This window comes from Eptesicus fuscus, chromosome 6, assembly GCF_027574615.1.
Source record: "Eptesicus fuscus isolate TK198812 chromosome 6, DD_ASM_mEF_20220401, whole genome shotgun sequence".
NCBI lineage: Eukaryota > Metazoa > Chordata > Mammalia > Chiroptera > Vespertilionidae > Eptesicus > Eptesicus fuscus.
The window spans coordinates 106,267,385-106,540,016 of NC_072478.1; the positions used below are offsets into that span (position 1 = coordinate 106,267,385).

At 63.9% G+C, this 272,632-nt stretch overlaps 8 protein-coding genes across 20 annotated transcripts in view; 4 read left to right on the plus strand and 4 right to left on the minus strand.

The window, feature by feature from the left end:
* The first annotated feature begins 11,700 nt into the window (after positions 1 to 11,700).
* On the plus strand, positions 11,701 to 88,199 carry TNRC18 (trinucleotide repeat containing 18). Of its 4 annotated transcripts, none has more exons than XM_054718164.1 (30): positions 11,701 to 12,076; positions 13,893 to 14,325; positions 32,770 to 32,925; positions 34,868 to 34,993; positions 35,409 to 37,082; positions 41,749 to 41,851; positions 42,127 to 42,332; positions 42,702 to 42,848; positions 43,295 to 43,485; positions 44,732 to 45,164; positions 46,200 to 47,198; positions 51,729 to 51,904; positions 52,436 to 52,572; positions 52,713 to 52,841; positions 54,680 to 54,851; positions 56,102 to 56,462; positions 59,398 to 59,670; positions 63,824 to 64,066; positions 68,202 to 68,629; positions 73,191 to 73,346; positions 73,784 to 73,925; positions 75,765 to 75,882; positions 76,299 to 76,374; positions 76,457 to 76,565; positions 79,891 to 80,007; positions 81,346 to 81,510; positions 83,087 to 84,387; positions 85,845 to 86,081; positions 86,268 to 86,342; positions 86,814 to 88,199. In XM_054718164.1, the coding sequence occupies exons 2-30, from the start codon at positions 14,139 to 14,141 to the stop codon at positions 87,018 to 87,020; spliced, it is 8,844 nt and encodes a 2,947-aa protein (XP_054574139.1). In that variant the 5' UTR covers positions 11,701 to 12,076; positions 13,893 to 14,138; the 3' UTR covers positions 87,021 to 88,199. The 4 variants fall into 4 exon arrangements, with proteins under 4 accessions (XP_054574139.1, XP_054574141.1, XP_054574142.1 ...); XM_054718166.1 differs by having other exon boundaries at positions 44,735 to 45,164; XM_054718167.1 differs by lacking the exon at positions 52,713 to 52,841.
* A 4,480-nt stretch (positions 88,200 to 92,679) lies between these two features.
* SLC29A4 (solute carrier family 29 member 4) lies at positions 92,680 to 104,200 on the minus strand. 5 transcript variants are annotated; one of them, XM_054718197.1, is made up of 12 exons: positions 104,130 to 104,200; positions 101,745 to 101,797; positions 100,646 to 100,822; positions 100,033 to 100,158; positions 99,719 to 99,832; positions 99,088 to 99,216; positions 97,653 to 97,722; positions 96,300 to 96,466; positions 95,569 to 95,710; positions 95,292 to 95,479; positions 94,460 to 94,700; positions 92,680 to 93,564 (listed from the first exon to the last, which is right to left on the minus strand). In XM_054718197.1, exons 3-12 carry the CDS (start codon positions 100,809 to 100,811, stop codon positions 93,291 to 93,293), a joined length of 1,617 nt encoding a protein of 538 aa, XP_054574172.1. In that variant the 5' UTR covers positions 100,812 to 100,822; positions 101,745 to 101,797; positions 104,130 to 104,200; the 3' UTR covers positions 92,680 to 93,290. The 5 variants fall into 5 exon arrangements, with proteins under 5 accessions (XP_054574172.1, XP_054574171.1, XP_054574175.1 ...); XM_054718196.1 differs by having other exon boundaries at positions 96,222 to 96,466; XM_054718199.1 differs by having other exon boundaries at positions 93,353 to 93,564; positions 97,653 to 97,727.
* A 17,868-nt stretch (positions 104,201 to 122,068) lies between these two features.
* WIPI2 (WD repeat domain, phosphoinositide interacting 2) lies at positions 122,069 to 148,726 on the minus strand. 5 transcript variants are annotated; one of them, XM_028131899.2, is made up of 13 exons: positions 148,457 to 148,726; positions 145,935 to 145,985; positions 141,691 to 141,773; positions 133,298 to 133,467; positions 131,511 to 131,607; positions 131,025 to 131,122; positions 130,650 to 130,742; positions 128,143 to 128,213; positions 125,920 to 126,027; positions 124,978 to 125,142; positions 124,222 to 124,329; positions 123,373 to 123,503; positions 122,069 to 122,683 (listed from the first exon to the last, which is right to left on the minus strand). In XM_028131899.2, the coding sequence occupies exons 1-13, from the start codon at positions 148,528 to 148,530 to the stop codon at positions 122,571 to 122,573; spliced, it is 1,362 nt and encodes a 453-aa protein (XP_027987700.1). In that variant the 5' UTR covers positions 148,531 to 148,726; the 3' UTR covers positions 122,069 to 122,570. The 5 variants fall into 5 exon arrangements, with proteins under 5 accessions (XP_027987700.1, XP_054574179.1, XP_008154231.1 ...); XM_054718204.1 differs by lacking the exon at positions 148,457 to 148,726 and adding an exon at positions 147,808 to 147,919; XM_008156009.3 differs by lacking the exon at positions 145,935 to 145,985 and having other exon boundaries at positions 148,457 to 148,725.
* A 10,603-nt stretch (positions 148,727 to 159,329) lies between these two features.
* Positions 159,330 to 178,635, plus strand: MMD2 (monocyte to macrophage differentiation associated 2). The gene is made up of 7 exons (XM_054716757.1): positions 159,330 to 159,373; positions 169,383 to 169,464; positions 170,334 to 170,494; positions 171,607 to 171,681; positions 173,203 to 173,304; positions 173,823 to 173,892; positions 178,432 to 178,635. The coding sequence occupies exons 1-7, from the start codon at positions 159,330 to 159,332 to the stop codon at positions 178,633 to 178,635; spliced, it is 738 nt and encodes a 245-aa protein (XP_054572732.1).
* Positions 178,636 to 187,222: 8,587 nt separating this feature from the next.
* On the plus strand, positions 187,223 to 227,381 carry RADIL (Rap associating with DIL domain). Its single transcript, XM_054718241.1, has 15 exons — positions 187,223 to 187,265; positions 191,994 to 192,585; positions 213,631 to 213,851; positions 214,238 to 214,846; positions 215,582 to 215,619; positions 217,534 to 217,694; positions 219,984 to 220,096; positions 220,330 to 220,567; positions 221,218 to 221,390; positions 224,524 to 224,674; positions 225,596 to 225,786; positions 225,928 to 226,255; positions 226,440 to 226,579; positions 226,788 to 226,927; positions 227,196 to 227,381. The coding sequence occupies exons 2-15, from the start codon at positions 192,051 to 192,053 to the stop codon at positions 227,299 to 227,301; spliced, it is 3,144 nt and encodes a 1,047-aa protein (XP_054574216.1). The 5' UTR covers positions 187,223 to 187,265; positions 191,994 to 192,050; the 3' UTR covers positions 227,302 to 227,381.
* On the plus strand, positions 197,245 to 199,562 carry PAPOLB (poly(A) polymerase beta). Its single transcript, XM_028131898.2, has one exon. The coding sequence runs from the start codon at positions 197,413 to 197,415 to the stop codon at positions 199,336 to 199,338; it is 1,926 nt and encodes a 641-aa protein (XP_027987699.2). The 5' UTR covers positions 197,245 to 197,412; the 3' UTR covers positions 199,339 to 199,562.
* A 1,653-nt stretch (positions 227,382 to 229,034) lies between the features above and the next one.
* Positions 229,035 to 239,780, minus strand: AP5Z1 (adaptor related protein complex 5 subunit zeta 1). The gene is made up of 17 exons (XM_054718242.1): positions 239,683 to 239,780; positions 236,990 to 237,127; positions 236,671 to 236,857; positions 236,159 to 236,300; positions 235,840 to 235,949; positions 235,413 to 235,581; positions 233,870 to 234,007; positions 233,532 to 233,569; positions 233,279 to 233,441; positions 232,586 to 232,764; positions 231,914 to 232,056; positions 231,506 to 231,646; positions 230,923 to 231,034; positions 230,581 to 230,678; positions 230,075 to 230,207; positions 229,792 to 230,006; positions 229,035 to 229,580 (listed from the first exon to the last, which is right to left on the minus strand). Exons 1-17 carry the CDS (start codon positions 239,721 to 239,723, stop codon positions 229,310 to 229,312), a joined length of 2,418 nt encoding a protein of 805 aa, XP_054574217.1. The 5' UTR covers positions 239,724 to 239,780; the 3' UTR covers positions 229,035 to 229,309.
* Positions 239,781 to 246,110: 6,330 nt separating this feature from the next.
* Positions 246,111 to 272,632, minus strand: part of FOXK1 (forkhead box K1) — a 42,335-nt gene continuing 15,813 nt past the window's right edge. For both annotated transcript variants that reach the window (XM_054718244.1, XM_054718245.1), the window contains exons 2-9: positions 263,535 to 263,720; positions 255,533 to 255,689; positions 255,012 to 255,158; positions 254,074 to 254,267; positions 252,359 to 252,525; positions 251,989 to 252,276; positions 250,413 to 250,637; positions 246,111 to 246,872 (exon numbers count right to left, since the gene is read on the minus strand). In XM_054718244.1, the coding sequence (XP_054574219.1) occupies positions 246,580 to 246,872; positions 250,413 to 250,637; positions 251,989 to 252,276; positions 252,359 to 252,525; positions 254,074 to 254,267; positions 255,012 to 255,158; positions 255,533 to 255,689; positions 263,535 to 263,720 (1,657 nt within the window). In that variant the 3' untranslated portion in view covers positions 246,111 to 246,579. The remainder of the gene's footprint in view (positions 246,873 to 250,412; positions 250,638 to 251,988; positions 252,277 to 252,358; positions 252,526 to 254,073; positions 254,268 to 255,011; positions 255,159 to 255,532; positions 255,690 to 263,534; positions 263,721 to 272,632) is intronic.

A 272,632-nucleotide genomic window follows, 5' to 3' on the forward strand; every position in this document is an offset into this window, starting at 1 on the left:
CGCTGCCCTCCTTCCTCCTCTGGGCCGGGCCCTGTCCTTACCCCGTGCCCGGGTGAGTGACCCCCACACTTCCGGTTCTGTGCTGAGCAACTGTCCCACTGTGCGCTCCACGGGGACAGGACTCCGGCCCTGTCCCTTTGTCAGGGCCTCGGACAGGGCCTGACCCGGTCGGTATGTGTGAAACACGCGTGGATACACGCGAGGACGTCGGTGTGTGGCCGAAGGGGGTGGCTGAGCGGGAGCTTACACGCGAGTTGCAAACTGTGGCCCCGCAGGTGCCCTCCCAGGTGTTTCACTGGGGTCAGCAGAGGGTTAAAAACGGTGCCCAGGCCCCGGGCCGGTGTCCTGGAGGGCCGGCCGCCCAGGCTCAGTGCAGACGAGTCGGGGAGAAGACGTTTTTCTGGGTCGTGGGGGGGAATTTTGTCACTGCAGCATCCCGAGCCGTGCTGACTGATGCAGCGGCTTCGCACGAACAATGGCGCACCCTGGCCGTCCCGCTTCCGCTCCCCGTCCTGCCTGACTCTGTGGGTCTTTAAGTCGGGGTAACGATCAGCTTGCCAGGGCAGCCATAACAAAGGGCCACGTGTATTGTCTCTAGCAGCTCCGAAGGCCAGGAGCTCAGGGTCCGGCTGCGGGAGGGTGGCTCCTGCCGGGCTGTGAGGAGGGCGTGCTCCGGCCTCCCCTTTGCCGGACGGTGGCCGTCTCCTTTCCGTGCCCACAGCCTTCCCTCCGCACCTCTGTCCCTTCCTTCAGGACACCGCGCACAGTGATGAGGGCCCCCTGCGCCCGTGTGACCGCATCTTAACCCCGTGGTTGGCAAACCGAGGCTCACGAGCCACAATCGGCTCTTTGGCCCCTTGAGTGTGGCTCTTCCACAAAATACCACGGCCTGGGCGAGTCTATGTTGAAGAAGTGGCGTTAGAAGAAGTTGAAGTTTGCCGAAACCGGTTTGGCTCAGTGGATAGAGCGTCGGCCTGCGGACTGAAAGGTCCCAGGTTCGATTCCGGTCAAGGACATGTACCTTAGTTGCGGGCACATCTCCAGTGGGGAGTGTGCGGGAGGCAGCTGATCGATGTTTCTCTCTCATCGATATTTCTCTCTATCCTTCTCCTTTCCTCTCTGTAAAAAAATCAATAAAAAAAATATACATTAAAAAAAAAAAAGAAGAAGTTGAAGTTTGCCGAAACCGGTTTGGCTCAGTGGATAGAGCGTCGCCCTGTGGACTGAAAGGTCCCAGGTTCGATTCCGGTCAAGGGCATGTACCTTGGTTGCGGGCACATCCCCAGTAGGGGGTGTGCAAGAGGCAGCTGGTTGATGTTTCTCTCTCATCGATGTTTCTAACTCTCTATCCCTCTCTCTTCCTCACTGTAATAAATCAATAAAATAAAAATAAAAAAAGAAGAAGTTTAAGTTTAAAAAATTTGGCTCTCAAAAGAAACTTCAATCGTTGTACTGTTGATATTTGGCTCTGTTGACTAATGAGTTTGCCGACCACTGTCTTAACTTATTACACCTGCAAGGACCCTATTTCCAAAGGAGGTCACACTCTGAGGTGCCGGCAGTGAGGACCTGAATATACCTACCAGCTTTGGGGGCGTGGCACCCATACCAGAGGGCCTCCTGGAAGTGGGTCTGTGCAGCTGGGCCAGGCGAGCAGGCTGGTCAGGGGAGTGTGAGGGAGAATGCAGACATGTCCTTCCTGGCAGGGCTGGTTCTACAAGGTTCTTTTTATTTATTTTTTAAAATACATATATATTTTTATTTCAGTGAGGAAGGGAGAAGGAGAGAGATAGAACCATCAATGATGATAATCATTGATTGGCTGCCTCCTGCACACCCCCTACTGGGGATTGAGCCCACAACCCAGGCATGTGCCCTTGACTGAAATCGAACCCGGGACCCTACAGTCCACAGGCTGACGCTCTATCCACTGAGCCAAACCAGCTAGGGCTACAAGGTTCTTTTTAAAAAATCTTTATTGTTGAGATTATTACAGATGTCCCTCTTTTTCCCCCCATGACCCCCCTCCACCCGTTTCCCGCCTCGCCCCTGGCCTTAGCCACCATGCTGTCTGTGCCCGTAGGTAGGTAATGCATGCATGCAGGTAAGATCTGTGTTTAATCTCTTCCGGCCCCCCACCCCCCTTCTCTTTGAGAATTGCCAGGCTGTTCCATTTCCATGCCTCTGATTCTAGTTTATTCACCAGTTTATTCTGTTCATTAGATTTCTTATTCATTTATTTTGATTTTTAGATTCACTTGTTGGTAGGTATGTATTTGTTGCCATTTTGTTCATATTTTTTATCTTTTTTTTCTTCTTCTTCCTCTTCTTAAAGAATACCTTTCAGCATTTCATATAATACTGGTTTGGTGGTGATGAACTCCTTTAGCTTTTTCTTGTCTGTGAAGCTCTTTATCTGCCCTTCAATTCTGAATGATAACTTTGCTGGGTAGAGTAATCTTGGTTGTAGTTTCTCGCTGTTCATCACTTTGATTATTTCTTGCCATTCCCGTCTGGCCTGCAAAGTTTCTGTTGAGAAATCAGCTGACAGTCGTATGGGTGCTCCCTTGTAGGTAACTAACTGTTATTCTCTTGCTGCTTTTAATATTCTCTGTCTTTTGCTATTGGCATTTCAATTATGATGTGTCTTGGTGTGGTCCTCTTTGGATTCCTTTGTTTGGGGTTCTCTGTGCTTCCTGGTCTTGTAAGTCTATTTCTTTCACCAGGTGGGGGAAGTTTTCTGTCATTATTTCTTCAAATTGGTTTTCAATATCTTGCTCTCTCTCGCCTTCTGGCACCCCCATAATTCGGATGTTGGTACCTTTGAATTTGTCCCAGAGGCTTCTTACACATATTTTTGGATTCTTTTTTCTTTTTGCTCTTCTGGTTGGGTGATTTTTGCTTCCTCATATTTCAAATTATTGATTTGATTATCAGAATCCTCTATTCTACTATTGAATCCCTGTATATTATTCTTTTTAAAAATATATATTTAATTGATTTTTTACAGAGAGGAAGGGAGAGGGATAGAGTTAGAAACATCGTTGAGAAACATCGATCAGCTGCCTCCTGCACACTCGATACTGGGGATGTGCCCGCAACCAAGGTACATGCCCTTGACCGGAATTGAACCTGGGACCCTTCATTCCGAAGGCAACGCTCTATCCACTGAGCCACACTAGTTAGGGCTGTATATTATTCTTTATTTCAGTCAGTGTATGCTTAATTTCTGACTGGTCCTTTTCCATTTTTTTGGAGGTTTCTAGAAGATTCTTAAGTAACCTTAAAACCGTGGTTTTGAACTCTGTATTGAGTAGTTTGTTTTCTTTCATTTGTGACATGTTTCTTTGTCTCTGCATTTTGGCTGCTTCCCTGTATTTGTTTCTGTGTATTGGGTGGAGCTGCTATGTCTCCTTGAGTTGGTAGAGTGGCTTGTGTGGTAGGTGTCCTATAGGGCCCAGTGGCTCAGCCTCCCCAGTCACCTGAGCTGGGAGCTCTAGGTGTACCCCTTTGTGGGCTGTGAGCACAGACTTGATTGCTGTTGGTGTCACTGGGAGGAATTGACCTCCAGGCCACTTGGCTGTGAGGACCAGCTATGACTACAGTGGAAGAGCTGCTGTGCAGGAGACACCCTTATGGAGCAGGACTTGCTTCAGTGGGGCTTTGGTGCTCACTGAGTCTGCCTCTTGAGTGTGTTGCTTATGAGTGTGTAGAGTTGGAATCTGGTATGGTCTGACACTGACCACTGGGGACACTGGCTCTTGGGTCTCCAGGGAGGTGCAAAGTCAGCCACTGCCTGGGGCCACCCAGCAGGAGCTACAGAGATATCTGCAGATTCCTCCTCTTTGTATCGGGTTTGGAAGTGCCCAGATGAGGCCCAGCTGTGAAGCAAGGCAGGCTGGTGCCGGTGCCGATTTTTGGGCCTTTTATTGACAGGTTTGGGGCTCCCTGGCCCAGCTGCAGCTTGTTTGACAGATTTTAGCCTGAGCAAGGACCGGCCATTCATATGCAAAAGCCACTGCACACAGTTTGGGTGGGGTTGTAAATGGATGAGGTGGGTCTCAGGGAATCACCAGGATGGAGCAAGCAGAAATGGCTGCCAGTCATCCCTGTGACTGGGGAGCTCTCAGCATAGGAACAATGATCCCTGTGAGCACCTCCGTCTGGGAGAAAGCCGCCCCGAGTTCCCGCCCGGATGCCAGACAATCCAGTTCCTCCTCGTGTGTGTCTTGTTCCCAGAGCCTCGCCCAGCCTTGGAGCTCAGAGGAAGCGGGGCCTGGTAAGTTCAGTTTGTGGGGCCGGCCTTTTGAGAGGAGCAGCTGGGTCCCCAGCAGCCTCTGTCCCTGAGCCCCAACCCGCACTGATTTTTACAGCCCGTGGTTACGGGGGACCCTGGGCTGGGGGGCTGGTGGGGGGCTGGGACCTCTTGCTCCTCCGGCGGCCTCTGCAGAGACGGATCTCCATCCTGATGAAAAGAGCGGCCGCGTGGGTGCCGGGCCAGCCCCTTCCCCGCCTCCACACCTCCTGGCCGTCCCAGTGCGCTTCCTCCTTTACTTCTCTAGTTGTAGGACTTCCCTTCAGCCCGCTTCCCAGCGGTTCTGGGTGATGGTTGCTCTGCAGTTTAGTTGTGATTTTGATGTGGTTGTGGGAGGCAGCGAGTTTGCCTACGCCGCCATCTTCCTCCCCTCTCTTTAGAAGGTTCTGAAGAGACTTGTGACTGCAGAAGATGTGGGAGCGCCTGTGTGCGTGTGTTGGGGGGTGGGGGTGCCTGGAGACACACGGAGAAAGCGGGGGGGGGGCTGGGGGGGCTGCGGGAAGGGGCCTGTCAGGCTTGATCTTGGCGGGTTTGTTTTTGACTTGATGCTGACTCTGGAAATGGATTGATGGGGGTGGGGGCCAGACAGCAGGCAGCAGAGGGAAGCTTTCAAAGCTATAGCCATGGGAAATGTTTTTCTTTTCTGCTTGAAAGAAATGCCAAAGAAAGTTGTGTGTTTTTTTTTTAAAGGGAAGGTGGTGAAGAGTGAGAGAGACTGAGAGAGAGAGAGAGAGAGAGAGAGACATCCTGGGAGCCTGTGGGTGTGGGACGCTCCCTGGAGCCTGAGCAGAGATGCCGCCACGGCCACGGCCACGGCCACGGCCACGGCCACGGGGCAGCGCAGCAGGTGGAGGCTGGGCTTGCTTGCTGCCACCCACGCCTGGTGACCTTAAGGCCCCCCCTACAGGGCCCCTCTGAGAGTGTGGCTATGACAAGGGCACAGAAAGGAACGCCCAGGGGTTGAGTGTGTCGGAACCAGAAGCCTGGGGGAGACAGGAAGCGGGACTCCAGGTGCCCTGCGGGGGGGGGTGGGGTGGCCATCAGGTAGGGGAGGCTCAGGGCCAGGCCTCCTGAACTCCCAGCACAGCCCCTCCAGCCAGGAATGTGCCCTGGGCAGCCTGACCTCATGTGGCCCCAGGCCAAATGGACTCCCACTGACCTCTGACCTGTCACCTCCCGCTGAGGCGAGGCCAGGGGAGGCCCTAGATTAGAAGAAGATAGAGGATTGATGGGCTGGGGCAGTAATGGGGGTGGCCGGGTGGAGCGGGTTCTTGCCGAGCGTCTGCCTTCTCTAAGCTGGTCTGGCCGGGCCGGGCTCCCAGGCTGTCCCCAGCCCCCAGCTGCCACCTCTCAGCTGTGTGAACATGTCACCTCTGCCTGCACCTCGGGCTTCTCACCTGTGAAACGCAGGGCGGTAGCAACGGCAGAGGGCCCACCAAGCCGGCTCAGAAGGGGGTGCTCAGAAGGGGGGCAGTGTGCACAAGAGGAATGCTCAGACGTGAAAGGGAAGTGGGAGGGTCTGCAGGCAGGGCTGGAGGCCTGGGTTGGAGGGGGCCACGTGGGTCAGGGCAGTGGGGAGGGACGGAGGCCCCCTCGGGGAGCCAGGCTGGCGGTGGAATGTCTCCAGGATTCTCAGCTTGCACGGGCCTGCCAGGGAGGGCTTGGGGGCCCCAGCACCCCAGCGGCAGCAGAGGCCGCAGCCCCCTCCCAGGGGCAGACTCCCCACCGAGGCCAGCGCCCCTCCCCCTGCAGGCAGCCCCTCCCCCCACACGTGCTGCCAAGCGCTCCATTAGTCACTCTGGCACGGACACAACACGAATCCCATTAGTCACACCCGCACAGACTCGCCTGCAGAACACACCCAGGGACACCCAGACAAAGGCGGAGGCCCCCAACAGGTCCTGTCCCCCCCTCTGTCTCCCGAGTGCCTAGAACCGGGCAGGCACCCCACCAGCACGTGGCCCCCTGCCCCAAAGCGGCCAATTCCCACAGTCAGTCCCCCACAACCAGCGCCCAGGGCTTCCCCAATAACCACAGTCCCCCCACCCAGACGCTCCAAACCTCCCCATCCCCTCTGGGCACACGAGTACCACAGTGGACGCCCACGAATGCCCTTGGCCACCCCCTTCTGCCTCTCCGGAGGGGGCGCGGCAGGATCGTGCCCCCTCCCCAGGCCTGCCCTCCGCCGTCTAGCAGGAAAGCCATTCCCAAGGTCAGCAGAGCGCTGCGGCGGGAGGGATTTATTGGCGGTTTATTTGGAGAAATGCTATCGCTCCTGGATCCGGGGAGAAAGGCGCTCACGGTGGACTTTAACCTTGGGCTGCAACCGCAGCGCTTTGTTTTCCGAGGCGCTTCCTGGAGCGCAGGGGCGGGGGCGGGGGTGGGGGAGGGGGTGGCGGGGAATGTGGCCGGGCGGCCTCTCCTCCTGGGCTGCGGCCGCTGCCCTGCCCGCTCGGGCGGGCGCTCAGAACCCTCCGGCCGGCCTCGGTCCTTCCAAAGGTGCTGGGAGTTCCGAGCAGGAGCCGAGGCTCCCGGGCGAGCGCCTTCGGGGGGCCCTGAACCCCTGCCCCCAGCGTCTGCCCCCGACGGGAGCGGTGCGTGGCCGGCCTCGGGACGCACCCAGGGGCGGTGAACGCCCTCTTCCACGGCTGCCCCCACCTCCGTCCTGAGCCAAAGCTGGCGGGAGGCGGTGGTCCCCGACTGTGACAAAGACGGTGCTGGTGGCACTAGCACTAATGCACCCTCTGGGCGCCCCCGGACCGTCCCGCTGGAAAGACTGCCCCCCCTCCCAGGCTGCCACCAGCACCCACGGTGCCCTGTCCAGCTGCTGGGCTATTCGCCGGAAAGCGGGTGCCCTGGGCATGGAGGGGAACCAGGTGAGCCCCCACCTCCAGGTGCGGCCGCAAACACCCTGCTTGGCCCTCACAGCGCAACAAACAAAACAAAACAAAAAAAAACAAAACACGAACAAAAAAGCCTCCCGCGTCCAGCGCTGGCAGAGGCGCGAGGAAGGCAGGATCTTCGGAAAGGGGGGGCAGGCCGGGTTCCGAAAGCTGCTCAGACCTGACCCCGCCGTCTCTCTGGACAGCGCGGTGACCCCTCATTTGGGCTCAAGCGGGGGGCCGCTCGCCCGTCCCAGGCTCCCCGAGCCTTCAGAGGCGGGCGTGCCCGGCCCTGGCGCCGGACCCCAGGCCGCCATTCAGCGAGGCCCGGCGGCTGCGGGATGGAGGTGGCGACACGTAGTTGGAGGCCCCGTTCCCTCTCTTTGGCAAGAGGGGAGGCTCTCGGCTTGACTCCCCTCGCAGTCGGGGGGTCCCCAGGCCGTGACCCGGGAGGCCAGGCCAGCCGGCAGCCTCCGCGCGCGAGCCGCGGCAGGAGGGTCCGCACGGAGATTTATGGCCACAGCCGCCCCTGCGCGCCCAGAGCGTTTCCGTCCTCGGAGCCGAACGGCGGAGCGGAAGACGCGACCCGGGCCGGGAAGAAGCCGGGGCCAGAGATGGAGCCGAGAGGCGCCGGGATCCGCCGGGCGGGCCTGGAGCTGCAGCCCCGGCTCTGCCCGCCGCGCGCCCGGGACCCGCCGGAGCGCTGCGCCGTCCCTGGTGTCCTGGAGGCCGGGCTGCGACCTGCGGGCGCCGAGGCGGTTGGGCGGCGGCAGCAGCACCGGGACGGCGAGCGTGGCTGCCCCGGGCCGGACCTCTCCGGGTTTTAGCGGCGCCCGGGCCGGGAGCGCCCTGGGTGCGGGACCGGGACCCGGGACCCGGAGCTTAAAAGCCGCGGCCAGGCTTCCCGGCGCAGCGCGGGGACCGCGGGCCGTGCGGGAGCGGCGGTTCGGGCCGAGGGGTGGCGGCGGCCCGGGGTCCTCGCTGGGAAAGGAGGCCGTTTTCGGGTTTTCCCGGGAAGGGGGAAGGGACGAACGCCGCCACACGGCCAGCAAGGCGGGGTTCTGGGAAGCGCCGGGTTTGGCCCCGAGGAGAGGGCGCAGCTGGGCTCAAGGGTGGCCTGTCCTTCGGTCTGAAAACAAAGGGGACACTTCGTCACACGGGCCGCCGCGGAGCCGGGCCGGCGGCCGGGACACACCGAGGCCTGGGCTCCGGCGGCCCCGGCGCAGCCATGGGCGGGCCCTGCGGGAGCTGAGGTTTGGGGTGGCGAGCCCCCTCCCGCCGACTTTCCGCCCAGTCAGGGCGCACACAGGCACCCCCTGCGCCAGCACTCCGCCGGCCGCGCCGCCGGGAGGCGAGGAATGTGGGGGGAGGGGACGAAGATGGCGGCCGGGCTGGGCCGGCCCCGCCGCCCGCGGAGCGCCCAGGCCTGGTTTGCATTTCGGGGTGGCCCTCTAGAGCGGGGAGCGCTCTTCCCGAGACCCGGAAGGCCGGCAAGGGGTGCCCCAGAGGGTCTGCGATGGGGCCGGGCAGCGCCCACTACCCGGCCGGGGCTGTCCTCCGCCCTAAGATGGCTCCCGGCCGCCGTGGAGCCGGAGACTGCGGGGCCGCCGGGCGAGGACCGGGGCGCGCACGGGGCTGCCCGCTCCGCACCCCGCCCGCCGCAGCCGGAGGACCGGCGCGGCCAGCGTGTGTGCAGTCGTCCCGCCCAGGGAACCAGGAGCCGCCGCCTCCGCTGCCCCGGGCCCCGCACCCGAGCCGGCCCCGCGGGTGCGGTGCGCGCGGGGAGAGCGGCCGGGCCCGGGTCCACAAAGGCGGGGGAAGAAGGGCTGGGGGAGGGGGCCTCGCCCGCCCCGGACGCGGCCCTAATGAAACGCAGGCTCGGCTCGCCACGCCGACGAGGCGCACACTTGGAAAAGGCAAACGCCATTGGCAAATCCGGGGCAAACAGGCAGGATTTTTATTAGCAACTAAATGATTTATGGCACATGCCCCGCCGCCACCACTCCGGCGTCTTGGAGCATCCAGGGGTGAAAACATGAAACATTTATAAAAATAGGGTTTTGTTACTTTCCACCCTGCGAGCGCTTTGTGCTCCCGCCCCAGCCCTCAGACACATTTTTCCCTGCGCTATATTAAAGGAAAAGAAAACATTCCAGCCCTGGGCGGGGACGGGTGAGGGGGAGCGGGCCCGCGCTCCGAATACTGGAGGGCAGCGCGAGGGGTGGGGAAGCGCGGGGCTCCGGAGTGGGAGGGCCACAAGGAACCCACAAAGGCCTCCGGATGAGACTGGGGGACGCTCGGCGCCCACCAGGGCTGCGCCCCCGCGCGCGGCCCCTTCCCCTGCCTGGCCTTCCAGCAGCCTCGCCTGCACCACTGCGTTTATTTTATTTCGGCAGCGTCCCCCCCCCCCCCCCCCAGGAACACAGACACAATACCTCCTTTCTCTCCCCTCACCCCTCCTCTCCGTCTTTGCTCCCGGCTGCCCGGGGCTGCCCGGCCGCCACTGAGACCTGCGCGCCCTGCTCCGAGCGAGGACACCGCCGCCAGCTCCCCTCGGATTCGGCTATTTTCGTTCCTTTCTTCTCTCCTTCTCACCCCTCCTTCCTCCCCCCGCGGAGCTTCTGCTTCCAAAAGAGGGCAGCCTAGAAACCAGCGCTGGAGGCTTCAGGAAGGGCAACTTGAAACTGTCCTCCAGAGGCTGAACTTTCCCCCCAAATTTATTCTGGAATTAAATCAGACAGCCCCCGTTAGCTCTGGACGCTCACCCCTCTTGTTTCCTAAAAGTGGGTAAAAGAAAATAGAACTAATGGGCGCTAACTAGCTAATTCCCCCCTCTCCCAAGAAAAGTCGCCTTAACATTTATTTAAAAAAAAACACACAGAGCAAGCAATGCCAAACGCTGAGTCCGCAGTGCGGTGCGGAGGAGGGGGGCGGGGAGCGGGGTCCTCTTGTTTTAATTAAAATCCAATAAAAAATCCAATCACCGCGGTAGCTCTCCGAGGCTGAATCGGCAAGGATTTGTGCCCTTCCAAGCCTCCTACTGGGGGTACGTCATGCCCAGCCGCCCCTGCCGGCTGCGGAGCGGGTGCGGGTCTCTCCAACGTGCCGCGTCCGCACTCCTCACGCCAGCAGCCAAGTAGGTTGCCGCGGGCAGCTCCCGGCGACTCCAACCAGAAAGGATTTTGCTGAAAGCGCAGAATACAAGTACAAAGTCTGGGGGACTGGGCCTCCCCTCCCCCCAGGCCGCCGCGGCCAGCCAAGCACTTTCTGGGCTTGGCTGCTGCTTCCTCTGAGCTCAACAGATCCCCCCGCCCCCCCCCCCCCGTCTCACCCTCCCTGGAGGGGGCGCGGCGGATGGAAGGCGAGAGCGGCCCCCAGCCAAGAGGTTTTTAATATTACACTTTAATAGGTTTCAGAAGGCCCGTGGAGAAATGCTAATAGGCTGAAATGTCAGCATCGAGAGGGAGTCAGTTCGCGCTCAGCCGATCTAATCCTTTTTTCTGCTCTGATTTTTTTTTTGGGGGGGAGGGAAAAGGTGGGGAGTGCCCACGCAAAGAGAGGCTTTGGGGAGGGGCGCACGGTGCAAAGCACCGCAGCCCCGTCTGGGGCCGTGGGGGGAGCGCGCCCCAACCCGCGTTTCTATAGGAACCCCTTTTAGAAGATTAGAGACTCACCCGCTGCCGGCCGCCGAGGCCTCTCCAAAATATTAATCAGTAACCATCTGACACCGCATTTCAGGGAGGGACCCGCAGGCCCGGGCTAGGAAACCGGCCTTCTCGCCAGCCCATCCTACCTAACCGCGCTGCTGGGGGCAGAGGGAATGAATCGCTGCTTTGTTTTAAAAGGGGGGGGGGGAGGGAGGGAAAAACAGCCCCAGAGTCTGTTTTGGCGTCGCCACCGCGCATTCTAGAAGGCGCGGCCCAGGGGCGGTGGGGGACCGGAGCCCCGGCGCGGGGTGCAGCCTGCTGGGCCCCAGGCCCTTCCCGGTTCGCTCGGCTTGTCACCTCCTCCTGCGAGCAGGAAGCTGACAGGCGGTCCATTAAGCCGCGCCTTGCAAAGCCCAGGATTGCGGCGACAACCATCTTCCTCTATTTTGATCACTAAGCCCAGACGCTGGGGGAGGGGGGGGGGAAAGGGAGGAGGAGGAGCGGGGGTTGTCGGAGCTGGTGGAGGGGGAGGGCTGCCTAGAAACGGCCCGGAAAAATTCTCACCACCAGTTTTGATCATTCAGCCCCGCCGAGGGGAGCCTGGAAACCGCCGGAGCCCCCAGGTCCGTAATTGGTTTTATAGGAATGGCCGAGGGCCAAGGTGTTTACATGCGCGTGACTGGCGGCGCGCGCGGCCAATGGGTGGCGGCCGGGGGCCTGCCCGGGGGGAGGCGGGCACCCGGGAACAATGCGTGTTTCTTCCGTGAAGAGCGCTCCCCTCCCCCAGCCGCCCCTTTCCCTCGCCCGCCCCCCCCGCTGGCTTTTTTTTTTTTTTTTTAGATCCAGCGAGAGGAACTTGAAAGGGGGGTTGTGTAATGTACCTTTTCCAATCCCGGGCTGTATATGGAGATTTGGGATTCTTTAAACCGGCGCTACCTGGATTTTATTAAAAAGCGGGGAGCTCGGCGGGAGGAACGCTGGCTTTTCCGGGGGCTGCGGGAGCCCGGCCGCGGGAGGGCGGAGGAGTTGGCGCGCCAAGAGCTCGGCCCGGGGAGCGGTTTTCCACCAAAAAAAGGAAAGGCGGGCAAAAAGTGTGAGGAGGCTGCGGGCGGCGGAGGGGAGCGGCGGCCGCGGGATGGCGGGCAGCACGGGCGCCTAGCCGCGCCGGGAGCCGGGGCCGCCAGCCGAGTCGCCGGAGCCGGAGCCCGGAGCCGGGAGCCCCGCCGCGCCAGGTATGCCGCCGGGTCGCACGCCTGCCCCTGGCCGGGCGCTGCGGTCTCCAAACTTCTCCAGCTGGCCCTGCACCCCACTTCGCCCTCGGGGTGTGCCGGGGGATCCCCGCCGCTTTCCGGGGGCCCGGACCGGCGAGGTGGGGGCGCCTTGGGAGGGGTAAGGGCGGGGGCGAGCCGCTGCTCCCCGGGCTCCCCACTTGAGCCCCCAGCCCGGCTCCAGCCCTCCCGGCCGGGTCCAGGGGCGTCGGTTCCTTTCTCGGTTCACGGCAGGCGATGGGGGAGCCGGAGACGCCGAGACGTTTTCGATTATAGACTGTTTTTAATTAAAAGCCGGAATTCAGCCATTTTAAGTACATTGAAGCGGGGAGAAAGTAGGGAGAACGCGGCGGACCCCGCAGATGGCCGAGCCAGCTGCTCCCCCAGAGCCAGGGTGCTCCGGGGGGCTTCACCTCGACTCCCCCAAAGCGGGGCGCCGGGGCCTGCCCCCGAGCGCTGGCTCTTGAGAGAGAGCTGCACAAAGAGCATTTTTTAAAAATCACGGGGAGCTCGTCGCCTCCTGAAGACACGTATCCTCGGATGTGGCGGTTTTAGATTTTCCCAAAGTAAACGCGGATCTGGTGACCAGAGCCTGGTGGGGGCGGGAGGAAGAGGGCGGTTGTAACCAAACCGGGTTAAAATGAGCCGAGTTGCGGAGGGAGGCTGGGGGGAGGCCGGGTCGGCGGCCGCCGGGTCTGCAGCGCGGGGCGCGGGGCGCGGGGCAGGCGCCGGGAGGGAGCCGGGGGCTCGGGCGGCTCGGCGGCTCCGGGAGCGCCCGGCCTCCCGGAATCAGGACCCCGAGCTGCTGCGGGCAGACGGAGGGCGAGGGCAGGACTGGCTCCGAGACCCCCTCCCGCCCCCACGGGAGTCGTCAGCGGACAAATCTTTTAAACAAACAGCCTTAAACTGGAACTGCGGGGCGTTTACCCAGCGCCGGGGAGACGCCCCTCGCCCCTCGGCGCGAAGGTTTTCTTTGTGGGTTATTTTCGGGGTTGGGGGAGGCTTGGGTAAGAGCCAGACCCTGGAGCCCCTTCCTTCCTCTCCGACACCCCGCGGACCCCCGCGCCAGGCCACGTCCTGGGGCCGCAGGATTCCCAGGCCCGGGCGTTGGAAAATGAAACCAAAGCCCGTTCGGAAGGATCTTCTCCGTCCTCGGGCGGGAATGCCACGTCTCGGGCCCTCGCACTCGAGACTCTGCAGCCCGCAGCGGCCCGTAAACTGATACCATCTCCGCGCCCTCTCCCCCGAGGAATCCCGGAGTTGGGCTCCGAGCGACGAGCTAGGGAAACGGAGCTCGGTCGAGGCAGGCGAGGGCCCCCGGAGGTTAAACATTAAACTTCCCGGATCAGATAGTGACGCCGGGGTAGACGGTTGGAACCGCTCTGGGGAAGGTTTCACGGCTCGAAACCGCGGAGCGTGTGAGGCCCAGGCACCAAACCCACTTTGGAGGTTTGTGTCCGTGCGCCCGGGCGGCGGAGGGGCCTCCCCGGTGCTGGGCGGACCGGCCGGCCAGCCGCCCGGCAGAGTCGGGCTGGTGCGCCGCGCGCCGCCGGCCGCTTCCCGAGCCGGGCGGGCAGCCCGCAGCCCCGGAGGAGGAGGAGGACGTTTTCACGTTTTATGGCGAAGGGGCTGCTCCCGATTTCACGCCCGGCCACCACGCCCGCAGCCCCCGACCCCGAGCGGCAAAACGACTTTCTGAAACGTGTTTTTGTTTTTTTCCTTCCCCTTTTTCTCCTCTCCCTCCTGTTTCTCCCGCGGCCCGACTCCTCTCCCCGCCAAGACGCCGAGTGCGCCGCCCCGCGCAGCTCCGCCTGGCCGCCGGGAGGGGCCCGACGACCGACCGCTCGTGCGCCCCGGGCCGCGGGCCCGCCGCCGAGCGCAAGCCCCGCTGGCCGCCGCCGCCATGCCCGCCGCGGAGCCCCCGCCGCCCGAGGACTCTGGGACCACGCCGAGGCCGGACGTGTAGGTCCCGCTGAGCGAGGCCCGCGGGCCCGGTGGGGGGCTGGCTGCGGCACTCCGGCGGAGGATGGATGGCCGAGACTTCGGGCCCCCACGGTCCGTGCACGGCCCCCCGCCGCCGCTGCTGTCCGGCCTGGCCATGGACAGCCACCGCGTGGGCGCGGCCACGGCGGGACGCCTGCCCGCCTCGGGCTTGCCGGGCCCTCTGCCGCCGGGGAAGTACATGGCCGGCCTCAACCTCCACCCGCACCCGGGTAAGTGCCTGCGCGGTGCGCCCCCATGTCCCCCCGGATCCAGAGCACAGAGTTGTTCTGTTCCCCGTGCCCGGGACGGGCGCCTTCCTCTGCATGCCCGGTCCGTGGGGTGCGGGCAGGCTCAGCTCCCGCGGCGGGGAGACCCTGGGACCGGGGCCGAGGCCAGGCGGGAGGCTCGGGCGCGCCGGCCCTCCCAGGCGCACTCCTTGGCCGACATGGGAGCCGCCAGGGACGGTTCCGACCCCGGAGCCCCGGCGAGGCTGGGGGTTCCCAAGTCTGGGCGAGAAAAGAACAAACAAGTCCCACGCCCTTGGGGACCTCGTGCCCGAGAGCTCCGGTCTGTCCCTTGGCAAATGCCCTTGCCCGCGCCCGTGGGCCCGGTCCGTCCCGGCTCCTCCGCTCCTGCGGTGCGGGCTCTCCGGCCAGCCCCGCGCGCCTGCGGGTTCCGGGAGGATGGCCCCGGCCCCGGCCCCGGCCCTGGACCGGAGCCTCCGGCGGGTGGGCGGCGGCCCTCGGGAGACCCCCGGCCCCCGGAGAACCGCAGTTCCAGGGCCCACGCCCCGGAGGTCGCAGCGGCCCGGGCCTCGCGAACCCCTTGTTCTCCCGCGGGAAGGTGCGCGGCGGGGACGCAGAAACTGGGCCGCCGCCACCGGCCGGGGGAGGAAGCGGATGGGGCCGGGCCGGAGCGGGGAGAGAGGCCGAGTCCGACATTTAACTCCGAGGCGGCGGCGGGAGGCGCGGCGGCCTCGCTGTTTCCTGAGGGGCTGCCGGGGCTCGAGGGGGCGGCGCGGCGAGGCAGGAGGTGGCCCGGCGGCGGCCGCTCCGGGCGCAGTGGGAAGGGAGTCTCGGGCCCTCCCGCCCGAGTTGCCACCGGCCTGCGCCTGGGATCGGTCCCTCCTGCCGGCCGCCTCCGGCCTCGGTGCCCGGCGTCCCTCGGGCTTGGCCGGTGGGACCCCCCGCCCCCCCACAGTGTAGTCTGGGGCGCGGGGATCCTCAGGGAGCCCCGGTGCTGCCCTCGGCCGCGGGTTCTGGGCGAGGACACCGGCCCTGCCCGCGGCTCCTGCCCGCCCGCCCGCCGCGCTGCCGGTTTGCCTCCCCCGGCTTCTCCGGGAACTTTTCAGGAACCGGAGTCCCGGGACCCGCTGGACAAAGGGCCTTTGTGAGGCACCGGCGGGGGAGGGGCGGCTCGGGACCGGGACGCGGAGATCCCCTGGCGGGGGTGCAAGGACCGGGTTTCCATCGAGGGCACGAGGGTCCCCCGAGAGTTGGGGGCTGCAGTCCGCGGGGGCGGGGGCTGGAGGAGGGCAGGGAAGGGCCGGAGACCCGAGAGGAGGGAGGGTGGCCCGGTACTCAGGGCGGCGGGCGGCCCTCCTTGGTGCCCCTGCGGCCCGGTGGTTGTGTTTGCACGTCTTCAGAGCTCGGGGCTCCCTGCCCAGCCCGGGGCGGGGGGCGGGGGTCCGCGGCCTGGGAGTCGGGCCGGGTCTCCCTGGCCGGCAGGGTCCTTGCTGTTTCCCAAAGTGAGGGGGGGAGTGCGCTGGGGACTCCCCGCGGAGCTGCCGGCGGCAGAGGCCAAGGGCTCCCTCTGAAGCTGCGAAAGCAGCCCCGACCCCAGGCGCCCGAGGCTGACCCCTGCAGTCAGCCGGCCAGCGCCCACTGGGCGGATGGGGAGACTGAGGCGGGAGCGGGAGGCGGCGGCCGGGGAAGCCCAGCGGGAGGCGGCGCAGGGCCGGCCTCCGTCGCGGGAGCTGGGAGCAGCCCCGCTCTGCGTTCTCGGCGGCTGAGGTCATGGAGGAAACAGCAGGCGGCCGGCCCGCTGCCAGGGCCCCGAGCCACCCCTGGGCCCGCAGCACCCAGCAGGGCAGGGTAGGGGCGCCCGGAGACCTCGGGACCCCGGGCCAAAGCCCAGAGCAGAGCCCGGTGCGAACCCCATTAGCCAGGAGGTGGGGGGCTGCTCCCATTCGCTGCTCGGGTGGGGCTGGAGTGCAGATCCTTCCACCCGGCTCCCTGCCCCCCCTTTTTATGGGGCGCAGGTGCTACGTTTTCTCTTTCCGCGCCCTCGCCCTCTTGGCCGTCAGCTCCCCAGGTCTGGCCAGGCCGTCAGCCCCATCTTTGTTTATTTCTGTCCTGGGAAGCCCCGAGAGGCAGAGCCGTTGGCCGGGGTCACACAGCATGGGAGCGAGAGGCCATCCCTTCACCTCCCCGGCTCCAGTCCACTCTGGACGCCAGCGTGGGTGGGGGGGGGGCGGCCTGGCTGAGCAGCGCTGCTCTCCTGTGAGTCAGTCCCCCCCCCCCCCCCCCCCCCCCCCCGCACCCAGGGAGGTGTTGACAGGAGAGTGGCTGAGCCAGGGTCTGGGGAGGCGCTGCCTTCTGCATCATGGGTGTAGGCTCTTGTCCTCTGCGGAAGAGGGGGTGAAATCAGGAATGAAGGGATTTGGGATACAGGGTTACCCTTCCCATAACCTTGAGTATTGATACCTATGTCGGCCCCAAATGTCCACAGCCCTCGGGGAAACGGACAAGTCGGGGACAGCCACCTGGTGGGCCGGCCTCTGCTCTGGGGGTAGAGGCAGGGACTCGGCCTCCTCCGTGGCAGTTAAAGAGCTATTAGCAGGATTTTGTACTTGGATGTTGGTTCTCCCTGCCCCCACGCCCTGGGATGCGTGGGTGGGGAGTGGGAACCCCGGATCAGGGCTTTGGACTGGGCCAGGGACAATAGGGGGCCACAGCCTTCCTCCCCGGGGTCGGGGTCGGTGAGCTCTCTCTCTGGAATTCAGCCCCGCGGCCTCCTGGGATTGATTTTAAAAGGTTAATCAGTGTGGGCTGGCTGGCGGAGCGGTGAGATCCCAGAGATAAGGGAGATTGGCCGCGCTTCCTCCTCTGGCCTGGGGGAGGCTCTGGAATCTGGGAGCGCCTCTCTGAGCTCCCTGTCCTGTGGCACTTTCTCTCCTGGAGCTTCATTCGCTCGGGAACGAGGCCCAAGGGCCTCGGCGTGCCAGGCGCTGCGCTGGCCCTCGGAGCCAGGAGCCCGGGAGCCACCAGACAGACGGCAGCCTTTGCCTCCATCGCATCTCAGGCCGTAGCGTGGGGCCAGGCAGTACACACACACCCGGGAGGGAATCGTGTGGAATGGGGGTGCAGGCTGTGCAGGCAGAGTGCCGAGGGTCTGTTTTGGCGGGAGTGGTGAGGGGCTGCGGCTGGGGGGGCGGCGCCGGGATGGGGAAGGTGGGAGGAGGGTGGGACCTGCAAGGAGGGCTTGGAATGTGAAGCTGTGAGGCCTGAGAAGGCAGTGGAGGGCTTTAAAGGAGGGAGGGACTCCGGCGGAGGGGCATTTCACAGAACTGGTCTGGACTCTTTAAACGTCTGTGGCATGCAAGACAAAGGGAGGCCAAGCGCCGTTCCTGGTTACGCGAGGCTGAAAAAATGTGCCCGCAGAAGGCCAGGCATGGCCCTCAGTTGGGTCCGGATCCGGGAAAAATGGCTCCAAGGGTATCATTGGGGCCGTTGACGAAATTGGAATATGGACTGTAGATTAGCTGATAGGATGCAATCAATATTCCCTCCGTGGCGCTGATCACGGGCTGGGGTTATGTAAGAATGCCCTTGCTCTTAGGAAGGGCGAGCGCTGACGGCTCAGGAAGAGAAAAGTCCATCGCGGTCCACGGCAGACAGTGACAGGGCCGATGACATCCGGCCACACGCAGGGCGGCACGGCCGGCCGTTCACAATTGCGGGACCTGGGTCCCCTGGAGGTTCGTTGTGCTGTCTCGAACTTCTCTCTGCGTTTGCGATCATTCCCCGGGAGGCAGTGAACAAAGTGGGTGTGGGTCGCCCGCGGCAGGAGGCTTTAGGAGGTGATGTCACCGGGAGGGAGGCTGCCGGTGGCCCAGGCTCCGTGCCCTGTGGGGGCTGGGCTGCTGAGAGATGGGGGGTGCAGAGAAGGCGACAACCCCTGGGTTCTGGGGAAGTGCCCCTGTGGAGCGACGGGGAGGACCAGGTTTGGGGAGAGGTCGGTGATTGGGCGATCTTGATTTGAACGTGGCCAGCTTGGGATGCTCTGGCTTCCGGCACGGACCTGTGTGTGGTCTGATCGGATCTGACTCCCACCTGGTCCCCCGTGGCCCTGTCTCCCTCCCAGACCCCAGCCCCGTCACTGGGACTCTCCTGTCCTTGACTTCCCAGGCTGGCTTTGAGAGGCCCAGGGGAGCTGCCGTCAGGACAGGGCTTGGGGCTCTCCGAGGGCTGCCCAGACTCCCGGCCACCGGTCAGTCCTGGCGCCCAGGGCAAGGGTCCTTACCGGGCCACCTGTGCACAGAGGCCTGGCGTCCGACCGGAGGGAGCCAAAGCCATGAGGTGGGAACCACCAAAGCTCCCGCCACCTTTGCAGGTCACGAATGCACCCCCTGCACCCCCTGCCTGCACCTGAGATTCCTTCCTGAGCCTGTGAAAGGGATGGGCCCTCGGCCTGGAGCGAAAAGCCCGCGTCACACCTCCTCAGTAAAGACTTGGTTCGTTCTCGGCTTTTGAGAGCCAGATGAGGTTCCCATCCTGTAGCCTCCAGATAAAGAACTCCGGCTTCAGGCCGGGCAGGATGGCCTGGACGCCGGGGCCAGAACGCTGGGGTTTCCACCTGGCTCCTCCCCTTCCTGGCTGAGTGATGATATTCTCCAAGCCTTGATTTGCTCATCTGTAAGATGGGTCCACCGGCGATACGGCATTCGTGGGATTGCTGTGGCGTTTGAACAAGCTGATGCGGGCCAGGCCGGGTGCCGCACGGTGACAGCCCTCCCCAGAAGTCACAGCGAAAGTGGTTGCTGTCATCACAGTGAGCGCGAACTCCTGGCCTGGCGGGGGGCCTCTGGAATTGGGTGGCCCACGGGCCCTGGACTCCAGGATCCCAGCCTCCAGTCGTCATTCTTACTTTATTTCCCTCCTTTGTACAGTGGACAGCCGTACTGTAAAACGCTGCCATCTTGAGTGTTTGGCCCCTTGAATTTTTTTTTAAATATAAGTTTTTATGGATTTCAGAGAGGAAGGGAGAGGGAGAGAGAGATGGAAGCATCAGTGATGATGAGAGAATCGTTGATCGGCTGCCTCCTGCACGCCCCCTACTGGAGATCCAGCCCACAACATGGGCATGTGCCCTTGACCGGAATCGAATCTGGGACCCTTTTGTCTGCAGGCCGACGCTCTATCCACTGAGTCACACCAGCTAGGGCATGGCCCCTGGAATTTTCACAAAAGGGTCCCACCCATGTGACTGCCAGCCAGCTCAGGATGGGGACATTTCCAGCACCCGGAGGGCTCCCCGACATTCTCCCTGCTCATGGTCCGCTCCGCCCCGCCTTATTTCTGGGACCTGAGATCGTTTTGCCCGTTTGTGAACTTCCTGTAGACGGAGTCCGGCAGCCTGCCCTCTGATTTCTGCTGCTCTCCCGCACACGTGGGTGAGGCCCGCCCGCCCGCCCGCATTGTGCGCGTGGCCGTGTCCCGGCTGCTGTTCGGCGGGACCACGTGCTTCCCGCAGTGTGTCCACCCCGCGTGGACGGCCCTCAGGCTGTTTCCAGGGTTTGCTATGAAGAGGGCCGAGGCACACGCGTGTCTGGATGTGTGTCTCGCCCCCGGGGGCGGGCCTGCTCGGTCACAGGTTTGGCTTTAGGCTGCCAGTGTTCCCTGCTGGCACACCGTGCGCCTCCCGGCAGCTCCCAGCGGCTCCACGTCTTCAGCACACGATGTGGTCAGTGTCCGCTCCGCCTGGCGGGTTTGTCGTAAGTCTCATTGTGTGCACTTTTAAAGTAATAGGTTTTTTATGGATGTCAGAGAGGAGGGAGGGAGGGGGAGAGAGAAACATCAAGGATGAGAGAGAATCACGGATCGGCTGCCTCCTGCACGCCTCCTACTGGGGATCGAGCCGGCAACCCTGGCACGTGCCCTGACTGGGAATCGAACCGCGACCCTCCTGGTTCACAATCACTGAGCCCCGCCATGTTTCTTTACCTCTTGTACCTTTGTTTTCTCACCTGTAAAATGGGGATAATAGTACCTACTTCACGAGATTGAGGGAGGATTAAACATTGACACACGTAAAGCATTTAGAATAGCATCAGATACAGTGAGCACTTAGGAAATGGTTTAACGTTATCACCCCTCCGCCCCGGGTGTACCTCCCCTGTCCTCCAAATATCTGTGAAATACAGTTTAAACTAGTTTTATTTTTATGGCCTTAGCTTTGTGAAGGTCGTCTACATATGAGCCAAGCGGTGCAATAAAGTTTATTTCCTGTAGCTATTGCCTCTTTTTCTTTCTTTTTTTTTTCTTTTTTCCACTTGCTGGTATTTCTTAGAATCCCTCTCCTCCAGGCTGTTGGTACGTTTCATCTGGTCGCATGTATTGAATGAGCTGCCTCTCTCCTTTCCTGGAGATGCCTTTCCTGGAATTTTCCATCTTCCTGCTCCGGGCTGGTTGGCCTGCTGCTGGGACCTGTGGCAGGGCCGTCGGCCTGCAGACCCCCTTTGCCGCTCTGCTGCGTTAGATCTGTTCTCCGATCCCCATGCCTTCCTTTCTTCTTCCTTAATACATTTTTATTATGGATTTCGGAGAGGAGGGGAGAGGGGGAGAGAGAGAAACATCCATGATGAGAGAGAACCATGGATCGGCTGCCTCCTGCACGCCCCCCACACGTGCCCTGACGGGAAATCCAACCGCGACCTCCTGGTTCAGAGGTGGATGCTCGGCCCCTGAGCCAGGCCGGCTGCCCCACGCCTGCCTGCACCCTGCGGCCGCTTTCTGTGAAAGAGCGAATCGAAGGCGGGAGTTCCCCGGCCTCGGTTTGCTGGACGTGCCTGCGTCCTGGGCGCCACCCTGGCCTGGCTGCCGGGGAGTAACTTCACGTTTTGAAAGAATTGCAACGTCATCTGCTAAGTCCCAGCGTCACCTTTAAGGCGCGCCGCTGCTATTGGGATTCTTGGTCTTTGTACGTGGACTTTCAACCTTTTCCAAGGGCGTAAACTCTCCTGGAACCACGTCACGGCTAAGAGCACGGGCTCTGAGAGCCACATACAAACAGGAGTAGCCACGTGGCCGTGGCCGTGGCGCGCAGCCCTCTGCGCTGCAGTTTTCTCTGCTGTGAAAGGCCGAACAGTGGGCGTTGCCTGACGGCTTGTGTGAGGACGAAGTGAGTTTATGAACAGAAATGTCTAGAACGTCGCTGGCGTAAAGTGAGCCTCACACACGTTACTACTGCTGTTCCTCTTGCATCGCCGGCGTTGCGCCATGCCGCGGTGACGTGGCCAGCTCCGGGTCCGTCGGCATTTTCCGTGGGCGCTGCCCGGGCCGGGCCGGTGTGGGAACAAGGCCTGCCGTCGGCGATGCTTTGGGTCCCGTCCATTTGATGAGCAATCTCCTGCCGGCACGTTTGCTGTTCTCTCTGCTACCAGCCGAGGTGGGCCCCCCTCACCTGGCCGTCGACTTCCCTTCTTTTCCACCTCTCTGCGGCTGCGGCTGCTTTCGAGGAGGCGTTCGTAGCTGTGTCTTTTCTGACCGTTCAGGTTAATTTTTAATCAGGCGTCACGTCTTTCATTCCTCGGCGGCGCTTCTGAGCGTGCGGGAGCGTCTCCTTCCCTTTCCACCGCGTCCTGTTGTTCCACGGGGACCTTCTGCTCATCGCGGGAGGACGTGGCCTGTCCTTCCCCTGTCGCTCCCTCTCCTCCTGCAGCTTCTCTGCTTTTCTCGTGTGTCTTCCAATGTCTGTGGTTGGTTCTGTGCCGTCGGCTCACGTGCAAGGCACGCATCCGCAGCTGGGCGCCTCGGACCCGGCGGTCGGCTTGCTGGCCACGTGGAACTCTGAGTGTGTCCGCAGGTCTTTGCTCTCCGACGGGGTGTCCTGGGCGTCTAAACCTGCGTGCAGGTGAGGATCCCCCCACCCCAGCCCCGAGGGTCCGGGCCAAGACCCTCCGCGGGGTCCACGTTTCCATCACGAGGTGGGGAGGCGGGGGGGGGGGGCTCTCCATTCACCCTCTGCTCCTCACGGCACCCCGCCTGCAGCGGTGCGTAGGGGTGTGGGGGTGTCTCAGGATTGCTTGTTTGTGGACGGTTCCAGTCCCCGCCCCCCCTCCCCCCCTGCCAAGCTGCACATTTTTTGTCACCCTGCTTTCCGCTTCCAAAGTGTGGAGATCCCCTCCTTTCCATTCCTCTCGTTTTTTTGTTTTTTTTTTTTCTCTCCCATTACTGCTATTTCCGTCAGGTTCTGGCTTTTGGGAAAGGATTTGTCCTCTGGGCCACCTCTTCTGGGGTCAGCCCCCTGTCCCCGCCACGGCCACGTGCCTGGGAGACCGGCCTCCTCGGCTTCCGCCTTTCCCACGCGGAGGCCTGGGCGCAGCCGTTCCCAGCAGGCCCGCCCTCCATCCGCCTCTTCCTCCGGCGTCTCCGTGAGGGGAAGGGGCGTCTCCGGGGAATCCTCGGTGATTGCTGTGGGATGGAGGCGGCAGAGCCTGGGGGAGGCTCGGAGCTGCATTTGCATATCTCTGACCGGCGGGCCTCCACGCCCTGGGCGCCCCGCCCCGGGGATTCCCTTTATCTAGGTTTGAGCGCCCACTTTGTGGGCTGGGCGTCTGGCTGGGGCCAGTCCCAGTCCCATCCCACCTCCAGCCCAAATGCCAGACCGGGGAGGCGCTGCTGGACCTCTGCTGGGAGGAGCTGGGGGCTCGGATGCGGAGAGGTGCCTGCTGGGCTCTGACCCCTTCGGGGAGGTCAGGCAGGCTCCCCACTGGAAGGCAGAGAGGAGAGTGCGGGAGATGGAGGAACAAAGCCCCGGCTGGGTGGGGAGGTGGGCTGGCCCTGCCTCCCTCCGCCCGCCCCCAGTCCCGCCTGGACCCCTCCCTCCCGCCTGGGTGGGGCCTGGCTGGTGAATCTGGGCTGGCTGATCTGGCCTGGCGGCTCCAGCAGCTCCTGGGGTGTCTGCTTGGCTTAGAGGGACCTCTGCATTTCTCGCCGCTCAGCCACCTCTGCCGCACCCATGGGAGTGTGGGGACGGTGCCAGCAACCGCCGGTCCTGTGGCCACCCCACGGCACCCAGACCGCGCAGGGTAAGCCCCCCACCCCACCTCGATCGGCGGCCCCAGCTGTGCTGTCCTCTGGGGGAAAGGATGGCCATGAAGCAGAGGACGTGGTGTGGCCCAGTCCCAGCGCCTTTCCTGCTGCCTTCACTTCACTTTAGAGGAAAGTGAGGCACAGAGAGGTCGTGTTATTCTCCCAAGGTCACACAGCAGGGAGTGAAGGGTCTAGGGGCAAGGCCTGAGCAAAGGGGCTGGGAGAGGCAGATGGGGGGCATGGATAGTCATTTTCCTGTTTCCTTTCTCGACTCATTTTAACTAAATATTTTAGGTTTTTGCAAATGATGTCCATTGAGATGACTCTAAATGTAACGTTTACTGAGCTCGTGTTTCGACGCCCCCCCATCTCTCTGTAAAGGCCGCTTTTTAATTGGTTCAGGCACACGGAGACCGGAGCACAGGTCGTCCTGTGCAGCGCAGCCATTTTTCTTTTCACCGAACCCTCCATCGACAGGGTTCAAACGAACCCAGACGCCTGCCCGGCGCTTCCGCCTCCCCGTCCGTCCTGGGGGATCCCTGTCCCCGTGTGTGTGCGCGCTTCCCGCTGGGGCGAGTGCGGCGTGTGCTGGTGCGGAGATCGGCCGTGCCGTGTTCCAGACGGGCCGCGCCGTGTTCCAGACCGGCCGTGCCGTGTTCCAGACGGGCCGTGCCATGTTCTAGATTGGCTGTGCCGTGTTCCAGACGGGCCGAGCCGTGTTCCAGATCTGCCGTGCCGTGTTCTAGATCGGCTGTGCCGTGTTACAGACGGGCCGTGCCGTGTTCTAGATCGGCCGTGCCGTGTTCCAGACCGGCCGTGCCGTGTTCCAGACGGGCCGTGCCGTGTTCCAGATCGGCCGTGCCGTGTTCCAGATCGGCCATGCCGAGTTCCAGACCGGCCGTGCCGTGTTCTGCGAGGTGGTCATTCTCGCTGAAGGCATTGCCTTGCGTGGCCCCGTCCGTGTCTGCGTGTCCAGCTGCTGATGGGCATCCGGGTTGCTTTCCGCGCCGGCCGTGGTTGGTGGGAAGGTTTGGGCGGCGCGTGCCTGCGAGGGCGAGGCTGGGCCCAGAGGGCGGCCGTCCGCAGGCCTGGGAGGGGCTGTCATTTTCTTCCCTCCCCTCCGGCTGCGTCTCTCCTTGGTCGCTAACAGCCTTCTGGCGGGCGTGTGGGAGCTTTAGTCCCTTTTCCTCCGTGGCTTAGGCGGCTGTGCGCCTCGTCCCGGGTTTGCTGGCCGTGCGGGTGTTTTTGTTTGCTTGTGTTTATTTTATTTTATTTTATTTTAAAAAATACATTTTATTGATTTTTTACAGAGAGGAAGGGAGAGGGAGAGAGAGTTAGAAACATCGATGAGAGAGAAACACTGATCAGCTGCCTCCTGCACCCCCCCCCCCCCCCCCCACTGGGGATGTGCCCGAAACCAAGGCACATGCCCTTGACCGGGATCGAACCTGGGACCCTTCAGTCCGCAGGCCGACGCTCTATCCACGGAGCCACACCGGTCAGGGCCTTGCGGGTGTTTTCTGGGGGATCCTCCCGCCGTTTTTACTGTCCCTTTGAGCCGCCTGCCTGTCCTCACTGACTTGCAGGGATTATTTACTCTGATACGAGCTGCGCCGGGGACGCTCTGCGCAGGTCTTTTCCAGGCGGGGGGTCGCCTTCTCGCTCCTGTGGCGTCGCGGGAGGCAGAGAAGTGGGCTGTCGTGGAGCGGCGTGTCCGCCGGCCTGTGTGGCCCGTGCTCTCCGGATGGTGCTGAGGAAGCCATTGCCGCCCGCGGGTCCTGAGGGCACGTCCGCGTGTCTGGCAGGAGCTTTCTGGTTCGGCCTTCAGCCGCCGGCGCACAGCGTGTGTGCCCGGGGCAGGGCGCGGTCATGGCCGGCCCGCGTGGAGACCCAGCTGCCCGGCTTTGTTGGCCATGGAACCGCCCTTCCCCACGGGGCACCTGTGGGCCCGTTCCTGGCCGTCCCGTCCCACGTCCCAGGGCCTGTGCCCGCGGCCGCTCCCTGTCGGTGTGGGACAGCCGAAGGCACGGGTGGGAACCTTCTTCCTGCCGAGGGCCACGTGGGTATTGACGGCATCACTGGAGGGGCCGTACGGAGTCACCCACTTAACAGTTACTGCTCGCCCTCAGGCCCCACAGGGCCAGACCAAAGGATTCTCGGCCGTTACTGCCCTCGGCCCGGGGTTCCCCGCCCCTGGCCTGAGTCCTCACACCGTCCTTCATCTCCAAGGGGCCGGGGCTATGCCTGATCCTTTGCCTCCGTATAACTTTTTATCAACTGGTGAAATAGACATAAATGGACCATTTCAAACAGTTGTCGGTGTGCAGTTCCGTGGCATTTCGTACATTCACGTTTTTTTGGAGGTCTTTACTTTTATTATTATTGTTTGAAGTATTACATATGTCTCCTTTTTCCCCATTGACTCCCCCCCCGCCACTCCCCCCCCCCCCCAGGACGGCCCCCACCGCCCGTGTCTGTGCCCATTGGTTATGCTAATTGGCACGCATACAAGTCCTTTCGTCACTCTCCCCCCGCCCCGTCCCCTGCCCCCTGTCTCTGGATCTATTTTTGTCCATCAGTTTTGTTGATCATTATAATCCCGCAAATGAGTGAGATCACGTGATGCTTATCTTTCTCACCGGCTCGTTCCGCCCAGCATCACGCCCCCAGGTCCCTCCGTGCGGTCGTGTGGCTGTGTGGCCGCCACCCCACCATCCCCGGAACGCGCCCATCGCCCCAGACCGAAACCCTGGCCTGGGAAACGCAGCTGCTCCCCCCGCCTCCCCCGCCCGGGCAGCCCGTCGCCGTGGGCGCTGTGTAGGTCCTCCTGTGAGAGGGACCTCACGGGGTCTGTGCCTCTGGGACTTGACGGGTGGCTTAGAGCCAGGAGCGGCCTGGCTGCCCCGAGCATCCTGGGGAGGAAAGCCACCTTTGCCCACACGCCGGGGGCTCCGGGAAGGGCCCCAGGAGTGGGTCCCCGCCTTCCGGGCCTTGGTGAGCTCTGCTCATTTGTCTTCCGAAAGCTGCGCCCTCCCCCTGCCCCTCCCCCCACAACCAAACCGAACCCGTGCCGGTTTGATGGGTGAACGTGACATCATCCTTTTTGACAGTTTCTGGTAACACAGAGCCGGTAACTTCCTCCTGAATTCAGCCGTTGAGCGTCCTTCTTCTTGGGTGTGGGGTGCGATGGGGGTCTGAGTGAGCGGTCCGCCTCTCTGTACCCGGGGGCCTTACCCGGCCTGGCTGAGGCGGGCAGAACCTCCGAGGGGAGCGGCATCCTCGCGAGTCTGAAGGTCACTGTCCACAGGGTCCGGGCGCTGTTTTCAGCTGCTGCCATAGAAACGCACACGTCACGTGGTCGGGGCTGGAAGGAGCTCTTTGCTGGGGGCTGGCCCTGGCCCGATCTTGCCGGCCCGATGCTCTGAGGGACACCTTCGGAGACGTGGTGCCTGGCTTGCCGAGCCGGAGGCTGCACAGGAGAGAGGACATTGGTCTGTGTTTGGTTAGGGAGGGCCTTTGGGCGTGAACAGAGGGAAAGAGGGTCCAGCGTCGGGGATGGTGTGGCCGAGTGAAAACGGGTGGTTTGGGAATCAGAGCCTCAGTTTCCTGATCTGTAAAAGGGACAAGAATCGCCCTCCCAGAGTTGAGGGGGGTGGGTGACGGGAAGGCTTGAAGCTTTTAAAAAAATAATTAAAAAAAACTTTAAATGACAGTTGACATCCAACCTGTTAGTGTCAGGCGTACAACATGGGGATTGGACGGACATAGCTTCTGGAATGATCACCCCATAAGTCTACCCCTTCTCACACCACACGCAGTCCCTGCACGGTTACTGACCAGTTCCCTGTGGAACCCTCGGAGCCTTTCCCAAGCCCCCACTGGCCGGGAGGTAGGCCCGGGCCAAGAGCCCCCTCCCTCGTCCCTCCGCCCAGCTGATCCTGACCTTGCCCATCCCCCCCGGTCAGCATGGACAGAGCACCTACTGTGTGCCTTGTGTTGTAGGGCACGGGGACGGAGAAAACCCACACCTGCAAACTAGGGCCACATGGGACCCGCCCCCCGTTTTTGTCAATAAAGTTTTATTGGCACGGAGCCCAGCCGGTTAAGTGTTGTCCAGGCTGCGTTCGCGGCGGCGGGCAGGCGGGATCGGCTGCGATGCCTGAAGTATTTATGACCCGGTCCTTTCAAGACCAAGCTTGCCGACTCCGGTTCCAGTGGGTGGAGGGGGACAGGAAACGCGGAAACGCAGCGGGGAAGGAACTGTGTGTGGCGGGACCGTCGGCGATAAGCCCTGTGGAGAGGATCCCGCCGGGCTGGGGGCGGGGGCGTGGTTGGAAGGCCACGTCCACCCAGTGTCACCCAGTGTCACGCGAGCCGAAGGAGAAGGGAGTGCGATGTTGACAGATGGTTTGCCCGAGCGGAGGGAGGAGTGGAGCCCGGCTGTTCCCTATTCCTGCCCCGCCCGGGCGTGAGCGATAACGTGATAAAGCCCTTGATTGTTTACCAAACCTTTTTTTTTTTTTAAATGATTTTATTGGTTTTAGAGAGAGAGGAAGGGAGAGGGATAGAGAAATAGAAACATCCGTGAGAGAGACTCCTCCTCAGCTGGCTGCCTCCTGCGCGCCCCCTGCCGGGGATGGAGCCCGCAATCTGACGGCTATTGAACCGGCGATGCTCAGCCACGGAGCCACACCAGCTGGGCCTTTCCAGACCTTTGCACCCACCGTAAGCTCAGGGGCCCCTCCTGCCTCACAGCGAGGACGTCAGGGGCCCACCCTGTGGGTCAGCTTCCAGAAAGGCCCCCAGGGACTCTGTTCTGCAGAGCAAGATGCCCCTGGCCGGGAGGTGGCCTCGCCTCCCCCTCGGTGGGGGCCTGCCAGCAGGTGGCATGGCGTTGCCCCTTACAGGGTGCACCTGGGTGGCTCTGGTGCCCCAGCCCCCCATGCAGGAGCCCTGCCGGAGGGCGGAGGGCGAGCAGGGAGGAGGAGGGAAGGGGCCTGTTGGGATTTGAGTTCTGCCTTCTGGTGACCTTGGCCAGCCGCCCAGTCTGCAGACCCCTTCCTGGGTCCGGGTGTTGGTGAGGGGGTAGCCGGGGCTGAGACGGGCTGGCCCGCATCTCCAAACGCGTGGTCCCTGCTGGCTTCCCACGGCCATTGGCAGGTTGGGGTGGGGGCGGCTGGCTTGTCTGTGGGTCCCAGGCAGGGGAGGCCTGTCCGCTCGGTGCGGAGGGTGGGGTGCGGAGGTGTCTGTGCCCAGCTCCCTGCTGCTGACGCTCCCAGAGGGCCCTGGGCTTCTCCTCCAGTGGCAGGTGGGGGCCCCGCCTGGGTGTCCCCGTGCGTGCCCCTGGGTGACCTTCCCCGCTCACTGGGCACCGAGGACCAGAGAGAGAACACCGTTCCCTGAGCACCTCGGAGGGGCCGGGACCTGTGCTGGGTGGGTGGGCGGGGGGCTCCCCTCGAGGGCTCAGGGTCCGAGGGACCATGCCCGCCTGGAGCTACGGGTCGGGTGATGGAATGCCCGGGCTCGGTGTGGCCGATTCCTCGTTGTGCTGGCTGAGCAGCTCGGTCAGGCTCAGTAGCGCAGGCGGCCTCTCTCAGCCTCAGCTTTTCAGTCTGTAAAATGGGGTAACCAGGTTGCCTCACGCCCAGGACTGTGGGAGGTGCCAGCTTGGGACCGGCTGTGCCCCGGGACCTGCGTTGCTCTGGGGCCCGGGACCGGCCGTGCGGCTGGATTTCGAGGCCGAGAGGAGATCATACCTGCTGCTTTTTTTTTAAATCGAGGTGAAATCCACATGCGGCTCGTTAAGCGTTTGAAAGGGTGCAGTCGGTTTGTATTTAGCGCATTGGTCACGGGTCACCACCGGCTCTCAGTTTCAAAGCTGACGTTTTGTTTCAAGGCAGGAACCTGGGTAGAGGAGCTGGTCCCGCTCGGACCCTGGGACCCCGACCTCCGAACCCCAGGTTTGGTGACTAAACAGTGAGAATAGCAGTAACGACAGCGGCCGTGCAGGGACTTCACAGAGCGAGTTAAAAACACAAACACGTCCGCCTGGGGGGGGGCCGATGTCGCCCTGCCGTCCGCCTGCAGCCGGGGGACATCCAGGCACTTGCCCAGAGTCAGCGCGCCAGCCAGCGGGCGTCCGAGCCAGCGGGTGTGTGTGTGTGTGTGTGTGTGTGTGTGTGTGACCCCCGGAGACCCTGCTGTCGAGGGGGCGGGCTGGCCTGTCCGAGGCCCCGGCCCAGGCCCCACGCCCGTTTGCCAGTTTCCGACAGGGAGGAGCCTTCAGCCCAGCCTGTGGCTGAATTACGTCCGAATGAATGGAGCGTGAATACAGTTTGAGATGTGGTTCCTCCGTCTCACCAGCCACGACCCAGGTCCCCCGCGTGGCCAGAGGCTGCGGTGGTGTCCAGGGCAGACCTGGAACAGGTGTGGGCCGCCGGTCATGGGCCGGTCCCTGCCTGTCCGCCGGGATGGCAGGCAGGACAGCGGGACGCTCTCCAGCGTCTCCCCGTGGCCCTCCCCAGCCCTGCCTCCGTGCGTGACTGTGGTGGGCCATGGCCGTCCGTGGCCGTCCGTGGCCCTCTGTGCCCCCCGAGGGGCCGCGTGACGCCTGGGCAGGCGAAGGTGAGGCTCGCACGGCGTCGGGCCTCTGCGTTGGCCGTCGTCACCGGAATGAGGGGGACTGGCGACGTTCCCCACGAGCTCTAGGTCTCCAGGCACTTCCGAGGCCTCGAGTGAGATGCTCTGCGGGTGAGCAGGTGGCACGGAGGCCTGCGTCACCCAGGGTGGCCTGGGACCCGGGGTGGGTGGGGGCCAGGCCCTCTGCTCAGCCAGTGGTGGGAGGAGGGAAGACCCTCCCAGCCCAGGCGGTGCTGGAGGATTTGTCCCTGTCCCTGTCCTGCAGGGTCACCCCCCGGTGAGCCCAGGTGGCCCGTGCTGGGTCCCCAGGGTGGGTGTGAGAAGCTGGGGGGATGGGCACACCTCGGCGGGGAGGAGAGTGCCAGGTACGCTGTGCCAGGGCCCGAGGTGGAGGCTCAGAAAGCAGCCTGGAGGCGCTGGTGACATGGGGTGGGGTCGGCTGCCCGTGCTGTACCCCGGGGGGGGGGGGGAGCCACGGGGACCCGGGTGGCACGCGGTGGCCCTGGGACGGGGCGGGGCTTGCCTTCTCTCTGAGCTGGCCCTCTCTCTCCTGTGGAGCCAGCACCAGTGCTCTGGGCTCAGTCCAACGTGGACACCGGCCGGGCCAGGTGTGGCCAGGAGCGAGGGCTCCGCCGACCCACGGGGCAGATCCGTGCTTCCGAGTTGTCCTGGGTGGGACGGGATTGGGGCTGGGAGGGCCCCCAGATGGAGTGAGTGAGGAGGGGTCTAGGAGGGGGCCTGGGGGCTGGTGCCCGAGGGCCAGGTGGGAAGGGGCAGCATCGGAGGCCCCTGGGTTCCCAGAAGCCCCGAGTTTGTCTAGTTTGGGTCCCAGATCCGTCACCGGGCCGCCTGAGGGGCAGTCGGGGAGGGTGGCAGTGGATCTGTGCCTGTAGGTGCCTGTCGTGCCTGCTGTCCGGGGGAGGGAGTCTGGGCACCGTTGAGCCCCCAGCCGTGGCGGGCTGGAGCCGTTGGCAGCATCCGGGCCCGGGGCGCGGCGGGGCAGGTTTCACAAGCCTGGGCAGGGCAGGCCGGGCCGCCGGCTTCCGCGGGCCGGGCCGGGGCAGGAAGAGCTGGCGGCTGATGTAAGCCCTGCGCGAGCTCTGGCTGCCGCTTCCGGAGCCTCCCCCGCCCGCCTGCCGAGGAGGAAGCCTGGGCTGGGCAGGGCCCGGAGGCCCCGATGCCCGGCTGGGGCCGCATGGGCGCACTGACCGGCGGCTATGGCCCTGGGTCCCGAGGCCTCGCCGCTGGAGTCCGGTGAGCAGCCTGCACAGGGCGGGGCTGCAGTCGGGGGGCCCGACGTGGGGCGGGGGGGGGGGGGGGTGCCGGCGCCTGTGTCCTGCCATCGCAGCCTGCTGCCGCCACCACTCCGGGGACCGAGGTACGGGGCCTGCCCCTGCAGCCTCAGTTTCCCTGAGTGTACCCCAAAGGGACTGAGCGGACGTTTGGGGATCCTGGGCCCTGAGTGGTGGTGAGCGAGCACTGGCTGTGTGCAGGCCCTGCCTGCGGGCTGCTGGGTGCCACCGAGGGCCAGGCTGGCCTCCTGGGCGGGCACGGGGGGGGGGCGGGGGGCACGTGTCCTCTGTGTGCCCCTGCAGTCACTTCCCTCGGGGTTGTCACAAACAGTGCCCTCCTCACAGGGCCCATGGGAGGGAAGCCTTGGCTAGGGTGGCCAGAGGGTGCCGGGGCCATCCGTGCCCAGCTCTGCGTGCGGGCCTCTGACCCTCCTGAGGCTGTTCCGGCTGAAGCCGCCGCCTGGTGCTTGGAGGATGGGTGCTGCCAGCATGTATTGTCGTCGTCGTTGTTATTAAACGCATGCCTCCTTCATTGCAATTCTCAAGGGAGGCTTTATCCCCATTTTGCTGATGAGCAAACTGAGGCCAAGGAAGGGAGGCCCTTGCCCGAGTTCCAGGCCCCCTCTGGAGGGGGGGGGGGGGGGGGGGGGTGCGTGGATCTTGAGGGGCAGCGCCCTGGGTGGCGGGAGTGAGAGGGCTTCTCGGGGTGAGCCTGGCAGCGGAAGGTGCAGCTTCCACCCTGGCCCCGGCCGACTGTCTTGCCAGGCAGCAGCCATCACCCCTTGTTTGAGGGCCTCGGGGTGGGGGTTCTGCTCTCTGAGGGACAGCCCACTGGGTGGGGCTTCCTGGCACCGCAGCCCCCCTGCTCACGACTCTCATCCATTCACGGGTTTTACTCCCTGTCACCGCAGTTCGGACCACTGCTCACTGGCTGTGGGATCAGGCACTTCCCATCCCCGAGCCTCAGTTTGCTCATCCCTTAAATGGGTGCGTAGGGCCGGCTGAGCACTTGAGGGGGTCTGGGCCTGTCCAGGGCTGCTGTGCGGTCCTTGGGGAGGTCATTCTCTGAATTGTGGGTGTCCTCCCCGGTCTAGGAACTCCGAACAGGAGTAGGGGTTCAGGCCATGAGCCCCCCTCTGCTCCTCACTCAGTGGCCTTGGGAGAGGAGGTCCCTGCTCCCCACTGAGCCTCAGCTTTCATCTGTAGATAGGGAGGACGGTACCCGCCTTGGGGCTGAGAGCCGGGGCCCTGCCCGTGGGGCGGGGGTCCCTGGGGATGTGCTTGAGTGGGCCCAGGCCCATCCTGAGCCGAGGGGCAGGGCGGGGCGCCCGGTCGGCTCCTCGCAGTGGGGGGAGGCCGGGAGGTGGGCCGGGCGGTGGGCCGGGCGGTGGTGGCCTGGCGGCTGCCTGACGGCCCCTTCTCTCTGCAGGCGAGGCCTTCCTGGGCGGCTTTGTGGCCAGCGGGGTGGGGCCCTCAGCCTCATCCCATGGGAGCCCGGTGCCCCTGCCCTCTGACCTCTCCTTCCGCTCCCCCACCCCCAGCAGCCTGCCCATGGTGCAGCTGTGGGCCGCGCATGCCCATGAAGGTAAGGAGCGTCTGGCGGGCGGGGTGCGGGCTGCTGGGCACCCCTCCCGCTCCATGGTCCCCCTCCCGGCCGTGGCCGTAGCCGGTGGGGCTCAGCCGTGCCCCTGGGCGGGCGCCCCTGCTGTCGCTGGACGCTCGGTGCTTCCTCTTGTCACGGCCTCACGGCCTTTGCACAAGCTGTTCCCTTCACCCCCCCCCCCCCCCACGGCTGTCTCCTGCTCATCCTTCAGGCCCATCACCTCTCGCTGTGGCTGCACATTTATCTGTGTGTTTATTTGGGAAATACCCATTTTGCTCCCAGAGTGAGCTCTGCGGGCAGGGCCTGCTTCTGCGCCCCCCCTGCTCCACCCCCCCCCCCAGCTTGTTAATTGTGGGACCAGAGGCCCTGGGAGCGCTTGTCGCAGTTCTGCTGCGATGCCCCTACACGTGGGGGGTGGGGGGGTCTGTGGGGTCGGCTTCCTGCGCCCCGAGCAAATCGGCATCTTCTGGAGCCTCAGTTTCCCGTCAGCGAAGGGACGGGTCTGGGGACTCTGCGCTCCTCCCCCACCTCTGGCTGTGGTGCAGTTTTGGATGCGGGGTGCTCGCTCCCTCCGCCTGCCTCCAGGTGCCCTGTGGTGCTCCCAGTGCTGCAAGATTGGGGTCCGGGGAGCGCCCCCTGCAGGCTGAGTCCACAGTCGCCCCATTTCCTCTCTGCCAGAGTGTGGGCGAGTGCTCCTGCCAGCGTCCCCCATCGTGTGTGGCCTGCACGGAGGGTGGTCCTGACTCTAGGCCTGGGATGGTGGGCATCCTGCTGGGCGGGGGTCCCGTCTGAGCCCATGTTAGCCCCCCAGTGGCTGCCTCTGGTGCCTCCCTGACTCCCATTCCCTCCTTTGCCCACCAGTGCTAGTCATAGTAACAGCAATAGGGTGCCGGGCGCTGCCTACGGACTCGCTTTATCCTCAGAGCCAGCTGGGCGGTGAGGACATTGTACCCATTTTACAGATTAGAAAACGGAGGGACCGTTACCTACGTAGGAGCACAGCTCCCATGATTCAGTGAGAGCTTATGTGTGTGGGGGGGGAGGGGTGTCTTGATTATTTAGTGATTTTGGTCAATGTCATTATCAGATGGATGGCGCTGTGGGAGACGCTCTGCATCCCCGGCGCGGGGGACCCAAGGCCCTCAGGGATGTCCAGTGGCCTGTGGTCCTACAGGACCCGCAGCCTCGGCAGCGTCAGGACCCTCCCTGTGCCCAGTGCCCGCTGCATGGCCTCTGAGCCTCCGTGCCCCGCGCGCCCTCAGGCATCTGTGTCTCCCTCCGTGGCTCCCTCTCCTGTCTGCGCTGTCCTGCCAGCCTCTGGTTCTGGGCATCACGGGTGGGGCCCGGGGAGGGGCTGGGAGAGCGCTCGGCAGGAGTCACTCCTTCCCGGCGGCAGGGATGTTGGGGGAGCTGAGATTCAGAGAAAGCTCGTGGCCTGCCCAGGGTCCCACAGCAGGGAAGGCGCCAACGAACCAGTTAAGCCAGGTCTGTGCTGGGTTGAGGTTAGTAGGAGTCCTGGTGACCTCGGTTCAAAACCAGGCTCCTCTGTGTGTGACCTTGGGCAGTGGGCATCTCCCTGCCTCAGTTTCCTCATCTCTAAAATGGGGGTATTAAGAGTATCACTTTCTTTTTTTGAGATTTAAATGAGAATAACAAAGGCAGAGCAGTTGAAAGTGCTTGACCCCTGATGAGACCTGGTCCGCTCCTCCGTGGATCCATCTGATCCTTTCCTCATGGATTTGAGAGCCCAAGTCCGCGCAGGCTGCCGGGACGGGAGGGAGGGAGTGAGGCCTGAGCCCTGGGTTGGGAGGGGCACGCTGTACCCTGGGGAGCGGTGTTAGACCTCAGGCTCCTTGCTCTGCGCTGACAGCCCGGGAAAGGGGGGGACGAGGTGGCCCAGCCCGCCGTTTCTTCTCTCTTCCAGGCTTCTCCCACCTGCCCAGCGGGCTGTACCCATCCTACCTCCACCTGAACCACCTGGAGCCCCCCAGCAGCGGGAGCCCCCTCCTCAGCCAGCTGGGACAGCCCAGCATTTTCGATTCACAGAAAGGTCAGGAGGCAGAAGGGGGGGATGGGGGTTGTGGGGTGGGAGGACCTTTCGAAGGGTTTCTCCGGGGCCCCCAGTATTGGACCACGGCCCAGTCAGTAATCCAGGCAGCACCCATCCCCTGAGGACCCCCACAGGCCCGCTGGGCAGACCCCCCCCCCTCTGGAGTCTTCTAGTCGTGCCCTGCTAGGCTACCTTCCTAGGCTCTTGGGGCTGCTCTTAAAGCCACACTGGCCTCTCCCCCTTTCACAGACGGGAAAACCAAGGCCCAGGAACACGAGTCAAGCGAGATTTAAATTCGTTTCCACCCTCTTCCCGGGGAGCCTGCCCTGAGGGCTGTCTGTGCGGGGCCCTCCTTGTCCTGGAGTCGCAGGGCACCCTCTGGCACCTGCTCACCCCTGGCTCTCTCTCCCCGCAGACGGCTTCTACCTGCCCGCCCCAGGCGCTGCGGGCGCCCTGCACGCTCAGGCGCCCTCCTCCAGGACCCCGGGCGGCCACTCGGGCGCCCCCGCCAAGGGCTCCTCGCGGGAAGGCCCGGCCAAGGAGCGGGCGGGCCGCGGCGCGGAGCCTCCCCCGCTGTTCAGCAAGAAGGACCCGCGCGCCCGGGAGGAGGCGGCCGCGCGCGGGGTGGTGGACCTGACCCAGGAGGCGCGCGAGGGCCGCCAGGACCGCGGGCACCCGCGCCTCGCAGAGCGCCTGTCGCCCTTCCTGGCCGAGCCAGGGCCGCCTCGGGCCGCCGCCGACTCCAAAGGCAAGAACCCTCCGCCGCCCTCCGCCCTGAGCCTCTGCAATGGCGCGGCGGACGCGGGGCTCCCCGCGCTGATGGCCGAGGCCCGGGGCGCCAAGGACGCCGCGCGCCAGGACGAGAGCGCGCGGCTGCGGCGCACGGAGGCCCTGCTGCCCGGGCCGTGCCCCTGCCCCTCGCCGCTGCCGCCGCTGCCCCCGGGCAAGGGCCCGCCCGCGCCCCCGGCCGCCTCCGCCGGCGCCTTCGCCTCGCAGCCCGGCCCCGGCGTCTACACCATCTTCCCCTCGGCGGCCGGCCGCGAGCCGGGCCGCGAGCACCGCGTGGTGGCGCCCACCTTCGTGCCTTCCGTGGAGGCCTTCGACGAGCGCCCGGGCCCCATCCAGATCGCGTCGCAGGCGCGCGATGCCCGCGCCCGGGAGCGCGAGGCGGGCCGGCCCGGCGTCCTGCAGGCGCCGCCCGGGTCCCCGCGGCCGCCCCCGGACCGGCCCGAGGGGCTCCGCGAGAAGAACTCCGTGATCCGCTCGCTCAAGCGGCCGCCGCCCGCCGAGGCCCCGCCCGTGCGGGCGCGCGCCTCCCCGGACCCGCGGGTCTACCTCCCGGCCAAGGAGCTGCTCAAGCCCGAGGCCGAGCCGCGGCCCTGCGAGCGCCCCGCCCGCGGGCCCGCCGCCGCCCAGCAGGCCGCCAAGCTCTTCGGCCTGGAGCCCGCGCGCCCGCCGCCCGCGGGGCCCGAGCACAAGTGGAAGCCCTTCGAGCTGGGCAACTTCGCGGCCACGCAGATGGCGGTGCTGGCCGCGCAGCACCACCACGCCAGCCGCGCCGAGGAGGAGGCCGCCGCCAAGAAGGCCTACCTGGACCCCGGGGGCGCGCTGCCCCGCGCCGCTGCCACCTGCGCCCGGCCCGGCGCCGAGCTGCACCCCGCGGCGCACGGCCCCGGCGAGGCCTCGGCCATGCAGAGCCTCATCAAGTACAGCGGCAGCTTCGCCCGCGAGGCCGGGGCCGCGCGCCCTGGCGGCTGCGGCAAGAAGAGCCCCTTCGGAGGCCTGGGCACCATGAAGCCCGAGCCGGCCCCCCCTTCCGCGGGCGCCCCACGCACCCAGGCCCGCCTCCCGCACCCGGGGGGCCCTGCCCCTGCCGGGGGCCGCCAGCTGAAGCGGGATCCCGAGAGGCCCGAGAGCGCCAAGGCCTTTGGTCGCGAGGGCTCCGGTGCCCAGGGTGAGGCCGAGGTGCGACACCCGCCCGTGGGCATTGCTGTGGCCGTGGCCCGGCAGAAGGACAGTGGCAGCAGCGGCCGGCTGGGGACCGGGCTGGCCGACCAGGAGCGCTCCCTGTCTCTGAGCAACGTGAAAGGTGGGTCCTGGATCCCCCTGTCCTCCCTGCACCCCCTCCTCTCCCCACCTCCCTCCTGCCATTTGTCCTTCGTTCCCTGGGGCCGCAGTTGGTGTTGAGGTTGATGGCTTTTCCATCGTGCACTAGGAAAGCGTGTAGAACGGGAGAAGGAAGAAAAGGGACGTTACATTTCCAACAGCCTGAACACGTTAGGGCTTTCCCTGCAGCAGCAGGGTCTCGGGCCTCTCCCGCGTGGACAGCGTGGGTGGTCTCCTCGCGAGTATAAACTCTTCATTATAAGAGTCACTTTTTCCTGGCCTTTAACGCTCCGTGGGGCTCTCACCATGTTCCGCTGGCCTTTCCCCTCCAGGCATTGCCGTTTTCCCTCCTCCAATGTTTTCTTCCTTTTTTTCAATATATTTCTTATTAATCTCAGAGAGGAAGGAAGGGAGAGGGGGAGAGCGAGAGAGACGTGGACGTGAGAGAGGCACATCAGTGATTGCCTCCACATATGCCCTGATGGGGGCTGGGGTCGAACCTGCAACCCCGGTGCACAGGCCGAGGCTCCCCCCGAGTTCGGCGCAGATGAACGGTGCTTTTTCATTACTAGGTAGCTGGGTGGGTCGCGTGCGTGCCCGGTGGTCTCACATAAGTTGCTGTTGGAACCCCTCCTGGGACTTGGGAGGGTTGATATCGTGGCGTTTTTGTTGGACCCTGGCCTTGCTGAGTGAGGGGTCTTAGGGAACGTTCGTTGACTGACTGAGCCCCTCCCCCTCCAGCCAGGGAAGCCCTCTCTGCCCCTGAGGGGCCTCACCAGGCCGTGTCTTCGTCTGGGACTGAGGGGGGCAGTAACCCTTGGCGTGGAGGCGCCCAGCCGGCTCGGTGGTGGACAAGCCTCCCCGTAGGGCAGGGGTTCGGGGCCTCTCCTTGGGTCCTTTCCCCTAAAGAACGCGCACGTGACCGTGTGGCCCCTGTTGGGGCTCCTGTTCGCCAGACCTCATCCTGGAGCTCAGAGTACCTGCCCAGGGGCCTGTGCCCGTGGGGCCGTGTGTGTGTGTGTGTGAGTGTGTGTGTGTGTGTGATAGTGTGTGAGCGTGTGTGTGTATGAGATAGTGTGTGTGAGATAGTGTGTGTGTGAGATAGTGTGTGAGCGTGTGTGAGAGTGTGTGTGTGTGTGTGTCTATGTGTGATTGAGTGTGATTGTGTGTGTGTGTGAGATAGTGTATGTGTCTATGTGTAATTGTGTGATTGTGTGTGTGTCTGTGTGAGAGTGTGTGTGTGAGATAGTGTGTGTGTGTGATTGTGTGTGTGTGTGAGATAGTGTGTGTGTGTCTGTGTGAGAGAGTGTGTGTGTGATTGTATGTGTGTGTTTGTGTGTGTGTGATAGTGTGCGTGAGATAGTGTGTGTCTATGTGTGATTGTGTGTGTGTGTGTGTATGTGATTGTGTGTCTGTGATAGTGTGTGTTTGTGTGTGTGTGATAGTGTGTGTGAGATAGTGTGTGTCTATGTGTGATTGTGTGTGTCTGTGTGAGATAGTGTGTGTATGTGATAGTGTGTGTGTCTGTGTGATAGTGTGTGTGTTAGTGTGTGTGAGTATATGAGGTAGTGTGTGTGTATATGATTGAGTGTGTGTGTGATAGTGTGTGAGGTAGTGTGTGTGTGTGATTGAGTGTGTGTGTGATTGTGTTAGTGTGTGTGATAGTGTGTGTGATTGTGTGTGTGTGAGAGTGTGATTGAATGTGTGAGTGTGTGAGATAGTGTGTGAGATAGTGTGTGATTGTGTGTGTGATTGTGTGTGTGTGAGAGTGTGATTGAATGTGTGAGTGTGTGAGATAGTGTGTGAGATAGTGTGTGATTGTGTGTGTGATTGTGTGTGTGAGTGTGATTGTGTGTGTGTGAGAGTGTGATTGAATGTGTGAGTGTGTGAGATAGTGTGTGAGATGTGTGTGAGCGTGTGAGATAGTGTGTGAGATAGTGTGTGAGATAGTGTGTGAGCGTGTGAGATAGTGTGTGAGCTTGTGAGATAGTGTGTGAGCGTGTGAGATAGTGTGTGAGATAGTGTGTGAGATAGTGTGTGAGATAGTGTGTGAGATGTGTGTGAGCGTGTGGCCGTGCGAGAGAGGGAGGACAGGAGGGAGGGAGGGAGGGTGTGACAGGAGAGTGCGTGGGGGAGGGTGTGACAGGTTTGGGGTGCGGCGCCCAGGGACTCTCTGAAGCTGCCTCCCCTGTTGCTGCTGACAGTCGGGCGGGAGGCGCTGGATGCTTCCCTCCTGATAAGCCCGTGGCAGTGGTGGCTTCTCCGCAGTCTGGGCCTCCAGGGAGGGGCGGAGTTGGGGTTCCCCAGCCAAGTGGGTGGTCCCCCCCCAGGTTTCCTGGTGGCTTCCCCTCTCTTGCTTTGTGGAGTGAGCCTTCTGCCTGTCGGGGGGCGGGGGGTTCAGATCCAGGCTCTGCCTCTTGCAGCTGCGTGACCGGGAACGAGAGGGCAGAGCCCCTGGGGTCCCGGCTTCTACGTTCACCGCGTGGGAGTAGCCAGGGTCGCGCCTTCCTCGGTGCCACGTGGGCTGACGGGCACAGAGTAGGTGCTTCGTAGACAGGTCTGCCTTTCCCTGCTCGCTTCACGGGGTGAGGACCCTAAAGACTCTGCAGTGCCCGCGAGCCTCCGACCCTTCAGGGGAAGGCCCCGAGGCCTCGCACGGGGTCTGGTCTGGTCTCGGGGGGGGGGGGGGGAGGGCCGGTGTGAGCTACACCCGGGAGCCCCAGACGACGGCGCCCGTGCCCCGCGGACCCGCGCAGTCAGCCTCAGGAACGTGTCGCTACCCCATCGGGACGCTGTCTACGTGGAGCATCAGCACACCCTCCCGGCAGCCGGGAAGGAGCACTCGCTCCGGCTTCACAGCAGGGGCCGGGAGCCACAGGGACAGGAGGCCGGGCCGAGCCCTGCCTGCCCCTGCCCGCGCTGGCAGCAGTGTGGCGGCTCCGTAGACGGGTCTGCTCAGGCCTCTGCTGACCGCAGCCTCGTGAAATGTCAGGGGCCAGGGTGCGCTCTGTCCCACGGGGCCAGGCAGGAAGTCGGGGAGACGGAGGACGGACGTGTCCCTGGCCCGCCCGCTCCTGCCCTGACCAGCTGGCTTTTCTGGGCTTGAACTTGCTCTGCTTTCCCTGTGGCCCTGAGCCGGGCCTTCCCAGAGCTTCCGGAACATTCAGGCCTGCCTGCCAGGTGGCCCTCTGCCTCGGGGACACAGGCCGCCTGTCCCTGTGCCTTCTCGGCCGTCGGGCACGGCACTGCGCCCTCCCAGCTCCTCGCCTTTGGGGGCGGGCGGGTCCCACCTTCCCGAAGCCTCTCCTGGGGCTCTGGTCTGCAGCTCCTGGTGTTGGGGCTGCAGGAAGGGAGAATGAGGGGGCGCCCAGGGGCGGCCTTGCAGACGGCTCCTTCCCCTCGAGTGCAGGTGCTGGGGGCCCAGCGGCCCTTGTCTCCGGCGGAGCGATGCCGTCTGTGTGCCGGGCTGGGCCTCCCCTCTGCACCCCTCCCCAGACGGCTGGGCTGGGGGCCGAGGCTGCCTGAGGAGGGTGGGGTGCCCTGGGGGCGGGCCTGGGCTAGTGCCCCAGGACACCGACCGCCCCTGGAGGTAGTTAGTCCCGTTTCCACGGTTTCTCCCTTAAGACGCGTCTCAGCCGCGCGGTGTGGGCTCTGCTGCCAGGAACCGCGGTCCCCCTGCCCTGCCTGCCCGGGGCGGCGCTCGCACTGGTTTCTGGCTCACAGTGGAGAGGGGGTGGGGGGCAGGAGATGGCGGGGGGGGGGGGGGTGCAGGCGGGAGGGGGCGACAGTGGGGGCCCTCGGGCTCCTACCCCCTACTCCTCTCCGCATGGGCCAGGCTGGACTTGGGGACCCACCTTCTCTGCGCTGGGGGGTCAGGGACCTCACGGAAGGTGAAGCTGAACCCGCCTCAGGTGGGGGCACCTGTGGGCGCCCCGGCGGGACGGGAGCTGGTAGCGGCTCCCACAGCTCCACGCCCTCAGGGACCCAGTTCCCGGGCTTTGCTCTTCTGTCCGATTGCTGACCGAGGAGCCGTGTCTGCCGGGCCGGGCGGGCCTCCGAGTGGCGCTGGCGGCCCGCTTGGGTCTGGCTGTGCTCCTGCCCCGCAGCCACTGTTTCGGGCTGTGGGTCCCTCTCCCTTGACCGCCCTGCGCCCCCCCCCCCCCCCCCCCAGCCTGCCTTGCTGACGTTGAAGTAGTAAGTAGAGCTAGTTTCTTTTTTTGAGTTTCCATTTGAGGATGTTTTTTCCATTGACTTGTAGAGAGAATAGGAAGGAAGGAGGGAAGGGGAGGAGAGAGAGAGAGACACTGACGTGAGGGAGACACACCGCTTGGTTGCCTCCCACGTGAGTCCCCACCGGGGCCAGGTGTCGAACCTGCAACCCAGGTATGTGCCCTTGGCCGAGACCCTTCAGTGAGCAGGCGGGTGCTCTAACCAGCGAGCAGCACTGGCTGGGCGTGTGCTGGGTGTAATGAGGTGTTACTAGGGGGTGCGGCTACCTGTGCGCGTTAGAGAGGCTCCGGGCGGGAAGGTGGAGGGGCGCCTGGCGGGCTTTGGGGGGCAGATGCTCGGAGGGCAGGCCTTCCAGGGGGCACGAGCTGCTCGGATGTGGAGGACTTGGCCTGGGGCTCACGCCTGCCCGCCCCCCGCAGGGCACGGTCGGGCCGATGAGGACTGCGGGGACGAGCGGGCCCGGCACCGCGAGGAGCGGCTGCTGGGGGCGCGGCTGGACCGGGACCAGGAGAAGCTGCTGAGGTGAGGGCCTCCGCCCGCCGTGGGGGTGACTGGGGACCCTAATTGGACCTGGCTCCTTGGCCTCGGGTGCCACAGCGCTGCGTGTGGGAGCTGCCCTGGCCCAGGACCCTGACCCCGGGCCAGGGGGCCCCCCGGACCCCACAGCCCGGCTCTCCGAGCTGAGCGCCGGCTCTGTAGTCCGGGTGCCTGTCGTCCTCGCGGCGGCCGGGTGCCCGCGGCTCGCGTGGGACGATGTCCCGGGCCGTCCGGCGAGCGCCCATGCCTGTTCCTTCCAGAGAAAGCAAGGAGCTGGCCGACCTGGCCCGGCTGCACCCCACCGGCTGTGCTGCCAACGGCCTGAACCCCAACCTCATGGTGACCGGGGGCCCAGCGCTGGCAGGCTCAGGTCGCTGGTCCGCCGACCCCGCGGCCCACCTGGCCACGCACCCCTGGCTGCCCCGTTCAGGCAGCACGTCCATGTGGTTGGCTGGACACCCCTATGGTGAGTGGGGTCCTTTCTCCCTGCCCTGGTGGGAGGGGAGGGCGGTGGGGGATCTGCTGGAGCGGGTGTGGGGGAGGGGGTGTCGGTGGGGGAGGGGAGCCAGGCCAGCTCAGCTGGCTGCCGCCTTCTCTGGGGCCGCCTCCTCTCCTCCCACTTCACTCCCTCGTTTGTCCACGAGGGTAATTATGACGCCGCCGTCTCGGGGGGTTTCTCTGCCGTGAGCCTGTTGGGGTGGTGCCCAGGGGTGGGCAGCTGTGGGCGTCCAGCCAGCCCTCGCCCCTCAGCTTTCCTGCACGGAGGCCGGGGGAGCGGGCAGGGAAGGGCTGGGCTGGGGTCCCCAGCACTGACTTGGGCCTGGGTCTCTCCTAGGCTTGGCCCCCCCATCTCTGCACCAGGGCATGGCGCCCGCCTTCCCGCCCGGCCTGGGGGGCTCCCTGCCCTCAGCCTACCAGTTCGTCAGGGACCCCCAGTCAGGCCAGCTGGTGGTGGTCCCCAGCGATCACCTGCCTCACCTGGGTAAGTGGTGGCCTCACCCCGAGGGGGGCCGTCCTGAGTGCCAGGGCCTCCTGCGGGGGGGAGGGGGCACCCAGCAGAGCAGATGCAGGCAGACGGGCTCAGAGAGGACCTTCCGACGGGGTGCCCACGTGTGATAAAATCACGGGGTCCTGGGGTAAGCTCCACTGGGATCCCACCCAGAACCCACGTGGAGCACCAAAGCAGGGCCACTGGTCGGGCATGGACACCCCCACCTCCGCGCCCCCTCCCTCAGCACCCACTTCGCAGCCCCTGGGTGTAGTGGGGGGAGGAGGGCCCATGAGGGCGCGCTCCAGCATGAGGCTGCAGGGACGTCCTAGGCAGGGTGGACAGGGCCCCGGTGAGGGCCCCTCTGTGGCTCGGCTTCCCCTCTGAACGGGGCGGCGGGTGCCAGGTTGGTGCGGCCTCACCGTGTGTCTCGCCCGCAGCGGAGCTGATGGAGCGGGCCGCAGTGCCGCCCCTCTGGCCCGCCCTGTACCCTCCGGGCCGCAGCTCCCTGCACCACGCCCAGCAGCTGCAGCTCTTCTCCCAGCAGCACTTCCTGCGGCAGCAGGAGCTCCTGTACCTGCAGCAGCAGGCGGCCCAGGCTCTGGAGCTGCAGAGGAGCGCCCAGCTGGTGGTGAGTGGGGGTGGGGCTGTCACAGGGCTCTGTGGGGGCAGGGAGGACCCCTCCCGCTATGGATGGTGGGCCACAGAGGTCAACTGGCAGAAACTCCTAACAGTTATGGACCGTACCGTGGGGGGAGAGAAAAAACGAGAGGCTGGTGGTCAGGGAGGGCCTCCTGGAAGAGGTGACATTTACCCAGAGGCCTAAAGGAGTAAATGGTGGAGGATCCCCTGGGCAGAGGGCACCGTAGTGTGAGCAAGGCCCAGAGGTGGGCAGAGCTTGGCAGGGCTGGGGTGCGGGAAGCAATGGCAGGCGCGGTGGCCTTGTGAACTGGGGAGTTCGGGTGGGACCGTGAAGGGATATCCCAGTGGGCTCCTGCGTGTCCCCGTGCCCTGCTGGCGGTCCCCGTGATGGCCCTGGGCTCTCCCTGGGCTGGGGTGGCCTCTGACATCCACGTTGCCTAGTCCCGTAAGATGGGCTCCCCAAGCCCCCGCCTCCTTGCAGGCAGTCTGGGACGGGTGTCCTCTGCCCGGCCTTGTCCCTCCTCCTCGTGCAGCGGCCACTCAGGAGGGGTGGGCAGGGGTGGCACGTGGGTGTGAACCTCACTCTCACACCTGGCTGTGCCCTCGGACACGTGGCTTCCCCTCTCTGGGCTTCCAGTTCCCTCTGGGAAGGGAGCTGCCCGGCTCCCGTGTCACGTGGTTGCTCAGTGAGGCCGAGTGACGCGCGGGCTGGCGCTTGGAGCGTCTCTCCCCCGTGTGTGTGTGTGTGTGTGTGTGTGTGTGTGTGTGTGTGTGTGTGTGGACGGCCCGGCCTCGTGGGCACTGGCTGCCCTTGAGCCAGATTACCCCCCACCCCCGTTTCCTCGGAAGTCATCAGAGACGGGGGAGGGCTCCCCGGCCCGCCTGGGGTGGGGGGCGGCGAGGAGGCAGGAGCCTCGCAGGCGGTGAGCTCTCCGTGCCGGCAGCTGCCGGGCGCTCCTTCGTCTTCGGGAGCCTCCCCTGCCCGGGCTCCCCTGGGCCTCACTGAGGGGCCCGGCGGGGCCCGGGTCTGGGCGGGAGGCCCCCAGCTTTGTCTGCTGGGTTCTGGAAGGAATACTGTGCTTGTTCCATGCGCTCTGCGGCGGAATGTCCGCCTCGGGCTGGGGGCGGGGTGGGCGGCCCGCACCCTGGACCCCGCCTGAGGCTCTCCGGGGGCTGGGGGCCCTGGGGACCGGCCATGGCCCTGCGATGCTGACCCTGCCTGTGGCCCCTCCCAGCAGGAGCGGCTGAAGGCCCAGGAGCACCGGGCGGAGATGGAGGAGAAGGTCAGCAAGCGGAGCCTGGAGGCCGCGGGGAAGGCCAGCCTGGCCGCCGCGGGCCCTGGGCTGCTGCCTCGGAAGCCCCCTGGCCTGCCCACGGGCCCTGCGGGCACCTACGGCAAGGCCATGAGCCCCCCGCCGTCTCCCCGCGCTTCCCCTGTGGCTGCCCTGAAGGCCAAAGTCATCCAGAAGCTGGAGGACGTGACCAAGCCACCGCCCACCTACGCCTACCCCGCCACGCCGAGCTCCCACCCCAGCAGCCCGCCGCCCGCCTCCCCGCCGCCCACGCCGGGCATCGCCCGCAAGGAGGAGGCGCCGGAGAACGTGGTGGAGAAGAAGGACCTGGAGCTGGAGAAGGACGCCGCCAGCCCCTTCCAGGCCTTGTTCTCAGGTGGGCGCCGCGGGGCCCGGGCTGTGCCCTGCCCGCGAAACGTCTCCCGCCCGTCCGAGTCTTTCGTTGACACCTCCCGTCACTGCTCTGCTGAGACCTGCGTGCACCCGGGAGTGGACCCAGGCACCCGACAGACTGCCCCCCCGCCCCCCCCCCTCCCCCCCGGTGGTGCCAGGGAGATGGGCGTGATGGCAGAACGCACGCTGAGACCCTGGGGCAGTCAGCACCGGGCCTGCCACGTGGCAGTCATGCCGATAGCAGCACGGGGACTCCCATCCGGCTCTGGGGACTTCCCCGTCCCGTGTCAGAGGGGGCATGCAGCAGGTGGCCTGCGTGGGGCCTCAGGCATACGTTCCTCCTCCCTGGGGCTAAGAGTGGGCTTGTGCACGGGACCACTTGAGTTTAATTCAGATTCTGCCACCAGGACGCTGTGTGATGTTGGGCAAGTGGCTGCCCCTCTCTGAGGAGCCTCGGTGCCACGCTGACGTTCAGCCCTGAGCACGTGCCCGGCCCCGGCTGCTCTGTGCACCTGCCCCCCCCCCCCCCCCCCCGGGTTACTCTTAAGCTCCTGCCACTCGCCCGGCTCGGCGGGGCCTGGGTGTGCGGGGCAGAGTCGCTCCCACCAGCCTGCTCTCGGGGAGATTTCACTCGAGGGCAGGAGTTCAGAGTAAAGGGGCGGGGGGGGGCAGTGTATTACAGTTTTTTAACAACTTGGGTGCCCAGCTCCGCTCTAACGGGGTGGGGCGGGCGGTCCCTGTGGACTGGAGGCCCGAGACGCACAGGCTGGTGGGACTGTTTGGGGTCTTACTAGGCATTTGCTCCCAACCAGCCTGGCCCTGGGTGCTGGGGGAGGGGCTGGAGAAAGTGCTGCCTGTGGGTTCTGCCTCGGGGTCTGAGGACCCCTGGGGCCAGGATGGTGGCTGATGCCCCCGGGGTGAGATCCTGGCGAGCAGAGGGGGGTGTGGCCTGTCCTGGCTGGGGGGTGGGTGTTGGTGAGGGCACAGGGAAGGCCCGCTGACCGCCGTGTCCTTGCAGATATCCCGCCCCGGTACCCGTTCCCAGCCCTGCCACCGCACTACGGGAGGCCCTACCCGTTCCTGCTGCAGCCCACGGCGGCCGCCGACGCCGACGGCCTGGCCCCCGACGTGCCCCTCCCGGCCGATGGGCCTGAGCGCCTGGCGCTCTCGCCCGAAGACAAGCCCATCCGCCTGTCCCCCTCCGAGATCCCAGAGCCCCTGCGGGAGGGCCCCGACGCGGAGCCGCTGGCGGAGCGGGAGGTGAAGGCGGAGGTGGAGGACGTGGACGAAGGCCCCGCGGAGCTGCCCTCCCTGGAGTCGCCGCTGGCGCTGCGCCCCGAGGAAGCCATGGCGACCCCGAGCCCCGAGGGTGGCTGCGGGGGTGGCCTGCTGGACGCTCAGGCGCTGGGCGCCAGTGGGCAGGGGGGTGCGGAGCCCTCCGGGTGCCTGGACTTCGCCGAGGGGGCCGACGCGCCCGTGGACTCGCCGGGTCGGACAGCATCCTGCACGGCTGTCCCGGACTTGGGGGGCCGGCTGACCCCAGAGACGCTGGTTGAGGCTAAGGAGGAGCCCGTGGAGGTGCCCGTGGCCGTGCCTGTGGCCGTGGCCGTGGCGGAGGCAGTGCCCGAGGAAGATCTGGCCCAGGCAGCGCCGAGCGAGCCCCGGCCCGGCCTGGAATTGGGCGACTGTGACGTGCCCCCCGGGGAGGGACAGCGTCTGGGTCTGGAGGCCCAGGAGGCCGCGCCCGAGCCCGGCAGTGCCTGCTTCCTGGAAGAGGAGGGCTCCGACCGCTTCCTGCCCGGCCTGGACGACCCGCTGGCCGGCATGAACGCCCTGGCGGCGGCCGCAGAGCTGCCCCAGGCCCGGCCTCTGCCCTCCCCGGGCGCCGGAGCCCAGGCCCTGGAGCAGCTGGAGGCGGCGCAGAGCCTGGCGCTGGAGCAGAGCTTCCTGCACGGCATCACCCTGCTGAGCGAGATCGCCGAGCTGGAGCTGGAGAAGCGGAGCCAGGACGGGGCCGGTGAGCTGGCGGGGGCTGGGCGTGGCTGGTGTGTGTTGTGTGTGTGTGTATGTGTGTGTAAGTGTGTGTGTGTGTGTGTGTAATTTTACAAGATTCAAACAGTTTAGCTGGTTTTGCTCGGGGTAGAGCGTTGGCCTGCGGACTGAAGGGTCCGATTCCTGTCTAAGGCACGTAGCTCGGTTGCAGGCTCCTCCCTGGCCCAGGTCCTGGTCGGGAGCGTGCAGGAGGCAGCATCGATGTTTCTCTCTGTTTCCCTCTCCCACTCTCTCTCTAAAAATCAGTGGAAAAATGTCCTCGGGTGAGGATTTAAAAAGAAAAAGAAAAAGATTGTAACGTTTTAAAAACACCCAGGATATGGCTTATTCGTATTCACTGAAACTTTTTGGTAAAATACACATAAAACTTATCATCTTGACTGTTTCCAAGGGTACAGGTCAGTAGGTTGTGGGTTCATGTCCAGCCCATCTGTGGGTTTCTCAGTGGTGACATTTCTCTTGTTCTGTCGGTGTGAGTTTTGTATTAGGAAGATCCTTTGTTGCAAGGGGCAGGAATTCATTCTCACTGGCTTAGAAAAAGGCAGGACATTTATTGGCTCGTGTACCCGAGGGACAGCAGCGATTAGATAAATAGCTTCAGGTATGGCTGGATCCAGGTGCTCAAGCCACGTTATCAGGAGCTTCTTTTCCTACCCACCTTCTCCCCATCCCTCTCGCCCCTTGCTCCACGTTCCTCTCTGTTGGCCTCATTCAAGGCAGGCCCACTGTTCTCATGGGGCGGGGCGTCCCGATATCCATTCCAGGCCCATGGGCCGCTCAGCTCAGCTCAGCAGCCTCCAGAAGAGGCACTTCTTTCCTGGCAGCTCTGGCCAAGGGGCCACCATCCGTTGGCTCTGGGATTCACGCTTTTTGCAGGAGTGCACCCTTGGGGCTCAGGGCAGTGGTCGGCAAACTCATTAGTCAACAGAGCCAAATACCAACAGGACAACGATTGACATTTCCTTTGAGAGCCAAATTTTTTAAACTTAAACTTCTTCTAACACCACTTCTTCAAAATAGACTCGCCCAGGCCGAAAACCGACTCCTGCGCGTGGGCCATGAAGTTTCAATCGCACTGTACGTGCGTGCCCGCACGTGGTATTTTGTGGAAGAGCCACACTCAAGGGGCCAAAGAGCCGCATGTGGCTCGAGAGCCGCAGTTTGCCAACCACTGGCCCAGGGGCTAGGAAGGACTGGGTCTGATCATGCTCCACCCTTGATGGAGTGTCACCTCTGGGGTGTGGGAGAAGGTGGGCCTCCGACGGAAGCGGGGGTGCCCGCAGCAAAAGGGCTGGGCACAGAAATGAGGTGCAACATAGAACATCGGGGCGCTCCAAGAACTGGGAAGAGGGCTGTGGGTCAGACGCCGCCTCGCCGCCCCACGCTCAGCCCAGCGCGGCAGAGGGGCGCAGGCGACAGCTGCCACGGGGTAATAATAGCAGAGCGGCGCCCGGGCGGGTTTCCTCTAGCGCCGCTTCTACTCACATTTCTAAAATGGGGACCGGCCGAAACCAGTTTGGCTCAGTGGATAGAGCGTCGGCCTGCGGACTGAAAGGTCCCAGGTTCGATTCCGGTCTAAGGGCATGTACCTTGGTTGCGGGCACGTCCCCAGTAGGGGGTGTGCAGGAGGCAGCTGGTGGATGTTTCTCTCTCATCGATGTTTCTAACTCTCTATTCCCTCTCTCTTCCTCACTGTAATAAATCAATAAAATATATATTAAAAAAAATAATAATAAAATAAAATAAAATAAAATAAAATGGGGACCGTTCCGTCAACAGTGTTCAGTTCCCACTCAGTGTAGTGTCTTTACTAACCACTTTTCGGATTTTTTAAAAACGTTGTAAATGTCTTTTATTTAAGACATTTGTGTTTTTTATTTTATTAATTTTTTTTTGTTAGTCCTCACCTGAGGTTATTTTTTCCATTGTTTTTCAGAGAGGGGGGGAGGGAGGGGGAGAGGGAGAGAGAGACATGGATGTGAGAGAAGCATCGTCTGGCTGCCTCCCGCATGCGCTGCAACCCAGGGACAGGCCCTTGATCGGGAATCGAACCAGAGACCCTTTGGTGTACAGTTTGATGCTCTAACCACTGAGCACACCGGCCAGGGCAACGTTTATGTTTTCTAAATGTTTCTTAGGGACTTCTCAGTTTTCCGCCCCTCGGAGGCCCGGCCGCCCACGACCCGTCCTCGCTGGTCGGGCGTCTGCCTCCGCCTTTCCTTGCCTGTTCCTTCCGGCTGTTGGGAGCGACGTGACGTTTGCCCTTGCAGAAAGACCTGTGCCGGCCCGCGGGGGTTCCTGGGGTCCTGCTCCCGGGGTGGGGTGGCTGTCCAGCGGCCCCCTCAGCGCCCTGTCCCCCTCAGATGCATGCTTTGTTTTTTCTGAAGCTCATTGCTGCCTTTTGTTTAAATGGTTTGGTGTAAAGGTGTGTTTTTTTCCAGAGGAAATTGAAAACCCTCTAAATTCTACCAACTGGTGGTGGGTCTTCAGGGGGGACCGCCGAGGGGGCTGAGGAGGGCCCGCAGTGTGGGGGCCACCCCTCGCCCTGGTCCCTCTCGCACTCCCGCCTCACTTCCTGTCTGGGACCCTGCGTGCCCTCGTTCGGCAGATGCTTGTCATGCGTCCGCCGTGTTGGTGGCACGGCGTGCTGAGGCCCAGCACTGCTGTGGGGGCAGGCGGGGTGCACCCACTGGGGTGGAGACAGCGGAGGTGGAAGGGGGCTCCTCGGGGATGGCCAGGGAGGCCCCTCCCGATACGGGGCCTGAGCAAGGCGAGGGCGGAGGCTCTTCTGGGGAAAACCATTCAGGCCACAGGGAGGCCGGTGCAGAGGCCGAGGGGACGGCGTCTGGCGCGTCGGAGCGAGAGCAGGGAGGCTGGGGCTGCAGTGGCCTGGGAGGGGGCATGGTGGCGAGGAGGCCAGGGGGGGGGGCAGTCTCGGGGGGCTTTCCCTTTGAATGGAGAGTCATCGGAGGGCGGTTCTGAGCTGGAGCCACAGGATCAGATGTACGTAGGGTGGCTGTGGGGCTGCGTGGAGGCCCAGGCGAGGCCCTGGGTCCAGGCCAGGAGGGGTGGCGGGAGGTGCGGAGCGGAGGGCTCTGGGGAAGGAAGTTCCGGCGGGGCCAGCCGCCTCTGCTGACTGCGGGACGGGCAGACGGGACGGGCTTGTGGAGGGACCCACGGGTCTGGCCTGTTTCTGAGCTGGGGAAGCTGCGGGGGGGCAGGGGTGTGCAGTTTGGGCGGGAGAGCAGCAGGTGGTTTGGACTCGGGCCTCTGAGGTGCCCTGCAGCGCTGAGGGGCTGCGGCGGAGCGGGGGGCCGCGGCGGAGTTTGGGGCTGCGGCGGAGTTGGGGCCGCGGCGGAGCTGGGGCTGGTGGCCCTCGCTTCCCTCAGTGGCTGAAGGAACTGAGCGCCAGTCCCCGCGGGTTTCCCTTCAGAGCTGGGCGGTGGGGCCGGTGGGTGAGCAGGGGGCGCTCCTGGAGCCACCAGGCCTCCCAGTGGCTGCCCACACCGAGTGACCATCCCTCCTCCCGCCTGCCGGCCTCAGCCCGTGCCTGCCCTGGCCCGTGGGGTGCCGGCACCCGTCAGCGTTCTGGCCCCGGTCGCCCCCCTTAGGGAAACCAGCAGGCTGGTGTCTCACGGTCCGGGAGGCTGGGGTCCGAGAGCCAGGTGTGGGCAGGCGGGTTCCTCCGAGGCCTCGCTCCTTGCGTGTAGACGGACATGCTCTCCGTGTCCTCACTTGGCCATCCTGTGTGTCCGTGGCCTCATCTCCTCTTCTGAGGACGTAGTCACATTGGTGAGGGCCACCCCAGACTTCACTTTACCTTGACCAATCTCCAAATAAGGTCACATTCTAAGGTGCTGGGGTTCAGACTTCAACGTGTGATTTTGGGGGGACACAAGTCACCGTAGCAGCTGGTCATCAGGCTGCGCTGGGGTGTCGGTCCTGAGAGCCCCAGCAAGACTGGCTCATTGGCCAGGAAGGGGGTGACAAGCCCCCCTTGGGCCCCTCCTCTGCCCGGAGCAGCCTGACCCAGCAGCCGAGGGTCCTGTGAGGCCTTGAAGGGTGTTTCATGGGCATCACCTCCGGGCGGGCCTCGGGTTCCCTGTGACACCCCCCACGGGGGCTGATGGGTTCACTGCTCGGCGGCCTCAGTTTCCATCAGGAGAGAGAGGAGCCAGCCAGGGGCTCAGCGGGCAGTGACAGGGCTGGTCCCTCGTGGGAAGGGGCGGTGGCCCCGGGTGAGGAGCCGGGTCTGGCAGCGTGGTTATTCACGTCGGCTTCGTGGAACCGTACACATGGGACAGTCACAGAAGTGATCACGTGTTACGTACCAGAGGAAACGTCAGTTAAATCAGAACTCTGCTCACTTAGCAGTCTGATAGTGGTCCATGGGGCCTCCTCCTCCCTGGGGGCGTTCGAGGGGGCTGGGCTGCAGCGCCCACAGTCCTGTCCCGGGGCGCACAGCGAGGCGGCGGCTCACCGGCCTCTGTCGCAGGTGCGGAGCGGGGCCTGGCGGCGCGGCCCTCGCTGGAGAGCCTGCTGGCGGCCAGCAGCCACATGCTCAAGGAGGTGCTGGACAGCCCCTTCGTGGACCCGCTCAAGAGCCTGCGGCTCCCGCGGGAGCTGAACCCCAACAAGAAGTACAGCTGGATGCAGAAGAAGGAGGAGCGGGTGAGGTGTTCTGGGCCCCGTTTCCTGCCCGGGGCCTGTGCGGGGGGGCTGAGACGGGTCCCCCCGGAGACGACCTTGGGCATGGCTGGCTCTGGAGCTGGAAGGGCTGGTCCTGGGCAAGCTGTTGCTCATTTCTGGGCCTCGGTTTACCCGTCGGGCGTGTCCCATGGCGGCAGCCTGACGGACGGGAAGAGTAGGCCTGGCTGTGCCCTGGCTCCCTGGGGGCCTTGGGCAGTGGCTTCGGTCTCTGAGCCTCCACCTGTGGCGGGTGCTGCGGTGGCCGCGCTGCCTGAGCTGTTGTTACGGGTCAGTTGGCCTTGACGCAGCCGCCAAAGCTGGTTTTTCGGTCCCTGTCGTGCAGATGAGGTGTCTGTTTTGCCCAAGGCCGCGGTTAGAAGGCGGCAGAGGTGGGATCTGAGCTGGGCGCCTGGTCTTGGCCATGAAGCCTCGCCGCCCCCCTGGTCTGAGCAGGCGCCTGATGAGGCGGCGGGAGCCAGCGGGTTGGCGTCCTCACCCCCCCTCTCCCCCCAGATGTTCGCCATGAAGTCCTCCCTGGAGCACATGGACGCCATGGAGCTGGACTTCCGGATGCGGCTGGCCGAGGTGCAGCGGCAGTACAAGGAGAAGCAGCGGGAGCTGGTGAAGCTGCAGCGGCGCCGGGAGTCCGAGTGAGTGCGCCCCCGCCCCCGCCCCCGCCCCGGGGCCCTAGCGTGGCGCTCAGTAGGTCCGCTGTGTAGGCCGGCCGAGGTGTGTGTGGACCCGAGTGACGTGGGCGCATCGTCTAGCCAAGCGTGTGATTCTCTTTAAGGGACAGGCTCGAGGAACCCCATAGAAGCTTGGCACGCAGAGGCCCTGGCAGGCCACGGAAACGGACCCACGCCCTGAGCGCCCTGTCGCCCCCTCGCAAGAGAGGGAAGAGCCGCAACAGTAGCGGAAAGTAAGGCTGGCCCCTCGGTGGGTCGGGGACTGGCACAGAGCTCGGAGGGGGGGCGCGCGGGCCCGCGCAGGGCCTGCGTCAGGGCGCTGGGACCTCGAGTCCCTTGGGCTCTGGCCCCCGGGTTTGCTAGCTCTCAGGGAGCAGAGGGTGAGCCAGGGGCGTGGCGGATCGACAGGCAGACTCACCCGGCCAGGCGCGGCCCCCCTGCTTAGCAGCGGGCAGGTGGCCCCAGCGAGCGGTGCCCGGCCGTCGCCCAGATGTTTCCCACTTCGTCCTGCCACGCCTGCTTCCTCCGTGGCTCGCGACCAACTCCCGCTCTTCTGCCCCTCGTGGCGGGCCCGCCAAGCCCAGTCCGGGGGAGGCCTCCAGCTTGTGGGTCACTCGGTTCTCTGGTTCTCTTCGTGCCGGGCAGTGTCATTCCCGCCCCCCTGGCTGGACCCGCGGCCACCACCTTCGTGTGCTCTGGGCACAAGCTCCTTGAGTGGCAGTGGAGGTTCTGTGTGGCCCCTCGGGGGCGTCTTGAAGGCGGGCCAGACTGAGAGCCTTTCCTGCCGGCCGGGTGGGGGCAGGAAGGATGCTGTGGCCTCCCTGGTGCCGAGCAGCAGGAGCTGAAGGAGGCCCATTCAGGAAGGCGTGGCGTGCGCCTCAGCCCCCGACTTCAGTGCAGGCGACGCTAGGTGGCCTGGTGCTTGGCCTGAGGGAGGCACCGGAGAGTCGGGGTCTGCCACAGGTCTCCTCGGGAGAGGGCAGCCCCGAGGCCCCAGGATTGCACGGAGCTTTCCTGGATGTGCTTCACTGAGGAGGATGGGGGGGGAGAAACGCCCACCAGCCATGCCGGAGGGAGAGCAGCTCCTGGGGAGGAGAGTGGGCGGCCGGCAGCCTGCACCCCTCGGGGTAGGAGCATGGACCCTGGGGGGTTGCGCTTCCTGCTGCTGAGCCCCAGCTCCCACCCTCGCTGTGACCTTGGCCAGGTGTTGGCTTTTTCAAGCCTCAGACTCATCTATAAAAAATAGTACATCGCTCGGCCAGTGTGGCTTAGTGGATAGGGTGTCAGACTGCGGACCGAAGGGTCCTGAGTTCGATTCCGGTCAAGGGCACGTATCTTGGTTGCAGGCTCCTCCCCGGCCCCGTCTCTGGTCGGAGCTTGTGCAGGAGGCAACCAATGGATGTGTTTCTCTCACATTCATGTTTCTGTCTTTCCCTCTCTCTTCCACTCTCCCTAAAAACCAATGGGAAAATCCCCAGAGAGGATAAACAACAAAATAGCACACAGAATAAAGCCTTGTCCTGTGGCTAAAATACAAAGCACTAACACGGGAGGAGACAGAGCAGGCACCACGAAAAAGTTAGCTGCTCTTACTGTTATTCCTTGTGAGGGTTTAGCTTAGAGCAGCAGAGAGAAGTCCTTAACAGGACACGTCCCGACTGCGCATACTCCCAAGGGTACGGAGCCCGGCCAGGGGCTTCCTTCATATAAGCTCTTGATTTTGGTTGCCCTCCCCTGCTGGCGGAATTCCTGGGCATTTCTGATCCTTGCTCTTGGCACATGTTGGTTAAAGAGGCGTCTGACCACGCAGAGCTGTGTGTGTGAGCGTGTGTGAGGGACATGGGAGAAAGGCCAGCAGAGGGGACTGCGTTGGCGTTTTTCTTCTTTCCCATTCACAAATATCCCAGAATCCCAGCCCCATGGCTCCACAGGATCCGTCTCCCCAGACTGGGTCCTGTGTCATCACTGTCTGTGCTTCACCATCCAGAGCCCACCCTCAGGGCCACGAGGGCGGACCCCAGCCCTGAGTGCTGCCCGACCGGGTGCTGACCAACGGTGCCTCTGGTTGCAGGCTGAGCAGCAAGCCCCTGCTGACTTCGGATGCCTACGAGCTGGGAGCGGGCGTGAGGAAGAGGCACAAGGGGCCTGAGGAGGAACACGATGCCCTCGTGGGAACCGGGAAAGCGAGGGGGAGGAGCCAGCCTTGGGACGAGCACGAAGCGCCTTCGGACTTCATGAGTCAGGTGAGGAACCCGCCCCCACCGCAGGCAGCCCCGTGCTGCAGAGAAACTGGAGAAGTGGTTGCCTTCTTGTCTCCAACCTGCCTCCTAGTCCAGAGAAAATGATGGCCCGGAGACTTACCAAAGCATCACAGCCTCGGGCAGAGCGGAGACTTGAAGCTCGCAGCCTGAGTTTTTAACCAGATAGCGCAATTACTCTGTTTAACGGTGTAATTGTTTAATGAGCGGCTTCACCATCCCGTATCGAAGAAACAAGGGCTTGATGCCGTTGTAATTTCCTCGGTGAACTCCGCAGACGTAATGGGTGGAGAGCCAGCTCCTTGATTTTCCTTCTTTCTGCAGAGCATTGAAACCATCCCCTCAGAGCCCACACCTCTCCATCCTCAGCACCTTGTCACCCTCCTGCAAAGCCCTGGGAGGGCTGTTTGGTTCCGTGGCCCTCGGAGGGAAGTGCTCGCGTCAGGGACGTGGGGGTGGGGAAGAGAGGCAGTTGGTACGCCAGCACCTGCCTTCTACTCTCAGGTTGTGAAGGGCACTTTGGTTGTTTAAATGATGCTGTCCCAACTTTTTTCTCCTTACGAGATGTTACCTGGTTAAAGAAAATCGAGATAAGATATTCAAATGAGGGGCATTAATGGCTTGGAAGCTGCCCATTTCACTTCAGCCACAAACGACTACAGCTGATGAGAGGGAAAGCAGGAGCTTAATCTTGGAAATCTCTAATCTCGGCTCCAGGCATCCCGGGCACGCTCCAAGCGTTTTCTTGGCAGCCTCGGCCCCTGGAGTTGGATGGGCCAGCGCAGGCCGCTTCGCCAGCTGCTTTAGGTGGTTGAGATAAGCAGATCAGCCGGGCTCGATCTGGGTGTTCGATCTTGGTTCCTGCCCTCCTCCTCTAATCCAGCTGGCTTCTCCGGCTCGTTGGCAGCGCTGCTTCTCCGAGTGCTTCCCCAGGAGGCACCAGCAGCACCCGGGAGCCATGCCAGTGCCAGTGATCCTTGTCCCTGGCTGTGTGCTCAGGGCTCCGTGTGCCTTACCTCGGTTCCTCTTCAGAGCAACCTTGTGGGTGTCTGTCCACAGCTATCCCCATTTCACAGAGTAGGAGAATCGAGGCTAGGAGGAGTGAAGCCGTGTGTCAGAAACCACAGAGGCAGAGAGGAGAACCGGAGTCGGGTTCGTCAGAGCTTGTCCACGGAGACCCACTGTCCCGTTGGGGTCCAGTGTCTTAACCAAGGACTTCCCCCTTCCCTCTCCAGCTGAAGATTAAGAAGAAGAAGATGGCCAGCGACCAGGAGCAGTTGGCAAGCAAGCTGGACAAGGCCCTGTCCCTCACCAAGCAGGACAAGCTGAAGTCCCCCTTCAAGTTCTCGGACGGTTGTGGGGGGAAGTCCAAGCCGGGCGGGGGCTGCGGCAGGTACTTGACGCCGTATGACAGCCTGCTGGGCAAGGACAGGAGGGCGCTGGCCAAAGGCCTCGGCCTGTCTCTCAAAGCCTCCCGAGAAGGTAAACACAAACGGGCCGCCAAAGCCAGGAAGATGGAGGTGGGCTTCAAGGCCCGGGGCCAGCCCAAGTCGGCCCACTCCCCGTTCGCCTCGGAAGTGAGCAGCTACTCCTACAGTAAGTAGCGGATGCCGCGCCTCCAGGCCGCTGCTTCTCGTCTCTCCTCTGTCTGTCTGTCTGGGGTTCTCCAAGGTCTTTTTTCTGCCTCTGCACGGGCGCCAGGCCGGAAGTGGGTCCCCCTGCCGGAAGTGGGTCCCCCTGAAGCGGAAGTGCCTGCAGTGGCTGCGGCCATATTGGGCGGCCACCAATGATTGGCGGAGGGAGCGGAAGTCCGCCTGCCCGCTGGTGCTGGCCTTCCGGAAAGCCGTGAGGGCGGAGGCCTTGTGCCACAGAGTTTCCGGCTGCGCTGCCTAGAGCGGCCGCTCAGGACCATAGAGATGCTCCCGCCTCCCCGGCCCGCAGGCGGCTCTCCGTCCTCGTCTGTCCTTCCCGGAGTTGCCGCCGTCCTGCGTTGGGTCTCCGCGGGGTCCCTCGGTTGGAGGGTGTGATCCGGCCCGCCGCGGGCTGGTGAGAACACCTGATGGGCGCTCGCCAGGCGGGAGCCGCTCGAGGGGCGGGGCGGCCGCGTTTCACGGTGTCTGTGTGACGGCCTTCTAGGCGGCCGCCGTGTCCCTGCGGGTAGATCCCGAGGCGGCGAGGTTGGCCGCGCTGCGGGGGAGTCGGGCCGGGATCAGGCCCAGGACTTCCAGCCGCGCAGGATGAGGCCCAGGCCGGTCGCTGTTTGGTGCAGATGGCGGCCGAGCCCGCGAGCACCGCTGGGGGCCTGGGCTGAGCCTCATTCACCGGCGCTCCGGGCGGCCTCGGGTCACGGGTCAGCCCGGCGCCTCTCCGCGGCCTGTGGCGCCCGCCCCGCGGCGTGACGTGGAGCAGGTGTCGGTGTTTGCGGGCGGGGGACCTGATGCCCAGGATGGATGATGGTGGGGGCCCGGCGTGGCTGCTGCAGGGAAGCCCAGAGGGCCTTCTGGCGCCTGTGGGGGCTGTGGGTGGTGGAGGGCTTTTCCCCGGTGACTGCTTGGGTCTGCGTCTGGGCTTCTGATCGGCTCTTTCTGGGTCAGTGGGGCGATGGGGTTTCAGTGTCCAGGGCAAAATGGCGCCTTTAGTGTTACCATCAAGTGTGTTTTCTGGGGCGAAGAAAGGACAGTTGGAGTGGACCCTGCAGGCTGTGGTGCGCTGGGAGGGAGTCGCGCTGGTGAAGGCGGACCTGGCACCTCGCAGGAGGTGAAGCGCTGCTGCTGTGGGTGCTGAAGGGGGGGTGACGGCGGTCGAGTGGGTCTTCAGGGCTGGTTCTCGGGGGGCAGGCAGGTCCGTGCTGAGGACAAGCGCGCGCGGGGTCCCTCGGTTGGAGGGTGTGATCCGGCCGCGCAGCCGGGCCCGGGCGCTCAGAGACTCAGCCCCGAAGGAGGGACGGCCTTTAGCCCTGCGGGACCGCCCCGGCTGGTTGTGGAGTGACGAGGGTGTGGGGAGGCTTGCTTCTCCTTTGATCTTTCAAAGCGGAGGGGCTGATGGGTGGGGCCTGGCTGGTTGCCGGAAGAGCCCTCCTCCCCCACTTCCACGTGGATGTGGTACAGTTAGAGGCCCGTGCGGAGCTTGGCCCCTGAGCCCCGGCGCCTGTCTGAGCTGCTGAGTCCCCGGAGCAGCCGTGTGCACGAGCCACGTTCAAGTTGCCAGTCTAACTCGGTTACGCCTTCACTGTGGGGTGAGGGAGATGGGCTGGCATCGCGCCATCGCAGGCTAGGTGGTGCAGGCGTGCGGCTGGCTGTGGCCAGAGCGCCTCTGCTTTCTGCCTGGGCCCTTCTGCGGGCCTGGGTAGAGGAGAGCGAGGCGCGGACTGGGGGCGTGCTCTAGCAAGCTGTGCTGCGCCCGCAGGAGAGGGGCGGGAGAGCCCTGCCCTCCTGCCCTTTCACTTCCGGGCGCAGGGTTGGGTGGCATGCCTGGTGGGAAGCCAGGTTGGCCCTGGTTACCCAGTTGGGGATGGAGCTCACAGGAGGCAGAGCTGCGGCCAGGGGCCTGGCAGGGCCTGGCGGGGCTCATCCTCGTCTGTCCTTCCCGGAGTTGCCGCCGTCCTGCGTTGGGTCTCCGTCCTGCGTTGGGTCTCGGTGGGAGTGGGAGGCGTAGACGTCGGAGGAGCCGCCGGAGGACCTCCCCTCCCCCCGAGCGGCTGCCCTTGGCCTTGCAGGTGGCCGGCGTAGCCGAGTGTGGCTGTGGTCACTGGTGTCCTGTAGCCGGGCTCCGGGTGGACTTGACAGGTTAGGGCAGCAGCCCCGGTGCAGAGCCCTTTCTTCAGGGAAGTCTTGCTCCACAGCCCGTATGTAAAACGGGTCAAAACTGGGTATGTTTGCGGGGGGCGGGGGGGGAGGGGCGAGAGCTATGCCCACTTGACAGCTCCCTCCCCAAACCTGGGGTCCTCCTCATAAAGATGGAGATCTTGGTCTCGCCCAGTGGTGAGGCCGAGACTGGGGTGCCAGCAGCAGTGTGGGGGTGGCCGGCTCTCTGGTAGGAAGACAGGAAGCAGGTAGGAGCATCGTTTGCCAATGCCTTCGGTGTGACTCCTGTGTCTGGCCTGTTTCAAGCCACCTCGGTGACATTGCTGAGCGGCAGCGGGAAGAGGTGTGCGCGGCTGAGTGCCCGCGCCGGCCCCGCACCCCTGGGAGCTGGCACGCGAGGGGAAGGGGAGGGGTACCGGAGCCCTTCCCCTCCTGGGCCGCCCCTCCCTGGGCTGCTGCGGTCCTGTGGGATGGCGGGCCGGGCTGACCTCCGTGGCCGGGGAGAGAGCGGGCTCCTCTCGCCCGGGGCCCGGGAGGGCTGTGTGCCCAGGTGACTGCCGTGCGTGGTGCCCGCGGCTCCCAGGTGAGAGGTGACCGCCGCTCGCTCCACGGCCAGTAGGCCTGGGGCCTCTCTGCTGCAGCACCGGGGCGCCGGCTGAACACCCACAGACACACCACCCCTCCCGCCCGCCCCCGACTTACCTTCTTACCAACTGCCTTGCCTGCAGATACCGACTCCGAGGAGGAGGAGGAGTTCCTGAAGGACGAGTGGTCCGCCCAGGGCCCCTCCGGCTCCAAGCTGACATCCTCCCTCCTGTGTGGCATGGTGGCCAAGAGCAGCAAGCCGGCCGGGGGCCCCAAGCTGCCCAAGAGGGGCCTGGCGGCCGCCCGGACTCTGAAGCCCAAGCTGGCGGGCAGGAAGCAGCCGTTCTGCTTGCTGCTCCAGGAGGTCGAGGCCCGCTCCTCCTTCAGCGATTCGTCGGAGGACTCGTTTGACCAAGGTTACTAGCTCCAAACACACCCCCTTCCATGTTTTATAGCGAGAGTGAGGGCGTGGGTGAGAGTGAGTGAGTGAGCGAGCGTGCGCGAGCGAGCGGGGTGCGAGCGATGGCGCTGCTGGGCGGCCGTCGGGGGTCTTGGCAGCGTAGCCTGCCGTACAGCCTCTGCGGGTTTATTTGTGCCTGTATCGTTGTGATAATACCACGGCTGGCTCTTTTTGAGCTTTCATACGGACTGATTTTAGTCTTCACCTCTCCACTCCCCCCTCCGCCACCCCATCCTGGCCTCCCTGTCCCCTGGACCGCAGGCCGGGGTGGGGCTGGCAGGGGCCTCCCAGGGACGTTTTGTAAATGGAACTCTGTCGTGTGGGCGTGTGACTCGATGTTTGTACGGGGTTTTGGGGTACCAAGCTTTATTAAATATATCGAGTTCTTTTTTAACTAAACCGTGTGCCTTGTCTCTCTTGCTGTGTCCTGACTTAGCCCGTTAGGTGCCGCTTCCCTCATTTTGTTCCTCCCCTCCCCGCCCCGCCCGGAACGGGTAGACGGAGTAACAGTTGCTGCTTTCCCTATTATTCAAATATCCCTGGGAGCTGCGGGCATGCATTTCATGTTCAGGTTCAAAGTCAGCTGCTTTCACCTCCAGCATCATCTTTTGTTTTTTTTTAGCTGCTTGTTTGTCTTTTGTTTTCTTAAAGCTCAATTCCTCTGCATCAGTGCTTTAAAAATGCTCCCAAACCCCTGTTTCTAACACATTTCTGCCAGGAGGAGCTTGTAGGCAGTGCAGGGTCGAGCTCACTTGCAAGTGAGGGGCAAAGTGTAGCGCTGTGGGGAGAGCACTGGCCGCGAGTCCAGCTCAGCCGGGGCCTCACTTACAAAAGGGTCAGAGGTCAGCATCAGCGCCCAGCCAGCAGACTCTACAGTGTGTCTTGCCCTGGGTTAGGGTTTGCTTCCGGGTGGATCCACACAGGGACCCCAGATCCCAGGGGGCAGCCCCTGAGGGAGGCCCAGGCGTGTCCGAGGGATCTGAGTGCCGCCCGATCCCAGCCTCGCTCTCACACTCCTGGTCTGCCTCTCCCACGCCTCCCCTCGGGGTGGCCCAGATCCCTTCTGGGTGACCAGCAGATGGCACAGCAGGGAGCCAGGTGCCCTTGGGGCGCACACTCTCCTGGGCAGCTTGCCAGCCAGGCTCATTTCCCGAGGCCGCCCCCATCCTGGCCACGTGGACCCTCCTGGCGGGTTCGCCACCACCCTCCCCCCCCTCCCCTGGACTGGGATCCCCACGCCGCCTCCCTTGCACACATGCGCCTTCCCCTGAAGCCAGGGCACCAGCTTCCCCGTTGTGGGGCTCCTTCCTCAGCTCAGACTCCGTAGAGAAGCCGGCAGCCCCCTGGGTCCAGCAAGGGGCTCTTGGCCCCGGGACCTCAGCCCAGGTCTGGAGTGACAGGACAGATAGGGGGTGTGGCGGGAGGGGAGGGGCCCACTGCGCATGGGCTGAGGTCTCCTCAGGGATATTTGGGTAATAGGGCCTTACTGACACCTATACTAAACCCCTAATTGGCTTGGCTTTTTCAGTGTGTCTGCTTTCTCCCCCAGCAGCCTGACCATACCTTCACCCTTGACCCCTACCCATGATGCTTTGAATGTCTGTTTTGGTCTCTTGCATTCGCTCTCACGCTGCACTCGGACGCAAAGCGAAGGCTGGGAGTAGGGCAGACGGCGCCGCGGGTCACTGAGCTGGGCCGAGCCTGGCTCGTTGGTCCGTAGGTAGGCACCCCCTCTTCTTCGTGTCCCCCCTGCACCTCCCTCCTCGGGGCTGCCCCCATCGGCTATGGCAGCAGCGGGTCGCTTTGGCATTTATCGATCAGGTTTTGGAAAACCAAACCAAGTCACAGCAGCCAACCCCACATACAGAGCGAGGAGGGGTATTTTTTCTTCTGTTTTGTTTTTAAATAAAAGTTTCTCTGCATTTCCCTGCGTTTCTCTGTTGGGGCTTTTTCTCCCCGCCCTTGGCGAGCTGTGGCCTCAGGTGTGGACAGCGCCCGAGAGGCTTTCTTTTCTTGGTCCTTAGGCCCCCCGGTTCCCCTGCCCTGCAGCCCGGTCACCGCCACAGCCGGGGAGGCAGCCAGGGCGGGCCTGCCAGGCTCCGCGGGGGGGCGGGAGGGTCCTGGGAGGCCACGGGACCTGTGGCCCCCAGTTGTGACGGGCACACCCCCTCTTTTGGCTTTTGCCTTCCGAACACTCCTCCAGCTCAGGGTGCTGGGACGGGGCTGCGCTGGCTCTCTGGGATCTGATGTGGACGCTCCGACATCCAGAAACCAGAGCCAGCCATGCCCGCCGGGCCCTGCGGTGGAGACGCCCGGGGGAGCGGGTCCCGGAGCCTCCACACCTGAGCAGCTGCAGCAGGGAACGCTGGCCCCTGTCCATCCCCGGGTCCCCAGCCCAGCCAGCCCCCACCGCCACCCCAGGGGACCGATGTGGGGGACCCAGGCGCTGCCGAAAGTCTGCCTACACTTAGCCTGCTTTGCCGCTGTGGCCCGCTGGGCGGAGACAGAACGTGACGTCCGCACTGTGAATGGACCGCAAGTGTGCACTGCCTGCCTGCCGCCCGCCTGCCCGCCGCTCCATCCGCTTCATCCATCGCTCGCGAGCCCGCCTCCTCCTCCCCTAACACACCCCCGCTCTCTGCCTCCTTCCTCTCGGCTCCCTTTCCGATTGCTTACGCTCATCACCCCTTCCCGCACCCAGGGGTCACTCGGCGGAAACGGGGCTCCCTCCCATCGGTGGGTGGGCAGAAAGCCTCTGCCCTATGGGCACCCACATTCAGCCGCTGGTTGCACTCAAGCCAGCAGGCGGCCTGGGGCGCTGGCAGGAGAACATGGAATTGGCCCCGCCCAGACTGTCCCCGCCCCAGACACCCCTTCCCCCCGCCCCCGCCCCCCCCTCGCCTTGCCAGAGGCCCCCAGGGACCCTCAGGCGCCCAGAGCTCTGAGCAGATGCACGCCCTCGGGCAGGTCCCTCGGGGGCTCTGTCCCCCACCTGCCCTTGGTTAGCCTGGGAAGACCCGAGCTTGTGTCTCTAGACCGACTCTTGGTGGAGGTTCCTGTGTGGGAGCGACCCACCCCTGCCCCTCGGCCCGCCCACCTCTGTCCCCATGGCCTGGGAGGCAGGGCCAGGTCCTGGGAGAGGTCTATGAGGTCCAATCATCAGCTGGAGACACGGGCGCTTCTTTAGAGTTTTCCCACTATACTGGGAGGCAGGACAGCCAGCCAGCCCCGGGTTCGAGTCCTCTCTGCCCGAGCACTTGAGCCCCTGGGCCCCTTCTCCCGGTGCAGAGCAGCCCGCCTGCACCCTCCCGGCCTGCCCCCGTGGTCCAGAGGCGTGGCTGGCCCGTGGCCCCCTCCGTGGCGGGAGTTTCCACAGGACCGGGTGGCTCTGCGCATGTCTAATTCTCTCCGTGCCTGCACAGTGCTTGCGCCTACAGATGTGCGGTCCTGCTTGGACCCTCCCTTCCTGGGTGGGCTGGAGGGCCCCCCTGTGCCGCAGATGAGAAAGGACAGCTCTGAGCAGGCCGGGCGCTTGCCCCAGGTGTCCCAGAGGGCGTGGTACTGGGAGCCAGCTTTGGACCCCAGAGCCGCTCAGGGCTTCAACCGTGGTGTCCCCTACCCCAAGAAGGGACCAAACTCCACCTCCTCCTGCCGCCAGCCCCCAGGCCACCAGCTGCCAAAACCGCCAGGTGCCTGTGCCGGGGAAACCCAGCCTGAGCCCCCAGGCCCGCTCCTGCCCCCTCCTCCCTCGCTCCTTCGGCCTCCGCTGTCCTCTCTCCTCTCCTGCCTCCTTCCTGAGCCTTCACGGGGTGTGTGTGTGCGTGTGAGACCGTGGAGCGCTGTCTGCAGTCCTGTCCGTGTCCTCCCCACAGCACACGTGCATGTTGCCGTCCCCCCGGACAGAAACCCACTCTGATCCCCAAAGCCGCTGCCCACTCTGGGCCGTCCGGATGCCCACGGCTTGGGCTCGCATAGATGGGGCACTGGGCCATGGGGGGACCCCCCCCCCCCAGCTGGTGAGGAGCAAGGAGCCAGGCTGGTGCTCCTGCGAGTGGGGGCGGGCGGCGCAGGCCCCGCGAGGCTCTGACCCCCCGTTTTCTGCACGCCAGATGAGAGCTCCGAGGACGAGGGCGAGGACAAGCTGGAGGACGAGGAGGACGAGGCTGGAGGCTACAGGCTGGGGGCCCGGGACCGAGCCCTGTCGCCGGGCCTGGAGGAGAGCGGGCTGGGCCTGCTCGCCCGCTTCGCAGCCAGCGCCCTGCCCAGCCCCACGGTGGGGCCGTCCCTGTCGGTGGTGCAGCTGGAGGCCAAGCAGAAGGCGCGGAAGAAGGAGGAACGGCAGAGCCTGATGGGTAAGTCGGGGCACTGCTGCCCGAGAGGCCCCGGGAGGGGTCGGCAGAGCTGGGAGCCCGCGGGGCCCCTCGGCGGGGGCGGCCCTGCCCGGAGCAGAGGCTGGTGACGTGGGCCCCGGCGTGCTGTTTCCAAGGAGGGGCCCCCAAAGCGGTGCAGAGTGACCTTCAGCCCAACGAGGCCTGACCCCCCCCTCAGCTGCCACGTCGGGCAGATCTGGGAAGCTGGGGCCTCTGATCTGCATCCGGGGGAGGGGCTGCGCGGGGGTCCGCGACCCAGCTCGGCGAGGAGCCCACTCCTGACCCAGGAGAGACGTGGGAGCCGGCCGAGCACACAGAGGAGCAGTGGCGGGTGGACAGGAGCAGGCCCCGCAGGGCACGCCGCCTGGGCCGGGCTGAGGGGGTCGGCTCCGCTCTCCGTGGCCCGAGAGCGCCTTTCTCCCTGGTGCTCCGTGGTATTCCGTGGCCTGGACGTAGTTTTTTATCACGCACCCCCTGAAGGACATCCTGTGGCACCCAAGTTGTGGCCGTCACACACAACGCTGCCGCAGACACCCGTGTGCAGGTTTCGCGTGGAGCTGAGTTTGCAGCTCCTTTGGGCAAACACCTGGCAGCGCGGCTGCTGGGCCGTCACACCGCGTCCCAGAGTGGCTGCTCCGCGTCGACTCCCCCGGCGGGGACCACTCTCGGTGCTCCCCAGCCTCCCGGCTCGGAGTCCGGGTCTCGGACTTTGGGGTGCGGGTGTCCCCGGGGTGTGCGGTTAGGTCGCTTCGTGTGCGTTTTCCTGATGGCCCACGCGGAGCATCTCAGGTGCTTCCTTGCGTCGGGACGTCTTCCTTGAGTGCTGCCAGGTTCGGCCCGTGTTTTGATCAGGCCGTTGGCTTTCTCGATGTTGACTTTAAGAGTTCCTTATATAGTTTGGGTAACAGTCCTTGATCAGTGGTATCTTTTGCAGATACTTCGCCCCGTCTTGTCTTTTCATTCTCTTGGCGATATTTTTTGCAAAGCAGAATTTTTTAAATTTAATGAGGTCCCGCTGATCAGTTCTCTCTTTCATGGTGTTGTGTCTAAAAATTCCCCACCAACCCCAAAGTCCCCTAGATTTTCTTCAGGGTCATTTTCTAGAAGCTTTATGGTTTTGCATTTACGGCCTGTGATGCATTTTGAGTTCATTTTTGTGAAGGGAGTACGGTCTATGTGTGTTTTTGTTTTGTTTTTTAAATATATTTTTATTGATTTCAGAGAGAGATGGAGAGAGAGAAACTCATCAATGATGAGAGAGAATCATCGATTGGCTGCCTGCTGCACCCCCCCCCCACTGGGGATGGAGCCCCCAACCTGGGCCTGTGCCCTGACCGGGAATCCAACCGTGACCTCCTGGCTCCTAGGTCGACGCTCCCGCGGAGCCCGCCGCCGGGCGCTTTGCTGTGTGTTTGTTGCATGTGGATGCCCAGCCCGTCCGTTGAAAGACCGTCCTTTCTCCGCCGTGCTGCCTTTGCTCCCGGGCACAGCTCTGGGACTGTATTTCGGGTCTGTTTCTCGGCTCCGCGATCTGTCCCATGGCTCCCCTGCCTGCTCTCTGGCCAACACGCACGGTCCTGACCGCGGTAGCTCTGCGGTGGGCCCCGAAGTCGGGAGCAGCAGCCCTCTGACTCCGTTCCTCTCCTTCAGTGTCGACCTGGCGACTGCGTCTTTCGTCTCCATGTAACCGTTAGAATTAGGTCGTCAGCATCCACTAATTAACCTCCTGGGCTTTGGGTTGGGATTGCATTGACTCCGTAGATTAAGTTGGGAAGGACTTGACGCCTTGACAATGTCACGTCTTCATATCCATGAACATGGAATGTCTTCTTTTTCGGAGTCTGTTGAGGTGTTCGTGTGGCCTCTGTCCTTCGTTAATATGATACGTTATGTTGATTTGGGTTTTTTGTGTGTTTTTTTTTTGTTTTTTGTTTTTTTTTTTAATAATTTTATAAATTTTATTGATTTCTTACAGAGAGGAAGGGAGAGGGATAGAGAGCTAGAAACATCGATGAGAGAGAAACATCGATCAGCTGCCTCCTGCACACCCCCTACTGGGGATGTGCCCGCAACCAAGGTACATGCCCTTGACCGGAATCAAACCTGGGACCTTTCAGTCCGCAGGTCGACGCTCTGTCCACTGAGCCAAACCGGTTTCGGCATGTTTTGTTTTTTGGTATGTTGAATCAACCTGGCATTCTTGGGGCAATTCCTACTTGGTCAGGATGTATAACCTTTTTTGTATGTTTTTGGGTTATATTCACGTCTGTTTATAATTGTCTCCCTGGCGGATTAACCGTGCTCCTTCTTTGTTTAAAGGAGCAGCTTTTGTCTTCGTCGCTTTTGTCTGATGTCATCAGCGTGGCCACCCGGCGCTCTTGGCCACTGTTTGCGTGGTTTCTCTCCCTCGCCCTCTGACAGTCGGGCTCTCTGTGTCTTACCTCTTCTGTTCCCCTCTTCCTCCTCTGAGCCTTCGGTTTTGGGAGAAGACAGGAGCCCATGATGCTGGGTGGGAGTCAGGCCATGGGCCCTACTCCCAGCCCTGGCACCCCTTTCCCTGTCTCACCCAGCACTCTGGCAGGGACCAGTTCCTCTGTGTCAGGCTGTTCATGTCGCCCCCCCACCCCATCTCAGAGGTATTTGTCCTCTGACCCTCCCCCTCCGCCCCCCTGCCCCCCCCCCCCACAGCTCCAGTCTCTCCTCCTGCAGGTGTGTCAGTCTCGCCATCGCCTGCCCCTGCGCAGTGACTGCAGAGTTTTCTGCACATCTGGGCTGTCGGGGGGTGGGGGGGGGGGGGCTGCGGCGGGGCTGCCGGCAGGGGGGGCTCCTTCCCTCATCCCCGCAGCAGAACTGCGGCCTGCGTTTTAGGGCCGCACTCTAATCAGCCGTGAAAGCCCCCAGCTGCCTCCCTGTGCCGCGGGAGGTCTGTTAACAAAAGATTAATTAACGGGATCATTAAGCTTTGCACGTGGCTCCTTCCCATAAGTGTCCCCGCCCGCCCGTCCCTCCGCGGGGCCTGCAGTGGTCCGGGCCGCGGGCCTGGCCGCCGGAGCCCTCGCGGGCGGCTGCCTGTGCCGGGCTTTGGCCGGCTTCTCGGCTCACGTGCTGTGCGTTCGGAGCAGGTCCTCTCGGGGTGTCGGCTCTGGCTGTCACCGCCATCCTGTCCCCGGGCACGGTCCCCGGGCACGGTCCCCGGCCACCGCTCTGGGCCAGCTCTGAGCCGCACGCGTCGGGGCTCCAGGAGGTCTCGGCCGGGGAGCTGTTTCCTGGGCTGGAGCGGCGTGGGCCAGGCAGACATGGACGGGAGCCGTGCGTGGTGAGGGCCGTGGTGATGGAGGCGAGCACACGGGCCTCAGGGCGACGCGCAGGTCTTCAGCGCAGTCCCAGGCGGAGGCCGGCGGCGCGGGCAGAGGGGCCGGCAGAAGCGGAGGCCCGGAGGTGGGAGGCCGGAGGGGCTGCTGGGGGCTCAGTGGCCTTGTGGTCAGAGCCTGTGCGTTCGGGCTGGCCTCGCGGGTTTGGCTCAGGGCTGCCCCTGGGGTGTGGGAAGGGAAGGGGCGGGCCTCGCGTTGAGAAGAGGGGCCGGGCCCCGGGGTGGCGTGGTTCACGTGAGCCACCCCGGCACAGGGGAGTGGGTGCCAGGGACCTCCCCGCTCCGAGACGTGGCTCCAGGAAGCGGAGGAGAGGCCCCTGCTGGGCCGGGGATTTTGCCCGGACTTTCCCGCCCGCCGCCCGGGAGTTGCTGTCCTCAGGGGGGGCCTCCCCGCTCACCTGTCCGGGCGTCTGGGGTTCCCACGGGGCACAGGAGGCAGGGGCGCAGCTCCCACAGCCCAGGCAGGAATGTCCACACTCCGGATCTGAGGCTCGTGGGGAGAGGGTGGCGAGCAGCCGGGGCAGCCAGGGCGGGTTGGGGACGGGGGGCTGGCAGGGCCCGGTGAGTCCTCCCGCTCCTCGACCTCAGGCTCCTCCCTGGAAGCGGAGAGGAGGCTCCCGCGGGCAGAGAGGTCCCTGGGAGGAGGGATGGGCTGTGGCCTCGTGCGGGCGGCCAGGCAGCGGGCTGGGTGGGAAGTGGGGCCCCACGAGCCCCCGTCCATAGCTGCCTCCCTCATTCCACATCCAGGCACGGAGTTCGAGTACACCGACTCGGAGAGCGAGGTCAAGGTGCGGAAGCGGTCGCCGGCCGGGCTGCTGCGGCCCAAGAAGGGTCTGGGGGAGCCAGGCCCCTCCCTGGCCCCACCCGTGCCCGGGGCCCGGGGCCCCGGTCCCACCAGCCCCAACAAGGCCAAGGTGGCGGCGGAGAAGGGGCGCAAGGCCCGCAGGCTGCGGGGCCCCAAGGAGCCGGGCTTCGAGGCGGGGCCCGAGGCCAGCGACGACGACCTGTGGACGCGGCGGCGCAGCGAGCGCATCTTCCTGCACGACGCCTCGGCCGCGGCCCCGGCGCCCAGCACGGCGCCAGCTGTCGCCAAGCCCAGCCGCTGTGGCAAGGGCGGCCCGCTGAGCCCACGCAAGGACACAGGCCGCGCCAAGGACAGGAAGGACCCCAGGAAGGTAGGCGCTCGGTGCGGGGGGGGGGCCAGGCCGGATCGCCGTCTCGGGAGGTGGCCCCGGTGTCCGCACGGCCCTGAGCTGTCCCGGCCTCCCTCCCTCGCACAGGCCCTCTGCCCTTGACTCAGTAACGTTCCAGACGTGCGTGCGTGCACGCGTGTGTGTGTGTGTGTGTGTGTGTGTGTATGTGTGTGCGCGTGTGTGAGGGGCACGGACCCCAAAGGAAGCGGCAGTTCTCCAACGCCAGACCTCCCTCCGACGCTGCGCCCGCGGTGCCTCTCCCTCCTGGGGCTCTGAGAGCTGCCCGCGGCGCACGTGGTAAAATAAGGTCCCGTGGGAACCGCCACGCGCCACGTGGCGGGGGTTTCCGCTGTGGCTTGTGGCCTCTCCTCACACCTGAAGGGACACCTCGCTTCCGAGGCCACGAACACAGACGGGCGTGCTCTTCCCGCCACGTGCGCAGGCGCCCGGGCCGAGCACACGGGCCCTTTCCGCTCGGGCTGCTAGGAGGCTGGTGGCCAGGTGTCCCCCTTCAGGGGCCGCGTTCAGGGCTCCAGCCAGTGGGCTGCACCTGCGGCCTCCACCCGGGCCTGCGAGGACACGCTCACGGGACAGGGACCTGGAGAAGGGGCAGAAAGGGCGAGGCTGCCCCGGCCCCGGCCGCGGGGATGGCGAGGCAGGGCCGCAGCTGGGTCACTCCCAGGCACCTCGGGGCGTGCGCACCCCTTGCTCCTCACGGCTGAGCCACCGCTGACGCTTCCGGGGCCTCGGACAGGAGGCGTGACGAGGACGGCGATGTCACACCAGGCGACCCGGCGTGGGGGGAGGGGGGAAGATGGGGCGGGGGCGGTGCCGTCTCCCCAGGGCACCATGGTGCGTGGTTTGTTGGCGAAGGAAATCTTGGTTCCTGTCCTCACGACTCTGACACAGGCCAGGTCGGCGCGGAGCCCACAGGGGAAGGCTCAGCCCCCAGGTCGCCCCTCGGGGACGAGTTGCCGGCCCCGGGCACCTGTGCGACCAGCGCTGTTCACCGGGGGTGCCAGCCCTCAGGTGTGCTGGCTCGGCACGACTCAGACTCGGGCCAACACCGTGCAGACGTTTCTTATAAAGGACACGGCTCAGGAGCAGCCCACACAGAGGCGCGCAGGCCAGGGTCGGGGGGTGAGGCCACTGCTGCTGCTCCCCCCCCACACACCCCCCCCCCCCCCGCCAAGATGCCGCCCTCCGGCACCTCCCGTGCTCACACCGGAAGCTCTCCTCTCCAGACCCGCCCTCGGGTTTTATGCGGCTCATGACATGGACGGGACCCATCATGATCTCAGCCTCCGGCCTCTCTCCTGTCCCCAAAGGAGGGACCAAGAGTCGCCTCACTGGGGCCCCGCCCCTGAGACCCAGGGAGTTCCCAGGATTTAGGAGCGGGTGTCGGACCGGGCGGAGACCAGCTGTGTGTTTCTCCCGTCCACTGGGCGCTCAGACCCACCGCACTGGGCGCTCAGACCCACCGCACTGGGCGCTCAGACCCACCGCACTGGGCGCTCAGACCCACAGCAGCTGCGCTTCGCGGGGGCCCTAACCTGCCGAGGGCACAGCGGCCAGAGCGGAGCTTGGGCAGGTCCAGCCCGGAGCTGGGTCCCAACCCCCGGCCACACGGCCTCTCGGCCTCTCCCGGGCGGCGCCTCTGTTGTGGGAGGACCAGGCTCGCCCAGCCTGTCCCGGGTGCAGGCAGAGCCTGGACCAGAGCAGGTGAAGGAAGGGGCATCAGGAGGAGAAGTCAGACGCGCACCCCGTCACCCGGGAGCGGCCGCTGCGTGTGCTGCTCTGAGATGTGCCCCCTCCCTGTTGGTGGGCGTGGCATCCTGGGTCGTGTGTCCCGATGCTGAGCTTCTGTTGTGCTTTTTTTTTTTTTTTTTTTTTTTTTTTTTTTTTTTTTTTTTTTTTTAAATTTCTTTATTGATTAAGGTGTCACATATTTGTCCTCATCCCCCCATTCCCATCCCACCCCTCTCCCCACGCATGCCCCAATCCCCTGTTGAACTTAACCGTTGGATAGGCTTATATGCATGCATACAGGTCCTTTGGTTGAACTCTCCCCCTCCCCCCCACCCTCCCCCTACCCTCCCCTATCCTCCCTCTGAGGCCCGATAGTCCGATCGATGCCTCCTTGATTCTGGTTCTGTTCTTGTTCCTCAGTCTATGTTGTTCATCATTTCCTCTAGATGAATGAGATCAAATGTCACTAGATATATACTAATAAGAACTGAATGTGAGACGAGCAATAATATTTATGCTGACAGGCAAATGAATCAATCTGATGCTGAGCTTCTGTTGTGCTTTTAAAAAGGAGTATTTTTAAGCGGCTGGAGAGCATCCACCCTCTGGCCAGCCCGGTCCCCGTTACCTCCCCCCACCGACCTTCCCGCTGCGGGTTCGGCGGACGGTGGTCTTTGCTGTTGCGATCACCGCGGCAACGAACATGGACTCTGTGCACAGCTGGTCGCATGTGGAGGCTTTCCTCTTTAAAAACTAGTAATGCTCCCGGGATGGGAGCAGTTCCACCCGATAGAACAGCAGGGAAAGCAGGGAGGAGGTGAAAACCCACTCGCTGCGGACGCTGGGGTTGCTCAGTGACGAGCATCAGCCCACGCACCGAAGGGTTATGGGTTCGATCCCCGCCCCAGTCAGGGTGCCTGCAAGAGGCAACCAAGTGATATGTTTGTTTCATGTCAGTGTTTCTCTCTCTCTTTCCCTCCCTCCTTTCCATTCTCTCTAAAAAAAACCAATGGAGAAATATCCTCGAGTGAGGATTAACCAAAAAAAGTTTCCACTCAGGTGTAACTTGTTTGCTGTCGCCCCCCTTCCCTCGGGCGCGCAAAGACATGCTCCCCAAGATGAACTGGCTAATAACAAACATTAGAGGGAGGAGGGGACACACCCACGTTAAAAACGCTCCTTGACCCCCAAGATGCCTTAAAAAAAAAACCCATACGTGCACATATACCTGTACATACTTCCCCCAAACGGGGGTGGAGCCGACTGCCTTTTGTCCCTATAACATTTCCTGTTTGTCCTTTTTAATGCTGTTGCTTTGCATTTCGCTCATCTGCTGTTGTCATAGTAACATTTGCCCAGTATTAGCCTTTTCTGTTTCTTCACATTCCACCTGCTCAGTGCTTTGATTTGGTGTGTGTGTGTCTCTCAAAAAGTGACCCCCGCCCCCACCTCCCTGCCGCCCCCTGCCGCCCCCTGGGTCACTCCCGCGCACGTGCCCTTGTGTCCGCTTCCCCAGACAGTGTGTCTGCGGGGAAGGGCCCCCCTCCCCCCTCCCCCCTCTCCCCCCACCCCCGTGACAGCTGGACGGCCCCGGGCGCGCAGCATTGCTGGAGCTGTGGCCTGGAGCTGTGGCAGGAGCTGTGGCAGGGGCTGTGGCAGGAGCTGTGGCCTGGGGCTGTGACAGGAGCTGTGGCCTGGGGCTGTGGCAGGGGCTGTGACAGGAGCTGTGGCAGGGGCTGTGGCAGGAGCTGTGGCCTGGGGCTGTGGCAGGGGCTGTGGCCTGGGGCTGTGGCAGGAGCTGTGGCCTGGGGCTGTGGCAGGGGCTGTGGCAGGAGCTGTGACAGGAGCTGTGGCCTGGGGCTGTGGCAGGAGCTGTGGCAGGGGCTGTGACAGGAGCTGTGGCAGGAGCTGTGGCCTGGGGCTGTGGCAGGGGCTGTGACAGGGGCTGTGGCCTGGGCTGTGGCGGGCGTTGGGTTGTTCCAGCTGCTGGCTCTGATGGTGAAGCTGTGCACAGCCACGTGCCCTTGGGCCACGTCCAGTCTACCCAAGGCCCCGCCCCCCCCCGTTTCACCAGCCGGGGGCGTGGAGTGGGGTGTGGTCTTCCCCGGGGCAGGTGGAAGGAACACGCCTCCGGGAAGCGCCGGGCAGCAGCTGCCCGCTCCCCGCGCTCCTTCCAGGAGGGGCCCGCAGGCCAGCCGGCCCCGAATCCGCTCCGGCGCCGTTCGAAAGAGCGAAAACACGGAGGCGCCATTCGGGGTGCTGGCTTGGGACGCCCCACGCGGTGGCAGGTTGGCAGCTGTTAAAATAAAAAGGCTCCCTCAGTGCATACTGGCCGGGGGTTGCAAATGGGACTTTCGGTAAATTTCCATCTGTGTCTGAAAGCCCCCACTGTGTTTTAAGAAGTACTGTGTCTGCACAGCCCTCGTGCTCATGTGGGTGTGTGTGCTTGTGGAAGGTTCTGGAAGGGCTCGCCGTGCTCCTCGGGGCACTGGTAGCTGCTTCGACAGGATCGGTGGAGGGACGCACGCACAGACGCGCTTCAGCACGCCTCGGTGCTGTCGTTTTTAAACATGACGGACGGGGAGCAGAGGAGGCCTCCAGTTCGGTGGGAAGATACAGCGCTAATGGCACGAGATTAGCCGCGCCCGTGTCCTCAGCCGTCACCTGCTCCGGCCCCACCCTGTGCGGCTGCAATAAAGCCCGTCGGTGGGAGCCCACAGCCCTGCCGCGAGGAGCCAGGCTGGGCTCCCCTCGCCTTCCCGCCTCCATGGCGCCTCTGTTGCTTCCTCCACAGAAGAAGAAGGGAAAGGAGGCGGGACCCGGAGCTGCCCTGCCTCCGCCCCGCACGCCCGTCCTGCCCCCGGAGGCCCGGGCCCCGCACGCCGGCTCCCCGGCCGCCTCCGCCAAGAGGAGCAAGGCCAAGGCCAAAGGGAAGGAGGTGAAGAAGGAGGTGAGGCCCAGGGCACGGCCACGTGGGTCCCCGGGTCCCCCAGGCATGTCTGCATGTCTGTCCCGCACACAGACGGTGCGTGCTGGCTGTGCCGGCCCCAGACACTGGCTAGCCCGGGCCGGGCCGTTTCTCCTCCGGTCCATGGCACATGGCGGCAGAGGCCGCCTCAGTTTCCCCAAGGAGGGCACCGAGGCGCCTGCCTTGATGATGAGCCTAACTACGGTGCCCAGCACTGGGCGTCCGCACTGAGCGTGTGCAGGTCCCGCCAGGCGGCGGCCCGCTCTGTCCTCCCTCGGCCCCCGGGGTGAGCCCAGCTGGGACCACACTGCATATGTGGCCGACACCATGTGGCCTGGCCGCCCCGAGTTCCCAGGGAGCGTCCCCCGCCGGGCAGGCCGGGCCGTCCTAAGCCATTGTCCTGCCGTGTCCGTCCCCAGAACCGGGGCAAGGGGGGCGCCGTGAGCAAGCTGATGGAGAGCATGGCTGCCGAGGAGGACTTCGAACCCAACCAGGACTCCAGCTTCTCCGAGGACGAGCACCTGCCGCGTGGCGGGGCCGTGGAGCGGCCGCTGACTCCGGGTGAGTACCCACAATGCTGTGTGGGCTCAGGCCTGGAGTGTGGGGTGCAGGAGGCTCCCCTGGGAAGGTGACCATGGCCTGCGAGGGGCCGGGACTGAGCAGCACGGGGGAGTGGCTGTGAGCGCACGTGCAAAGGCCCTGAGCACTGGGCACCGCCTGCGGTGAAGAGGAAGGCCTGCGGCCTGGGCTGGGGGGCCGCGAGTGAGCGAGGCCTGGGCTGGGGGGGGCCGCGAGTGAGCGAGGCCTGGGCTGGGGGGGCCGCGAGTGAGCGAGGCCTGGGCTGGGCTGAGGAGTGTGGCTTCTCCCAAAGGAAAGGGACGCTGCAGAGGTCGCCCGTGGGGTCAGTGTGGTCGGAGGGGTTCCAAGTGAGCTCTCTGCTGCATCGAGAATGAATTGCGGGGTGCTGGGGCAGGAAGTCAGTTGGGGGGCTGTCGCCAGGATCCAGTGAGGGCTGGTGGGGCTGCTGAGGGCAGCAGGGAGGAGAGGGGCGGGGGAGGGTGAGCACGTTAGGAGGGGAAGGAGGTGGTTTGTGCGGCGGGTTGTTGAGCAGATGAGGAGAAGCAAAGGGGTGCAGACCGTGTGGGGAGCTGTCCCCAAGACGGTCCCAGGGGGGCGGGGGCAGACCACGTGTCAGCTTTTCTGACTGGGAGTGGGAGTGCCTGGAGGACAGCCCAAGGCAGGGACACTGGTAGGCACGTGGCCCCAGGGGTATAGAGCTGGGGGGAGACTAAGGACAGGGATCGGGTTGGGGCGCAGTGTGGAGCAAGAGGAGGGCCCGGGCCAGTCCCGAAGCACTTGGGCACCTCATGGGGGTGCATCAGTCAGCGGCCGCTGTGTAACGTGTATCCGTCTCCGTGGGGGGCAGAGCTGACCTGGGCTGGGTTTGCTGACATGTTTATGGGATGGCCAGGGGTCCGCGGGTGCATGGACCACTTCACTCCTCTGCACCGGGGGTGGGGGGATGGGGGGAAAGCTAGCCAGGTGTGTCCTCGTGGCCGTGTGCTGGGGGCTCAGGGGCCAGGTGTGTGCTCACAGCCGTGTGCTGGGGGCTCAGGGGCCAGGTGTGTGCTCACGGCCGTGTGCTGGGGCTCAGGGGCCAGGTGTGTGCTCACGGTGTGTGCTGGAGGCTCAGGGGCCAGGTGTGTGCTCACAGCCGTGTGCTGGGGCTCAGGGGCCAGGTGTGTGCTCACGGCCGTGTGCTGGAGGCTCAGGGGCCAGGTGTGTGCTCACGGTGTGTGCTGGAGGCTCAGGGGCCAGGTGTGGCCTCGTGGCCGTGTGCTGGGGCTCAGGGGCCAGGTGTGGCCTCGTGGCCGTGTGCTGGGGCTCAGGGGCCAGGTGTGTCCTCGTGGCCGTGTGCTGGGGCTCAGGGGCCAGGTGTGTGCTCACGGCCGTGTGCTGGGGGCTCAGGGGCCAGGTGTGTGCTCACGGCCGTGTGCTGGAGGCTCAGGGGGAGAGCGGAGGCCGGGGAGCCTCTCGGGCCTCTGGTGGGCAGTTGGGCTGTTTTCCAGCAGAACAGACGGCCTTCCAGGACTGCAGGTGCGAGGGGTGCTGACGGGCAGCAGGGCTGCTGAGACCCCAAGCCTCATGCCCGCCTCAGGGGGGTCTTGGGATGGGGAGGGGCGGCGTGTGTAGACTGCACCTGGTTCGCACCCACCTGGGGCCTTTCCAGAAGTGCATGCGTGCACGTCCCCGCACGAGCCTGTCTGGGCACACGTTCGTGACACACTTGCCCGCAGGGTCCCGCAGGCACCTGTTCCCAAGGGCACTGGGCCGGCCTGGGGGAGGGAGCCCCAGAGGGAGGGAGGGCGGGTCTGCAGCTGCCTCCCGCCCCTCCCGCAGCCCCGCGCTCCTGCATCATTGACAAGGACGAGCTGAAAGACGGCCTGCGTGTGCTCATCCCCATGGACGACAAGCTGCTGTACGCCGGGCACGTGCAGACCGTGCACTCGCCGGACATGTGAGTGGGGGCCGGGGCCGGGGGCGGGGAGCCGCGGCCCGCGCCTGAAGGCCCTCACCCGTCCTGCATCCGGGCGCCTTGCTGGGCCCCGTGGGCGGTGGCTTCCCCTCTGCATTTCCCCCGGAGAAGTGGGCGAAGGGCATGGTGCCCGCGCGGGGAGGACAGGCCTCTCGGAGGGGGTAGAGGGTTCTGGGGCTCAGCAGGGAGGGGCAGGGGAGCCAGCGGGCCAGCTTGGACCTGCAGCCCCTAGTTGTACAGACGAGGAAACTGAGGCCCAGGGGGGAGAGTCAGCCATGCTTTTCTCTCTGCGTCCTGTCTCCGTGGCCTGGGAGGCGGCACTGATGCTGGCAGGACGGGAGGGTCCCTGGGGGATCCCGCCTCTGCCAGCCCACCCCACCCTCACCCTGGCCTTGCAGATACCGAGTGGTGGTGGAGGGGGAACGCGGGAACCGGCCCCACATCTACTGCCTGGAACAGCTGCTGCAGGAGGCGGTGAGGGGCATGGGGCGAGGAGGGGGGCGGGGGGCGGGCTGGTCCTGGTCACCGCCTGGTGCTCAGTCCTTGGCCTTTTCAGATCATCGACGTGCGGCCGGCCTCCACACGCTTCTTGCCGCAAGGGACCAGGATCGCCGCGTACTGGAGCCAGCAGTACCGGTGCCTCTACCCGGGCACTGTGGTCCGAGGTGGGCGCTCCCCCCCGCCCCCTCCTCACTTCTTCGTGTGTCCGCAGGGATCGCTTTGGTCCCTGAAACCCCGCTCTAAGTGGCTCAGGCGTCAAGTCCTTATCCACACGGCTGCCAGGACGCGGGCTCTCGGGGTCTGCAGCGCTCTCTGCCGTGTCGCGCCATCGTAACGCCCGTCGTCAGAGAGCGCGTTGCTTCTGCTCTATACGTTTCTGTGGAAGTGCCACCAGACTGGCTTGGGGCACGTGTGAGTCTGATGGGTGGTCCTGGGTCCTGGGCTCGTCCCTGAAGCTAATGAGTGAGGTTGGCTTCCTCATTTTATTTTATTTATTATGATTAGGTGATCCTCACCCTCGGATGTTTTTCCCATTGGTTTTTAGAAAGAGGGGAAGGGAGGGGGAGAGACACATGGATTGGTTGCCTCCTGCATGCGCCCTGACCAGGGCCGGGGATGGAGCCTGCAACCGAGGTACGTGCCCTGGACCGGGCTGGAACCCGGGACCCTTCAGTCCGAGGGCTGCTGCTCCAGTCGCTGAGCCAGCCTGGCTAGGACGGCTTCCTAATTTTATACGGGCAGAGGGGGCTGGGAAGGTGCTTGGCCAAGAAGGCGGGATGTGGTTAGCAAGGCCCGTGAGGTGGGAAACAGGCAGGCAGAGCTAACAGGTCCCCCGAAGGCATGGGGAGGCTGGCGGACGCTCACAGGTGCACCCCTTAGCTAGCAGAACCCACGGATCAGGAGACGGGACACGGATGTTTGTGGCGTCAAAAACAAACCCAAAAAACACGCCCAATGCAGTCCACCCCGCGGCCAGCTGACACGTGTGCCCGAAGGTGGGGGGGGGCGGGCGGGGTCCTCGCACTGTGGTCCGCGGCACCTTGACTCGGCTCTCCGAGTTCCTCTCCCCGAGCCGAGGGGTCAGCTGCTCCCCGCTGGCCTCGGGAGTGTCACTCTGGGGACTTCTTGGTCTGCGGGCCCCCCGACCCTGCCTTCCCTGCAGGAGAGGGTGACGCCACGGGAACCCCCAGGTGGCTCTCCCCGTCCATTCCTCGCCTCCGGGAGGCTCTTCCCGTCGCTCTCTGGAAGGGCCACGGGGCACGCTCCTCTGCCCATGACTCTGGCCTCCCCTGCCCTGGTCCGTGGAGACAGCTGAGCGGGAGAGGCAGTCCAGCTGGAAGTGGTTTTCAAAGTCACGGGTCCCCTGGCAGCGCTTCCGGTGTGGTCTGAGTTCAACGCCGCGATCGCCCTCAAAGCTGTGGAGACCTGTTTTTCTGTCTGGAAACTTCTAGGATCTTCTCATTATTCCTGGATGTAGAATTTCTTGTGGGCTGTGTGTGTGTGTGTGTGTGTGTGTGTGTGTGTATGTGTGTGTGTGCTCTGTGTGGTGGTTGTGTGTGTGATTTGTGTTGTGTGGTTTGTGTGTGTTATGTGTATATGGTTTGTGTTGTGTATGTGTGGTGTGTGATGTGTGTGTTGTGTGTATGTGTGTGTGTTGGTGTGTGTTGTGTGTTGTGTGTGTTGTGTGTTGTGTGTGGTTGTGTTGTGTGTGTTGTGTGTTATGTGTGGTATGTATGTGTGTTGTGTGTGTTATGTGTGGTATGTGTGGTGTGTGTGGTGTGTGTGGTGTGTGGTGCATGTGGTATGTGTCATGTGTGGTGTGTGTTATGTGTGGCGTGTATATGTGTTGAGTGTGTTGTGTGTGTTGTGTGTTTGTGTTATGTGTGGCGTGTGTGTGGCGTGTGTGGCGTGTGTGTGTTCTGTGTGTGTTCTGTGTGCTGCGTGTGCTCTTGCGTGCTGGGTGCTGCTGGGAGAGGGCTTCGGTCTGGAGCACATTGTCGGCTCCTGGGAGCTGTTGCTTCTGGGAGTTCCTCCCCTCGTTTCCTCTCCTTTCGCTGGGACTCACACTCGTCGGCTGGCCCTCGGCGCTCGTATCTTTTTTCCATTTTTGTCTGTGAAAACTCTTCTTCAATTTTGGGGAAATTTCCTCAGCTGTATCTTCCGGCCCTTCTGTTCTGTTGAAATTGTGGAATGTCTGCTACCTTTTATTTTTAAAGGGTATTTTTGTTGATGTCAGAGAGGAAGGACAGGGGAGAGGGAGAGGGACAGAAACATCAGTGATGAGAGAGAATCACGGATCGGTGCCTCCTGCACGCCCCCTGCTGGGATCGAGCCTGCACGCGGGGCTTGTGCCCGGACCGGGAATCGAACCGTGACGTCCAGGTTCATAGGTTGACCCTCAGCCAGTGAGCCCGCCGGCCGGGCCATGTCTGTTTCCTTCAGCGTCGCTCCTCCGAGTCCCCCTCCCCGCTGTGGGTGCCCGGCCCCCCCGGCCTGTCTGACTGCGGCCGCCCCTTCGATCTCACAAGGGGGTTGGGAGCCGGTGACGGCCTCCGGACAGCGGCAGGCAGGCCTTGCCCGGGACCCAGGTACTAGCTCCTGCGCCTCGGCTCCCATCAGCCTTGGGGTTGGGTCTGGGCTGAGGGCCTGGCACTCGGGGCTGGGGCTGGAGGCCACTGTCCAGTGTGCACACTTCCTGTCACCCCGCTGGTGTGGCGCCCGCCTGCCCTCCGCTGTGCCCAGCCTGAGTCTCCCCAGGGGTAAACCCTCAGCTCCTGCTGCCACGGGACCCTCAGCCTGTCCAGCGGGACCCCTGCACCCTCCGCCCCGCCTGCAGAGGTCCTGGCACCTCTGGGCCGAGCCTTCCCAGGTTCCCCAGTGAAAGCTGGTGTCCTGCCCTGGCTGGTGTGGCCCAGGGGATAGAGCGTCGGCCTGTGGACCAAAGTGTCCCGGGTTTGACTCCAGTCAAGGGCACGTACCTTGGTTGCAGGCTCCTCCTCGGCCTGGGCCCTGGTCGAGGTGTGCGCAGGAGGCAACCCATCCATGTGTTTCTCTCACATCCATGTTTCTTGGTCTCTGCCTCTCTCTTCCGCTCTCTCTAAAAATCAATGGAAAAACCCTCAGTTGAGGATTAATTAAAAAAAAAAAAAAAAGCTGCCGTCCTTGGTGGCATCACCTCCTCCAGGCCGCGACAGGGCCGAGAGCCGAGGCCAAGGCTGTTCGCTTGTGCGCGTAGTCTCCTGACACGGCGCACGGCGCCTCCCCCGCCCACTGGCCGCTCCTCTGTCCGTGCTGCTTCTTTGTGCTGCTTTAGGGGGCGGCTTGGGGGTGGGTGGACCGGCCCATGTCCCTGGAAGTCGGGACAGGTCGGCTGGAGCGAGGAGCCAGTGTTGGCTGCCCACGGGCCTCCTGGGCCGGCCGCCGCCGCTCCTGCCCCTCGTCCTCGTCCGCCTCGTCTGCGGGCGCCCTGACCCTGCCCCTCTCCCACAGGCTTGCTGGGCCTCGAGGACGACGGGGACCTCATCACTGTGGAGTTCGACGACGGAGACACGGGGAGGATCCCCCTCTCACACATCCGCCTCCTGCCTCCCGACTACAAGATCCAGTGTGAGTGGTCCTGTGCCCGGCCGGCCCCCAGGCCCTCTCCCCCTGCCCCCAGACCCTCTCCCCCTGCCCCCCAGGCCCTCTCCCCCTGCCCCCCAGACCCTCTCCCCCTGCCCCCAGACCCTCTCCCCCTGCCCCCAGACCCTCTCCCCCTGCCCCCAGACCCTCTCCCGCTGCCCCCCAGACCCTCTCCCCCTGCCCCCCAGGCCCTCTCCCCCTGCCCCCAGACCCTCTCCCCCTGCCCCCAGACCCTCTCCCCCCGCCCCCAGACCCTCTCCCCCTGCCCCCAGACCCTCTCCCCCTGCCCCCAGACCCTCTCTCCCTGCCCCCAGACCCTCTCCCACCGCCCCCAGACCCTCTCCCCCTGCCCCCAGACCCTCTCCCACCGCCCCCAGACCCTCTCCCGCTGCCCCCAGACCCTCTCCCCCTGCCCCCAGACCCTCTCCCACTGCCCCCAGACCCTCTCCCACTGCCCCCCAGACCCTCTCCCCCTGCCCCCCAGACCCTCTCCCCCTGCCCCCAGACCCTCTCCCGCTGCCCCCAGACCCTCTCCCACCGCCCCCAGACCCTCTCCCGCTGCCCCCAGACCCTCTCCCCCTGCCCCCAGACCCTCTCCCACCGCCCCCAGACCCTCTCCCGCTGCCCCCAGACCCTCTCCCGCTGCCCCCCAGACCCTCTCCCACTGCCCCCCAGACCCTCTCCCGCTGCCCCCAGACCCTCTCCCCCTGCCCCCAGGCCCTCAAGCCTGGCTCGGGCCCTGCCATTTGGTCCATTTGCACCCCTGGGATGGAAATGGCAGAAACTGTGGGTGGGGGTTCCCAGGATGGGCTCAAGAGAGAGGATGCCAGGGTCCCCCAGCTTCTGTCCTGAGGCCCATGAGGGCAGCACAAGCCGGGAGGCCAGGCCATGGGAGGCCGGGCGGTAACTGTTCCTGCCTCCGTCCCGTGTGATGGGAGACCGTCCCCTGTGCCCACCGTGGGGAGCTCGGGCTCAGGGAGGCGGGATGCCTTCTCAGGGCCCCGCAGCCGGTCGGGCCGAGCCAGGGCCCGGATGAGTCCGCCCAACTGGCCGGGCCCTGAACCTCGGGCCTGGAGCGCCTCCAAGTGGGTCATCAGAACCACAGAAGTCGGCCTCTTGCTTAGCCCAGTCCGTGCGTCATGGGCCCCTGAGCTGGTGTGCGGACCCCTGAGCTGTCCCTGCCGATGGGCCTCCCTCCTGACCGCGCAGCCGTCCAGGCCGCGTGGGGTCTGCTCCATGGTGTCGTCGCCTCCTCCCCGTCCCTGCTCTCATGACGACGTCGCTCTGGAGGCCAGGCCTGACCCTGGTTTGTCCTGCCTGCAGGCGCCGAGCCATCCCCGGCCTTGCTAGTGCCCAGCGCCAAGCGCCGCAGCCGGAAGACCAGCAAAGATACCGGGGATGGCAAAGACGGGGGTGCGCCAGGGTCCGAGGAGCCGGGTACCAAGGCGCGAGGACGCGGGCGGAAACCCAGCACCAAAGCCAAGGGTGGTACGTTGGCAATGGCGTGTGGGTGCTGCACATGGGGCTCTTCACAGAGACCCCCCCACAGCTAGGGAGCAGCTCAGGAGGCACGTTCACGTCAGAGGTAGAGCGAGGTGTGAGTCCTCCAGGTGTGTGTGTGCTCCAGGTGTGTGTGTGTGTGCTCCAGGTGTGTGCGTGTGTGTGCTCCAGGTGTGTGTGTGTGCGTGCTCCAGGTGTGTGTGTGTGTGTGCTCCAGGTGTGTGTGTGCGTGTGCTCCAGGTGTGTGTGTGCTCCAGGTGTGTGTGTGTGTGCTCCAGGTGTGTGTGTGTGTGTGTGTGTGTGCTCCAGGTGTGTGTGCGTGTGTGTGCTCCAGGTGTGTGTGCTCCAGGTGTGTGCGTGTGTGTGCTCCAGGTGTGTGTGTGCTCCAGGTGTGTGTGTGCTCCAGGTGTGTGTGTGTGCTCCAGGTGTGAGTGCTCCAGGTGTGAGTGCTCCAGGTGTGTGTGTGTGCTCCAGGTGTGTGAGTGCTCCAGGTGTGTGTGTGTGCTCCAGGTGTGTGTGTGTGCTCCAGGTGTGTGTGAGTGCTCCAGGTGTGAGTGCTCCAGGTGTGAGTGCTCCAGGTGTGTGTGAGTGCTCCAGGTGTGAGTGCTCCAGGTGTGAGTGTGCTCCAGGTGTGTGTGTGTGCTCCAGGTGTGTGTGTGTGCTCCAGGTGTGTGTGTGCTCCAGGTGTGTGTGTGCTCCAGGTGTGTGTGTGTGTGCTCCAGGTGTGTGTGTGCTCCAGGTGTGAGTGCTCCTGGTGTGAGTGCTCCAGGTATGTGTGTGTGCTCCAGGTGTGTGTGTGTGCTCCAGGTGTGAGTGTGCTCCAGGTGTGTGTGTGTGCTCCAGGTGTGAGTGTGCTCCAGGTGTGTGTGTGCTCCAGGTGTGAGTGTGCTCCAGGTGTGTGTGTGCTCCAGGTGTGAGTGTGAGTGCTCCAGGTGTGTGTGTGCTCCAGGTGTGTGTGTGCTCCAGGTGTGTGTGTGCTCCAGGTGTGAGTGTGCTCCAGGTGTGTGTGTGTGTGCTCCAGGTGTGAGTGCTCCAGGTGTGTGTGTGTGCTCCAGGTGTGTGTGTGTGCTCCAGGTGTGTGTGTGCTCCAGGTGTGTGTGTGCTCCAGGTGTGAGTGTGCTGCAGGTGTGTGTGTGCTCCAGGTGTGAGTGTGAGTGCTCCAGGTGTGTGTGTGCTCCAGGTGTGTGTGTGCTCCAGGTGTGTGTGTGTGCTCCAGGTGTGTGTGTGTGCTCCAGGTGTGTGTGTGCTCCAGGTGTGTGTGTGCTCCAGGTGTGAGTGTGCTCCAGGTGTGTGTGTGTGCTCCAGGTGTGAGTGTGAGTGCTCCAGGTGTGTGTGTGCTCCAGCTGTGTGTGTGTGTGTGTGTGTGCTCCAGGTGTGAGTGCTCCAGGGCCTGCAGGAAAGGGCTTCAGGCCACCCTGAGGCTCCTGGTCACCTTGGGGCCACGCTGTGGGTCAGGCCAGAGGGGGTGCCATGCGCAGGCCGAGCTCGGGAGCCGGCAGAGCGGGCGGCAGGGCTCTCGGGCTGGGAGGCCGGGCTGCCTCACCTGTGCCGCCTCCTCTTCCAGACAGAGCTACCGCCCTGGAGGCAGGGGGCCCAGCGGAGGAGGTTCCCAGTGCCCCGCTGGCCCTGGAGCCAATCAGCACCCCAAGTTCCAAGAAGAGCCCCCCAGAGCCCATGGACAAGCGGACCAAAGCCCCCAAGGCTCGCCCCGCACCCCCCCAGCCCAGCCCCGTGCCGTCCACTTTCACTAACTGCCCAGCTCCTGAGCCCTTTGGGGAGCTGCCGGCCCCCGCCCCGGCCCTGGCCCCCGCCCCCCTTGTCGCCGTGCCCGTCACCATGCCCGCCACCCGCCCCAAGCCCAAGAAGGCCCGGGCTGCCGAGGAGGCGGCCGGCAAGGGCGCCCGCAGGCCCGGGGAGGAGGCCGAGCTGCTCGTCAAGCTGGACCGCGAGGGCGTCATGTCTCCCAAGAGCAAGAAGGCCAAGGAGGCGCTGCTGCTGCGGGAGGAGCCGGCGGCCGGGCGCCCGGAGCCCCAGGGCCTCCTGGGCCTGGGCAGCTACGCCCCGGCCGCGGGCGGCAGCGAGCCCAAGGCGGCCCGGCCCCAGGCTGGGGATGGCGACCTGGCCCAGGAGCCGGGGGCCGGGCTCACGTTTGCGGACTCGGGGGTCCCCAAGAGCCCGGACAAGGGCCAGGCCGAGCAGGACGGGGCCGAGGAGTCGGAGAGCAGCAGCAGCAGCAGCGACAGCGGCAGTGGGAGCAGCTCAGAGACTGAGGGCGAGGAGGACGGCCAGGGCGGCGGCCGCGGCTGCACTGCCTCCAGCTCCAGGGCCTCCTCCTCCTCCTCCTCTTCCTCCTCTTCTTCCTCCTCCTCTTCCTCCTCATCTTCCTCCTCTTCTTCCTCCTCCTCCTCCTCTTCCTCTTCCTCCTCCTCCTCGTCCTCTTCATCATCATCCTCATCCTCATCCTCATCGTCCTCTTCGTCCTCATCCACCACGGACGAGTCTTCCTGCAGCTCCGACGACGAGGCGGCCCCCGCCCCTGCGGCCGGCCCCTCGGCCCCGCCTGCCCTCCCCGGCAAGGCGCCCAAGCAGGCCGGCAAGGCGCGCTCCTCGGCCCACTCTCCCAGCAAGAAGGCGCCGGCGCCCCAGCCCCAGGCCCCCCCACCGCAGCCCCCGCAGCCCCCGCAGCCCAAGGCTCAGGCCGGGCCTGGGGCCAAGAGCCGCCCCAAGAAGAGGGAGGGCGTCCACCTGCCGACCACCAAGGAGCTGGCCAAGCGGCAGCGCCTGCCCTCCGTGGAGAACCGGCCCAAGATTGCCGCCTTCCTGCCGGCCCGGCAGCTCTGGAAGTGGTTCGGCAAGCCCACCCAGGTAGCCCGCCACGCAGACGCGGCTCCCTGGGCTCCGGGAGCGGAGGCCTCTGCGCCGAGGACAGGCATCTTCTCTGTCCTGCTCCCCCGGGCTGGGCTCGTCCTGTTTGAGCATCGGCCACTTCAGGTCCCCGTGCTGGTGTGGCTGAGGGCTCTGCTGCTGGGGGAGTGGGGGGGCTTCAGGTGCGGCTGGATCCAGGGACTTGAAGGTTGTCCTCAGCCCCCTCTCGGATCCACCCATGCTCCCGGCCTCAGTTTCTCCGTCCGTCCTCCGACCTGGTCTTTCCGGCAGCCCCGCCCCCCCTGGGCAGCCCACATTGTCAGCGTAGACAGGACAGCAGGCCTGCCTCCGGGGCTCACGCTGACGTTGGTCCAGCGCCTTGGCGTGGGTTCTGAGCCCGCCTCTGACTCCTCACGGTGCCAGGAGGAGGACGGGGTGTTAGGATTGGCCAGACCACGTCCTGTGCCCGGTGCAGGGGGGGGGCTCCCACAGGGGAGCCTCGTGGCCCGGGGGTGGGGTCTGTGGGAAGGGCACAGCCTTTCGATGCCAGAAACCCAACTGGTGTCAGAGATGAGCCGGCTCAGCAGCCTTCGCGGCCTCTCACCCCGAACCGGCTCTCGCTGGGCCTGGAATGGAGAGAATGGGAGCCGTTTGTGGGACAGAAGCAGTTAGTGTCCAGGACGTCAGAGAGCCCGCCCCCAGCAGGATCCCGGGGATCCCGGGGAGAAAGGACCGCTGGGTGCGGAGGAAGTTAGGTGTAGGTGTCTCTGATTTAAGCATAAAAACTGCGCGGTGAGCCCCCGGGAGGAGCGGGCCTGCCTCGGGGCTGATGTCAGTCCTGCCCTGTGCTGCCCTGGGGGTACTCGGGCCCCCCTGAGACTCAGCCCTGGGGTGCTCTGTGGGCCCCTGAGACTCAGCCCTGGGGGTGCTCTGTGGGCCCCCTGAGACTCAGCCCTGGGGGTGCTCTGTGGGCCCCTGAGACTCAGCCCTGGGGTGCTCTGTGGGCCCCTGAGACTCAGCCCTGGGGTGCTCTGTGGGCCCCTGAGACTCAGCCCTGGGGGTGCTCTGTGGGCCCCTGAGACTCAGCCCTGGGGTGCTCTGTGGGCCCCGCCTGAGGCAGCCACGGGGGCTGAGTGATGTGCTGTCAGGTACCCAGCCATGAGCCCCCGCATCTCCCTACACCTCGCTGTTCTGTCTGGAAATGGGGGGTCAGCGCAGGCTGGGCCCACAGCGGGCGTGGAGTCTGCGGGCCTCGAGGCACCTTTGCCAACGCGGCTCTGGAACGGGGGCCGCCAGTCCCTCGGCGCAGGGCCCTGTTGGAGGGGTGAGGGGCGTCCCCCGTCAGAGCCGTCGGGGGCTGGCTTCCCTTCCCCCTCCCAGGCCCCCGAGTTTGGGGAGGGGCTGAGGCGGCAGGGCGGGCACGGCCGGGCCACGCTGACCACCGCCCGTGCCCGCAGCGCCGCGGCATGAAGGGCAAGGCCCGCAAGCTCTTCTACAAGGCGATCGTGCGCGGCAAGGAGACCATCCGCATCGGGGACTGCGCCGTGTTCCTGTCGGCCGGCCGCCCCAACCTGCCCTACATCGGCCGCATCCAGAGCATGTGGGAGTCCTGGGGCAGCAACATGGTGGTCCGCGTCAAGTGGTTCTACCACCCCGAGGAGACCAGCCCCGGCCGGCGCCTGCACGAGGGCCAGGTGGGCGCAGCGGGGGCGGCAGCCCGGGGGGGGGTCGGGGTCGGGGGGGGGGGCATCCCGGGGGGGGGGATCGGTGATGGGGGGCGTGGGGGGGGCAGCCCGGGGGGGGGGTCGGTGACGGGGGGTGGGCAGCCCGGGGGTCGGGTCGGTGGGGCCCAGCTCACACTGCCCGCATCTGCCATGCAGCACTGGGACCCGAAGTCCGGCCGCAGCCTCCCGGCCGCGCTGCGGGCCTCCAGCCAGAGGAAGGACTTCATGGAGGTAGGAGGGCGCGGGGGGGCGGGGGGGCATCTCCTCAGACCCTCGCCCCGGCCAGGGCGGCCCCAGTGCCATCAGCCTCAGCGGCTGTGTCCTGGGCTGTTTGCCACTTGGTGTCAGGTCTGTGTCTCGTGGTGTCTCCCCATCCTGCCTGTCGGTCTGTCTCTCCGTCTCAGTCTGTCGGTCTGTCTCTCCGTCTCTCAGTCTGTCGGTCTGTCTCTCCGTCTCTCCGTCTATCGGTCTGTCTCTCCGCCTCTCAGTCTGTCGGTCTGTCTCTCGGTCTCAGTCCGTCTGCCTTTTGATCGCGTGTGTTCTCTGTGTTCCTCATTTGTCTCTGTGTCTCCCTCGGTCTCTGTCTCAGGCTCTGGGTCCCTCTTAGTCCTGCCCTCCCGTGTCCGCGCTCCCTCTCGGGGTCTCTGTCTCGGGGTCTCTGCCCCGCGCGGGCGGGTCGCCCTGACGCCCCCCGCCCCGCAGCGCGCCCTGTACCAGTCCTCCCACGTGGACGAGAACGACGTGCAGACCGTGTCGCACAAGTGCCTGGTCGTGGGCCTGGAGCAGTACGAGCAGATGCTCAAGACCAAGAAGCACCAGGACAGCGAGGGCCTGTACTACCTGGCGGGCACCTACGAGCCCACCACCGGCATGATCTTCTCCACGGACGGCGTGCCCGTGCTCTGCTGAGCGCCGCGGCCGCGCCGCTGCCGGGCGGGCCGTGCACGGTGTACGTGCGAGTGTGCCATGGACACGTATGCATGCATGTGTGCGCACTCATGTGCACACGTCTCCAGCCCCCTCTCCAAACCCCTCGGTGCCTCCCAAGAGGGGGCCCCTCTCCGCGATCAGGATGGGCTCTGGGAAGCACTTGGCCGGCCGGGCCTGGGACCCGCGTGCGCACTGACTGACGGAGGCCGCTCTGCGGAACCACCGGACGCGCTCTGCGGTTCCTGCCGCTGTGGGCCCTCCCGAGGCGCCCAGTGCCCGGCCCCGCAACATGGAGCCCACCCTCGGCCTCCCTCCGGGGTCGGGGTAGCCCGACGCCCACCAGCCTCACTGACCAGGCCAGGCCTGCGCCGGGCACCTGCCAGGGACCCGGCCCCTACCCTCTCAGGATGCCCTGACTTGGGGACAGAGCCAGGTGAGGGCGCCCGAGCATTGGCCAAGCGCCAGGCGGAGGGGGCTGCGTGCCCTGAGACCCCGGCCAGGGCCCACCCGCCTGGTACAGACCCTCACACTACAGACAACCCCATGGTGCTGAAACCCTGGCGGCCAGCCCGAGGGAGGCGGCAGTTCTTACCTGTACAGTTTTATTGTACCGAGACGCTCCCCTGTATGATACACCTTTAAATGGAGTCCACTTTTTAATTATATATAAAGATAAATATATATAAATATATATAAATATAAACTTTTTAAAACTGTGAAAAATAGCTATGGAATTATAAAAAAAAAAAGCGAACACATTCTGACGTGCAGAATATTATTTTTTATTTCCTGTTAGATTGTGAGTGTCTAGCACCCAGCTTCACGGGCCCCCCTTGTCCCAAGCACACCCCACCCCCGCCCACCCCCGCCCCGGCCCAGGTGTACTGTACGCGCCCCCACAGGGAGGAGGTGGAGAGAGCAGAGGCCGAGGGGGGCCAGCGCCCCCAGGTCGGCCTGGAAAGCACTTAGCAGCCCGTCCCCCGGGAGGCGGCGGCTGTCCAGACAATCGAAGGGAAAGAAAAGCCAGACGTCGGTTTATCTTTTGGGGGAATCGTTGTTTAATTTGTTTAGTTTCTTTTGGAATTTTGTTTGTTGGCGAATTCTGTGTGATCTTTTTCATAAAAAGCAAAAAAGAAAAGAAAAAGCTGTAATTGGAAAGCACGTTGTCTGGATGGTTCCTTTCGGGGCGGGCGGGCTCCGCGGCGGGGGGGGGCGGGCGGGGGGGGGCGCTGGCCTTTCGGGGCACAGGAGGGGGTGTCCGCTGGCCACCATCTCCATTGGAGTTGACGGAAAGGAAAGTGTCAGCTGCACAGCCATTTCCCACAGTGAAAAGCAGGCGTTCAGCATCTCCTGTTCCGTCCATCGGGGCAGGAAGCTCTCACCCCAGTGCGGGGCGGGGCCTGCATTTTCTTTTTCTTTATTTTTTTAAAATATATTTTTAATGATTTCAGAGAGGACGAGGGAGAGAGAGAGAGAGACAAACATCAGTGATGAGAGAATCATTGATCAGCTGCCTCCTGCACACCCGAAACTGGGGATCCAGCCCAAAACCCGAGCATGTGCCCTCACTGGAATGGGACCAGGAGCCTGCAGCCTGAGGGCAGTCTCTATCCACTGAGCAACACGGGCCAGGGCTCATTTCTCTTTACTGATACTTGAAACAGAGCTCACATCGGAAGACGATGCTCTGGTCTGAATGGCCCTGAGCTCTGCGGGGGCGGGGGAGGGGGTCCCCTGCAGGGTCAGGGCAGGCTTGGCCCTGGTCCTGGCACTGCCACCCACCTCTCCCTGAGGTCAGGGCCCAGCTGGACCCAACAAGTTCCTGCCTGACAACCAGAGCACAGAACGATGGCGTTGAACCTGGCTGTCCCACAGCCACGAGCACAGGGAACAGGAGGCGATTAGAGGTTAAATGATTGAAACAAAGACCGGCCCTAACCAAGGCCCCAATAGGAAAAACCTAACCCTGTCCCTAACCCTAACCATAACCCTAACCCTAACCCTAACCCTGTCCCTAACCCTAACCCTAACTCTAACCCTATCCCTATCCCTAACCCTAACCCTAACCCTATCCCTAACCATAACTCTAAACCTGTCCCTAACCCTAACCCTATCCCTAACCCTAACCCTAACCCTAACCCTAACCCTAACCGACGAGCACAGGGAACAGGAGGCGATTAGAGGTTAAATGATGGAAACAGTGACCGGACCTAACCAAGGCCCCAGTAGAAAAAGCTTAACCCTATCCTTAACCCTAACCCTATCCCTAACCCTAACCCTAACCCTATCCCTGGCCCTCACCCTAAATCTAACCTTATCGCTGACCCTAACCCTCACCCTAACCCTCACCCTATCCCTAACCCTAACCCTAACCCTATCCCTAACACTAACCCTAACCCTAACCCTAACCGTAACCCTAACCCTATCCTTAACCCTAACCCTATCCCTAACACTAACCCTCACCCTATCCCTAACCCTAACCCTAACCCTAACCCTAACACTAACCCTGACCCTATCCCTATCCCTAACCCTATCCCTATCCCTAACCCTATCCCTGACCCTCACCCTAACCCTAACCCTATCACTATCCCTAACCCTAACCCTAACCCTAACCCTAACCCTAACCCTTAACACGAACCCTATCCCTATCCCTAACCCTAGCCCTATCCCTATCCCTAACCCTAACCCTAACCCTATCCCTATCCCTATCCCTAACCCTAGCCCTATCCCTATCCCTAACCCTAACCCTAACCCTAACCCTAACCCTATCCTTAACCCTAACCCTATCCCTATCCCTAACCCTAACCCTAACCCTAACCCTATCCCTATCCCTATCCCTATCCCTAACCCTAACCCTAACCCTAACCCTAGCCCTATCCCTATCCCTAACCCTATCCTTAACACTAACCCTAACCCTATCCCTAACCCTAACCCTAACCCTATCCTTAACACTAACCCTATCCCTATCCCTATCCCTAACCCTATCCCTATCCCTCACCCTATCCCTAATCCTAACCCTAACCCTAACCCTAACCCTAACCCTAACCCTAACCCTATCCTTAACACTAACCCTAACCCTAACCCTAACCCTATCCCTATCCCTAACCCTAACCCTATCCCTAACACTAACCCTATCCCTATCCCTATCCTTATCACTAACCCTAACCCTATCCCTAACCCTATCCCTATCCCTAACCCTATCCCTAATCCTAACCCTAACCCTAACCCTAACCCTATCCTTAACACTAATCCTATCCCTATCCCTATCCCTATCCCTCACCCTATCCCTGATCCTAACCCTAACCCTAACCCTAACCCTAACCCTATCCTTAACACTAACCCTATCCCTATCCCTAACCCTAACCCTAACCCTAACCCTAACCCTATCCCTATCCCTATCCCTAACCCTAACCCTATCCCTATCCCTAACCCTAACCCTATCCCTATCCCTATCCCTATCCCTCACCCTATCCCTAATCCTAACCCTAACCCTAACCCTAACCCTAACCCTATCCTTAACACTAACCCTATCCCTATCCCTAACCCTAACCCTATCCCTAACCCTAACCCTAACCCTATCCCTATCCCTAACCCTAACCCTAACCCTAACCTTATCCTTAACACTAACTCTATCCCTATCCCTAACCCTAACCCTAACCCTAACCCTAACCCTATCCTTAACCCTAACCCTATCCCTATCCCTATCCCTAACCCTAACCCTATCCCTATCCCTATCCCTATCCCTAACCCTAACCCTATCCCTATCCCTATCCCTATCCCTATCCCTATCCCTAACCCTAACCCTATCCCTATCCCTATCCCTATCACTATCCCTAACCCTATCCCTATCCCTATCCCTATCCCTATCCCTAACCCTAACCCTATCCCTAACCCTAACCCTCACCCTCACCCTATCCCTGACCCTAACCCTGACCCTGACCCTGACCCTGACCCTGGTCCTGGTCCAGACCACCTTAGGGAAGGAGAAGCCAGCCTCCGTGCTGTCTCGGGGGAACCCGTCTGACGTTCTCTGTCGTTTCTGGGGGTGCCGTTCGCTGGCGAATTCTGCGGGAACGGTTCAGGGAGAAGAAAAGCTGAGGTTGGGCAGCGCCGCCGGGACGGCCCTTCAGGGGCCTGCGGCTCCGCGAGGACGCGGCGCTGGGTTCCGGGCAGGAGCTGGGGGTCCCCTGCGCGTGGCCCTCGACATGGGAGTTCATTTAAATGAGAGAAAAGCTCGTGGCTGCACCAGCCACGTCCCCGCAGGTGACCAGCCGGTGTGGCTAGTGCCCCGGACCGCCCATCAGCGCCGAGGTTCTGGGCCAGTGCGGGCGGGTGTGTGTGTGTGTGTGTGTGTGTGTGTGTGTGTGTGTGGTGTGTGTGGTGTGGTGTGTGTGTGTGTGTGTGTGTGTGTGTGTGTGTGTGTGTGTGTGTGTGTGTGGTTGTGTGTGTGTGTGTGCGCGAGTGTATGTGTGGTGTGTGTGTGTGTGAGTGCAGGGTGTGTGTGGGGTGTGTGTGTGTGTGTGTGTGTGTGTGGTGTGTGTGTCTGTGTGTATGTGAGTGTGTGTGTGTTGTGTGTGTGTGTTGTGTGTGTGGTGTGTGTGTATGTGAGTGTGTGAGTGGTGTATGTGTGTGTGGTGTGTGTGTGTGAGTGTGGTATGTGTGTGGTACATATGTGTGTGTGGTGTGTGTGTCTGTGTGTATGTGTGTGTTGTGTGTGTGGTGTGGTGTGTGTGTATGTGAGTGTGAGTGGTGTATGTGTGTGTGGTGTGTGTGGTATGTATGTGTGGTGTGTGTGTATGTGAGTGTGTGAGTGGTGTATGTGTGTGTGGTGTGTGTGGTATGTATGTGTGGTGTGTGTGTGTGTGAGTGTGTGTGTATGTGTGTGTGGTGTGTGTGTGAGTGTGTGTGTGTGTGTGTGGTGTGAGTGTGGTGTGTGTGTGGTGTGTGCATGTGTATGTGTGTGTGTGTGTGTGTGTGTCTGTGTGTGTGTGTGTGGCCAGCAGCTCCTTTCTCTCTTTCCATCGGAGACTGCGCTCCCAGCCCGCTTCCCCCCGTAGACGGGGGCGGGGGGGTCAGAATGGCCCTGAGCCGCGCAGATGGGGGGCGGAGCCCCTGCCCCAGGGCTGGGAAGCTGCTCCATCGGCAGCCCGCCCGCCCCGCCCGCCCGGTCTCAGCCCACGTGGTTGCCCCCCAGCCTCCTCCCCAGTTCTCCTTCCGAGGGACCCACACAGGAGTGCCCAGCCCCGCTCCCGGGAGAAACAGGGAGGTGGATCCGTCACTCAGATCAGCACCGCGGCAGCTTCCCGCAGGTCCCGGCTCTAAGTCTTCGGGGCGAGGGGGGGGCAGCCGCCTCCTTGTCTTCCTGCTCCTGCATGGGGTGGGGTGGGGGTGGGGGTGGGGTGGGATGTGGCCTTTCCCTGACCCGAGGGCCTCCATCCCCTCCCTCACACCTGTCCAGGCCGCCAGTGTGGAGACCTCCTCGACCCCACCTACCCCGCCACCACCCGGGAACTTCCGGCTTGGGTGCCGGCCCCAGGGGGGAAGACTGGGTCCCAGCCCTGCCGTGGCCTCGTCCGCCCGCACCCGCCCGCAGCCCCACGGGCACAGACGCCTCTCAGACGCAGGGCAGGCTCTCTGCTTCGTCGTTTAATGGCCAGTGCGGTACAGTGAGTGACAGACGGGGTGGGACCCAGCGGGGGCATTGCCACGCAGTGTGGTGGGTGTGGAGGGCGGGCCGACACCCCGAGTCCCCTTAACTCGTACTGAGCCAACCTGGAGCCCCAGAGGAGAGACTCTCCTGGGGGAGACTCTGCCTGCCAGGGACGCGGGCCCCTCCTGGGCTTTGCTGGATGGGGGTCAAGGCTTAGGGCTGGAGGTGACTTCAGCCAGGGGTGGGCCCCCACTCAGACGGAGGAGCAGGTCCTGGGGCAGGCGGACCCCCAGGCCTGTGGCATCAGGTGGGGCCCGGGTGAGGGAGGGGTCCGGGTGTCCAGGCCGGCACAGACCGTGGTCTGACACTCAGACCCGGGGCCCAGGACAGCCAGGGCTAAGGCTGGGGGCGGAGGGCCCAGGTGAAGGGCTGGCTCGGGGCGGTGACGCTGTGATTGGGGCGACGGAAGGGGGCCCTCAGAGCTGACCTGGGGGTGGGGTCGCAGGAGGGACACTGGCTGGTGACGGCTCTCCCAGCGGGACGGCTGAGACTCAGAGCACGGACGCAGCCGAGGGCACAGTGTGGGCGAGTCCGGTCAGTCACGTCGAGGCTCCAAGACCGTGGCGGGAGCCGGGGCCGCAGTGATGGGCGGGTGGGCCCGGGAGGTGGCGGCATTGGCACGGGAGGAGGCCGGGCCCGCAGGCACGCAGGCGGGCAGGGTGGCCTCGGCTCAGAGGCCGGCGGGGAGGGAGGCGTTGGCGGCGGGGGCCTCGAGGCAGCTGCTGTGGGCGCCCCGGGTGAGGCTGTAGGTGCAGTAGGCCACGGCCGAGCCCAGCGTCAGCCCCGTCATGTAGGACACGGTCATGGTGTTCCCTGCGGACCAGAGCGGACCTGAGCGCCGGGCGCGGCCGCCGGGCGCACCCCCACAGACCCGATCCCCCGCCACCCTCCACCAAGGGCTGGGCCGAGGCCTGGCACCCGGGGCCGCGGGGACCAGGGCCGCTCCCGGGAGGGCCGTCACACGGGCCGAGGCGTGGAGGCGTCTGTCCGGCTGCTCCCGGGTCCTGGGCAGCTGGGGATGTGGATGGGCGTCTGGAAGGTGCAGCCGGAGCCCAGCCCTGGCCCCGCTCCCACCAAAGCTCCCTCCACCGCAGCCGATGGCCAGGGAGCCTCTGCCTGGAGCATCGGCCCCAAACGCGAGTCCTTCTGCTCCCCTGTCCCTTTCTCCCCCTCCCCGCCCCCAACCATCAGCCGGGCGGGGACCACTGTCCATTCAGAACCCAGCGCTCCTTCCAGGCCCCCCGCCCCCTCCCCCCGCCCCAGGCCCCCTGCTCCCCCCGCCCCAGGCCCAGCGCCTCTGCCCAGGGCCTCCACGCTCCCCCCTCGCACGCCCCTCTTCCTCCAGGCTTTGCTCAGAGGCCACCTCCTTGGTGACGCGAGCCCCGCCCCCTCCCCCCTCCCACCCCCCCCCCCGCCGCCCGCCGCGCCATCCCCTTTCTCTGCCTCGTTGTCGTTCTTAGTGGTCTGTCTGTCCCCCCTGCCCGTCGGCGCCGGAAGTGCACGATCGAGTTTTGTCACCACCGTGTCCCCAGCATGCAGGACAGCACCTGGCGCTCAGAGGCCTCACGACGTAGGCCGGACGCGGGAGTGAGTGACCGCAGACGGCCCCGCACCAGCCAGCTCCTGAGGGTGAGGGGCCCCGGGACCCTGGCTCCCGTGGCCCCGGGTCCCTGCCGGGCGGGCCTGCCGTCGGCGGCCGAGGGCCTACCTGCCAGCTCCCGCTGCCGGGGCGCCACCTTGCCGGCGGCCAGGATCATGGGCACGCTGCCGAAGTAGCCGTTGCTGATGCCCATGAGCAGGGAGAAGACGCAGGGCCAGGCGGGGTGGCGCAGGGCGGGCGCGCCGCTGGGGTAGACGCACAGGATGAAGAGCGGGATGAAGACCACGCGCAGGCAGGAGCAGCCCAGCAGGTGCGTGCCCCGCCAGGCCACGGGCAGTGCCGCCAGGATCTGCGGGAGGGAGCAGGCGGGTGGGCCCCGCACCCCGGCCCACGCGGCCTCCAGGCGCCCTCCTGCCCAGGCAGTCCCGGCTCAGTCCCTCCCGGTCCCCGAAAACCCCGAGCCCCGTTACAGCACCGTCCCTGCGGGGTGCCCGCACCCGTCCGCACACGGCTCGGGTCCCCGTCGGTCCCCCGGGGCCCTCGGGCGCAGCTCTGGAACCTTCCTGAGAAACGAGGTCACGGAGCCCAGAGGGTCAGGCCCCCAAACGGCAGGAACGTCAGGATCCTCTCAGAGCACACACCAGGCTCCTCAGACCTCCCGGCTGAGGCCTCAGGCAAACGGCCCCCCCGAGCCCCGCATCCTCCACACAAGAGGCCACGTGGCCGGCCCGGGCCCGCCCACCACACCCGCTCCGGCTCCCCGGGCCGTGCCCTCCGGGCCCCCTGGTCAGGGAGCGGCAGCCAGGAGGGCGGAGCTGCGCCTCCGGGCACAGGGGACCCAGGGCAGGTCTGGGGCCCACGGGGCTCTGGGCTCCCACCTGCACAGCCCCCCTCCCCACGGCCTGCGCCGCCCGTGACCTGTGACCCCCCGGCGGCGCACCTTGCCCACGAAGTCCGAGAGGTTGAACACGGCCATGACGAGGATGGGCAGCCACTCGCCCAGCACGCAGTGGCGGATCTCGGACTCGAGGCCGGGGAACAGGCACAGCGTGATGAAGTAGGTCACGGCGATGGACAGCATGTCGGCCCAGATGGCGCGGGCCACCGCGTACCGGTGCCGCAGCAGGGCTGAGGGGCGGGCTCGGTCAGCACCCTCCCCCCCGCCCCCACCCCCACCCCCGGGCGCCACCCGCAGGAGCTGCTGCCCGGCCACCCACCGCGGAAGGAGGGCCAGCTCCGCTCCACGCGCGCCCGAGGCACGTCGAAGCGCGTGTAGGCTCCCCGCTCGCCGGCCGTCGCCTCGTGGGCCGGGCTGTCCTTCGGGGACCCGCTGTTGGCCAGCGCCGGGCCTGGGCTCTCCTGGAGGACGGGGCGTGACAGGGTTGGGGGGCCCCGCTGCTCTTACTTCCCCAACACGGAGCTCCTCCCCGCCTGAGCCTGTCCCCTGGCCCTTCACACCTCGCTCCCCTGCGCACAGGCGGGGTCTCGGCCCTGGGCCCCTCCTCGGGAACCCCCAGACCAGGAAGCGGCCCCCGGCGCGGGTCTGGTCTCAGCACGCCACCCCCTGCCCGTCGTGGGGTCTCTGGGATCCAAGGGGTTCAGTGTCGCGGGCTCACGGCCGTGTCCTGGCCGAGGGGGGGACTCGCTGGGTCAGCGTCGTGCCAACGTCCTGCTCCCCCCACCCGCCCGCCAGGTGGCGGCCTCCTGAGCCGCATCCCGCATCCCGCAGGCGCCGCCCCGGACGCGGGGCCTCGGCCACAGACACGCGGAGCTGCGAGGACGAGCCCTCGGTCCGCGCGAGACAGGAGGCCCCGGGAGGAGCCTGGGCCCCGGCCGCCGGGGGGCCGTGCGTGGCGCGGGCGGGACTCACGAAGCAGACGTCCCCGGCGGCCACGTCGTGGTGCACGCGGTAGCCCCCGGGGCCCGCGGGGCCGTCGCGGGGCCGCACCGTGTGGTGGCGCACGAAGCGGCTGCGCCGGACCAGCAGGTGCAGCAGGAAGCAGAGCAGCTCGAGGCCGGCGGAGACCAGGAAGAAGGTGAGCGTGCTGGCCCGCTCGCCCCGCAGCAGCAGCCTGGTGACGATGCGGCTCAGGGACACCATGACGCCCGCCGTGCCTGCGGAGGGCGGCTCCCTCAGCCCCTGCACACCCAGACCCCCTCCCGACACCGCGGCTCCCGCCCCCGGAGCATTTCCCACGTGCCTGCTGGGCACACAGCGGGACGCAGTGGAGGGAGGATGCAAACAGCCGCGGGGATGGGGGCGGGGCAGCAGGGACGGGGCGGGGCGGGCAGGCACGCAGGCTCCTGTGTGCGGAGCCGAGAGGGAGCAGCTGCCTCTGTGACCCGGCCTGGCCCGCAGGGAGGAGGGAGGCGCTCTGGAGCCGCCCTGAGGCTGGGAGAGGGCGGGCGGCCTGGGAAACGCCTGAGAAGCAAGGGGGTGCCGGGCGCGGAGGCTCGTGGGCCGCTGCTCCGCGGAGAGCCGTGCTGAGGAGCGGCGCCCTTGTGGTACAGGAGAGCTACCCTCACACACACACGTGCACTGACATACATGCACACACAGAGACACGCACACGCACACAGACACATGCACGCAGACACGCACACAGACACATGCACTGACACACATGCACACACAGACATGCGCACACACACATGCACACAGAGACACATGCACACACACACACATGCACGCAGACACGTACACACACATGCACGCACACACATGCACACACAGACACGCACACACATGCACACAGACACGCACACAGACACACGCACACACACAGACACATGCACACAGATACACAGAGACACACACAGAAACACACACACACATGCACACACAGATGCACAAAGACACACATGCATACACAGACACAAGCACAGACACACACAAACACACATGCAGACACACGCGCACATACAGACACACACACATTCAGACACGCACGCACGCAGACACACACACAGACACACACACATGCAGACACACATGCACACAGACACGCACGCACGCAGACACACACACACATGCAGACACACGCACACACATGCCGACACAGAGCGCACACCACACACAGGTGTAGGCGCTCCCAGACCCAGGCCCATGCTCAGAGGCACAGCTTCCCGGGGACACGGCTTCCCCAGCCGGGCAGGCCCGGAGCCAGTGTGTCCCTGGGAGGAGCCTCAGAGGCCAGGCAGCCCGGGGCCGCCCGCCCTCCCCCGGGGCCTGCCCCCCTCCCCCCCTCCCCCCTCCCCTGCTCCCTCCCTCCCCCCCTCCCCCGGGCCTGCCCATACTCACTCTCTCCGGTCATCACGCCCTGGGTGTACCGCTTGGGCAGCATCCCCGTGTACCCGTAGAAGCTGGATTGCTGCACTTGAGAGAGAGAGAGGAGCCGTGACCCACTGGCCCTGCCGGCGCGGACACACGCCACGTCTGGGAACGCTGCGGGCGCGGGCGCGGGCACAGGACACCGTCAGTGCCACGGGGCGAGGGGCGGGGCCCAGCGTCCTGCCTCCCTCGCACCTGCCGCGGGGCAGCGGGCGCCCTGACCCGTCTGCCCGGTGAAATGACACGCGTCACTGCAAGAGGCAGAGAAAAGCCCCGGACGCCGCGGTGACGGGGCCCACGTTACAGCCGGGGCCGCTGTCGGCCTGCGTTGCTGGGACACGGCTCCGTCCACGTGTGGAAGGTGGAGCAAGAGCCAGAGGTAAGTCTGATTTTTAAGCTGCTGAGCTTCCTGGCTCACTTGTCACTGCAGCGTGACCTCTCTCATCCTCACCAACAGGCACAGGAGGAGGAGCGGGCGGGCTGAGGGCCGTCAGCAAGTCCCCCCCAGTCAGCCCTGAGCAGGCGGGGCTGCCGCTCCCTACCCCCCTGGGTTTTTGTGTTTTTGTTAAAATATATTTTATTGATTTTTTACAGAGAGGAAGAGAGAGGGATAGAGAGTCAGAAACATCGATGAGAGAGAAACATCGATCAGCTGCCTCCTGCACACCCCCTACTGGGGATGTGCCCGCAACCAAGGTACATGCCCTTGACCGGAATCGAACCCGGGACCCTTGAGTCCGCAGGCCGACGCTCTATGCACTGAGCCAGACTGGTTTTGGCTTTTTGTGTGTTTTTTTGTAAATTCAGTTTAATTGAAATGAGAAGAAACAGATTGACCCAATGTAGCTTGCAGTGCTCTAAACATAATTAATTCTGGAGTTTCTCAAAACCATCTGAGAGCTGCTGCGGGCTCGGTAATAACCCACCAGCACCTGTTTTTTAACACAGACCTGAGGGCCCGGCCGGGTAAGGACGTCAGCCTTGGTCTGCCCAGCCGATGCGGTGGAGCATCGACGTATGAACCAGGAGGTCACGGTTCGATTCCCCGTCAGGGCACAGGCCCAGGGTGCAGGCTCGATCCCCAGTGGGGGGCGTGCAGGAGGCACCGATCAGTGATTCTCTCTCATCACTGATGTTTCTAACTCTCTCCCTCTCCCTCGCTCTCTGAAATCAATAATAACAATAAACATATTTTTTAAAAAGCAGCCTTGGTTTCATTCACACCAATGGCTCCCTGGCGGAGGCGCCCTCAGCCCTGGGCCTCGAAGCTGGGCGTTGCCACGAGAGGAGGAAAGGGAGGGACCGAGCCTCCCACCTCCACACCAAGGGGGCTGGGGTGGGATGGGCCGGTGGACACTGAGGGGCTCAGGGCCCCCCCGTCCCTACTCCCTCCCCCGGCCCCTACCTGTGCAGCCAAAGGCCACGGTGCCCACCGCGGCCAGGTTGACGGCATAGGCCTGGTCCCGGGAGAAGAGCTGCAGCCACACGTCGCAGACGCTGATGAAAAGGAGGGGGCCCAAGGCCAGGAGGTAGCCTGCGGGGAGGCGGGAGCGGTCAGGGCAGTGGGCGGGGCTCCGCTCGCCCACCTCCTGTCTGCCAGGGCCAGGTGCCCTCGCTCTGCCATCGCCCTTCACACCCGGTTGCTGGGACGCCCTGGGGTCTGAGAGGGGCACCGGAAGCTTCCTGGAGGAGGTGCTGGCCCAGGAAGCCGGTGTCCGCATAGAGGAGTGGGAAGGGGAGTGGACAGGCCGAGGGGAGAGCTGGGCCCCGCGACGACATGGGGCCCAAAACCTCCCGGGGGCAGACAACACGCTGGCGAGCGGCCCACCCACCACGGCCCAGCCTCCTTTCCCAGCGAGTCCTGCACCATCCCGAGGAGGGCCCGTGGTCAGGCCGGGAGTGAGGGGCCGGGAAGCGGGGGGAGTGAGGGGCCGGGAAGCAGGGGGAGTGAGGGGCCGGGGTGAGGGGCCGGGAAGCGGGGGGAGTGAGGGGCCGGGCGCGGGGCGGGGCTGGGGGCGGGACGAGCGGCGGCGCACCGGCCGTGATCCTCGTGTGCAGGCTCAGCCGCTCCACCAGCGCGTTGTTGAGCAGCACGGCCACGAGGGCCACCAGGATGTAGGTGAGGCTCATGTCGAACACGATCGAGGTCCCTGCGGGGGGAGGGGGGGGGCAGCAGTGCTCAGGGGACCGTCCCCCCAGACCCCACCCACCAGGCGCCGCCTCCTCACTAGGATGGCCCCGAGGGCGCGTGGCGACCTCGGTCACTCAGCAGCTCACGGCTGAGCCAGGATTCCCACGCGGCGCCCTCTGCGGGGTCGGGGGGTCGGGGGGGGGGACGGGGCGGGCCCACCTGGGAACTTGTGGTGCAGGTAGTCCACGTCGGTGATGAAGCTGTTGTAGGGCAGTAGGAAGCCCACGCCCGCCAGCAGCATGGCGAAGTAGATGGCGTGGTAGCGGTCGTCGGGCGCCGGCCCCTCTGTGCGGACGGAGACGGCAGGTGAGCGCCACAGGCCCCCCGAGCCCGCCCGCCGCCCGCTCTGCACGGCTGGTCTCGGGCCTGCGTCCCCGGGGCTCAGAGAGGCCGAGGCGGGCGGCCCAGGTCCGCGGCCGGGCCAGAACCAGGCTGTGCCCCGCCCGCCGGTCCCCTCTCCGCGGAGGGAGGCGCTTGCCTTGGCCAGCGGATGTGACCAGGCGGCCCGTGTCACCCCGACGGCAGTGTACGTTGGGTCCGCGCATGCGTGGCCATGCGCCTCCCGCCTGGACCTGGGTCACGGAAGCCCCTCCAGAGGGGCCCCCTCAGCCCAGATTGGGGGTGAAGGGGACCCTGGCCTGTTGTTAAGGCCGCACCCCTATCTGCCCGACACACGCGGCCCCACGCTCAGCGGCGCCCACGCTGCCTCCCGAGGGCTCGCCGGGCCACCCCGCTCTGGGCCAGCACAGACCTCGCCCGCACCCTCACTCACCAGAGTCCGTGAGAATCGGGGCGCCCCTGGCCGCTCCGTCCCGGCCCCGAGCTGCCCCTGCGGCCACCTCCTCCTCCAGCGGGCAGCTGTCGAAGCTGAAGCTCGTCACCACGCTCCTGCCCGCCGTGCCCGGCTCCTTAAGGCGCTGGCTGCCCACGGAGCCCATGGCGGCCCGGGCTGCGGAGAGAGGGGGGCTGAGGGGCCCGGAAGGGCGGCCCTGCTGCTGCCCGGTCACCACGCCCGCACCCCGCCGTCCTCGCTGCTCACCACCTGCTGAGCCCTCCACCACGTGCTGCCTCGGGACTGCCGGGAGGCGGGCACGGCGGGGCCTGCACGGGGTGGTGAGGCGGGCACGGCGGGGCCTGCACGGGGTGGTGCGGCGGGCACGGCGGGGCCTGCACGGGGTGGTGAGGCGGGCACGGCGGAGGCCTGCACGGGGTGGTGAGGGGGGCACGGCAGAGACCTGCACGGGGTGATGAGGTGGGCACGGCGGGGCCTGCACGGGGTGGTGAGGGGGGCACGGCAGAGACCTGCACGGGGTGGTGAGGCGGGCACGGCGGAGGCCTGCACGGGGTGGTGAGGGGGGCACGGCAGAGACCTGCACGGGGTGATGAGGTGGGCACGGCAGAGACCTGCACGGGGTGGTGAGGGGGGCACGGCAGGGCCTGCACGGGGTGGCGCGGGCGGCACGAGGGAAATAGATGGAGGGGGAAGCATTTGGAGGTTTGATGCCCGGGCTGGGCGAGCAGTCAGAACAGACGGCACCACTGAGCGCAGGGGCCGCCAGGGCCCTCGGGAAGGAGGGGCCCCCGTCACTCATTTCGCAGCGAGGAGCGTGAGCATTGGGGTGACGCCCTACCCCGCCAGCCGGTCTCACAGGCGGTAGCCGGGAGCCCCGAGGCAAACCCAGGCCCGTGGGCACGGAGCCCTCACAGCCGCCCAGGGACCGACCCCGTCACCGGCAGCAAGTCCTTCCTCTGGCCTCGCCCTCAGAAAGGAGCTGATGATCCGCGAGGGAGAGACCCCGGGCGCCCCTGCCACCCCGCAGCCTGGCCCTGCCCACCTGTGTGGGGGGTAGTTTGTTAAAGTGTTTACCCACCTGTTTCTCTAACGACCTTATTCGCTTATCGACCGCAAAATGGATTGTGCTCACTGGAGAGAGAGAGAGAGAGAGATCTATGTGAGAGACACATGACTGGCTGCCTCCTGCACGCGCCCTGACTGGGGCCAGGGATGGAACCTGCAATCCAGGTACATGTCCTTGACCGGGATTCGAACCCGCGACCTTTTGGTGCTCTGGCCGACACTCTAACCACTGAGCCACCGGCCAGGGCACCACTCACTTCCCTTTCTGCCTGCGCGTTTCCTGCAGCTCCCCTGCCTCAGTTTACCCACTCCCTAGCCTCCAGGTTGGTCCTAGGGGTGGGGCAATTCTGCCCCCCAGATGGCACTGGCCGGCTGGTGGGCACCACAAGCTGTGAGCAAGGGGAGGGGGCTTCCCCCTCTGGCGGCTGGGAAGCCAGACGCCCCCCACGGGACTTCTTCTCCCTGAGCCCCGCCTGGGCCTCCGCCACCGAGCAGGGCCTGGGTTCGGAGGACGGGCCTTGGGCAGGGTCTCCCCCTGGAGGCCTCGGTGCCCACCAGCTCCCCCGCAGACGTGAGGGGCTGGGACGGGGCCAGCGGCAGAGCGGCAGCTGCCGGCATGGGTGCTCTGCCGCTCCACCTGCTGGGGATGGAGGCCCAGCCCTGCAGGCCGCCTGCACCCCGACCCAGGGCTGCTCAGCAGAGTCTGGAGACACCCAGCGGACACGCCAGGCCTCCGCGTGAGGCCTCTGCCGGCTGACAGGCTGTGCCACGGGGGAAGGCGATGGCTCAGCATCCAGCCAGGAGGGGCCGTCCTGCCTGGCTCAGGGGGAAGCAGGCAGCCGCCACGCACACGGGGGCCCCGGCCTCCATCCCCACGCGCTTCCCAGACCCCTCCTGGAGGCGGGGGGCCCCGACTCCCCTGCTGTTAACCCATGGCCCTAACACGACATCATGGCCTGGGCAGGGCCTGGCTGCACAGGTGGTGGCAGGGGGTGCACTGAGGAGGCGCCCCCACCTCTCCCGCCACAGGCCTCCAGTCCCCCTCCCAGGTCCTCAGGCTCAGAGCCTCAGGTTGCCCCAGCCGCCCCCCCTCCCCAGCCCCCCTTTAATTAAAATGGAGAGCATGCCCAGGGGCTGAAAGAGGCAAGCCTGGACGGGGCTCTCCTCTGCCCCCCACTCCCCTTGGGACCCCTCCATGCCCGCCAGGGAGCCCTGAGAGGCCACAGGCCACCCCTGGGCCTCAGTTTCCCCACCTCCCAGCTGTGGACAAGGAAGGAGGCGTGCCTCCCGAGCAGGGTGGCTCCAGGGAAGGCGGGCTCAGGGAGGCACAGCGGGGCCCCAGGGCACCAGCCCGTCCCCACACCCGGCTCCTGCCGCACTCGGTGGGAGGGCAGCTGGGGCAGGGCCACGCCCAGGGGCTGTGCCGCTGACCCCCTGGTCCGGTTTCGCTGTAACTGAGCGGACGCTGGCTCTGAGTGTGCCCTGGGCACTGGGAGTGTAGGATGCCCGGACCTCCGTCCAGGCTGACCCCTCAGGGGCTGCTCCACCCCCAGAGCCGTCCCCACGGAGGGGCCAGGGGCCTGGACTGTGGAGAGCCAGCCGGCAGGGCCTCCTGGCCTCGCACCCGTGGCCGCAGCCTGGGCAGCTGGACGCCCGCCCCGTGCCCAGGCCGGCGAGGAGCTCTCTGCTGCTCTTCCCACCGCCAGCCTCGCAGACCGCCCCCCAAACCTGCCCAAGGAAAGTGGGCTCATGCTCTGGTCACCCCTTTCTGGAGCCTCCTAGGGCAGCTGCGCGCACGCCTGCCCGGCGCTGGCTGGAGCCGGAGCCGGAGCCGCCCCTGGTCCCTGCAGCTGCGGGCTCCCAGCACCGCGCCCCCCGCCCCCCTGTCTGCCCGGCCCCACCAGCAACAAAGTTGGCTCCCAGGCCCCCCGACCCGCCAAGGACAGACCCCCCACTGCGAGGTGCCCCCCCGCCCTCTGGCGCACAGGCCCCGCCTCTGCCAGCGGCCTTTCCGGGAGCCCCGGGAGGGGGTGCTGGTGGGAGGGGCGAGATGGAGAGAGGGGCCGGGGAGACGCAGGTGGAGGGACCCTGCGCCCGCGCCCGTGCCGCGGAGGAGGCGGCGCCCAGCCCCCAGCAGGGCCGGCCCGGGGCCCCGCTCGCGGCCGGGCCGATGGGGGGAGGGCGGGGGGCTGGCCCGGCCGGGACCCCGGACGCGGCGGGGTGGGAGGCCCCCTTCCCGGGACAGGGCGTGGGGTGGTGGGGACTCAGGGTCCCCGGGTCACGTGCCCGCGTCCCCGGACTTGGCGGCGGAGTGGGGCCGCGCGCGCCGCAGACAAAGGCTCCGACAGGTCCCCGCATCCCGGCCCCGCCCGCCGCCGCCTCCGCGGTCCCCGCTCACCTCGGCCCGGCCCGGCCCGGGGTCCCCGGCGCGCCCGACCCGTCTGCGCCCGTCGCCCCCGCGCCGGGACCCCTGGGCGCTCGCGCCCCCCACCCCGACCCCGCACCCCGCCTCCCGCCTCGGGCCGGGCGCCGCCGGCGTCCTGCGTGGGTCCCGGTCACCGGCCCCAGGTCGGCGTGCGTGTCCGGGGGCGCAGAGGCAGCGGCGAGCACAGCCGGGGGCCCCGCGCTCCGCCCCCCGCGGAGCCCCGCCCGCCCGCCGCCCCATCCCCGCCCCGCCTCCCCATCCCGCGGCTCCGCAGGGCGGGCGGGGCGGAGGCTGAGGTCTCCCGGACCCCGCAGCCCGGAGCGGGTGTAGCGGCGGCGACCCGGTGACCTGGCTGACCCAGCCCCCCCCCCCCCCAGGCCTGGGGCACCCCGCCTCCCGCCCCAGGTCCGCAGGGAGGAGACGACCGCGCGGGTGGGTGAGCGGGACAGGCCCCGGACAGGCTCAGTTTGGAAGCCCCTGCGCTGGGGACCCCGGGACCCCGTCAGGTTCAGGGGCTGCGGCGGCCCCGTGCTCCCCGTCTGCCCGGGCTGAGGCTGTGCACGGGCATCAGCTGAGCCCCCTCTCCGCCCAGAGCGTCACCTGGGGGGGTTCCCGCAGGTGCGTGCCAGGCGCCCTCCCCTCACGCTCCACCAGACCAGCTCCTCCTCCTGCCTTAGAGCCCGGCATCACCCGGGAGCCCCCCAGCACCCCCACCCCAGCCCCCCCAGCCCCCCTCCCAGCCCCCCAGCCCCCAGCCGCCTCTGCCTGAGCTGCGGTCAGCACCTGCTCACCGGGCTGTGCCCAGAGCAAAGGCCCGGCCCCCGGCGGCCTGGCAGACAGCAGGGCCCGATGTTTGCGGGTGACGTGGCGGCCGGGACCCCGCCTGTGTGCGCGGTGGGGCGTGTCCCCCGCACTCTGGTCCAGGGGCCGTCACTGGTTTTCAATGCCCCCTGAGGGCATTTCCCCATTGATCTTCAGAGGGAAAGACAGAAATATCCACGTGTTGGATCGGTTGCCACCTACCTGCACGTGCCCGGACCAGGGCCCGGGCCAGGGAGGAGCCTGTGACCGAGGTGTGTGCCCTGGATCCGACCCTCCGGCTATAGACTGACGCTCTATCCGCTGAGCCACACGGTCATTACCCTTAAAGGGCCGCGTCTGATGCTGCTTTGGGCCTGGAGGCTGTGCCGGAAGCCATGCCGAGCCGTCCTGGGTGTGGGTAACCATTACTCGCTGTGTGTGATGCACGGCTTTACTTATTTATTTATCTATTTACTTATTTATTATTTACTAGAGGCCCGGGGCACGGATTCGTGCACTGGTGGGTCCCTCAGCCTGCCTGCACCCTCTCGCAATCCGGGACCGCTCAGGGGATGTCGGACTGCCTCGCAGGCTGGCCAGGGATTGGGCCGAAACCGGCAGTCTGACATCCCCTGAGGGATGTGGTAGTGCGCGAAGCGGCAGGTGGCCGGGGAGGAGCCCAAGCCCGGGCCGGCGCCGGGCCGCACCGCTCCCGCTCATCCCGGCCCCACTGCGCCCGCTGCCACCCAGTAAGCTCGCTGAGCGGCGCTCCTGCTGTCCTGTCGGAGCGCACTGACCACCAGGGGGCAGCTCCTGCATTGAGCATCTGCTCCCTGGTGGTCAGTGTGCGTCATAGCAACTGGTCACATGGTCAACCGGTCGCTTAGGGTTTTATATATATAGATTTATATTTATATTTATTATCTTAAAGATCTTTTGAGGAGAGAGAGAAATCATGGGTCAGCTGCCTCCTGCACACCCCCTACCGGGGATGGAACCCGAAACCCAGGCACGTGCCCTGACCCGGAATCAAGCCAGCATCCTTTTGTCTGGTGCCGAGGACGCTGCCAGCCACCTGAGACCCCCGGCCCGGGCACGTGATGCGCTGTTTCAGACGCAGGGGACGCATCGGGGTGTCAGTCCGAGGCGGGGCCCTCGCCATCAAACAGCGGTCCGATTTGGAAGCGTCAGGCCTAGGGGACAGGCAGGCAGATGGGCTGCACAGGGGTGGACTGGGCCGGCGTGTGCGACTGGGGATGGGTGCGTGCCGGCTTCTACCTGCGTGCCCCTCCCTCGTGGCCAGGAAGGCTCGCTCAGACGGTGACACATGAGCTCAGGGCCTGGGGGACAGAGAGGCACCGTGTGGGCAGGTCTGTGGTCGGGGCGTTCCGGGCAGAGGAAGGAGCCAGTGCGAACTCCTGAGGCCAGAAACACGCCTCGAACTCAAGACCAGAGGGAAGGCGGGTGCGGGGGACAGAGGAGGCCCTCCCGGGAGTGACGCTGGGCGGGCGGGCGGGGGGCGGGGGGAGCAGCATGGGCGTTCTACTGGGAGGAGGGGGCGAGCCAGGACCTGGGATTTGAAAGCTAAGTTGCTGGTTGGGGTGCAAACTGGAACCACCCTCTGGAAAGCAAATTGGCCTAAAAAATACTCGCCTTTGATCCAGAAAGCGTAGCCCAAGGACATGATTCTAAACACAACATGGTTTTTACACAAAGATACTCGGCCCAAGAGCCAAACATTGCAAATCGCCCAGTTACCGAAGGCGAGGGGACGCGGAGCCCTCATCGCGGCTGTTATCTTAGAAAAACCCCAGAGCCCGCCGGTGTGGCTCAGCGGTTGAGCATCAACCAGGAACCAAGAGGCTGCCGGTTCGATGCCCGGTCAGGGCACACGCCCGGGTTGGGGCTCCATCCCGGTGCGGGGCGGGCGGGAGGCGGCCGGTCGATGATGTCCTGTCTCATCGATGTTTCTATTTCTTTCTCCCTCTCCCTTCCTCTGTCTCTAAAAATCAATGGAAAATATTTTTTAAAAAAAGAAAAAACCAAGAAAACCTGTGGAATCATGTGTCACCACAGAGAAGAAGCTGACGGCAGCACGCGGGCGCATGGCGACGAGGCGTGTGGATGGTGTGGACGCGGATTGCGGGCGTGGGCGACACTCACAGGCCCTGTGCGCTGTGGGCCCGGACCCGGGGAAGCGGCAGAGTGACTTCGGGGGAAATACCGCACGCCCTCCGCTCCACACCGCAGGCCTCGCGGCTCCCCAGACACAGGCCCCCCTCAGAGAAGAGGGAGCCCCACGACAGGAACGCTGCAGCGCCCGCGCAGGGAGGAGGGAGAGGCCCCGCCAGGCCCGCTCTCACCGGGAGCAGCAGCGGGCCGTCCTGGGACGTGCCCGTGGGGCCGTAGCTCATGGGAACCAGGGCCTCGCCCGGCGCGGCGGCTCAGGGGCTGAGCATCGACCCAGCGACCAGGAGGCCACAGGCTCGATTCCCGGTCAGGGCACAGGCCCCGGTTTCGGGCTCAATTCCCGGTAGAGGGTGTGCAGGAGGCAGCCGATCGATGGTTTCTATTTCCCTCTCCCTTTCCCTTCCTCTCTCTCAAAAAAAAATCAAGAAAAACATTTTAAAAAACACAGACTGTCCCACAACTCTAAGGACAAGCCAATGATCGTCTCCGTAAGATACTAAAAAGGCACGTGGTGAGGACACAACAGGCTTCTTAGTTTGGACAGAAACCTTAACAGAATGGGCATCAGTGGACTCCTTCGGGGACTGCAAAAGCGAGGCCTGGGTGTCTGCCCTGGGCTCCGCCTAAACGCCTCCTCCTCCTCCTCCTCCCCCTCCTCCTCCCCCTCCCCCTCCTCTTCCTCCTCCTCCCTCTCCTCCTCCCCCTCCTCCTTCCCCTCCCCCTCCTCTCCCTCCTCCCCCTCCTCCTCCTCCTCCCCCTCCTCTTCCTCCTCCCCCCTCCCCTCCCTCCTCCTTCTCCTCCCCCTCCTCCTCCCCCTCCCCCTTCTCCTCCTCCTCTTCCTCCTCCTTGTCCCCCTCCCCCCTCCTCTTCCTCCTTCCCTCCCCCTCCCCCTTCTCCTCCCCCTCCTCTTCCTCCTCCTCCTCCTCCTCCGTGGGAGTCCTGGCCGACAGCAGAGGCAGAGAGAGAAAGGAGACCCCTCGCAGCTGGGAAGGGAGCGAGTTGCTGTTTGTGGGACCGGATCACGGAGCCGGGAGAGCCAAGCGACCCAAACGAAAAACCCTCAAGAGACCCCGCGCCTCCTGCTTGGGCGCCGGTCAGAGCGCCGGTGGAGAAAAGATGCATTTACAACGGCGACCGAACAGACCGCTCCCGGGAGCACTCTGAATTAGACGTGTTCAGCAGCTGCACGGAAGTATTTTAAAGGGACTTTACCAGAGATCCGCCTGAGGACATTGTTCCTATTGCTTTTTAGAGAGAGTGGAGTGGAGGGAAGGAGGGGGGAGAGAGAAACATCGATGTGAGAGGGACCCCAACCAGGGGCGGGGAGGGGACCCAAAACCCAGGTGCATGTCCTCGACCAGGAATTGAACCTGAGACCCTTCGGGCCACGGCCGACGCTCTAACCACTGAGCACACCAGCCAGGACCAAGGGAGATTTTTAAAAAGCTCGTGAGGGACCCAGAGGAAGACAAACAGAGAGACACGGTGTCACTCCTTACCGAGAGTGTGACCAAGGTGCCGTTTCTTACCGTCGATTCACGGATCTAACAGCCGCCCCGAGAACACCCGCCTTTGAAGTAGAAGCACCGATTCTGGAATTCCCGCCGGAAAGTGGATCTGCGAGATTGAGCCAGAGGCAGCCCACGAGGAGGGAGAGGCCTGGACGCGCCGGGAGCCCCGCTCTGGCTGCCAGCAGCTCCCCCTGGGCCCGCGGCGGCACCGGGCCGCGCCTCCAGGGGGCGCCCGCCGCGGCCTCTGAGCGGCGCTTCCCTTTCTCTCTCGTTTTTTTTAAGTATATTTTTATTGATTTCATAGATGAAGGGAGAGGGAGAGAGAGACAGAAACATCAATGATGAGAGAGAGTCTGCCTCCTGCACCGCGCCCCCGGGGGTCGAGCCCACAACCCCGGGCATGAGCCCTTGACTGGAATCGAACCTGGGACCTTTCAGTCCGCAGGCTGACGCTCCATTCATTGAGCCAAACCAGCCAGGGCTCTCTCTTGTTTTAAAGGCAGCTTTTGATACGCGTGGGAGGACAATGACGATTCTGTGTGCCATTAGGTGACAAGACAGAAAACAAAATAACATTAGGTCTCCGCCTCATTCCTGACACCAAAGCCGAAACCAAAACCAAAACAAAAATAACAACCAAACGACACCCAGGTTTTAGTTTCCCGTGACCCTGCAGGAAGCTCTTCCCCAGCGAGACACAAAACTCAGACGCCGCAAGTGAGAACACTGCACTGGGCTATTTTATTAAAATGAAATAAAACGAACGGGAAGAGGGCAAAGCGGGGAAACAGTTGCAACAATACAACAGGCGGTGTGCTTCCTTCCTTACGACACACAGCGCTCCCGCGAAGAGAAGAGGAGGCGGCGGCCCACGGAGAGGGCGAGTCCAGTCTCTAAGACGGTGACTTACACACGAGGAAACACAGCGGCTTCACCGCTGAAGACTTGCCCAACGCGACGCCTGGTTTTAAACGTGCAGATTGAAACTACGCCGCGAGGCCGTTTTCCTCTTCGCTGGCGAGCAGGCCCCGAAGGTTTGAAGTCGGTGCCGGCAGGAGCGGAGCGGGGAGGCCTCCAGGCGGTGGGAGTGCGAGTTACACCCGTTTCTCTGGAAGCAGGTTTGGCACATCCGTCGAAAGTGTAAACGCGCAAACGCTTTGCTCACCGATTGCACTTGTGAGAACTGACAGCGTCAGGCGTGCGTTCTCGCTCACGGCCGGACAGCCGTGGGACGGCCTCCTTTTATGGCAGCAAAAGGCCGGAGCCCCGGAAACGCCAGAGCCCGACCACACACCACGCCGTCACTAGGAGAAGGCCGCGCTGCCCGTACCGACTGGAGCGACTGACAAGAGACGTTGTTGTTGTTGTTAAGTGTGAGGTGCAGTCTGGGCTGAGCACCGTCCCGTGCGCCAAAGGTCACCGTTTCGATTCCCGGCAGGGCTCAAGCCCAGGTTTCAGGTTCGGTCTCGGCAGGGGGTATGCAGGAGACAGCCGATCCATGTTTCTCTCTCTCCTCCTCCCTTCCTCTCTTTCTCTCTAAAATCAATAGAAACGTATTTTTTAAAAATACATTTTATTGATTTTTTACAGAGAGGAAGGGAGAGGGAGAGAGAGTTAGAAACATCGATGAGAGAGAAACATCGATCAGCTGCCTCCTGCACACCTCCCACCAGGGATGTGCCCGCAACCAAAGTACATGCCCTTGACCGGAATCGAACCCGGGACCCTTCAGTCTGCAGGCCGACGCTCTATCCACTGAGCCAAACCGGTTACGGCTAGAAACATGTTTTTAAAAAACACAAACAGAAGTGTGAGGTGCAGGAACATGCGTGATGCTAATTTATTGTCACCTTGGCTGGGGGGTCCGTTTCTCTGGACCCCGCCTCCCCAGGCAGAGTGTGCAGCCCCGTGTGCAGGGAGGGGGAGCGGGTGGGAGATGGGTGACGAGACCGGCCTCTCCACGCCGTGGAGTGCTCCTCGCACTGAAAAGGACTGTGCCACGGAGGCCCCGCCCACCGGACGGCCCTCAAGGGCACGGCGCTCAGACAGACAGACACGAAGAACAGGCCTCGCGGCTCCGTTCACAGGGACTGGAGACCAGCGGCCTGAACCCGCGGTGGCCGCGGGGGCGATGGCCTGGGAGGGTGGGGGCCAGGGGACCCCACGGGGTGATGGTCACGCTCTGCATCTGGAGGGAGTGTCCACCTGTCCTAACTCAGCAAACGCTCAGCTTAGGGGTGAGCATCTCACTGTTGGTACATTTTGCCTAAAACAAAACAAAACAAAACAGAACAAAAAGCAAAGCAAAGGCCACCGCTGCCTGGCGACCGGCCTGCCCGGCCAGGCGCCCCGTGTCTGTGACCGGCTTTGGCCTCCACGGGGAGAGAGGACGGCGGCGGCGGGAAGGAGCCGGACGCCATCAGACAAAACGCGCCCACGGCTGGCAGCGAGCACCGTCCCGCATGGTTCCCCCCTCCCCTGTACTGACACTTGTCCTAATAAATGCCGGAGAGAGGAGAGGGCGGGCCAGCGGGCTCCCCCCGCACCCCACCCCGCCGCTGCCCGGGGGCGGGGACAGGCCCCAGCGGCCGGCCATCTAGCTGCGGCGCAAACCTAATTATTCCCTCCCAGCTTATTAGCTCACAGCCCGAGAGCCTCCGCCAGCCCGCACCGCAGCCGGAGCCGGAGGGAGGGCCTGGTGGGCGCTGTCTGGGCGGCAGAGGGACACGGGCAGGGCCGCCCGCCGATGGCACAGGGCGAGGGTCTCCTGCCTCCGTCTCCCTGGTGCAAAGCCCGGTTCCTGACCGAAACGGAAGACCCGGAGCTGCCCAAGGCGAGAAGTCCCTTCCCTGCCCGGCCACTGGCTCAGTGGTTGAGCGTCGACCTATGAACCGGGAGGTCAGGGTTCGATTCCGTCAGGGCACATGCCCAGGTTGTGGGCTCCATCCCCAGTGGGGGGCGTGCAGGAGGCAGCTGATCCATGATGCTCTCTCATCATTGATGCTTCTCTCTCTCTCTCTCCCTCTCCCTTCCTCTCTGACATCAATAAAGATGTATTTTAAAAAAATAAAACGTCCCTTCCCAGGGCAGAGGGTCTGGCCCCTCTGCTGTGCCCCCAGCACCCATCGCAGTCAGACTCCGGAGAAAACGGGCGCAGGGAGGAAACACCCCGAGACACGCCCCCCAAGAGGGGGCAGGGACCCGCGTGCTGAGCGGGACGGGGTGGGGTTGGTGGGGCCCAGCCTGCGGGGTGCCGCCTCCACTTCCCCCCTCCCCTCTCCCCCGCACTGGGATTCAGGGGGGGCAGCTTCTGGGATCAGGGTCCCCCAGCCACGTGTGGCCTCGGCCTCCACCGCTTAGGACGCCCTGGCCAGAGGTGCGGCGGGAAAGGGGGGGGGTGGAGGCTGGCCCACGGAGCGGCGGGGCTGGCGGGAGCACCTGGGGCCCAGGAGCCGAGCAGGAGGCTCTGCCTTGGGCCTTAGGCCGCTCAGCTGGGGATGCGGCGGGGGAGGGGAGCCCCAGGGCCGCGCTGTCCCCGGAGCCCTGCCCTCCTTCCTCGCTCTGCTCCCAACCCTTCCGCGCTCCTGCCCATCCCCGACCCCAAACCGCCTTCCAGCACCTCCCTGCCCACCCACCCAGCCTCCCCAAGCACCAGCCGCACCCATTTCCACCGGCTCCACCCCCCTGACGAGGCGACTCTCCCCCAGCCTTTACCCACATGGTTAGTTCCCTCCACCTGCCTATCAACACACACACCCCTCCCCCGCACCCTCCATAGTCTGTGAAGCCACAGCCCCTCCTCCAGGGAGCCTCCCTGACTGAGGGGGTGGGGAGGGCCCCGGGCCCCCACTGGGGACCAGGCATCACCTGAGGGAGGCTCCTGACACCCCACTTTACAGACGGGGACCAGGCCCGGGAGGGTGGAGGCACTTGCCCAGCGGAGGGAGGGCTGGGTAAGGGAGAGGGGCGGGGGGAATGGGGTGCTGTAGGGGGTGTGGGGGGGCAGAATGACATCGTCTCAAGGCCTGCTCCCCTCTGTACTGACCCCAGACGGAGGCGGGAAGGGGGATCCGATTTTACACGCGCCCCAGTCCCCAGGCACCCACCCAGCAGCGGCCGCCCGGCTGCTCTGAAAATACACCCATTTCAGGGCGAGAAAAGCGGCACCGGAGAGCGTAAGGGGCGGGGCTTCCAGCCGGGCTGGGGCGGGGCAGAGCCTGACCGGAAACGCCCTCGGACCCGAGCACCTGGGCTCACCTGGGCTGTCCGCCTCTCCCGGCCCCTCGCGGCCTCCCCAGCGGGTCGGCGGCGCCCTCGGTCGCTGCGCTGTTTACAGGAGGCGGTTGTGAGCAATTAGCGGGGTAACCAAGGAAAATGTTTGGCTCCGTGGGTGGGAGTGCAGCCATCTGTTCCCCGGTGCTGAGCAAACAGTGGCGCAGTCGCTGGCGCCGCCCCACCCGCTGCCTGGCACCCGGCTGTGTGTCCCCGGGCAGGGTGCTGGCCCTCTCTGGGCCTCAGTCTCTGCATCTGTGAAGCCCGGAGCCGGCCAGTGGCAGAGACCCCGGACCCGCCCTGCCTGCCTCCTTCTGCTCCTACCCTCTCCTTCCCCCTCTGCCCCTCCCAGCCCCAGCCCCACCCCCCACGTCCACAGGGGGTGGGGGACAAGACAGCACTGGCCTGTGGGGTTTGGGGGTTTATTTGTTTCACGCTGTACACAGCGCTGTAGGGTGATAATTCACCCGCCCAGAAACGTATGAGCAAGCACGGGAGCCGAGCGGGACCCACCGCTCCCGAGACCCCTCTCCAAGCAGCTCGCCTGGGCCGGGGTCCAGAGACGGGTGGGATCGTTGACTGGGGGACAGAGATGGAGGGGGACGATGAGACAGAGGTAGAGATCAGGGCGGGGGAGAGCGAGATGGAGGTGGAGATGGAGACAGAGGTCGAGGAGGGAGAGATGGAGATGATGGGGAGGGAGGAAGGGAGGGAGGGAAACAGTCAGAGAGGACCCCCCCCCCCCCCCGCCCGCCTTCTGCTCTGAGACAGAACCCGTCGGCGTAGCAGTCAGTTCGCTGGAGTCATAACCTTCAGGATTTAGACCCGTGGCCTGTGGCTTTGCCCTGTGACCCTTGCCCAGGCCTCACATTCCGGGCCCAGCCTGACCCCAGGTTCTGCACTGCGTACCTTGGTTCCTGAGGTTCCGTCGGCCCCGAAGCCTTCCTGGGCTGCGCGGACGCCGCTGATGCCGGGCGTGGTCGTGGAGTGGGGTCCGGCCCGAGGCCGCTGGGGGCCGCTCCATCCTCCTCCGGGGTTGGGACCGGCCCGCCCTCCTCCCCCGTGAGGAGCTCTTTCTGGCGGAACTCTCCCTGCGGAGGATGCAGGCGCACAGGGCACGCCCCTGAGGGCGGTTAAGGGTTCAATGGGCTTCCGGTTCTGCAGCAGAAAGCCCACGACGCTGCCGTCCGGCCCGTGACCTTGATCTGCGCTCCGACCCCCACCGGCGAAGGGCAGGTCGGGGGTCTGTGGTCCCGGAGATGCCGTGTGCTCAGGTGGCTGTGGGGGCTGAGCCCGCAGCCCGGCTGGTCTGGAAAGTCCCTCTCCCCATCCTCCCTGGGGGTCGGGGAGGCCAGTCCTGGGGCCAGGACCTCAGCATGTGAGTTTGGGGGACCCGGCTCAGCCCTGCTGTGTGGTCGGCTGTGGCACCTGTGACAGGAAGCTCACGCATGACAGCGCAGGGCTCACTCTGTTCTCTGTCCGCGGCGGCGGTCACCAGGCCCGCCAGGCTCGGGGAGGGACGGGGACTCCCCCTCGATGGGCAGAAGGCCCGGGAATTTGCAGATGCCCTTTGACCCCAAGGAGGGGTGGATGGGTTGGGAGGAAAGGTTGGTGGTGAGATAGAAAAGCGGGAGAAGGGAGGTTGTTAAAGAGGAAGATGTAAAGAACCAAAATGGCAGAATGCAGGGCTCAGTGAACACAACGGCGCTGTCCTGCGGGATGCGTGTGATTGCGGGATGCGTGTAATTGCGGGATGCATGTAATTGCGGGATGCGTGCAGCCCAGTGGGTGGGACTCAGTGAGGTTCCGGGGAGCGAACTCTGCCCAGGAGAAGGGCTTGGAACCTCTGTCCGTGTCAAGTGTCACCCTTCCCCCGCTCCCCCCATGTCACAGGGACACAGCTTACCTGGTTTTCAGAATCTTGCTCTCAGCGGTTCCATGTCCCCCGGGAATCTCAGCTCCCGAGATGTGTGGGTTCTGCCCCAGATCGCGTCCCCCTTAGCCAAAGGCTGTGAGGGGTCTGATGGCTTCCAGTCCAGCGCCATCTCAGTTTTCTTGGGCTTTTAGGGGAAGTTTAATCATCGATGGTGTGGTTGCCTCCCATGCCCTGGGAGCTGGGGGTGGGGGGGGGCGCTTTGTGACCCGAGGAAGGATGGGGAGCCGTGCCCGGAGGCTTTCCTGGCACCGTGGGCACCTGGCGCCTCCCCCTGGGCCATGAGATGGGGTGTGGAGGGGCCAGAGTGGTGGCCGCTGGGATTCTCCCAGAGGATCACCAACTAGGGGGACCTGCTTAGCAGCCCAGGCTGCAAGGTGTTGGAACCCCCTCTGGGTGCAGACCTGTCTTCGCCCCACACACCAGGCCCCACCCCCCGCTCCTGGCTCACAGCTTCCACCTTCATCTCCCAGAGAACCTGGTCCTCTGTCCCAACGTGAAAACTCCCAGGGAAGAATTCTGATTGGCCCAGCTTGGGTCACATGGTTGCCAGGGGTGGGGGTAGAGTCTTCCCCAGAAGGAAGGGCTGGCATTCACAGTGGTGGGGCCGCACTAGAGCATCTAGAATATTCTTCAGAGGGAGGAGAGGGACTGGAGCTTGGGGGGAAGGTTCTAAAAGTTCAGTGGGAAGCAGGCCGTGGCGCCTGCTCTGGTCCCTGTGGTCCTTACGGGGACGGTGGGTTCCATGACGACGAGATGAGCTTCACGCGGAGTGGTTTGGGGAAGCAGCAAGGTTTCCATGTGCAGCACGGGGTCCTCCCCACGGTTTCGTCCTCCAGGGCTGTGGTGGGTGCGGAAGGGTGCCCGCTGGGGCCGTGGCGCCTCCAGGGTGGGGGCACTCTGCCCGGCACTGGCACCGACCCAGTGGCCGCCTGGATCCTGTCCTGTGACTCCATTTCTGTCGCTGGTGCCACCTCCACGGCTTCTCGGCTGCAGCCCGTGTCCTTTGCCTCTTCAAGGACATCTGCCAGCCCTGCAGCCACAGCGCCCGCCGCTCAGCCTGGTTCCACTGAGCAGCAATCGCCAGCGTGCGAGGCCACGCAGTGACACGCACAGGGACACACAGAATCCGTGTGCGTGCGTGAGACACTCAGGCGCAGGCACACACATGCACAGACACCCACACACGGAGACATGCCCACACACACACTGGACAGTGGTGGGCGGGGTGACAGTGGCTGGTGTTATCCAGTCTCCACGCTGGAGCCGAACAGGAGGTCACAGAGGAGTCACGGGCCCCCGGTCCTGGCTCGTGACCAGGCCCTGCTGGCTGCACCCCGGAGCCTCGGGGAACCCCGCACTGGCGGGTGGTCCCGGATGTCCCTGCAGCGTCTCCAGCGCCCCCGGCAGGGCCACGCTGAGCTCTGGCAGCGCCGCGCTCCACGCGAAGGCCTCGGACACGTGCCCAAGCTGCCGTGATTCCTGCCAAAGGGCAGCGGGCGAGGGGTCCCGGGAGGAGCGAGCGACCTGGCCCCGGACGAACAGCTTCCGCACGCCCGCGTCCCCAACCCGTTCACACGTTTCCCACCTTTTTATTTTTATTTCCGCCCCCAACCTTTTGTTTTGACAAATGTCGATTTCACAAGAACAGAACAAACAACACCCCATAAGCCTTTCACCTAGATGGTTATCTTTCTTTTCTTTTTTAAATGTTTTTGTTGATTTCAGAGAGGAAGGGAGGAGAGAGAGAGAAACATCAATGATGAGGGAGAATCATGGATCAGCTGCCTCCTGCACGCCCCACACTGGGGATCGAACCTACAACCTGGGCCTGTGCCCTGACCAGGTTCGATTCCCCGTCAGGACACATGCCCAGGTTGTGGGCACAACCCTCGATAGGGGAGGTACAGGAGGCAGCCGATCAGCGATGAATCTCTCATCAATGCTTCTCCCTCTCCCTTCCTCTGTCTAAAATCAATTTAAAAATATTAGAAATGAAAACACGAGCGTCTGGAAGGCGTGGCCCTGGGACTGTCACGTGCGGCAAGAACACGGGACTAACGTGGAGAAACTCGCACCAGGCGTGGAGCCTGACGTTTTGGCCATTTAAGGAGAGAGACCACGGGGTGTGGGAGGGGCCGGTGGGGACACGGGGTCGCCCACGTCTGCAGCAGGAAGGTGCCGGCCCGGCCCGGGTGGGAGAGGCAGGACATGGCGGGGTCCCTGGGAAATGGCTGTGTCCACAGCCAGCCGCCACCCGGGGAGGAAGGAGCGGAGTGGCGCTGAGGGGAGCGGAGGCTCACAGGCAGCCGAGCTCCAGACGGCAGGAGGCATGTCTGAGAACCCAGGAGGATGCCTTTGGCTGTCGTCGTAAACGCAGCTGCCGGGGTAAACTCTGCCTGCACACTCAGCACCTAACCCCACCCCTCCGGTCAGACTCGGCCGCACGGGGGGCTCACCGGTGCCGTCTGTGCTGGCGACCGCGGCCTGCGGAGGCCTCGCCGAGGGGACACGCTGGCCGCCCCGCGGAGGCCCCCACGAGGAGGGGACGAGCACAGCAGGCTCAGGGACACCAAGCGGGGGACGGGAAGCGCCCACTCGAAGCACCACAGGCAGAGTTCAAAACCAGCGGGTTAGTGTGACGTGTCCGCATCCCCCACGGCCCTGGCCATCTCCCGACGGGAGGGGCGTGAGGAGGGTCCCCTGGGGAGCCCAGCGTGGCGACAGGCCTCCTGCTGTGCCCTGCCCGGCCTCCTCCCTCTCAGCGCTGCGGCCCTTCCTTCCGGAGGTCACCCCCTCCACACTCCTCCTCTTTCAGGACCCGGCACGCCAGCACCCCTGGCATTTCCTCCCGGAGGCCACGCGACGAGCAAGGACAGCCCAGCCTTCGTGCAAACGGCGCCAGAGCTGCTCAGGGCTTCTCTCCAGCCGCTTCGTCTTACCGGCGGGCTCTCCGGTCGGAGTGGGTAACGTGCACTCCGTCCTGGTCAAGTGCCTGATCCCTCCCGACCAGCCGCACAGTGGCCTGGCCCCGCACAGGCGAGCTTGGTGTGCGTGGACCTGGGCGGCCCCCACCACACCGTGTCCTGGGAACTCGGGACACCTGCGTGCTAACCCACTAAGGACACGGGGGAGCCCCCACGCACTCGTCACAAAGCAGGACCCACGCCCGGCGCACGGACAGATGTGTGGTCTCCGGTTCTTCCCGGAGAATTCGACGCGCATCACGGTCTCACACGGGATGGGGACGGCGGCCCCCAGGTGCACGGGAGCCACGAGACGGTGGGTCTGAGTCTCAGGAAGGGATTTGGCTCCAGCAGCTCCGACCCCGCCCTGACGTCAGCGTCGGCAGCTGCTCGCCTGCCTGCCTGCCCGGGGGTGGACCATCACACGTTTCCCAGCCTGGGATGTGAGGGACACACCCTCCTCCCGCGAGGGGAACAGACGAAGCAGTGCATGGAAGGCAGGGTGTGCTTCCAGAAGCCGCCAAGCGGCCCGCACGGTGACAGTGGCCCGCAGGCCGGCCCCGCCCACCACCTCCAGGGCCGATCCCCTGCGCCCGCCCTGTCCCCTGAAGGCAGATCTCTTCCACTCTTTCAGACGAGGCCAAAATTCCAGGAGAAAGGAGTGCACAATCGACTTCATGAAGGAATAACCTCGGTTCTGGATGAAAACCTTCGAGTTCTGCCAGCTGCAGGGTTCGGATTTCTCTGCCGCAATTTTCTAGTACAGTGGTCAGCAAACCCATTAGTCAACAGAGCCAAATATCAACAGTACAACGATTGAAATTCCTTTGGAGAGCCACATTTTTTAAACTTAAACTTCTTCTAATGCCACTTCTTCAACATAGACTCGCCCAGGCCGTGGTATTTTGTGGAAGAGCCACACTCAAGGGGCCAAGGAGCCGCATGTGGCTAGCGAGCTGCAGTTTGCCAACCACGGTTCTAGTACAATTGCGGGTGTTTAAATGATGGTGCATAATGACCATCATGAGTCTGCAAGTGAACCAATAGAAAACAAGACAAAATAAAACGCAGCACAGGTTTCATCTTTTATTTAAAAAAAAAAATTTTTTTTAGAGAGAGAAACATGGATTAGCCGCCTCTGCACGCCCCCTCCTGGGGATTGAGCCCACACCCCGGGCATGTGCCCTGACCGGGAACAGAACCAGCAACTCCCAGTGCATGGGGTGATACCCAACCACTGAGCCACCCGGCCAGGACAGTTTAATCTCTCAACGTGGTTATGAGATGCAGCGGCACAGTCTGCAATCCGAGCTGGTTTGGAATGTAAGCAGGGCGCACTCACCCTCGGCTCAGACGCTCACGCCCACCTCCCACACGAAGGAAATGCAGTGAAGTGACAGCTCGGTGAAGAGCGAGCAGAGGGGAAAGGATCTAAACAGCCCCTTCAATTCTGAGCTTTAAGAAGATTAACTTTTCCACATTAAAGACTTTCCTGGTCAGGTGCCAGGGAAGGATCGGAAGGGCTGGCCACGCCTCAAATTCCACTTTCTCTTTGTGCTTTGCAAAACCCACAGGATGAAAAGGTATAACACGGGCCAAGAACCACGACCTGGGTACGAGCTAAATCTACACCCGTGAGCTCCGTCTACGTGGCGACCGGCCGCCGTCACATCCTCTCAGCGAGAAGACGCTCCCGAGGAGGATCCCCTCTCCGTCCTCCTCCAGACCACACCGTCCGAGGGCCCGGGTCCTCGCAGCTGGCGCGCAGCCTGCGCCCGCCCCTGCGCCCGAGGTTCAGCTCACTCGCAGAGAGCGCATTGGGACTGGCAGCTGTGCTAGCTGGTGTCACACACGTTTTACACCGGACCCGCCATTCCCCACGGGCAAAGGCAGGCTCTCGAGTCGGGGCGGGAACAGACAACAGACGTGCTCCCGTCCGCCGCCATCCCGCCGCGTGAGAGCGGAGCGAGCCCGGAGCACGCTTCCCATCACCGACGTCCCGTGTTCCTTGCTGTGACCTGAGCGCTTCTCGCCTTTTCCGTGTGCCCACTGCTGGCCGTGGGGAAGGCAGGTCCTTTCTCTTCTCTCCTCCTCAGACGCACCTGTGAGCAGGCGGAGCGTGGAGTCCCGAAGCCCCCGGGCCTCTGGGCCGCGCTGGTGAGCGGAGGAGGGAGTGCAGGTGCCGTCCGGCCGCAAGATGTGCTCTGGAATGAGGTGCGGGTCCGGGTGGCCGACGTGCCGTCTGCCCAGCTTGGCAAGTCTCCCCACCCCCACCAGAGCTGCCGCTGTCTGGGAACCGGGCGCAGGAAAGGCGGGACGAAGGGCCGCACACACCTTGGCCGGGAATCATGCTTGTCAGTATCTCACCTTTCCCACGTCTGCACTCAGGAGCCCACCTGAACCAAAACAACTGCTTTCGATCCGTAAGACCAGTCTCTGCTTCCGTGTTCATTGGCGCATTCCCCGTCACGGACCCTGCGAGGGAGGGCCCCTCCCGTGTCCCGTCCAGGGGCCGAGGCGCCAGGTGACTGCGCTGGCCATGCCACCAGCACGCGCAGCATCGGCCGGGAGTGACGCAGGTGCAGCTGATTGGTCCCCTTGCCGAGAGGTGCCGTCTGCTCCCAACCCACAGGCTCCTCTGAGTAGTTTCTGGTTTGGTCCCCCTGCCACCCCCCCTCCCCCCCAGCCAGGTCACCTGTTTTGCGATCTGGACAACAAGACGTAATGAAATGACACAACTCGTGCGGTCTGGAGCTCAGCGGTGGGCACCTGGCTGCGGGTCCTCGGGCAGCCGCCACGCCTCACGGCCTCGGGCCTGCGGGGCGCGAGCACCAGGGAAGAGCTGGTGGCCATGAGCGGGAAAGGAAAAGCAGCGAGGCCCACCCCAGGGCGAGTCGGCCGACCATGCAGCCTCGGTTCTCCCTCCCCGGACGCCGGGCACAGCACGCGGGGCCACACGGCTTCCCCGACCGCGGAGCGCCGGGCCCAGCAGGGCGGCAGGGCGAGCCTTCTCTCTCACTGCCCGCCTGAAGCCGAGAAACTGAGGCTGACCCGGGGAGAAGCCCCACATCTGCTGACTACCAACCCCAAACAAAGACCAAGACGCCACGTGCCTCTGTCCACGAGGAACCAGCACCTCTGCCACGCTCTCCCATCGCACTCGCCCACGACAGATGTGCGCCACGTTCGGGGGAGCGTGAGGAACGTCCCGGGCCGACACCGAAGACCCTGCGCGGCCTCTCCTCGCTCGGGACTCGGCAGCTCGTCCCGGCCTGTTCCCGGGGAGCCCGGGTCCTCAGGATCCGGGACCACGTGCCCCCGACTTCGGGGGAAAGGCGAGTGCACGCCCCGTCACCTCTGCCCGCACGGCACAGCGTGTAGCTGCCATCCCCGTGGGCAGAGGTCTCAGCTCACTGGAGGCTCCTCTTAATTCCAGGCCGCGACCCGAGGGCCACCCCTGCACACGCGGCCCGCGGCCCATGGACCGACCTGGAGTTGAAGCCGGGCACTAAGTCAGCCGTCGGTTCAACCAAGTCCCCTCTCTTCCCTCTGACGACCAAGATGCGAACACGCCCGGAAACACGCTGGCCCTCCTCGGCCAGAAACCGGCGCAGGGGAAGCGAGGCACACCCGGGACTCCGCTCTCCTGCCTGTGCCTCCAGCTGCCACGTCCCAAGAGCCCAGGACGTTTCCACGCCATCAACGCCACTCACACTCCCTAGATCCCTGCCCTGCGCGTCTTGGTTTGGAGGAGTTCAAGATCCCTGAGGTTAAATTCTGTAAAACAAAAGGGGAGCCCGGCGGAGTCTGGGCCTCTGCCCACCCCTCAGTCTGCACACTCCGGAAGCTTGAAACAAAAGGCACATACCCCCGCGCAGGTGCTCACAGCCAACTCCTCGGTGCTCCTCCGTCTCCACTCCCCACACACGAGGGGCCCGGAGGGACGGTGGGGACAACTCGGGACCGTGACACTAGCCTGTGCTACACATGGACGTGGGAACCGCTACCGCTTTCCTGTCAGAGACAGAAAACTACACACACAGGAGTCAGCAGGAGGCCGAAGCGCAGACCGGACGGACCGCTCAGTGACCGAGGAGACGCGCCCTGGCCCGGTGCTCCGAGGCAGGCCTTCGAGTCCGCTCCCCGGGGAGGGAGGGGTGAGCACAGGAAGGCCCGCTTCAACACCACGTGGGAAACAGATGGGAAGCAGAGCTCCGCCATGAAGAAATCCCAGAAGAGTCCAATTTGGAAAAAATTTAATTAACAAAATAAAGAGGAGAACATGGTCCAGGAGGGGCTCTGGGAGGACCCCTGCCACCCCGCCCGGGGCCTGGGACCTGGTCGAGCAGAACCAGCCGGACTAGCAGGCCTGCTCTGCACTGCGCGCCCCGTGCGCACAGCGGAGAACCACACGCCGCTGGAAGCCAGCGGCTCCGGCTGCCTGCGCTGGCTTGGCACGTGAATGCATGCAAACAAAGCAAGGAGGTTCAAGGGCTTCACCAGTTAATTTTGGCAAAAAGAGAAAACAAACAAAAAGCTAAAATTCATAGCAGATTAGAAGCCACTGAAGTGAAAACCATGTATTTCTCGGTAGGGAAAGAGACTACAACTACAACCTTTTTCTCCTTTTAAGTCTCTGCCATCCTCTCCCCCAACTCAGGTCAAAGTTCATAGCAGCATAACACAAAGTCCTCTGTCAGCCAGTGTTCTCTGCTGTGGGGTCAGAGTTCACAGCTCAAGTTCAGTCCGTCCGGAGAATCATGGGAGGGTGCTCACTGTCCTCCTCCAGCCGCAGGGCGCTGGCTTCCTCCTCCAGGCACGCGCCGCCCACGGCCCCCAGCTCGTCCGTGTAGGCTGCAAAGAGAGCAGGTCACCTGAGCTGGAGGGGGCCCTCGGGGCGACCCGCGCAGACTGCCTTCTGCTCCCTCTTGTGACCGAAGAGCTCTCTGCAGCCGCGGCAGCTCAGGACGCGTCATTTGTCTGCAGAGAGCACGGGCTTCCCGGGGACAGGCTGTGCTTGCCCCGGAGCGGGAGCACGGAAGCGCGCCTCGAACTGGCGTGGGTGCTCCACGCTAACGCCACCGACACTCGGCGCTCCTGCAAAGAGGAGCGGAGCAGCACGGAGGCACACTGATGTCTGGGGGAAGGTAACTCACAGCAGTTGAACAGCCACGGCCAGACTGGCCACCTGTCTGTCTGCACGCTGACTGACAGCTTCTGCCACAGCACGCCTCCTCCCAGGGCCCGGGGCCAGGGGTCCCTCCGCTTGAGGAAGGTCAGACAGGCGGAGGGCAAGGCCTCAGCACAGACGCTGGAGAGGCAGCGAGCCGGGCACAAGTCCTGTCCACCCAGAGCGGCCTGAGCCAGGACTGTTTTCTTCAAAGAGGAAGAAAACCGATTCCGCCTCACAGCCGGCTCTGCCTGAGGACGCAACTCCCCTGCCCAACACCAAGAGGGCGGCCCTCTGAGGAGGGAAGCAGAGCGAGCACGCGGGGAGTCCCGGCCTCACTGACCTCCCAGGCCCGAGTCTCCGTCAGCCTTACCCAGTCTCGTGGGAGATGCAGGCGCGTGCGGGCCTTTGGCTGCGGCTGTGCTGTAGGTCTGAGTCACCAAGGGGCAGTCGTGAGAGGCAGAGTCTAAGATCTCATTGGTTGTCTCCATGCTGCCATCCAACCTGGGGAAAGTGGACAAGAACACACGGTGAGGACCGTCGGGTGCAATGGCAGGGCCTCGGCCGGAGGGCCAGACCTGCAGCGACAGAGGCGAAGGCCACTCGCCAGGACACGCATGTGCACTCGAACACTGCGGGGACGGGGGTGTTCCCTCGAACTTTACATGGAAAGTCTGACAAAAAGACATGCCTACGAGGCCAGCTTATTTCATGTGGAGGCTGGTGGCCATACACAGGAGTCGCTATGAATACTCGCCCGTGCACCAACCATCAGCACGGCCGGGACAGATTCTAGGCAACAAGCAGCAGCAAAGCAAAAGCCCACAACGCACTGCTTCCCCATGAGCCAACACCAACTCCTCTTTTCAGAGAAACCCTCTCACATGAGACCGCAGGCCCTCAGAATGCGCCCTGACCGTGCGGGCGGACGGGCCGTGACACCCTTTCTCGTGAATGTGAAATCCTGCGTCTATCTGCAGCCGGTCCCTCGGGGAGGCGGGAAGCCCCGCCCCCAGGAAGGGCAGGCGCAGGGCTGACCACTTCCCGCCGTCCCCGCCAGCAGCGCATGGTCCCTGGCAGACGGGGCAGGAGAGCGGGCGTCTGCGCCCGCACCGGGATTGTCTGGGAAGGCGGAGCTCCTGAGCGGCCTGGGCCAGTCTCTCAGGGGCCTGACGGCAGCCTGGCCGAGAGAAAGCCGAGGGGGCGGGAGAGGCCGACTTACTTGTGCTGCTTCATGAGGGTGCACTCGCCGCCCTCCTGGGGGTCCAGGTTGTACATGTACAAGTACCCGTCGGACGCGCCCACCAGCAGGCGGGGGATCTTCTGGATTCTGTGGGAGGAAGAGCAGCCACATCCTAGGACCACACTTTGACCGAGTTACTGACTAGCAGCCTCGCCTTTGGCCAGGCCAGGGGAGCCCCTGCCCCCAAAGCGAGCACAGATGTAGCCGAGTGAGTGACACACTGTGTGCAGGACCAAGGCCATGCCCACTGTGCTGCCTGCGGCCCCAGCATGGAAGCCGAGGGCATCCTGACCGGGAAAGTGCGCCGGCGCCCCAGGGAGAGCAGGTGGCGGCAATCGGTCTCCCGGCTCCCCCACTACTAAGGGCGGGCGGTTTCATAAGGCTTCTTCCACTAGGCAGGCGGGCAGAGAGGATGAGCATAATGTCTGTAACATCCAGTCACAGCGAGGCCATGGCGGAGCGCTCCCCGCCACGCAGCGAGGTTCCCAGAGGGCTCGATGCCCGGACTCATCGCCACAGGGCTCCAGACACAGAGGGAGCCTCTGCAGGAGGAGCTGCAGGAGCACTCACATCTGACGACCACGGTGCCCGTGCGGGTCCCCGCTGCACGCAAACCTCGGCTCCGTCACAGGCCGAAGTCTGCGATGGTTCTCAGGCTGAAGGATGGTGAGGGGACCACCCAGCGCGGCCTCTGGACGTGCTCAGGCAAAGGGGAGGGAGGCTGCAGGGACTCACGTGGTCAGGGAGCAGATGTTCTTGTGGCCGCAGAAGGGCAGGCGGACCGTGGCGAAGGCCCGGCCCTGGTTGAACATCTCGGTGACCTGGGAGGGCAGGTAGCTGGTGGAGTTCAGGAGCATCTTCCCGAAGTAGCCGGTCCAGGTGGAGGGCTCCTCCTGCGGCCTGCAGGGAGTCAGCAGAAGCGTGACTCCTCCGGAGAGGACCACGTCCCACCCACAGAGACAAGGACCAGCCCGAGTCTAAAGGAGAAACCACCCTCCTTCAAGGAAAAGGGGGCAGGAACCACAGCCTCTGAACAGCCTGCCCTCCCGCGTGGCTGCGTAGATTACAGAAACAATTAGCAGCGAACAGGAGACGTACAGGCCCCACCACGACCGCCCTGGGTCTTTTTAGCAGAAAGTCTCAGACGCCTCTGAGCACCACTTCCCAGTTGCTCCTTTCCCACAGCCCGGTTCGTCGCTGCTCACCCTGTGCACCGGCGAGTTACTGAAGTGCTCCCTGGAGCAGGAGCGCCCTGAGCAAGCCTGGCCGGGGAAGGCTGACGTTTTAGGAACAGCAGCAGCGCTCCGTGCCGCACGTGCCCATTGCAGGGACACACGACTCACATCCCCTGCTTTAGGAACGCACCCTCCGCGGGCAGCCTGGCGACAGGCGCCCGGCACCGGGCAGTGCGCCCAGACGGGCTTCTGTGCGCAGGGACGTGCTGAGGCGGATGTCTGCACTGACCACGGCGGCCCCCGCGCCCTGCCGCCAGCCTCCCGCACAGCACCTCCCGCATTAGAGCGCCTCACGGGACAGATCCCTCCCTGCCGTGTGCAGACTCGGGGACACCTATCCAGAGCCCGCGAGGGCCTGCCCCGCAGGAGCAGCGGAGTGTGGGCTCCGTGCGCTGGACCAAGCGCTCTGCTGTTTTCCAAACCATCGCGTGTTCACACTCACTTTTCCTTCACGGTCTCGAGTTTGAAGATGTGCACCGTCTCCGTGTTGCTGGAGGCGGAGAGGAACATGCCGTCCATGCTGAAGGCCAGCGAGCAGATGCTCACACACCTGCGGGCGGGAGGGTCAGCTGTCAGCCGGGCCCCGGGGCCACCGGCAGCCTCCCGAGGGCCTGTACCCAACGCCGCAGGGGAGGCAAGTCCCCCGACGCCACCGCCTCTGCTGGCGCCTCCTCCTTCCTCGTCCTTCTCAAACATTGAGAGGAAAATGTTGGGAATGTGACAGCAATTCTTTAATATGTTCTTAAACAGCCCATTTTCTTCCATTTAAATTACAGCAATTCTTAACATGCTGAGGGTAAATTGGCCACTTCGGTGATGTTTAATAGAGTAAAACTTCAACATTCCACACACTAAATCCCTACAGTAAGTCGTAAAGTCACTGTAAAAGCCCTAAAGCCAGCAATAGCCTGCATTTCCTCCCAGTCCCGGGAGCACGCGGCCCGTCCACAGGAAGGTCCCGTCGCTCGGTGCAGACTCGAGGAGCGCCCCGTGCGCAGCCAGCCTGCAACCGCGCTGGGGCCCTGCCCGCGGTCCCAGCAAGGTGTGTGCCGCCCTGCCGGCTGCCAGTGAAGGGGCGCTAGGACAGATGTGGGAGTCGCTACAGAAGTGGTGTGGTGGTGGGCGGGGGGGGGGGGGGGGGGCGGTGCTTCGGCCGGAAGCTTGGCCAGAGGGACACCGGATGCGGACTCAGAGGCACCAACATGACAGCCAGGCGCCGGGGACAGCACAGGCCACGTCCCCGTGGAGACAGGGGTTGCTCTTCTGAGGAACCGAACGTGGTGTGGCTGGGACTGGGAGGACAGGAAGGGAAATACAAGAGCTGGATGAAGGGCCAGAGGCTGGGGTGGCAGCTGAGGATGAGGAGTTTGGGGCGAGTCCTACAGGCAAAGGGAGGCTGGGACAGGGTCCAAGTGGGTGGGCTCTGCCTGTACTCTCACCCCCAAAGAGCCAGGGCTGCGTCTGAGGGAAGGCTGCGGGGCCGACAGTGGAAACCACAGGGAGCGCGAGGTCAGAGGGTGGTGTGAGTGGGGCGGGAGGACGGACGGGACAGAGGAGACGCGGAGGGGGGCAGCCCCGGGAAAGCCGACGTGCCTGGGCAGCAGGTGCCTGGAACGAGAGGAAGGAGTCTCTCTGGCTGGACACTGGGTGGCCGGACAGTGGCAGTATTTAGCGAGAGGGCGCGGGAGCGGGCGGGGGACGGGTCGGAGGAGACACATGGGGACCCCAGGAAAGCAGCCTGGGCCACACGCACACGGGCACGCAGGCAGGGACGCGTTTAGGAGGCTGTGGCTGCGGGCGAGGAGAGCGTCCCTGGCAGCGGTAAGACGCGGGGGGACGGAGCAGGAGCGAAGGAAGGGTGCAGAGCCGGGCAGGGAAGCAGGGGAAGGGGAAACGCGAGGGGCGCGGGCTGGACGCCTGGCTGCGGACACAGGACGTAGGCTGACGGCGCACCTGTGGGAACCGCCCCACGGGAGGGAGGGATGCCGGCACGAGGTGGGGCTCACGGGGCAGGGAGAGGGTGGAAAGGACGCGGTGAGAGGCCCCAAGGACTTTCTCCGGACCGGGAGGCGGGTCTACCAGAGCCTGACTGGGCGGTGCCGAGCCCAAAGGTCAGGTGCTGCTGAGCCAGTTCACACGGCCACAAGCGGGGTCCAGGGGTCTGGCTCTGGAGCCTGGATCCCCACCTCTCCTGCGAGTCCTGAGGCAGAGGGCCCGGGGTGACCGGGACAGCCCTTCTCCGAGGGCAGGGAGGCGTGCCAGGCACGGCCAGCAAGCTCTGCAGGCGGCCGCGAACAGGAGGGAGGCCACGCTGGGTCACGGTCTGCTTGTTTTAAGGCAGAGCCGCACCACTGGCTGGGGTGGGAGGGGAGGTGAAGGGCCGGCTCGTTTTCAGGGCAGCGAGTCAGGACGGAGCCTGTGAACCAGGTCAGAGTCCGCAGCCGCCCGGCCGGCTCTGCCGGTCCCTCCGCTCCCCTATCTGGCCATCGCTCTGCGTTCCGCTGGCCTGAAGTCACGTCCCTTCACCCCCAGCTGTCCAGTCGGGCTGAACACGCCTGTCCTTCACCTGGTGCCCTGTGGCCACGTTTCCACTTGTTGGTCACAGAGAACATGAAACTGAACCCAAGGAGAACCCAGATTCCATTCTGGAGGCTTCTACACTTACCTCTTAACTCCTCTCCGGAACTCAAAGAGCTTCTGTCCCTCTGGAATGGAAAACACCCGAATCACGGTCCCCTGCGACAGGAAAGAACACGGCTGTTAGCGAGTCAAGATGGACTGGCTTCATGTCTTCCTTGTCCGACGATAAATGAAGCACAGAGCGGTCCTCCATGACAGCGCGCTGTGGGCCCCCTCCTGGCCAGCACCCCCCCCAGATGCCCCAGCGCCCCCGCCCCGATGCCCGAGCCCCTCCCCCCGATGCCCGAGCCCCTCCTGCCAGCCCGCAGCAGGCCCTCTACACAACCACCTCCTACTTCCTGCCACAAGCTCTCCAGAATGCCCCGTTGTTCACCAATCACTCACCACTTCTTCTAATCATTAATAGCCTTGAAGTCAAACATGGAATATACCAGTTTTACTTTTTCCTACGTCACTTGAAGCTGAAACCATTAAAACTAAACGCTTTAGGCGTGTACCCCGCACTGGGAAGCACCTCCTAACGTGATGGGCCGCGAGTTTGACATGCTTGGTCTAGCCGTCCATACCCACTGCGGCCCTTCCTGCCACTTGGAGCTCCTGACCAAGGGAAGTGACGATGGCCTAAAGGGATCTGTCCACCCACAGTGGCAAGACCTGCATCAAGAAAACCCCATGAGACCAAAGGAAACATGACTGGCGGGGAGACCTGAGAGTCTGTCCGTTCCTGCGACCCTCCCTCCTCCTCCTAAAGCATTCACAGGGTCTGCGGGCGGACAGGACTGAGCACCGGGGACTGAGAGACCTGCCTAGGCAGGGACCCCGAGAGGGGTGGTCCCCGCCGGGGGTGAGGACTCAGCGAGCCTGCGCCACAGAGCAGACGACAGGCCGCGCTGCCCGGCCGTCGGAGAGCAGGTGCAGGGAGTGGCCGCCCTGTAAGACGGAGAGCCTGTGTGTGTGGGGGGGACCCACCGAGGCTGCGGTTCTCGGGGAGCAGGGGTGTCGGCACGCGTGCGAACACCGGGCAGAGGCTCTGTCTCCGCAGCCTAAGCGCTCAGGGCTCTTAGACGCGTTTCCATTTCATGCCAGGCCGCTGTGCAGCCCTGACTGACGACGAGCCGCTCACAGCTGGACGGCGTGCCGAGGCAGGACTAAGCCCGCACCTAGGGCGGCCCCAGCAGCCAGGACCCAGCAGGGCCGAGAAGGCCATTGGTGGTCTGACCCCTCCACCCAGGAGGGTCCTGTGTAAAAGCTCTTTGTCGCCCAGAAGAAACTGTTCTTTTTACTGGCCCCCAAGACCCAGTGAGAACTACAAAAGCAGAGCCTGATTAACCAAGGGTGACAGGACCCCATGGCCAGGCCGTGCTCCCAAGGGAGGAGGACAGGACCCGGTGGCACTGGGAGGCCTGCAGAGCCCAAAGCACAGGCGGCTGGGAGTCGAATCCTTGCTTCCGCCCGGCGCTGCCCTGGGAAGACTGCTGGCCCGCTGAGCTCTCCACATGAAAGGGAAAGCGTGCCCCTGGATGAGGGGTCAAACGAGGTCATGACACGAAGGGTCTGGCAGACTCAGGACAGGGACCAGGAACAGTGGCAGCGTCGCTGCAGAAACGGGGCCGAGAGTCAATGCAGAGCCGCAGGGAGCGGGAGCGGGAGCGGGAGCGGCAGCCTGGGTCTCACTCGGTTGGCTGGTTCAGGGGAGCACGAGTGACTTGGGAGGGGAGGGGACTTGGGTTCTCAGTGCGAAGCATCTCAGGGACCCGCCACCTGCTGCCGGGACACCCAGGGCTGAGCCCAGGCAGCCGGCAGCTGCGGGGCAGGTCCCAGCGCTCAGAGGAGGGAGCAGCCAGGAGAACGAGAGGGGGCGGGATTTTAAGGAGAAGAGAACAGCAGGAAACCACAGAGCCGCTCAGTGAGGAGGAGAGGACGGGACCCTCCAGTGTCACGGACGCTGAGAAGGGGTCGCACGGACGGGACTGACGAGGCCTTTTCTCCGCGTGCAGACAAGGCCAGGTCCTTTTACCCAGAAATTCTTCTCACCGGCTCTCTTAACAATCAGAGCTGCACACACACGATTTCTGGGTAGGACTTACATACACTCCTCTCTATAGGCTTTGAGTAAGTGAACGTGGCGCAGCTGTTAAAGGCGCTTTAACTCAGAGAAGCGCAGTAGGATGCAGAGTGGGAAAAGGAGGCTAAGTGTGACACACAGTGTGACCACCCCTTTGGGAGGGAAAGAGTGAAAGGCGAACATGAAATGTGCCCAGACCCGCCCCTCAGACCGTCTCCCTTCACTCTCGCCCCCCAAGTCCTCTACCACAGCCGGCGGTGGGTCCCGGCAGGGCGCAGTGCTGAGTGCGTGCTGTGCAGGGCATTTCAGTCTGCTGTCCCCGTGCCCAGCCCCCCGCCGGAGCCCGCTCCCAGGCAGCACCCGGGCCTGCAGGCGGGTGGGCAGCTGGCTGTCGCGGTGCTCCTCGGGGGCTGGGACGCAGACGCTCGGCTATGCGCGGGCTGGTTACCACGGCCCGGCAGCCCTACCTTCTCGGAAGCAGTGGCGAGCTTGGTTCCACTGGCGTCGAAAGCCAGCGCGGCCAGAGGACTGTCGTGAGCGGGAATCATGTTGGCGGCTCTCTGGTGGGAGGGAGAAGCAAACGTGACTACCAAGCCCCCGGCTTACCGGGGTGGGGGCCAGGGAGAGGCGCTCGCACCCTCAGAAGAGCGCCTGGGTGGCTCAGGCTGCTCCAGCGCCCCCGGGGCAGCGCCGGGACGAGCGCAGCTGTGCCGGGGGCAGCACGGCCACACCCGCCCTGCAGCCAGCGGCCAGCGGCGGGCACTGCGTCACCGAGCCACGGACGCCAGGGCCCGCAGGGTCACTCAGGGACGAGCGTTTCCGAGCGCCTCCGGGAGCCTCACCAGGTTGATGGTGTCGAAGACCTGCACCTCTCCGATGGTGGCGCTGCCGGGGTAGGCCAGGTAGCAGTTGTCATTGTTGATGGACAGCGCGCACAGGCCTGGGGACCAGGGAGCAGAGCGGTCAGGGCCTGCGGGCTCCTCTGTGGTCCTTAGACAGACCGCGCACTCACTCAACCACGAGCGGGAGGGAGGGTCTGAGCAGCCGCGGCAGCGCACTGCTGGGCTAGGGTCCCCCGCGGTGACAGCAGGGCTGTGAGCAGATTGAAGGCCGCTGGTGGGAAGTGATTAGTGACCTCGAAATTGGAAGCTGACCAAACCACTGACCGATGTGGTCACAAGACCAGCGCCAGGGGGAAGGGAGGCTGGTTTAAGGTCGATACACTTCAATCTGCCTCCATCTGTGGGCTCTGAAGGAGAGAGCTCCCCCTCCCCCCGCTGTCTTCAACAGGACACCCCGAGAAGCCCCGCCCTCCTGGGTGCACTCACCCGCCGGGTTCGGGGGCGTCTCCCGGATGGTGTGCAGCACCTTCATGTCCCGAATGTTGTGGATGTACAGACTCTCCTCCAGGCACACGATGAGCCGCTAGAGGAGAAGAGGGAGGCGAGCGTGAATAGAGCCGCCACGCGGCACGCGCCCAGCCTCAGCGGGCTCCTGGATCACGACGCTCTGCGTTCCCCCAGAGCACCACTCGGCCTGGACACTCCCGGGGGGCGCCGGCGTCACGGCAGCTCTGCCAGCACCGCCCCGGCTCCGGTTAGGGCGTGCAGAGCCCATGTGCCGTCCGTCTCTACTGCCGCTGCACCAGGACGGCTCGCCCTGCCACTGGGTTCCAGGTCACAGGAACGGGCAATGCGGGAAGAAAGTGTGATGTGTTTTTGGTTTGGTTCTCTCCCCCCTCCCCCCTCTGCCCCTCATGAAAACCACATCGAGTGCCTTGGGTGGGTTTGGTGACTAAACACCTGATGTTGAACTGGGCGCGGCAAGATGAAGGTGAAAGCCGAGGGAGCTCCTGGAAGTGTAAAAGTTCTCCCGGCACCCGGCTGGTTTGCAGGGTCCGGGTCCAATGGCATGGTGAGCCGTCCTGCACTTCAAGACAGATGTCCCTGGAGTGGTGCGTCGAGGGAAAGACAACTTGGCTCGCACACACTCAGTACCTGCTGCCCTGGGACACCCACATGTGTTTTAAGCTTTAAAAAGGTTCAACATGTTATGGTTCAAAATCTCCCATTTTAACCAACGTTTTCAGTCAATAGACCAATCCCGTTTCAGCCAGGTCAGCGGTCACGTGGCAGTAGCCGCCAGCAGCGCCCCGCATGGTCCCCGGCCCCTCAGCCCGCCCTGCCCAGGGCCTCCGCCGTGACCGGAAGCCGGTGCTGCATCTGTGAGCACAGCCCCGGGAGCCCAGGAAGGAACGCAAGTGCTAGCCGCCAGGCCCACACTCGGGGCCGACACTCTTGTTTTGGGGAAGATACAAAAGCAATGAACTTGTATCACTTTTTGGGGGAGGGGGTTAATCTTTACCTGGATGTTTTTCCCACTGCTTTTTCAGAGAGTGGGAAGGAGGGAGGGAGGGGGAGAGAGAGAAACATCGATGTGAGGGAGACACCTCGATGGGTTGGCTGCAACCCAGGTATGTGCCCTTGACCTGGAATCACACCGCCACCCTTTGGTGCATGGGCAACGCTCTAACCACTGAACAACTGGCCAAGGCATAAGCGCACATCATCTTAAATAAAAAGTAACTAAGTTTAAAAAAGGAGGAAGAAGATGCTAACAGATTTCTTAAAGTAACACGTATAAAAGCAGAAGAAGCTAAATAAACTATGACTCAACTCTAAGGATGACTGTGTGGACATCGGCCAGCCCTCACTTAACACTGCCCGCAGCCCCTGGGACCTGCAGGACGTGGGAGAACGCCCGCTTCCCCAGGCTGATGGACAGAAACAAGCGCCGAGCTCCTCCGGCACCTCATCGCGGCACCATGACAGGACGTTCCGTGAGGCTGCTGCAGGCACGCATGCCGGAAGGATGAGGACACCCGGCGGCAGAGGGCAAGGGCGTTCACCAGGGGGTGAGCCGAGCAACACAGAGCGCGCCGTGTCGAGGCAGGGTGCTGGGTGAGGCGAGCAGGGGCTCGGGCCAGAAACTGGCTCAGGACCGCGTCTGTCCTGGAGGCGCCGGAGGCCTCCGGGAGGGCAGTGACCGCGCAGCCGCAGCCGCCCGCACACGGGCCCCGGGCAGAGCGAGCCCGACTCCCTGCGCTGGCGCTCACCTGCCTGTTGAGCTTCACGGCCAGGATGGTGTTGGAGTAGCTGTAGTTGCAGATCTCAGTTCCTTTCTTAAAGTGGCAAACTTTCAGCTTCCGAGGAGCTTTGAGGCTGACGATGGCCACCAAGCTGCTCGAGAACAATCTTTCCACGATGCACACGTCTTCGGTGTCAGCTGTAAGGAGGAAACACACACGCACCCACATCAGCAGGCGGAGGCTGCTCGCACACGCGAACACGTGTCTCAGTGCAATTACGTACAGCAGAGCACTTGGGGCTACACGGTGGGCGCCGGCGACAGGCCGGGCTGTGGGGACGATCCCAGGGCAGCGCCGGAGTCTAATTCACCGCTTAGGAGCCACATACACACCGCTCTCGGGGTCCCCCTGCCAGGAAGGCCCTGCACTCTGCACGGAGGGCCCCCCTCTGCTCAGACGCTGCCCTGCAGCAGCCTCCCCCACCCCCACCCCCCCGTCAAAGGGAGGCTTCCTGGTTGCTCTCCACATCACCCTGGTCCCTCCTCCCCGGCGGTCACCTGTCCTCATGTGCATCTGCCCACCGGCCGCCCCTTGTACACAGTCTGGACTGTACGCCCCGTGAGGACAGAGGCCGCACCTCCTGCTCACAGCTGTCCCCTGGCCTCGGTAACGGTACTGACAGACGCCAGGCCCCACCGAGGCTCTGAACAACTCACTCCGAGTCTTGCTTTCGTGTGTGAGCGGGGTGACTGCCACTCATGGCAAGGGGACGCCTGCGGTGCCCGGTGTGAGCACGTGCCCATCCATTCACTCAACACTGCGCCTCAAATTAACCTTTTCACCAACGCAATCCGAGCAGGCAGTTTTGTTGACAGTAACTGCTTTCAAAATCAGAAAGGCAGAGCATCTAGAATATCCAAGGCTATCTTGAAAAAGAACTGGATGGAAGGGCTGACGCCATAGGACTTCAACACTTAGTACGTAGAGGAAGCTACATCCACCAGACAGCATGCTGTGGCACAGACTGACAGACAATCACTGGGAAAGAGTAAGCCGCAGAACGAGACCGCACTTACAGGATTCCTTTAAGCACCAAGGCAATCCATGAAGGAAGACACACCTTTTCAACAAATGGCCGAACAGGAAAAATCACCTTTACGCCCACCTCACACCATCCAGCAAAATAACCTGAGGGGAGCACTACACTGATAGAAAAGCTGAAGCTACAAAGTTCAATGTTCAACCCCTGAGCATGCTGGCCAGGCAGCAAAGCTGCCTTTAACTGCAAACAGTCATAAACCACATCCCAGAGCTTTCAAAGAGAGCACTGAGAAATGTCTTCACGACCTGATGGTACGCAAAGGTTTCTCAAAAGGACACAGCAAGCAAAGATCATTAATGAAAAAAAATCAGACTTCATCAAAAGTCAACATGTTTGCTCAACAGATAAGACAAGCCACAGAACAGGGAAAAAAATTTTCACAAGACATTATCTGACAAAGGACTGGTACCCAGAACGGCTAAAGAACTCTGGCAACTCAGCAATGAAAGACAAACCACCAGATTTAGAAAGGAACGAGAGATCTGAACAGACTTTTCACAAAAGCTATACCAACGGCTAACAAGGCCATGAACGTGCCGACACCATCAGGGAAATTCAAATGAGAACCACAGTGAGAACCGTCACACATGCATCAGAATGGCCAACGTGGGAAAGGCTGACGCCACCGCGTGCTGGCGAGGGCACAGAGCCGCCAGCCTCGACTCAGCACCGCAGGGGATGAGGAACAGGACACACACGTAGGAAACTGGTAGTTTCTTACAAAAGGAGTCCCACGCTCTTTTCCAGGTGTTCACCTGAGATAAATAAGACGCAGGCCCACAGAAACAGCTGTACAAGAGTGCTCCAGCAGCTTCGTTCTTAACGGCGGAGAGCCGGAAAGCCCAGAGGCCAGGACGCAGAGACCCACAAACTGCCTTACGAGGCTACTCCAGCCCTGCACTCCCTGTGTGTGACCTCTACCCCCAAAGAAGATGGCCACATTGGCCTCCAGTTAGCCAAGCTCATGCGGAAGCCGTAAGGCAGTCTCTACTGATAGCAAGAACTGCTGGCTAGGGTGTTTGTCCACCTTTCCCACCCAATGGTAAGTTTGACATTTCAATGGGAAAAAAAAAAAGCAGGTGAGAACTCCTAGAATTTTAAAAACAGAGTGTGTGTGTATGGAGGCAGCAAAGCTAATTTTTTCCTATATTTTTATTGATTTCAGAGAGGGGGAGAGAGAGAGAGAGAGAGATAGAAGCATCAATGATGAGAGAGCATCACTGATCGGCTGCCTCCTGCACGCCCCATCCTGGGGCTCAAGCCCGCAACCTGGGCATGTGCCCTGACTGGGAATTGAACTATGACCTCTTGGTTCATAGGTCAATGCTCAACCACTGAGCCATGCTGGCTAGTCAGCAAAGCTACTTTTAACTGCAAATAGTCTTTAAAGAGACCAGTATATTGAACCCTTCCATAGGCCCATCACCTGATTTAACCAACATTCACTTTCTGCCTATTTTTTCTTTTCTGAAGTTTCAAAGGTCATCACCCTGACCTCTACCCGTAAGTAAGTCTGGTAAGCCCCTCTAACAGATAAGGACGTAGGAAAAATATATCCTCCAGTCTGTGACTGAGAATGGAAGACATCTTCTGTCACGCGAATTCCAGGTGGTGACGAACTGCATGGAGAGCCCTACGACCGGAAGACGACACAGGAGACCACCCGGGCCGCCGGAACAGGACAAGCCGTTCCAGAGGGAAGCCGTACGAGAGAAGGCAAATGCATTCGAACGGCGGAAATTCCAGACCTCAGAACGGCAGAGACCACACACAAGGTCAAAAGCAAACACCAATCCGGAAGAAATATTGGCAACCCACGGCAAATGGTTAAATTGTTTTAAATCAGTAAGAGACAAAGAATCCAACAGAAAAGCAGGCAAAGGAAAGAAATACGCAGTTAAAGGCAAGGACTAGCCCAGCTGATGTGGCTCAGTGGCTGAGTGTCTGCCCAGGACCCAGGAGGTCACGGTTCGATTCACAGACAGGGCACATGCCCGGCTTTCGGGCTCAATCCCCAGTAGAGAATGTGCAGGAGGCAGCCCATCCATGTTTCTCTCATTGACATTTCTATCTCTCTACCCCTCGCCCTTCCTCTAAAATCAATAAAAACATATTTTTAAAAAAGGCAACAAGCATATTTCTTATCTTAGACTCATCTCCCAAGTATTAAAATGTTTGACAATGCCTGTGCGGCAGGAAGCGAGGAGAAAGGTGCTCGCACCATTAACAAAAACATGGTCCTGCCCCCTTTTAAGGACAACTTCGCAATATCTACCAACTGTAAACTGATGATCTGTTGATTTTCCTAACAGCTGTTCTCACAAGTGGGAAAACAAAGATTCCGCCCAGCAATTCCACTCCCCCAGGCATCTATCTACTGAGGAGAAATGAAGCCCTGGCCGGTGTGGCTCAGTTGGTTGAGTGTCGTCCTGTGTACCAGAAGGTCACCAGTTCAATTCCCCGTCAGGGCACATGCCCAGGTTGTGGCAGGCAATCTTCCTCCCCTCTCCCTTCCTCTCTTTAAAATCAACAAAAACATGATATATTTTTAAATAGAGAGAAATGAAAACACACATCCACCCCACAACTTGTACCCAAATGTTCACAGCAGATTCTTTAAGAGTCACAAAACCCAAATGTCCAACAGCAAAACATGGTCTAGCCACACACGTGATGTTCCTGAGCAGAAAGAGAAACGGAGTACTGACACATGCTCCAACATGGGGAGCCCTGTAACACGCTAAGTACCAGGAGCCGGGCGGGCAGACTCCATTTATCTGAAGTGCCCAGAGCCGCCAATCTCTAGAGGCAGAAGGCAGATCAGTGCTTGCCAGGGGTGAGGCGGCGGAGGGCAATGGGGAGTGACCGCTGATGGACTCAGGGTTTCATTTGGGGAATGATAAAAATGTTTTAAATTAGACTATGATAGGCAGTACAACTTAGTAAATACACTAAAACCCATCGAATTGTACACTTAAAACAGGTGATTCTGGTAGCATATAAATGACATTTCTCTCTCTCCATCCCTCTCCCTTCCTCTCTAAAATCAACAAAAACATATTTAAAAAAAAGGCAACAAACATATTTCTAATCTTAGACTCCCCTGTTAAAAACATACACAGGCAGACTACTGCAGAAATTTGAATTTTGGCCAATATACTGAGATCGGATGTAAGCACAGGGAGACGGGGACTGGTGAGAGGATGGGCGACAGGGACAGAGGGAGAAGCGAGGCGTCAGGGCGGGACCTCACCAGGGTCTCCTCAGAGACCAGAGGCCCTGGGCCCTAGAACACCCGCATTCAAGAGGGCTCTTACGGGGCCAAATCATACACCCCACACTGGGTTTTCCTGGGGAAACACCTGAGGGTGTCACCAAACTCCAGGAGCCAGACAAAGGCCAAGGCCACCAACACCTGGAGCCACCCCATCCTGTCACTTAGGAACAAACAGCACAAAAGGGTCCCCTGCGAGTCCCCGGCCCAGGGACGGTGCTGGGTCTGCTCAGGGGCGCGCCTTCATGAGCAGCCACCCTTCCCACACGGGGAGGGACAGGCTCACTGCCTCTCTGGTCATTTCAAGCTCTTCCCCATGTCCACTACACCCAACTCCCAGGAACCCGTTCTCAATCCTCACCCAAGGAGTGAGGATAGTTTTTCCATTGATTTTTTTTTAAATAGAGAGTAGAAGGGAGGGGAATGGGAGGGACAAAGAGATGGAGGGAGAGAAAGAGAAAAAGAGAGAAACACACTGATCCGTTGCCTCCCACATATGCCCTGACCAGGTCAGGGGAACGACCCACAACCCAAGTACATGCCCTTGACTGAAAATCAAACCCGAGACTCTCTGGTATGCAGGAGTATGCTCTAACCACTGAGCAATGCCAGCCAGGGCCCAGGGAATTTTTAAATCCTCACCCGAAGATATGTTTTCACTGATTCTAGAAAGAGAGGAAGGAAGAGAAAGAGAAACATCGATTGGTTGCCTTACACACACCCTGACCAGGGATCAAACCCACAACCATTCAGTGCAAAGAATGATGCTCTAACCACTGAGTTACACTGGCCAGGGCCCAGGGAACTTTCTTTTTTTTTACACATTTTTATTGATTTCAGAGAGGAAGGGATTGGGGGGGGGGTGAGAGAGAAACATTGATGATGAGAATCACTGATTGGCTGCCTCCTGCAGCCCCTCCTGGGGACCAAGCTCCAAGCATGTGCCCTGCCTGGGAATTAAACCGTGACCTCCTGGTTCACAGGTTGATACTCAACCACTAAGCCACGCCATCTGGGCTCCAAGGAACATTTAACACATGAACACACACAGACCCATGTACCCAGCAGTCCCTCCCTGCCAAGGGGCAGGCACACGGCTCAGCCCTCCCAGGAAATGCAGGTGCGTGAGGCCTCAGGCCGGTGACTGAAGGGTGCTGCAATCACATGGGAAGCCAGAGAAGCAGGGCTGCACATTGTAATCACGGAAGATGGCCCGTTACCAAGACACAGTGCCAATCAGCACTCAGGCTGCCGGTGCCGGGGGCCTGGAGAGACCCCAAGCTTCCATTACAGCCGACTTAAGCAGAGAGGCTGCTGGTTTCTCCCCTGCACGACCCGTTACTGTAAGTCTCACTGAAACGTGCCAACCAGCGCACGGCCTGTCACTCAGAGCGACGTCAGAAAGCACCTCTCAGATCCTGATGAGGACGAGGCCTGTGAAGGCAGCGACGGCTCACTGCGTGATAAAAGGCACAGGTGTCTCCATTTCTCTCTTTCTCTTTTTAATATGTTTTTATTGAGTTCAGAGAGGAAGGGAGAGGGAGAGGGAGAGAGAGATAGAAACATTAATGAGGAGAGAGAATCATTGATCGGTTGCCTCATACACACCCCACACTGAGGATCGAGCCCGCAACCCGAGCATGTGATTCCCTGACCGGGAATCGACCCCATGACCTGGCTCATAGGTCGACACTCAACCACTGAGCCACGCCGGCCGGGCCGGAGGCGTTTTGATCAGGGAAGCAGGCTCTGGTCACTTTGGCGGAGGCAAGGACCAGTCTGCTCATGCTGACTCCCAGAGCTGATGCTTCATGAGGGATGTTTCCCAGCTCAGAACCTTATAAAAGGCAAGGATATTTTGCCTAACGGTAGGATTTCATTGCAGTATTCCATGGAAGGGATACCACAGATTTGCATATTATTTACCTTCTAACTAACAAAGGACATAAAGAGGAAGATAAACGGGCACCCACAACCAAGCACAGCAAAGCATACATGGGCGTCTTCCCAACTTTCCTTTAAGTCTGAAATCCCAACAATACAGATAGTATAGAACAAGATCTCCCCCTGCTGCGGGCAAAGGCCTCCTTGCTTAATTAAACAAAAGGCCCAGCAGCTGTCAGTCGCGGCTCCTGTAACAGCCACAGTGGCTGAGAGCAGACCTGACTGCCTGTGATGGTTAGGAGTTAGGAGGGTGCGTCAGTACTGAGCCAAGGCTGAGTTTTGAGGCATCAAGTACTCTTCTTTGCTCCGAGTCTGTGTGTAGAAAAATGCCAGAAAACAACCTTGGCTCAGCAGCTAATCTGTTTCTAAGAGACACTCTTCTCTCTAACTCAATGCAAGTGTGAAAGAGGAGAGGTGGATGCAGTTCTTGGAGGAGAGAACTTAATAGCCGCCCTTTCAAATATGAACCCTCCAGCCCTGGCGGTGTAGCTCAGTTGGTTGAGCTTCATCCCACGCACTGGAAGGTCGCTGGTTCGATTCCCAGCCAGGGCACACATCTGGTTTTGGGTTTGATTCTCAAGTGGGGTGTGTACGGGAGACAACTGATCGATGTTTCTCTCTCTCCTTCCTCTTTCTCTAAAATCAATAAAAAACATGTCAAAAAATAAAGTATTTACCCCCAAAAAGTTCTACATCCATTTCACCACCTATTTTTTAAAGGCCAAAGATCACTAAGAAGAACAAAGAAATCACCATGTCGGTCAGCAATCACCCCCTCTCTTAACAATGCTATCAAGACAACACCTTTTGTCCCACCAAAAACCACTGAGAAACGAGGTGCCAAAACCAGTGAACAAACTTCAAGAGGACAAATCAGTCATTAAACTGACTCCGTTGAGGAAGAGGGAAGATCAGGTACTCTGACAAGCACTGGGTCTCCAAACGGGGAAATTCTGTGGAGCTCAAAGCAGATGACTAGTCACCACAGCCACAATTAGCAGCACAAGCCAGGCCCTGGTGTGGATCAGTTTTAGTAAGTGCTTCAGTCACTGCGAGAGCCGCAGGGAACCCTTTGTCCAGAGACCAGCAATCCTGCGTGGGTCTCGTGGAGGCAGCCAGTGGGGGGTTTTCGGAAACTCGGACATCCACTTGAGATGAGCGAGCGCACCAGCTCGCAGCTACCCAATCGACCCGCAGAGCACACCTCCCGCTTCCCCGCGGGGCGGGGCTTTTTTAGAGGAGCTGGTGAGCGCCAGGGGCAGGCCGAGGGCAGAACAAATCAACTGCGCTGCCAGGCGGAACCGGAGTCAGGAGCTGACTGACCGCAAGGCTGCGGCTGACTTCCTGGTGGGCCAGACTCAACCTTCTCCCGGGTCTTCATCTTATGCTAATGGGCCAGGTGGTATTTGGGTGTGTCCTCTTGTCTTCGTGTCCCCGCCTGCCATGCACAGAAATGTGCACTTGGTTTTGCCTTCCTCCGTTTAGATGTAAGTGTCACGAGAGCAGGAACTTTGTCACTACCCCGATCTCCACCAACGAAACGGCTGGCAGACAGCAGGTCCTCAATAAACGTTTGCAGAGAGGATGGGACCAGGAACAAATACGGGATGTCTAGCCCCGAGGCCCGAGGTGAAGTAACCCCTCCAAAGTCACAGTGACGAGCGAGAAGTCAGCTCACGCCCCTTCTGCAATTCCAGTTGGCCTCACACGGGCCGGCTACGCAAATCCCAGAAAACGGCAGCTGAAGAAAACAAATCATTCCTACGGGCTGTGAAACCTTCCCGGAAGCCCTGCCTGACAGAAACCTGAACGCTGTAAATGGCATGAAAACGGGGGAATTACAGAGTAATACACACAGTATGACGCCATGTATTGGGAAAAAATCAGATGTGTACATTTATAAGTATGCAAATACACAGAAAAGATCTGGGAGGACACACGCAACTGTCCCCAGCAGCCACCGCGTGGTGGACTAAGGTGGAAGAAGAGAACTGGTCAGGGCACCTGGACTTGAATCAGTGTCTGATTTAAGAATGCATATCAATTCCCGTTAAACGTGTCTATAATGTTTAAGAGGGGGAAAATAAAGCAAACACTTACTGCATTCATAGATCTGTTCCAGCTTATCCACAGAAGAAAGGGAGAAAAATTTATAACCGGACTTACTACCAACAGCTAGGGACCTGCAAAAAAGCCAAATGCAGAAATAAGAGCTGATACGTGTAGACAGCACAACGCACACACTGCTCCCTGTCACGGCACCACCGCTCCCCAGCGTTAGCGCCGTCACTCCATGTGGTTGTCCCCGGTGAGTGGTGGCCGAGCAGAAAAGAGGGGGCAAAGGAAGCTGACACGCCCACAGCTAGGACAAGGTGAGGGTCAATAAAATATAGCATCCTTATTTAAAACGTAGAACTATAAATGTGACATATGTATTATGCCCTAAGTTAATGATCCCCTCACAACAAAGTGGTTTCTCAGGCGATCCGATGCACGTGCCGGCCTGTGCGGATCCAGGCTCAGTGAGCACATCCAGGCCAGGAGCTGGCAGCCTGTGGGGCCGGCGCCTCTGCGCTGCAGTGCGGGCCTCACCAATGCAGTCCGACCACCACGTACGGCTGAGCGGGGGGACGGAAGTAAAAGGGACCCCAAAGCTAACTGAGGATCCGGAACGGCAGGCTGCACGGGTGGCCTGCAGGGACCCGGCGGAGGCTCTGCTGCTGCCACGAGGCTCGGAGGGGCCTCCGGACTCTCCAGACCCCTCCCCAGCAGAGCCGACACCACCGGAGGGGCCCTCAGCAGACCCCTGCTCTCCAGGACGTGACTGACCCGGGGAAGCAAGAAGAAAGCACAGCCTCGAGAGAGAGGAGAGAAAGCGGGCAGCGGTGGGCATGCACAGAATCGGGTCCGGGGCCGGGGTGTACTCAGTGCTGGGAGGACACGGCCACGGGTGGAGGCGAGGCGGAGGGAAGCCAGAGCCCAGGAAGAACGCAGACAGACACTTGGTGCTGCGGGGGTTTCAGCTGTTTCTAAAAACCTGAGATCCCACCTCTCTCTCTCACAGAAATCTACAGCGGCCCCCTGAACAGTGTTGGGGGTTGGGGCGCCCACCCTGCACAGTAAAATGTTTATAGCTTCTGACGCCCCCAAAACTCAGCCGTCCCTCAGTATGGGGGCGAAGGGGACTGGTTCCAGGAACCACATGGATACCCGAATCCACAGCTGCCCAAGGCCCTTACATGAAGTGGGCAGAAGCCACACGTCCAGACTGTTGCACCTGCGGGGGGACCCAGGAGAGGGGGGCGCTGTTCCCTCGGGGAAGCCTGTGTTGCTCAAGGGCCCTGTGGTCCAGGAACAGAGCTCTCAGCTCTTACCCTTCAGAATGGCATTGGTTTATCTCAGAAACAGAAACGAACTTGCTTCAGCTCACATCCTTTTTCTTTGTGAAAACAGTTCACTACATTGAATTAATTATATCAACGAAGTGTTACCTGTAAATATTTTGAAAATAAAGGAACCAACACAAATACCAGAATAACCAAGGCTGAAAACAAAATCTCAGTGCCCGTGACTTCCGGGAACTTGGTGCTCAGGAAAACCTTTTCCAGTTAACTAAGGGTGCTAGCGCAGCACCAAAACCTCCCCCCATCATTTCTGATTTAAAAGTCATTTTTATAGTATCACTAGAGGCCTGGTGCATGAAAATCATGCACGTGGGAGGGCATCCCTCAGCCTGGCCTGTGCCCTCTCGCAGTCTGGGAGCCCCTGGGGGATGTCTGACTGACAGCTTAGGCCCACTCCCTGCAGACATCCTTAGCAATGCTGCATAGGCGGGGGAGGCTCCCGCCACTGCCGCTGTGGCTTCTGGCTGCATGGTTCTCCCCCTGTGGGAGCACACTGACCACCAGGGGGCAGCCCGTGTTGAGCATCTGCCCCCCGGTGGTCAGTGTGCATCATAGCGACCAGTTGTTCCGCTGTTTGGTCAATTTGCATATTAGCCTTCCATTATGTATGATTTCCCTTGTGACCCTACCATCAATAGCCCCTTCCCTTTCTAATTTCTTGTTGACTTAGAAACCAAGTCACCAAGCTCATTAGTATTACAGATGAAATAAGCCTCTTCATGGACAAATGAGGAGCTGTAATTCATTAGTGAGAGCCTGGCTCTTGATCTATCTGGTTCCCAGACGCACTCCAAGCAGGCAGGATCTGACACTGCGCTCCGCTGATCAACATCAGAACTGGGGCGTTCTTCCAAATATTCTGAAACCGACTGAGGGCATTAAATCCATAGCTAGAATGATAACCACGTGGTTTACCAAGCAACGGTGCGCTGCAGTCAGTAAGAAATGTAAACAAAAATACTCCAATTATTCCTCGATATGTGTATACGGTATAATATGAGTGTATATTTTCTCAACAAAGGCAGACAGTTTTAAAGGGTGATGCTAAGTATTTTCAGCTCCAACACCAACAGTTAAAAACGTTCACACACCCATTTGGAGATTCTGCTTTGTAACCCCTCAGGACTCACCTGACCATACAATGGCATATTAAAGCGAGAGGAACAGTAACAGGTAAGTCTGAGATTCCCCCAACAGATAATCTTATTCCCGAATGTGCATGTGGTAAGTTTGTTTAAGGTAATACAATGAATACCTTCTATTGACAAAGGGGAAGCTAGCAAACCTTAACAGAAAAAAGGATCTATTTGCTTAACACCCCCACCCCCATGTCACTACTCCCTCCTGCCTTCAATGTGTCCAGTGTCAAAATCCAAAGATGCTGTCGCGCCCTCGGGAGAGAGGCCCTGGAGAGTGGCTGCTCCTGAAACGTAGTTGGAGCCGACCCCCTGCGTGTCCCCTCACTCCACCACAGAAGCTCCCCACCGCCAGCCTCTGAGGACCCCGCGGGGCGGACGGGGCGGGTCCTCTGCCTTCCCCACCAGCAATCTAGGGTCCTCTTGCCTTTGCCACTTGCTAGCTTCCAAAATGTTGTTGCTGTCTCCTTTCTCATTCTCCCCATCCTACGGGGTTAAATCCTTTAAAAATAGCTTTTTGAGCCTGGCAGGGTGACTCGGTTGGTTGAGCATTATCCTGTGCACCAAAAGGTTGTGGGTTTGATTCATAGTCGGGGTGCATGCAGGAGGCAACTGATCTGTGTCACACATTGATGTTTCTTCCCCCCCCCCACCCCTCGCCCACTCCTTTCTCTTCAGAATCAATGAAAGTATCCTCAGGTGAGGATTTTAAAAAAAACACCTACAAACATCTTCTTGGTATTTTATTAGTGTTTTGGGAGGGAGCCAAAATAAATGCTTGTCTTTGGTTCACCATCTTTATCTGCAAGTCTGTCACTGCACTTAAACTTGAGTATTCAATATTTAAAAGACAGTGATTTCCACTAAAAAATGAAAATGTGAATTGTATCTTTTTCTTAACTCCTTTTTCTTTTCTCTACCCTCTCCAAGTGACCAGTCCGTAAAGGCTTTCCTTTCCATTACCTTCCTCGTTAGAGGGTAGAGAGCACAGTGCTAAGAGGAGAGGGCCACACCCATGAGGCGGCATCCACACGTGGGCCTGCGCACTACTCACTGAGTTGATCGCCGCACGGGCTCTGGTCTCCGGCTCAGCCACTCCCATGGCAGGCCTCCCGCGGATTCCCAGAGCAGACTTCATCATTTCCTCCTAAACCGACTCCTTCCTGACCCTTCTCCCATAACGTCATTTATCACCGTTCCCCAAAAGCCAAGCCAGAGACTGGGGTAACCTTCCCTTCTCCCTCCAATGCATCACGTGTCCAGCAGGTCGCACCAAGTCCTGACAGCTAAGCAGTCCCTTTCCCCCGGCCTCCTCACACACACCCCACAGCAGGCAGAAGGACCTCTCTCTTTAAGATGGGAGGCCCTTAAAAATCACCTGCTCCTAAGCCCACCAACTCACTGGTGAGGAAAAGGAGGACAGAGTGACCTACTCAGAATAATACCTGTAACCTAGACAAGCCCTGGTTCAAGAAAGCAATAAATCCTAACAAGTGCCCCTATCGTCTCTATACCTTAACTTTTCCAAACGTGCACGTCACTCCTATAAACAGAAGACTTGGAAAATCACGTTCCTCTCTCTATCCCATCCCGATTACAAATGTAGCCTAAACCAGACATTGCCGAATCCCTTCCCACAGACCAGGGGTATCCCCTGGAAGAGTTCCATCTCTGATATTTCTATTTGAGATTCAACTGATAGCTGCCCCCTATCAGTTTGTTACCTTCCCTTTCAAAAAGCCAAAAATTCCTCCAACATAAGCCTTCCACAGTGTTACTTTCAGAAACTAGGACCGGAACTAACCACGGAAGGTCAAGAAGATGGGGATCATCTGCTGTTGGTTTCTTCTCTGGTCTAGTAAAAAACAAAACAAAACAAACGGTAAAAAATAAATAAAACTTACTCATACTTTTAGGATAAGAATCACAGGGGGAAACCCACGACACTGAAGCCATTATCGGCAGGACAGGAGGCAGCAGGGGGTAGGCGAGGCGTGCTGAGTGTTAGGCGTCACTGTCACGTACACGTCTCCTATGAAGTGGCTTCCAGACTTTCTCACTAAATACAGTGAATGTGGGTCCTAGACCAATGCTCTTCATCTTGTGAAAAACTGCTCCTCTATTAAAGTAAGTTCTGGAGATGGGCAAGGGAGGGAACGCTGTGAACTGTAAGGCTGCTCCTCAGGGACTTCTGTATTTTTCAAGTATAGATTTAAAACAAATTCGTCATTTCGATCAACAAACCTTTTGTATAATCCTAACTTGCTATCCCTTATGATTTCTGTTCATACTCTATGAAGGCCTCTTTGGCAAGTGAAAATCGTAACACAGAAATCTTCTCTTGAACTAATAACTTCAGGACTCCCCGAAGGTGAGGAAGCACGTGATCTCCAGCTGTAAAAGGTCTTTTTGCAGGCCAGAGAGAGACAGTCTTCTATTATATAGGGAATTCGGTGCTCATGTGAAACGACAGCAAAGAGAATGCTTGGTCAAATTTTACTTCCTTTCAATATAAATGAAGTGGAGTGAAAAAGTGAAAGAATGGTAGGAAATGTTTTGGAAATTCTCTAATTTATACAAGACATAAAAAAACCCATCAATCTACCACTTTTATATTTTTTACTGGTCGCAAGATGCTAAGGGCTAAAAAAAAAAAAAAAGATGCTAAGGGCTTAAAAAGCAAATCACGGTTGGTCTGAAATATTCTACTCCCTACCTGGATACCATAGCCTATCCAGTGGTTGGCAAACTGCGGCTCGCGAGCCACATGCAGCTCTTTGGCCCCTTGAGTGTGGCTCTTCCACAAAATACCACGGCCTGGGCGAGTCTATTTTGAAGAAGTGGCGTTAGAAGAAGTTTAAGTTTAAACAACTTGGCTCTCCAAAGAAATTTCAATCGTTGTCCTGTTGATATTTGGCTCTGTGGACTGATGAGTTTGCCGACCACTGGCCTATCCCAATTACAACCACATGCAACAAGTTGTCCAAACTGCTTCTGCGGTGCCCGCTTTTAGTCACATAGGCACTACGGCATTTGGTTGCTTTTATCTTCAAAGGTTGCAACAGTCTGATTTCTAACTCACTCCCCTCAGAATCCGACTCTTCGGTAGAATAATCGGTGTGGTCGAGTGGAAAGAACATGATGGAGAATTCCGCAAACGGATGTCAGCCCTGCCCCCGCTGCACCACTAATCAATCCTAAGACCCAGGAGCCTTTCTGGACGTGGGTCTCCTCACCTGTGGGTGGAGTAGTCACCTGCTCCCTTCCACCCTCCATGCAGCCCCACTGTGCGCCTATCTGCATTCGTGTCACAACTGGGGACCCGCTGCACGCCCCGGCCTGGGGCTGGCCACTCTTTAATCAAGTTGTTGTCCCCCGTTTATTTAATGCCTCTTTAAGTTAAATGTATGGGGGTGACATTGGTCAGTAAGATCACATAGATTTCAAGTGTACATGCCTATGACATGTGATCTGTATGTCACAGTGCGTACCCACCACCCAAAGTCAAATCACCTTCCTACCACCTTCTATTTGGCCTACAATCAAGCTTTTAATTTAAAAAAAAAAAATCTCATTTTCTACTTTGCGGATTGCACTCAACCAGTGACAACTCAACCAACTACGCCTTGGAAAGCCAATGACCCACTCCTCCTCTTACATCACTTCCTCTTACTCACGCCCCAGGATGGCTCTCCTGCCTGCCGGCCCCGCAACTCATCCTTCCTGCTCCCCGGGCCTTGGCATCGGGGCCTCTCTTCCCCTGGGCACGGCCACGGCCCATTCCCCGAAGGGCCCAGGCTCCCCAGGTATGCCTGTCACACACCCCGGGCTCAGTGTCTCCCCAGGTCGGAGGCCGGGATTAGTGCTAAGTTTGTTTCTTGCCCGGGGAGGACATCAAAGTTTCCTGCCAAAAAGAATAGCGAGACGTGAAGAGGAGGAAAGGAAAGCGGGGAGAGCGGCCCTAGGAGGACGAGGAGACTGGGAGAAGGGCCTGCAAGGGGGAACCGGGCGAGAGCGGGGCTGCCGGGACGTGCGAAGGACCCCACTCCCACCGGGGCGGAGGCGGCGAGACAACAGGTCAGGCCACAAAGTTCGGCCCAACTTTGAGAGAAATGGGGTCCACAAAGAGAAAGCCTCCGGCCGGTGGGCGAAACACCTCCGTCCGTCCGTCCCTCTCCCCGCCCAGAGGGCAGTGCCCGAGGGTCCCCGAGGAGGGCGCCCCTCCCGCGACGCCCCAGGCCCACCCCAGGGACCCGCCCGGGCTCCCGGTCCCGGCCCTCCGACCCCGGCCCGGCCCCTCCGACCCGGCCCCGGCCCCGGCCTTACGTGACGTCCTGGTTGAAGTTGGCGAAGAGCAGCTGGTCAGCGCCAGCCTCGCCGCTCTGACTGGCCAGGTTCATGGCGGGCGCGCGGCGGGCGGGTGGTCCCGGCCGGAGGCTCGCGCGCGGGGCGGGGGTCGCGTGCACTCAGGGTCGGCGCCGGGCCCCGCTCGCCGCCGGAGTCGCCGCTGTTCGCTGCCCCGGGATCAATCGCCGCCTCATCCCTCCCCGCTCTTGTTTATGCTCCGGAGCCGGGGCGCTCTGCGCGCTTGCGCGGTCCGCCCCTTCGGCGCACGGGCCTCTCACGGCGCAGGCGTGCTGCGGGGGTCCCGCCCCTTCACCTCTGGCCCGGGTTAAAGTTCCGGTCAAACACGCGCAAGCGTGGGGACGCACAGGGGCGCGCTGGGCGGGGCTTGGGGGAGGGCGCCTCGAGCGCCGCGCATGCGCTTGGGGAAGAGTAAGCGCTAGGTACACCCCCATCATTTTTTCAATATTAAAAGGCCCGCCATGTGTCAATCATCGTGTATACATTTATTTTTTTAAAATATTTTTTTTAAATATATTTTATTGATTTTTTATATAGAGGAAGGGAGAGGGATAGAGAGTTAGAAACATCGATGAGAGAGAAACATTGATCAGCTGCCTCCTGCACACCCCCTACTGGGGATGTGCCCACAACCAAGGTACATGCCCTTGACCGGAATCGAACCCGGGACCCTTGACTCTGCAGGCCGACGCTCTATCCACTGAGCCAAACCGGTCAGGGCTGTGTATACATTTCTTGACTTCATTTTGAAAAGCCACTCAATTGTTTTCTTGTTCATCGGAATCTATTATTCCATCCAGGTTAGTCACCCCTCCTCTCTGCCGTCAACAAATGAAGACCCCAAAGTAGCTCTGGGGTAGACGTACAGCTTCAGTTTACCAGAAGTATGACTCTGTTCCTTGGAGTAATAGGGGATCCTTGGGGTACGAGAATCTCGAAATTCAGCCAACCTACAGTTCTGTAGGTGAAAACAAAACTTTTCAGTGGATTATTAGGTCTAATATGCAAGGAAACACTACCATCCCCAGGTCACAGGCACGTGCTGTCTATTGCAGAATGACACCCCCACCTCACGGGGTGTGGTGTGTTCGCTGGTGCCACGACTGAGTCTGTGGTAGGCCATCCTACCATCCATCTGAGTCACAGGGTGCATGAGGAGGTGAATTCCAAGGGCATGAGCCCATGGCCAGACTTCCTTCACCAGCATGTCAATGTCTTGGTTAGAAGAGAATTGGCACAGACTCCTGGATGCCCCATTAAAATTGGCAACCTCCACACTTTCTCACATCCCGGCCCCCTACTCGCTTCGTTTCCATGTAGCACTTCCCACCTTCCCATAGACCACAGCACGCCCCTCCCTTTCACGCCGCGTCCCCGGGGCCTAGAATAATGGGCCCTCGGCGCCTGAAGAACTGGGCTCTGGCCTCTGCCCTTGGCGGCCGGGATGGGCTGGACCCGAGGGCTGCTGCCCACTCGCTCAGTTTTTGTTTTACTGCTTTATTCTCTGGGTTTTATTGGGAACCATGGACAAGTGTTGTCGGAGAGCATGCTGGATTTGTGCCAGCGAGCTTGACCTGCGTGTGTGACTCACGAATGACCCTTGCCCCCAGCTCACCTTGAGGGTGAGCTCAGTTCCTGGCGGCGTGGAGGGTGTGGAGGGCGGAAGGATGCTCAGGAGCCTCTGTCATCGAGTCAGGATTCCCCAGGTGCCTGGTGCCAACCCCAGAGAGAGGCGGTGCCTTCCTCCTCCTGCCGTTACAGCAGAGCCATCATGGGCACCATTCCGAGACGAGAACCGCTCCCGGGGGTTCCTACCTCCCTACCTCAACTCCAGGCTACGGGGGGGTGGCAGGGGGGCTGAGGGCTGGAGTGAAGGGGGTGGACTGCACATGCTTGAGGGAGGCATGGGAGAGAGGCCAGGCCAGGCCACACTGCACCCAGAGGGCACTGCAGTCCACAGCCTGGCTCAGACGCTCCCAAGGTGTGTGTCCCAGGTAAGTCACCTAGCCTCTCTGAGCGCCAGTTTCCTGGGCGAGAACAAGGGTTAAAGCAGTGACGTCATGAGGGCGCGGGGAAGATGCCGGCGGAGGGAGCACTTCCAGAACAGCGGCCAGGCCCCTGAGAGCATGCCGGCTCCGCCACGCGGGTGCACGCTCTTTGCTGCCGGCTGCACAGCCTCCCTGTCTTGCTCGCCCAGCATCAAGGCGAAAGAGAACCCTGACAAAGGGACCCCCGTCGGCTCTCTGGAACGCTGGACGGTAACTGAGGGCTTGCAACAGCCTGAGAGGGCTTTCCCACGTGAAGCAGCGAAGTCCAGTCAACACGCTGAGCTGGGGCGCTTTCTGTAAGCTCCCTGTGAGCCTTGGGACCCGCGGCCTTGCTCCTGCGACGCCTGCGCCCCGCAGCCAGAGGCCACTGGACGGACGGGTGCGATGGGCTCGGAGTTCCCCCAAAGCCCCACCCCAGAGCTCGGCCACCAGTCCCCCAGTTTGCTGCAGCGCCCTCCCCTCTCAGAAGGCCGTGCCCGCCCGCCAGGGGGCTGGGGTGGGGCCGCTCGGGGTGCGGAGGCCGGAGAAGCTTCTAGCAGGGGAGAGGGCCTCGGTGGGCCTGCTGGGAGGTGCGGCCTGGAAGCCAGAGGGGGGTTGACTAGAAGCAGGACCTCCGTCCCCCGCGAGGACGAGGACCAGGACGAGGACCGGGGAGGGAGCAGGCCTGGCTTCTCTGGTCCGTCCTCGGCGGCGCAGGACAACGGGAAAGCTGCCAGCCGCTCAGGGCCCGACCTCGGGGCTGATGGCGGGTGGCCCTGGCCTGCGGGCTGGTCGCTGCGGGTGGTAGGTTCTGCCCTGATGGGTGCACCGGCCATTGCACGTTTGCATTTTTGTCTCCGCACCCTCAGCAAACAGGGCAGAGACAAAATCCTACTTCCCAAATCCAGTTAGAAACCAGCCACCTGGCCTCTCCGCCCCCCAGCGTCCGGCACCTCCTCTGTAACCGGCCACCGCGGGCCCGTCCGCCTTCTCGGGAGCACCGCTGGGAGGCACCCTGAGGGATGGGGTATGGACACCCTCCTGCCCCACCTCCCGTCAGAGCCAGCTCCTCGCCAAGGTCTGCCAGGGCCTGTGCTGTGTTCACCTCCCGTCCCGCCTGGGCCGGCCTCGCTCCAGCCCGTCGTTCTTCCGATCTCTCTCCCTTTCCCACCCTCACCTCTGCAGGCGTCGGCCCACCCGCTTCCCACGTTTCAGGCCTGTCTGGAACGGAACTCCTTGGGTGTCCATTAGAAAAGGCCCTCCCTGCCCCTCTCCCCACCCTCAGCCCCATCAGAGCCAGTTGCCGGGCGGTCCCTTTTTTTTAAACGGTGATCATTCTACTTCTGACCACCAGAGGGCAGCAAGGCCCAGCAATTAGACCCAAGGGGACCCTCCAAGGCTGGATCCCGGGCTTCGGCTCCTGTCTTGGGGGATCTGGGATCAGGGGTGTCCAGTAACCAGGATCAGGGCGGATGGGGCAGGGCTGGCGTGTTAGAGAGGCCCAGGAGAGAAGGGCCAAGTCAGAGCTGAGGGAGAACGATTACCCCAGCTTTGCTCCTCTTGTGCTGTGGTTCTACTTGAACGTCACAATTTTAGAAACGAACCTGAGGCCCAGGTAGTGCGAGTTGTTTGAGATGACACAACTGCCAGCAGCTGGACCGGCCCTGCCCCGCCCGCTCCGCCCCCTCCCTGGGTCAGGATCAGTGTTGAGAAAAGCACAATCGATCAGGACCTGTCTAGATAACGTGGCATCTGGTGTTTCTCATACACACAGGACAAAAGCAAAAGGGTTAGCGCCTACTTACCGCCCCACACCAGTCGGTGAGTATTTTCACGTGATCTTTCTGTCTTTTAAACGCAGATCCGGCCTTGACGGGTTTGGCTCAGTGGATAGAGCGTGGGCCTACAGACTGAAGGGTCCTGGGTTCGATACTTTGGTTTCGGGCACATCCCCAGTAGGGGGTGAGCAGGAGGCAGCTGATTGATGTTTCTCTCTCATGGATGTTTCTAACTCTCTATCCCTCTCCCTTCCTCTCTGTAAAAATCAATAAAAATATGTAATAAATAAATAAATAAACGCAGATCTGGCGGGTTTCCCCACGTGGGAAGTCACCTCACCCCAGCAAGTATCTCCCTACGACAACCCGGCAACTCGGGTTCTTACTGATGCCACTGCCTGATTTCTTTGGCGCCTGCTTTGTTTGTTTGTTTCGTTTTAATCCAAGCCCCCACATCCATGGAGAGTCTGGACTTGAATTTGGCTTCATCCTCTAAGGCAGGGGTCCTCAAACTTTTTAAACAGGGGGCCAGTTCACTGTCCCTCAGACCGTTGGAGGGCCGGACTATAGTTTAAAAAAAACTATGAACAAATTCCTATGCACACTGCACATGTTATTTTGAAGTAAAAAAACAAGACGGCAAAAACACCCGCATGTGGCCCGCGGGCCGTAGTTTGAGGACGCCTGCTCTAAGGTCTCTCAGCCCTGTGTCCTCTTGGAAAAGGAGTCTGGCCCTGGCTGGTGTGGCCCAGTGGATAGAGCGTCGGCCTGCAGACTGAAGGGTCCCGAGATCGATTTGGGTCAAGGGCATGTGCCCGGGGTTTCGGGGTGGATCCCCAGTAGGGGACATGCAGGAGGCAGCCGATCAATGATTCTCTCTCATCATCGATGTCTCTCTCTCTCCTCTCTCTCTCTCTGAAATTAATAAGAAAATGAGTCTGATGGCTTTGAATGGTGCCCTTGGGCATTAGCCAATGCGGTGTGACCCCGGCCGCCTCCTGCGGGTTTGGACAGTAACCCCAGGCTGAGATGAGGGGCGCCTGGAAGACAAACACCAAAGGCCCGGGATCTGGCCCCAGGCCCCTCACCCAGCTGCTTCCTGCCGCATCTCTGCTGCTTTGGAAGTTCTGGGTTTGAGTCAGGAGGGGAGCAGAGTGAGAAGGTGTTTGGAGGAGGTGGGAGGGAGGCGGGGAAGGAGGGGAGGGGGCCGGGGAAGAGGCTGCCGGGCCGGCCGTTCGGAGCAGTAGGGCCCCGTCAGAGGACGCTCTGATCAGGAATGAGGGTCCCTCCAGCTGTCAGCCCCTCCGGGACCGCCTCCCCACCACGCCCGCTCCTGCAGCTGAACCAGGGACTGAGAGGTGGGGGTGTGAAGGCCCAACTCACTCACCCGTGGGGAACCTCGAAGGGCCTCCCAGCTTCCGAAGTCCCCTCTGGACCTGCTGAGGCCACTGTCCGCAGCGCCCAGCAGCCCAGCCCTCGGCTGCCCCTTCCTGCCTCCGCCACCCCGCCCCGCGTGGCCCTGAGAACAGCCCCTGAGCCAATCTCCTCGTGCTGATCTCACCCGAGAGCCCGCTCCCCGGGAGCCAGCCTGTGGCCAGTGGCGAGCCTGGCGCTGGGACCTGCTTTTCCTTTCTGGGAAGGCCTGAGGCTGGCTCGGGAGGGCGAGCCGGAGGGGGAAGAGCCCGCGGCTGCCTGGCTGGGCAGTGACTGCACAGGCCTGTCCCGCCAGGCCCAGCACACAGTGGGCCGAACAGAGAGTGAAGGATTGGAGTCCGGCTCTTGGTGACAACAGAGGACAGAGGAGCCAGGCTGGACTCTCTCCAGTAGTTTTATAGAAACAGGCACAAAAGAGAATCTGGAAAATATCTCTCTATATAAAAGCCTAAGCGACCTGCCAGCTGTCTGGTAGCTGTGACATGCACTGACCACCAGGGGGCAGACACTCAACGCAGGAGCTGCAAGCAACAGCAACCTTGCAGAGCGCCCTCTCACACTCCGGGACCCCTCCGGAGATGTCAGACTGCCAGTTTTGGCCCGATCCCCGCAGGCCAGGCCGAGGGACCCCACTGGTGCACAAATCCGTGCACCAGGCCTCTAGTATGTCATAAGATCTGAGATACCTATGTACACGTTTATAAGCTATTTTTATTGATTTTTTTTTTTTTTAGAGAGAGGAAGAGAGAGGGGATAGAGAGATAGAAACATGGATGAGAGAGAAACATCATCCATCGGTTGCCTCCTGCACACCCCTCACTGGGAATGGAGCCTGCAACCTGGGCATGTGTCCTGACCTGGAGTGAACCGGTGACCTCCTGGTTCCTGGGTCGATGCTCAACCACTGAGCCACACCAACCGGGCTAAACTATTTTTAATAGACACACACACACACACACACACACACACATATGGATAAGGTATAAGTATCGATTATAGATACAGATATTATTTGAAGAGTGACAAGAGCAGACAGAAAAGGGAGGAATTTTGAAAGACAGCGACATTTGCAAGTTTGTGGCTCTGTGCCTGAGGACACGCCCTATAGCCTTTCAGGTTTGGAGGGTCGGAGGTCAAAGCCAGGGGCTGACAAAAGAGCCAGAAAGTGTTTTGTGAGGGTGACTCTGGAAGGGAGGGAGCCACAGATGGTAACTGCCTGCTGAAACAGAGAACACAGCCCTCTTCAGAGGAACATAACAAAACCCAGACTCTACAGCGCTCCATGTACAGGGCTGGTATCTCACAGAAAAATCACTAGACGTGCAAAGAACTGGGAACAGCAACCCACGACAAGAAGAGACATAACCAATGGAGAGCGAACCCAAATGGCCCAGAGGTTGCAGTCAGCAGACAAGGACCTGGGAGCAGCGATGATAGTACGTTCGAGAACGGAAAGAAAGACGGACACGGGATTATTGAGCGGAAAAGGGGCTCAGCGAGAAGTGCCCCCCGCCCCCCCAAAGAATCCGCCTGGGGCGTTTTCAAGCTGGAAAGTGTAACTGAAATGAAGGCCTGGATTCGTGCCGGCTTAGCCCACGTGGTTGTCCTGAGGTTGCTGGGCCAGGCACCTGGCTGGGAGCTGGGCCCTGGAGGCAGTGATCGGGGTTCACACCCCACCTCGCTTGTAGCAGCTGCATCCTCAGTAAATGGACTCTCCTCTCTCAGCCTCGGTTTCCTCACCTCTAGGATCCCATCCCTCAGGTAGTGAGTGCCTCCTGGGGAGCCTGGAAGGAGGGGGCAGGAGCTCAGATGAGTCCCAGCAGGGCACTGGTATGCACCACGCTGGAGTTCTCACCCGAGTAAGTTCTGGGACTTCCTTGGGCGGAACCGAGGAGTGAGCTTCCAAAGGTCTGCGTTCCAGGCAGCGGCCCCATGCCCAGGGGGGAGGGGGGTGAAAGATGAAACAGAGGGCCGGAGACCATGGGATACCAGGACACAGGCTTTATTGGCGATCACCCTGCCGGCCACCTTCCAGAGGGGAAAGGGAAGAGAAAGAGAGAGAGAGAGAGAGCTTGCCGGGGTGAGAGTGCCTTTTAAGAGGAGGAAAAGAGGGGACGGGGCTTAGGGCACTCAGCACACGCTGATTGGTGGTTTCATGTAAGGTACATGGTTAGGGGCCTAGGGATTTAGGAATTGGGGGCTTAGGGACGCTGATTGGTGGTTTCATGTAAGGTACATGGTTAGGGGCCTAGGGATTTAGGAATTGGGGGCTTAGGGTATATGGCAGGTGCTGATTGGTGGTTCAATGTACAATCCATATAAGGTGTTCAGGAATGTCCGGCTGCAGGTGAAGTTTACGTCATACTCCGTCCATCAGTTGGGGGAAGGGAGGATCTATCAGGGGGAGGATCCACAGAGTGTTCGCTCAGCCACACCGCGCAGCCCCCACCCTCACCCCCAGGTGGGTGGCTCCGGATTAAAGCCACCAAGAGGGAGGGGGAGGAGAATCCGGTCAGAAGGTGCCCTGGAGTCCCAGGGACAGACAGCAGAGGCTGGCCTCGCGGGAGGGGCTGCCGATGGGCTCCGGGCTCCGGGCTCCGGGGAGTGGGGAGAAGCCGGGAGGGTGGGAGGGCTTTATCTCACCTACTGCTCCCACTCGGCCTCTCCGCAGAGCCGGGGGCCAGCAGTGCTGGGGCTCAGGGTTAGGCAGACAGGGTTCGGTTTCCAGTCCCGTGTGGCTGGCTGGGCAGAGTTACAAAGAGGATTAAAGGGGAAACGCACTCTCAGTAATGATGTCGGGCTCCTTGGGCCATCCTGCAAGTTAGCGACTGTCACCCCTATTTTATAAGCAGGAGACTGCTGAACCCAAGCAGGAAGCTGAGGCTGGAGCGCCGAGCCGCCGGCCCTGGGCACCAAACTGGGTGGCGGTGGAGCCAGGCCCGGGGGTGGAGTCCCAGGAAGGCCGCCCTGGCCTGGGGCAGGGGGTGGGGGGTACAGGTGCCGCCTCCAGGGGAGAGCGGAGGGCGGGAGGGCTGGTTTACTTCTCTGCCCGTGTGATGTCACTGCGGCCGGGGTGCAGGTCCTCTCGGAGAGGAGGCTCGGCCACCTACTCCCAGGAGTGGGGGGCAGGCTCTGGGACCCCGGAGCTAGCAGGAGGGGGCTTGTCCCCCGCCACCCTGGCGCCCACTTTGTCTCCTCCTGGGCGCACTCACCGCCCAACCCTAACTCCTGGTGCAGGAGGCAGGCCTTGGTTGCCATAACAACTGGATGCTGGCAGTAAAAATAGCAACCTGCTTCTCAGTCCACTTCTTTTGCTCTTGGGGAAAAATAAAACCCATTTCCAGGCTTGTGTTTCCTTTCAGGGGTCTCCTCTGGGTCCTGCCGAGCCCTCTGCTAAGGCGGCCAGAGCCGGGGGAGGCCTGGCCCAAACCTGCGGCCCCTCCGCCTTCGGGAGCCGCGGCCGTGGACCCCGGGGAAAGGGGGGCGCTGGAGGTCGGTCCTCTGGGGCGTTGACCTTTGCAAAGCCAGCGGGACCTTTTAGGGATAGAGGCTGAGGGCCGAGGAGGCGGTGTGGCTGGCCCCCGGGGACGGGGTGTCCTGGGGGGGCTGACAGTGCGGCCTGGGGTGGGGTGGGGTCGAGCAGCTGCAATGGAGGGAGGTCAGGAGGCCGTGAAGACAGGGCTCGGCCTCACCTGCTTTGGTTGGACTCGGCTCCTGGGTCTGAGTCCTGTGAGCGGAGCGCTGGGCTGCAGGGCGGGTCCCGGGAGGTTCCCCCTGGTCCCTCTCAGCCCCACTCTCCCTCCATCTGAGGGGACAGGAGGCGCTGCCACAGCCATGAGCCTCACCATTATTGACCGCGATGCCCGTGAGAATACAGGTCCCCTCCCAGCAGGACGCAGAGTCTGCAGCCGCCCGAGACCAGCTTCCTGAACGCGACTCGGCGACCTTGTGCGGCCCCACACGGGACTGGAAGTCAAACCCTCCTCTGCCTAGCCCTGCGACCTTGGAGAGGGTCCCCCAAGGGAGCCCCTGGCCGCGTGTGGCTGTGAGGACTGGAACTGTGGCCCTGGGACCCGGCCCTGCACCGTCCGTTGTATTTCATTTTACTTAACGGGCCGGCGACAGGCTGGTCTGCCCTTGGCCTTCCCCTCATGCCGACCTTGACCTCAAGCTCAGTGGCACCTTCCACCTCCCTGCTGCTCTGCCTCTGGTCTCCTCCTCCTCCCCTCCCCACCTCCCAAGTGGCAGCGTCGAGGGTCATTCCTGAAGCTTCTGTCCCCTTCATCAGCCACTTTTAAAAAAATATATTTTTTTCAGAGAGCAAGGGAGAGGGAGAGAGAAACATCAGTGATGAGAGAGAATCATGGATCAGCTGCCTCCTGCACGCCACCCACTGGGGATTGAGCCCGAAACCCGGGCATGTGCCCTGACCGGGAATCGAACCTGGGACACTTCAGTCCGCAGGCTGACGCTCTATCCACTGAGCCACACCAGTGAGGGCCATCCCCCACTTCTAATCCATCAACAGGGTCTGTGGGTTCACCTGTGAACATCCCTGGATCCCGTCCCCCCCGCCCCCCGCCCCCGTCTCCACTCCATCCCCCATCCCCAGCCCTCACCCCCAGCCCTCACCCCCAGCCCTCACCCCCAGCCCTCACCCCCAGCCCTCACGCCCATCCCTCATCCCCAGCCCTCACCCCCAGCTCTCACCCCCAGCCCTCACCCCCAGCCCTGCTGGTCCTCCCCAGGAACAGGTGTGTGTGCCCCGGGGCCCACGTTTGGCTGCAGAGATGCGCTGGGGAGTCTGTCTTCCTCCTCCTGTTCCGCACCTGGGGCGGCAGGTGTGAGTGGGTGATTTCTGGAACGTGCAGGAGGGTCTCAAAGCGCTGCTACAAACAGCAGCGGGAGCTGAGCTGGGGAGGGGTGTGCGCGCGCAGGGGGGGGGGGGAGGGAGGGGCTTGCGCTTTAATTCTGGGATCAGTCCTTCTATCCAGCGGCCCCCCAGGGTGTCACCGCTCCCAGCAGGTGGCTTCCCACAGGAGAAAGCTGGATTTCGGAGACGCAGAGGGCGCGGGCAGCTCCCCGGTACCCCGGGTTCCGGCAGCCAAATGCGTGTGTCGGTGTCTTGGGGTCCGGAGGGTCCCCAGAGTCACAGCCCCATGGTGGGGGGTCCCCGGAGACTGCAGCCATTCATTGGGGCGGATCCTTTGGGGTCGTCGCGCCCTAAAGAGACCAGGCGGGTGGCGCTGGCGGTGGGGAAGCGCGAGCTACAGGTGCACTGGGGGGGCGGCCACGCCGGGCGCGCAGGGGGGTCCCCGCTTCCAGGGCCGCCGCCTTCTGACTTGGAATCTACCGCGCAGGGGCGGAGCGAACCGGCAAAGGAGACCCCCGCCGCTCGCCCGCTGACCCCCCAACCTCCGGCGAGGGTCCGCCCCGCACAGGGAGGCGCCAAGGCGATTGGCCGGGAGCCCCCCGCCCGCCCCGCCCGCCCCGCCACCATCTGGTCGGGATTTGCGTCGGCGGCTCCCGGCCCCCGCGCCCCGCGCCCCGCCGCGCGCTCCCTCCCCGGCCGCCGAGTTCGCGTCCTCGGCCGCGATGCTGCCCCGGCTCCCGGATTTCCAGAAGACCAAGTTCGCCAGGTGAGCGGGGCCGGGCGGGGTCCCCGCGCTGCCGCCGCCCGGAGCTCCCCAGCGGCTCCGCGCCCGGCTGTGCGCCCCGGACTCGGGGAGCGGGGTCCCCAGCGCCCCGCTCGGGCGGTGCCTGAGGCGCGTGGCTTCACGGCTCTGAACCTCCCGCCCCGGCGCGCGGCGGGGAGTGAGCGGCCCCACCCCGGTCCCGCGGGGATTAGGGCGCTGATCCCCGAAAGCGCTCGGCGCCGCGCGGAGCCCAGGAACCGCTCGGGTCTGCCCGGCGGGGCTGTCCGCTCGGTGCCCCCGCCTGTACCCCGCCCCGCCCCCTCAGAGCAAGTGGGGAAACTGAGGCTCAGGTCCCCGGCAGCTGCCTGTAGGTGGCGGCTCTTCACAGTGAGGTCCTGGGCCCCCGAGGCTCACTTTCTCCTTAAATGGTGATGAAGGACTCTCTGACTCCTCCTTAAGGGGCAGTGGGGGCGGGGGCACAATTAGGAAGAGTTTGGGGGGATGGGCTTACCTGAAAGCCGGGGTGAAACCCGTTCCTGAAGTTGCCCTTCAGCCCCTAGGGGTCCCCGGAGGACAGGCGGTCCTGGGAATGCAGCCTGGGCCTCCCCCTCCCCCCCCCATCCTGCCCTGCCCCTCAGCTCTTACCCTCCCCTCTTACCCTCCCCCTCCCCCCTCTTAGCCTCCCCTCCCCCTCCCTTCCTACCCTTCCCTCCTCCCTCCTCTTACCCTCCCCCTCCCTTCTCTTACCCTCCCCTCCTCTCCCCTCTTACCCTCCCCTCTTACCCTCCCCCTCCCCCCTCCCTTCCTACCCTTCCCTCCTCCCTCTCTTACCCTCCTCTCCCCTCTTACCCTCCCCCTCCCCCCTCTTACCCTCCCCTCAGGTCTCTGCCTGGGGCGGAGTGGCAGGAGCTGACTTGGAGCCATGCTGGCATCCATGTGACATGCACGTCCACGTGGCTCATGCTGGGGTCCCTGGTGCCCTAAGTTTCTAATGTCCGGGCCAGGCTGAGCACCGCTGCACAGAGGCCCCTGCGAGCGTGGCGGGGGCAGGGCTGCTCCTTCCCCCAGGCTCACCAGGCTTTTCTGAGTGGGGGGATTCTGAGTGTCTCCTTCATGAAGTTGGGGGGCGCCTGCCGTGGGGACAGTGGCCACGCAGAGGAGGGGCATGAGGATGAGTCCCTGCCCACTCGCTCTTGGTCCGAAGGCGGGAGGGGCTGGCCGCACCCCTCCCCGGGGTCCTCGAGGCCCTGGTGCTGGTGGGAGCGGGGCCTGGGGGCGTGCTGGCCTGAGTGTGTGGGGGAGCCCAGGGCTGGAGGCCGCTCTGACCCTCCGCACCTGCTGCGTGACCTTCCACAGGGGTCAGCCTCGGGCCTCCGGTCCCTGGGAAGACAGGAAGTTGGTGTAAATGACGGGCAGAGGGGACCCAGCGCTGCCCCTGGAGTGGCAGAGAGGGCCCCTGGGGGCGGGGCGGGGCCCTGCGCTGCTCATACTCGGGCGATGCATCTTCCTGGTGGGGAGCCCCGTGAGGAAGTGGGGTGCATTGGTGAGAACCGTTTCCGTTCCCGTGCAGTCCACACATTAGTCCTTAATAAAGGTTGCGTGATTGTGTGAATTGAACAGTTTAACCCTGTCTGTCCACAGGACAGCGGCTGGGGGAGGGATGGGGGAGGCGGGGCTTCTGTGGGCCACGCCCACACGGGTGGGCGGCCCCCAGGCGCCCGCCAGGCCCTTTGGAAGCACTTCCCTGGCACCCACCGGCCGGAGCCGGCCTGCAGGAAGGACTCTGAGTCCCTGTTCTTCCTCTCCCACACCACACGGGACCGCCGTAACCACCTCTGTTTGCAGAGTATAGCTCTCAGGCCATCCGTTTCCTTTTTTAAAAAATGTGTTCTTAAAATTGATTTCAGAGAGGAAAGATAGGAACATCAATGATGAGAGAGAATCATTGATCGGCTGCCTCCTGTACGCCCCCCACTGGGGGGGATCGAGCCCGCAACCCGGGCCTGTGCCCTTGGCGGGAATCGAACCTGGGACCCTTTAGTCCGCAGCCCCATGCTCTACTCACTGAGCCAAACTGGCTAGGGCATTAACATTCTTAATTTACATTCATAAGGGTTTTAAAAATTACTATTTTCCTTTTAATTCTTTGGGCGGGCTCTTTAAGAGATTTCTGCCGTGATGGGAATGTTACATGTCTGTGTGGCCCCGTGAGGCGCCCTTGAGCCTGTTACTTAGCTTCCATGGGCGCTGGCGCCCCCAACCCCCAAACCCCGGCTGCCGGATGTCCCGTGGGCCCAGGTGCGATGCTGACAGAGGCTGGAGGAAGTCTGATGAGGCCGAGTCCCCACAGACCCCGGTCCCTGCAGACCCCGGTCCCCGCAGACCCCGGTCCTCCCAGACCCTGGTCCCCACACACCCCGGTCCCGCAGACCCTGGCCCTCGCAGACCCGGGACTTGGCTCGTACCGAGAGGGACTGGTCCTGGGCTCAGTACCCGCACCCTCAGGCCCCACTTCTCAGGGACCCGCCTACAGCTCTGTCACCGGGCGGGGCACTGGAAGCCAGGAGGGGCTGGGAGGACCCCGGTCTGATTTTGGGGATGACTGTCCCGCTGAAGTCCTCAGTTGGGGCCAAGCAGGAGGGGCCGTGGGGAAGGTGGGGCTCCAGTTGTCCGAGGTCAGACAAGGAACATCACTCCCTCACCGGGCCCGGGGCGGCACCCAATCTGAGTCCGCATCCCATCCGCGCCTTAGGGGTCGGCCATCGCCGAGGCCAGGTGTGCCAGGCGCTGGGCACAGGGCTGACCACGCCCCTTCCCTGCCCTCTCCGAGCTCACGTCCTCGTGTGAGAAACGGCTCCGGGGCAGAGCCTGCCTGGGAGGCCGGGGCGTGTGCCGGCCGGGGTGGGGCGTGTGGGGCAGAAACGTGCGCAACGGGGAAGGGGTGCTTCCCCGTGGGAGTGCTGGGCGGACGCTGGGAGGAGATGTGCGTGGACTGGCCACCGGGGTGCCCGGTGATGGCTGCCATGGCGCGGGGTGGGCCGCTGGCTGCCCTCCTGGGCTGCAGACCTGCGCTGACAGGTGCAGGAGAGACAGGAAGTGGGTGACCCAGGAGCCCCGCCAGCAGCAGTGCAGACACGCACCCTCGGTCCAGACAGTCCGCCTCCAGGTGTCCCGGGCCCCGCACCCTAGGCCCTTGGAGCAGGGTGGGCGGGCGGTTCCAGCCCCGGGGTCCCCCGCTGGTCCGCTGCTTGGACACCCACGTGGTGAGCTGGTCAGTCCGCGGGCGCACACCTGTGGGGGGCGCTGTGCCCGCGGCCCTCGGCCCTGGCCCGCCGTGGCCCTCCCCACCCTTGCTCAGCGTCCCCTTCCTGTCCCCGGCTCTCTCTCCTGGGATTCCGATTTCAGTTCTGAGGTGGCGCCGGCCCAGGTGCTGTGTGTCCGGTTCTGTTTCCCAAGGACTGAGCCAGGACGCCGCCGGCCGTCCCGGAGCCGGGGTTCATGAGTGGACACAAAGGGCCCTGGGCTGCCCTCGCCTCTGGGAGACAGACAGACAGACAGACCCCCTTTGTCTGCGGGACAGATCTCTGTGGCTCCTCTGTTCCGGGGACGCGGCTGCCACCACCAGGCACCGGCCCCGCCGGAAGGAGTGGCCGCAGCTTCCCCGGCCTGGCCCCTCTCGGACAGGAGCCCGGCTGCTCTCGGGGGGCTCCGGCCCCCGGCCCAGGCCAGAGGGTCCGGGAGAGACTGCAGCTCCGAGGCTGGCCCGGCTGCTGGGAGGGGAGGGGAGGGCGGCGGGGTGCTCGGCCCAGGCCGGAGGGAGGCGCCGGGGTGTGGACCGGCGTGGACAGGTGGGGTCAGCACGTTGGCCCGCCCGGGCCAGAGGGGCTGCGGGGCTGTCGGGCCCAGGGCAGCGGTTTGGAGAGCACCCGCACCGCCCTGCCAGGAGCCTGCTCCGTCCGTCACCCCGGACACCCGCTGCGCCCGGGGAGGTGGCCTTCCCACCGCAGCCCACAGCTCGGCGCCCCTGGGACCGGACGCCCGATGCTGCCCGTGCCCGAAACCCACCGCAGGAACCCCTTCACGTCCCCTTTAGCCGCGGCCCTGGCTTTATCCTCCAGGCCTCCTCTTCTGGAAACTTCTATACTCAGTGAAAATGACACTTCCCCCGCCCCCGTCTCGCCTCCGGTGCTCCCTGTCACACCCTCTGCTTTTCCGAGTCAGCTGGGATGGTGTGACCTTGGGCATGACCTTTGTCCTGGCTGGATCAACCCATGTCTCGGGAGCCTGCCCATTCCAGGAATTCCAGAGGGGTTTGAAGGCCGGACTGTCCCCACATGTCATCTGGAGTCTGCACGACTTAATCGATGCTCGAGAGGATGGATTAATCACGGCTTAATCGGTGCTCCGAGAGGATGGGTTATTGGCTTCCTTGCCCGAGTCCCCCGGGCACAGCTGGCCCGTGTGCAGTGCGGGGCGGACGCACCTCGTGCTTTGGGATGGGGTCCCACAGGCACTTGGGGGAGGCCGGGGGAGGAGCCACAGCCGAGGCCGCTCCACGGAGGAAGGAGGGATGAGTGCAGGGAGGGAGAGGAGGCAGAGGCCGCCCGGTGTGCATGGGGCGTGAGGGCAGGGATCAGGGAGCGCTCCCAGGGGGCCCTTCGACCTGCGTCCTGAAGGCCGGGGGTTCTCGGCTGAGGAGAGGGAGAGGGACTTCTGCACAGAGGAACCTTGGTGAAGGCTCAGTGCCCGCCCCCCTCCCGGACAGCGGGCCTTCCCGCCCACGCCGAAGCTGCCGGCGTTTTTGCTCCTGGCCTTGGCACCGGCACTTGTGCTCGGGGTTCTCCTGGGCTTTGCCTTGGCCTCCGGGACCTGGGAGTCTTGGTGTGGACTTTCCAAGGTGGGAGGGACTGACAAGGGCAGGGTTCAGGGGGCGGGGTTATGGGCTGGCTACCTGTGGTCAGGGCTGCACTGGGCACTAGCCAGGGAGGCAGTATTTCAGGAGCTGGGGTGGAGCCCTGTGCCTTCCCTTCCTTTGCCTCCAGATCCGCAAGCAGGCCTCCACCTGGAGAGGTGCCCAGTACATTATACTAGAGTGTAAAAGACTGCCGGCAGACCGTCCCGTCAGGACCACTGACAGGGCCGGGAGGCAGTGGGTGTGGGGGCAAGGAGAAAGCCCAGTCCAGAGGCCTGGGTGCCAGGCTCCGCCCCACCACGCCCTGGTTCTGTTTAACGTGTGAGTCGCTGTGCGGAGGGAGACCTGCCCTCAGCCCTGCTCCCCACGCGGGGTCGTCACCAGGTTCGAGGTTCGGAGAGGAGGCGGCCAGGGAAGGCATCTGGGACTCCTAAGCCAGGGCGGCTGCCTCGTGCCCGCCCTGTGCCCATGGCACACATGGCTGATTCATCCCCACCTTCCTTCCCCGCCCGACAGGCCTGGATTCACACGCAGAGCCCTTCGCACACAGCACGCCAGGCAGCCTCTGCCACCCCACCGCGTCGCCGAGCGAGTCGAACCCTGTTTGCGGGCCTGCTGAGCCCGGTGGGTTCGCTCTGTGCCCCTGGGGTCCGGTGTGACTAGCATCCTATGGTTTGGATGGACCACAGTTTCTCCATCCATCCATCTCTTTTCCAGGTGATCCTTTAAAAAAAATTTTTTTTTTTATTGATTTCTTCGAGGAAGAGAGAGGGAGAGAGGGAGCTAGAAACATCAATGACGAGAGAGAATAATGGATCAGCTGCCTCTCGCACCCTCCCCACGGGGGATCGAGCCCCCAACCCGGACAAGTGCCCTCACCGGGGATCGAACTGTGACCTCCTGGTTCACAGGTCGATGCTCAGCCACTGAACCTCACTAACCGGCGTCGTGATTCTGAGTGAGGGACCAAGGCTGAGGACGGTTGGCCTAACTCTTGTCGCCGCGTCTTCAGCGTGGGGGACAGTGGGGGACAGCATCTACTGTGCCGGGGTGGCTGGGCTTTACAGGGACGCACTATGTGAAGCACCCGGGTGCGTCACGGACCAGAGCGAACCGGCGCCTGGGCTCTTTGGGGGAGCTGTCCGGGGAGCGGTGAAAAGATCGCCCATCCTCTGAGCACCGCTGTGTGCCAGGCGCCCCGTGTGGGCTTCTGAGCCGTAGTATTCCATGGTACCTGCAGGCGAGCTGCTATTATTATATCTTTTTACGTAGAAGGAAGCTGCAGCCCAGAGACGTGCAGTCATTTCCCGTAGGTCACACAGCAGCGCGGTGACTGCAGCGATGTCCCGCCCAGCTGAGCCTGGCTCCAAAGCCCCTGCCTCTCCAGCCCAGGGGGGACTCCCCTTCTGTGCCGCCTCCCTGCCGGCATCTGGCTCCTCCACGCCGAGTCGCCCTCCCACCCCCACCAAACGCGGTGGCCGCGTGGTCATCTGTTCCCCGGAGAGGAGGCGGGAAGGCCGCGTCCCTCCTTGCGGGTACCCGGCGGTGCCTGCTGGGAGCATCAGCCCCTTGAGAAGTTCCCAAAGCCCCAAAGGCCACCTCTGGCCCCGCCTCTGCTGGAGAACATGCTGCACTGGCTGTGCATTTCCGCTGTGCAGAGGGCCCCCGTGCCTGCCGGGGCCGATACACAGGCCGTCACGTGTGTGCACAATGGCATATTCCCACAGTGAGGGCGGGACCACCTCACAGCTCCGCGAACCCCGCACCCAGGGAGCCGGGTGGAAGGAGCCGCCGCAGGAGGGAGGGTTGGGAGGCATGGCCGGGGCTGGCAGTTACAGCGAGGGGGCCCATGTCTTTACGGTAGAAAGCACGTTTGTCTTCACGTTTTGAATAGAAAAATGAGGAAATCCCATGTGGCATTCAAAGCGTTTCCTCTCTCCTAAGAATGCACTTGGACTTGATACAATAAATCCTCTTCAGACGTTAAAAAAAAAAAAGGCTTAGGACTCCTGTATGGCCCCACTTCCCATGGGACCTTCTGGAAAAGCAGAGAATGGAGCTGTGGGGACAGAGAACGGAGCTGTGGGGACGGGCTGGGGACCAGGGACATGAGGGCGTTGGGGGCGATGAAGGGTCCTGAGGGTGGTGATGGCTACACGACTCTACGTTTGCAAAACCCATGCAACGGTAGCAAAAAAGGAAAAAGGAATTTTACGTATGTAAATTAGGAGGAAAATGAAAACAAAGATGAATTCACTGTCCTCTTAAAGCGCCTGCGCAGAGGTCATGGCGAGAGACCAGGCCCGGGTGCAGGAGCAGAGCTGGCTCTGGGCTGTGGGAACCGGATTCTTGGGCAACTGCCCGGCCTGGCCCTGCCGCCCGGCCTGGCTTCCTCTCGCCGCCTTTGTCGCTGTGGGCATTCAGGAGCTGCCGCCGCACGGGGTGGGGTGGGAGGGAGACAAGGAAAGTTTTGTGGGGCCCAGAAGTAAAGGAGTAACTGCCCATCCATCCTGGGTTGCCACGGCAGCCGTGTCATCACCCTCGAACCGGGGTGGCTGGCACGTTGGGGGCTTGGGTGGTGTTTGTTAAAGGGCCAGACGGGGAGAGGACAGCCAGGCCGGGCCTGGTAATGGTGTGAGACCTGAGTTCGAGTCCGGTCAAAGGCACACGCCTGGGTTGCAGGCTCGATCCCCAGTGTGGGGCGTGCAGGAGGCAGCCAATCAGTGATTCTCTCTCATCATTGATGTTTCTCTCTCTCTCCCTCTCCCTTCCTCTCTGACATCAATAAAAATATATTAAAAACAAAACAACAGCAGAACTTCACTCCCCGGCTCGAGGGCAGAGAGCAGGGTGTGGGCAGCCGGTTCCCCAGAGGCTCGAGGGCGTCCGCGGGGCTGTCCCCCAGCTTCTGGCGGGCCGACCGCCTGGCTTGTGGACGAATCATGCCGATCTCTGCCCCGACGTCACGTGGCTCCGTCTCCCTCTTATGAGGATCCAGTCCTATCGGAGCAGGACCGCCCTGCAGTGACCGCGTCTTCGTGAGTTACACCTGCAGCAGCTCTGAGTCCACGTGGGACCACACTCTCGGGCTCTGGGGGTTCAGACTGCAATGTCGGAATTTTGGGGGACACTACCCGCCGTGTCAATACGTATTATTTAATAAGCCAGCCGTGGCCACGGACGTCCTCCAGGGCCACCTGCGAAGACGGGGGGCTGATGGGCTGGTGGCTTTGGTTTCCTGGGAGGCTGTGCTTCTGTGGGCTCCCCACTTCCAGGGGTGGGTCCCCCACCTTCTCTGTGACCATAAACCCAGCGTTTAATCCGCCCCGGCATGGTGCTCGGACCGGGGGAGAAGGAGCACTCTATCTGTCCTCCTCTGTGCTCTGAGAGCATCCACCACCCCCGCACGTGGTAGGTGCTCAGCTAACGCTCCTGGGCGCGTGCGGGAAGTGCTCCTCAAACTCGGTCAGCTGGGCTAACAGGACGCCGCGGACAGCATGAGTGCTGCATGCACTGTGCTGGCACGGGCCCAGCGTGCAGAGGGCGCTCGATAAATGCTCCGTGCACTATACTGGCACGGCCCCAGCATACAGAAGGCGCTCGATAAGTGCTCTGTGCACTGTACTGGCATGGCCTCAGCATACAGAAGGCGCTCGATAAGTGCTCTGTGCACTGTACTGGCATGGCCTCAGCATACAGAAGGCGCTCAATAAGTGCTCTGTGCACTGTACTGGCATGGCCCCAGCATACAGAAGGCGCTCGATAAGTGCTCTGTGCACTGTGCTGGCACGGCCCCAGCGTACAGAAGGTGCTTGATAAGTGCTCCATGCACTGTGCAGGCATGGCCCCAGCATACAGAAGGTGCTCAATAAATTCTCCATGCACTGTACTGGCATGGCCCCAGCGTACAGAAGGCACTCGATAAATGCTCCATGCACTGTACTGGCATGGCCCCAGCGTACAGAAGGCGCTCGATAAATGCTCCATGCACTGTACTGGCATGGCTCCAGCATACAGAAGGCGCTCGATAAATGCTCCGTGCACTGTACTGGCATGGCCCCAGCATACAGAAGGCGCTCGATAAATGCTCCGTGCACTGTACTGGCATGGCCCCAGCATACAGAAGGCGCTCGATAAATGCTCCGTGCACTGTACTGGCATGGCCCCAGCGTATAGAAGGCTCTCGATAAATGCTCCGTGCACTGTACTGGCATGGCCCCAGCATACAGAAGGCGCTCGATAAATGCTCCGTGCACTGTACTGGCATGGCTCCAGCATACAGAAGGCGCTCGATAAGTGCTCCGTGCACTGTACTGGCATGGCCCCAGCATACAGAAGGTGCTCGATAAATGCTCCGTGCACTGTACTGGCACGGCCCCAGCATACAGAAGGCGCTCGATAAGTGCTCCGTGCACTGTACTGGCACGGCCCCAGCATACAGAAGGCGCTCGATAAGTGCTCCGTGCACTGTACTGGCCTGGCCCCAGCATACAGAAGGCGCTCGATAAGTGCTGCATGCACTGTGCTGGCACGGCCCCAGCATGCAGAGGGTGCTCGATAAATGCTCCGTGCACTGTACTGGCACGGCCCCAGCATACAGAAGGCGCTCGATAAATGCTCCGTGCACTGCCCTGCATCGAGCCCTGTGTTCTGAGCCCTGCACTCATTTCCATTTTGTGGTCTTCACAGTAATGACTGGGGTCTCGGGGCGGGGGGGGGGGGCGTGCTTTGGTGCTGCGGTTCCCATCGGTAGGCAGTGCGGGACCTCATCCTCGAGGGCCGGGGGAGGTGGTCTCCTTGGGGGAAGGTCCCCCTGGGAAGGGCTGGAGGGGTGCGGTATGAGCTCTGTCTCCCCCGGGAGGTGGTCACGTGCGCAGAGTAACCCTCCGTCAGGCGTGCCCTTGGGGAGCTCTGCTGTATGTCAGTGACGGTAAAGGAAAGAACAGCACCCCGACATTCAGCCGAGTTCCGTGACACCCTGGGGTCCGGCATTGGAGAGTACGAGACGTGTAATAGAGAGAGCGTTGTGGGGGGGAGCGGGAGAGGGACCCCCTCTTCCCGCCGCAGGGGCCGAGCTCCAGGAGGTGCCTCTCCTTCCAGGTTCATGAACCACCGGGTCCCCGCCCACAAGAGGTACCGGCCCACGGAGTACGAGCATGCGGCCAACTGCGCCACCCACGCTGTGAGTGGGCCCCGGGCTGGGGGCTGAGGGGCACTCCAGGCCGGGGTGGGGGACGGCCTCTTCGCCCGGGGAGGTTCTGTGTCTGCCCCACGCGATGCCCACGCGATGCCCACGGCCTGCTCCTCGCCCCCATGGCCCCAGCAGGGTGAGCCGCGGCTCCGAGCCGGCCTCTGCCTGGGCTTCTCCCGGGGAGTGGCCGTAAACCAAGGCCTGGAGAAGGAGGGTTTCCCCGTGGACATGGTGGGACCGCACGGGTGACAAGGCGGAGGCTGCGGCTCGGGTGCGCCTGGGGACCTCGGGCCGGGCACCCGGGGACCGGAGCGGAGGGAGCGGCCGGAGCGGCCCCTTGGAGCGGGGCCCCGGCTGCCTGTTCCCGGGCTCCGTCCTGTGGGGCAGCCCCTGGCCTCGGTGGCTGTGGACACTGACACTGAAATCAACTGAATGAAATAAAATGTAAACTTCCTTGCCCAGCCCTGGCCGGTTTGGCTCAGTGGATAGAGCGTCAGCCTGCGGACTGAAGGGTCCCAGGTTCGATTCCGGCCAAGGGCACATGCCTGGGTTGCGGGCTCGATCCCCAGTGGGGGGCGTGCAGGAGGCAGCCAGTCAATGACTCTCTCTCATCATTGATGTTTCTCTCTCTCCCTCTCCCTTCCTCTCTGAAATCAATAAAAACATATTTTAAAAAAATTCCTTTCTCACTGGCACAAGTCACGTTTCAGTGCTCCGCAGCCGCCCGTGCCTGGCGGCTCCCACTCTGGACGCGCAGGTTAGGGCATCCCGGCCGGGGGCGGGAGGGAGGGAGGGAGAGCTCCGGCCGCCCTGGACCGCCCTGGACGCCGAGCCAGCGCTGCCTGCACCCCCGCTTCCAGCTCTGGATCATCCCCAGCTTCCTCGGCAGCTCCAACCTCTACCTGCTGTCGGACGACGCCTGGGAGACCGTCTCCGCCTGGATCTACGGCCTCGGCCTGTGCGGGCTCTTCGTGGTGTCCACCGTGTTCCACACGGTCTCCTGGAAGAAGGGCCACCTCAGGTACCGAGCCGCCGGCCCGTGGGAGGGCATGCTGCGGGGGGACCTGGCCAAGGCGGAGGGGAGCCGCTGCGGGGGGAGGGGGGGACCTGGCCAAGGGGGAGGGGAGGCAGAGTTTCAGCTGTCTGCTGAGCACTTCCTGTCCTGCACGTCTGCACCCACCCAGCCCTCAAGCCGCCTGCGAAGATCGCTGATGGCTGATGGCCCCCCTGTTACAAGGCGGGGACGGAGCCCCGAGCAGGGCGGGGACTTGGTCAGGGTCACAGGCCCTAAGCGCTGGACTGGGATTCGAACCCAGGCCTTCTGGCCCCAGAGCCTGGGCATGAAACCACAAAGCCAGAATCCAGAGGGTCTTTTGGGGGCACAGAGTTTATTTTATTTTTAAAATAGCCCTGGCTGGTTTGGCTCAGTGGATAGAGCATCGGCCTGGGGACTGAAGGGTCCCAGGTTCGATTCCGGTCAAGGGCATGTACCTTTGTTGCGGGCACATCCCCATTAGGGGGTGTGCAGGAGGCAGCTGATCGGTGATTCTCTCTCATCGATGTTTCCAACTCTCTGTCCCTCTCCCTTCCTATCTGTAAAAAAATCAATAAAATATATTTAAAAAAAAAAACAAAAAAAGCACCAGTAATTTTTAAAAAATTTTTTTTAAAAATAAATTTTTATTGACTTCAGAGAGGGAGAGAAACATCAATGATGAGAGAGATCACTGGTCGGCTGGCTCCTGCACGCCCCCTCGTGGGGACCAAGCCCAGGCATGTGCCCTTGACCGGAATCAAACCCGGGACCCTTCAGTCCACAGGCCAACTCGCTATCCACTGAGCCACACCGGCCAGGGCGGGGCACAGAGTTGAATAGTTTTGCATTTTAGCCACAGAATTCTTTTGTCACTTGCCATCCCCCGAAAGCCCAGGATGTGCGATAGGAATGCCGAGGGGAGGAGAGGAGGGCCCTCTGAGGGACCCCGGGCGGCTGCAGCTGATCCCCGGGGTGGGGAGCCTGGCTTGAGAGCCTGGTCGCTGAGGCCGAGGGGGTGGCTGGACAGGCGCGCCCCGCCCAGGCCCTCGCTGGGCCCGCGCTGCCGGGCCGCTGGTGACGCCGCCTTCTCTGCCCAGGATGGTGGAGCGCTGCCTGCACATGTGTGACCGCATGGTCATCTACTTCTTCATAGCGGCCTCCTACGCGCCCTGGTGAGTGCCCCGCGGCCACACGCGGACGGGCTGACTCCCTTCCTGTCCTTGTTCCAATCGCTCTTTGTATTGGCGGGCACCACGCCGACGGCACAGAGAGCGAGGCGGCCGCCGCCCTCACCAGCTCTCAGTGCCGGCTGCCCTGTGCGCCCAGCGATTTCCCGCATGAAACGGCGTGTGTGTGTACACATGTGCATACGTGACTATCCATGCACACACGCATACGCACCGTGCATCCTTAGAGGGTATGTGTGTAAGTGAACGTTTATACCACTTCTCTCCGACTTGAACACGGAGGAAGGACGCGGTGCCCACTGCCCCGCAGTTTGCCTTCCTCCTCTTCGCGCATCGCCGGGACGTCTGTCCACGTCGCACGTCGGAGAGGGCCTCTCCTTTTCACAGCAGCGCACGGTGCCCTGGCCGCCCCGCGTGTGGGGGTGTCTGCTAGTAAACAGGTTTTGCTTGCACATACAAAGGCGGTTGTTTTCAAACACGTGTGATGGAGGTGTGCCATTCCTGCTGTCTGTCTGTCTGTCCTCTGTCTGTCTGCCGGCCTGTGGGCGCCATCAGACCTGCCCAGCCTGGGCTTCTCTCCTGGAACCCCGCAGGGTTTAGGCTGTCAGACGCCAGGGAGGCAGGCGGACGGAGACTTCTAGAAGCCTAGAAGGCCCTGGTGAGGAGCGGCGTGTGTGGGTAGGCGGGAGGGCATGGAGCATAGGCGAGAACCGGAGGCCACGGGAAGGGCTCCGTCCACCAGCGGCTTCTCGTTGGCCTGAGCTCCTGAGGCAGCGCCTGCGGGTCAGGAGCAGGCAGCTCAGGTGCCTGTTTAGGTGTGGACGAGTGTCAAGCTGTTTTGTGCTCAGCTGCCGTGACAGACTGGTTTCTGGAGTGATCCCGCTCTCCGCCCCTTTGCAGGTGGGCGCCTGGTTTCCATTCCTTTTGCCTGCATTGACCACGGAGCAGCGCTCTGTGCTGCCCCCTGCTGGTGGCCGGGGACCCGGTGACCACGGAGCAGCGCTCTGTGCTGCCCCCTGCTGGTGGCCGGGGACGTGGTGACCACGGAGCAGTGCTCTGTGCTGCCCCTGCTGGTGGCTGGGGACACGGTGACCACGGAGCAGTGCTCTGTGCTGCCCCCTGCTGGTGGCCGGGATGCGGTGTGACCATGGAGCATTTATTGGTTGTTTCTTCTGTTTCGTTTGTTTGTTTACTGGATCTTTCTTGTATGTGCCCCGATCGGGGATTGAACCTGCGACCTTGGCATATCAGGACGCCACCCTCGCCAGCTGGCTAGACTCCTGCCCCCCCTCCACGCCCAGACATCCGTGCGGCTCATTTCCCTCTACTGACTGCTCACGTGTGACTTTCTCTTTGTGTCTCTCCACACGTCTCCCACGAGAGGTCACGTCTCAGCCCTGCAGCCACCGCGGACAGATCTGCGGGGACCGTGTTCCCGGGCTGGCCAGCCCCCAGGCCCCGCAGGGCCGGCCGGGCCCCTCAGACTGTGCCCTCGGGTCTCCGCAGGCTGAACCTCCGGGAGCTGGGCCCCTGGGCCGCCCACATGCGCTGGCTGGTCTGGGTCATGGCCTCCGTGGGCACCGTCTATGTCTTCTTCTTCCACGAGCGGTAAGCCGGGGGAGGGGCCTCCGGGATGCCCGGGAGCTTGAGGGCACAGCCACGGGTCCACAGCCCACGGCGTCAGTGTGAGCGTGTTTTTAAAAGACGCTGTGGGTTCCTGGACCCGCTGCAGGCGTCACGTGCCACCTGCCGTCCCTCAGCTGTGCTGGCAGACACGGAGCCGCGGCTCGGAGCCCCCGGGGCCCCGTTTGCTTCCGTCGGCCGAGCGCCAGGACGGAGCAGTTAGGTGAGGGGCAGACGGGTATAGAAGCAGAAGGAGCCAGAGACGCCGGGACCTCCAGGACGGCAGGAGGGGTCAGCTGGTGCAGCCGCTCGGCCCTTGGAGCGCGGGGCTCGGGCCCATGGGCCAAGGTGCGGGGTCGGCGGTCATGTTTGCCCGCGGCCTGATAACGACGTGGAAACCGCGTCTCAGGGATGAGAATGAGACCCGCCGAGGTCACCCCGCTCTGCCAGCGCCCGCGGGGGGTGGGGGTGACGGCTGCGCCATGGCTGCCTCTCCTCTGCAGGTACAAGCTTCTGGAGCTGCTGTGCTACGTGGCCATGGGCTTCCTCCCCGCCGTGGTCGTCCTTTCGATGGTAAGTCCACCCCCCGCGTGGGGCCTCCGTCGGCCCGGGGAGCGCCCACACTGACTCGGGATGGTCACCTGGAGCCCTCTCCTCTGGCAGGAGGGGAAACTGAGGCTCAGTGTGTCCACGCGACCCACCTAAGGAGGCGATAGCATAGGCGGGTTAACCCTGAGGGCCTCTCCTCTCTGAGCCTCAGTTGCTCCATCTGCTAAATGGACACAGTAAACTCAGCCTGCCCATTACCTCCTAGGCCAGTGGTCGGCAAACTGCGGCTCACGAGCCACATGCGGCTCTTTGGCCCCTTGAGTGTGGCTCTTCCACAAAATACCACGCCTGGGCGAGTCTATTTTGAAGAAGTGGCGTTAGAAGAAGTTTAAGTTTAAACAATTTGGCTCTCAAAAGAAACTTCAATCGTTGTACTGTTGATATTTGGCTCTGTTGGCTAATGAGTTTGCCGACCAATGTCCTAGGCCACAGAACGTATTACTACTATTATTATTATTCATCCTCACCCAAGGTCATGCTGATTGATTTTAGAGAGAGGGGGAGGGAAAGAGAGAGAGAGAGAGAGAGAGGAACATCAATGTGAGAGAAACATCGACCGGTTGCCTCCCCTATGCGCCCTGGCCGGAAATTGAACCTGGCTGGGAATCGAACCCACCACCTTTCAGTGCTGCAACCAACTGAGCCACACTGGCCGGGCCAGAGAAGAGTATTATTTTAAAATTATTATTATTGGCAGATGTTACAATTTTATGAAGTAAAATCTATTAATTTTATGGCTTTTTACGAAGGTCTCCCTCTTCTCAAGTTTTTGTAAATATTTACCCATATTTCCTTACGTTTCTTTTACGGTTGACTTCTCATTTCTAACTCTGTGTTCCCACTGCTGTTCGTCCTGTATACGGTGAGTCCCCCCAGAGGCTCAGCCATTTAAAAACGCTCCTCTTAAGTTCAGGGTCTGTTTCTCAAATTCCAATTCTGTTCCACGATGGGCCCGTTTTTGTTTTTTGTTGTTTTTTGTGTGTGTGTGTTTTTTAATATCTATTTTTAAATTTTTTATTGATTTTTTACAGAGAGGAAGAGAGAGGGATAGGGAGTTAGAAACATCAATGAGAAACATCGACCAGCCGCCTCCTGCACACCCCCCACTGGGGATGTGCCCTGAAACCAAGGTACATGCCCTTGACCGGAATCGAACCTGGGACCCTTCAGTCCACAGGCCGACGCTCTGTCCACTGAGCCAAACCGGTTAGGGCTCGTTTTTGTTTTTAATGTATTGATTTGAGAAAGAGGGAGGGAGAGGGAGAGAGAGAGAAACAGCAAGGAGAAACATCCATCAGCCGCCTCCTGCATGCCCCCTACTGGGGATCAGTCCGCAACCTGGGCATGTGACCTGCCCAGGAATTGAACAGGGGCCTCCTGGTTCCTGGGTCGACGCTCAACCACTGAGCCACCCGGCCGGCGGGCCTGTGTGTGCACTAATACCAAACCGTCCCCTCTTGTAGCTCTAATCGCATTGGAGTACTTGGCAGTCCCATTGTCTGTCCTGCTCAACGCTGTCCCTGGGACCTGCTTTCGTTTTTATACGTTAGCTTTTCCCAAGTTCATTTTTATTTAACCAGTTAACTACCACGCATCCAAAACGGAAACCACCCCCACACGCCACGATACTTTGAATTTAATTAGAAAATCAATTTGCAATGAATATTACAAAAATAAATTGTGCCAGGCCAGCACAGCCAAGGGTTCGGCGAGCCTGAGGTGGGGGGAGGGGGCGGCGAAGGATGAAGAAAAGACAGACGAAGAGAATAAGCTGGGGCTCGGTGGATCTCCTGTGCCTGGCTGCGGCCACAGAGAGATCCGGACGGCAAGCTGAGCCTTTGCTTTATAGCCAGAGGTAAACAAGGTAGTGGTCACCGTAGTTACAATGTTCTTGTGAGTTTCACGTGTTTTGGCAGCACTTGCTGCCCCTCCCACAGCCCATCAGCTACCCAGGAAGGATCTAGGGAGGTCATAAGGTCAAGCTTAATGTTGCTAAGAGGTCTCTGCCCTCTAAGCTGGGACTTGTTTGTGGCTTTGCCAGCAGGTCAGTCTGAGGCTTAACCCTATAGCTGCTCCCTACAATAAATATATTACAATTCGGGTGTTCTTGAATATTTTCGGCTGAAAATTCTCATGAAAAATGATTTAAAAGTTGGTCAGGGCTGCCACTTGGGGAAAACATTTTTTTATAGACGCGTGTGGCATGTGGCCGGGCCAGAGAAGAGTATTGTTTTAACATTATTATTATTGGCAGATGTTACAATTTTATGAAGTAAAATCTAATTAATTTTATGGCTTTTTACAAAGGTCTCCCTCTTCTCAAGTTTTTGTAAATATTTACCCATCTACAGACGCTTATGGCGTACATGGGTTAATATGCATATTAAGTTACATCTATTAAATCATGTAGTGTCTATCAAGTCACATATTACATATTTAAGTATACACATGTACGTACTTACATTTGTATAGTAAACGTACGTTTAAATGCATGCTCACTGCAAAGAATAGGTCTCGTCTGAAAGCGTAAAACAGCAGCAGTCCCCACCCCTCCGCGGTACGACCGCTGCCCAGCTGTCACCGCCATGACCGCTTTCTTGTCTGTCTGTCCCATTTTTAAATGTTCACGCAAGTCTCTGCGGCTACGCAGACGTGTTGACTTGTTGGCTTTTCTTTTCTTTTTTTTTTAAAAATATATTTCTTTATTGATTTCAGAGAGGAAGAGAAAAGGAGAGAGAGATAGAAACATCAGTGATGAGAGAGAATCATGGATCGGCTGCCTCCTGCACACCCCCGACTGGGGATCGAGCTGCAACCCAGGCATGTGCCCTTGGCCAGAATCGAACCTGGGACCCTTCAGTCCGCAGGCCGACGCTCTATCCACTGAGCCACACCAGCCAGGGCTTGTTGTCTTTTCTTTTACAAAAATGAGATCACACTATACAGGCCCCCCCCCCCCCCAACATGCTCTCCTCGCTTTGCTTGATGTCGTGGGCGTGTGTCTGTGACGGTCGCGTGCAGTGACACCTGCCTGTGCCGCTGTCGCGAAGGGTGGCCCCTGGAGGTGGCCCCTGGAGGCCCCGGTGCTGCGCCGGCGCCCGGGGTGCTGAGAAGCGTCGGATGCTAGCGACCATCATGACGTCACTCACGCTCAGGCTCAGCCCTCCCGGGGCCACGGTACAGCCCTGAGCGGAAGGCGCTGCTCGGAGCCGAGGCCGCCCCGGGGGCGCGGGGAGGTGGCTGAGCGCCCTCAGCGTCAGTGGCGATGGGTGTGCAGAGGCGGGACGGTGGGGGTTCCCTGGTCCGAGTGGTGCCTTCCTGGGACACGTGTGTCCGTGAAGTGCACGCTGTGTGTGCAGACGTGTATGTGCGTGCAGAGACGGCTTCTGGAAGGACCCTGCACACTGTTGATGCGGGTTACCTGTACGCGGTGGGCCTGGGACCTGGGCACCGGCTCGGCGGCTTCCCGCTCCTCGGTCCCTCCCTCCCACACTTGAGCCCTTTTTTATTAAAAAAAATCTTCACCCGAGGATGTTTTTCCATTGATTTTTAGAGGGAGTGGAAGGGAGGGAGAGAGACAGAGCGAAACATCGATGTGAGAGAGACATCAACTGGTTGCCTCCTGCACACGCCTGAACCAAGGCCGGGGATTGAGCCTGCAACTGTTACAGAAAACCGGAGAAGAACCAAGCAATGCTTAGAGAGATGGAGTTACAGTTATTACGCGCGGGTCCAGAGGAAAATGTCTCTCAAATTCTGGGCCCCAACATGGAGGAACTTTCCCTATTTATATGATTTTACCTTCTTTGTCTCCCAAATATGGGGTGTTTCCGGCCCCCTTTGCAAGTTCTTAAAGAGCCCGTATGTGCTGGGGCCTTGAGACCTCAGCCAAGGCCTGGCCTGGCACCAGCACTGATAACCTTGTCTGGGGAAGGTTTAATGGCCTCTCTGAAGTGGGAGTAGTCTTAGCAAGCAAGCATTTACAGAAGCCAAACAGCAGGGTTAAAATTCCAAACAGCAGTTTTTATATAAGATGGATGCTTCACAACCAAGGTACATGCCCTTGACTGGAATCGAACCCGGGTTGATGCTCTAACCACTGAGCAAACCAGCCAGGGCACAAATACCATTTTGTTCGGCCAACAGCCAGACGGAACTGGGCTGCTCCGCGGTGGGCGGTGGGATGGTGCTCGGGGAGCCCGGAGGTGGCGGTTGGCTCGCTCCGGCTCGCACTGCCGTTGGGCGGAGCCAGGGGTAACTTGGGAGGAAAGGTAAAAGGCTCTAAGACGTCCCTGGAGATTTTAGTAGAAACGCGTGACACGTGAGAACCGATTCGGGAGAAGGGGCGACATCACGATGTCGAGACGCCCCACCCAGGACCCTGGGCGGCTCACCAGGTCTTTTCATTTTCGGGGTGTGGGGGGAATGGCCGGGCGCTCCCCACCTTGCTGGCCGCTCCTCTGACTCCGCCCCCCCCCCCCTGAACCCCATCCCTGCCGACAGCCCAACACCGAGGGCCTGTGGGAGCTGGTGACCGGAGGGGCTTTCTACTGCCTGGGCACCGTGTTCTTCAAGAGCGACGGCAGGGTGCCCTTCGCCCACGCCATCTGGCACCTCTTCGTGGCATTCGGTGCCGGCACCCACTACTACGCCATCTGGAGGTACCTCTACCTGCCCAGCACCCTGCAGGCCAAGGTGGCCAAGTGAGGCGGCCCGAGGCGCCATGGAAGCCTTCCTGCGAGCTCCAGCCCCGCGCGGGCCCGGGCGCTGCCGTCCGCGGACGGTGATGGTCCGACGTCGCCTCCGGTGGCGGCCACTCCGTCCCTCGGGCCAGGTGAGAAAGGAAGCGCTGGTCAGGGCTGCAGGAGACGGACCCTGTAACGCATTTACCCAGACGAGCGTCTCCTGACACATGGACGTTAGCGCCTCCGGGAGGGAGCGGGCTGCCCTGCCGATGGCAGAGCCGGGCCAGCGTGCCGCCTCGGGTCCCCAGACACCGGGCGCGGCGGGCGGTGGTTCCCACTGTGGCCAGGGCCGCCTTTTCTGCTACCAAGGTCCTGGCCGGGGATGAGCCGCCAGGCGGCAGGGCGGGGACGGCGGGATGGGGACCGCGGCAGACAGCGCCCACCGACCGCCGCCTGGTGCTGCCGGTTCCCCCGGTGCTCGGGCAGCCGGACCAGTCGGCTGGCACTCATGATGCGCCTCTTCACCGCGCCTGCGGGGGGCCCTGGTGGGCACGTGGCCAGGCTGTTAAGTGTCCCCGCGTGGGGCTGTGTGCCTCCACGCCCCCTGGTCCCTTCCTGGGAAGCTCCTGGAGTGGGCAGAGGAGCGGGGTAGGTCACGGGGCCCACCAGCTGCCCTGGCCCTCTGTGCCGGTCCTCGGCGGGAGGGGAGCAGCTGGGCCATGACGTGGCCACGTCGTCTCACGCCCAGAAGCCGGGGAGCTCGAGAGCCATGCACCGGATGCAGCGCATCGGGCCTGCCTGCCTGCTGCAGACCAGGGCTCCTGACACTAACATTCAGGGTCTCGCTCGGTGCGATCAGTGGCCCTGGGAGCCCCCCCCCCCCCCGCACAGAGGGAGGGCACCCCGACCTCTGGAGCCCTGAGCAGCCCCGCCTCAGGGCCGGGGGCAGCGCCAGCCTGCACACCTGGCACACAGACGGCACTGGGAGGCCCCCGCCCAGCTCCGGGTCTGCAGAATCTGAGTCCCTGGATGTAGGATCCCTGACGAGTCAGACGAGCCTCAGTGTCCGGCTCCCCACGGGGGTGGGGGGGTGCAGACAGGAGGCCTTCTGCCCCGCCCGGCCAGTCCCAGGCCTTTCAGGGCGCGCGGCCTCTGAGTCGTGTGTCCAGCCCGCGCTCAATCACCTGACTCCGCCCACAGACGGGAGGCCGCTCCGGGTGCTGAGGGGACGAAGGCCCGAGCTGGGAGCTGGGTCCTGACCTGGGCCTCGCCCGTGGCCACTGCTCACTCCTCACCTGGTGCCTGCGCCCCTCTCCTGGGCCGTGGCGCTTGCCTTTTCCCCGAGCTCCCCTTTGTGCCCTGGAACCTTTTGAGGAGGTGATGGTCCACCCTCGCCCACCCAGCACACTCCTATTCACCCTTCAACGCCCTGCCCAGGAGCATTCCCAGGCTGGCGCGTGCAGAGGGCGGGGGGGCGGGGGGGGAGGGCTCGGCCTGGGATTTCAGACGCCAGTCCCTCTCTCCGCCATCCTTGAGGCGTCATGTGCTAGGACTTGCCAACCAGGTGCTGCCGTGTCCCCAGGAACCGGGGGGTGGGGGAAGAGGGCGGGGGGAGGCAGCAGACGGCCTGTGCGACCCTCTGGGCACGTCCGGGGCAGCTCCTGGGTCAGGCGGGCACTGCGGGAGCGGCACTCAGCAGGCTCTCACCCGCCCCGCCTCCCACGCACACTCCTGGGTGGACAGGCCTGGCCTTGACGAGCGGCCGCTTAGACCCGTGGTCGGCAAACTGCGGCTCGCGAGCCACATGTGGCTCTTTGGCCCCTTGAGTGTGGCTCTTCCACAAAATACCACGGCCTGGGCGAGTCTATCTTGAAGAAGTGGCGTTAGAAGAAGTTTAAGTTTAAAAAATTTGGCTCTCAAAAGAAATTTCAATCGTTGTCCTGTTGGTATTTGGCTCTGCTGACTAATGAGTTTGCCGACCACTGCCTTAGTCCATGGGTGACGGACCGGAGGCCAGGGCTGTCCGAGGCCGCGGCCGCCCCTCGGGGAGGGTTGAAGTCCGTGCCTCGGACGGGAGCTGCCTCCGGCCTCGATTGGAAACCGGGGAAGGCGGGAGCAGGGCTGGCGTCCTCTCCTCAGTTGAGCGGGGCGGGGTGGGGCGTGCAGGGACCCCAGGGGGCCGAGGCCTGAAGACCCACAGCCTCCGTTCTAGAAGCTGCTCCTGCGGGCCCCTCCGGGAAAGCCGCGCGGGCCCAGGAGCTCCGTGCCTGCGGGTGGCGGCCGCGTGGTGCCGGCCTGGGGGCCCGGGGCCCTCGAGCCACTGCGACAGCGACGAGAAGGCGGCTCCAGCTTCTGGGATCAGCGCCGACCCTGCTGCGGAGCCGGTTCCTGGGCCTCCCGTGGCCGCCCGGCTCGGGGGCCTGGCGGCTGGGAGGTCACCCTGGGTGCCCGTCGTGGGCAGCACACGGGCCTTTGCTGGGGAACAGGCTCTGGCCCACTTCATGGACCCGCCCCGTCCACATGCGTGACGGCGTCCGTGGCGGGAGGCGTCCTGCTGGCCGGGACGCCGTGTTGGGGCGGCGCTGTGGACGGTGAGGGGTGTCTGGTAAACTCGGTGCGAAGGCCCTCCTGCCGGCCGACGTCCGTCTCCGTGGAGAGACCGAGGCCGTGAATAAAGTGCGGGGCCTCGCCCTGCAGGCTCACCCGCCGTCTGGCCTCTTCCGTGAACGCGAGCTCCGTCCCCGTAGGGAACCCGGGATGGTCAGGAAGCGTGACGGCGGGCTCTGGTGGGACGGGTGACGCTGACCTGCGGTGGCGCCAACACGGGTCATCGCCCGCGCTCAGGGCGGCGGTCAGCGGGGCAGGGACGGTCTGGGAGGGGCTCAGAGCCCGAGGCCGGAGGAGGCGGAGGCCGGCTCACTCAGAGCCTGGTGGCTGGTGCTCGCCGCCCCTGGGCCCCCCGGGGGAAGCTGCCCCCCTTCTCCCCCCGCCCCCCCCCGCCTGGCTTATCCCCAGTCGGGGCGCAGACCCCAATCAACCAAGGAGTGAATGAACACATGCAACAACAATTCGGCGTCTCTCTCTCTCAGATCGATCAACACAAACAAAAAGCAGGCTCCGTCATAGCCAGGCAGGCGAGGCCCACAGAGGGAGACGACCGCCGTTGGAGAGTCAGTTTGCTGCTCACAGTTCCCAAAGGAGGGCGCAGGCGGCCACCCGGGCCACTTGGGGAGGCACGGGGGGGGGGCGGGCGGGAGGTGGGGAACGGGGGTGTCTGCGGGAAGGGACGGCGAGGCAGGGCGAGCAGGCTTAGGGCTGGCTGCTTCACCCACACCCGCTGGTGACATCCCCACGTGGCCCGGGCTTCCTTACAGCATGGCCGCTGGGTCCCAAGGGAAAGAGAGCGCCAGGCGGGACACATGGAAGTCATGCATCGTCACGTCTGGCGTATTCTGTTGCTCAGCCCAGCCCAGCCCAGAGGTCCTCCCCAGGCCCCGGGAGGAGGCGCACACCTCCCACCAGCCGAGGGCAGCGAGTGGGGGGGGGGGCACGTGCTTCGGCCCCTTCGGCTCAGGGTAAGTTAGGGGTGCCCACACGTTCTCCTCGGGAGCCAGGAAGAAGGTCTCTGGCCGGACCTCGCTCTTTCACCCCAAATTTGGAAAGCGCGTCAGCTTGTCCCAGGCAAACCCTGCCCCGGGGCCCCCCTTTCTCCGACGGCTCATCCCCCGCCCCTCCCTCGCATCCGGGGCCCTTCCCTGTGTCACGGTCCCCACATGTCCTCTAAGACTCAAAAAGAAAGAAAGATGAAGTGGTCATTGGTTCCCAACTCTCAGTTTAAGAATAAGCTACTAGGTCGTATTTCCTCAGCCTTCCTCGTTTTTCTCTCTCTCACACACACACACACACACACACACACACGCATGTCACACACCAAGTGGTGCCATCTCAGGACGCTCGCGGGCAACGCATCACGTGAACAAACCAGAAGCAGGATCCGTGGGGACGCTGGGCCCCGCCACGCACACGTGGTCCTTCAACAACGTGCCGTCCGCAGGCCCCGTGCTCGTGTGTGTGATTCTACGTTTGACCGGATCGCCCGGTCCTGCTTTCGGCTAAGGAAGTTGACCCTAACTCCGCTGTGGGTTGAAATGCAACTTTAAAACAAGCCGACGACGCTCTGAAATCCTCGGGGCATTAGGTCCTTGGTAAGGGTGCCTCTCTCTTAAAAAAATATTTTTATTGATTTTTTTTTTAGAGAGAGAGAGAGGGAGGGAGAGAGAGAGAAACACCGACACCAAGAATTGAACCTGCACCTCTGGGTGCGTGGGACGACGCCCGACCTGCCGGGCCGCTCCGGCCAGGGCTGAGAGACGCGTTTCCTCATTTCCCCGTCCCGCGCGCACCCGGACTTCCAGAGACTTCACCACACAGACAGTCTACTGACCGCCGCCGCGGGTGATTTTGAAATTTCTTTTAATAAAGCATTTTTAAAAATATATATTTGTATTGATTTCAGAGAGGATGGAAGAGGGAGAGAGAGAGAGAGAGAAACATCAGTGATGAGAGAGAATCCTGGATCGGCTGCCTCCTGCACGTCCCCCACTGGGGATCGAGCCCACAACCCGGGCATGTGCCCTTGACCGGAATCGAACCTGGGACCCTTCAGTTCACAGGCCGATGCTCCATCCACCGAGCCAAACCGGCCAGGGCTGATTTTGAAATGTCTTACATTTCGAGACATTCTGACAGCTAAGGGGATGCCGTTCAAGTTTCTTAAGAGCAGGTCCCACCCTGGTGCGGGTTCGTTTGACACGATCTGTTTAACGCCATCGGGACCTTGGTAGGTCCGTTTGTGTCCACTGGACACAGCCACCACCCCGGCTTCATGCCCCATCTGCCGGGGAATGACTGAGTGACCGAGTCGGTATTCCCCAGGGAAAGGTGTCCCCTGGACTCCGGGTCCCTGCCGCGCACCGCCCTCCTGCGCCCCCAGCAGGACACGCAGGCTCAGTGCCCGCAGGGACTGCACGGCGGCAAGGTGCTCAGGACACCACGTGGGAGGGAGGTCGGGACTGCTGTTTCTGGCCGACAGTCCACCCGGAAGGACCCCCCGGAGCCGTGGGGCCGGGTTCCTCCAGAAGGAATCCCAGGATGGAATCGCTTGTTTTGCCAGCCCCCTCCCGGGGTGCGCAGTCTCGGGAAGGAAGGCTGGGCTCGACGGCTGTCCCTGTGCCTGCTGCCACCTGCCCTTCCTCTCTGCAGGCCCCCAAAGCCGGCTCTCTGTTTCTGGGCCCCTGGGAACGCGCACTCTGACCTGAACCAGAGGCGGCTCCCTTGGGCTCAGATGGGCCTTTCCAGGAAAGAGTCCCAGGACTCTGCCGCCCCCTGGTGGCCGCAGAGGGCAGCGCAACACTTTATTTTTGTCCAGTGACTTTCCAAAGAGACTCAACCCCAAAGTTCAAAACCATCTTTTGCTCACCCGCCCCAGGGCCCAGTGCCAGACACAGAAATGAATAAGAGCCAGCCCTTGCCCTGGGGGAGCTTCCCGTTGAGGGGCCGGTGAGAGGTGAGATGAAATATGTTCGTTCCTTTGTTTACTCATTGAACAAAGACTCACCGACGGCTAAGTGCAGCAATGCAGACGGGTGAGACGCCTGCCCTCGGGGAACACACGTTCCAGTGTGTGTGGAACATACGAATTGTAACAAATCCTTGTAGGTCCTGAGCTGAAGCGTGACCGTGAAGACAATGGTCAGGACACGTGGAGCTGAGTGTTAAGGAGAGGCGGCTGCCGGCGTGCGGACGGCAGGACGAGGTTTTAGGGAGCAGAGCAGCAAGGGGACGTGGTTCGGAGGCAGCGGTGGGCTTAGTGTCTGAAGACAGGAGGCCGGGGCGGGAGCCCCGTGGCGGAGGCAGAGAGCAGTTGGAGTGGCCCAGTTGGGGCTTTGCAAGCCCCTACTTCACTCCAAGTGCAATGACAGAGGATTATAGGCGAGGACACCTCACCTGTATTTAAGGAATGCAGTTCCGTGTAATGTGGACGTGGCGCGGTAGAAAGGTTTAAGATACGGGCTGTGGCAGCGGAGGAGGGGTGCAGAGCCCAGCCCGGGCCTGGGAGGCCTTCCGACAGGCTGTATTAGGCACCTCTCTATCGCTGCACGGCAAACCGCCCCAAAACGCAGTGGCCTAAGTCCACAACGAACATCTCTCCTCTCACGTGGCTTCTGAGGGCTGGGAGTGTGGGGCAGCTGCGCTGGGTGGTTCTGGCACAGGCCCCTCACCAGAGGCAGCCAGGAGGGGGAAAGCTGCATTCCTACGCAGCCTCCTGGGCCGGGGACCTGCATCCCAGACGGCTCGCTCCCACGGATGGGGACTTGGTGCTGGCTGCTGGCTGCTGGCGGAAGGCCTTCGTTTCTCTCTGCGGCGGGTGGCTTCCCCCAGGACGAGTGATCCAACAGGGAGCAAGGGCAGAAGCCACGTCTTTCATCATTCAGATCCAGAAGTCACACGGCCGTTTGGACAACATCTTATTCGTTACACAGGCCAGCCCTGTTCAACAAGGCCAGGGACCCCGCACCGGGGCGTGACGCCGAGAGGGTGTCAGCCACGGGGACTGTCTTACAGGCCGGCTGCCATATAAGGAGCCCCGGATCCGTGTCCTAAAGGAACTGGCCAGGCGGTGACGTGCGTGTGACGGGCTGAACTGCAGACCCCTGAGGTTCACATGTTGACGCTGCAGCTCCCAATACTTCAGGAGGTGACTGTTTGGAGATGGGCCTTTCCGGAGAGGGCTGAGTTAAACTGAGGTCATTAGGGTGGGTCCTCATCCAATATGAGACGAGGAGGGTACGGAGGGACGGCCGTGTGAGCACACAGGGGGAAGACAGCCGTCGACAGCCAAGCGGAGAGGCCTCCAGGACCCTACCTGATGGCACCTTGACCTTGGACTTCTAGCCAGACTGCGAGACAACGAAACTCCACTATTGAAGCCCCCCCGGGCTGAGGTATGTCCTTCCGGCAGCCTGAGCCAACTAATTGGCAAGGGAGTTTCAAGGCCGAGGGAATGAGCCCAGCAAAGATGCAGAGCGTGCAGCAGTGGGGTGATCCCCAATAGCTAGCAAGACGAGATCCCGAAGCGGGGAGCAAAGGCCTTCTGCAGCAGCCCCGCGGTAAGTATTTCAGGCTGTTTGGCCTATCGAGTCTGTGGCATGAAAACAGTGGTGGACAACTTGTAAACCAATAGGCGTCGCTGCGCTCCAATAAAACTTGATCAACACAGCCGCTCAGGTTTGGCCCACAGGCCATAGTCTGCCACCCCCTGCTGAAGAGGGGTGCGGGGAGGGATGGCTGAGGGCCTGGATCACGGCGGGAAATTCCTTACAAGGAAAACACGGGCCTCAACCCAGGCTCTCCTTCCGGTCCTGCGATTTGCCTCTTCAGGGTCTGGGTGAGGGGAGGTTGTGTATGGATATGGGGTTCCTGTGTGTGTGTGTGTGTGTGTGTGTGTGTGTGTGTGGCTTGGGAGTCCTGTAATCATATAGTTCCAAGCTCAATTCTTGACTCTCTCTGGCTGTCTGACCTCTCTAAGCCTCTACTTACTCATCTGTAAAACGGGAGTAACAACAATTTCCTCACAAAGGTTGCTGTGAGCTCTCAATGTGTGACCTACGTAAAGCCCCTAGCATAGGATGGGGCATACAGTAGGTGATCAATAAATGCTTGTTCCCTCTTCCCATCTTCCCTTAGCAAATATGGGGTTCATCCTGCAACAGCTGCCAAACCAAAGGTTCACGCCCAGGGTGAGAATTCTGCATCTTTGCATCCAAGGCTACATGATGCCCAGGCCTGCTCGTGAGCATCGGGGTTACAAGGGACCTGTCTGTGAGGCGCCTTTCTCTGAGGTGGAACCCCAGCTGGAGGGCTGGTGCCAAAGTGAGCTCTAAGGACCCGAGTTTCTTTTAAAACACGGTCACCCAAGGAGGGTGGTTGGGCCAGAGCCCCGGACCTGCCCTGACCCTGTTTTGCATCGTCTTAAGCAGAAGAGTTCCATGATCTGATCTGGCATTTAACATTATGGCTTAGGGGGAGGTGGGGGGAGGGGGACAGATTGTAGGGGAGACAGAACCAGCACTCTCATCCCCTTTCTGTGTCTTAGATGTTCCTGTATGGGCCGCCCGCTCCCTTCTCTCCTTGGCCCTCTCCACTGCAGGACTAACAGGCGGGGACAAACACGGCCCACTTACCCCCCAGAGCCTGAGGCCGCACTGGGCACCCGAGTTCCCTGGCTCCGCCCCTCGTGCCGAGGCCCTGCCCCTGGAACCGTAGTAGAAGGTGCACGGCACAGCCCCGCCTCTGTCCTGGAAACCACGCCCCTGCGCTCTAGGCCACGCCCACACAATTGGCCGGCAGGTGGCGCTGGCGCCCAGCTCAACCCATCACCGGCTCCGCCCTTCCCCTTGAGGCCCCGCCCCCTCGAGGTCTCGGCCCGTCCATTGGTGGCTTGCAGGAGGAGCCAGCCTTAGTCTTTGCTGGCCCCGCCCACCGAGGCCCCGCCCCGTCCGTTGAGCGGCCGGCAGGAGGCGCCGCTCGGCTCGGGCTCCCGCGGGTCCAGCGGGCGTCGGAGCCACGCGGAGGCGGCGGGCTGGGCTGGAGGTGAGTGCGGGGAGCGCGAGGCGAGGCGGAGGGTGCTGGGCGCGCCGCTGAGGCGGGAGCTCCGCGGTGGCGCAGAGGCCGAGCCGGGAGGCCGCGGGGCGCGCGCTCGGGCCGCAGGGCCCTCACGGGACATCTCCCGGGCCTCTGAAGCGGGGCTTGTCCTGTTGCCATGGCAACCGGCGGCTCCCGGGGCCCATTGCTGCCTTGGGGGTCGGGTCCTGAAGGCTGGCCCCTGGGGTGAGGGCGGCCCTGCCTTGGGAGCACACCCCCCTCCCCGGCTCAGGGGAGCTGGGCAGCGCGGGCGCCGCGGGGAGCCGGGCTGGGATCCTCAGCCTCGCGCCGGGGTCTGCGTGACACCCCCAACCCGCCAGTCCTGGTTTTCCGGTTCGCACGGCCGGGCGGCCCCAGGCACTGCCTCCGGCGACTTCTGTGCGTTTCCAGCCCCTCGGCCAGCACCGCACCTACCAAACCGGTGCCTACAAAACCGGTGCCGGGCCGGGGCCGCGGGTAGCCGGCTTGTCTCCCACCGGAGAGCCGGCCGGAGGGCGGGAGGCAGCCCCGCAGACCCGCCGCTCGCGCCCCAGCGCCCTGTCAAGTGTTTGGTTAATCTGGATTGCCGGAAAGAATTTTCCAAGTCCCTGGCGATCACAGGTGTCTCCTGAGCGGGCCACCTCTTGTGCATTCCAGAGAGGAGCCAGCCCTCAGTCCCTGGCAGGAGGCTGGCCCGTCCCCATGAGACCTGACGGAATTATTTTGTATTTAAAAGCGTCGCTCTGGCTGGAGCTGTGGGGATGGGACTGACGGACGGAGGGGATGCAGCGGAGCCTGCCAATCTGCCCTCTCTTCCTGTCCGGTCCCGTCCTGGTGGGAACGCTAATGGATTCCACATTGCGGGCCGGGCCGGCGTGTCCTCCGCCCATGTCGTCAGCCTCGCACTGACCTCGCTCGCTCGCGGCGCCCGCTGGGGTGACTCGAGCTTGTTTTCATCAGAACTTGGCCTCTTCCCCGAGGACGAGACAGAAACCTTCCCTCGGAGAAGCGGGTCCTACACCCTGGGGCCGTGCCCCGAGTTCAGTGTGACAGACCAGACAGAGGCCGAGGGGCGGGAGCAGAAAAGGGAAAGGCAGGTTGAGGCCCCCCCCACCAGCCCGACCCAGGCCTCGTCCTGGGAAAGAGTGCGCCCCATCCTGACCAACAGGCTGCATTCGCCTCGGGGGTTGGGAGGGAAGGTGGCGAGGGAACAAGTGACCGTCCGTGGCTGCTCTCTGCAAATGGCCACAGAGCGAGCAGAGCTTCCTGATAAAGCGGACCAGGGCCCGCCCGTGTGTCCCGGGCCTGCTGGGGCCTCAGAAGGAGCGAGCGGAGAGGCGAGGCGCGAACCACATTCTCCTTCACGCGCCCGGAAACTGCTGGAAGGAGGGAGGGCGCCCGCTCCCAAGGCCCTGGGCGTGGACGAGCAGGCGTGTATCTATAATTTGTTATTCCTTTTTTACGAAAACAGAATTGCATTAGCTTTAGATGTTACAGAACCTAGATCCACTCCAGCGCAAAAGAGCAACTCATGTCCTCGCTGGTGCTGCTCACTGGTTAGAGCACCGGCCCTCGGACTGAAGGGTCTCGGGTTCGGTTCCCGGTCCCGTTGGGGTGTGTGGGAGGCGGCCGATCGGTGTGTCTCTCTCACATTGATGTTTCTCTCTCCCTCTCCCCGGTCATCTTCCCCCTTCCACTCTCTCTGGAAATCGATGGAGAAAATGTCAAAAGAAAAGAATAGCAGTCCACTCCCCACTGTACCTGGGTCTTATAGGCTCCTGGGTTTACTTCACGGCCCTGCCTGACGCGCCTGTTCCTGCTCGGCCGCGGTTTCTGCGTTTTCAGCGTCGTACTCGCAGCCACACACATCTCCAAGGCCAGGCTCCTGGCCACAAGCCACCACTTGGGTGTGGTTGGACCCTGGGGCTCTGCCTGGAGGAGGAGGCCGGGGAGGGGAGTGTTTGTGGAGGGTCAGGCCCTCGGAGGGGGTGTCCGGGCGCGGCGGGCAGTGTGGGAAGCGGGATCGTGCCTGGGATGCGGGGCAAAGCCGGGCCCGTGTCCTGCGTGCGCTCTGCGATGCTCGGCTGTGAACTCCAGCCCAGCCTTTGGCGGGCGCCGGGCGCTGGGGGGAGCCATGGCCAGCGCGGGCTCCCTGGGGTCTGACGGGACCTGCCGCACGCACCTCGCGTGTCTGCGTGACACCTGGGCAAGCGCCGCCGTGAGGGAGCAGCGGGCTGCGGGCAGGGGTGCCCCCAGCCTCTCCCACCGCCCGTGGAGCCGGGAGTGCGCAGGACTGAGGGTGTTGGCTTCCGCTGAGTTTAGTGCTTGACATTTGTCACAGGTGCCCAATGCCGCCAGGTCCTTACTGGGACCTGGACACTGTTTCTAGAAGCTTCTAGAAAATGAGCTTTCTTCTCTGGCCTGCCTGCTCTCGTCTCTGGTGAGGGCACAAGCACGGAAGTGGGCGCCGTCCTCGCTGATGTGGTGCCGAGCTTCGGGTTTGTGCTGTGCACATCCCCCTCGGCCACGCCCCCTGCTCTGCCAGGGCCCCAGGCGAGCCCCGGGCACTCTTAGAACCAGCCCTGGGAGCACTGGGAGCACTGGGTGCACTGGGAGCACTGGGCTGACGCTGGGAGCACTGGGAGCACTGGGCTGACGGCTGTGAGCACTGGGCTGACGGCTGTGAGCACTGGGCTGACGGCTGTGAGCACTGGGCTGACGCTGGGAGCACTGGGCTGACGCTGGGAGCACTGGGCTGACGCTGGGAGCACTGGGCTGACGCTGGGAGCACTGGGCTGACGCTGGGAGCACTGGGCTGACGGCTGTGAGCACTGGGCTGACGGCTGGGAGCACTGGGCTGACGGCTGGGAGCACTGGGAGCACTGGGCTGACGCTGGGAGCATTGGGAGCACTGGGAGCACTGGGAGCACTGGGAGCACTGGGCTGACGCTGGGAGCACTGGGAGCACTGGGAGCACTGGGCTGACGGCTGTGAGCACTGGGAGCACTGGGCTGACGCTGGGAGCACTGGGAGCACTGGGAGCACTGGGAGCACTGGGAGCACTGGGCTGACGCTGGGAGCACTGGGAGCACTGGGAGCACTGGGCTGACGGCTGGGAGCACTGGGAGCACTGGGCTGACGCTGGGAGCATTGGGAGCACTGGGAGCACTGGGAGCACTGGGAGCACTGGGCTGACGCTGGGAGCACTGGGAGCACTGGGAGCACTGGGCTGACGGCTGTGAGCACTGGGAGCACTGGGCTGACGCTGGGAGCACTGGGCTGACACTGTGAGCACTGGGAGCACTGGGCTGACGCTGTGAGCACTGTGAGCACTGGGCTGATGCTGTGAGCACTGGGCTGATGGCTGGGAGCACTGGGATGATGGCTGCGAGCACTGGGCTGACGCTGGGAGCATTGGGAGCACTGGGAGCACTGGGAGCACTGGGCTGACGCTGTGAGCACTGGGAGCACTGGGAGCACTGGGCTGACGGCTGGGAGCACTGGGAGCACTGGGCTGACGCTGGGAGCATTGGGAGCACTGGGAGCACTGGGAGCACTGGGAGCACTGGGCTGACGCTGGGAGCACTGGGAGCACTGGGAGCACTGGGCTGACGGCTGTGAGCACTGGGAGCACTGGGCTGACGCTGGGAGCACTGGGCTGACGCTGTGAGCACTGTGAGCACTGGGCTGACGCTGTGAGCACTGTGAGCACTGGGCTGATGGCTGTGAGCACTGGGCTGATGGCTGGGAGCACTGGGATGATGGCTGCGAGCACTGGGCTGACGCTGGGAGCATTGGGAGCACTGGGAGCACTGGGAGCACTGGGCTGACGCTGTGAGCACTGGGAGCACTGGGCTGATGGCTGTGAGCACTGGGCTGACGGCTGTGAGCACTGGGAGCACTGGGCTGACGGCTGTGAGCACTGGGAGCACTGGGCTGATGGCTGTGAGCACTGGGAGCACTGGGCTGACGCTGTGAGCACTGGGAGCACTGGGCTGATGGCTGTGAGCACTGGGCTGACGCTGTGAGCACTGGGCTGACGGCTGGAGCACTGGGAGCACTGGGAGCACTGGGCTGATGGCCGGCTGACACCAGAGCTCCCAGGAGTGTGCCCTGACCCCTCCAAGAGCAGCTGTGGCCTGGCCGGGGCCGAGCGCCAGGCTGGACGCGGTGGGAGGATTGCATGCATTCCCGTCGTGCCTCCCGGTGCTGGGAGAGCCCTTCTGTGTCGCGGGATCACATGGACATCCCAGTGCAGCCGTCCCAGGCCCGCCTTCCCCGCCCCCTCCGTCCCAGGCTGTGGCGTGGGAGAGGGCGGCCAGGCAGTTCCCACTCCCGTGCTCTGCACCTTCTCTGCGGTGCCATGTGGTGTGCGGGGGCCACCTCGGGAGACAGGCCACGGCCCCGCACACACGGCCACGGCACGCTGTGTCCCGGCTGCCCCGCGGCGTGCGGGAGCCCAGCACCTGCAGGTGCCGGGACCACGCGGCAGGGCGTGGCCTCCGCTCCGTGGCGGCGGCGGCGGCGTGCCTCCTGTGGGGCTTCCCCTGCGGGACGCCTCCGCACTCACCCGCGTGCTTTCCCCAGGCCGCCGCTGTGGGCACGTGGCTCAGGTGGCTGTCATGTCTGTTCCGTTCACGGGGCCTCGCTTGCCTTCGCTCCCCGACGGTCGATGCTGACCCACCCTGTCTCCTCCAGGACGCGGCGCTTCCCCGGCGCTGTGAGCGCAGCCTCGCCCGTGAAGCCGGGCCCACCATGTTCTATGGGACCCACTTCACCATGTCTCCGCCCGCCAAGAGCAAGCTGAAGCGGCAGGGCCAGCTGCTGTCCAGCGTGCTGTCCCGCACGCTGAGCTACAAGTACCGCGACCTGGACGCCACCTTCGCCGACCTGGGTGCCAGCGACGACCCGGCCGAGCTCTCCACTCGGCTCTCAGCCCCCGGGGTCCTGAAGGTGTTCGGGGACAGCGTGTGCACGGGCGCCCACTACAAGAGCGTGCTGGCCACCTGCCGGTCCAGCGCCCAGGAGCTGGTGCGGGAGGCCCTGGAGCGCTACTCCCTGAGCCCCGACGGCGCCAGCCAGTACGTGCTGTGCGACGTGGTGGGCCAGGCCGGCGACTCGGAGCGGCCGTGGCAGGCGGAATGCGTCCGGGTGTTCGGGGACCACGAGAAGCCCCTGCTGGTCCAGGAGCTGTGGAAGCCGCGCGAAGGCTTGTCGCGGAGGTTTGAGCTGAGGAGGAGGGCCGACGTGGAGGAGCTGGCGGCCCAGGACGTGGACACCGTGACGGCAGGTGAGCCGCTCCGGGAGGAGGCTCCACGCGGGCCTGGGCAGGGCAGGTGGAGGCCAAGGTGCGGCCCGGGGGGCGCAGGTGTGTTTGCTCGGACGGGGACCTTCAGGCCTCTGCCGCGTGTTTGCGGGCTTCACGGTGGCCGTTTGGAGACCGCAGCTGTCTGTGCGCAGGGCCTGCGGCGTAGGTGTAGGTGTAGGTGAGCGGCCTTTAGGCAGACCCCTCCTGGGTGAGGCGAGTTGTCCCCTCTGGCTGTCCCGTCATTGCTGCAGGCACCGTGTCCAGAGCCACTGGTGTGGTTACGGGAAGTCCTGTGCCCAAGGCCTAGTGACTCCTATGGGCAACCCAACGAGACGGTGAGGGGCTGCAGTGTGTTTGGGTGTGCGTGGGTGTGTGTGGGTGTGCCTGGGTGTGTGTGGGTGTGTGGGGGTGTGTCTGGGTGTGGGGGGTCAGTGGGTGCGGGCGGGGGGCCCGTGGTGGAGGAGGCCCAGCCCCAAAGCAGTGGCCACTGTCCCCCTGAGGTGCGCAGACAGCGGCAGCTCTGAGCCCGGCCGCGGCGGGAGGCTCGGTGGCCCGTGGCCGCTGCCCTGCCTCTGGCTGCTGTTCAGGTGGTGGGAAGAAGTGATGATCTTAATGAGCAAGTGAGATAAAAAGTGAGTTTTCAAATATCAAGACTCTCACATGTGTCGTCACAGTTGGCTTCTTCTTAGTGTCCTGTAACGGTGGCTTTGCGTGAGCACGTGGACTTGGCTCTGTGGCCCAGAGTGGAAGGCCGTCAAGTGGCCTGAGACCTTCTCGATCTTGTCATCTCCGGGGGGAGGGCTTTGAGCCGTTGCTGCGCTCGCCCTGAGCCGTGCGTGGCTCCGAGGCGCTGGGAACGCTCCTTCCTCTGGCTTTGCCCGGGGCGAACGTGGAGCCACGTGCACCTTCCGTGTGGGCAGCGTGGTGTGGGGCTCCCAGGGGCCGGGCTCCCTCGGGCCCGGCAGGACTGCTGTGTCCCACAGCGACAGCGGTGCCCCGTGCAGCAGCCCTCTGTTACCTTAGGCCAGTGGTCGGCAAACCGTGGCTCGCGAGCTGCGGTTTGCCGCTCTGTTGACTAATGTGTTTGCCGACCACTGGACTAGACTAAATGTTACCGTGTAGTTGGAAGCTGTGAGGATTAGGCAATTGTGGCATGTTGTGTGCAGAGAGGTAAAGGGGAGTATATGACAGTGGTCGGCAAACTCATTAGTCAACGGAGCGGCAAACTGCAGCCGCTGTTTGCCGACCACTGCCTTAGGCAAATCGCTTCGCCTCTGTGGGCCTCAGTTTTCTGACCTGGAGAGTGGGGTTGGGAAGTGATGTGCGTACAGCCCTGAGCACGGCCTCTGGAAGTGCCCGTTGTGCGGTGTCATCGCTCCCGTTAACGCTTCCTGCACGTGTGAGCAGGGTGCTCGGTGCTCACAGGCCGGGCTGCCCAGACGGGGTGGGGAGGGGCCCCGGACAGGGCGCAGGCCTTTACCACTGACGTGCAGGGTTCCGCACGTGGGCCGCACAGGCAGGCCGACGTGGAGGATGTGATGGTTGTCTTAAGGCTTAATCAGACCAGCGCCTGATGGCCACACCCCTGGGCCCGGCGTCCTGGGTTTGCTGTCTCATCCTGACCCCCCTCCTCTGGAAGACGTCCCAGGAGGCCAGGCTGCGGTGTGGGTGCGGGGCCGGGGCTCCGCTCCAGGCGCTGTCCCGCCCGGTGTTTTCTCCACTGCGGAGAGCGTGTGGACACAGCCAGCCTGGCCTGTCCTGATGGTCACAGCCCCAGGCTCCGGGGTCGCACGGCTGGTTCCTGGCGGGGCGCGGGGCGGACGGCACCTGCAGGGTGGCCTTGGTCTCCGCGCACTGCCCTTCCGGCCCGTGCCTTTCCCAGCAGCCAAGGCCAGACCAGGCCGCTGCCCACAGCCTGTTCACCGTGGTGGTGGCTTTGCAGAACCTTTCAAATAAAGAGCCCATTGAGCCGGCCGGTCTCGCTGACACACTTCTCTGGCGGAAGCGGGTTGTGTTACCTGCCCGGCGCAGGCCTCCCAGACCCCAGGGAGGCGGCCTTCCTTGCTGGCCTTCCACTCGGGGTGTGGTCGGGGCAGTCAGTGCCTCCTGACCTTGCCACTGGCGACAGTAAAGACACCGTGGCGATGGGACGGCGTCCCAGGGCAGGCACGCTCGCCTCTGTCCTTAGAAGGATGGGAGGGCAGCCAGGGACGGCGCCTGCTCCAGAGCTTGACCAGGGTCCAGACCTCTGAGTGAGTGCCTTCGTCTGGTTATCCCCGTGATGCATGGATACGTGGACACAGGACCGTGTGTGCACTCACACGTGTGCACGCGTGGCACGTACACTCTGAACGGCTCGCTGTGCAGGGGATGCTGCAGCTTCTGCGGCCTCGCAGGTGCCGCCGGCAGCCCCTCACCATCCTGTGGGGTCTGCTCACCATCCTCTGGCCCTGAGGGAGCGAGGCGTGATCCAGCCCCTTCCCGAGACCCGTCGGTGGCAGCTGAATGGCCCAGGGTCCCCCTGCATCCTCACCAGCAGTGGGAACCACGGAGAGACTCAAAGCCACTGGGAAGTGGGCCCTGGCGGGCAGCTCAGTTGGTTAGAGCAGTGGTCGGCAAACTGCGGCTCGTGAGCCACATGCGGCTCGCAAGCTGCGGTTTGCCGCTTTGTTGACTAATGAGTTTGCCGATCACTGGGATAGGGGCTTAATCACAAGGAACAACAACAGCCTGTAATTATTGGAATCGAGAGTCTAGGTCAGTGGTCGGCAAACTCATTAGTCAACAGAGCCACAGTTTGCCGACCACTGGGTTAGAGCATCGCCCCGTACACCAAGGTTGTGGGTTCGATCCCGGGTCAGGGAACATACAAGAATCAACCAATGAATACACAGATAAGTGGGACAAGTCACTGTCTGTCCGTCTGTCTCTGTCTCTCCCCCCTCCTCTCTAAAATCAATAAAACAACAAAACAACAAACCCGAAGTCACTGGAGTGGAGTGAGGAGGGAAAGGGTGTCGGCCCAGGGCTGGTAACTGGCCTAAGTTTGCTGAGAAAGGATCTGGGCTCCTCCGTCTGCCCTGGGAGCGGCCTTTGCCCGGCTTCTACCACCTGCAGGCGTGTTCCCAGTGAGCAGAGGTGGGAAGGGAGGGACTGCCTGTGTGTGTGTGTGTGTGTGTGTGTGTGTGTGTGTGTGTGTCTGCGTGTTCCCCAGTGAGCAGAGGTGGAAAGGGAGGGACTGCCTGTGTGTGTGTGTGTGTGTGTGTGTGTCTGCGTGTTCCCAGTGAGCAGTGGTGGAAAGGGAGGGACTGCCTGTGTGTGTGTGTGTGTGTGTGTGTGTGTGTGTGTGTGCGTGTTCCCCAGTGAGCAGAGGTGGAAAGGGAGGGACTGCCCGTGTGTGTGTGTGTGTGTGTGTGTCTGCGTGTTCCCAGTGAGCAGAGGTGGAAAGGGAGGGACTGCCTGTGTGTGTGTGTGTGTGTGAGTGTATGAGTGTGTGTGTGAGTGTATGAGTGTATGTGTGTGTGAGTGTGTATGTGTGTGAGTGTGTATGTGTGTGTGAGTGTGTGAGTGTATGTGTGTGTGTGAGTGTATGAGTGTGTGTGTGTGTGAGTGTATGAGTGTATGTGTGTGTGAGTGTGTATGTGTGTGTGTGTGTGTGAGTGTATGAGTGTGTGTGTGTGAGTGTATGAGTGTATGTGTGTGTGAGAGAGAGAGCCGGGGGTGCCCCCTGCATCCCGTCTCCTGCACGCGGGCTGGTTCCGCGGGAAGTCACGTGGGAAGCGGGTGTGCCAGCCGGTGGAGGGGAAGCGGAATCAGCCCCACCCCCAGAGGACCGGTGTCCCTCCCGTTCAGGCGCCGTGGTGTTTGCTGTCCTTAAACACCGCCTTCACAGCTGCGCTTCCCGGTGTCCAGAGCAGCCGTGTGTGTGTCAGTTCTGGGGCGCCGGCGGCGTGGGGGGTGCGGGGGCTCCGGAGGCGGCAGAGGGCTCGGCTCCCTGCGATAGGGGCCGTGGGCTCCGGGTGCGGGCCGGCCCTGTGGTTTCTGCCAGCGGCCTGCCGGGCGGCCAGGCTGCTTGTTTCCAGGGGGAGCGGACTTGCACGTTCCTCAGCCTGGGGGTGCGCTGGCGGTGGGGGCGCTAGTCCTCAGGCGTGGAGGACATCTAGCAGCACCTCCCGCCTCTCCCCGAAGCCGGCGGCACGCCTACCGCCTGTGGCAACCCACGGGGTCTGTGGGCAGTGCCCGGGCCTGGCCCTGGACTGGGAGCGGCGGGTTTGGGTGAGCTGTGTCGGCCCTCCCCAGTGTCCTGAGCAGGGTCCCGGGCGTGCCTTTCTGGGTGGCTTGTTGGGCGTCGGAGGCGGAGGAAGTAGATCTGAGGTCTAAGAAATGGTGAGCAAGGCAATAGATGGTAGGTCAGAGCAAACGTAGAAAATAGTAAAAAAGCAAAAAAGAAAATAGTAAAAAAGCCAAATCCGAGGCTCCCCCGCCACCGCCCCAACACTGAAGCCCGAATTCCACGGCGGACCCCTGGAAACTACAACTCCCGTGAGGCTCTGCGCGGCACGCATGCGCCCTGGCATACGCGGCGTGTGTGGCAGTTCTAGAACGGCGCGGCGGGTTGAGGGCCCGGGCGCCATGTTGGGGCCCAGGGGACAGCGGAGAGACGCTTGAAGCGGCGGGAGCGGAGCGGGAGCGGGTCAGACCTGGGCTGGTAGGAGCCCCGCCCCTCCCGCCTCAGCGGATCATGACCCGGGCAGCGGCCACGGAGGTCGCGGTGGCGGGGAACGTGGCGTGGCCGGGCCAGCGCTAGAGATGATGCCGTTTCCGGTGACAACCCCGGGATCACAGCAGACCCCGCCGCCACCCAAGCTCTATGGCATCTCCTCCCCCATCAGTTTAGCCGCCCCCAAGGAGACAGACTGCATACTTACCCAGAAATTAATTGAAACCCTGAAGCCCTTTGGGGTTTTAGAAGAGGAAGAGGAACTGCAGCGCAGGATTTTAATTTTGGAAAAATTAAATAATCTGGTAAAGGAATGGATACGAGAAATCAGTGAAAGCAAAAGTCTTCCACCCGCTATAATTGAAAACGTTGGAGGCAAAATCTTTACATTCGGCTCTTACAGATTGGGGGTGCACACGAAAGGGGCCGACATAGACGCGCTGTGCGTTGCACCAAGACATGTGGACCGAAGTGACTTTTTCACTTCCTTCTATGATAAGTTGAAACTACACGAAGAAGTAAAGGACTTAAGGGCTGTTGAGGAGGCATTTGTACCAGTTATCAGACTGTGTTTTGATGGGATAGAGATTGATATTTTGTTTGCAAGATTAGCACTGCAGACTATTCCAGAAGATTTGGACCTAAGAGATGACAGTCTGCTTAAAAATTTAGATATTAGATGCATAAGAAGCCTTAATGGTTGCCGGGTAACCGATGAAATCTTACATCTAGTACCAAACATTGACAACTTCAGGTTAACTCTCAGAGCTATCAAATTGTGGGCGAAATGCCACAACATCTATTCCAATATATTGGGCTTCCTGGGAGGTGTTTCCTGGGCCATGCTAGTGGCAAGGACTTGCCAGCTTTATCCAAATGCAGTGGCGTCAACTCTTGTGCGTAAGTTTTTCTTAGTGTTTTCTGAATGGGAGTGGCCAAACCCAGTGCTACTGAAAGAGCCTGAAGAACAAAATCTTAATTTGCCTGTTTGGGACCCAAGAGTAAACCCCAGCGACAGGTACCACCTCATGCCTATCATCACGCCGGCATACCCTCAGCAGAACTCCACATACAACGTGTCTGTTTCGACAAGGATGGTCATGATTGAGGAGTTTAAACAAGGCCTTGCTATCACACATGAGATTTTGCTGAGTAAAGCAGAGTGGTCCAAACTTTTTGAAGCTCCAAGCTTCTTTCAAAAGTATAAGCATTATATTGTACTTCTAGCAAGCGCTCCAACAGAAAAGCAACGTCTAGAATGGGTGGGCTTGGTGGAATCAAAAATCCGCATCCTGGTTGGAAGCTTGGAGAAGAATGAGTTTATTACACTGGCTCATGTGAATCCCCAGTCATTCCCAGCGCCCAAAGAAAATCCTGACAAGGAAGAATTTTGCACAATGTGGGTGATTGGGTTAGTGTTAAAAAAGCCAGAAAATTCTGAAGTTCTCAGTATCGACCTCACCTATGATATCCAGTCTTTCACAGATACAGTTTATAGGCAAGCAATAAATAGTAAGATGTTTGAGATGGACATGAAAATCGATGCAATGCATTTAAGAAGAAAGGAGCTTCACCAGCTACTACCTAATCACGTGCTTCAGAAAAATCAAACACATTCCATGGAAGATGTCAGATTGACAGCTCTGAATGACAGCAGTCTTGACTCGTCTGCAGACAGTGAGAACAGCGTGTCTGTGCCTTCGCCTACAAGCACTGTGAAGACTGGCCCAGTGACCAGCTCCTCTCAGGGCAGAAACAGTCCTGCTCTGGCTGTAATGGCAGCGTCTGCGACCAGCGTACAGGTTACTGAAGTTACCTTGCAGCAAGTGAACCCCAGTGAGAGCTCGGGGGGTGCAAGCGAGAGCATTCCTCAGACTGCCTCACAAGCAGCCATTTCTCCACCTCCAAAGCCCACGATCACTAGACTTGTTTCTTCAACACTTCTGGTAAACCATCCACCCAGGCCTTCAGGGGCCGCAGCCACAAACATAGCTAACCCTATAGTAGGAGTCTAGAGGACATTCTCACCTCATAGAGACGGAAGGACCGAGGACGCTAAGATAGAAGAGGAGCAGTCTTGTAAAGACGGTACACTCAACTGGGAGTATTCAGACAGCAGCTTCTCTGTTGGCCTGGCAGGAGACATCCAGTAGAAACCTTTCCAATACCCCTGCTCTCCCTGCAAATCCTATTCCTGTTAACAAGACTTCAATAAAACAGATTGAACTGATAAAAACAACCTCAAGCTTCCATAAATAATACCTGCCAACTCGATCTGTTGTCTTCAAATGCTAAAGGAGGAGAAGGAAGGGTGCCAAACTAGATCAGACTCCAAAGAGATTTAGGCTGACTTGGTAACTCCCTTTGCTGGGCTAATCTTGATCAGAAGTCCAGGTTAGTACATGAAGCTAGAAGTGCTGCTATTATTGTGTAGATTATTAATGTGTCAGCAACAGTTATGTTCACTATTTCAAAGGACCGCTTCCCTTAAAGAGAAAATGAGAAAAAACCTCCAGCTATCTTTGTACCCGTGACTGACTGCTGGCCTGCATTTATGTTTGATGCATTGTTGAGGGAAACTTGCCATACAAATTGGTATCAGATATCCTTACATTGATGATGCACTTTATGTGTATGATTAGAAGTGAGAACTAATTTCAGAGGTTTCAGCTGGATGAGTTTTAGTTTTTTCCTGAAGCATTTTCATTGTTAAGCTCCAAATTGGATACCCCTGTGCAGTGTACTGTACTTCAGGAAAAGCAGGAAAGTTCATCTAGCGCAGTTCCTGGGAGGTAGCTGTGACCCTCTGAAATGAAATGGTAGCTCTTACGGTATATATTTGACATCGAAACAGTAGTTAGTTAATTCTTTGGTTTTGATGGGACATGGTCAGGAAGTGACATTGTTTTTTTTCTGTAGGATTGTTTTATAATGCACACAATCAGCGATCAAACAGCTAACATTGTCTTGGAGCTAACAGCTCCGTGTTCTGTTGTCCTTAATCATTTGTCTTCCGACAAGGTAGCCTTGTGTCTCCCGCTTCTTTGCTTTGCCTTGCTTGTATGCACACGGTATGCTTGTATGTTGTTTCACAAAAAACCCAGAATGCTAGTATTTTCTTAACCATATGAAATCAAGTCTTGTGGCCACATGGCCCAAAACATGACATTTTGGTCCCAGGGCTAATATTTTACTAAAACTTGACTGAAAGTAATGCCCGTGAAACATTAGTCTTGGATGGCTACTTGATCTCTACACATGAGAAATTTTGTGTACTTCACAGAATACCTGTTTATGGGGCGCTCACGTCCAATTTAAACAGGGAAGCAGAAAGATCTTTTCTCCAAGAGTTTTATGCCAATTTTTGTTTACTAAAATCCATCAGTAAACTTTACACCTAAAAAAAATAATTTCTAGCAAGGCCTTGCCATCTAGTTGGCTTTCTACTCTTTTGTTTTATCCTACAAACTATTAGGAATACTTTTCAAGAAAACCCCGCTCATGATTACGCAGAACATCCATGTTCAGGAAACGTGAATGACAACAGACGTAGATGAATGAAAGCCGTCGTAACCTGGACACAGCACCCTGCCAGGCTCTCCATGAGTCCAGTTCTGTCTCCTCCCCTCTCGCCTGCGTCCCTCTCTACCGCCTGTGCAGTTTCCACATTAAAGTGCAACTCCTTAAACCCTTTCTCTATCCTCTGGGTTAATTTTCCCACCATTGAACTATAATTTCCTTCCTTCTGGGCTGTGCAGTAACTGAGCCTTTCTTTTCAGCACACAGTGGGCCTTTCCCACACTCAGCCTGTGCAGTCCCCAGCCGCCTGCTGCAGTCATGAGTCAGGTGTGCCCGGTGCCCGGTGTTGGCAGCAGCTGTGGCATCGGGTGGAATTCGCCCGGCACACATTTAGTCTTGTCTTTGTTTACACATTGTTTTACTAAGCCTGAATATCAGACTATTTTTCTCATCTGATGTATGTAGTGTCTCATGACTGGAGTTTGCACCTGTACTTGTATTGTTTCAAGCGCTATTTTGAAAACAGATGATGTATTTCTCCACTGAAAACACAATAAAAACAAACAGCGAAGGCGTTAGTGAAGGGATCTCAACCTGGCATTGCCAGTGCGGATGGTCTGCATTGTTCTGGAGGAGGGTGAGGCCACCGAGGAACGTTCTGACTTTATGAACTACAGAATTCATGCCATACTATTAGGGGAAATTAAAAAAAGGCCGACACTTCAAATCCATAAAGGTAAAAATTGGAGTTTAAAAGTCTTAATCCAAAAGAAGGCAGGAAAGAAAGGGGGGTAACATAAAATATAGTATAAAAAGAATACAATCTAAGGTGGTGGAAATGAAACCAAATATATCTGTCACTGTGTATAATAATGGAGCAAACTTCCTAACTAAAGGAGATGGTCAGATTTCCATGGAAAAACTAAGTCCAGCTGCATGCTGTTTTTTTAGTGTGTGTGTGTTTTATTTTAATGAGAGACACACCCAAAATGGACATAAGAGAATGGAAAGAAGAAATACTGATGAAAAGAAGTTGTTACATAACAATATCATCCAAACAGATTTCAAAGCAAAAATAATTTCGAGGGACAAAAGGACCAGTGCATTAATGATAGAAGAAAAACACAGCAGGAAAATGGAGTGATTTGAAACTGGTTTGCATCTCATTAGCTTCAACCTAAGGTAACAAAGATAAATAGCAATTGTCAGCGCCATAGAGGATTTTAAAACGACGCTTTCATCAATGGCATCACAATGACAAAAAGGGAAACGGTTTGGAGCTCAACCGTGGTTGGCAAACCTCTATCGCGCCAGGCCAGAGAGTGAGTACCTTGTGCTCTGTGAGGCCACTCCGTCTCAGTCTCAACTGCCTGCCTGCCGCTGGGGGGAGGCAGCCTGAACAGGATGCAGACCGGCGGCCAGGCTGCGTGTCTCCCGCTCCCGGCTGGGGACACCCTTACCTAGTGGACATTGATGGCAGTGCCTGCCACCCAACAATTAGAAGTGCATCTTATTCTCAAACTAGGGGCCCAGAGCACGGATTCGTGCACCTTGAAAGGAACTGTGGGCCGTGAGGCTGCGGTGGGCACAGGGGCGGGTCTTGGCCCCTCCAGCTGCGGCCCCCAGTCTCCTTTCTGCTGGCAGCCCTGCTCCCGCCGCCGCCGCTGCTCCCACGCGCCGCCAGCAGTGGGTGTGAGTGGGGCCAGTGCCAAGCGATCAGGACTGGCGCCGGGTGCCAGCAGCGGGTGCGAGCGCCGGGTGGGACCGCAGTGCGCAGGAGCAAAGCGTTTTCAGTAACCACCAGAGGCTTGCCCCGATGACAGCGACCAGCACCCCGCCTTGGTCTGGTGCCCCTGCTCACCTGTTCCTTCCACCATCCCACCGCGACCGAAGCCCGCCATGTTCTGTGCACACCCCCTGGTGGTCAGCACATGTCATAGCGACTGGTTGTTCCGCCGTTGGTCTATTTGCATATTAGGGTTTTATATACATAGATAAGCACTGGGCATGTGCAAAAGTTAACCCTGTGCTAGATCAGAAAATAGGACAACGTCTTTCAAAGTATCAGCTTCACAAAACTTGTTGTGATTCCAGAACAGAGTTAGAAGTCAGTAACGGGCACAGAGGACACTGTCCAGGAGACACAACAAAGCGCCCGCCACGAAGAAAGAGGCCGAGGGACGGAGTCTCTTCATTGTGTCAAATAATGAGCACAGGACGCTCAGCCGTGTTAGTAGTGAGGAAACTACAAACGAAGACGCAGAGGTATTTCTTAGAAATGAAGTTCACAGGGATCAGCGTGGCGAGGCTGAGGAGCGGTGGGGACACTATACAGCGATGACGAGGGTGCACGTCGTTCTGATCCCTTTGGGAGACAGCTGGGTCTTGTCTGGTGCCCCTGACATGCCCACTCCCTGCGTTCCGTTTATCCTGCCAGCAGGTCTCTGCCTCCGGCTGTGGGGCCCCGAGGGGCTTCATCTAACTGGTCCCTTTCTCCTCGAGGTGGCCCTGCCCGGAACTCTACACGCCCTCCGGTGTGCCATGTAAATGTCACAGCTCTCCCTCTGTGTCACGGTGTCAGACAGAGGGGGGACCGCGTCTGAGGCGCCAGGAGCATCTGTAGCGTGTTCTGTAATAGTTAAAGCTGAGGTACCCCACAGGTGCACACGGGCTGACACACAGGGTGTGGCATGCAGTCGACAATGGAAAGCGGCGAGATTGAACGGACCGTAGTTACATGATCGACGTAGTCAGCTCATAATGTTGAGGGAAACAGGAAATTGCAGAAAAGCGTGTGGGTATAATTCACACACGGTTTAACTCGGGGTTACAGAACGTGTGGTGTAGCTGTAGCTGCAAAGCAAGGGGACGCGAAACACGGCTCCAGCCCGGGTTCCCTCGGTGGGAGAGGGGGAGGCAGGGGTGCAGCTGTGAGCACGCAGCCAGACTGCAGTGCCCGCTCTCTTGGGAGCGGGGCGGTGAAATGGTGTTCGTTTTATCCTTAGTCTGAGTTACAAATGTGTTCATATGTGTGAACTATTTCATAATTTATAAACCCAACTGATATCTTAAAAGTGATATCAGGCCCTAGCTGGTTTGGCTCAGTGGATAGAGCATCAGTCTGTGGACTGAAGAGTCCCGGGTTCGATTCCGGTCAAGGGCACATGCCTGGGTTGCGGGTTTGATCCCCAGTAGGGGGCGTGCAGGAGGCAGCCAATCAATGATTCTCTCTCATCATCGATGTTTCTATCTCTCCCTCCCTCTCCCTTCCTCTCTGAAATAAATAAGTATATATTTGTAAAAGAGTGCGATCCGTTAGGAATCGCATCTGGCCGGAAGCAGTAGCTGAGCACACTCGGCTTCCTTCTGCCTCACACAGAGGGCGTGGTCAGCACTGACCGATGCCCCTCTTGGTCCCCACGGACCCGGCTTCCTCGACGTTCAGCCCCACCATCTTCAAGGTCACCCCGAGGTCACCTCAAGATGCAGGGTGATTGCAGGGCCACCATCACACTGCCACTTAAGGTAGGAAAAGGAGGGAGGGGCCCGGGCAAAGGTGCCCCTGCACACCGTCCTCCTTCCCTGGAGCGCCCCGGAAGTCCCCACAGTGACGTCCCTCCCCTTTCGTGCCTGGGACGTGGTCCCAGAGCTGCGCCTGCTGCGGGGACCTGACTTCATCACCGCTCACCATCGTGCTGGGGAGAGGGCGGGCGGGGACTGCCAGGCAGGAGAGAGTGCCGGACACAGCGCCCACAGTTCGGCGCCCAGACTCTTCCACACCACGCGACGGCCATGGAAAGGCACCGGGGCGGGGGCGGGGGCGGGGGGGCCCTAGCGTGGCAGGAGGGCCGCAGCTTTAAATGCACACACGAGAAAATGGGGGCCCTGCCTGCATCACTAGTACAAGGAACACCGTGACCCAGGGCGGGAAGACAGGACACAGCGGGGAGTAGAGAGACAGCCGGTGAGCACGCGGCGAGAGGCCAGTGAGGGAGGCGCAGGCTGGCGAGTAGTGAGAGCCGGCCAGGCTGGGGCAGGGGGTGAGACGGGACAGACAGTCTCGGGAGCCGGGGGCAGAGCGGCGAGCTCAGGGCAGGCCTGCACAGAGCTGCGGGCCGCCGTGGCCAGCAGCCAGCACGCTCTGCGCATGGACTCTCCCAGGAGAGGCACTCGCCACCGGGAGCCCGAGCAGCCCTGCAGCCCTGGCGGGAGCCGCGGGAGCGTGTGAAAACGAGCCGACCAAACCAGAGGAAACCGCAGGAACACAGACCTGGGAGGCGAGCCGGCCAGTTCTGCCCACGGGCGGGCGATGTGCGCTCTATCGCGCTTCCCGAGACAGAGAGAGAAGACGCCTTCCGCGGGACAGCGCTGCGCCCGCACAGCCGAGCCGGAGCAGGGAGGTCTCAGAGAGGAAAGGGACCAGCCACGTCCCTTTCGAATGTGGATGTGAACACCGAACCCAAACCGGACGGGTACACACACCACCGCCAGCGTGGATGGCCTGGAAGGCGAGGTGACTTAACCCCCGAAATGCTGGCTGGCGGCGGCCTTAGCGCCTCTGCTCAGGGCGCACTGCGTGTCCTCACCACCCGGCGAGGACTTAGCCCCGTGCACGTGACCCGAGAGTCCCAGTGTCGTCCGTGAGCACACTGGCCATCGCACACCGCCAATGCACACATTCCCCATTTCACGATGGAGTGCCCTGCAGTGAACAGGAGTGAGCACCGACATGATCTGATTAAAAGGGCAAGCTGGAGCCCTAGCTGGTGTGGCTCAGTGGATAGAGCATCGCCTGCGGACTGAAGGGTCCCGTGTTCGATTCTGGTTAAGGGCACATGCCCCAGTTTCAGGCTTGATCCCCAGCGGGGGGCGTGCAGGAGGCAGCCGACCAGGGATCCTCTCATCATTGGTGTTCCTCCCTCCCTCCCTCTCCCTTCCTCTCTGAAATCAACAAAAATATAAAAAACAAAATCAAAAACAAGCTGGAGAAGGATACATACCCCGTGGTACCATTTCATCAAAGTTTAAAAAACTTACAAAATGAAACGGTACTTTCCAGAGGTGCTTCATGTGTGTGTCCTATCTCAGTCAGACCGAAGTGTGAGGACACGAATGCACGCGTGGGAGCGTGCCCCACGCAGCGCCTCTTGCTCCCTGGTGGGCGAGGGAATGTCCTTCCCTCTCTCCCGGCGGGTCACGTCCTGCGTGACTCATGCCTGTGGGTGCCTGGAAGGCCTCGGACTATACCGATGGGGGGGGATCGGGGGAGGTCAGACGCAGGTGGCTGACAGGAGGGGGGACTCGGGGGTGGGGCTGGGCTGGGCACACCGAGCTGCTGGCGCCATCGGGAGAGGCCTGCCCACACGGTGAGGACACGGGCGTCCCCTCTCTCCTGGCTACGTTAGCGCTTGTTCATCTTAAGGGAGGCGAACCTCACACACAAATGGAGAGAAAGGCACTGAACGCCAGCGCCCGGAACCGTTTCCCCTCACGGAGCGGGGGCGACGCATCCGAGCAGCTGAACAAACAGGAACGCAGCCCTGAGTGCGACCCGGGGCCCAGGAGCCGGGCCTGACGTGGGAGCCGCGCCTCGCTCTCTCCACCAGGACGCGCATCCTAACAGCTCCCCTCCTCCGCCTGGCCTCTCCATTGGGGAGGGTCTTCCACGTGGGGTGGGGGCAGGGCTTTGCTTTCTGTCAACACCACTGGACCCCCCTGAAACTGGCCAACGCTTTCAGGACGAAAGTGCTCGAAAGACCCTACCTTCAGGCCGGCGTGCGGAGGCGCGGGAGGAAGCCGGTTGAGCTGCTCTGATGCCGGCAGGACTCGTTCCTCGGCTGCAGGTCCTGGCCCCGGGGTTGCGGGCTGCGCTTTCGGGGAGTCCCAGGCCCCTGCCCCGCAGCCACAGCGCCCGCGTGCTGGAAGCGCCTTCCTCCGCTTTTCCAGGCGCGGGTGTCAGGCCCACCTGGCCCAGAGCGGCGGGAGCGGGACTGGTCGCACCTGCAGCACCTCCTGGCGCCGGGACGCTGGGGGCTCACGTAGCCCAGGGGGCAGGGCACGCTCCAGGGGCGAGGTCACGGGCGTTGTCTGGCCACAGTCTGCCCTCTGGCCCCAGGGGCTCAGTCTACGTCCATACCCCCCGCCCCCCCCCAGGCTCCCGGAGTCTCCTCCCAAACCCGCGTGGGAGTAACGGGAGGCAGGTGCGGCGGCACTGCGGTCGGGAGCGCCCCAGGTGGCGTGGCCGGGAGCGACCGCCGGGCCCCGCACAGGGTGGGCAGGCGTAGGTAGCGTGGCGTTCTGGGTCACAACCGCACGCCCGTGGCTGGAACAGCACCCAGCCCGCCGGGCCCCCGGGCTCGGGAGTCTGCGCTCGGCGCACGGCAGGGCTGGGCCTTTCTGCAGCGCGAGGGCCGCTCCATCCGGCTCCGCTGGCCTCGGGGGCTCCCTCCGCTGCCCCCGGGCTTCTCCAGGCTCGTGCAGACTCGGCCGTTCTTCCGGGGCCCCGAGGAGGCCGAAATGTCGCCACCCCCCCCCACCCCCCCCCAATAACCACCAGGTCCTCACATCTCCCTGCTGCCTGGCCGGCAGTCCCACGGATACAGGCTGCTCCCATCCTAGAGGCGGGAGAGGGCAAAGCGTGGAACGGACGCCACGGTGTGTGCGCTCATTCGCTCAGGGTTGAAGAGTGTGTACATTTAACAACGTTTTCTCGTTTTCACCAAAGGGATGTGTGCGCGCAGCTAAAGCCCCTTCCTCCCGGCTGATGAGAACCACAGCGGCAGGGGGCCAGGACGCCCCCACGCCCCGGGGCTCCCGTGCCGTGTGAACTGCCGCTCTTTGGCGTGTGCTTCCGCCTTTCAGCCTGACCCTCCGGCCACTCTGCTCTCTCCCCTGTCAGTCGCCTGGTGCCTTCCTCCGGGGACGGGGTGCCGCTCTCCTCGCCCCCTCCCCTGCCAGCCCCGCCCCGCCCTGCCCCGGAGACGTGGTTAGCGGAGCGGGTTCAGCTGAAAGGCCAGCGACAGCCTCGCACAGCGGAGGTTGGTGCAGTTCCTTTCCTTCGCGCCCAGCTTTCCGTTTCTGTGATATTAGCTGTTGCCATCGTTGTCCACGTGTTCGCGCTTTTCTTGGCACCTTCCGCCAATCCCGCGTTCGCCCCTCTGCCGACGACCTTCCCGTCCTCACGGTTCCAGCTGCTGGCTGCCCCCGAGCCACGCGTGGCATTTTAGAATGAAAGTACTTCTCTTCCCTAGAACTCTGAAGGCTGAGGCCACTCTCCCAGCTTCCAGCCCGCAGAAGCGGCAGCACATTCTGAGTCCCCGCCCCTCCCCCGCCCCCAAGCTCTCCCCTCTGCGCCTCGGCCTCGTTCTGAAATGCGGTGCGTGTCTCGGGGCGTTTCCCCCAGTGCTGGACTTTTACTTTATTAAAATTACCGTCGTTGCACGATCGTATTTATGTTGTATCTCCCCTAAGTATTTACTGAGATCATGGAGCGCGCCCACTTGCCGGCTTTCACCGTCTCTGCCTTTGAACCCTCCGGGCGTGCGGAGCTGACCGGCCACCTCGCCTGACCTCCTTCCTCTGGTCCCCAGAGCTGGTCCTCCCGGCCCGAGCGCCTCCCGGCCTGAGCGCCTCCCGGCCTGAGCCTGCTCTCCCGGCCTGAGCCTGCTCTCCTGGCCTTTCTCTCCCCGTTTGTCTTTTTGCTCTACATTCAGGGCTCTCTCCCCAGCTCTCTTCCAACTTAAAGTGAGCCCGGGAGCTCATCCCAGAACCGCGGGCCCGGCTGGGGGGCAGGAAGTGAAGACAGCTAGCAGGTGGCCGCAGGTGGCTCTGGACGAGGCCAGCGTCGGCTCTGGCTCCCAGCTCTGGCTCTGGCTCCCGGCTGGGCCCAGGAGCGCGCTGGGCAGGGTGGCGGGCGGCCTTGCCCTGAGCTTGCTGGCGTTCGGAGGAGGAGCCCAGGCCCCCCATGTCCCCTGTAAGAGGGCTCAGCGGCATGTGGGGAGCAGACTGGCCTGCGGTGTGAGCTGAGACCATCCCTGCTGGGGCCGCACCGCCCTTCCCGCCTGGCCCGGGAGCTCCGTGTCCCCCGCGGCTGACTCATGGCTTCAGCATGTTATCTGCTCAGGTTCCGGCTGACTCATGGCTTCAGCACGTTATCTGCTCAGGTTCTGTTCTCCTCATTAGGTTCCTGGCTCCTCCCAGGGAGGAGGGTGCTCCCTGGCAGCTACAGTGTGAGGGCTCCGACGGGGCCCTGGGCACGGTGCTCCTCCACCCTCCACATGTGACTCCCACGGTCAGTGCTCCCCCTTCACATGTGACTCCCGCGGTCAGTGCTCCCCCTTCACATGTGACTCCCACGGTCAGTGCTCCCCCTTCACATGTAACTCCCACGGTCAGTGCTCCTCCACCGTTTACATGTGACTCCCGCGGTCAGTGCTCCCCCTTCACATGTGACTCCCACGGTCAGTGCTCCCCCTTCACATGTGACTCCCGCGGTCAGTGCTCCCCCTTCACATGTAACTCCCGCGGTCAGTGCTCCTCCACCGTTTACATGTGACTCCCGCGGTCAGTGCTCCCCCTTCACATGTGACTCCCGCGGCCAATGCTCCCCCTTCACATGTGACTCCCAGGGCCAGTGCTCCCCCTTCACATGTGACTCCCACGGTCAGTGCTCCCCCTTCACATGTGACTCCCACGGTCAGTGCTCCCCCTTCACATGTGACTCCCGCGGTCAGTGCTCCCCCTTCACATGTGACTCCCACGGTCAGTGCTCCCCCTTCACATGTGACTCCCGCGGTCAGTGCTCCCCCTTCACATGTGACTCCCCGCGGTCAGTGCTCCCCCTTCACATGTGACTCCCACGGTCAGTGCTCCCCCTTCACATGTGACTCCCGCGGTCAGTGCTCCCCCTTCACATGTGACTCCCCGCGGTCAGTGCTCCCCCTTCACATGTAACTCCCGCGGTCAGTGCTCCCCCTTCACATGTGACTCCCGCGGTCAGTGCTCCCCCTTCACATGTGACTCCCCGCGGTCAGTGCTCACCCTTCACATGTGACTCCCACGGTCAGTGCTCCCCCTTCACATGTGACTCCCGCGGTCAGTGCTCCCCCTTCAAATGTGACTCCCACGGTCAGTGCTCCCCCTTCACATGTGACTCCCACGGTCAGTGCTCCACCTTCACATGTGACTCCCCGCGGTCAGTGCTCCCCCTTCACATGTGACTCCCCGCGGTCAGTGCTCCCCCTTCACTTGTGACTCCCGCGGTCAGTGCTCACCCTTCACATGTGACTCCCCGCGGTCAGTGCTCCCCCTTCACATGTGACTCCCACGGTCAGTGCTCCCCCTTCACATGTGACTCCCCGCGGTCAGTGCTTCCCCTTCACATGTGACTCCCACGGTCAGTGCTCACCCTTCACATGTGACTCCCACGGTCAGTGCTCCCCCTTCACATGTGACTCCCACGGTCAGTGCTCCCCCTTCACATGTGACTCCCGCGGTCAGTGCTCCCCCTTCACATGTGACTCCCACGGTCAGTGCTCCCCCTTCACATGTGACTCCCGCGGTCAGTGCTCACCCTTCACATGTGACTCCCCGCGGTCAGTGCTCCCCCGTGGCCCGGCGCCGTGGCGAATGGGGAGAGAAAGGAGGAGGGAGGGTAAGCCTGGAGAGGACGTTCCTCGCGTTGCGGTGCCTGCACCTGGGCCTCCTCTTAGTGTTGCGTTTATCCCTCCATCACCGGCCCCGCCTGCGCACACAGCCTCCGTTCCCACTCACCACGTTGACGTGCTCACACCGTGTCGCGACCCCCGTGCAGGCGTGTGCCCAGGCATGTCCCTGCGCTGGCGGGCGGGTTCCCGTGTTCTCTGAGTGACGCTCACCTACATCACTTTCCAGAAACGCTTGGCTCCTGATGGTTTCTGCAGGACGGCAGCTGACACGGGACATTCCTGGGGAGGAGGGAGACAGCTGTGGATACAGAGGCTGGTATCCTAATCCTGGAGGCCCGGTGCACGAAACTGGTGCACAGGTGGGGTCCCTAGGCCTGGCTGGTGATCAGGGCTGGTCAGGTTCCCCCCCTTCCGCCGCCTCCTTCCCTCGCTCCCTCAGCACCTCCGGTCACCCGCCATGTTCCCCGCCGCCCCCTGGTGGTCAGCGCATGTCATAGCGAGCGATCGAACTCCCGTTCTCCTGGTCGAACTCCCGAGGGGACACTGCAGATTAGCCCATTCGACAGATGAGACTGGTGTTGCTGCCGGCATCTTGATGGCCATCTTTAAACTTTGGGGGGACCACGGCCAGTTTACGTCCCACCAGCAGTTTCTGAGAGTCCCTCATCCTGTTTGCCCTGTGACCGGCACCCAGCGCCTCTGCTGTTGGACGGGGAAGTGCCGGGTTTCGGTTCGTGTCCTGTGGCCTCTGGAGCGTGGCGTTCCTCTTTCCCGTCCCGTGCCGTCTCCACTGCGGTCCACGACTCGGAGCGCGGGAACAGTGGGCGCAGGATAGTTTACGGGCGGTGAGTGCGCCGTGACCCACCGGCCCTGAGAAACGCGAAGCTGTGGGTTACGGGGCGCTCCCCCGGGGCGTGTGCCTGCCTCACGTGCTCTGAAGGGAAGGGCTCGGCCAGGGAGGGGGCGGGGCCCCGCCAGCCCCCGCCAGCCGTGCCTGAGGCCTCCGCCAGAGTGGGGGAGCGGGCAGACAGGCCGGGGTGACGGTGACGCTGCAGCTGGGCCTCCCCGTCCTGACTCCGGGGAAGCTGTTTCTCTTCCCTGCGCCGTCCCCGCGGCAGAGGCAGCTGAGCGCAGCGGCTGCTTCAGGGGGTGCAGGGGCCTCTCCCCAGCAGCAAGGGCGTCTGCGTGACTCCGTGTGGGGAGACGGGGGGGCGGGGGAGAGGGGGCGCAGAGAGTCTGTGGCTCGGGAGCCACCGCACTGCTTCTGGAGAAGAACGGCGGGTCCTGCCCTGGAGCCTGGCGCTTGGAGGGTTCGCTCCGGCAGCGAGGAGGCGACGGGGCGGGATCCAGGCCCCGGCCGCACTGCCCTGCTGGCTGCGCCTCTGCAGCTCGGGCCCCCCAGGCCCTGTCGGGCAGCCGGGCCTGTGTCACCCCGATTCCTTCAGTAGCGGAGGGGATGCCCGGACACCGGGACAACCTGCAGGGGTGACATGAGAGCTCCTGATCATATGAGTTTTAAGATACCGCGAGCGAAACCGCGTGAGGAGGTGGTTACACCTGAGCCTCCTGGAATGGCTCCCCCCCCACCCCCCGCCGGGCGGCCCGGACACCAAGGGACCTGGCTGGACCGCGCGGCCTCTGAGACTCCCCAGGCCGCCGCCATGGGGTGCGGGACCCCAGCTGCAGGAGTGGGGCCCTGGGGATAGAGGCGGAAAAGGGGCCTTCCCGGCCGTGTGGGCGTGGCCCCAGACCTCCCGCTGGGACTGAGGCGCGTCCTCTCCTGCGACCCGTCCGCTGGGGACAGGCTCAGGTGCCGGGACACCACGGGGCTGGTTTTAATGTCGCTTCACTTCTGCGCAGCTCAGTGTCTGTGCGCGGCCCCAAGCCCGGGGCTGCCATCCTGAGAGAGGGGGTGGGACAGGGCCTGCCCCTGTGCTCCCTGCTCCCCCGCTCCCCCGCCCCCACCTGCCCCCACCTCCCCCCCGCCCCCACCTGCTCCCCCCCCCCACCTGCCCCCACCTGCTCCCCCGCCCCCACCTGCTCCCCCGCCCCCACCTGCTCCCCCTGCTCCCCAACCCCTCCTGGCTCCTCCTCCCCCCCCCCCCCCGCCGCAGGCCCCTCCTGCCCGGCTGCCCCTCCTTGCCCCCCCTGCAGGCCCCTCCTGGCCCCTCCTGCCCGGCTGCCCCTCCTGCGGCTGCTGGCCGGCTCTGCGGCAGACGGAGCAGCAGCTGCGCCACTGCCAGCGTGTGCTGCGCGGCCTCCTGCCTCCTGGGCTGCGACAGGCAGGCTTCCTCTGAAGGCAGGTCGCTCTTCACGCTTGCTGGGCTCCCGCTCCGGTAAGGCGGCGCCCTCGGCCGGCTCGCCTGCCCGCCCGCCCTCTGCCTTTGCTTTCAGCTGGTTGTAGGCGGAGGCCTCAGAGGGGACGGGAGGGGACGGGAGGGGACGGGAGGGGCTCAGGATGAGCGGGTCAGCAGGGCAGGTGGGGAGCTGGGCTCAGGGGCTGCTCAGCGATCCGGCAGCCGTGGTGCAAAAGGGCGCTTCCTGATGGAGAAGGCTGTCTTGTGGGGTGTTTGTGTGCACATGTATGTGCGTGTGCGCGTGCATGCGTGTACGTGTGTGCTGACTGGGCAGTGCGGGGGCAGCCTCGGGAAGGAGCAGCCAAGCTGTCCTAGGAGACCAGCTGGCTCACCGCTTCCTCCTTGTAAAGCGGGGGAACGAACGGCCGTCTCCTCATCACAGCGCACACGCCCGCACACGCCCGCACACGCCTGCACACGCCCGCAGGAGGGACAGGAGGGCGGGCAGGCTCTGGGCCGGTGCGGCACCTGCATGTGACCAGCAGCGGATGCTGCGGTGGGCTTGCGCCCCGAGGGGAGGGCGCTGGGCTCCGGCAGTGCCAGGGACAGGGCAGCTGGGCTCCTGGCTCCGGGGTTGGGGGGGTTGGAGGTGCCCGGCCTGGGGAGGAGGCGCGAGTGGGCGGAGTCCTGCGGTCCCGGACAGGCTGGCAGCGCCGTGCTGTGCGTGCGGCCCGGCGTTAGGAGAGGCGGCCCTGAGGTGGGAGTCGGCAGGGCTGGGCCGGGCCTCCACGGGCTCTGGCTGTGCACCGCGTGGCTCCTGTTTCAGGGATAAACGCCCAAGCCCGGAGGCTGCAGCGGAGCCGCGCCAAGGGCACCCCAGCCTTGGCCTCGGGGGGCGCCCGGAGCCCCCCTGCACCCCTGCTTCGCCGCTCGGCCAGTGAGACCAGCCTGAGCCCCGCCGCCCAGGAGCCCGGCCAGGACGCCATGCGCTACTCCCTCTACGAGTCGCCTCACCTGCTGCTCCTGCAGGGCTACAGCCAGCAGCACGTGAGCCGCCCGCCGCCCCCACCACCCCCACCACCCCCGCCACCCCCGCCACCCCTGCCTGCAGAGGCCCTGCCCGCCGCCCCGCCGTGTTCCCGCCTGTGCGGCCGAGCGTGCTCCCGCCGCTGCCGAGCGCTCGGTGACACGGGCTGGCAAAGCTGGACCGGGGTGGAGGGGGGCGGGGGGGGCGGGCTGGGCCCGGGCCCGCGTCTGGCCTCTCTCCTCTCCTGCTCGGGCCCTCGCTGGGGTCTGGGGGCCACCACGCTGCTCTGGGGGAGCTCCTCCCGGGACAGGGTGGGCGCCCGTGTGGGGCTGGCGGGGCAGCAGCCAGTTAGGAAGGGGTGTCCCGGGCCGGGGGCCGGCGGACAGGCACGGTGCTTGCCTTCCAGGACAGCCTGGTGTACGTGCTGAACCGGGAGCGGCACACCGTGGGCCAGAGGACGCCCTCCAGCAAGCCCAGCATCAGCCTCTCGGCCCCCGACATCCTGCCCCTGCACTGCACCCTCCGCCGGCACCACCCCTCCGGCCGGGAGCAGGCGGGGGGCCTGCTGGTCCTGGAGCCCCTTCCCGGGGCGCCCGTCGCCGTCAACTTCTCGGAGGTGGGGGGCCGGACCGTGGTTCTGCGCCACGGGGACCTGCTGTCCCTGGGCCTCTACTACCTGCTGCTGTTCAAGGAGCCGGCACAGGCCCAGCCGCTGCCCGCGCCGGCCCTGGCCCGCCTGCAGGCCCTGCCCCACAGCTGCAGGATGTGCGGCGCCCAGCTCCGCGCCCCGGGCGACTCGCGGCCGCGGCAGCTGCGCCTGGAGTTCGAGCCCGACGTGGAGGACGCGCTGCTGCAGCGCATCATGACGCTGATCGAGCCGGGCGGCGAGGACCACAAGCTGACCCCCGCGTTCCTGCTCTGCCTGTGCGTCCAGCACTCCGCCACCCGCCTCCCGCCCGGCTCCTTCGGGCGGCTCCTGCTCAAGATCGCCAAGGCGATCCGCGAGACCGTCTGGGTCAGTCTCTTCTCCACGGGCAGCGCGGGGTCCCTGGGGGCTGTGGCTGCAGGGGACATCCGAGTCCCGCCTCGGGCCTGTCCTCACCTCCAGCCCGGGGCGCGCTGTGGCCCTGCACCCTCACGGGGTCGCCGTGCTTCCTGAGCTTTGGTCCCGTGTCCTCCCCGGCCCCGCCACGTGCCCGGGAACAAGGTGCTGGGAGCCCCGAGCCTCCGTGTGGCCGGGGTGCCTGTGCTTCCTGCCGGGAGCAGGGTGAGCCCTGCCGACCCCCCTGCAGCGCCTTTGGCAATGCGGTGGGGGGTGGGGGGCAGGACCAGCCGGTCCCCTTCTGTACATGGAAACCTCCCCCCGGGCGCTCCCTGGGCGGCGGCCCCTGAGCCTCCCAGGAAGTGCTGGCCGGCCCGCCCGGATGCGCACACACAGTGCGAGCCCTCAGGCCCCTCCGCTGCCGCGCTCGTGCTGGGGCTGACGTTACCGTCCGCGCAGCAGAGCCGCCTCCGGCACGTGTGAGGTTTGCCGAGCTGCGCTGTCCGGAACCGCCGGAGGCCATGGAGCCAGCGGCCGGGAGGCACTCCTTGGCGGGAAAGGCGAGGTCACGTTCAGTGACGGGACGGGAGGTGTGAGAGCCCGTGGGAAACGCCTTCCCGGGCGCAGAGCCGCCGTCGCAGCGCCGCCGTGTTTCCACCCGGCCGTACCGGCGCTGGTTGCTCACTCTTTTCTCCTTTGTGATCGCAGGAGAAAACCAAGGAGCTGGCGGAGAAGCAGGCGCCCCTGTAAGTACTTCCCTGCTGCCCCGGTGGACCAGTGCGTCCAGCCAGCCGGCCCAGGGGGACCAGTGCGTCCAGCCAGCCGGCCCAGGGCCCAGCCGTGTGCGGGCACACGGTCCCCGCCCGAGTGGCATTTCTGCCCCTTACAGCTGACCTGACCTTACTGCGGCGAGGACCCCTGACACGTGTGCCGTGCGCACGTTGGCCACGGGCAGTGACGCACGGAGGCTCTGGTCTGTGGGTGGCGATGGGAACGTTGTGCTCACTGATGAGCCGCTTCCCGCGCCTCCCCCCGCCCCGCCCCCTTTCTGCTCTGAGTCAGGAGCTGGGCTCTCTAGACCAGCGGCCGCCAACCTTTCGGACCTCACGGACCACCAGTGGTCCACGGGCCACCAGCTGGCGACCGCTGGGTTACTCACGCGTGGAACCAGGCAGAGCTGGTCCTGCTGTGATTGGCTCATCTCGCTTGCGCCGTGTCTTCGGGCCCCGCCTGCTGCGGAGTCCTGCAGGAGGCCCTCCTCTCGTGAAGGCGGAGTGACATCCCTGTCGCACGCACACCAGGCGTTCCCCCACCCACCCCTTCCCCTCGTCGCTGGTGCTGCGCCTGACCCCACACCTGACCCCACCGTGGTCGCTGTGGGCAGAGCCGCGGGGCACCCCTCTCGAGGTCTGGATTCAGTGCTTTTGGGTAGACACCCAGCAGTTCTAATTTGTGAGGAACAGTTCTCCAAAGTGGCCCCCCAAGTACATCCCCCAGCAGCGTGCAGGCTCCCGCCCCGTCCTCGCCGGCCGGCACCTTCCCGCCTGTCTCGGTGGCAGCCACCCTGACAGGCACTGGCTCCTGTGAGCACCCTTTCGTGCCTGCCGGCGTCTGTGGGTCCTCCGGGGAGCTGTGCACTCGGACCCTCGCCCATCTTTGCGTTGGATGATTGGTTTCTCTGTGTGAGCTGCAGCGGCTCCTTTACACTCGGAGGGAGCGAGCCGTACCGACAGAGCTTTGCAAACACCTCCGCCCGCTCGCGGGGCCCCTCCCGCGTGCCAGGCCTTGCTGAGCAGCGGGATGGCCTGCTTGTCTGTTTTTGGTTTGGTTGCCACGCCTCTGGGGTCACAGCCATGACACCCGTCCCACGGCGTGCTGTCCCGGTCTGTGCCCTCGATGCTGACCTCGCTGGGATCGGCCCCGAAGCGCCGCTGGCCACACCTGGAGGCCTGGTCTCAGGGGCTGCCTGTGCCTCCGAGTTCTGGTGAAACGGAGGAGCGACTGAAGAGCCAGGTTAATCCTTTCCTAACGACACAGCTCCCGTGCCCGTGCGCACACGCATGCATCAGCCCAGCGTGAGGAGCGCCAAGAGGGGAGGACCTGGCCCCGGACGGGCGGCGCATGCTGTGCCTGCTGCGCAGCGCGGACACGGAGACGCGCCGGAGCCAGGCCTTCCTCCCGGAGAGGTGCGGAGGCCCCGCGTGGACAGAGAGCACAGGAGTGGAGCGACGTCAGGAGAACAAGGCCCTGCCGCACAGGAGAGGGGGCGCAGGGGGACAGAGAGCCTGAGTCCCCGTGGCCACACCGCTGCTCAGCAGGGACGCCACAGAGCGGCCAGCCTGGCCCTCTGGGCACGCCTCGGCCTCGTTCTCCAGGACCCGGTCGCTGCGGGCAGTCCAAGACCCTCCCTGTCGTGCACACACTCCGACCCGCAGGGATGGGAAATGGCTTACTTACCAGCGTCCCTGCCCGGCGGCGGGGTCACCGGCGCTCCCTCCGCGGAGGCGGGCGGGCGGCCTGGCCATCGCTGTCAGACGGAGTGCATCTTCCTCTCGTTTCCCAGCCGCGCTCGCTCGCTGACAGATCGTAGTTCTTGCTAGCGTCCCCCCGAAGGCGCGTCCCTGGGAGGGCGGTGCCCGCTAACTGCGTCTCTCCCGCAGCCAGGAGCCCGTGACGGCGGCCGGCTCCTGCCTGGCCGGCCTGCTGCCCGAGCTGCGGCACGTGCTGCTGTGGATGGCCAACGCCGTGGAGCTCCTGTACTTCGTGCAGCAGCAGGCGCCCGTGTACGTGCAGGGCCTGGAGCAGGGCCCCCCCGCCACAGGTAGGCTGTGTGGCGGCCGCCGTCTCGGGACACAGACCTGTCGGCTTCCTGAGCGCCAGTGGCGCTGGCGCTGGGGCTCCCCTGGTGCCTGTCCCCCGCGCACTGGCACCGTCTGTCTTCACGGCTGCCCCGCTGTTGTGGGGGGAGGCCTGGGGGACACAGGTCCCTGCGCGCGGCCCTCAGCAGCTCCAGAGAGAAGGCAGGAGCCCGCAGAGCCGTGCGGGCGCGTCGAGCTCAGAGCCTACCGCGGGGCCGAGGTGCTGAGAACACGGCGCGGGTGACCGGGAGGGCTCAGGGAAAGGTGGCCGCGGGCGGCGCCCCGAGGCCGCGTGGGATTTCACGGGTGTGTGTCTGACGAGGACTGTGCGGGGCCTGGGCCGGAGCCGAGCAGGAGCGCAGGACCGTCTGCAGTGGGACAGGGGTGACCGCGGGCCCCAGGGGCTGGGGCCGCAGACAGCGTGGACGGGCTGGCCTGCCCACAGCCTCTCCTCGGCCTCAGCAAAAACAAGGCTCGCGCCCTTCCCTGGCGTCGGGGACCTCGGCCTGTCCCGGCTGCACCACAACTGGAGGGGCCCCGCAGGTGTGGCCCGGGGTCCCTGCATGTGGGGCCCGGGCTGCAGCCAGGAGGCGCCCTCGGGGCTGGGAGGGGACCAGGCAGAAGGACGGGGTTGGCCGGGGCTCCCGTGAACTGGGCCAGCCGGACACGGCACAGCATCGGCGTGTGCTCAGCTGTCTCCCGAGAGGAAAGAGCTGATAAAGTCCGCTGACGGGCTGCTGCCTCCGCCCGTTCCCCGTGGGTTGGAGCTCCCAGCGCGGGGAGCTGCCCCGGGGTCCACGGGCTACTTCCTGGCCCCCTTTCGTGTGACGTGCACGCCTGTCCCCCTGGCCCTCCCCCGTGCCCGCCTGTCCCCCTGGCCCTCCCCCGTGCCCGCCTGGCCTCCCGCAAAGCCTGCCGGTCCCTCGAGGCCCCCATGGGCCCTGCGGGGAGGCTCCCCTGGACTCGGCCTTGGCCAGCGAGCGCCTGGACCCTGCCTGCTCCGTGCGGGAGCCCCTGGTTCTGGCTCCCCAGGAAGTCAGCCGGGCCCATGACTCAGGCTCCGTGTCCAGGGGCCGGGCGGCTGTGGAGCTGCAGCTGGCCCGGGCCGGCCTCGGGCGGAGCTTCTCCTGGGAGGCTGCGGGGGGGAGAGGGGGTCGGCCCTGCTTGCTTAGCCGCCCCGCCTGCCTCAGAGGAAGTTAGTTTTGGTCGGGGAGCCCGGATGTCGAGTAGCCCGGTGGATGCTGGGAGAGGGTCGCCTCTGTGCACCCCGGGGACCACGGGGCTGGCGGGAAGCAGAGAGCTCAGAGGAAAAACAGCGTCACGCAGAGGGCGAGGGCAAGGCCAGGCGGCCCCGGCCTCCGACCTCAGCGGAAACGCCTGTGGGGAGAACTCTGAGCGGGGACGTCCTGTCCTGGAGCTGGAAAGTCACCTTCGTTCCCAGTCTGTGTCCAAAGCTCTCGCCCAGGAGCCCTCGTCCCTGCAGGCGCTAAGGGGGTGTCTGTGTCGCCCACTCAAATCCTCCGGGAAGTCTTTGCGGCTCTGCCCAGCGCCTGGAGATCTGGGGGGTCCTCAGGTGCGCAGAGGGGGGCCTCCGTCCTGGGCCTGGGGAACCAGCACGGGAGGGAGGGAGGGACGGAGGCCTGATCCTCAGAACAGCTCACAACGGCTCGAGGGGTGTGAGGCCCCAGCAGAGCCCGCCGCACAGGCGCGTGTTCAGGTCTAAGTGACGGGGGGGGGGGGGGGGGGGGGTGGCATCTGCGGGGAGCTGTCGTGCTGTGCTCAGGGGGTACCGCTGCCGCCTCCTCCCGCCGGAGCCCAGGCGCACGGGAGGGCGGGCTGGCAGCGAGGCGGGCGCCGCGGGCTCGCGTGGCTGTGGAACACGCTGGTGTGCGGGTGCTCGGGCAGCGGCCGCTGCGCGTCTGAGGCCTGAGCCTCCGGAGGAACGAACACGGCAGCTCTCGGAGCCTCTGCTGCCCCAGATGCGGGCCCTCGCGCTGCCTGGGAGGCTGAGGGAGCACCCAGACCCCGTCAGGTCCCCAACGAGACCGGAAGGCCCGGCTCTGGGGAGACCCCTGGGGCAGGCGGCTCCTGGGGGTGAGCCAGGGGCAGGCGGCCTAGACTCGAAGGGGAAGGGCCACGAACAGCAAGACGGCGTGACAGCCGCGTGTCCAGGTGTGGGCGGGCGCGGGCCGGTGCTCCTGGGAGGCCCGCTGCGAGGGGAGCCCCCGTGGTAACAGCCGCGTGTCCCCCAGGCTCCACGGAGTCCGTGTTCTCCTGCGCGCTCGCGGCCAGCGAGGAGGCCATGGCGGAGCTGGAGGAGGTGGTCCTGTACGCCTTCCAGCAGTGCGTGTACTACGTCTCCAAGGTGCGCCCGCCCTCCTCAGGGGAGCCGCCTGCTGTCCCCCCTCACTGTCCCCGCCTCCCTTCCCCCGCCCCCTCCAGACGCTCAGGGCGTCTGCGGCACCTTTCACAGGAGCTGGTCCCGAGCCCCCAGAGGCCCCGGCAGCTCTTGTGGGCGCCCCGGGGACACCGCACACACCGCCCCCCCAGGCCTGCGCCCCAGGCCCTGCCAACGCTGCCGGTGTCTTCTCCCCCCAGTCCCTGTACGTCTGCCTCCCGGCCCTGCTGGAGTGCCCCCCTTTCCAGACGGAGCCCCGGGAGAGCTGGTGCCAGGCCCCCCAGCTGCCCGAGGAGCTGCGCCGCGTCGTGTCCATTTACCAGGCCGCGCTGGACCTCCTGCGGCAGGCCCAGGTGCACCCCGAGATTGTGTCCCAGGTGCTGGCCTACCTCTTCTTCTTCTCCAGCACTCTGCTCTTCAACCAGCTCCTGGACAAGGGTGAGCTGGGCGGCTGCGCTCCTGCGAAACGCGAGAGGCGTCCTGACCCCGGGTCTGCGCCGGAGCGCAGGGGTTCTGCAGGGAGAGGCCCGGAGCAGGGAATGCCGCACAGCCTGTCTCGTAGGGGCAGGCGCTCTGTCAGTGTCTGCATGGGGCCCCCGAGGCCTTTCCTGGTTCCCTGTGTCCCCAGCAGCCCCCCAGCCCCTGGGAAATAGGAGGGAATAGGCTGAGAGAAGTGAAGTAATCTTGGCTCCACCGCCCTGCCCCCCAAAGTCCTCACTGCAGACATTCCCAGAGGCTCAGGGCCGCTGTGGGCACGGGGACACGGACAGGGACAAGCCCCAGCACTTGGGCTTCCCAGGCTCAGCGGGGTCAGGGCAGGGCCTGGGTGGGAGCACGGGGCTCCCTGTAGACGTGGACCACGTCCCTTCAATGACTGTCATAGCCCCCCTCCGTCTTCACCCCCCACCTCCCATGCTCACCCACCCCTTCCAGAGAGGGGCCCACCGCAGGCAGGTGCCTTAGAGCCCATGTGGGTCTCACCTCTGTCCTCTGAGGCCCGGGGGGGCGGCCAGGCACAGGGGACCGCTGGGCCTGGCTCCCTCTGGGGCCGCAGGCAGCCCGGGCCTCACTCCCGCTCTCCCTCCCAGGCCCCTCTCTGAGCTGCTTCCACTGGCCCCGAGGCGTGCAGGCCTGTGCCCGCCTGCAGCAGCTCCTGGACTGGACCAGGGGCGCGGGCTTCGGGGAGGCCGGGGAGCACTTCTTCCGGAAGCTCTCCTGCACCCTCAACCTGCTGGCCACTCCCCGTGCCCAGCTCATCCAGGTAGGCGAGCGTGGAGAGAGGGAGAGGCAGCGAGTCAGTGGGTGGGTGGGCACGGCCGTGTGTTGTCACTGAGTCACCAGCCCGTGGACCAGGCGGGGGCGGGGTGGCGGCGCATGGCCTGGCTTCTGGGCATGAGAACTTGCAGAGCTGTTCCGAGCAGGACAGCGGCCCCAAGGGACCCTGACCTGCAACTGACTAGTGACCCACATGGCCTGGGGCTCTGCAGAGGGGACTGACGCTAAGGACCCCGAGAGGGAGAGTGCCCTGGGTTAGCCTGTCAGCCATCGGAGAGACAGGACAGAGGAAAACAGGGACTTGCCCCGCGTGCTGGCTCCGGAGCTGGAGGCAGGGCCCCGGGTGAGGGCTGCAGTGCCTCCCAGAGCTGGGAGGGCCGTGCCCCGCAGGCTCCGCTTTCTGACCGCCCCCTGCGGCCTCCGGAAGGAACGCGGCCCTGCCGGCCTGGATGTGAGCCCAGGGTGACCCCCTGAAGTGTAAGAGTGGACGTTCCTGTACCTTTCCTGCAACGGAGTCGTCACTGCTACACCCCTCCCCCTCCTCCCTCACCAGCTGCCGACAACTGTCACAGATACCCACAGCCAGACAGTGGCGCTCCCTGCCTGCCTGGCAGCACCCTACGTGCCCCAGAGTGACCGTGAGCGTGTGCACAGGGCCGTCTGAGGGGAATGTTTGAACCAAGGCGGTGATGTGGCTGCTTGCCATCTCCAGGCCGAGCCCTGAGCTGCCTCAGCACAGCACGATGTGCGTGTGGGGACAGTGGGCACGTCAGTTTGGTATAAAAATGGAGCAATCCACTTCTTCCCAAAGATCAAGACCTAGAAGCCTCAAGAGGCACCACCCCACGGCTGTGAGTAGGGGCATAGCTGCGCCTACGGAGCGCCTGCGGAGTGCGGGGCGGGCACGCCACACAGAGCCTCTGTTTAAAGGCCCAGAAGGCCCGGAGCCACGGGGACTGAGGAGTAGCATTTGCACAGGGAGAACCACAGCTGTTCTGCTGGTGCCTTCCTCGGGGCATTTGCCTCAGCGGGACCGGGGTCTGTGTGAGGTAAGAAATCTAGGCTTCGTCCAGATGGGGCCAGAGCTGGGGAGGAGGTCGGAGCAGCCTGGCCGTCCTCAGGCTGGGAGACAAACGTGAGACCCTCAGGAGCCTGACAGGAGCGGTGCTTCCCCTGACATTTGACAGGATTGTGAAGCTCCAGGGTGTGGGGTGGGGAGGGCTTTCAAACAGCAAACACTCTGAAGAGCCAAGTGGAACTGGTGGTAGTTTGACCTCCACTGGGTCAGGGTGATCAGTGACAATGAAGATGCGTATACCAAACTGGCGGGTGCAGTTAAAGCAGTGCCAACAGGCGAAAATATAGCCTTAAGGATCCATGTCAGAAAACAGGGAAGACTGGGTGATAACCATAAAGCAAGAAAAACAAGTCAAACCCAGAGCAAGTAGAAGGGAATCACAGATGCCAAAATCAGCGAAATAGCAACAAACCTGTAAGAGTAAAAAGCAAAAAGCCACGCGCAGTGTGCGGGGGAGAGCGGTGTGCCGGTCACCGCCCCGAGCAGGGCCGTCACTGCAGGCAGCCTGCCAGCTGCAGGGCCGACGAAGGAGGGAGAAGCAGAGCGAGGAGCACATGCTGTGGTTCCCACGGTGCAGGGCTCAAGACCTAGGACGGAGCCTGCCCTGCGAGACGGCGCTGATGCTGCAGGCGCTGGGTGTGCAGTGTGCGCGGTGCCCCTCCTGGCCTGGCCGCCCGCCGTGCACCTGGTGAGCAGTCGCTGAGCTGCGCTCGGCGTGTGCATCGTTCCAGGGTGTGCTGTCCTTCGGTACAGAATGCACAGGGAGGCGGCAGCGGGCGCCAGCTCTCCGCCCCCCTTGTCCCCTTCCCACACCCGGTGTTGGCTTCCTCTGGCAGAGACTGTTCACCCCCGGGGCCTTTAAAACCAGAGGGTCCAGGCCGGGGACCAGGGTCTCTCCTGACAAGGGTCTCTCCTGACAAGGGTCTCTCCTAGAGCGAGGGTCTTTCCTAGAGCGAGCGCCCACGAGTGCTGGGGCCCCGCACCGGCCTGTGGCTCAGCGTCCTCCGAGCAGGAGGCGCCGGCTCTGCAGCAGAGGCTGCGGATATGGCTGATCTGAGGGCCTGGTGGCCACGCCTGTGCTCCTCTGGCTGCAAGGCAGGTGCCAGCAGCCACGCCACAGCAGGAGGGGCGGAGGCAGAGGTGGGCGTGAGGTCGGAGAGACGGGTCGGCTGGCAGGCCTGCTGTGCAGGGCCAGGTGGCACAAGTTTCAGGCTCTGCGGGCCACATACATCCAAGTCCCAAATTATTATCTTTTAAGCCCTTTAGAAACGTGGAAACCACTCGCAGCTTGAGGGCTGTACACAAGCAGCCTCGCGTCCCCATTGCCAGACTGTTCAGGGAGAAGAAAACCTTCGAAAAGCCACTCACGTCCTCCCAAAGAAACGCGGCAGCACCGCTAACACGGACAGGGCTCTGTGAGAAAGAGAGTAAGAAGGACCCTTGGAAAGTAAAGTCTTAGCAGCAGAGTTGGAAGATGAAGTTGAGGAAATCACCCAGAAAGTAGAGCAGGGAGCTGGAAGAGTGGAGAAACAGCTCAGGGCGGCGGGGATTCTCGGAGCTGGGAAACCAGCAAGAACCACGGCGGCCAACGGCTGCCTGAGCTGGTGTGGCCGGGGGTGTTGGCAGAGGACAGCGTGGACACTGGATGACCACGGCCTGGGCCTCGATGTTGGCAGTAAAACCGAGCGAGAGCGAGCAAGGAAGGAAGGCAAAGGCCAGGCCCGACGTTCCAACAGCAGGAGCCCAGGAAGAGGGGGAGAGCTGGCCCAGGAGCCAACACAGGCGAGGCCGGCCCGCCCAGCCTCGCGCCTCTACACAGAGCAGCCTCGCACCGGCCCCCGTGGCCCCGCGCTTGGAGCCAGAACAGCGGACAGAGGAACCGCCAGCTTCGGGGAGGACGCCAGGCACACCCAGCGGCACTGCCTGGCCCCGGGCGGCCCTCCCGTACACAGGGCCGGAGGCCTGCGTGCCGCTGGGTGGGCCCTGTGGTGCCTGTGCCGTCCGGGCCCTGACCTCGAGCGCCTGCCTCCTTGTCCCGTAGATGAGCTGGGCAAGCCTGCAGGCCGCATTCCCTGCCCTGAGCCCCGCGCAGCTGCACCGGCTCCTCACTCAGTACCAGCTGGCCTCGGCCATGGGCCCCATGAGCGTCTGGGAGCCGGGCGCCCAGGACCGCCCCGAGGCCTTCAACTCAGGTGAGCCCCTCCTTGTCAGGACGGCTGGGGGCGGGCCCTCCCGGGGCCTTCCCTGGAGAAGCCCTCAGAGCATCTGGCGCCTCCGCCCCGGGCTGTCTTCCTCCTCGGTGCCCTGCCCTGTCCCCCCCCCCCCCCCGCCCCGGGGACCTCCACAGCTGGGGGTCAAGGAGCCCACAGCCCATGGCCCAGTTATAAACTCCGAGCTCCGGCCAACGGCACCCCCTGCCCCTCCGGGAGCCTGAGGATGGGCCTCACCCAGTGCCCAGCCCACATGCTGGGCACCGCTGCACCACCCATGGAACGCTCCCGATCACGCATGTTCACACAGCGCACATATGGACGCACCTATGTGTATTTCATAGATTAGACATCACAGACAGACATGCACTCTTCATTAGCATCACCTGTGTCATAACAAGGACGGAAGGAAGGACGGTGGAGGACACGACTCGGGCACGCGCCCCGCTTACCTCGGGTGGGCGGGGAGGCGGAGACCCTCTCCGAGCAGGGCTGCCGGCTCCATGGGACGCGTGTGTCCCATTTCTGGGTCACGGCCGAGGCCCGTGTTGGGAGCAGAGCCTTCCTGCTGGAAGGGGCTCGTGTTCAAGTCCAGCCCAGCGTGCAAAGGGGCCGTCTCGGTCCGGTGCCGTGGGGGCTGCGGTCAGCGTGGGCCGGGAGGCCGGTAGGAGCAGGGTCAGCCAGGGCTGCAGACTTATAGGCGGATGCTCAGCTCCCGGAGGGGGCTGGTGGGGTGCAGCTGGGGGCGTGGCCAAGCCTCCAGGGGGCGGGGCCTTGTTCATCCTGGGTGGTCACCCTGCCCGGGCCCCTCCCCGCGGTCCTGGCAGGTCAGTCTGCGTGGTCCCAGGCCCCGTGTAGGGAGGCGGCGGCCCGGGCGGTGAGGCATCGGTGCTCTCCCCGCAGAGGACGTGCTGGAGTCCTACGAGAACCCCCCGCCCATCGTCCTGCCGAGCGAGGGCTTCCAGGTGGACCTGGAGGCGGACTGCCCGGACGACAGCATCTACCAGCACCTGCTCTACGTGCGCCACTTCCTGTGGGGCCTGCGGAGCAAGCCCGGCGCCGGCGGGGGGGCCCCCCAGCCCCAGGTCCTCGAGGTACCACCAGTTGCCGGTCCGGGTCCGAGGCTGCGGCTTTGACAGTGGGGTGGACGCGGGGCGAGAAGCGGGAGGGAGCTGGGCCCCTTGGTTTTCCCTCCAGAACAGGAGCTTGGTGCCTGAGCTGCCTCTCTCCTCCAGGGCCCGCACCCCCCCACCCCTGAGGGGCACCCCGAGGGCCAGAGCTGCCCCGTGGCTGCCAGGGCCCCTGGCAGGGAAGCACGTGAAGCCGGCCCAGCGCACCCTCCTCCCTCGGCCGGGGCTCCCCGCACACAGGGTCCTCCAGGAAGGCCGCGGGGCCCCCAGGCTGGGCCCCCGCACACAGACTCCTCCTGCCTGCTCACGCCTCCCGGCACCCCACTCGAGCCCCCTGGCCCTGACTGGCCCCACCCTGGCGGCCCCCGTGGGAAGACGCGCTCAGAAGGGAGGAGGCCCGGACCGGGTGGCCCCCGGGGGGCGACGCCGGAAGGTGAGACCGTGGCACCTGCATTCGGCCGGCTCTGCTGGGCCCGCAGGGCTCTGGCCTCCCCACCCCCCCGCCCGCCCCCGTCCCCGTGCCCAGCGCGTCCTGGCTTTTCAGTTCCTGCCCACGGGCGCTGCAGCCCTGGACTTGGCGGCCGCAGGCCTCACCTGCCCCGTTGCTTGTCCAGCAGGAGACGGCGTGGCCCCCGAGGACGAGCCCCCGCCGGCCCCCTCCAGCCGCAGCTCCAGCGCCGAGGACTTCTGCTCCGTCTTCCAGCTGGAGCTGGAGCGAGGCCCCTCGGGGCTGGGGATGGGCCTGATCGACGGGATGGTGAGTGGCCCCGGGCCTCTGCCCGGCCTGGCGGGCATCTCCGTGGAACACGGGCAGGGAGGGGCCTGTTGTCGCCTGTGAGGGCCGGGATGGGGCCCAGTGCTGCCCGCAGACAGCGCTGACCTGGCCGGGCCTCCCGAGGGTGGGCTGCGGTGGCCATCGCGGGCCCCCCGCTTGTCCGCCCGGAGCTGAGGCTCTGCTCCCGCAGCACACGCCCCTGGGCGCGCCCGGCCTCTACATCCAGACCCTGCTCCCGGGCAGCCCCGCGGCCGCCGACGGCCGGCTGTCGCTGGGGGACCGCATCCTGGAGGTGAACGGCAGCAGCCTGACGGGCGTCAGCTACCTGAGGTACCCACGCCCCGCACACCGGGGGCGGGAGCCACGGGCCAGGGCCTCCTGCAGCCCGAGTCGGCTCATCACCCCACTTTAGGGCACGTGGGGGCGCCGCCCCGCCCGCCCTCCTCTCGCCCGACTGGCCAGCCACAGCCGCCAGGGCCGCGCCCCCGGGTGGGGTGGGGTGGGCAGCACAGGCTGCGGGCCAGGCCCTCGCACCCGCGCACTGGCCCCCAGGAGGCTCGCGCCCTCCCCTGAGCTCGGCCTTCACCCTCCGCTCCAGGGCCGTGGACCTGATCCGCCACGGCGGGAAGAAGATGCGGTTCCTGGTGGCCAAGTGCGACGCGGACACGGCCCAGAAGGTCCGCTTCCGCTCGCCCCCTCCCTAGGCCGGCTGCGGGCTGCGTGCGCGTATTTATATGGCGGGGCCCGCGGGGCGCCACAGAGCTTTATGTTTGGAGATTTAACGGGCACAGATTCAATAAACTATCTTTCTTATTCTTGGAGAGCAGCGGTGCGTGGGGTCAGGGCGGTGCGTGGGGTCAGGGCGGTGCGTGGGGTCGGCGTGGTGCGTGGGGTCAGGGTCAGGGCGGTGTGTGTGTGGGGGTCGGTGTGGTGCGTGGGGTCAGGGCGGTGCGTGGGGTCGGCGTGGTGCGTGGGGTCAGGGTCAGGGCGGTGTGTGTGTGTGGGGGTCGGTGTGGTGCGTGGGGTCAGCGTGGTGCGTGAGGTCAGGGCAGTGCGTGGGGTCAGGGGCTGCGGGGAGGCCCGCCCGCTCAGGAGGCCCCGGGAGACGGGCCGGCGATGGCGGGTGGTTTTGGCCGGGGCCGCCCTCCGCGCTGCCCAGAAGCAGGAGCGGCAGGGACACGCGGGAAGCCGCCCCGGAGGCTGCAGCCCGTCCGCGTGCACGTGGCCCCTGGGAATCACGCCCCGCACCGTCCCCGACGAGGGCCCCCCTGGCGCCCGGCTCCGGCGGCTCGGGCCTCACGCCAGGCTCTGACCTGCAGCCCCGGGCGTCCACCTGCCCGCTCCTGACCCAGGCGCAGGCCGGGGCGGGGGCGGGGAGTGGCGGCCACAGTGGCTCCCGCGCAGATGCAGCCCCGGGTGGCTGCGGACGGGGACAGACCCTGGGGACGAGGGGTCCGGCCAGTCCGCTGCAGACGCAGCCCTCGTCTGGCCCGGGGTTTGGTGGAGGCCCCCCTCCCGCCCCCCGCCGGGAACGGAGACGTGGACGAGCCCCCAGCCCTGGGCCCCACGCCGCCCCCTGGCGGGCACAGGAGCCCCGGGATCCCTGCCTGAGGGCGGCCTCCCACCCGTTCCCCAAAGCGGGACCAGTGCATTCACAAACCCTTGTAACACATGGCTGAGCCCGAGGTGACAGAGGCTGGCGGATTATTGGGGGAACACGGGTGGGCTGGGCTGGGGTCCGCCCCGTCCTGGGTGCGGCCACCTGCGCATCCCGAAAGCGTCCTGAGGCCGGACACCAGGAAGGAGGCGAGGCGGGCCCCGGCCCCCCTCCGGTTCCGCAGCCGTTTTAGGCGCCCGGGACGGGGTGGCAAACCGGCCGGGGCAGGGCTTGGGGCGGGCGGGGGCGGAGCCTGACGCGGGGGGCGGGGCGCGGCCCGGGCTCCGGGGTAGCAGTGCCACCTCGTGGCCTGGGAGCTGACCTACAAGCCGAGCCTCCAACCCGAATGGAACAGTCCGGGGTCGCTGGGCCGGGCCGTCCCGACCCGCCACGCCCAGCGAGTTTTCCCCGCCGTGGGCGCCCTGCCAGGTGGGCCTGCCCTCCCAGCGGCAGGAGGTGCGCCCACCCCAGGCCCACGGCCCACGGCCCACGGCAGGCCCTGAAGACACGCGCTCCCCCTCCCCGGCAGCTGCCACGGTGGTTCCCACGCGCCCTTCCAGGCTGCGTGTCCGTGAGCTTTACTCCTGGGCCGCCCGCCCCACAGCCACTGAGTGGGAGGGAGTGTCCCTCCAGGCCAGGGCCGTGTCCAGGCCGCTCTCCAGTAGCCCGAGGCGCCCACAGGGCAGCCGCCCAGCTGCGGAAGGGGGTGGGGTGGGGGTGCGTGTACCCAGCCCTCCCCGGGGCAGGGGGAGCCGAGAGAACAGCCTCTTGTCCACACAGTGACTTTCAGCGGGTTTATTGGGGCTGAATGTCCTGCAGCTCCCGCCCGCCCCAGGGCCTAGCGCCACGTCAGGACGTCCCGCCGAGCTCAGCATGGTCCCGCGGGAGAGGGTCGGACCAACACCCACAGGTGAGACCGTGGCAGCCCACCCCACCGCGGGGCCAGGGCCCACGGGCTTCCTCCTGGTTTCCTCCTGACCGTGAGGCCCTGGCTCGGCCCAAGTACCAGGCTCCGTCCCAATCTGCGGCCCGGCTGGCAGCCTGGTCGCTGCCCCTCAGCCTGGCAGGAGGCCCGCCTCCTTCTCCACCAGCCGGCTGACCGTGCGCAGGGCCAGCGGCAGCGCCGTGTTGGTGTCGCGGTGGTAGCGGGGCGCGGCCACCTCCACGCTGGGCGTGAGCACAAACTGGGCCACGCTGGGCATCTTCAGCAGGTTCAGCAGCTCGGTGGCCCGCATGCCGATGGCTCTCTCCTCCTCCCGACAGCGCAGGGAGCCCGTGGCCGGGCTCTGGGCCAGGGTCCTCATCTTGGACAGGAACAGAGAGACCCTGGGGACGAGGGGCCGGCCAGTCAGCTGCAGGGGCCCGGTCTCGTGGAAGGCCCGGTCAGCGGAGGCACCCGCTGGAGAGGGGAGGTGGCAGTGCCCAGTCCACGCCACCGGGACGCAGCCAGACCCCCAGGTGCTGAGCTGTGCCAGGGTCCCAAGCCACTTTCCTTTCTTCCCCGGAGCGGCCGGTCCCTCTCCCCCCTTCCCCGTACCTGGGGATCAGGTCTTGGCTGCGGGAGGCCAGCTTGGTCAGTGTGGTCATAAGCGCAGTGACGAGCTGCGGGGGACACTGGAGGAGGGTGGCCGAGGGGCGGGACTGGGTGACCTCGAACAGCAGGGCCTCCAGGGCTTCGAAGAACTTGTTAATCTGGTCCACGGTGCAGCGCCGGTCCCAGCTCACCGCCAGGTACTCGCCGACGGCCCACACCTGCGGGGAGAGCGCCTCAGCCCCTGCTAGGCCCGCCGTGCCGGTGGGGGGACAGCCGGTGGCCTTACCACGGAGGTGAGCACGCTCCCGCTGCTGCGGAGGCCGCCCCCGCTGCCCACGAACTCCAGCAGCTCCTTTGCCAGCTCCACCACCAGGCAGGGCCTCCGCTGGCACAGGCCCAGGAACTGGGCGCTCAGCACCCTGCAGGGCACAGGGCTCCGTGGCTGCCGACGCCGTGCGCAGCCCCAGCCACAGCCCACCCAGGGCAGCCGGGAGCCGGGCGGGACAGTCGGGACACACAGCAGTTCCGGCCCCTAAAGGACCTCTCGCCCCCTGGGAGGAGCCGGGTCAGCTCTGTCCTCGGTCCTCTGAGTGGAGTGCAAGGGTCAGGCCTCCAGAAAGGGGGACAGACGGTGTGGGAGGCGGGAGGGCCTGGGGCACCCGGATGTGAGACGGAGGGGTCTGGGGCGCCGAGGCCGGGCCGGGGTGGCAGTGCTGCAGCAGCCGGAGGGGAAGGGGACGTGTCGGGCCAGGGGGACCGGGGGTGGAGCCGTGTGGCTGCAGGAAGACTCACTGGTGCACGCGGGCCTCGTAGCCAGGCACCGGGTAAAGAGAGTCGCTTCTCTCCAGGAGCAGCCGTGCCAGCTGGTTGGTCAGGGCCCCGTCAGCGAACTGAGGTCGAGAGCGAGAGGCAGACTCAGCCCCGTTCGCGAACACCTGCTGCTGCTCTCTGTTCTGTCCCGGGTCCCGGCCGGGGGCCACTCGCCAGCCCCGTCCAGGAGGGGACGGCCGGCCGGGCGAAGGGACAGGGCCTGGGTGGGGCTGGAGCGGCCTCTGGCTGACCCTCGGTCCTTGCTGCCGGCGGGCCCTCCGCGTGGGAGTGAGGCCGGGCAGCGGGGCCTGGGCGGGGGCTCACCTGGGTCACGGCCGAGAAGAAGGCCCGCAGCAGGGTGGGCACCGCCTGGGCGCACTGCAGCACCCGGGCGCAGCTGGCCATGGGCTGCAGCAGCGGGTGGAGTGGCGCCAGCCTGGGGACAGGGCACAGCCGCTGAGTGCCCGCCCAGGCCCCACTGCCTGGTGCCCAGGGACACGCTCTGAACACGTGAGCCCGTGTGACCCCCGGCTGGTGCGGGAAGGCAGGGGTCCGGGTGCGTGGACCAAGTTCTGAAACCATTTGCACGGCTCATCGGGAGGTCGTCCGTCACCACGCCTGCTGTGCCCTGAGCTCCGCCCTGGCACCTGCGCCCCTCGGGATGGCCCTGCCCCTGGGACCCGGGAAGCTGGTGTCTGGGGTGAGGCGGCCTTGGGCTCCTCGCCTGGGCGCTAAGCCTCAGTTTCTCCAACTGTATAATGGCGTCACCAGAGTGCCCACCGTGCGGGGTCGCAGAACTGGCGCCGTGCGCGTAACAGAGCCAGCCGGGGCCTCGTGGCTGCGCCTGGTGAGGGCGCCGGCAGCGCTCTCCACGCCGGCCCCAGGGCTCCCAGCCCCGGGACCCTACCTCTCGGGGGCCCCGCTGGCCTCTGCGCGCAGCAGGTGCTGGAGGAGGCCCTGGAGCTGCGGGTCCTGGGAGGCGTCGGGGCAGCTGGCCGTCCTGAGGGAGGCGTCCCAGAGCGGCCTCTCGGACGCAGCCGGTGACAACCTGAGGGACAGACGCCCGAGGCGGGTTCAGGGGTGGCTCTGGGCACAGGCCCACCAGGCTGGACTTGGCCCCCGTCACGGGCACCCACTGGCCAGGGAGAGACACAGATGCCCGTGACATCACAGCGCCCCGACCCAGTGAGGAGCCTTGGGGTGACGAGAAAGGGCTGGGGGACCCAGCACCGGCGGGGGGGGGGGGGGGGCGGGGCGGGCAGCAGGGGGAGGGGGGCAGGGGAGGGGCCGGGCCCGGCGGCGGGAGCAGGCTCACCGGAGCTGCAGGTCCAGGGCCGCGGTCAGACACGGCAGGTCCAGCAGCGCGTGCAGCAGCTCCACGGCCGTGCTGGCGTCCACCAGCGAGGGCAGGAGCGCCACGAACTCGGAGGTGAGGGGCGGGCTGTTCCAGGCCAGGAGCTGAGGGGCGGGCGGGGGGCAGCTCAGCGGGGGCAGCGGCCGTGCCCTCGGCACTGCTGTCACGGGCGCTGTGTATGGCAGGGGTGCCTGCACCCCCCCGCCCCCCCTCCCGTCTCACTTCACTGGGATCCGGCATCTGAAAATACTCCCGTATTTTTTCACTATTCTCTTTGCTTCTGCATTCACTTTTGTACCAACAACCCAATATCCACGTGTCACACACCAAAAGCCAACGGCACCAGAGGGCTGGACCCCGGGCGAGGCTGTGGGGTGCCGGGATCCGGGCAGATCCTACGAGAACTAAACCCGCCGAGCCTTCCCTTCCCGAGGGGGGCCAACAGGCTCCGCCCCACGTGAGGCCATTCACCTGCGAGGCCCTGACACCCGGCGCCCACACCCGCCCCCGCCCTGCATTCCAGGCCTCCGGCCCCGAGGCCCTAGGACAGGGGGGCCTGGGACACTGCGCCCCTCCCCACCCCACCTCGGCACCGCTCCCCCGCCCCGGCACCCCGCCCCGCCCCGCACGTGCCTTGAGGAGGCTGGGGAAGCTCCGGCGGAGGAGGCTGAGGTTGCGGCCGAGCAGGGGCAGGCTGTGCCTGCAGAACTGGACGAACTCGAAGGCCAGCATCGGGCTGTGGAAGTGCTCGGCCGGGACCCTGCTGAACACGTGCTGGCACACGGCCTCCGCGTCCAGGGCGGCGGCCTCCCCTGCAAGCTCGGGGTCAGGGCGGCCAGGAAGGCTGCCGCTCCCGCCGCCGCTCCTTCCAGAGACCCCCCGAGCCGCCTGAGGGCCGGCCGCACCCCCTGGAAGCTGAGGCCTCCGACCGCGGTAACACTGAACTCGCTACAGAAGCCCCTTTACACCCACCCCATCGTGCTAACCGGCCGTCGCGCATCGGAGGGGAGCGCAGGGGGGAGCCCACCGCCCTGCCCTGACCTGCACTTCCTTTTTCTAAATCCTCATCTGAGGACATTTTCCCATTGATTTTTAGGGAGAGGGAGAGAAGGACAGAGAGAAACATCGATTGGTGGCCTCCTGCATGAGCCCTGACAGGGCCTGGGCCAGGGGGGAGCCCACAACCGAGGTACGTGCCCTTTACTGGAATCGAACCCGGGACACTTAGGTCCACAGGCCGACGCTCTATGCTGAGCACACCGGCTGGGGCCTGACCTGCATTCCTCCCGCGAGCCGGCAGCCTTGCCCGTGCGGACCCCGGCTCACCGTGGCTGAGGAAGAACTGGGCGAGGGGCAGCAGCACCCGCACGCAGGCGGGGTCCCCGCACAGCCGCGCCTGCAGCGCCTTCAGGCAGGGGAGGGTGCGGTACAGGAAGGAGGGGTCCTGCCTGCAGAGCACGTCCAGCACCAGCACGGCCTCCACCAGGCACTGCGGGGACCAGGCCGCCGTCGGAGGGAGGAGGGGAGCCCCCCCAGCCCCCCCCCCCCCCCCCCGCCTGCCCCGGCCGCGGGCACTCACAGCTTTCTGCAGGTCCGAGTCCGCCCTTCGCAGGGCTCCTGGGGAGGAGAAAGGCGGCTGGCCTCTGCATCAGCACCAGGCGGCCCAACAGGAGGCGCATGTGTCCCGGAAGCTCGGAGCGGGCGGGGGACCCCACTGGGAGTGGGGGGCAGGCAGAGCCCGGCAGAGAGCCACCCCAGGGGAGGTGTGATGGGTGCTGGGGACGCAGCCCAAGAGCCTGGGCCCAGGTCTGTCCAGGGCTGAGCCCCGGGGTTCATGCCCCCCGAGAACACAGCTGCTGGGCCCGGCCTCCTGTGAGCCCACGGTAGGGCCTGGCGGGGGGACAGACCCCAACTCACGCCGGTTGCTCTGCTCGATGAGGCGCTGGCAGTACTCGAAGGCCTTCTCCCGCAGGCGCTCGGGCGGCGGCAGGCGGCCGGTGGAGGAGGCGGCCGACAGCACGGACAGGGTGGAGCCCTCCTGCTCTGACCTGTCATCTGGAGAGAGGACCCTGGCGCTCGGGGCCGAGCCCCAGAGGACGCTGGAGCTCCCAGTGCCGGGGGTCAGCCCCGCCGCCCGCCCCGCCCTGGGCCCCCTCAGTGCAGAGGCTCCTGCCCTGGGAAGCTGGAGCTGAGCTGCTCATCGCGGAGGAGAAAGGGCCCCGAGCGGAGCCTGCAGGACCTGCCCCGACGGCCTCCACTGCTCTGGCCCCGACGACCTCCACTGCTCTGGCCCCGGCGGCCTCCACTGCTCTGGCCCCGGCGGCCTCCACTGCTCTGGCCCCGACGGCCTCTACTGCTCTGGCCCCGACGGCCTCCACTGCTCTGGCCCCGGCGGCCTCCACTGCTCTGGCCCCGACGGCCTCTACTGCTCTGGCCCCGACGGCCTCCACTGCTCTGGCCCCAGCGGCCTCCACTGCTCTGGCCCCGACGGCCTCCACTGCTCTGGCCCCAGCGGCCTCCACTGCTCTGGCGCCGACGGCCTCCACTGCTCTGGCCCCGACGGCCTCCACTGCTCTGGCCCCGACGGCCTCCACTGCTCTGGCCCCGACGGCCTCCACTGCTCTGGCCCCGACGGCCTCCACTGCTCTGGCCCCGGCGGCCTCCACTGCTCTGGCCCCGACGGCCTCCACTGCTCTGGCCCCGACGGCCTCCACTGCTCTGGCCCCGACGGCCTCTACTGCTCTGGCCCCGACGGCCTCCACTGCTCTGGCGCCGACGGCCTCCACTGCTCTGGCGCCGACGGCCTCCACTGCTCTGGCCCCGACGGCCTCCACTGCTCTGGCCCCGACGGCCTCCACTGCTCTGGCCCCGACGGCCTCCACTGCTCTGGCCCCGGCGGCCTCCACTGCTCTGGCCCCGACGGCCTCCACTGCTCTGGCCCCGACGGCCTCCACTGCTCTGGCCCCGACGGCCTCCACTGCTCTGGCCCCGACGGCCTCCACTGCTCTGGCCCCGACGGCCTCCACTGCTCTGGCCCCAGCGGCCTCCACTGCTCTGGCCCCGACGGCCTCCACTGCTCTGGCCCCGACGGCCTCCACTGCTCTGGCCCCGACGGCCTCCACTGCTCTGGCCCCGACGGCCTCCACTGCTCTGGCCCCGACGGCCTCCACTGCTCTGGCCCCGGCGGCCTCCACTGCTCTGGCCCCGGCGGCCTCCACTGCTCTGGCGCCGACGGCCTCTACTGCTCTGGCGCCGACGGCCTCTACTGCTCTGGCCCCAGCGGCCTCCACTGCTCTGGCCCCGACGGCCTCCACTGCTCTGGCCTCTGGCCCCGACGGCCTCCACTGCTCTGGCCCCGACGGCCTCCACTGCTCTGGCCCCAGCGGCCTCCACTGCTCTGGCCCCAGCGGCCTCCACTGCTCTGGCCCCAGCGGCAGTCCCCGGGGCGTGCAGGTCCTACCTGTGTCCGGGGCGCCCGGGCCTCCGGGGCCGCTGAGCTGCAGCCAGGCCCGCAGCATGGAGAAGGCCTGCACGTTCAGCCACTGGTCCTCCGTGAAGCGCTGGGCCGTGGACAGCACCGTGAAGAAGTCCGTGGCCACGGCCCCATCGACCTCGGTGACGGGACCCGGCTGCGGGCGCGAGGGAGGGTGGGGGCGCTGAGGTGGCGCACCCCCTGTGCGGTGCATACCCGCCGGCTTGGAGCCAGGAACACGGCCTCCGTCAGGCACGTGACCCTCACCAGCAGGTCCAGGCCTCCATGACCCCGCTCTGCCCACCCCACCACGTGGAGCCAGGGCAGGTGGAGGACAGGAAGGCAGGGACCCTGCGGCAAGGCTGGCGAGGTGGCCTGGGACCCCGGGGCCGGGAGGCTCAGACCCCGCACTCACCTGCCGGGCCCGGGGCGTGAAGAAGCCCCCAGCGGAGGGGGGCGGCCCCTGCGGGACGCTGGCATAGCGCAGCCAGTCCACCAGCCTCTTGCTGAGCAGGTTGGCCTGGTCTGCGGGGGCGGGACAAGGCGAGGGGAGCAGGTGAACCCACTCGGGCCGCGGGCACTGCTAGTCCTGCTGGAAGGCAAGCAGCCCCACAGCCACTCGGACCCAGCGACCCGCCCCCCCTCCCTCCCCGCCTCGACTCACCCCTGCATCTCTGTTCGGGGGGGGGGGGGGGGGAGGAGGGCCCAGAAGTTGCTTCTCCAGGAAGGCGTACCTTCATGGAAGCTGCCTGGGGCCAGGCTGGCGACCTTGGACACGACTGGGAGGAGGGGCCTCAGACTCGGCCCCTCGGGCTGCCGGCTCTCGAGGACTTGGAAGACACGCCGGCCCACGTTGCTGACCTGCTCTCTGTCGCCCTGCCAATCAAACCAGGGGGGCGTGAGGGCCCAGCGCCATCTGGAAAGGGGACCGTCCACCCCCAGGCGGCCACTCGGTCAGCGTCATCGCCAGGCGCCGCCTCTCGGGACTCTTCACGTCACCACGGCAGCCCTGGGCCGAGTCAGCCTCCACCACGTCCCGGCACTGCCGTCTGGGGACCCGGGAGAGGGACACGGGGACGGGGAGCTGGGGAGGCAGGGGAGGCGTGTCTGCCCCCCAAGGCCCAGAAAGACCAGTGAACAGAGGGGAACCCCGCGGAGCCCACCCGCAGGGGACCGCTCATCGGCCGCTGCTCCCCGGGCCCAGGGCCACCAAGGGCGGCGGTCAGCCTGGCGGCGAGCCAGCTACCTGGGCCAGGAGCACAGAGGCCACCAGGCTCAGCTGCCGCGGGCTCTGGGCGTGGTCGCAGGGCAGGCTCAGGCCCAGGCAGGGCGACGTCTCCCGCAGGATGGCGGCGCAGAGCAGCTGCAGCGGCTCGGGGCGCGCGGGCGGGCACAGGGCGGTCTGCAGCAGGTCCACGCACTCCTTCTCCAGCCTGCGGCGGCCGGACACAGCGGGTCACGCCACGGGCGGCGGCCGGACACAGCGGGCGGCGGGTCACACCGTGGTCAGAGCACAGCTCCCGGGTCCTCCCCCCACCCCCGCACGCCCCGAGGGGAGCACTCACTTCCTGCCGTACTTGGTGGCCGAGATGATGAGGAAGAGCCTGCGCAGGGCGTCCACGGCCTCGGGCCCCGGCTCCTCCTTCCGCAGCAGCGCGCTGACGCGGGCGCAGAACTGCCGCAGCTCCTCGTCCCGGACCTCCCTGCGCAGGCGGACCCGTCAGCACCTGCACGAGCCCTGGACCTCCCTGCGCAGGCGGACCCGTCAGCACCTGCACGAGCCCTGGCCCGGGGCCCAGAGCGCTGCCGAGTGACACCCCGCCCGCCGGGGACACAGGCCGGGGTCCCGGGCAGAGGGCTTCCCCATCCACACGCTGCTCCTGACTCACCGGCCCTGGGTCCCCGCCCGGTCCCTCTCCCCAGACTCAGCCGTCCAAGGGCCACTCCCGCCCCCGCTGGACGGGGCTGTGGGGCACCTGCACCCCCGGTTCCCATGACAACAACCCTTATTAGCAGAGACGCCACACGTTCCCGTGCTGTTTTCCCAGGAGCAGAACACAGACTGACGGAGTTTAGGAGTCAAACGGACGAGAGATTTAATCTGAAATAAGTTGCTTTTCAAAAGGTTCCTTTAATGAGACGAACTGCGGGGACCAAGAGCTAAGTGTCACGTAGTAAAGGGCAGTCCTGGACACGCCGTCAGGGAAGCCTGTTACCGCTCCCGGCTCTAATATTTAACTTGCTCATTAACTAAAAAATAAATACGCATTGAGCATTGCCAACAGGCCAGACATCTGGGAGTTCCCACTCCGGCCCACAAAGCGAGAAGCAGCATGCCGCCCTCCCGTGTGCCCGCCCGGGCCGTGGCGGAGGCCCCCTCCGTGCACTTGGACCAACCTGGTTTGAGCCCAGGAACCCTGAGCCGCGAGAGACGGGGCGTCCCAGCGAGGCTGACAAGGTTTGGTGAACATCCGAAGGTGGGGCCTGGCTCGGTCCCCGTATTCCCTGTTCTTACCTGACGGCTGCAGCCCGACCCGCGGGCTCCCTCCCGGCCCGGCGGTCAGGAGCTTCCAGGCAAGGAGCCCGAGGGGAAGCTGCCTGGCTGGTGGGATGGTAACGGCGAGTCCCAGAATGGCGGCGCATCTCGGCCCACACCATCCCTTCCCCGGTCTCCGGGTCACAGGACCTTCCCAGGCCAGGCCGCCCAATCCCCCACCGCTCCCTCCGCTTCCAGCCCAACTCCAGACGCCGGCTCAGGGCCCCGGGGCCCCGACTCCCCCAGGAGCAGCGCCTTTCCTGTCGCTTCTGGCCCTTCGCACAGGCCCTCACCCCACACTCACGCTGCTGCGCCCCTGACCTTGCTGCGCACGCCCCTCCCCTCCCCACCGGAGCCCACCTCCTTCACCTCTCCTCCAGCTCACCAGAGATGTTTCTGTTAACGTTTCCCACCCTTGCTTTCCATCTCCGAAAATGTTGGGAACTAAAATTCACTCCGGAGCCTAACTCCAAACCTTAGCGATATAAAGTGCTATCAAAACCCACAGGTGCGCCCTAGTCGGTGTGGCTCAGTGGATAGAGCCTCAGCCTGGGGACTGAAGGGTCCCAGGTTCCATTCCGGTCAGGGCCACATGCCTGGGTTGTGGGCCCGACCCCCCAGTGTGGGGCGTGCAGGAGGCAGCCGATCAATGATTCTCATCATTAATATTTCTCTCTCGCCCTTCCTCTCTGAAATTAATAAAAAATACGTTAAAACCCCCCCACAGGCTTCATTAAAATAAAATCCACAGTGAAAGCCAGTAGGACCCACCTGATGGTTTAACTTTCCCCGTCCTCGCCGAGAGGGAGACTGTAACTCCTACATTTCAGTGATGGTTTTAAGCGTCCACTGCCCTCCAGCCCGCTGCCCGCCCCCAGACGGGGAGGTAGGAACTCAAACAGCGAGGCTGTCCTGCCTTCCACCCACGAGGGCCTCGGGCGGGAGGTGCGCGGGGAGGACACCAGGCGTGAGTGGGCGCAGCTGTCCTCTCGGGAAGACCTTTGGGGTGAGCGTGTCCCGCTGGGTGAAACGCTCGTGTGAGACCCGTTTTCATGGAGCCCCGCCCCCAAGTCCGCGTGCACGCGGGTGAGAACACGGGACCTGACCTCTGTCCTTCTCGTGTCCAGGCTCCGGGGCCACTGGGAGGCGGTGCCGCCAGCCGCCGGCTCCCCGAGACCTTCCCGGTGCTGCGAGCAGAGGAGGGTCCCCTCCTCCGGCCTCTCCCCCCGGCGCAGGCCTCCAGCGCCCCATCGTCCCCACCGCGTCAGAGCCCATTCGCTCCCGTTAAACGTCATCGTGGGCGGGTGGCCCGGTGGCCGCCGCCTGCTTTCTCCCATCACCGGTTAGTGGGGGGCGGGGGGGGGGGGGCTAACGACTGGTCAGCGCGAGTCCGGAGCCCGCGGGAGGGCGTCTTCCCAGGGGACGCGGCCCATGGCGCCCCAGGCCTCGGACGGCGCCAGACTCCGGGGCTGCGGCTTGTGGGCTGCGCTCTTGACCCCGGAGCAGCCGAGACACCGCGGGCAGCTTCCGGCCGCCCCGCCTCTGCCGGCCCCTCCGGGGGTCCCGTCCGCCCAGCCTCCGGCCGAGCAACCGGCGGGACGGCCCCGCCGCGTTTCCACTCCTCCCGCCGGCTCAGGCCACCTCCTCCGCGACCCGCCCCGACCTCGCCGCCCGGGCCCGGCGGGCGTGGCCTCCCGTCCCCCGAGGGGGAGGCGCGGGCACCTGGCCTGGCGGAGCAGGCTCTCCGTCCCCGCCGCGGACATCCCGCCGCCGCCCGGGCGCCCCAGCCGCTCGCCGCTCCACCGGCCGGGCCCGCAGTCCCGCCGGCTTCCGGGTGGCGTCACGTGCTACGTCACGTGAAGAGGCGGACAGGCCGCTGGCCAATGGGCTTGGCGGAGCTTCGCGGGGCGGGGCCTGTGCGCCTGGCCGCGGGTCCTGGTTGGTTCGTGGGCGCCTTGGATTCGGAGTCCCGGGCGCCTTCGATCCCGGGTCCCCCGCACTCGGAACCTCAGCACCCGGGCACCCCGGGACCCCGGCGCCTCCGGAACCCCGCGCCCCGCACTCGGCGCTGACGGCTCCCGATGGACCCGGGTCCCCAGTGCTGGGTTGTCCCGAGAACACGGTGCCGCGTTGCGGGCGTTGCGGGCCGAGTGCCCAGGGACCTGGAAACTTCACACAAACCCCGCGGCGCGGTGGTGCGGGCGGAGGCGCGCCCCACGGTTGGCGAGGCCGCGGGGCTCAGCAGGTTCCCCGAACGCCGCCGCCTCCAGCACCGCCCCTGCGGCCTCCGTTACAGATGCCGCCGGCCAGGGAGGGCCCGTTCCCCGTCCTCCCGGAGCCGTGCCGGCCACAGCGCTTCCCCCTGCCGGCCGCGGGCGGACACTCCGGGGTGACAGGCCGTGACGGCCGCGACCGGCAGTCCTACCGGCCGAAGCCCCAGGGCGGGGCGGGGGCGCGGCGAAGGCCCTGGAGGCTTCGTGGGTGAACGCAGGCGGACCGGACCGGCGGCAGGACCCGGGGCGAAAGGCCGTGGGTGGGAGGAGCGGGCCGGGAGGACCCGTGTGGAGCGGCGGTCAGGGCTCCGCTGCGTGTGGTCGAGGAATTGACAGCCACGAAGACGGTGACCCGATGGCGGACGCGCGGGGCGGCCCGGGATGAAAGCCGGGGAGACGCAGGGCAGGCGGGCAGTGCGCTGTCCTCCCGGCCGGGCGCTCCCCTGCGGGAATTCTGGACTCTGGTTCTGAGATGCCCTCCGGGGCCCAAGTGCGGATGAGGCGGCGGGAGGTGCTGCGTGAGGCCGAGTGCTCCGCCCAGGCAGATGGGGAGGGGGTGGGGGCTCACCCCAGCCCAGGGGCACCCCAGAAGGTGTCCTCGCCATCATTGGGAGGATGGACTGCCGGGAGCTGGCCAAGTGGCTGAGGGCGGCGCTGACAGCCTGTGTGGAGGAGGCTGTGCTGAGCAGAGCACCCAGGAGCTGTTTGTGACTCACTAACCCGGCCCGAGGCGGCCTGCAGGGAGCCCCCCGCCCCAAAGGTGAATGCTGCATGAGGTGGCCTGCAGGGAGCCCCCCTCCCCTCACCAAGGTGGATGGTGCACGAGGCGGCCTGCAGGGAGCCCCCCTCCCCTCACCAAGGTGGATGGTGCACGAGGCGGCCTGCAGGGAGCCCCCCTCACCAAGGTGGATGGTGCACGAGGCGGCCTGCAGGGAGCGCCCTCACCAAGGTGGATGGTGCACGAGGCGGCCTGCAGGGAGCGCCCCCCCTCACCAAGGTGGATGGTGCACGGGGCGGCCGACGCAGCACGTTCTGAGGTCGGGGTGCCCATCTGCAGGCTAGGAGGTCGCAGCTCGGTGCTGGCAGCAGCCACGCCCGCAGGCCGGCCTCGGGCGGGCGCAGGGCCCACGGAGCCGCTGTGGGGAGGCTCCCGGTTCATCCACGTCCCCGAAGCTGCAGAGACGGCCCCTCAGGGAACTCACGGGGCTCGGGGCACCTCCCAGACCGTGTCCTTCGCCAGTTTGCTTCTTCCCGGGAGCAGCCGCCAGGGCAGGGGAGGCAGCAGGTCTCCCAGTCAGGGCCCTCGGGTCGGGAGCCGCGGGCCACCTGCCCACCCATCTGTCCCTCAGCGGCCACTCACCAAGGACCACGCCGGGGCCAGTGTCGTTTCTTTAATATATAACTTTATTTCTGGTTATAGAAACAAATGCTAAGAGGAGAAACAGGACTTCCCCATCCACATACAATTTAATAGATAAAAGAACAGTTACAATAAATGAAAAACGAAATGTAGAAATTTTAAACTTTGTTATAGCTTTAAAACATTAATGTCTGATACAATTAGAAATCACATTCATTTCTCAAACTTTAAAAAAAAAAAAGTATGGCTCCTTTTTAAAAAAGTACTGTATCCCATTAGAAATGGAGAGGCAGGCAGGCCGCCAGCCGCAGGGTCCCTCCCAGGCGCCTGGCTCCCGCCACCACGGCGGGCGTCCAAGCTGCCCTGGGCTTCCCAGACCAGACTTCACGCCCGGGCGGGGGCGTCGCCACGTGACCTCCGCCCCACCCCAGGCTTAGGCCTTAATGTCCACCTTGTAGGAAACCACTGCTTTTAAAGCACTGATTGTTAAATATGTTGTAAAAATACTTTAGACAGCCACCATAGAAACACACGCTCACACACACCCAGCCCGAACAGCGCCCGCCCCGCCCCGCCCCCCAATTATCTTTACAGAATCATCCGTCAGATAAAAAATTCAGTATTGGGTTCAGCGCTCCCTCACGTGCCCAGCTGCTGGGTCAGAACTCGGCGGATCTGAGTGAGACCCTGGGACCCTGTCCCCATCCCCGCTCCCCCCACCCCCCGTCCTGTTAGAACGTGAGCCCAGTAAACTTGGGACCAGAGGAAGAGCCAACCTCAACATGTTTGATTTTAAAACTCACTTTTACCGATTAAAAAAGATCCGGGCCAGGTGACCCGGCCTTAGAGGCGAAGAGCTTACGAGGCCGCGGGCTGTTTCACCCCTTTAGGCCTCGAGGGAGAATCCATTTGTCACAGACCCGCTCCAGCTCGGGCACGGGCAGGGCACGCTCCTGGGGACCCAGCTCGGCGAGAAAGCTTAGGTTACAGCGTGGACACACGTTAGCCAGGACGGCCCATGTCTCCCCGGGGTCCCTCGGGCCCCGCCTCCCTGACTTCCCTTTTTGTTTCTGACGCAGAGTAACGTCTGGATGAATCAAACTAGCGAGCTGCAGAGGAGGCCGGGGACAAGGACGAGCCGGCACCTCCGCATCCTCTCTCTCTGCTGCCGGGCCGAGGTGACCCGGCTCCCCACTGCCCCGGAGGCGCTGGCACAGGAACCGAGAGCAGCCGCGGGGCTGTGCGCCGGCATCGCACGCGACCCCGCGTGCAGAACCGTGCTTGCGGCTCCCCCCGTTTCTCAGCTGCTACAGGGGAGCAGCAGGCGCAGGGAGCCACGGGTCCTGGGAGTGGTGTCCCCGGGGCTCCCTCACCCTCTTCTAAAATAACGAGCAGCCAAAAGCAGCCACTGGGTGCCCCCCGGCTCGCGAAGAGATTTCACTTCTGTCCGGCGTGGAGTGCAGACCTGCAGGCGTTCCGGCCGGCAGAGCGTGAGCCGGGCCTCCATGTGTCCACCTGCGGGGCCTCCTGCCACTCAGCAGCGGGCGAGGCTCCGGGCCAGGCCCTGCGGGCACCCCCACCGGCCTCAGCTAGCTCTGCCGCAGCTGCCGCCGCGCTTACGGAGGCGTGTCCCCCAGAGCAGTGGGCCCTGCTGACCTCTCCCGTCTGATGACCTCAGACCCCACGACCTTCTCACTGCCCCGGGGAACCCACTCAGCTGGCTCCGGGCCCCCCACGCGGACCTCCTGGCTGACGTGGCCCTCAGGCTGTGGGCGGGCGGCCCCCCAGCAGCGGGCCGAGCTGCGGCCCAGCCGGGGAGAGGGGGGCTGAGGCCAGGCCAGAAAGGACGACCCTCAGCAAGGACGCGCCCCCACAGGCCGCGAAGCCAGCGGGGTGAACAGCTCAGCAGGTGACCTTTTTCCTTTTTAGCTTAGGAGTCGAAACATTTTCCCTCATCAGTCAAATGGGCCTATTTCTCATTTCCGTTCCGAGGAAGTGCTCGGGGTGACCCCCAAATTCTTTGAAGCAGCTGTAACGAGTCGGGCGACGGGGACAGAGGGAGCAGCGCAGCTGGAGGGGCGGTGGTGCCCGCACAGCCGGCGGCCTGGACTGGGGCCGAGGGGATGCGCTGCCGCCACCCGCAGGGGCCGCCGCAGACCCTCCCTCGGGCCCAGGTAGCAGCTTTGGTGAGAGGAGAGGAGAGGAGAGGCCGGCGGCGAAGTCTCGCCCAAACCCGGGGCTGACCGGGCAAGCTGCGCGGGACGGAGGCCCTGACGTGGGAGCCAGGCCTGGAGAACGAGACCCTCAGACGGGAATCTGCAAAACACAGGAGCCAACCGGAGAGACAGACGAACGCGGCGAGGGCGGTGGCCGCTCCTCCCTCGCCTGAGCCCCGCGGGCCGTCTGCCGGCCCCGCCCGCCGTAGCAGCACGTTGTGTGTGTGATTGTCCTTAGTGGAGCGTTACTTCCGGGCAGCGGCACGCGAAGGGGCTGCAAGGACACTCGTGGGCCCGGCGGAGCCACGGAGCGGTGCAGGCGCGTCCGGTCCCGCCTGGCGGCACCGCCTCTCCCCGGCAGAGCCTCCGATCATTTTGGTAACTTATTCTAGAACGAGTAGTGCGCTGTCGTCCAGCATCGAGACAGAGGCAGCGTGCGTGCACTGCACCCCGAAGCCCGTCTTGGGGGAAAAGCTGTGTTCTGGGGGTTGGGGGTGCAGAGGCCAATGAGGGTGTGATCCCCGAGACGGTGACGTCCCTCAAGGGCAAAGCAGAGCTGAGGCTTGGGGAGACATCTCCGGGAGCCCCTCCCCCGCCGCCACGTCCTCCCACCCAACAGCGTCCTCCCACCCAACAGCGTCCTCCCACCCAACAGCGTCCCGTCCTGGTGAGGCCTGCGCTCCGTCTGTCAAGTGAGAGCCCACCCCCAGCCCAGGAGCCTTCCCGCCTCGGGGCGTCTGCAGCGCGCCCCCTGGAGGCGGAGACCTGCTAGAGGAAGCAGCAGCGTCGCTGAGCGATGCCCGGCCTCACGCCCTCCTGGGGCCACGGAATGACCAGCAAACCCGTCTCCGGCTCAGAGTCGCGGGGCCTCCTCTTAGCGACTCGGGAACCCACTTTCCCCGTTTCCAATGGGCCTGGCTCTTAAACAGGAAAAGGAAACACCCAGAGCCAGCAAACCCCAAGCGTGAGCCGAGAAGCCCGGCAGGGACACGTGTATGGGGCCGTGAGCGGCCTGCGCCTGCGATCGGGAGGTGGGGTGAGGGGGGTCTGGCCGAGCCCCCAGGTGACCACAGCGAAGGGTCTCGGACCCGAGGCTGCAGGGACACAGGGATCGGCCAGCAGACTTCTCGCTTTCCTGACCTTGGCTGGTGTCGGCCCACCCTCCACGGACCACAGGTCACAGGCCACCAGACTCGGCGCAATGCTCCCTCACGTGCCCAGCGGCTGGGTCAGAACTCTCCTTCCCGCTGCAGCGCACACCTCCCGGCGCAGGCCGTGCCCGGGCCTCTGGCTGACGGGCCTCGGACACCGGCCGCCCGGTCCCTCCTCAGCTCCCGCAGGGGCACAGGTCACCGTCGGGACCTTGTCCCCCCTCCCCCTCGCCCCCTCCCTCCATTCCCCCTGCACCTCTGCTGCCGAGTGGGATCGTCACTGAAAAAGGACGGAAAAACCAAACATCCCAGAAGCCATAAGGGTCGGAGCAGACCCAGGGGTCAGGCGAAGACCCGACAGTGTCCGTGGCCCGGGGCCGGCTCTGCGGCGCCATCCAGAGGCACGCCCGTGGGTCCCGTCGTCAGGAGCCGGCGCGTCCGGGGGACACGTCCCCAAGGGAGGGAAGCAGCCGCAGGGACCCTGCTCAGACCCGCAGCCAGGCCTCCGCCACCACGCGCACAACAGGCGCAGGAGGGAGCGGACGGACAGGACCCGGCGCTGTGGGCCGAGGGGGTTCTCATGTGGGGGGGACCGAGGGCGGCGCCAGCTCTCTCCATCACCTGCTTCTCTGGCATCCCCGGAGGCGGCAGGTGGACTTCCCAAGAGCGTTTCCCACGCGAGGTTCGTGCCACAGGAACCAGGCGTCTTCCCGTCCATGGGGGGGTGGGGCACCGCGGCAGCCACGGCGTGTGCCACCCCTAAGAGCTAGCTGTCGAAATGGGTCTGGTGGGCGGGTCCCCCTCCCTGAGCCGGCTCCGCCGGGTGGCAGCCTGCGCCCTCTCCGGTGGCGATTCGGGAGGGCGGGCCGCGGCGGAGCCCTGGCTGCTGCCTCCAGCTGGTCCTCGCGTGGGGCCAGCGCCTCCTGAGCACGTGCCCAGTGCTGCCGCCAGGAGCAGGTCGCCCTCCTTGAAGGGGGCAGAGGGCGAGGGTTCACTCTCGGGGTCGCGGCAGCAAGAACCGGCCATGGCGTCTGCAGGTGGAAACCTCGGAACCAGACGATCCCTCTGGGCCTCAGATGTGTGGTGAAGCCTGGATTCCTCGCTGCACCCGGACAAGGACTCCTCGGTCCACAGCCAACCCCCCCCCCCCCCCGCCCTGTTAATGCCAATGGATGCCCCTGGGCCACGATTTTAGGGGGCAGACGTCACGAGCAGCTGGAAGTCAGACCGCCCGCCTTTCTCGCCGGTTCCGATGCGGGCGCAGGAGCGGAGTGCGCGTCCGTCCCTCGAAGGCCTGCCTGGCCAGCTCTGCTCACACCGGGGCCTGGGGTCTGGTCCTCGGTGCGCAGCCTCCCCACGCCCCCGACGGGCCTGCGGACAAGCCGTGCTCGGGGGAGGAAATCAAAGAATCCCAGAACCATACACGCAGCTGTCTGAACGCGTTTATGTTTGGTTTCGACGGCGGCAGGGGCAGGAGGTGCCGGCAGGGAGGACGAGTGGCAGGAGCAGGCGGGCGGGCCGGCCTGTCCGTGTGGCGCGTGCTCGGTCCCAGGCGGCGGTGTGGGCGTCGTGGTCCAGCTGTTCCCTTTGGCGTGCGTCCCACTCCACCTCCTGCAGCGTCACTCCCCGGTCCCGGGCCCCTGCGGGCCGGCGGCGGTGATCACCCCGGCCTGCGTGCTCACAGTCCCACTGGGCTCCTCCAGCCGGGACCGCTTCACCTCGGGCTCCCCGGAGGCTGCGGCAGAGGGGACGGCGGTGGCTGGCGTGGCGGTGGCTGGCGTGGCGGTGGCTGGCGTGGTGGTGGTGGTGGCGACTGCCGGCTCCTCGGGCCCCACCTCGCACACCCGGGCGACCACCACGGGAGTGGACGAGCTGGCCTGGGCCGCCAGGAGCTGCAGGGGGCTGGTGAGGGCTGCGGGGAGGGAGCGAGGTTACCGATGGGACCAGCACTGGGGCTGAGTGCGGCCCCGCTCCCAGCAGCCCCGGGGCCAGCCGCCCACCTGCTCCCACCCCAGCTGGACTTGCTTTCCCGTGAGCCACCCCACCTTAACCCCGGTCCCCCTCCACCTGAGGGGTGCACTGTCCCTGTCTACTCCAGCACCTGCCCACTCCCCCTCCGCTGCCTTCCTGAGCACCTGGCTGAGAGCCAAAGCCCTCAGCCCTCAGCCCTCAGCCCCGGTCCCCAGAACGTGCCCTCAGCCCTCAGCCCTGAGCCCTGGTCCCCAGGACGTGCCCTCAGCCCTCAGCCCTCAGCCCCGGTCCCCAGGACGTGCCCTCAGCCCTGAGCCCTGAGCCCTGGTCCCCAGGACGTGCCCTCAGCCCTGAGCCCTGAGCCCTGGTCCCCAGGACGTGCCCTCAGCCCTCAGCCCCGGTCCCCAGGACGTGCCCTCAGCCCTCAGCCCCGGTCCCCAGGACGTGCCCTCAGCCCTCAGCCCCGGTCCCCAGGACGTGCCCTCAGCCCTCAGCCCCGGTCCCCAGGACGTGCCCTCAGCCCTCAGCCCCGGTCCCCAGGACGTGCCCTCAGCCCTCAGCCCTGGTCCCCAGGACGTGCCCTCAGCCCTCAGCCCTCAGCCCCGAGCCCTGGTCCCCAGGACGTGCCCTCAGCCCTCAGCCCTCAGCCCTCAGCCCCGGTCCCCAGGACGTGCCCTCAGCCCTCAGCCCCGGTCCCCAGGACGTGCCCTCAGCCCTCAGCCCCGGTCCCCAGGACGTGCCCTCAGCCCTCAGCCCTCAGCCCTCAGCCCCGGTCCCCAGGACGTGCCCTCAGCCCTCAGCCCCGGTCCCCAGGACGTGCCCTCAGCCCTCAGCCCTCAGCCCTGAGCCCTGGTCCCCAGGACGTGCCCTCAGCCCTCAGCCCTCAGCCCCGGTCCCCAGGACGTGCCCTCAGCCCTCAGCCCCGGTCCCCAGGACGTGCCCTCAGCCCTCAGCCCCGGTCCCCAGGACGTGCCCTCAGCCCTCAGCCCTCAGCCCTCAGCCCCGGTCCCCAGGACGTGCCCTCAGCCCTCAGCCCCGGTCCCCAGGACGTGCCCTCAGCCCTCAGCCCCGGTCCCCAGGACGTGCCCTCAGCCCTCAGCCCTCAGCCCTCAGCCCCGGTCCCCAGGACGTGCCCTCAGCCCTCAGCCCCGGTCCCCAGGACGTGCCCTCAGCCCTCAGCCCCGGTCCCCAGGACGTGCCCTCAGCCCTCAGCCCCGGTCCCCAGGACGTGCCCTCAGCCCTCAGCCCCGGTCCCCAGGACGTGCCCTCAGCCCTCAGCCCTCAGCCCTCAGCCCCGGTCCCCAGGACGTGCCCTCAGCCCTCAGCCCCGGTCCCCAGGCCGTGCCCTCAGCCCTCAGTCCCGGTCCCCAGGACGTGCCCTCAGCCCTCAGCCCTCAGCCCTGAGCCCTGGTCCCCAGGACGTGCCCTCAGCCCTCAGTCCCGGTCCCCAGGACGTGCCCTCAGCCCTCAGCCCTCAGCCCTGAGCCCCGGTCCCCAGGACGTGCCCTCAGCCCTCAGCCCCGGTCCCCAGGACGTGCCCTCAGCCCTCAGCCCCGGTCCCCAGGACGTGCCCTCAGCCCTCAGCCCTCAGCCCTGAGCCCTGGTCCCCAGGACGTGCCCTCAGCCCTCAGCCCTCAGCCCTCAGCCCCGGTCCCCAGGACGTGCCCTCAGCCCACAGCCCCGGTCCCCAGGACGTGCCCTCAGCCCTCAGCCCCGGTCCCCAGGACGTGCCCTCAGCCCTCAGCCCTCAGCCCCGGTCCCCAGGACGTGCCCTCAGCCCTCAGCCCCGGTCCCCAGGACGTGCCCTCAGCCCTCAGCCCCGGTCCCCAGGACGTGCCCTCAGCCCTCAGCCCTCAGCCCTGAGCCCTGGTCCCCAGGACGTGCCCTCAGCCCTCAGCCCTCAGCCCCGGTCCCCAGGACGTGCCCTCAGCCCTCAGCCCCGGTCCCCAGGACGTGCCCTCAGCCCTCAGCCCCGGTCCCCAGGACGTGCCCTCAGCCCTCAGCCCTCAGCCCTCAGCCCCGGTCCCCAGGACGTGCCCTCAGCCCTCAGCCCTGGTCCCCAGGACGTGCCCTCAGCCCTCAGCCCTCAGCCCCGGTCCCCAGGACGTGCCCTCAGCCCTCAGTCCCGGTCCCCAGGACGTGCCCTCAGCCCTCAGCCCTCAGCCCTGAGCCCTGGTCCCCAGGACGTGCCCTCAGCCCTCAGCCCCGGTCCCCAGGACGTGCCCTCAGCCCTCAGCCCCGGTCCCCAGGACGTGCCCTCAGCCCTCAGCCCCGGTCCCCAGGACGTGCCCTCAGCCCTCAGCCCCGGTCCCCAGGACGTGCCCTCAGCCCTCAGCCCTCAGCCCCGGTCCCCAGGACGTGCCCTCAGCCCTCAGCCCCGGTCCCCAGGACGTGCCCTCAGCCCTCAGCCCTCAGCCCTCAGCCCCGGTCCCCAGGACGTGCCCTCAGCCCTCAGCCCTCAGCCCCGGTCCCCAGGACGTGCCCTCAGCCCTCAGCCCCGGTCCCCAGGACGTGCCCTCAGCCCTCAGCCCTCAGCCCTCAGCCCCGGTCCCCAGGACGTGCCCTCAGCCCTCAGCCCCGGTCCCCAGGACGTGCCCTCAGCCCTCAGCCCCGGTCCCCAGGACGTGCCCTCAGCCCTCAGCCCTCAGCCCCGGTCCCCAGGACGTGCCCTCAGCCCTCAGCCCCGGTCCCCAGGACGTGCCCTCAGCCCTCAGCCCCGGTCCCCAGGACGTGCCCTCAGCCCTCAGCCCTCAGCCCTGAGCCCTGGTCCCCAGGACGTGCCCTCAGCCCTCAGCCCTCAGCCCCGGTCCCCAGGACGTGCCCTCAGCCCTCAGCCCCGGTCCCCAGGACGTGCCCTCAGCCCTCAGCCCCGGTCCCCAGGACGTGCCCTCAGCCCTCAGCCCTCAGCCCCGGTCCCCAGGACGTGCCCTCAGCCCTCAGCCCTCAGCCCTGAGCCCCGGTCCCCAGGACGTGCCCTCAGCCCTCAGCCCCGGTCCCCAGGACGTGCCCTCAGCCCTCAGCCCCGGTCCCCAGGACGTGCCCACAGCCCTCAGCCCCGGTCCCCAGGACGTGCCCTCAGCCCTCAGCCCCGGTCCCCAGGACGTGCCCTCAGCCCTCAGCCCCGGTCCCCAGGACGTGCCCTCAGCCCTCAGCCCCGGTCCCCAGGACGTGCCCTCAGCCCTCAGCCCTCAGCCCCGGTCCCCAGGACGTGCCCTCAGCCCTCAGCCCTCAGCCCCGGTCCCCAGGACGTGCCCTCAGCCCTCTGCCCCGGTCCCCAGGACGTGTGCCGTCCGATGCCCTGCCCTGTCTCAGCAGCGTGAGCTGTGACGGGGACAGCTCAGTGTCACGGTGCCCGGCGCTTAGCAGCTGCTCAGCCGGTGGACGCCCGACCGGCGGACGGGATGGCCAGGCAAACGGTCCCCTGGGCACTGACTGCCTGAACCCGGGCTGCGACGCGGTGCGGCGGGCGGCAGGAACTCACCGTAAGCGCTGCCGGCTACACTATTGGAGGGGACCGCGTGCCTTCCGTTCTGCGTGACGGCCCGGACCGGGAGGGGGTGCTGCCCGATGCTCACGGGCGTGGCCGGCTGCAGGATGGTGACCGTGTGCCCGGGGACGCCGGGGGCCATCTGGCTGGCCACCGTCTGGATGACGCGGCTGGCGGCGGGGATGGCGGCGAAGGCGATGGTGGGCTTCTCCTCCAGGCCTAGGGAAGAGCGCGCGTCAGGGACCCCTTGCCGCGGCGCCCGCCCTGAGCTGCGGGTTTCCGGCGCCGACGCTGGGAAAAGCCATCGCTTCTCAAAAGGAAAATGGCACCGAGGAGTTAAAGCCAGGGTGACCGAGGGACAGGGCTGTTAAACACACGTGTAACGGTCACTCTACAGCCAGGGTGACCGAGGAACAGGGCTGTTAAACACACGTGTAACGGTCACTTTACAGCCAGGGTGACCGAGGGACAGGGCTGTTAAACACACGTGTAACGGTCACTCTACAGCCAGGGTGACCGAGGGACAGGGCTGTTAAACACACGTGTAACGGTCACTCTACAGCCAGGGTGACCGAGGAACAGGGCTGTTAAACACACGTGTAACGGTCACTTTACAGCCAGGGTGACCGAGGGACAGGACTGTTAAACACACGTGTAACGGTCACTTTACAGCCAGGGTGACCGAGGGACAGGGCTGTTAAACACACGTGTAACGGTCACTTTACAGCCAGGGTGACCGAGGAACAGGGCTGTTATACACACGTGTAACGGTCACTTTACAGCCAGGGTTACCGAGGGACAGGGCTGTTAAACACACGTGTAATGGTCACTCTACAGCCAGGGTGACCGAGGAACAGGGCTGTTAAACACACGTGTAACGGTCACTTTACAGCCAGGGTGACCGAGGGACAGGACTGTTAAACACACGTGTAACGGTCACTTTACAGCCAGGGTGACCGAGGGACAGGACTGTTAAACACACGTGTAACGGTCACTTTACAGCCAGGGTGACCGAGGGACAGGACTGTTAAACACACGTGTAACGGTCACTTTACAGCCAGGGTGACCGAGGAACAGGGCTGTTATACACACGTGTAATGGTCACTTTACAGCCAGGGTGACCGAGGAACAGGGCTGTTATACACACGTGTAATAGTCACTTTACAGCCAGGGTGACTGAGGGACAGGGCTGCTCCTGGGAATGGCTGACCTCCATGCAGACCCGCCGCAGGCGAGGCTTCCCCCGCCCCCACTGCTGGGATTCACCCCATTAGCGACGGGGCCCCGGTTCCAGCTCAGGGCTGTGTAACGAGTGTTTACTTTAACGACTTCTAAAGACTCCTCTCCGCGCTCGAGAGGCCTCATCCTTGGGTTCCTGCTCCCCCCCCCCCCCCCAACAGGGCGACCTGGGCTGCGAGCACCCGGCTGCTCCTCACGGGGAGAGCGTGCTCTGGAGGTGACCCTGCTGACTGCACAGGGCAGGCTCCCCAAAACACAGGTAGCAGGGAGTGGGGGCAGCAGGCGGACAGCTCCACGTCCTGGAGCCCCAGAAGGGACCACAAGCTCTCACCTCTCGCCTCGCTGCCCAGGTCCAGCACCGCGGCGCCGGCTGCTTCATGGGCGGCCCCGGCTGAGGCCTGGTTGGTGGTGAGGATGTACCCGTTGGCGGAGCTGGCGGAGGAGGTGACCACCCTGAGCATGGTGACAGGGGGCGCCTGCTGCACCACGTGGATGGCGTGGCCCGGGGGCTGCTGTGCCGTCACGATGGATGCAGGCATGTAGGCCACGGGCTTGGCCACTAAACTAGGAGGTCGGGGGGGCACGGCCATGATCACGGGCTGGGCGCTGACGGGAGAGCCTGCAGAGAAGGAGCGCGAGGTCAGCGGGCCCGACACCCCCGGCCCGGGTCTGGGTCTGCCCGCCGCAGGGGCCCCTCTTACCGGGAGCGCTCTGGGAGTAGCGGTACTCGGGAACAGAGGCGAGCTTCGACCCAAAGTCGGGGTCGTGTGGAATGGGGGAGCCCTCCCGAGACAGGCACTCCGGAGTCTGCAGGCCGCTGGAGCGAGGGGACATCAGCCCGGGGTGGGTGGGCGAGGCCGGGGCGCTCCTGAGGACGGGGAGGGGCCACGCGGGGAGCGCGGCCAGAAGCAAGGCCTTAACACAGCGGAGGCGCTAGGACGCGGACCACCTGCGCCTGGCCTCCCCCGCCCCCGCCCGCTGGCCCCACAAGGGGTGCCCACTCCTGCAGCGAGGACGAGCTGCCCGGCCCCCGGCCCAGCCCAGCCCCGGGGACGCACGCTGCTGTGGCCACAGATGAAGCCACGCCCCGAGCTCCTGCTCCCCAAGGGCCCAGCGTCCCCGGGACAGGGCGCTGTCCTCCGTGTTCACCACACAAGCTCTGTGGGACGGGCACCGACTTCCCGCCAGGAGAGCCTGCCGGGGGGAGCCTGCCGGGGGGAGCCTGCCGGGGGGAGCCTGCCGGGGAGGGCCTGCCGGGGGGAGCCTGCCGGGGAGGGCCTGCCGGGGAGGGCCTGCCGGGGGGAGCCTGCCGGGGAGGGCCTGCCGGGGGGAGCCTGCCGGGGGGGGCCTGCCGGGGAGGGCCTGCCGGGGGGAGCCTGCCGGGGAGGGCCTGCCGGGGGGAGCCTGCCGGGGGGGGCCTGCCGGGGGGGGCCTGCCGGGGGGGGCCTGCCGGGGAGGGCCTGCCGGGGGGAGCCTGCGCTCCCGAGTGACTCATGTCCCTTGAGTGACCCTGTGCCCCCGAGTGACCCGCCCGGGCCTGGAACAGCCCCCTCCTCCAGCCCTGCCCGCCGGCTGCCAGCATCGGGCCTTTCCTCTCGGGGGACGGCCTCCTGCGCCCCCCATGCAGCTGGGGAAGCAGTCTTCATTCTGAGTCTGTGACCCACGGTAGACACCCCTCCCTCCCCGACAAGGGGCGCTGTCCCCGCGGCAGAGACCCTCCCTCTGGCCGGAGTCCTCGCCTGGGGACCCCAGCGGTCACCCCGTCGGTGAAGGCGCTCGAACGTGCAACTTCCTGCCTGGGCCCCATGGACCTGGCTTTACTCGACGACACCAAACCCTTCCCACCCACCTCTGCCCCCAACGCAGGCCGAGACCCAGCCCACAGCAAAGCTGCTTCCCTGTCCTCCTGGTCTGGGGGTGCCCTCTCCCCAATTCCCTGTGCAAGTTCTACGTGCAGCACAAGATCGGGGGCGCAGCTTCCAACGTGGCCCTGAGGACGAGCCACCTTCACAGACACCCCGCACACAGGGCTTCCCGGGCAGCGCTGGGCACACGAAGGCGCCTGGACCCCCCCCTCGCCCCCGGAACTCCCCCCAGCGCCGCTCATGGGCAGAGCAGCCCGGAGCCCTCACGCCAGTGCCTCGGAGGCGCCTGCTGCGGGGGGGGGGGGGGGGGGGGGGCGCGAGGGGGGGTTGCGGGGCCTGCAGGGAGGTGCTCGAGCCTAATGAGGTCAGCAGGGTGGGCCCAGTCCAGGGACGGTGTCCTCATGGGAAGGGGATCGCGGACACAGAGAGCGCCACGTGCCGCCCGCCCTCCGCCAGAGGCCCTTCCCACGGCTGCCGACGGCAGTTACCGTCAGCGCGGACCGGGACAGGCCCTCTCTCAGGACGGGGAAGGGCCGTGGGCGCCGGCTCACCTGGAGGACAGCGGCCCGAAGGGGGTGCGGAAGCAGGAGACGCCCCTCTGCCTGCGCTTCCGGAAGGCCTGCTCCACCAGCTTGGCCTCGGAGGCCGGGTCGATGCGCCAGAAGGACCCCTTCCCCGGCTCCTCCTGGGAGCGCGGCACTTTGATGAAGTAGCGGTTCAAGGAGAGGTTGTGTCGAATCGAGTTCTGCAGGCAGAGAGGGCACCGCTCGCTAGCAAATCAGAAAGCCACGCCCAGCCGCCCCCACCGGCGGCGGCTCCCGCGGGCTGGCCAGGCCCGTTCCTGGGGGAGTGCAAAGCACGGGGAGCTTTTCCTGCCAAAACCCAGGGCCGCATCGCTCCGTTCTCGACGCAAACGCGAGGCAGCAAAAGCGACCCCTGGTGGAGGAGGGTGCCCAGGCGGCCGGCACGGAGCCTGGCCGGGCGGCTCAGTGGGTAGAGCGTCGGCCCTCGGATTGAAGGGTACCAGGTTCAATTCTGGCACATGCCTCAGGTGCAGGTTCAATCCTGGCCCTGGTCGGGGTGCGTGCAGGAGGCAACCCGGCGATGTTTCTCTCTGTCTCTTCCCCCGCTTCCACTCTCTCCAAAAATCACTGGAAAAATGTCCTCGGGTGAGGATTAACAAAACAAACCAACCAACCAACCAACAAAGGAATGCCTGCGCGACCCACTGGCAAAGGAAAGAAACCAGGAGACACACGGGGAACGGGACACGCTGGTTACGCCTGATGCAGACACGGTCTCAGACCCCACGCACAGGAACGCGCCCGTGATGGACACGCGGTGTGAGCACAGAGCCCAGCAACGTGACGAGGCGGGTGTAGCCATCCTCACGCTCCCGGCCCTCCGAGGGCGGGGCCTGGGCGCACCGGGACGCGGCCCATTTTGGACGCTCTGCGGGGCCCATGTCCCGAGCCGGCGTGAACCTCACCTGCCAGCCCTTGTCGGCCGTCCGGTAGTAGGGGTAATGCTTGGTGATGTGGGCGTAGATGCCGCTTAGTGTCAGCTGCCGGTCCTGCGCCGAGGAGATGGCCTGCACGATCAGCTGTGCGTACGAGTAGGGCGGCTTCGACTCGTCCTGGGGAGCAGGCAGCGGTGAGCGAGGCGTCCCCCAGCCCGCCCACCACGGCCCTCCCAGCGCAGCAGCGCCCGGCGGGACAGGTCGGTAGTGTGTCTCCTTCAACCAGACCCAGCCACCTGCTCGCTCCAAACAGGAAGCGCCCTCCGCCTCCCGGCGGGGAGGAGGGTCTCGTCACGATTTGCTCTGACACCTCCCTCCTCATCTCACAGCTGATTTTGAAAGTTCCCAGGGGGGAAGGAACCGAGACAAAGCTGTAAGGCAAAACCTTTCCTCCTCTCAAAGACCAATTAAAACTAAAACTGCTTGGTCAACAGCGGACGGATGCGGGGAATGCCGGGAGAAGGAGCGCGGGGCGGGGGGTGAGCTGAGACCTTGGGGCTGTCTCCTCCGGACGTGTCTGCCTGCTGCTCTGAGGCGGCCTTCGCGGCGAACTCCGCGGCCAGCTGCAGGTCCGAGGTCACGTTCTGGACGAATCGGTAGCTGGAGGACCCGGCCCCACGTGGACTGGCCGGGCAGGAGTTGGGAACACTGCGGAGAGAGAGGACACGCTCCGGTCACGGTCCTGGGAGGCCTCTGTGCAGGAAGCGGGACCCGGGGCCCTGAAGGAACGGGGACACGTGCCCGCACTTCCCTGCTCCGTGACTGGATGGCACGGCGCCCGCCGGATGAAGGTGGACCGTGCCACCAGAGGACCGTCATGTCCTCAGCCCAGACCTGGCCCAGGGAGGCGGCCTGACAGGCAGGGTGGCCGCAGGGCCGCCGCTGTCCACACGGGGGCACCCTCAGCGAAGGTCGGAGCGGTGCTGCTGCTTGCCCGTTCCAGGAGGGCCACCAGCCCTGCCACCGTAGCCACCTGGCTCCCTCTCCGCGGCGGCAGGGACAGCCCAGTGTGGGGCAGAAGCATCTCCGCTCCTCTGCGGCCGCCCCAGGCAGCTCCGGGCCTGTGGGTACCGGCCTGCGCCCCCCAGCGTCCAGCCCGTTTCCTCAGTAACACACCACACGGAGATCCTGGCCCTAAAGCTAATTCCATCACAAACCCCGAGAACATCCCTGCAAGCACTGGAAGGGGAAGCAGGTCTGGAAGGAAGGAGCCTGCCTCCTGGAACCACGGCCCTGATCGCCGGCCTTTTCCGGCCGAGAGGGTGCTGTGCGCGCAGCACGTCACCCACACCCACACGGGACGCGGCGGGAAGCAGCTGTGCGCGCAGTACGTCACCCACACCCACACGGGACGCGGCGGGAAGCAGCTGTGCGCGCAGCACGTCACCCACACCCACACGGGACGCGGCGGGAAGCAGCTGTGCGCGCAGTACGTCACCCACACCCACACGGGACGCGGCGGGAAGCAGCACGGCACCTTCCGAGCCCGGTCCTCAACACACACCTGCTGGCGGAGTCGGCGGGAGGGGAGGGTCGTCCCAGGCCCCGGCCACGCACGCAGCCAGGCTTTTCCAGGGCGTCCTAGGAGCCAAGGCCACGGCCACGCACGAAGCCGGGGCGGGGGACACGCAGCCCGTGGCTTCTCCTGAGGTCCCGTGAGGCCCTGCGGCTGCTCCACACCGTCCACGCCCTCCTGGACCCGAAACTCCCCCCACCCCACCCAGTGGAGAGGACGCGGTGGCTCCTGGGCCACACTGCCCGTCCCCAGCCGCTGTTTGTGAAAGGTCAGAGAAAACTGCCGTCCGACCTCCAGCGGAAGCGCGGGCGCGGGCTGGCCCGGGACCAGAGCCGCTCGCAGCCTCTGCCGAACCTCGGGACGGGCCAGCCGGCCGCCCGGGACGTGCCTGTGCGCACGCGGCTTCTGGCCTCCGAGCAGCGAGCTTCTCAATGAGCCCTTCACCCCGCGGCCGGCGGCCACCTGGGACCCCGCTGACCCCACGCCTCCAGGCCAGGGCGGAGGCCGCTGCACGCACGCCGAGCGCCTGGGGCAGTCGGCGGCTGCGGGCTCTGGGGCCACTGCAGGACGCCGGCGTCCCCGAGAGCTTCTTGCTGCTCCGCTGAAGCTGCCTGGCAACGAGCAGAGCCGGAGACAACGCCGAGGGAGAAGCAGTGTCTCGGGGCGAGGAGGAGGCGTGCTGGCTCCTGGATGGAGCCGAAGCAGAGAGCCGCGCACTCAGGGCGACGGACCGCCGAGGCGCGGGAGCCTGGATCCGCGCGGAGAGCAGCACGGGGGTCACATGACTCAGGTGCCGCCCCGACTTCGGATGAAAGGTGGACACAAAGCGAGATGCACGCGAGCCGGCAACCGCCGCGCGTTTTATGGAAAATGATCTGAAGTCACCTTTCCGTGTAGGCCACGAGCAGCACCTCCTCGAGGCCGGCCTGGCCTGCCAGCGGCTGCTCTGGACGCGGCAGGACCAACGCGGCGCCCTGGGCACCCAGACCTGGCACGCGGCTCGGAGACCGTCCAAGACACACCTGCCAGGTCTGCGCCCACACCCCGGCACCGGGAGAGAAGGCAGCGGGGTGCGTGGGGTGCCTGCATGCCCGTGTGGCGGACACGCCGCCCGCTGGGCACACGGACACGCCGCCCGCTGGGCACACGGAGCCAGCTCGGCCAGGACAGCGTGTAGGAAGGACCAGGGGTCAGAAGAGTGTTAACTTCTGAGCAGCATCACTGGAAACTAGAAAGCGACGTGAGTTACGAGGGAAACGCCCCCCTGGAAGCCCTGCAGGTACCCGCCTCCCGTGCGAGAGAACAACAGTGACCACGGGGGGTGGGGGGTGGGGGTGGAAACACTCCCCTCCGTCCCGCCCCGGAGCCCCTGGAGGATGTTCCCCAATAAACACAGGGCAGAGGCAAAGGCAGACCCGGGGTCAGGGGAGGGCACTCCCGGGGCACCCGACGTGGGGGGAGGGGGGCGGGAGGGGAGGCCTGGGCGCCAGAGGGAGGCCTGCCAGGCCTCAGGCACGGAGACCTAACCCAGCACGGCGAGGCTCAGGCTCGGGGGGGGGAAGGGGGTAAGCAGAGCGCCGCCAGGGCGAGGCTGTGATGCGGGCCTGGTGCCCGGCCACCCAGGAGGGCGCACGCACCACGGCACAGCGGCAGCTCCGGGCCTGAGGCGACACCGAGCAAAAGGCATCGGGTGAAGCCCCGGCTCCGGCGGAGCTTTCCGGGGGGAGGTGGGGGCGGGGGCGCGAAGGGAACGCGGAGCCTCGCCGTGGAAGTCAGTCTCCCGCATGCAAACCCGAGGGCCTGGGGGCGCGGGTGCCGTGAGGGGAGCGCCGGAGGCCGTGCCGGCTGCGACCCGGCGCGTGGCCTCAGAGAAGCGCCAGCGCACGGCTCTGGTGGACAGCGTGAACGCGAACGCCACAGCAGGGGCGCGGGCACGAGGACTGCACTGCCCTCGGGGTCCCGGTCTGTAAGGGGCGTGCGCTGTGCCCGCCTCAGCACAGGCCTGGCTCGCCAGCCACCGTCTCCATTTGTCACGGAAATTAGAGTCTGTGGCTCCTGACCCCGAAGAGCAGGTTTGTGACGAGAACCAGAGCTGAGCACGGTCCCCGACGCCAGGTGCTCGGGCGTTTCTGAGGACGGGCACGAGGAGGGGCGTTTCTGAGGACGGGCACGAGGACATTGCCACGGGCCGGGCCGGGCCGGGCCGGGCCGGAGAGCGGGACCGCGGAGGGCGCTGCGAGGGCTGCAGGCTTTGAAGTTTTACTGCGTGTTCCGCTCACCTCCGCCCAGTCTCAGTGAGCACGTTACTTCCGTTTTTGACGTCTGTCACAGAACAGTCGAGAGCAGCCTGCCTGAAGGAACGGCTTTCGAGAGCCCGGCTGAGCGGCATGAGGTGCTCGCCGGCGACGTGCGTCTGGGTGTGACCGCGGTTTCCTTCAGACTCGCTCACAGGGCGCTTCCCGACCGTGTTCCTGCGACACCCAGGAACGATGGCCGCTTCCCTTTTCTATAAACACCGCTGCTTTACGACGGAGAGTCCACGCTGCTGCGACAGCAGCTTCACTTCGGAGGGCGCTCCTTCACGTCCCGGTGGAGCCCTCGGTGACAAACACCAACCGGCCACCAGCACTCACCCTGGCCTGGCAGCGGCAGCAAAACACTAGAAACAGGGGAAGGCCGGAGGGCGGGCCGGAGGGCGGGGCCGGCTGTTTACTCCCGAGAGTGTCCCCACGGTACAGCCACTCCCCAGGTCCTGGAGCAGCAGAGAGTGTCCCCACGGTACAGCCACTCCCCAGGTCCTGGAGCAGCAGAGAGTGTCCCCACGGCACAGCCACTCCCCAGGTCCTGGAGCAGCAGAGAGTGTCCCCACGGCACAGCCACTCCCCAGGTCCTGGAGCAGCAGAGAGTGTCCCCACGGCACAGCCACTCCCCAGGTCCTGGAGCAGCAGGGGCCGGGGACAAGGTGCAGAGAGAACCAACCCAAACTGAGCAGCGGGTCTCCAGGCGGCAGGGACCCAGCGCCAGGGGCGGCGGCGGCGGCCTCACCAAATTAGGAGACAAACGAGGGGGAGGGGCCCGGGCTGCCTTCTCAGAAAGGGCTGGGCCGGCGCTCCCCCAGGGCCACTTCCTCCGAGAGGCCTGGTTTCCAGGGGGGGAATGGGGGGGTCCAGGGAGGGGAGGGGAGGCGGGCCAGGCTGTTTGTACACACGGGCGCCTCCCTGCAGAGACGCTCTGGGCTGCTAAGCCTTGCGAGGCCCCTGGGGTCTGAAGGCTCAGCTGCATTCCAGAGCCAGAGAGACGGTGTCACACAAACCCCGTCCCAGTGCTGCGCTCCCTGCTCACGTTTTACCGAATGAAAACAGGAAGCCGGGCCTTGTGGGCGGCGCAGATAAAAGGACAGAGTGGGGAGGAGCAGGATGGAGACGCCGCAGCCCCTGACCGACGCGGGACCCTAAAACGAGTTAAATACAAACAGGGTGCCGCCGGGACAGTGGCCGCCCGACTCAGAGCAGCGGTCCCAGCGACACGGCCCAGCGAAAGGGCCTCCTACCCCCCGGAGGCCTGGCCTCCTCCCAACAGCAACTCCCACAGCTCCCTGAGTCTCTTCGCCAGACGCCCCCTTATATTCGGAACAGGACTGGGAGGTACATTTACGTCATGAAGCTCTCCAGGTACAAACCCAGACATCTGGCAGATTATGAACTCATCTATACATATAAAAGCCCAATATGCAAATTGTCCCCACAGGAGTTCAACCGGGAGACCGATCGCTCACTATGACGTGTGCTGACCACCAGGGGCCGGTGCAGAACAAAGAAAGGCCCCGGCCGGCAGCTGGCAGCCAGGGAAGGAAGGCCCTGATCAGCCCTGATTGCTGGCCAGGCCTAGGGACCCTACTAGTGCACAAATTTCATGCACTGGGCCTCTAGCTGTTAATAATGCGGTCCAGGGAGAGGCTGGGGGTCGGGGAGAGGCTGGGGTCAGGGAGAGGCTGGGGGTCGGGGAGAGGCTGGGGTCGGGGTGAGGCTGGGGGTCGGGGTGAGGCTGGGGGTCGGGGAGAGGCTGGGGTCAGGGAGAGGCTGGGGGTCGGGGAGAGGCTGGGGTTGGGGTGAGGCTGGGGGTCGGGGAGAGGCTGGGGGTCGGGGAGAGGCTGGGGGTCGGGGAGAGGCTGGGGGTCGGGGAGAGGCTAGGGTCGGGGTGAAGCTGGGGGTCAGGCTGGGGGTCAGGGAGAGGCTGGGGGTCGGGGTGGGGCCGCCGCTGCGGTTGCCCTGGCGCGTGGAGCACACCACGCCGTCACGGGCCCTCGCAGCTCTGGTGCTGCTGGGTGAAGGGTCAGGACGGCGTCTCCCCCTCAGCCTCAGGCAGCTGCACAGCCTCACACATTCCGAGCGCACTGGCCATGCATCTGTGCGTTGTGTGACCACCACAGCCGTCTAACTCCAGACGCTTCCTCGCGCTGGGAAGAAAGGCCCCTGCAACCACCCAGCCGCGGCCGCTCCCCTACTTCCTGTCCCTGCACCTCTGCCTGCTCTGCTCGCTGCCCACAGCGGCGGGCTGTAGCTTGTGTCGGCCCTGCACATGGCACACCGCTGTCGAGGCCCCACACTGCACAGGCCTCCGCCCGAACCATGTCCACGGAAGGACAGCCACATCCCACGTGTCCACTCAGCGGCTGGTGGACCTGAGCTCTCTCCGCTTTGGTGCTCATGCACCTCTCTGCCGAGCCGGGCGTGCGCGCTCATGAACCTCCCTGCCGAGCCGGGCGTGCACACACAGGAACCTCCCTGCCGAGCCGGGCGTGCGCGCTCATGAACCTCCCTGCCGAGCCCGGCGTGCACACACAGGAACCTCCCTGCCGAGCCCGGCGTGCACACACAGGAACCTCCTGCCGAGCCCGGCGTGCACACACAGGAACCTCCTGCCGAGCCCGGCGTGCACACACAGGAACCTCCTGCCGAGCCCGGCGTGCACACACAGGAACCTCCTGCCGAGCCCGGCGTGCACACACAGGAACCTCCTGCCGAGCCCGGCGTGCACACACAGGAACCTCCCTGCCGAGCCCGGCGTGCACACACAGGAACCTCCTGCCGAGCCCGGCGTGCACACACAGGAACCTCCCTGCCGAGCCGGGCGTGCGCGCTCATGAACCTCCCTGCCGAGCCCGGCGTGCACACACAGGAACCTCCCTGCCGAGCCGGGCGTGCACACACAGGAACCTCCTGCCGAGCCGGGCGTGCACACACAGGAACCTCTCTGCCGAGCTGGGCGTGCACACACAGGAACCTCCCTGCCGAGCCGGGCGTGCACACACAGGAACCTCCTGCCGAGCCGGGCGTGCACACACAGGAACCTCCCTGCCGAGCCCGGCGTGCACACACAGGAACCTCCCTGCCGAGCCCGGCGTGCACACACAGGAACCTCCTGCCGAGCCCGGCGTGCACACACAGGAACCTCCTGCCGAGCCCGGCGTGCACACACAGGAACCTCCTGCTGAGCCCGGCGTGCACACACAGGAACCTCCCTGCCGAGCCCGGCGTGCACACACAGGAACCTCCTGCCGAGCCCGGCGTGCACGCTTCCATGCGACCTTGGGCCCAGTGAGCGGCTGGGACGGATGGCAACACTCTGGGAGCTGCAGACTGTATCCCGGGGGCTGCCTCACTGCACTACCTAAGTTCTACCCGTGGGCTCGTCACACGCGTGGGTAAAGGCAGGAGCACTTTCACAGCACAGTCTAACCCTGGGCTCCGGTGGGGCCCTCACTCGAAACTCGGGTTCCACGTGTGGACACAGGACGCAGCTCAGTCCGGCCTCGGAGCAGAGCCACGCGGGCAAGTGAAACGCGCGCGAGCAGAGGCCGCCGCAGGGTCAGCGCCGAGGCTTCGGTCGGTGCTGGCCTCGCGGAGCAGCACAGCGGGCGGCACTGAGGACGGACACAGGCCCGGGGCCGAGGGGCCTGCCCCCCGCCCTCCCCCCGCCCCAGCAGCCCGCCCCTGGGCCAGGCCCCGGACTTGAGCGGGGGGCCATTTGCCGCTGCCCCTGAACTCTCTCTGCAGGAGCAGGACACACCTACTCACGGGCTCTGCGGAACCGACTCCAGCAACTCAACGTGAGCGGCTCCCAACGTGCGACCAACACGTCTCGGGTGGAAAACAAAGGCGCCAGCGACACGGGGATCATCACAGAGATGAACCCGCACGTGGTTCCAAAGGGGAACGTGGCCCGGGGAGGAAACGGCCACGGGGGTCGTGGTGAGCCTGGTGCACAGGGAGGCAGGCCAGCCGCCAGCACAGCGCCTGCGGCTCGCAGCGGTGCCTGGGGTCCGAGGCCCTGGCAGAGCTGCGTGTGCCTCCCCGGGGCTGACACTGCGCCCGGACGCACAGCCCTGCGGAGACGCCTGGGGCCGGGGGAGGCGAATCGCCAGGTGCGCGCGTCAAAGCTTCAGGGCCACACACATACACACACACACATACGCACGCACATGCACGCACACAGACATGCATGCGCACACAGACATGCAGTGAAGGAAAGAAAACCATGCCGTTCTTCAGGCCACAGGGGAAGGCGGCGCGGGTGGCCGTGGAGACGGGAGGACCAGGGCTGTCAGGTGCCGCCGCCCTGCACGCCGACCTCTGGTGGCAGGTTCCCTCTGGAACTGCCCGAAGGCAGATGGGGACTCACACACTGTGTTAAAATGCTCTCGTCTTAAAAAAGCCGGTGCTTCAGAAGGCCCTGACGTTTCAGACTGGCAGCGTGACGAGCTGGGCGGGACTCTGCTTTGTGAGAGAATTCTCCAGAGACTTGTGCCAGGAGCCAGGTCCCCAGATGCTCCTACAGCCTCAAAACGCCACCCAGTGCATCTCCAGCTGCGCAGCGAACACGCAGACGCCGCACATCCGTCCACTCTCCCCCTCAGCACCCCTGGCGCCCAGGCCCCGGCCTGGAGAGGAGCCGGGAGCTCCGGGCTGAGTGCTCACCTGATGGTGCCGGTCGGGGAGGGGATGGGGCTGACCAGGCTCCGGAGGTCCGGCTCCGGAATGTGGATCCTCAGAGGGGAGATCTGGGGGTAGAGCGGCCGCAGCGGCGAGGCGGGGGCCTCCTCCTGGTGGTAGAGCGCCGTGAACTGGATCTTGATGGCCGTGCTGGGGAAGCGGAAGGTGCACCTGCGGAGAGGGAGAGCGGCGTCAGCTCGGAGCAGACGAGGAGCGAGCCCGCTCAGGAGGGGAGCCCTGCACCCGCCCTGCGGGCACAGCCTCGCGGCGGCCCCGTGCTCCGTCGGGCACTTCCTATGCTGACATCACGGCTCCTCTGTGCCGGGAACAGGAGACAGGAAGAGCCCAGCACCGGTGACGCCATCCCCAGCGGAGGCCCCAGCAGCCCCTCACGTCCAGGCTGACGCGCTGCCCACGGCGTGGTGACACAGGGAACCCCGGCGAAGCGGCCGCCCCGACAGCGACCAGCCCGAGCGGCTGCGCGGAAGCAGCTCCTGTGACAGGCGGGCCCGAGGAAGCACGCACACGAGCGCCCACCTCAGCCACGCAGCACCGGGCAGGGCCGCGGCTCTCCGTCACGGCACGGGCCGGGCCAGCAGCCGCTCCGCACGCCCGCCAGCCCAGCCCCGTGGACACGGCGAACGGCCCTCACGCCAGTCCCCTTCGCTCTTCGTGAAACAACAGCTTTTACGACACAAGACTTAGAACGGGTCGCCCGGGTTCCAAGACCACGAGAGCCGCCCCGGAGACCCACGCCCACGCTGTGACTCGGGGACGGGCACCTGCTCTGCGTGCCGCCTGCGCCCATCGCAGGGAAAGCCGGGATCCCACGGGCTCGCCCGGCCGGTGCCGATGCTCCCGGAGACCGAGCACAGGCTGCACGGGGTCCCAAAGGGGCGCCGGGCCGGCAGGGGCCCAGGACGCCGCCGACCCACAGGCCCTGCGTTTCTAGTTCCAAACCAAAACGGGACAAAGGCTCTGACGCGCCCGCTGCTTCCGCGTGGCGCTGCTGACCCTGCACACCAGAGGTCAGGGCTGGGGTGTCCGTCACGGTCGGCACCACCCATGGGTCTGCCTAGAGCCACCGGGGCTCTGGAACCATCCTGCCTGTTTCTGCTTTAAGCCGCGGCTAAAGCCACACTGACGTCCTCCACCTTCTCCACACACATGTGCACACGCACGCACACGCACACGTCCCACAGCGTGAGACATGAAGGCAACGATAGCGACACACATCTGAGGACAGTTCCCAGGGCCTTTGCCTGTCTCTTCCTTCGGCTGCTACAGAGGAACGAACAAGCCTGCCTGCCTGCCAGGGCGCACCGCAGCCTCGCCGTGCGCCGCGAAGGTCTGTGCGGAGTGGCCAGGCCACCCGGTCACCCAGAAGGGGACGCGCTTCGGCTATGAGCGGCGCAGGCAGACGCGAGTCGTTGCAGACGGTGTGGGCGAAGGCGAGGGCTGGCGCCGGTCCCGAGGGAAGCTCTCGCCTGGGGATCTGAACACCGGTTCCAGCCCGAGCGCCGGGCCTCTGAGCCTGTCCCTCCACCACCGAACGGCTTGCTAACCAAAGGGGCTCTGAGCAGCGGAGAGCGCCTCCCTCCGAGGCCTCCCAGGCCCAGCGAAGGCGGAGGACTGAGCGCGCGGCGGCACCCACGGGCCGGGGATGCGCTGCCCCGAGCCGAGCACCGGTGACCGTCAGCTGACACCTGCCCGCCGGAGGGGACGTTTCCAACTCAGGCTGAACGGTAAGCCTTTCCCACGACTCCCTGCAAAGCTGCTTCACGGCGTCTCCTGACTCACTCCCCAAGCCACCGCGCAGGACACCCGCGGAGGAGGAGAAAGCGCCAGGAAGCGACGTGCCTTTAAGCGGGTGTGGCCGGGTGCTGGCGTCCGCCCAGTGCGCTCCCTTACCGTCTGCAGCTGGTCCCGGCCCGCGCTGGGCCAGTGAGCGAGCTGGCCGTTAAAGCTGCTCCCGAGGGCGCGCCACGCTCTCCCTGGACCGGCCACTCGGCGCCCGCCTGCAGCAGGGAGGCTCCGGGCAGGCGAGCTGGACCCGCGGGCCGACGGCCACAGAAGCCGGGCCTGAGCAGAGACGGGCGGGGTGGCTGCACCGCAGGGCGGGGCTGGGACGGCAGTGACTGCCGCTGGGCGCGCGTTTCTCTCAGGGCTGACACCTGGGCTCAGGCCGATGTGGCGATGGCTGCGACACGCTACAGCCCGCTGGCCGGAACAGTTTAAATGGACTGACACGGGACTGACACGGGACAGCGCTGACTCGTGTGCACACAGCACGTCCAGTTCTCTTTTGCCTTCTCCCTCGACACTGATTTAAAGAAACTACTTTAAGCCCTGGCTGGTGTGGTTCAGTGGATAGAGCGTCAGCCTGCAGACTGAAGGGTCCTGGGTTCGATTCCGGTCAAGGGCACACGCCTGGGTTGCAGGCTCCATCCCCAGTAGGGGGCGTGCAGGAGGCAGCTGATCAATGATTCTCTCCCTCTCCCTTCCTCTCTGAAATCAATAAGAAATATATATAAAAAAGAAACTACTTTAAAAACCCCGGGTGGCCTAACCCACAGACCTCACAATGTGGCCCAGTCACAACGTCACCTGCTCATTGGGCTTGATGGTCACTAAGTACAAGACACGGCCTTGTCCCACAGGGCGGACATTCTTCAAGATCTGGCTCCCAAGGCCTCCTCCTCCAGGGAGCCCTCTTTGATTGCCCGGCTCATCCTGTGCAGGGAGTTAGGTCATGCTGTTCCCTGCACATACGGCACACGCGTGCCTGTGCACTCTTCCGTGTACCAGGAGGTACACGCACATAGAGTGATGTGTGGGTACAAGGCAGAACGAGAGAATTCTCCACATGGCATAACACGCCGCAGCAACGCGGAGTGAGGCTCTGTGCAGCCTCCAAACAGAGACGTTCTCAGACGTTTCCCATCCAGCCTCATCGGCAAGGATGCGAGAACACGCCTTCGCCGCGCTGAGCAGAATCAAGCAGGCGAGGATCGGAGGGCGTTCGGGGGCAAGGAGAGCGCCGTCACCATCCCACAGAGCGGGAGCCGTGCTCTGGCGGCTCAAGTCCCCACGGCGCTTAGAGGCCACGTGAAGAGGAGCCGTCAGGGCCAGCCCCACCCGCTGGCCAGGGGGCTGGGCAGTCCCCCTGCAGGGCCGGCAGGGTGTGGGGTCCCTGGCAAGGCTGCCGTGGGTCTGGGTGTCGCGAGGGGACTGGAGTGGTCTGCAGTGCTGGGTGTCTGCCTGTCCTGGCCCTGGTCCGATTGAGACAGTCAGGGCCAGACTGCCCCCCTGTGCAGACCGCTCCCCTCCCCCGGCCGTGGGCTCTCCTCCACCCAGGCCACCTGAGGCCGCCTCCTGGCAGGACTGGCACCTCCTGCGAGAGGCCCAGGGAGTGACCACAGTGACGGAGACTGAGAAAGCGTTTGCCAGGAGCTCGGGCCACCAGCTCACCAGCTCACAGCGGGCAGGTCAGAGCTCGCCGCGCCGCCCAAGAGCGAAAGAGAAAGCGGAGCTGCGACGGAGCCGGCTCCACTGGGGCAGCAGCGCGCACGGCCGGCGCCGGCCTCAGCTGGTGTGAGGAGCGGGTGCTGCCCGTGCGGCCCAGGGCACCACGCCTGCCCACGCCCAGCGGGGGCCCCAGACGTGCTCCGGCCGAGGCTCCAGGGAAAACCCCTCGCAGGCCCTCGGCTGAGGAACACCGCCCGCCACGGACACCAGCGAAAGCGAGCATCTGGGCACATCCTCCGGAGTTTCCAGGACAAGACGCTGGTGGCCACGGGCGGGAGCGCGAGGAAGGACGGGAAGCTCAGCCGTCTCCTTGGTGTCCGGCTTCAGGCAGCAACAGAGGTGCCGTCCGTCACCCAGGCACCCCCCCCTGCACCGGCTCAGCCTCGTCTCCTCTCCCGCCGGGCCGGTGGGCCAGGACGGGCAGGGAGAGGAGGGCACGGGCAGGGCACGGCCTCTGGGGGCTCACGCCGCCCCGGAGGCGCCACGCGGTCCTGCTCCTGCAGGTAAAGAGCTGCATTTACACCGATTCAGCCCAGTTCTCAAGTGGAAACTGCCCTTCACTGGACACCGAGGGCCCGCCCGCCCGTCTCTCCCACTCAGGCCACGCGCTGCGGTCACCACCGCCAGAGACCCCCGGCCACAGGGGCCACGGGAGACGGCTGGGGTTTCCACCCGCTCGAGCGCTGCCTCCAGGACCAGAGCGGGACAGCCCGCCGCACAGCCGCGGAGCGAGCCCGGGCACTCACAGCACGGGGCTCTCTGAACGGAACGCTCTTAGCAATGGAGGTGGCAACGAGGCAAAAACAAACACACAAAAACCATCCCAGAGCCGTTCACGGCCTCTAAGGAGAAACATGCCGCCATTCCACGCGGGGAAGCGCAGTGTGAGGCCGTCTGGGACCTGTCCGTCCGCCCTCAGGAAGCACGGTCACACAGTGGGGGAGGGGCCGGCTCGGACAGGGAGGCCGGAGGTTCCAGGCCGCACCCTCGGGTCCGAGTGCGCCACGGGCAGCGGCACAGACAAGCCCCGAGCGCAGCGTGCCCCCAGGGCCTTCCCCACGGAGGACGGCACGGCCAGCACCTGGCAGCCACCAGGAAGCACTGGGGGTCCCCTCCCCGCCCACCAGGCCGTGTCAGGATTTAAATCAGACCCAAAGGCTTCCAACATCGCACCCGCGTGTCCTGGGAACATGACCAGCCGTGCTACAGGAACGAGGGAGATCTCAGACACAGGAGAGCAGCGCCAGACACCACGCAGCACGCGTGTCCGAACCCCTGGCCGGGCTGCACAGCGCCCGCCACGCCCGATGAGCAGGACGAGACCCGGCCCGTGAGGAGTGGAGGCTCCCCGTGGGCCCGCCGCGGGCTGTCACTCTGCGGCCCCGGAGACTGGAGTGAGGGGTGAGAACTGCTCAGGAAGGACTCGCTGCCACGTCCCAGGTCTGGCAACAAAGGCACCCTGCGGGAAGGTGAGGGAGGCCGGAGGATGAGCCCAGAGACCCCCCCCCCGCCCCGTTTGGAAACTGAAGACAAAGCCGTCCCGGCGGCCAGAGAGAAGGTGAGAACAGCCCAGGCGGGCTGGGAGCGGGCGGGGGGTCCTCAGGACCCGAGGCAGGGCCACCAGGAAGGCCAGCAGAGGGCTCACCCGCGTTTCACCAGGAGGCCGCGAGGCCGCAGACCCGCTACGGGGGAGTCACGCCAAACCACACGCGGGCACATGGGAAGAACTCAGAACTCCACAGCAAAGAGCACTCAGGCCAATCAGCAAAGGACACGCACTCGCACACGAGAAGACACCCATGTCGCCCATCCCCACGGATGTCACCGAGGCTGCCGCCCTGTCTGGACGGATCCTCGTGCGCCGGGGCGGGAACGGACAACGGCGGTTTCTTCAGCAGCACGTAGGTCCTGACACGGCTCAGCCACTGTCCCCGGCGCGTGTCCCAGAGAAGGGACAACACGTGTCCACGCAGAACACGGACGTAACCGTCGCAGCAGCTTTTTTTTTTTTTTAAATATATTTTATTGATTGTTTACAGAGAGGAAGGGAGAGGGATAGAGAGCTAGAAACATCGATGATAGAGAAACATCGACCAGCTGCCTCCTGCACGCCCCCTACCGGGGATGTGCCCACAACCAAGGTGGATGTGCCCTTGACCGGAATCAAACCTGGGACCTTTCAGTCCGCAGACCGACGCTCTATCCACAGAGCCACACCGGTTTCGGCGGTCGCAGCAGCTTTATGTGGAACAGCCCGAAGCGGAGCCAGCCACATGTCCCTCAGCGGGAAGGCTGCGCCGGTGGGAGCCCCGCCCGCGGACGCGCTCGCTCGCTCGCTCGGCAGCTGGAGGAGGCGGGATGCGGAGTCTGAAAGAGCCAACTCGAGAGGAACGTCGGTCCACGTACGGAAGGTGCTCAGGACGACAGTCACGGAGCTGCGGGCGGCTGGTGTGACGTCGGCTGGTGGGGCGGGGGGGGGGGGGGGGTGCAGCGGTGGCGGTGATGCAGGTCTGCACGTGTGGTCACGGACAGCCACACACACGCAGTTTCCTGGTTTGGACGGTGCCCCACAGTCACTGAGGTGTCCCAGTGAGGGAGCGGGTGAAGGGTACGGGCCTCTCCCGGGAACCTGCGATGACCCCCAACAGGAGCTGCAGGCGGCCAGGGGAGCCACAGCAGGGACCGCCCCTCCATCTGAAAACTGAAGTAGCCGGGGAGGATGCGGAAGCTCACGGCCGGCCCCCACGTCGACCGGGTCTGCAGACACTCGCCAGGACCAGCGGCCAGAAGGCGGCAGTACTGCGCCCACACAGAAGCCAGGCTGTCCGGCTCGGCCAGAACGCGAGCTCACGGCTCAGCCGCCCCGACTCGAGGCCGCGGTCGGTCCTCGCGCGGAGGAATGCCAGCCGTGCCCCCGGGAGCGGACTGCTTGCTGCAGCTAAAAATACCCCGGCCCAGGGCCGCCGCAGGAGGAAGTGCTTCCTTTTATAGGTGAAGACGCAGGTTCCCGGAGAGGACACGGCTGCCAGCCCGGCAGGCGGTGGGTCAGATGTCGGCCAGGACCCCGGCGCTCGGAGCCGGTGCCCCCATCACAGTGCTCACCCGCCCTTCTCCCGGAAGGCGCTTCACTGCAAACACCCACACAGCCAGCAGCCAGCACTGACTTTCATTTCTAAAAATCAAGCCATGTCCTGGCCGGTGTGGCTCAGTGGATAGAGCGCCGGCCTGCGGACTGAAGGGTCTCGGGTTCGATTCCAGTCAAGGGCACATGCCCAGGTTGCGGGCTCAAGCCCCAGTAGGGGGCGTGCAGGAGGCAGCCGATCAATGATTCTCTCTCATCATAGATGTTTCCATCTCTCTCTCCCTCTCCATTCCTCTTTGAAATCAATAACAATATATTTAAAAGTAAATAAATAAATCAAATAAAAAAATCAAGCCACGAGCTCGGAACGACTCATAAATTGCAGGCGAATCCCAGGCGAGTGACACGCACGGCCTCTGGAGGCAACCCCGAGCCTGCCAGCGGGAGGCGGCCCCGCACGGGCCGGAGGAGCCCTCGCAGGGTGTGCGCCCGCCGCGGACCGGGGCCCGGGACGGGGAGGGACACGCGGCTCCCTTCCTCGTCCCGCCCTGGGCCAGGCCGGCCGGGCTGGGCTGTCTCAGCTCTGAGTCTTACCCGGTGGACGCCGCTGCCGTCGTCCCTCTGGGAACGAGGACCGTGGTTCCCACACCTCTGTCCCAGGCCCCCGGCGACAGGCCCAGGGGAGGGGCCCCCCAGCCGCTTCCTGCGCTGCATTCCCACTTGACCGAGCAGCGCTGCGGGGCCGCGGGGAGGAACGCTGCGGGCGCTGCGGGGCCTGCGTCAGAGGCCAGGCCGCGCCCGGTCTCGGGGCTGCACAGCCACCAGCAAGACCCCTTGCGTCCCGTCAGCCCCGCAGCCAGTCTCCCCGCACCCTCTGCGCCCGCTCGGCTGGGCTCTGCTCCGTCAGGCTCCCGGGGGAGGCCGCCCCCGCCCCTGCACCCGCGCCCAGGGAGGCCTCGCACCTGCCAGGCACCCGCAGCCCGCCGCCCGCAGCCCGCCGAGGCAAGCACGTTCGGGCTCTCTCCGGGAGTGAACCCGGCCCGGCGGCAAATGGCAGCCCCAGCGTGTTTCCGCACCAGAGGAAGCCGGGAGCTCGGCCGGCCACGCCAGCCTCCACCCCACGGAAGCCATGTTTCCTGTGGCTCACCCTGCCCCGAGGAGAGGGAGCTGGCGGGTCATTTCATTGATGCGCCTCCCGTAGGAGACGCACGTGGCTGCCCAGGGGGCCGGCCGACGGCAGGAACAGACGGTCGCCCTCACCCCTTTGAGCTCTGAAATGTGAGGAGCTACCACTTCCCCGAAGACATTGAACCCAGAACGTGAGGCTGCGCCTTAGGGAGCAAACCAACAGGAAGAGCCCGCTCCTCAGACCACGTCCCAGCAGCTCGCAGGCACCCGCCGCCCAGAGAGGGCAGAGCCCCGCCCACGGGAAGAGACGGGACGGGAGCCCGTGTCAGCGGAGACTCGCCAGCGTCCTCGAGGTGAGCGAGAGGTCAAAGGGCAGGCCACCGGCCCTGGTTCCCGCCCTCCACCCGGCAGGGCCTCGCCCAGGCCGCACACAGAGCTGCCGTCACCACAGACGGGCCGTCTCCTCCAGCGCAGGCTCACACCACTGCCAACCGTGCTGAGCTGTCGCCGTCGATGACTTAGAACCTACGTGGCCAGCAAACGAGCGGCAGGAAGGGACTAGACAAGCAGCTCGCGCGGCGGAGCCACCTCACAGGGGGCGGCTCCAAGCGGGGGGCACGGGGGTGGGCTTGCCCACAGACCTACTGCCCGCTTCAGCCGTAATTCTAAAATAAAATCCTGCTCGCAGTTCTGCACAAGTCACAGCTCTGAGCACAATCTTACCTTATAATAGACAAATATGCAAATTGACCGCACCTTTGCTACGCCCAAGCCACACCCACCAACCAAGCCACGCCCATCAACCACGCCCACCAGGAAACCGTTGCAGGGACGCTGGGGTGCGGCGGAGCCCAAGGCCCGGAAAGCCATCCGGGGCTTTCCGGGCCTTGGGCGCCAGCCGGGTGCCTGCTCCTGCGATCGGGTCGCAGGGACGCTGGGTGCAGCCGAGCCCAAGGCCACTGCCCAGGGCCAAGCCGGGACCCTGAAAGAAGGTAGAAGGCGGTGGCCACAGCCAAAGCCTGGGTCCCCGGTGCCGGCAGAAAACTGGTGCAGGCAGCCAGGTGAATGAAGGTCTATTGCACGAATCTTCGTGCAAACGGGCTACTAGTTTAAAAATAAACGCCCCTCCCGACAAGTGGAACTACCAGCGCGGGGATGAGTCAGCGGCGGCCTCAGCCCCGTCACAGCCCTGCGCACTGGTCAGTGCAAATGGACGGACGGGGCGGGTGCGGAGCCGGGCAGCAGGGAGGACAGAGACCGTGTGCGGACAGGGCGGGTGTGGAGCCGGGCAGCAGTGGGGACAGACCGTGTGCGGACGGGGCGGGCGCAGAGCCGGGCAGCAGTG

Coding starts and splice junctions, on each gene's coding strand:
- TNRC18 (XM_054718164.1), top strand. CDS start 14,139: ATGGATGGCCGAGACTTCGGGCCCCCACGGTCCGTGCACGGCCCCCCG. Junction 59,671..63,823: donor GGAGGACTCGTTTGACCAAG/GTTACTAGCTCC, acceptor TCTGCACGCCAG/ATGAGAGCTCCGAGGACGAG. Junction 80,008..81,345: donor TCCCGACTACAAGATCCAGT/GTGAGTGGTCCT, acceptor TCCTGCCTGCAG/GCGCCGAGCCATCCCCGGCC.
- SLC29A4 (XM_054718196.1), bottom strand. CDS start 100,811: ATGGGCTCCGTGGGCAGCCAGCGCCTTAAGGAGCCGGGCACGGCGGGC. Junction 99,833..100,032: donor CCTGCACCACAAGTTCCCAG/GTGGGCCCGCCC, acceptor CTCCCCCCGCAG/GGACCTCGATCGTGTTCGAC. Junction 95,480..95,568: donor GAGCTGGCCCTCCTTCCGCG/GTGGGTGGCCGG, acceptor CCCGCCCCTCAG/CCCTGCTGCGGCACCGGTAC.
- WIPI2 (XM_054718204.1), bottom strand. CDS start 147,911: ATGGGCCGTGGCCGTGCCCAGGGGAAGAGAGGCCCCGATGCCAAGGCC. Junction 130,743..131,024: donor TCTTCGACACCATCAACCTG/GTGAGGCTCCCG, acceptor CCCTCCCACCAG/AGAGCCGCCAACATGATTCC. Junction 124,330..124,977: donor AACATCTGCTCCCTGACCAC/GTGAGTCCCTGC, acceptor TTCCTCCCACAG/AATCCAGAAGATCCCCCGCC.
- MMD2 (XM_054716757.1), top strand. CDS start 159,330: ATGCTGCCCCGGCTCCCGGATTTCCAGAAGACCAAGTTCGCCAG. Junction 173,305..173,822: donor GTCTTCTTCTTCCACGAGCG/GTAAGCCGGGGG, acceptor TCTCCTCTGCAG/GTACAAGCTTCTGGAGCTGC. Junction 173,893..178,431: donor CCGTGGTCGTCCTTTCGATG/GTAAGTCCACCC, acceptor CCCTGCCGACAG/CCCAACACCGAGGGCCTGTG.
- RADIL (XM_054718241.1), top strand. CDS start 192,051: ATGTTCTATGGGACCCACTTCACCATGTCTCCGCCCGCCAAGAGCAAG. Junction 192,586..213,630: donor CGTGGACACCGTGACGGCAG/GTGAGCCGCTCC, acceptor CTCCTGTTTCAG/GGATAAACGCCCAAGCCCGG. Junction 213,852..214,237: donor AGGGCTACAGCCAGCAGCAC/GTGAGCCGCCCG, acceptor CTTGCCTTCCAG/GACAGCCTGGTGTACGTGCT.
- PAPOLB (XM_028131898.2), top strand. CDS start 197,413: ATGATGCCGTTTCCGGTGACAACCCCGGGATCACAGCAGACCCCGCCG.
- AP5Z1 (XM_054718242.1), bottom strand. CDS start 239,723: ATGTCCGCGGCGGGGACGGAGAGCCTGCTCCGCCAGGCCAG. Junction 236,858..236,989: donor GCCACCAAGTACGGCAGGAA/GTGAGTGCTCCC, acceptor CGGCCGCCGCAG/GCTGGAGAAGGAGTGCGTGG. Junction 229,581..229,791: donor AGCCAAGACCTGATCCCCAG/GTACGGGGAAGG, acceptor CCTCGTCCCCAG/GGTCTCTCTGTTCCTGTCCA.